The sequence below is a fragment of the Crotalus tigris genome, unplaced genomic scaffold (assembly GCF_016545835.1).
Source record: "Crotalus tigris isolate CLP2741 ecotype Arizona unplaced genomic scaffold, ASM1654583v1 scf7180000024419.1143555, whole genome shotgun sequence".
NCBI classification, from domain to species: Eukaryota; Metazoa; Chordata; class Lepidosauria; order Squamata; family Viperidae; genus Crotalus; species Crotalus tigris.
The window spans coordinates 819,263-1,026,433 of record NW_024100585.1 but is presented as its reverse complement, the minus strand read 5'-3'; the positions used below and the strand labels follow the sequence as shown (position 1 = coordinate 1,026,433).

At 35.9% G+C, this 207,171-nt stretch overlaps 3 protein-coding genes and 1 long non-coding RNA gene across 8 annotated transcripts; 2 read left to right on the top strand and 2 right to left on the bottom strand.

Annotated features, from left to right (window-relative positions):
* Positions 1-35,220: 35,220 nt before the first annotated feature.
* On the top strand, positions 35,221-44,822 carry PPIC (peptidylprolyl isomerase C). Of its 2 annotated transcripts, none has more exons than XM_039329846.1 (5): positions 35,221-35,424; positions 40,113-40,226; positions 40,667-40,760; positions 43,132-43,331; positions 44,062-44,822. In XM_039329846.1, the coding sequence occupies exons 1-5, from the start codon at positions 35,311-35,313 to the stop codon at positions 44,194-44,196; spliced, it is 657 nt and encodes a 218-aa protein (XP_039185780.1). In that variant the 5' UTR covers positions 35,221-35,310; the 3' UTR covers positions 44,197-44,822. The 2 variants fall into 2 exon arrangements, with proteins under 2 accessions (XP_039185780.1, XP_039185781.1); XM_039329847.1 differs by having other exon boundaries at positions 35,230-35,424; positions 43,147-43,331.
* Positions 44,823-44,952: 130 nt separating this feature from the next.
* SNX24 (sorting nexin 24) lies at positions 44,953-121,651 on the bottom strand. 3 transcript variants are annotated; one of them, XM_039329849.1, is made up of 8 exons: positions 121,454-121,578; positions 90,224-90,356; positions 83,762-83,845; positions 79,134-79,238; positions 50,744-50,838; positions 49,912-49,944; positions 48,761-48,825; positions 44,953-46,814 (listed from the first exon to the last, which is right to left on the bottom strand). In XM_039329849.1, exons 2-8 carry the CDS (start codon positions 90,245-90,247, stop codon positions 46,744-46,746), a joined length of 477 nt encoding a protein of 158 aa, XP_039185783.1. In that variant the 5' UTR covers positions 90,248-90,356; positions 121,454-121,578; the 3' UTR covers positions 44,953-46,743. The 3 variants fall into 3 exon arrangements, with proteins under 3 accessions (XP_039185783.1, XP_039185782.1, XP_039185785.1); XM_039329848.1 differs by lacking the exon at positions 90,224-90,356 and having other exon boundaries at positions 121,454-121,651; XM_039329851.1 differs by lacking the exons at positions 90,224-90,356; positions 121,454-121,578 and adding an exon at positions 84,422-84,615.
* A 174-nt stretch (positions 121,652-121,825) lies between these two features.
* LOC120301980 lies at positions 121,826-125,624 on the top strand. Its single transcript, XR_005555082.1, has 2 exons — positions 121,826-121,949; positions 124,861-125,624. It is a non-coding gene; the product is annotated as an uncharacterized LOC120301980 (long non-coding RNA).
* On the bottom strand, positions 125,491-150,355 carry SNX2 (sorting nexin 2). 2 transcript variants are annotated; one of them, XM_039329844.1, is made up of 16 exons: positions 150,173-150,355; positions 146,624-146,741; positions 143,145-143,308; positions 140,175-140,241; positions 139,966-140,009; positions 139,728-139,869; positions 135,457-135,535; positions 132,562-132,637; positions 131,250-131,363; positions 130,923-131,016; positions 129,586-129,791; positions 128,130-128,273; positions 127,722-127,733; positions 126,315-126,395; positions 126,134-126,205; positions 125,491-125,943 (listed from the first exon to the last, which is right to left on the bottom strand). In XM_039329844.1, exons 1-16 carry the CDS (start codon positions 150,278-150,280, stop codon positions 125,893-125,895), a joined length of 1,572 nt encoding a protein of 523 aa, XP_039185778.1. In that variant the 5' UTR covers positions 150,281-150,355; the 3' UTR covers positions 125,491-125,892. The 2 variants fall into 2 exon arrangements, with proteins under 2 accessions (XP_039185778.1, XP_039185779.1); XM_039329845.1 differs by lacking the exon at positions 127,722-127,733 and having other exon boundaries at positions 150,173-150,354.
* Positions 150,356-207,171: the final 56,816 nt, after the last annotated feature.

Sequence of the window (207,171 nt, the reverse complement as noted above, 5' to 3'; positions counted from 1 at the left end):
AGTGCCTCTGACAGGAGACCGATAAAGGCTTCAGCAGTTTCCTTTCCAGCCCTGGGCGCCTCTTCATCCTACTTTTAAGGTCAGGAGAGCGAACTTAATAATTCATTAATAGAGACATTTATCCGGAAGCCATTCCCGCCCCACCCCTGCAGAGCCTTTTGGAGATCGAGGGACAAAGAGGGCGCGAGGCACGAGAGGGAAAGAAGCGCCTGGTACTTGGTCTTTGTATGTGGTGGGGGAGGGGGCAGTTTTGAATGTTCAACCGTCAAGCAGGCGGCCCGCGGGCCGGATGCGTCACGCACAGGCCACGCCCACTCCGGCTCGGCAAAGGCAAAAACCTGTCGCGATGCGTCACGTGACGCGATCGAATTTGACACCCATGAGAAAATGAAAGCCCTGAAACAAAATAATCAGGGATGAAGTCGCTTCTTTCCCGGAGCTCTTAAGGTCTCATAAACGGGGGGAGGGGGAAGCTTCTCTAGGGCTCGTCTTTTTGTTGGAACCTCAGTATGATGGGTGGGGTGGGAGATCTGGTCATGCTTGAGGTTAGAAGGCGCAAGGGCGGTAGGTCTGGACAGAAAATGGCGGGTAACTTGGTTTCAGCATCCAACGACGGTAGGGAAAGAGCCTCAGCTAGAATCTCTCTAACCGGAAAAAAATTGGCTTATTGACCAAATTTTGAATCGGTTCACCAGGGATGTGTCACTGAAATCCACTCAAGGAGAGGGAATTCTCAAAGGGCCCAACCAAAGTCAAAAAGTAGGCATTGTTTTACTGTTCAGAGCTATGAAGAAGAGAGGAATTTTACTGGGGACTGGCTACTGTCTGACCACTGTCAACAGTTCTTTGTTTGCATCAACCCTTCCCTTCATCCCAAGCTAGCCTTTTTTTTTTAAAACACAAGAGCAGTATCTTCAGATGAGGTCTTTAGGGAGCCTACCCCTTGCCTCCTTTACAGGGCTTTTCCCCACCAATCCTTTTTCTTAAGACAGAGGCTGCTCAGGTACCCCTTTCAGTGCTGATTGGCCAATGTTTATTGCATGGAACTATCCAGAAAACAATCATTTAATCATCAGTGCATGGTTTCTCTCTCTCTCTCTCTCTCTCTCTCTCTCTCTCTCTCTCTCTCTCTGTGTGTGTGTGTGTGTGTATTTCCCACATTCTTGTTTATTTTTTGTGAGGGTAATCTGTTGCATGAGACTCATTACAGAAGTTCAGGTCTTGAAACAAAGGTCTGTTGTGCTTTAATCCTATGTGGTTGGGGTTACTTACACTGGTCTTTTCTTCCTCTCCCCCTTTCCCACAGCAAATGTATAGATTGTTGTAGCATTGTAGCTCTGTAGCATTTTGAATATGTGTGCAATAACATTTCCCTTCTCTTCACTTTTTAAGCTCACAGAATTTGAATTTGGATCTGACCTCTGCCTCTATCTTTTTCATTCTGAATGCCTGTACATAGAATAGGTAGCCCTCACATAGCTTGTCTTTTCGAAAAAAATAATTTTTCTAGGCTTGTGAACAACACGGTGCTGTTCAGTTGTTTTGCAAGGAAATTCCTGTATAACAAGAAAGCCGAGTTTGTGAGTATGATTCTGAGAACTGTGGCCCAGACATTTGGAAGGCAGGCAGTTGTCTAACTGTATGACAATTCAGATTTTGAAGAAGGGACAGATGGGCCTGAAACAACTGCCACCCCTCCAGCACATGGGTACACAATCTCCAAGAGCTCTCTCTGGTTTTGCGCATCTGGTTGAAGGCCAACTTTCCTTTTAGGTGAGCTAGGAAGTGTCAATGAGTACCTGAAGCCACCGATTTTGCTCTTTTAAACCCTAAATATTGCTGTCTACTCTAAGAAGCTGCAAAGGGGGTTTGAGTGGGCTTCATGGGGCCCTCCCCAGCCACACTTTTGCATCTCTGCTTTAATATTTATTGTCCAAAATATTTTTTCTAATATTAATTCTTTTCCAACAGTCTGGTTTTTTTTAACTTCCTGAATCCTGTTAAAAGATTAATTGCAATTAATGCAGCCCATTAACCTTAACAAGCACAGGAGTCTTGATAACATGCTAAGAATTAAGAAGAATTTACAGAAGAGAAGCACTATAATACCAAGGGGGTTATTAATTTGTGCAGGCAGTCCTTGACTTACAACAGTGAGTGATCATTCGAAGTTACAATAGCATTGAAAAATGTGACTTATGATCATTTTTCACAGTTACGATTGTTGCAGCATCCCCATGATCATGTGATCAAAATTCAGATGCTTGGCAACTGGTTCATATTTATTATGGTTGCAGTGTCCCAGGATCCTGTGATCAGCTTTTGCAACCTTCTGACAAGCAAAGTCAATGGGGAGGTCAGGTTCATTGAACAACCGTGCAACTAACTTAAAAACTGCAGTGATTCACTTAACAACTGTGGCAATAAAGGTTGTAAAATGGGGCAAATCTCACTTAACAAATATCTCACTTAACATAAATTTTTGGCTCAATTGTGCTCATAAGTCGAGGCCTACCTGTACTTTTGATGGCAGTGATAGAGACATACTTTGTCATTCTCTTCTTCCTAGGCAGGTTTGGGCTTTTTTAGATACAATCCTAGATAGGACTTTTTATTTTTATTTTATTTTACTTACCTTAATTTGTTGTGCAGACATATTTGCACTAAAATTTACAGCAATTGCTGTGTTTGAGGCAATGAAGAGGGAGAAACTGAAAAGGAAGAGATAAAACTGCCATGTATCTGAATACTATCCATCGTTTGTATGGATGGGACACCACAGGTTTTATAAACCCAGCATATGGCAGGAATTATCCATGTGGTAGGTGGTAATTCTGCTAGCAACGAAACAGAAAAATACTATAATGAAAAAGAAGGCTCTTGTCAGAAACACTAGAAAACCCATTCAGAAAAACAGGGTTAGCTGTGCAATGAAGCTTTTATACAAGAGTTTAATAGCAATAGCAATAGCACTTTGACTTATATACCACTTCACAGTGCTTTACAGCCCCCTCTAAGTGGTTTACAGGTTAGCATATTGCCCCCAACAATCTGGGCTCTTATTTTATCGACCTGGGAAGGATAGAAGACTGAGTCAACCTTGAGATGGTGAGAATTGAACTGCTGGCAGTCAGCAGAATTAGCCTGCAATATACTGCATTTTAACCACTACACCACCAAGGGTCTTAAGAGTGTTATTTAAGAGTGACTAGGTATGAACCCACATACATCAGAACTTGCACCATAAATTGGCTCAAGCAATGCATAAAGAATGCATTGTTATGCTAGAGTTACCAGATTACATGTGCAGAAATTCAAGGAATTATAAGCAATTGCTAGATAGTGTCAAAGTGATATTGCAAACTCTACTCTTTGCTTCCATCTATTGACCATGCAGAGGTTTGCAATCCAGAGCTGGCAACTCTGTTTTATGTCTACGGGTAATAGGCAGGCATGGATTCTGAAGAGGATTACATCTAAGCACTCATGTCTTCTCGGTCAGAGAAAAACTGAATTCCTTCATCCCCTCATACCTGGCTTTTAAAAAAGACTGTCAAGTTCAGTTCTTGGAAAAGGTCTCAGTCTTATTGGTTCCTTAATATCTTCCATGAGCACCTAGATTCAATGATTTGGTACACTGCATTTACGTATTTTTTGGCAAATATAGTCAGTTTCTGGTCCAGTTCTACCAGACAGACATCAGCATGTCTTCTGGCCAAACTGAACTACAATTGCCTTGGGAAATGTCTCCCTTTTCTTGGAAAACAAGTAGAAGCCACATAGGCAGAACATAGGGAACAATTCTTAAACTAAGTACTTACTTGAAATTAGCAGGTTTTACGTCTGAGTAGAAATAAGACTTTATTGTTATAGGAAAGGAGTTTCCTTTGAATTTCTTTAAGGTATGCTTCTAAACTTGCATACTTATGAAATACAACTTGGAAAACATCACTTGGTTTTTTTGGCTTGCTGCTTAGGGCACCCAATACAGATCAGAGTTATCGCTTTATATATATATTATGAACAAAGGGAGGCTTGCTTTTCTTTTTACAATTGCACTTTAATCATTCTGCTAATGAATACCTGGTTAGTTTGCTAGCTGAGAAGCGTGTTAAATGATCTGGAAAATGCATTTCCAGACACATGGATTTGATACTGTATTTCTAGGTCAGGTATATAGCAATATCTGACTTAAGAAGGGAAAATGTACTTGGAATAGATTATGTCTTACAACTTTAGATAGTAGAAAGAGCGGAGGTGCTAGAACAATGGGGATGGAATTAATCTTCTAGAATTCCTCTTCTGAATGGCTTCTGTTCTAGAAGAATGTTTCCATATTATTTGTCTGGTTTTGTTATTTGTGCATGACTTGAACATTGTACGTGACTTGTACTTAAGACGGACAGCTCCTTTAGGAATTACTACCTCAGCCTGAGCATTTTAGAATCTAATGTAGGTTTCTTTGCCTTTGAAATTAAGCATTTGAAATAATGCAGCTTTTCTTAAAATCCCCATTATCATTATATTTGTCAGAATTCAGGTTTGGATAAAAAATTAAGGTGAGAAGGTGACAGCAAAGGTGACAAACAAGGAAGTACTAAAAAATAAACCAGAGATATCTCTGGAAGGCAAAATCACAAAATTCTGCCTTACTTATTTCATCCATGTCATGTGATCAAATTCATTGGAAAAGGCAGTTATACTTGGAATGGTCAGCAGGACCATTCGAAATGAGGCAATCAAAAAACAAGATGGCAAGAGACCATCAAAGTATAAAACAACTGAAAGAAGCCATAGAAGATCAGAAAGTGTGGAGAGAGCTGGTCCATAGAATTTCTGAGGATTGGACAGGATTGAATGGAAAGTATCATTATCACCATCATGGTAAAAGAACATTTCTTCAGTGGGACAGAGAGCTGCTATCTCATGTTTGAGGCGAGCTGCCTCAAATAGCAGATTAAAAAGTATATTAATGTCTCTGCTGTATTACATTAAGATACCAGGAATGGATCTTACAAAGGAAGACTTATCAAAGTTATGCAAAGGAGGCCTTATGTTTAGCAAACTGGATTCCAGGAAGAAAAATGCGGTTGGACTCTTACTGCTGATGCAAATTTTTGTGTGCATTTTCATTCATTTTATTGTAATGGATGGAAGAATATTTGAGCATGTGAATCCATAATTGCAGTCTGAAGGAGATTAGAACATTAAATACCAATTGGCTATTTGTGAGAAATGAGCCATAGAGACTGAACAGGGAGAATATTTGGCCAGTTACTAAAAAAGAATAGCATCTTCTGCCTCTTTACAAAGGGGTAATCCTTTATTAACAAGAAATGTACCAGTCCATTCTTCTTAGCTTTCAGGGGGTTTCTAAAGCAAAAATGGAAATGTTATGTGAAGAGCCTTGGTGCCAGTCTGAATGTGTCAACTGATTCTACAAAGACAACCAAACAGATGCCAGACAAATAATGACTTTCTGCCACTATTGACCTAATACGGATGTGTTCCAGTGACCTTAGAGGTGAAAGGTCATGTATCTTATTACCAATTCCCTTGGCTATGCCTTATCAGATTCAGATATTGGTTTTTCTCATTACAATAAATTTAATAATATGACTCATGGATGCCGATAAGAAAAAAAACCTGGAAAATTAAGAGACAAAAACAATTCATGCATTACAAGAATTGAGACATCTAATCTGGTAGCTACAACAGGATTAACATAAGATGTTTACAATTGCTTTTTAAATTGCCTTACCGTCTATACATTGAAAGACTGCTCACTTAAAGTAATATTAATTTTCAAATTTTCAGTCCCACTTTCTACAATTAGCCCTTTCCCATCTTTTTAAATATGTTAATCAAATCAGTTCAACATAGTCTTCAGTGAAGAATCATTGTTATAACTGAAGATGCTATGATACCCATCTCTGAGTTGAGTAGCAAGCTTTAACATTTATATACATCAGACAGAACTGTTAAGATCTAATCTTCATAAACAATACAGTTCTATTCACTAATGCCCTAGCTTATACATTCATTATTGTCACCTGGCTATGACATATGTCATAATGTGGACTATGTTGGCACAGATATTATAATTTTTGTTGGCTAAGTTGCTTCAATATGGGTATCCTCATAGTATTGCCAAAAAATGAGGATGGCAGCCAGAAATGTATGACAGAAGTGCCACCTATTTTTAATTGCATTTGGCATTTAAAAAGTGGAGCTTCAGTTGCACCACTAATTTTTTTTCTTATCATATTTTGTGAACACTCTCCAGTGGCATAGCAAGGTCTCAGCAAGCTTTCTCTAAATTGGTTATTTTGCTACTTATGGTGTGGAATGTACAACAAATAAAAATGATGACAGTTTGCTAAACAACTGCATTTTTAAAGAAAATAATAGTTGAACATTAGGCAAAATTTTGTTGTTATTTAACTAAGTATCCACATTATAAAGAGGGCATGCCAAATGCTAAGATAGTTGGGAGGGGAGTGATATTAAGTATAAAATGGGTAGCATCCTGGAGAGGATCTGTGTCCAGTCTTAAATGAGAATCTAATTTCTAAGCTACCTCATAATGAAACTTCTGCCAATGTTGTTTTTAAATTCAAATGCTCCTATGTAGTCTAATTGCATCTACATTTAAATGAAGAAAATTGTCGCCTAGCTGTATATGCAAACATGCTGTAAATTAGAACCATAATAAAACATACTGAATGAAATTTCAGTTTTCAGAAAATGAGAACTAATAACAAATCAAAAGTGGCACTATTTCAAAACAAAATTCCCAAACAAGGTGCAAAGTGATTTGTTCTTGAAAAAAAAAAAGAACAATAGGGTCCTATTTTTACTCTCTTTTCAAATTCCATTTCCTTGAGAGTCATGGATCCCAGCATTCTGTAAGTTAGCCCATCTAAGGCACCTTTGTTGCCATACGATGCATTGTTTTGCCCAACTGAAGGTTACAAAGTATCAAAAAGATACAAGCATTTTTGTAGTATATAGATGTGTCTCCTTTCCCAGTCACAATTTGATGTGTGCATTTTTGAAATGTGCATAAAAATGTATATTATTAATATAAAATATAAGTGTGAAAATAAGGCTAGTTTCCAGGCCCTGATCTATTTTTTATTAAAAAGCTGACAAGTCTCATCCTTTCAGAAGGCTCTATTGTGTCTAGAATGTAATATAATTTTATCAACATGTAAAATGGTTAAATTGATGGGTTTCTCTTGATAGTTAATAGATGCATTAAGATTTGCGGTTTTGGTCTTTGGGCTCTGTGTAAAATGGGGCTGAACCACATCAGGATGTGGTTGATTCAAAGTCTATTGTTAACCTTTAAAATGGGGCATGACAGACAGTGGAGAACATATCTCTGAATGTTTTTTAAATGCTAATGTCGGTTTAAGAAGAAGACATATAGCATATCTTCACAAAAGAAGGCAGAGAATACACAGAAAACCACCATAAAATATTTGCTTAACAAGACATGGAAAGCTCTGTTAATCCTTTCTAATTAAGACCTGAATAATTGAAAACATTCTTTTTTTCTTAGTTTATCTTCCCCACAATGGGTAACTGTTCTATATGAACAAGAATAAAATATGGATACATAATGGACAATAAACCTTGGAAAACCATATATCAATTGCTAAGGGACAAAACAAGCAGTGTTACGCCAGGGAAAAACGCATTGAGAAATATATGTCTTGCTGCTGTTAAGCCAAAAAAATCTACAACTGACTGTCTATTCTATCATGTAGACCAGTGGTTCTCAACCTTTTTAATGCAGCGATCCCCAACTGGTCATAAGTCGAGGACTACCCAACCGGTCATAAGTCGAGGACTACCCAACCGGTCGTAAGTTGAGGACTTTCCCTACCTGGGAGTGCCGCACATGTGTGGTGCCCCCTGTGCCGGCCAAGGCGTAGCTGGCAAGCGGCAGAGACGGCGCAGGCCAACCACCGGCTGGGCCACCAGCTGGCCCAGCCCAAGGGAGGTAAGGCACCCACTGGGCCCCACACGCGCCAGCAACCCTCCCTGCGCCTGCCAGCCTCCCACCTCCCACCCCTGGCCCTCTTTTACTTACATTTTTAATAGTTGCTCAGCAGGGAGGGGTGGAAACTTCCAGACAGCTCGCCTTTGCTGCAGACAACTTGAAGCACCGTTTGCAGAATGGGAGTTTTGGCGGGCTCAGCAGGGCAGAGACAGCCTGGACAATTCCTATTGGCTTTTGAAAGCCAATAGAATTAGACTCTATTCAAGAGAGTCTATTTTATTGGCTTTCAAAAGCCAGTAGAATAAAAGAGAGTATCACAGCTAAGGAAAAGGGAAAAAAATGGCAGGCTGCGTTGTTTGGCGACCCCCGTGAAATGGTCGTTCAACCCCAAATGGGGTTCTGACCCACAGGTTGAGAACCACTGATGTAAACCTAAAGCAAGCATGAGAGATGGAGACAGGTCCATTAGGCCAACAGGTTGAACTCACACAAGTCAAACTCATAGTCACCAAAGAAAATCGACATCTAAACTAGTCTTAGCCAAGAACCAAGAGCCATTGCTGTACTCTAGTAACTCCTCGGCCTTTCATGCGGCTCTTTAAAGCTGCAAGCAGTCATAATTCTCAGACTAGCCAAAGCTTGTCACTTTTGTATAACTGACTGCTTTTCAGCTCTTTTTTTTCAACATGGACTTCAGGCCAGGAATCTATAGGCATGAAAGGGATTGGGTCTCTTCCTGTTTCCAGTTATGGACCTGGGCCTTCAGGCAAAGCAATATCCCTAAGTTCAATGAATCCTTTTACAAACCAAGCTCCAGAGCTGACCCATACAGTATCTGCAGTGGAAAGCAAAATCTCAAGATATAATTTTATTAAACAAAGCATGTGTAAATCAAATATTAATAGTTCCATTTTTAACAGGCTTAGCAAGGTAGGATGCAAATTATGAAGAGGGAAGGGCCTACTAGCATTTAATCCTAAATAAATTAACTGCTTCTGATTCTCAGCTGATTAAATATATTTTTCCATTTCAGTTTGATTCCATCCCACTACTGATTGCAAGTAATCAGAGAAAAAAGTTATTTAATAGGCTTATGAAATCTCTATCTCCCTCCCTCTCCCCCCCCTCCATATTTGTATCACAACAGGAGAACACAGGAGAATTGCAAAAACATAGTCTTTCAGACAGTTAAACACAAGTATTGTGAAATCATTTTAACAGAGGCTTAAGTCATGCCTAGGGACTACAGTAATTCCCTAAAATAGCTATTTAATAGAAGGAAAATGGTTCCTCAGCTCAAACAAAATGGCTCAAAGAAATGATTGAATCATTGTTACTTTTTATAGCTTTTCCCCATAGTATAATTGTCCATAAAAGAGGAATAATAACAACATTCTGATAAAGCATTTTATTTCTCAGGAAGGAAAACAATTCTTTCCATTCTACTGCTTGATACAAATGTGTTACGTTTGGTTGTTTGATACTTCCTTGCTGGAAAAAAAAAGAATTTAGAAATGATTATTAGCTTGTGTTTCTTAAAGAAGCAGAAGACCTCAGACACTTCAAAAGAAAGATTAATTAAATTGCTACTCACTACAGGTAGTCCTCGCCTTATGACTACAATGAGGCCCAACATTTCTGTTGTTAAGTGAAAGGTTTGTTTCACATGCCCTATTTAACAACCTTTCTTGGCACAGTTAAGTGACTCACTGTAGTTGTTAAATTAGTGGTACAGTTGTTAAGTGAATCTGGCATTGCCATTGATTTTGCTTGTCAAAAAGTCGCAAAAGGTGATCACATGACCCCCGGGGACACTGCAACCGTCATAAATATGAATCAGTTGCCAAGCGTCTGATTTTTGATCACATGATTATGGAGATGCTGCAACAGTTGTAAGTGTGAAAAACGGTCATAAGTTGCATTTTTCAGTGCCATTATAACTTTGAACGGTCACTAAATGAACTGTTGTAAGTCGAGGACTACCTGTACTCAGTTTCTGATGATTGCATGTGGGAAGAATTTTGTAATTGTAAAAATGTTTATCTGAAGTATAAGTGGGTAATATGGCAACTCTATTTCCTGTTCAACTTGTCTGTGATGGCTGTTTTGTATTTTTGAGGGATACTCAATGACAAAGATGCATGTCCTCAAAGTCATCAAACCTTTAACAGTTGTCAACTTACGACCACAACTGAGCCCTGACAGCTTCTTAAGGGAGCTTTGCCCCATTTTATGACCCTTCTTGTCACAATTGTTAAGTGAATCACTGCAGCTGTTAAGTGAGTAACACAGTTGTTAAATGAATCTGGCTTCCTCTTTGACTTTGCTTGCCTTGGAGGTGCAGAGGTGAGAATGTAGTATTGCAGGCTACTTCTGCTGACTGCCAGCTGCTGGCAGTTCGAGTCTTACTGGCTCAAGGTTGACTCTGCCTTCCATCCTTCCGAGGTAGGTAAAATGAGGACCCAGATTGATGGGGCAATAGGCTGATTCTGTAAACTGCTTATAGGGGGCTGTAAAGCACAGTGAAGCGGTGTATATGTCTAAGTGCTATTGCTATTGCCAGAAGGTCACAAAAGGTTATCACATGCAACCGTCATGAATACATGCCAATTACCAAATTTTGATCACATGACCACAGGGATGTTGCAACATTCATAATTGTGAAAATATATATTAGTGACCTTTTATACCTCTGAGATTTAACATCTCACCTACTAGAGTTCTGGAGAGAAGTTGCATTATTGGGCTTCTCTGACCCTCACTTTTAGATTGAAAGCATTTTCTTATCCCACTAGGTAACTTCATTAGCACACAAGTTCTCATTTTTTGAGTCCAGCATTACCTAATTATTATATCTGTGTTTGTTTCCTTGACTGATTACTACAAACAATAGCAACTTGGTTTGTTTAGATAAACATTTCACATAAAGTAACAAAAAAGAAAAGAAAGTTATGCACCTATTACTACTAACTTTGTGATACACATTGCAAGAAATAGGAGGAAGGAAAATTATATTGCAAATAAAACAAAACTACAGGAAGTTTGCCAAAATGGCTTAAAAGCCCTGTTATTTGTTCCTTTTTTCAAAAATCAAACAAAACAACTTCCTTCCCCCAAAACCCAATTCAAGTGAATGCAAACTGCATATCTATATGTTGCTAAAAATCAGGCATCAAATTTCCCTTTTGGTGTTGTGTAACAATTCTTTTGTTACAAGTGAAAGGTCCATAGTTCCTAATGTCATTATTATTAAGAGGAATATATACAATGAAATACATTGAGCAGTCTAAAGTTATGTTAATTTCAATCCAACAGCTTTCTAGACCAAACTCTTAATACCATGATTGCAACCAACTTTTAAAAAAATATCTGAGGTGCCCAATATATCCCCACATGTGTATGTATGTATGTATGTATACGTATATATGCTGTATATATTGCCATAGATCTTTTTTTGTAAATATGTTTTATTGATTTTTAATATAATTACCTTAATATTTGGTAAACAGTGTGTTGTCTGGGTTAGTATTTAAAAAACAATAACAATTAATTTCTATAATTCTATAGTACATATAATGGCTTTGCTTGATTTTCTCTTCTTCCAATAATATTCTCTTTTTCCAACCTTAAATTAATACAGTTCTTATTATTTGAGTAAATGACAATTAAATATAGACATTTTTCTCGTGTTTCTGAAAATAATAACCACATCAATATAAAACTTCTTTTCTAATTACCTCATCATAGATCCTGCTTACAGAATTCTTATTTAAATTTGTTTTTCCCACAATATTCAGAGCATTCTTACTGGTTAAGATTTTCTCGAAATTAGTTACACTTAAGTATTTTTTTCCTTTTTTTAAGATATGAGAAATGTAAAAGTGTTGGGATGGCTTGTATGAGAAAAAAGACTTAAATACTTAAGTGCCATAGATCTTTTTATTGCCTCTTTAGGCAAAGGGGAAGTCCTTCCAAAAGGCTGCACTGATCACCTCCTTTAATTATAGAGTCTGAATTCAGTAGGAGGGACAAGGATCAAGTTAACAGCTGTAGGGTCTCCTCTTAGTCTATGCCCTGTATATATCTTTCACATCTACAAATCTAAATTTAACTGCAATCATAATTTCTTAAAGAGAAAAATGTAAGTGAGGTTACAGCAATCAGTTGATTCAGTGAAAAATGTGAAAAAAGAGTTTAACTTAGCAATTTGGAATAAAATTTAATAAGCCATTGATTATTATACCTAAAATTCTTTCCCTAATTTTAACCCAAACCAGGACTTCAGTACAGTATTACATGGGTAATTTATTTAAATATAAAGATTTAAAGACAGGTTTACTAAACTTCTCTCTCTCTCTTTTCTGAGTATTTTATAATAAATTTTCTGTACAATTTAATTATAATTTAGTTTCAAAGCATGAAACCTGTTGTGAATCCAGAAATATATAACATTTTAGGAGACAACTGAGATCCTTTCACTTTCTCTTCTAAGGATTTCATTGTAATTGTTTATTCTTTTTATTCTTTTTTAATATGAAAAATTCTATCACATCTTATTCTACCTGCTTAATAAAATATTTTCACTTCAATAGTTATATTTGAAACATATCTTTGAAATGATTGTAAACCAGAGCAATGCGTTTCACAGGAGTGTGATCCAAAACATAGCACCTCTACTACAAGAAACATGAAAAAAATTGTCTAGAGGAAAATTGAAGAAAATGCTGTATTTCTATGCCAGAAAGTATTAATGAAACTAAATTATACTTCTTGCATAGCACCATCTGCAACATCTCGCCATTTTGTCAGAGTGGTGAAAGTGTTATGACACAAGCTCCACACCACTGGTGTACATCCTTGCCACTCTCTCATGTATCTCCTTCCTTCCCATGAATATCACTGATATACATATAACTTATAAAATATGACAAACACAATAGCACACAATAGCTTGTGCATGTGTGTTTGTGTATGTGTGTGAGAGAAAGAGAGAGAGAAGATTCAGCACCCATCCAGCCATTGACTTGGTTTTATAAACAATGAAAGGAATTATGTGTTTGCTCTATAAAGTCTGTAATTTAATCATATAAATTCAGTCATACTAAACATTGCTTCCCAATCTAAATAAAGACAGGTTCCTTCAACTGATATTTCTTCTACAATCATTGACTTTAAAAATAAAATCATAACATTGCTTATATGTGAAAAATTGCCACTTACACACCTCTTTTCCATCCAAGATTTTTATATTATGTTTTAGAAGAATATGACTTACCGTTAAAGCAACAATCTCTCAGTTCCCATTTTCTTAAATCTGAAAACACACTCCTGGGTTTAGAGTTTGATCTGAGGAAGTTTCACCTTTTTACTTTTCCTCTCTCTCTCTCAACAATGCTTGTTAGTTAACAAACCTAGACTTTGTTCACACTAAATTCTTAATCAAGTCTGCCATAGGCTCAGCTGATGATTACTGTCATTTCAGATTTATTTATTTAGCTTAGCATGTTTCATGAATTCAATCCATTTAGCTAATTTATGGTTCAGTGTACTATAAACCAGGGGTAGTTCAGTAGCTAGGTTGTACATGTGAATGTAGCTGAACAACAGAAAATGAAATACTTTTAAATGAAAATAAGCGTTTAAATAACTAGCTGGTATGGTATGAGAACTTGGCCATCGTGGTTTGATTATAACTAGCACAATACACTAACCCAATCAGTAACAAACCATAGTTATATAATTAGATTTTCTGCAAAAACAAGTCTCGGCAGAATTTGGAGCAATGATTATACTGATAGTACAAAATCGGAATATATTGCTGGTACTGTAAGACTGCTTCTCTGGTGAAAGCATAAATTGTGATTTAATGGCTATACAATTAGGAGGGGAAGTGAAGAAGCTTCCATTGGTACTTTATAAATTGTTGATGCAATTTGAGGAAGCAGCCATGGTGATAAAGTTTGCCAGTTTTTAAAAGAAGCCAATAAAAAGTTAAATGTTAGCATGAGGCAACATGGTAATACTGTATCAGTCTACAAAACATGTCTGCGGCCTTATTTGGAGCATCCTATCTAGATTTTTATGATTGCTTCTGCTAGTTTCAGCAAATGGAAAGGAACTTCTGGACTGGAATTCAGTTATGGTCTGTCTTTTGTAGGACAGAGCACTTTTATCTTACCAAGGCTCATATATTACTGATATTTATGAATCAGGTCCCTATGGCATTAAAAATGGATATGACATGACTGACAGTAAATCTAATCGAATTCCATAGGACTTAAAGGCATACATTGATATAGTACAGATAGATAGACTTTCTGGATATTACCTGCTTTGAAAAACACAACTAAATGTAACCATTCTAAAAACGATTTGGGCAGCGAGATTTTAAATTACCTCACCTATTTTCTTATAGAAAAAAGACTTACAATCTATTATTTGAAGCAGGGTTTTGTTTTGCACCATTGTGCCCATTGAATACTGTCTATTACTAAAATGTGGTTAATGTTTTTGAAAAATACTGTGTTAGGAGACCAGCTTGTAGCAATTTCATTTTCTGCATGATTCAGATTATAAAGCAAAAGCATATTTTAAAACAAATGTTTTAGATTAGGATTCATAATAGGCATTGTTTAGGTTTTGCTTTTAACTGCAGTTTCCTATCAATTAGCTTAATATCATTTTAAAGAGTAGTTAAATTGAACTTGTTCTGGAAAAAAGGCAGCTCAATTAAACATATTTGCTTTGATAAATCTGCCAGCAATGTCAGCATAATGCCACCTGTTAGGAAGTTGTGCAACTACGAAAGACCTCTTTATCCATAGTCTTATCTAAAATATTTTTGAACTGATGCAACAGATCCAACTATTCCCAGAGTGGTGCTCTAAATAGAATTGGAACTAGAGCTCCATCAGCTTTGGCCCGTTATCTGTTATGATGGAAGCCTTAATCCAAATATTTGGAGGGTGGCTGGATGGGAAAGGTTGATCCCTGGATTAAATAACAAAAGCCAGAAGAAAATGCTTGGAAAAGATGTCCTGATAAACAGGTACAACCTTGAGGGCTATATACAGCCTTGGATGTCTGAAATACCAACTCTTTCCCACTTAACAGCCTATGAACTGACAAACACCTATGGACCTGATTTATTCAGTTGTTGCCATGCTCTGAAATGAATGAAATTCTGAATTGAAAAGGTAATATAGATACAACAAATGGTATAATTAAAATCATATAATCCTTATTCTTGAAACAGTTGGCAGCTACACATATGCACATGTATGCATCCAGCACACACACACACAATATGTAGCAACAAATAAATATTGATACCTACAATTTATCTGGAATGCCTACAGTTCCAGAAAGGGGTTATGAATTGAACATGAACATGTTTTTAATTTAAACCAAAAGGCTGAAAATCATCTGATAACAATAAATAGTAAGTTTTCAAAGGCTTCTAAAAGCCTTTGGTATTGGGATTGTCAGTGCATGAATGGCATTGCAGACAACTCTTGGACATTTACAGCAGTGTGTGTGTATGTGTGAAACAACACATCAGTTTACAAAAAAACAAAACCACAAAAAATCTGAAGGTATACATTGGTATATTTAGACTTCTCTCCACGTGATGGTGCTTTTGGAGATATACAAATGAAACCTCAGTTGAAATGGATTAGTTCTCTTAAATTACACTTAATTCCTGGAGGAGTTGTAGCACAGATGGAGGACACCTGCACAAAATGGGGCATGTGAGCATCAAGCTGCCATCTCAAGACTGCAATTACAATTTATAAGTTTCTCCCAATAATGGGATTTGCATGGAATTCTTTTGAGATGTGGGATTATCAAGTAAGATTAAAAGCAAATATCCTAAGACCAAAGTAGTCTATTATAATAATAGGGGTCAGGAGGCAACCATTTTTCTGCTCAAAAGAGACTCATGAATTAAACTTTGATTTTACTGCTAATAGTGCTTGCACTTGTGTGTGGCAGAAACTAGAATTTTCTTAAGAAGAAACTAGACTTTCTGTTCGTGTATAATCACAATTATCAGTGTCCTTGAATCACTGGTGATTGCATGATGTCAAGTTCTGCTATCAAGCAAGAACATCTTGAGAAGACCCATTTAAAACTTGCACATGTTGCCCAATGCTATTTTCAACTGGACAGGCGATGCAATTATTCCTCCCACTTCTTGGCTGTCTTTTATGATTCAAAAAGAATTTTTTGATCAAAGAGGCTAAGTTTTCTGTAGAATAGTACCTTATATAGCTGAATCACCCATGCAGTAGCATCACAATTCAGTTGGATAGAAAGAACAAAGGAAGGAACAAGTCATATTTGTAAAACAAGCACTCAGTATTAGCAATTAGAAACATAGGATGGAGACTTTGAGAACCACTCTGCAAGTACCAGGAACCACATGGCATCTCAATGACAACTTAACACAAGTTTTCCCAAATGGCTACACTCAAATTTGAATGATTGGCCAAGAATCAAAATGCAACATAGTCCACCAGCCTATCTGCTTGGACTGGAAAATAGGAAAAAAGGAATTTATTTATTTCATTTCTACATTGCCCATCTTACTCAAGTAACTTTGGGTGATTTACAATAAAAACAAAAAGTGAAATAGAAAAACAAACTTAAAAGAGAGTTAAGACCAAAGTCAGAAATAAGACATTACAGATGTAACAAGGTGGAGGGAACCTTCACATCCCAGCCACCTGCCTGGTCACACAAACACTTTCAATTACTATACTTCTTTTGATCATAGAGTCGCTATATAAATTTGATAAATAAATAATTAGGCCTTTAGTCTTATTATCATACCATGCTCAAGGCCCAGTTTTAACTTAGTGTCTATATAGATTTTGCAGGCACTGAGTTAAAATTGGGCCAAAAAAAAATGTCCTTGACAATAAGTCCATTTAGGCTTTGAGTTTTATTATCTTTGACTATAGCTCATGTTTTGGTATTTCTACAACTAAGTTGCCAAAGAAGGTTTATGCACAAACCAAACTGATACTGGCTTAAATCATACTTTGGAAAGGGATAGAGAGCTTGAATAACTGTAGATGCTTTGGAATCTTCTTGTTTAGTTCCCCAAAATTTTCCTTTTTATGTTCTGTCATGGTTTACAATAGCAAGAAAACTAAAACCAGAATTCACTGATAAGAGCCAACAATGAAATTAAAGCCAGCAAAACAATAAAATTAATAACCAGATAAGTCTCTGGTTTGTGAGCCTGTGCACCTTGTGATGTCTGCACAGAAATGCCGGTTCAGCTTTCTTTCAGTTATACTTAATGACTACAGAAAGGTAGATGTTAGTTTTTAGATTCCAAGTTTGGGATTGGCTGCAATAATGATCTGGCAGATCTGATGTAGAAGCATCAACAAACAACCGAACAAGCTTCCCATTATGTTGTCATTTATTCTGAATAATTTAGAATTGCATTTTCACATTTAATTTCCAGTTTTTAAAAGGTTTCCCTTGATGTCCCAGAAATAATACCTGATGTCAATTGCTACATGCAACATAATCAGCTTTTCACTGAGTCACAGATTATTAACTTTGTGTATTCAGTCTAAATGCCTGGTATGCATGGAAAACAATGAAACAACCTGACTGGAACTGTGATTTGATTTTAAAAAAAAAGTACCACAAAGAACACTGAAATGGCTCTACTTTGGTGATTTCATTTTTAGCTTGATGAAACTCAGATCACTTATTGGAATGTCCCGGACAATTTCAAAATATTGTGGCAAATTGATGATGACATAAAGAGGGCTTGAATTTATAAGACATTTAAAATAATCTAATCTACAAAGTGGAATGAATCAACATTTTGGCAACCCTTTAAAACACACAAACAGTACAAACTAATTCCAAACGTTTAGTGTTGAACTTGCAGAAGAGGAAATTCAAATATTTTTCCTATTCTTTGACCATAACAATGAATTCTACAAACTTGCCCTTTCTTTGTAGGGTCATATTACTATCACTGGGTAAGAATGCAAATAAGGAAATTGGCTAAAATATATCTGGAATCAATGCTGATATTTTTGCTTTTGGAGGTGGCAATTCTCAGTATGTAGAACATCTATTGTTACAGAACAGATATTAAATACATTGTTGAGGAACTCCAAACTATTTTCTTAAAGTATCTGATACTTAAAATAGGGTCGCTATGTGAAAACATACTAAGACTGTGGTACAGTGGAATTAATCTATATAGATTACCCCACTCCCCCATAAATGTACTTTTTACAAATAGTTTGATCAGTTCATAGAAGTCATGGAGATCGGCCATTATAAGTGTTAATTGCAATGTAATTGCCTCTGAAAACCATTTTCTGGAAGATTACTGGGCTTCCTTCTGCAGTGGGTTGGTCACTGTTAGAACAAAGTGCCAGATTAGAAGGGCCAGAAGTCTCATTCAGCAGGACACTACTTAGTCCTTCTGTTTGGAAATAGGCATGGGAAGCAAGTCTTAAATGATTAATAAATTATTAGAAGCCTTCAAGTTCAGTTCAACTCTTCTTGACTGCATGGACAAATGTTCAGCATTCCAGTCTTCCTCCAGCAATTCCAGGTGCCTGTTTGTCCATTGCCATCCTCATCGATTTGCTTTATTTTGTCAACATCGTCATTTTTTTTCTAGTCAACCCCCCCCCCCACTATATGTCCAAAGTGAGTTTCCATTGTTTGATTTTTGTTCATTGCCCATCCGCTGTTTGTTGTTTTCTAGTGATTGGTTCCCAAATAGATATTTCTCCCTTAAAATGTTTCTAAACTTCTATAATCTCAATATAATCTTTTTGTCTTCATTTAATTGCGTTTGCCTCTACTGGATCTTTTCCATACTTCTACTCGTACTTTAGCAGGATTTGTGTGTGTGTGTGTGTGTGTGTGTGTGTTTATGTGAGTGAGTGTGTGAATGTGCATTCTCTGATCTTCTTGAGCATAACCTTTTTTTCTTCCATATATTTTATTGATTTTTTAAAACATAAATCACTTAATAGTTGGTAAACAGTGTGTTTGCTGGGTTTACATTTGTAAAGAAAAATAATTAACAATTGGCTTCTATAATCCATAATCCACATAGTACATTTAGTTGATTTTCCCTTTCCCCCAAAACGTCTTCCTTGCAAATCTTGAATTAATACAGTTCTTATTATTTTGATAAATAACAGTTACATATATGATTTTCCCAATATTCCTAGAAATAATGATCACATCAATATAATATTTCTTTTCTATTTAATCATTCTGGTTGCCTCATCTTATATTCTGTTACAGTCCTTATTTAGATTTGTTTCTCTCATAAAGTTCAAAGTATTCTTGCTGATTAAGATTTTCTCAACAGTTAATTACATTTAAAGATTTAAATCCATTTTTCCCATATAAACCATCTCACCACTTTTACATTTCTTAAAGAATAGGTAAAAACAATTAACAAAAGGAAAAGAGAGCAAGAGTAAAGAAACATAAAAAATAAAATACTACTTAAAATATATATTCTTCCTAAGCTAATATATATTCATTCCCAAAATTTCTTATTCTTTTAAACCATAATTAAAAATATATTTAATCTTTAAATATTCCATTTAATGTGTCTAATAATCTAATCCTTTAACTCTTATTCAAAACATTTTTATACATTATAATTTCCTTAAATTCAAACACATTTAATTATCTAAAACATTTCCTTCATCTAAGCCATTTCAACAGTATTATATTACTTATATCAAGAAATAAAATAAAAGGAGGGGGAGCATACAGTATTATTTAAGGAATTCATGCCTCTTGGAATGACATATGTATTCAGAATCTTTTCTATTTCTTTAACCATATTCAAACAAATGTTTCTTTTTTATATATTCTCTCTGGTAGATCCTATCATCTATTTTCTTAATTTTCACTTTAAACTTTTTCCTTTGACCAGTATCTTTCTTGATCAATATGTTTTGTTGAATCAAAAAGTTTTTCCATATATTCATGACTGTTGCTGCAGGTGTAAGAAGTAAATCAAATACAGTGTTTTTATATGAGGCTTTTGCCTTTCCATGTTTCTTGAAGATCTTTTTCTTTTTCTCCTTTGCTTTTCTTATCACTTCCTTTCTCTCTGATGTTTTCAACATCTCTACATTCCATTTTATCCAATCTGTTTTTTTTTTGTCCTAACATTTATTTTGTAGTCTTAAGGGATGAATTGTTTTTTCTATTTCTTGTAATTTTTCCCCCACTAGGATTAAATCATGTTTTCTTGCTTTGTTAAGTTCCGTCTCTGAGTCTCTATTTTCAATTTTATGTCCACTTATTTGTTTTGTCTGCTCCTTCTCTGTTGTTGTTTCCTGGAAGTTTTTTTGTTGTAGAGTTAACTTAGAAATAGATTGATTTATATTTTCAAATTTATTTTGGATTTCTTTGTGATTTGAACTCAGTGTTATTTGAATTTGTTGCAGTATACTATGTATCTCCTCCTTAGAGGTATTTATGTTTTCTTGGTGTGTTCTATCTACATGTCTCTGATACATGATGGCCAAAAGTTGAAGTTTTTCCTTCTTATTTGCAAGTAGCTTCAGAATCCCGGTTAAATAGATATTTGTGACCCAAAGAGTTCAAAAAATATTTTTTTCTAAAGTTTATAATTCTTTCTTTGTCTGCAGCCCAGATTGTTGTCTTTTTTTTGTCATAGCTGTTCTTTGTTATTAAAGCTTTGAAGGTCACAAACACAGATTAGCTTTTCCCAAGTTTTGGCAAGTTCTCTATGGAAATCATAATCTTCATCCATCACTAGGTGTCAGCATCTATTTAGTTTTCAGTATGAACAATGGCCTTTAAAATGTGAGTCTTAACCATTCAATAATTTTAAACTTGTCCAAAGTTAAATTTTAGCTTTCAAGTTTATAAATTTATTTCACTACCATATATTTTGATCCTCCATGGAAATTTTAATTTGCTGCTTCCGTTAGTATAAGGGTGGGGCAGAAGTCCCCTTCCTTCACTTTCAGAGGTATTTTGCTTCTTGGGGATCTTTTCCAGGAAATTTATAGAATAGAAAAGGGAAAATCAGATTCCTCACCCAGTTTCAGGCATGCTGTTTACTGTTGTGCTGGTTAGTTCTTTTGGACTTCAATTGCAAGTAGCTTGGGCTGATCAGTGAAATACAGCCTTTCCTGTCAGGTTAGAAGGCTTTCCCCAAGTCGAACGGAACGACTGCAATCATTCCAGAGTCACCAGGGGAGCCTTCTTTTTTTGCCGCCTCTCCGGGGTGGCTTGGACCCATTAGGGTCTCCAGACAGAACAAAAATTAGCCATGGGGGTGTGGTGGGCCTCAAGCCCACAACCAGTCGCTACCGCGCAAGACCGGAAGTCAAACATAACTTTTTTTTTTTTTTCTTGTTTAGGATTTCCTGGTAAGTCTTCAACTTACGATCACAATGGAGCCCCAAATTTCTGTTGTTAATTGAGATATTTGTTAATTGAGTTTTGCCCCATTTTACGACCTTTCTTGCCTCACTGCTGTTGATAAGTTAGTAATCTGGTTGTTAAATGAATCTGGTTTCTCCATTGACTTTGCTTGCCAGGTCACAAAAGGGGATCACATGAACAGATCATAAATATGAACCAGTTGCCAAGTATCTGAATTTTGATCACACGATTAAGGGGATGCTGCAAAGATCATAACTGAAAAACAGTCCTAAGTCACTTTTACGGTGCCATTGTAACTTTGAACGGTCACTAAATGAACTGTTGTAAGTTGAGGACTACCTGTACTTAATATATTTTCTTATTCTCTTTTTGCTTGATGTTGGAAGTACATATTCAATTATCCTATAACCTATTTCTTGACTGAGGCTTTCATCTACCACCTGCTATCATTTGATGACCATAGTATCCCAAAGGCCTTTCCTAAAAGTCATTTGCCTCTTTCATTTTTTGTTTTATAGTATTTCTTATCTCTTATTGCTAAGTATACAAATCTGAAATCTGTAAAATATGCCTGTAAAGCACTGTGCTGAAATATGTGAAATTTGTTTCTTACATTAATCTTATGTTGTGATTGCATGTTCATATCTTGCTGGTATACCTACTTTTAGTTTTAAATTTATTTTATTAGCAATCAGTTCTTTTCATAAAATGTTTTAGTTTATACTGCTTTTAATTTCTGCTTCTGTGGCTGTAAATTTCTTCTTTAAAAGTAACCAGATGTCATTGGATAAAAAATATTTAAGTGGAGATATTAATGATTTATTTTATTAATAGAATGTAAATGAACAAATAGGATTTGAAGAAGTAAGGAGTATTATTAATCTTCAGATATTTTGGTTCTAAAAGCAACTCCATAATATCTGATTTATTAAATCTTAACATTTTGTTCTATAAATAGTATATGGGTATGTTGATAAAAACACATATATCAAAAACTCCCTCTTTCTATCTCTCTTATATATACACATAGGCTTATATAGCATTAAGCCCTTGTGATTCATTTTAAAACTTTTTTTCATTTTTCAGCTGAAAATACATTTAAAGAGGCTACATATAATCAGAAGCAAAAAAAAAAACAAAAAAAAAAACAACCCACCAGACCTAGCCTTTAGGCTTAAAATCTATTGAACACAATGCAAATATAAAACATGAAATCAGCAATATATTCTTAAAATTATCCTATTTCTATATTGAAGAAAACATATTAAGTTGATTTGTCAACAACAGTCATAAAACTGTTTTTTATCTGCTCTTCTGGTGCAACTTAAATTTCAGTACAGTTGCTTTTAAACTAGTGTTGAAATACATTTTCTTACATTCTGTATTAGATATACAGTTAAAAATAGGTTGATAGAAATTCAGCAGTTTATTATTTATTGTAAATCATAATAATTTTTATTTTGTAAGCCATACAAACTTCTTAAAGGATACTTTTATTCCACACCACAACCATATTTCAGTTGGATCCCTTCAAAATGAAATACATTTGTTTAGAAATAGTTTTTTGTTTTGTAATTAAGGATATAATATGGCTCTCGCCCCCCTTCCTCCTTTTCTTTTCTTTTTTTCTTTTCTTTTTTCTTTTCTTTTCTCTTTCACTTTCTTTCCTTTCCTCCCTTCCTTCTATCTATCTATCTATCTATCTATCTGTCTGTCTGCCTGCCTGCCTGCCTGCCTGCCTGCCTGCCTGCCTGCCTGCCTGCCTGCCTATCTATCTATCTATCTATCTATCTATCTATCTATCTATCTATCTATCTATCTATCTATCTATCTATCTATCTATCATCTATTTATCTATCATCCAACTATCTTAATCTAAATTTCTTCTGCAACAATGAATTTTAAGCCACAGTTCTTCCTACTTCAGATTACAATTAGGTTGTAATCATTAAAATAACTTTATGACCTGAATGGAGGGGGCATATAATTCCACAAACATTTTTGATCTCAAAGTTAGGGCTACCTCAAAATAAACATCTTTTAATTTTTTAAAAAAGCATTTTTACACAATATTTATGCAATGTTCATGTAACATTAAGCTTTGCAACGTAAATATCCTGCAAATCCAAAATTAATATATCAAGAATGTAAACTATAGCTTTTAAGAAATCAGTTGAAAATATTGTTTGAGATTCTTCTTAGAATTCAAAAACATTCTGGTTAGGTCTTAAGAACTTCAACCAAACTGAAAAATCATTTCTTAATATATAATAATATGTTAGGAAATATACACAAGAAATAACATATTTCCCACTGCAATATGAGACATAGAATATAAGTAAAAAACCTGGCAGCAATATGAGCTTTAGCGAGCTCTAAATATCTGTGAACCATGTTGATCCAGAACTTGCACAAGTGAAAGAATTTGTGGTCATTTCTTTTGCTGGGGTGTTATTCACATAGCTATATGCAGCCTTTTCATAAGAAAGAATAGCTCTCAATTCAGGAAATGATGGTTTTCAAGAAATAATGGGAGTTTCATGTCCAGACCATATTAACTGCAAATTATTTTTAATATAAGCACTGCATATCTGAATTTTCTGCACCAATAATCTTGATTTTATACTAGCAGAGGGATATGAACAGTACATAAATCTCTGCTGAAAAAGGAAAAGCCAGATTAGACTGTTTCCCTACAGTGAACAGTTGCAAGAGAGCAGGGCAGTCTGCCCATTCGGCAATTAAGTTGGAAGAGTAAACGTCTCTGGCTTATTTCAAATATGCCTGTACACATTTATATGTCTCAAAACTCAAAAATGGCATTTAACTTATGGTACGTAAGCATAATCTTTAATGGGTTCCAATGCATCATGATGAGAACATTGAAGTCACTGCCAATAACTAGAATAATAGTGGATATTTGATTAGTTGCACTAAGTCCAAGCAATGATTGAAGGATTACTGTCCTCCTGAGTCCAACTATGTTTTAAGCTCTGCCTTCAGAAGAGAGAGTTACTTAATAACAGGCTCATTTTACAATCTGGTGTTCAAGCATATCCATAAGAGTTGCAAACTTGTCTTGCGAGTGAGTAAAAATAACTGTAGTTGCATTATTATTTGGAGATTTCAGATTATTTCTCAATTTTATTGTCAATGGAAGGATAATTTAGCATTAAATCTCTATAGCTGCTTAAACCAGATCAAATCTTAATTATATGAGGAAAGTACTATGAGTTGAAGAGAGAAAATTATTGTGATAAACTTTTTTAGTATATTATTTAAAATGGATGAAATAATATAGGTTAAAAAATGGATGGAATGAACAAAATAGAAACAGAAAACAGATATGGTACATTTTGATCCTTTATTCCTTAATAATTATCTTCACCACCTACCAAGCACCATTCGCTCAGTAAGTATATTCTATTATGTATTTATTTGTACTCTCCTTTATTATTTTTACAAATAACTCAAGGTGGCAAATATATCCAACACACCTTTCTCCTCATATTTTATCCACAACAGCAACTCTGTGTGATAAGTTGGGCTGACAGAGAGTGACTGGTTCAAAGTCACCTAGCCATCTTTCATGGCTAAGATGGGATTTCAACTCATGTTTTCTAGCCTGATGCTTTAACCATTATACTAAACGTTTATTAGTCAAATTCTGTCACAATCCTCTCTGTGCTGCTACTCAAAAAATAAGACCATCAGACATTTTAAAGGACAATAATTAAACTATTACAATGCTTTAAATTAATTTAAAAAAATATTTAATCTTGGTATAATTTGTTATATTTTTTAAAATCTCAGTATAATTTCTATAGTGACTTTTGTAGTGACTATTTAAGGATACTAGATTTCCCCCCCTTCTTAAAATACAATTAACACAATTGTTTTTTAAAAAATCAACAAATTATACTAGAGGAAATTAGATAACTTACCTGATTGCACATGGTTTTAGTGATCATTTAGAAACTTTTGTATGTCTTATAGCACTAATGGTTGAACATTTTTTCCGTGTATCTCTGTGTCCATTGTGAATAATATATAATAGAATAGTAGAATTATGATCTCAGAGGCTTCTATACGAACCCCCTATTCGTATACATGATAAAAGTCATAACATGATACAGTTCCTCTGTGTTCCAAATTCGACCTGCTTTTGTTCAGACTCTTTTTAGCATAGGCTAAATCCATTAGTTATCTACTGACCCAAATCTCAGATATTTCATAGACAAACATTTTTCTGCTTCTATCTGTGGCCTTTTGAAATAGAATGAGTGTTTAATTTGGGTTCAGATCTCAAAACAGCTTAGTATAAATGAAATGAAAAGTTCCCATATTAGTCCCATAATGTGGGAATAACATATGATCTCTCCATCTGATATGATTTTATTAGTTACATGTTATCAGAATAAAAACAAAATGTGAATGATTAAAAAAAGCGTTATGTGATTAGTATTTTTCCACCACTGCATATTTCTCAGTATCTTGCTTTAGAAGAACTTTATTACACAAAACTCAAATAAATACTTTTGGTTAATAACTATTTTGGTTGCGAATACTGGGAGATTTTTAACGCTAGCAGTTCTTCATATCAAATTCAAAATAAATAAAATGTAGTACGTTATCTGGCATAAAAATATTTCTGTAATATTCTTTATTTTTGTTTCTATTCAATTAATATGGCCCATTTGTAAAACAAACTTTACCTATTAAACATTGAAAAAAATCTACATTCCTTTGTTCCTTCCTGTTTCCAAGTTCAGGAATGTTAATGAGAAATGTTTCCTAGGTTTTGGTAGCCTTCAACTGATGGACTTTGGATCTTGGTGCACCTTAAGGCATTTGGTTGCCTTCATGTTTCTTTACTATCAGCAGATGCATTTACCATTTCAAACTCCCCTTTTTCTATTCTATTGCCAGAGGCAACCTCTACAACTCCTAAGATGTTGTTTTTTCTTCTTTGGAAATCAGAATCAATCAATCAGAAAACCAAAGACCAATTACTTAAAAAAAAAAATCTTTGCCATGAATCCAAACTATTCCTAGTTCTGAGAATTGAAAGTTCAAATTAATGATGAGAAAGAAAAGAAAATAGTACAGCTTCTGTTATTCAACTACCTATGTAATACTTCTTGCACATCATAATAAGCCACTGTTACGACAATGTATATTGAGATATAATAATTGGATGCTAGCAAGATAAAAATAATGCTTCGTCAATAAGCTGCCTAGCTAGAGTCATCTTTGGTGTGATGGTTGGCATACAAATTTAATAAATGAATGAATGAATTTGTATACTCAATTCTTATAAATTAAAATTATTGCTTAAAACTGTTATGTTCTGAGGAACAATTATAGCATAACAAAATATGTATGATCCTTATCCAAAGTATAATAAAGATTCTGAGAGAAGAATTCTAGGTCAAGGTCATGACAAATCTATCTAACATCGGATTTTTGCTCCGATTAATTAACATCATTTTTTATTAGAAACTATATCACTGCCTCATACAAAAATAAAATTCCAATTCCCAAGTTATAGATTAGATTGTATACAAATATTAAATAAATAAATAAATAATCACTTAACATTTCTGCCATTGCTATCAATGTTTCAAATAAGGGAACAGAACAAATCTGACCTAATTTGAGAATTATTATTCATACAGCTGAATTGGATTGCATTCAGTTCTACTTTGTTTTTCCATTCATTGCTTTTCAATAAACCTTTGATGACACACGCATATAATTCAAGTATACTATTTTCTAGTGACAGGTATTAAACAATGAGATAGAATAATGAGGTTGTATCTCATTGTTATTCTGGAAATGCTACTAGTGTTAGGATATCTTTAGGAACAGACTCTTATGAGGAATTATGTATGAAATATAGTATTGGCAAAGTCACTTTGTGTATAAAAATTACTACTATGAGATGGTTTTGCATTTTACATTTTTAAGAGAGGAACCACAGAGGTAAATTTTGGAGGTAGTCAAAAAAACTGCACAGATGAGGACAAGTAGAAAGGAGATGAAAGGGAATTCCTTAACTCTGGAGTCATCCCTGCAAACGATCAATTTCTTGAGCTCACCAATTTAACCCATTTTTCTAGCAAGTACCTAGTATGGATTTTAGCATATGTGTTTCAAATGGATGAAGATGGTCCATAAGGTAATCTGTCCCAAATCATTTACAGCAGTATAGACAGGCTTTTGATAATCAGAAGTATCAAGGGAATAATTACTTATTTGTGCTTTTTTTTTTTAAGAGGGAATGTCTCTCTCTCTCTCTGTTTGTGTGTATATATTTAAAATATGCAGAGCCATTTTATTTGTATACATGTTGATTTTATTTAGTTCTCTGCCAAAATTAATCATAAATCCTACTTTTATTTTTAAGCGGATGTTATGATAAAAAGAAATTTGGAGGTGCAGATTACTCGGCCCTATTTTAAAAGATATTACTGGCAACATCTGGCTTTCCAGAAGGGTTTTATAACCTGACTCTTCCACTTGGCTTGGGGCCCTGATGGAAGTGCTCCAGTCTGGAGGTGGTTGCTGCAGTGACAGAGAAGGCACCAACTCCATTCTTCTTGAACACTTGGTTTTTACCCCTCATTTAACTGTTGCAATTTTTAAATTGTTTTCATGTTTATAACTATTCTTATATTTATAATTTTATTGTCCCATAAGCCAGTAAGCTCTGGAGAATAAGATGGTGGCATATACAGTAAATTAAATAAACAATTAAATAAATAATAACATTGGCCCAAAAACACAACGGTAACCAATGTAACTAGCAAGGATAATACCTCCAATACCTTTTACTCCTTACAGATTCTTTGGAGTATGCTGTCCTGCCTTTTTGAGACAAAAACCCTAATACCTGTTTGTGTGTATGTGTGGTGGTGGTGGGGGGGTGATGGGGTCAGTGGGAGGAGGTGTGCCTTAAAATCATAAATCTATCCCAGGAAAAAAAGAAGGAATATCCAGGGGTTACTAACATTGATGATGCTCTTTCTTTTACATCAATTTTCTAAGATGGGATTATTGTATCACTTTTTGCATTCTGACAGAAAGCAGAATGCAAAAAGCAGAGACATCTTTCGCATTTCTACAAGGGAAAAAAAATAGTGCAGTGCCAATTTTTCTGCCCCCCTCTCCTGTCACTGGCATAGATTGCAGCAGTGGTTCTCAACCTGTGGGTCGGGACCCCATTTGGGGTCGAACGACCATTTCACGGGGGTCGCCAAACAACGCAGTCCGCCATTTTTTCCCCTTTTCCTTAGCTGTGCTACTCCCTTTTATTCTATTGGCTTTTGAAAGCCAATAGAATAGACTCTCTTGAATAGAGTCTAATTCTATTGGCTTTCAAAAGCCAATAGGAATTGTCCAGGCTGTCTCTTCCCTGCTGAGCCCGCCAAAAGTCCCATTCTGCAAATGGTGGTGCACCAGTTGAGTAGTCCTCGACTTACGACCGGTTGAGTAGTCCTTGACTTACGACCAGTTGGGGGTCGCGGCATTAAAAAGGTTGAGAACCACTGGATTACAGGAAGAAGAAAAAATATTTGCAAGATAAGTTATTTCTTCTGTACTTTTTCTTGTATAAGACATTGAATTAGAACAAATGTGTAAGTGACAGCTACATAATTCTTTTTTGGTAACCACATTTTAAATCGTCTTACAAGATACTGACAAAGATGAAGGAATCATTTTTTAAAAGAAGAAATTGAACTATTCATTTTTATCTCACCATTATTTAGATCTAATTTTCTAATTAATGACACTATAATATGTTCCTTATTTTGTTTTTTAAAAAAACAACAATTTTGATGGGGATGACAAATGTTTACCTTCTTTAAGGACACTGGTTGTTTAAGTCATAAACATATCACCAGGATGTTTATGAAGTGACTGGCAATTAGAACTCCAATTAAAAAAAATATTCTTTTTAAGTCTGGATTGGTACTGCAAACAATACTTGGCCCTTCATGTATTGCATCAGCTTGATTTTATGATTTTCCTTTCTCATAACAATCGTGAACCTAGACTGGTGTTTTGGTAGCCAAGCTTTCCTATCAAAAGACAGATATAAAGCTGTCATTTCGGCTGCTAATGTCCAACATTAGGGTAGATGTTGACAAAGAACATCACTTAGACTGAGAAAGCACTATATTGTCTTCCAAAGGACAGTGAATCAGAACCTAAAAGCCCAAGAGGGCATAGGAGAGTAATCGACAAGTTTACTTAACAGTTCATCATAACCTCCTTGTCTCAAGCACGCAGGACTGGCAATCTTAAGAATGACTTTTTTTTCTCACTTGTCAACTTGATGGAAGAAAAAATCCTAAAGGAAGAACTTGGTAAAAAGCTAATCTGCTAGAAGCCTGTGCATGTAATGGGTGCAGTATAAATGATTAGAATGTTAATGTTTAACAAAACTTGAATGGTTTGAAACACAGTGCAATATGGACTTTGTCAAACTGATGTTTTAATGAGAAGAAGAATGCCACCAGTTGTCTTGCCAAGCCAATTTTTCTGCTTCTAAGGATACCATTGACATCTCCCTAGATATAATCAAAGAAACATCTGCACGGCTTTCAGGCTGTGATTGCTGCTGCTAGAAACCAGGGACGTATTCAGACATATGCAGGAATGGATTTGAATAAATCATACACAGGTAGACATTTAAAACCTGTGTTTGAATACCCAAAGCTATATTTTGAAAGGGGAAAAAAGAATTCTATGACATCAGAGAACGATAGTTCTTCTAAGTAGATTTGATATGGCCATGATTCCTTAATGCTATAATAAATATTTCACAGTAAAATAAAATTCAGGTATTTTTTGCAAACCTCCAACCTGTTATAATTCATTAATTACTAAAGGAAAGAATGTTTGAATGTTGTTAGAACTTAGTAAAATTTATAGACTTAATTGCAAGGTTAGCCATTTGTGAACAGCAACTGGTATATACAGTTGTTCACTGTATATTAAATGTAGTGTTAGCCTGTTCAGAAAAAAATGGAATTGTATCAATCTCTCTAACTTTAAAGTTTTCATTTTAATGCATATGCTCTGAAAAGTTAATCTGGAAAAAATCTAATATTTCATTATGCCTCAGAAGAGCATTACAATATAATAAACAATTATTATTGGGGCTTAAAAACAAACATTTATATTGAGTTCCAAAACACATAGCTAATAACTTTTTTAGGATCACCAAATTTATTTAAAAGAACTAGTCCTAACAGAATTATCACATGGCTCTACTTGAATTTATTTATAATATTGCAGAAAATGTTATGCAATAAATAAAATTGGGATAGTAAGACAAATCTGAAAAACAGGTCAAACATATGTTTTTAAAGCAAAGAACCATCTTTCTAGCTGGTGTTGCTCAAAATAAAAAAAAATCCTATTGTGAAGGGGTTAAGTTTATTAACAGCTGTTTGATATTATAACTAATCTCCATGTTCAGAGGCATTTGAACCCAAGCTTGCCCTAAATTCCTCTGACACTGAGTAATTAGTGCAATTATTTATTTGTTGAATTTACATCCTAGCACGCAATGGAGCTAACAATCAAATTGTTAAAGCACAATTAAAACACAAATAAAAACATATTGAACTTTTAAAATACATCAATAAAAGTAGCAACAATCAAACAATTGCAATCAATTCCAGCACCCAGCCTTGTTTATATACTTAAAGTCTGTCTAGATCAGTATTTCTCAACCTTGGCAATTTTAAGATAGGTAGACTAATGCCCAGAATTTCACAGTCAGCATCGGAGCCATTCAGGGAGTTGAAGTCCAACTATCTTAAGGTTGAGAAATGCTGGTCTCCTGAAAATGCTTTGCTTGCTGATGGAGAGATGTAATAAGAGAAAGCTAAGCTGACCTCTCTTGGCAGAATCTTTTTTAAGAACCTGAGGACAGCATCCAAAAGAATTTATTTACTCTCATAACATTTTTTTTGTTGATAGTGGGATAGTGAAAGTCTGAGCATGTTCATAGAAGAGAATCACTCTCTTTCAAATACTAAAGGACTATGATTTCCAATTTCCATGCTTCAAGCTAATTGGGGAATGTGATTTATGACAGTTAATTGGAGGAGGGAATTGTGCTTTGATATTATGTGCTCAGGAGGGGAATTCAGTTTTTGGCTTCGATTATGAAGTGCCAATATTATGCTACTCAAACTAAAGATTTTTTAAGGTAAACAATGCTTCAAAGTTCTTTCGAAGAGTTTCATCTGTCAGAACCATGACAATAGGTTTATATAAGAACAAAAAAATGAAATGCGTTAAGTCTGCTTAAGAAAATTGACTGAACTAATCCATGGGGTCAGAAATTAACTTCAGAGTTTTTAAAACGGATAGCATATTATCTAGTTACTTGTCATTAAATATTTTGCTACTTTGCTACTATCTGTTCAGGGATCAATAAAGCTTCATAAATCATAACACTTTTTTTTCAATAGTGATGGTTTGTGAAGTCTGGTGTTTTTGAGGATTAGTGGCTATATCAGAACACAGAATGGCAAAATTATATCAATAAAAAGGTATTAGTGCCCCAAATATCCAAACAAATTGGATGAACAAAAATGTGTAATATATCTACTTTTTAAAAAAGGTTGCTTAAAATCAAATCAATCAAAATGTAATCTAAATTGCTAAAATTTAATTTAATCAAATATAACAGTGTTTCTGTTTGATATAGTTTTCATAGTATTTTACAAGAACAGTTTGAAATATTGTTATTGCATGATGAAGTGGACATGTAAGATATATATGTGATTAATATTAATTTAGTAAATTAATTGTTTGGATTTGTTTTTCAACTCATCTTTTTCATTTTTCATTTTCTTTATTTCTACAATTTCATAACTAATTTGTCAGGTATTACTCTTTGTTTTTTAATTTGGTATATTTTGTTTTTTCTACATTTCTCTTTATAAAAATTGCAAAAAATTAAAAGCAAAGAATGATTTTGAACATCAAAGACGTATCATTGTCATGCTGATGATTTTTAAGGCAGGCCTAGAAATTTACAGCGTCCTGGCTTCAAGGCCAATACTTTAACCACTGAATTATACATGCTTTCTTAAAAACTGTCTAAAATCCCTTGTTTCCACATCCCATCTCCAATTAGACAAGCCAGCATCCCAGAATGCTTTTGTTAATGGTCATCGCTTTAAGAAAAGAAAGTTACTAGGCATTATGCCAAGTTTATCAGCACATCCAAGGGATGGTTGAAGCCATTAACACTGATGGAAAACTGGCTTCCTCTCCAGTTCTCCAGCCTGCCAATACCTTATCTGCTCTGGTTACAATAACCTTGTTTCTCACCCTAGGTTTAGTGTTGTTATGTCTAGCTGACCTCTTGTTGACATCCCTTCTCCCAGCATTATGTAACTCTAAAAGCAAAAGGTTAAAAAAATGGCTACATTTCCATCTGTTGTCAATGCAAAAACATCCGATCTTAACAGTGTTGACACCTATCAGTTCATTGCATTATGAAAACCCAGATCATTCATTTAATAATTATTTAATAAACTAAATACATTGTGCAACCCATGCACTGGCCATATGATAGAATCAGAGGTGTTCATAGGAGCCAATGTTTTCATCAAGACGAAAGCAGCTCTCTTTTATTCATATGTCTCTGTGCAAAAAATCAAAATGCAGATACAAAAGGAGCTTCTTTCATTATTTGCCCCCACCCCACCCCATTTTAAACTCCTTTGGGCAGAAGGGCAATTATATACTATTGCATGCATGTAAGATAAACAGTAGTGAGACCCATTTGCCTTCCATGAAGGAATGTTGACTGACTCTGAAACTCCAATGTCCTTTACTTATACCACTATAGCTTTATGAATGCTTGCTGAATAAGGGCAAATAAAACTTTTTGCTAAGAAGATTTACAGCTTAACATTATGTTGGCAATAGTGGTGGCTGAAAAGAGCTAGAGAAGTTGAACAGAACTACTGTGTCACAGTCATGGTATTTTTATGGGAAAGATATATTACTACAGTTTGCCGTTGAAATATTTCTTTATCCGTAAGATAAATCGTAACACAGAGACATGTTTAAAGGGTTTAATGGAAATATTGTTTATTTCACACAAAGCAGAACATAGTATTATATGGTAAAACATACCTTTTCTTTGTACTTCATTCAATTTCAAAATGTTACAAAATCAGTCAGTGTCATCTGTTAAAATAGCAACTGTCAATAAACAACTATAATTTATTTGTATGTCAAACTGATAAAAAATTGCCACAAAAAAGAGAAAAAAGTTTAAGAAAAAGATGTCAGGAAAATATCTGCAAAGAATATTACAAGATGACCCAGTTTTGCAAAGGCTTTAACACCCAGTTCTTTTTGTCTATTATAAGTGTTGAATTGCTTCTAAACTGTGGCCCATGTTTACATTAAACTTTTCAGGGTTTATGTGCTGATATTATGTATCACAATCTTGAACAGCATCAACTGTGTAACTTGTAACTTTATTGTTTGCCTGTTCTGGCCTGTAAGCAAAGGGCCAACTCATGTAAGAGAATCTATGATAGTTAACAAAAACAAAATCTGGCTTAAAACCATGGCTGTCACTGATTTAGAAGGTACCATTTCCTTGACATTGATTTCTTTCAACATTTCCTGTTTCTAAAATGCTACTCCAATCATCTTGGTAATCATCCTTTTGATGGTTCAGATCTGACAATACCCTATAGCCTAATTTATATGATATAAATTGGGCAAAAATCCCAGTCGGGCTGAATTTTAATTATGACGCCAGAATCATATTATCAAGAACCATATTTTTTTTTTCAGTTTTATCTTGCCTTTAGGATTGGATTTAACAGCCTAACAATATAAAGAGAGACAGTTTGCCATAATGATGAAGGCATCAGGCTAGAAACCAGGAGAGCCTGCCTTGCTCAGAAAGACAGCTGGGTGATCTTGAGCCAGTCACTTTCTCTCAGCCCTAGGAAGGAGGGAATAACAAACCACTTCTACAAAATCATGCCAAGAAATAGATGTGATTGAATAGAAGAAATATACAAACACAGACACAGACACAAGTTTGTAGGAGAAAGCTGTGTGTTAAAAATAAAATGCCAGAATCAATTCCAGTGGTTTGGAATCTGTCCTTGGCTTGCTGAGGATCTTTTGTGATGAGCAGAGCAAATTAAAGGAATATTCTGAAATAAGATAGGATTGCCTCACTAGGCTGGATAGGAACAGTCCACACTATAACAAAAGCAGCAGCAGGTTTTACACAAACCTAAACACATTTTATGTTATATTAAAAACATTTTAAGTTATAGGAGAAATTCAGTGTATTTTGCTCTCACATCAGCTGCCAGCTGGATATCAACCTGTACTAATATTCAGGCTAATATACAAATAATTGCCTCCGATTAGCATCCAACTTGTTTCGGCCAAAAGAAAAAAAAAAGGAATAATAATGCCCGTTTATTTCATTTCAAAATCGGGAAGTTAAAACCGTCCTAGAAGTTCTCCATCTTCTCAAATCCGCAACATGGCATTTGAGTGACCCTCCACGCTGGGCGACTGGCCCTCAGCGCCGCGCTCTGGAGCACCGTATCCGCAACTCCCACCCCCAGCGGGAGCCACCGCTACTCTCCAGGCAAGCCAAAGAAGCCCACGTGCCGCAGCCGTTCGCGGAGCGAAACGCATCGGAAGCGCTCCCTTCGCGACTGCAGGCCCGGCCCCGCCTTTCCCTCCGCGCTGCTCCGCCCCTGCCACAGAGTCAGCCGCCAGGGAGAGCCGCGCAGGCGCTGGGACGTGGCGGAGGGGACGGCGAGGACCGGAGGATGGGCCGCTGCCTCGCGCCGGTCGTGCTGCTCCTGTGCCTTTTCTGGGGCGGCCAGGAGCGCCTGCCAGGGGCCGAGGCCGCCCGAAGGAGAGGACCCACCGTGACCGCGAAGGTGACTGTCGCCCTGAGGGGAGGAGCCAGAGTGCGGGAGGGATATAGGCCCCTCCCCTTCCCCACCTCCCCCCCCCGCTGCAGAGGCTGAAAAGTTAACTACGGGAGACAGGCGCTGCTTTGCCTCGACGGTTTCCAAGGCGTTTCTCCCCGCTTGGCTTGTTTCTTTGCCTTTCCTCATTTATGAGCTATGGGATTTTGTACAAAACCCCGCTTGAATTGCAGAAACCTGCACCCATCCCTCTTGTGACTTCGGTGACTTTGTCATTTGACCGCCCCCTTACCCCGGTAACGGGGGTAACGCCGTAAGGCTGTTTTTGGGGAGTGTCAGTAATGCTGTCCTTAAGATGGAGTGGCATGGGCTTGGATAAGTATGGGTGACCAGGATGGAGGCATTAGATCAGGGGTCCTCAAACTTGGCCACTTTAAGACTTGTGTACTTCAACTCCCAGAATTCCCCAGCCAGCCTTGCATTGGACTTTTTAAAGATTGGCTGACGGTATGGAGACAACCTGTCACTTGATGTCAGCCCTCGAGATAGCCAGCTCAAGAAACAGACATCACAAAGGATCACAGGAATAATACAGGTAGTCCTCAGCTTACAACCGTTCATTTAATGACCATTCAAAGTTACAACGGCACTGGAAAAGGTGACTTATGACCGTTTTTCACACTTAACAACTGTTGCAGCATTCCCCACGGCCACATGATCAAAATTCAGATGCTTGGCAAGTGGCTCATATTTATGACTGTTGCAGGGCCCTGGGGTCATGTGATCCCCTTTTGTGACCTTCTGACTAGCAAAGTCAATGGGCAATCCAAATCCACTTAACAACCTTGTTACTATCTTAACAAATGCAACGATTCACTTAACAACTGTGGCAAGAAAAGTCATAAAATGGGGCAAACTCACTTAACAAATGTTTCACTTAGCAACCTAAATTTTGGGCTCAATTGTGGTTGAAACTTTGAGAACTAGCTGCACTCTGTTGTTATAAGGTACAGTCACAGAATTTTGTAGTTTGCCAGAGTTTTTCTTTGTTCCCTCTTGTCAAACAAAACAAGGATTATTTTGAATTTCTTACGCTTTCTCCTCTCTCAGAACTGAGTTATCTTTTCTTCTTTCTTAACAGTTTCTGCATACCTTTGTCAATGTTATCTCTTCCTGGGCTATTTCTGTATACTGGAAGAACAGTATAGATGTGTCCAAAAATAATCTAGCTGGCTGGGCCAGTGAAGCAGAGGAGGTGTACAGAATAAGTTAGGAGATCTATGCTAAGATGACATCCTCCTGCTTCATTCCAGAATATGTCCTACATCCCACTGACCTATAGGATGGGCTGTTTTTGTACACAGGTCTACTGATCTTCCTTTTGCTGGGGTTAGAATGGGAAATTGGCAAACCTGTTGTCAATTTTACACATACTTCCAAATAATATCTATTGCAAGACAGTTGGCAAGAACAAGCCATGGCAATCAGTACCTGAAGTAGCCTATGGAGTACTCAAAATAACTTCATCAGAAAAGTAATAACTGGAGTTATCTGATGCTTGTTGTTAACAGGAACAGTAAAAAGAACTATAGCACACTGATTAGTGTCAGAACCACTAATAGACAGCTGGTACAACCTAGCTTTTTTCCCCAGTTTAATTCAATCTTCCATGCAGAAAGAGGTATTCTCATTTCCAAAACAGATCTACAACTTGACCAGTAGAGCTGAGAAAATTCCAGTCCACAATTTAGCCATCTGTTTTATCAATGATATGTTGTAGTATGTTCATATACCAAGACTTACATCCAGAGCAAACACACTTTAAACCCAAAATAGTTAAAGATAAATGTAGGCTGTGTCTGCAGAATTTTTTTTTGTGCTGCAATTAGTGGATCAACAGAATGAATTTTAGCACATTCTAGAGGCATTGAAGTATTGTTCTACTGAAATAACACTAATGAGGACAGGCTTTACATTGCTTCAGTAATGGCTGATATAAGACACTTGAAATCACTAGTGAGGATCCTGCTTGAATATGTTTGTGAATGAAGGAACTGGAATGAACTTGAGATAAAAACTTTCTAGAGGAAGAATCAGTTTCTATAGTTGGGAAGACCCCATCACTCTTGGATACATATCATTGATTTGTGTGAGAGCATCAATCTACTGGAGGCATGTAGCAGTTGGACTGTGACTTAACAGTTGAATTTGGGTTAAAGTATATAGACTTTCTTTAGGCCAGGGGTAAGCAACCTTGGCTCTTTTATGACTCAGGAATTCTGGGAGTTGAAGTCCACGACTCCTAAAAGAGCCAAGGTTGCCTACCCCTGCTATAGGCAATACAGCCTTGGAAGCTGTGACTGGAAGGTTTGTCCCTTAAATTAAACTAGTGGTTTTCTGAATTAAAAAGGAGATAACACAAATATAATATAAGCAGGCCAGAGTCACTTAGTTGAGTTGAGCTGCTATAGAAATTGAATAAATAAATAATTCTATTTTTCTTGTTATTAACAAATCTTGGTAAAGAGAACTGTAGTAGCGTTTGCTTTTTACCAATTGTCTAAATATTTATATTATTCTAAAATATTAGGGTATTTAATTAGATCATTGGAAAATGGTTTGATTTCATGTAGAAATATGGGATGTTGCTATGCCCTGGAACAAAAAAGAACAAAAGCCAGGTGGGTTCTAACATTTGACAATCTGCAAACCTTGGGGGGGGGGGGATTTGTAATTCCCTTACTGTATAGAGCTAGTCACTATAATAAATAGCAAATTTCAATAGATATCAGATCAAGACCAATTGATGAGGAATCCTGATTTTTCTTGAGATAGACACTTAAAAGCATAAAAGAATAATGGCCATTTTTATTTATCACTTAATTCTTATACCTGTTTTGCAGCATATGTAGTTCATATAATCATATAACCATCTGTGCTTCTAAACTCAAGAGCCCCTACCTTTAACCCCAATTTCTAATTTTGTGGGAGTTCTGAAACCTGGATCATATCACTGCTTTGCCACCCCTCCTTCCTGTTCTGCTTTCCTAACATATTTCTGAAAGGAAGCTTAGGACAGACATTATGAGATCATAGCCCAGTGGAAACTGTGATCTTAAAAAGTTTGACATTTTGGTATCAGTTAACAAAGCTCATCCATCATGGTTTAATATTCTTCTGTGTATTGCTTTCTAGCCAATGGACAGCTTCATTGAAGCTTGAATCTAAATATCTGTACCAGTTTATAAATACTTAAAAATACAGCCAATCTCACCATCCAAGTGACTCTGGGCACTTTAGAAATAGAATCCATAAAACCATATAAAAGCGATAATTAAAAGCTAAATTAAAACAGAATGAAGAACAGAATAAAAACAAATTAAAAGATGGCAGGAGTGCCTCCAGGCCATTAAGTACCCCAGGGGTGGGTTCCCTATCCCCCCGTTTTCAATCCCTATACCAATTGGCAGAGTCAAGTCTTCATGTTCTTCTAGAAGGTCAAAAGAATGGGGACCAATCTCACCTCTGGGGGCAAGAAATTCGGGGGGGGGGCAGTGACAGAAACCACATCAGTCAAAATTTATTTAACTGATGGGGTCCCTAAATACATCTCCTGCATGATGGGACAGACTGATGTAATTGGGACAAGTAGTTCTTCAGGTAATTTCTTAGCTTTTACCAGGACCATGGTGTGTGAGGAAAGCAGGCAGTTTTGAGAAATAAAACTATATGCAACATCCCATGTAGTTGGCAGGATATGTATTCACTGGGTAACAGTGTGTGTGTTTTTTAATTGCCATTTTAATTTTTTTAAAAAAGGAAAGCTCATAGTGTTTTCCTTTCCTAAGTCTTAGCATTTAAACTAAGTAGCTACTGTATTGTGTTAAGTGAAAAATCATGATTGCTTAATAAGATCTGAATATTGCTTTCTTTAATCGTGAACTTGGATAGCTTGACTATTGATGGGAGCCAAAATGGACTCACTGAGAAATACCGAGAAGTAACAACTTTTGATGCAGTGATGAAAAAGTTGAAAAAGTTTGTTCTTTAAAATTCTTAAATGGATAAACTCAATACCCCTTACTACCCAAAAGCAGTCCAATGACAACTGAAAATTTTGAATAGACATAGTTTTGAATCTTGGTTAGAAAATAAAAAAAAAACAATAAAGAAAAGTATTAAAGTGTTGTGAAGCATGGCTAGACAGTGAAGAATATTTCTGTTAGGAAGTCAGGAATTGTTATAACATTTGACTCTATGCCTGACTTACACAGCTGTATTTCTGAACTTGTAATCCATTTGATACAGATCCTTATAACCTTGAGATCATAATATAGGAAGGTTATAAAAGTATAAGCCTTAGTTTACATACATGCATAGTTAGTGGTAGAAAACAAGTGTAGCTAATATTTCTTTACATTCTGAAATGGGTAGCATGAAACTTATGAAGTGACTATTCCCATCTCCATGCTATAAATATAATCTAGAGAAGTGGAAGAAGACATTGAGAAATGATAAAACAAAGTGCTTTTTTCCTGCTTAAAGATCTTGTTAGAAAAGTTCCTTCTACAACCTGAAAAGCACATTATTTAGAATACAACTGTCTATCTTCTACTAAATAGCTAATAAATAGCCTAGTTTAATAATGATATATCATAATGACAGTGATTCCTTTTTCTATTTTTGAAAATTTCCAGGTTTTCTTTGATATACAGATTGGTGACAGAAATGCTGGCAGAATTGTAATTGGCTTGTTTGGAAAGGTGGTACCAAAGACAGTAGAAAACTTCATTAAACTTGCAACTGGAGAGGTAAGAGCTTTTTAAAGAGCTTTGTTTTCATATTTAATAGAAAAGAAATATATGAACTTAATAGTAGTAGTAATTTTGTCACATGTCCTTATTTATCTGATGTCAGTAGTGACTGATCCATTATTTTCCAGCAATAGGCAAGAGTTCAAGTTTTTCTTTTCAGTTCAGAGTTGATGTCTTGACGGTTCTCCTCCAGGCCTGGTTGGCTTGGTGCAGGGGGGAATAGAGTGAGCTGGTCTCTCCCCCTCATACAGAAAAGGTATAGAAATTAAGCCAGGAATGAGTGTAGATATGACTATTACTAACAGGATGTTCTGATTTTTTCCTCATTTAAATTAAATAACCACACACACAATAGTTGTTTTGTTAAACATTTAATTGCATCCATTGTTAATTGTAGCAACTTTACTGAACTGCAACTGTGTCATTTTAAATTTTAGAAAGGATTTGGTTATAAAGGAAGCAAATTTCATCGTGTAATCAAAGATTTTATGATTCAAGGAGGTGACTTTACAGCTGGAGATGGTACTGGAGGTAACACTGCTTTCTTTACAGAATATTCACGTTGCCAGGTCCAAATATCAGAAGAGTGCTGATAGCCTTGTCCTTTGGGCCATCTTTCAGAGATTCTGCGGGCTTTTCATGAGGCTTTAAAAACCTAGCTATGTGCTCCTGAATTTGGTCTCTCCCCGTCATAAAGAAAGTGTGGGTCAAAATTAAGTTGGGGTGGGTGTAGCTCTATTACTAACAGGCCTCATTTCTTGGCTTCACTGACAATTATTATAATTGTCTTGGCTACTGTATATATTTATTTGTTGGCAGTTTTTAATTGTTTTAGCATTGTTTGCTGACCAGAGTCACTTGGTTAAGATGGAAGACTATAGAAATTAAATATAAATAAATAAAGCAATTTAAAGCTGTGTAATGCAGTGCATTCAGAAAGTATTCAGAACCCCTTCACTTTTGTCGGTTTTGTTATGCTACAGCCTTACTCTATAGTGTTGTAATTCATTTTTTTTCTCATTAATCTACACTCCATAATTCTAATGAAAGAAGTTTGGCAGAACCAGGACTCTTCCAAGAACTGGTCACCCGGTCAAACCGAGCAATCGGGGAAGAAGGGCCTTAGTAAGAGAGTGACCAAGTACCCATGGTCACTCTCACAGAGCTCCAGAGTCCTGTGTGGAGATGGGATAGAATTTCAGAAGGACAACCATCATTGCAGCCTTTCACCGATCTGGGCTTTATGGCAGAGTGGCTAGATAGCAGCCTCTCCTCAGTGCAGAACACATGAAAGTCCCCTTGCAGTTTGCGAAGAAGCACCTGAAGGATTCCCAAACTGTGAGGAACAAGATTCTCTGTTCAATCTTGATGAAACCAAGATTAAACAGTTTGGCCTCAATTCTAAACGTTATATCTGGAGGAAACCAGGCACCGCTCATCACCAATATCATCCCAACAGTGAAGCATGGCGGTGGGAGCATCATGCTATGGGGATGATTTTCAGCAGCAGGGACTGGGAGACTGGTCAGGGTTGAGGAAAAGCTAAATGGAGCAAAGTACAGAGATATCCTCAATGAAAACATGTTCCACAGCACTCAGAACCTCAGACAGACAGGGCCGAAGATTTACTTTCCAACATGACAACGATACTAAGCACACAGCCAAGACAAAACAGGAGTGGCTTAGGGACAACTCTGTGAATGTCCTAGAGTGGCCAGAGCCCTGACTTGAACCCTATTGAACATCTCAGGAGGGACCTGAAAATGGCTGTCCACCAATGGTTGCCATCCAACCTGACTGAGCTTGAGAAGATTTGCAAGGAAGAATGGCACAAAATCCCCCAATCCAGATGTGCAAAGCTTGTCATGTCATACCTAAAAAGACTTGTGGCTTTAATTGCTGCTTCAACAAAGTACTGAGTGAAGGGTCTGAATACCAATGCCAATGTGATATTTCAGTTTTTTCTTTTTAATAAATGTACAGCCATTTCTAAAATTCTGCTTTTACTTTGTCATTATGGGGTACTGAGTGTAGATTAATGACAAAAAAAAATAATTTCAACAACCGTAGAATTAGGCTGTAGAATAACATAATTGACAAAAGTGAAGAGGGTCTGAATACTTTCTGAATGCACTGTATGTACCCTTTCTGATTGTTTTCTTCAACAAAATATATCTAAATACGGCATATCATAAAAATAAAGACATTTCTCTTTAAATATATCACACTATAATATAATATAACAATGCACCATCCGGCACATACATGATGTAATGTGTATTAAAACAGAGGACCCCAGCCTATGGGCAGCAGCCCACTACTGGCTACGTGAGTGGCTGGCTGGTGCATGTAGATCTGCATAAGCCACCGGGCTACGTGAGTGGCTGGCTGGTGCATGTAGATCTGCATAAGCAGCGCTGCGAGTGTTGGGTGCATTTGCGGCTCCACTCGCGTGACCCTCATTGCAGGCACTTGTGGCCCCACTTGCATGAGTATCAGCGTTTGTGGCCCCACTCGTGCAAGCCTCGTGGCACCTGCAGTCCGACTCATGCGAGCCTCATTGCGGGTGCTTGTGGCTCCACTTGCACGAGTATTGCCGCGAATGTCGTGGGTGCTCATGCATGTGCATGCATGTGCATATGTGCCTGCCCCGCCCACAAAATCATCCCCTCTCCCCCCCCCCGCTCTTGGCCGCCAACACAGAAAGGTTGGGGAACTCTGTATTAAAACACACATACACACACATCTACTCATACTCTTAAATTTTTGCGTGGCAACAACTTCCCTTAAACTAGTCTGACTCTAGTTGAAGACATTTTGCGTAGCTCTACTAGCAAGGGCCCTGTGTTGTAAAACTTTCTAACAATGATTTTAAAGTCTTGCTTCGTCTGATGAAAAACAGTATTTTGTTATCTAGGAAGAAGCATCTATGGAGATAGATTTCCTGATGAAAACTTCAAACTAAATCACTATGGCATTGGTTGGATCAGCATGGCTAATTCTGGCCCAAACACTAATGGCTCCCAGTTCTTCATTGCTGTAACAAAGCCTGGCTGGTTAGATGGGAAACATGTAGTATTTGGAAAAGTCATTGATGGAATGGTAAGTGAAATCTACAATGCTTTATTAGAAATAAAACACTGTTCTGAGTGTAAGTTTCTTTAGTTCAAAAGGTGTACTAGTTGCATACTTTCAGTGAAAAGTTAATGATGCATACAAAAAGCATCTTATTGATGGAGAAAGAGTTGTGTAATTCTCTAGCAGGTGAGAATTACCTTTTGTTTCATTTTCAGCATCAAGCAAGAATTTCTTACCCTTATTTCCTTTGTAAAATATAAGGGAAAGGTTTTAGGTTTTGTTAATTTGTCAGTAAGATTGCAGGTGGTACAGTGTTTATATTCTTTTGATGATTTAGCAGTTTTACAGAGAGCTACAGCAAAGGAGACAGCTTTCACTCAGATTTAATTTCTTCTAGAACGGGGGTCCCCAACCCCTGGTCCATGGACCAGTATCGGTCCGCAGCATGCCAGCAATTGGTCTGCACAAACAAGCAAAGCCCCATTCATGGGATGCAGGCAGCACACAAACTCACACATTCTCTGGTCCGTAGAAAAACATTTCTCCATGGAACTGGTCCCTGGTGCCCAAAAGGTTGGGGACCTCTGTTCTAGAAGGCAAGTCCTACCATTGCATCTGATCATAGCTGTGATGCAGAGTTGATTTTTTCGACTGAAAAGCCATTTATGTAAACAACTTTGAAATGAGGAATTTTTGTAAAGGATTTACGAAAAAAAAATGTAAATTTTTTCATCAAAAGCCTCTCTCTCTTTAGTCAGTAGTACATGATATTGAACTTCAGGCAACAGATGACCATGACCGGCCTCTTCAGGACTGTGTGATCATTAACAGTGGAAAAATAGATGTAAAAGAACCCTTTGTGATTGAAGTAGATGATTGGAGAAGTTGACAGAAATAGGAGCATCTGAGCTGCAGTAAAGTCTGGTTATCACTGTGTGAGGCTTCTATCAGAAAATACTTTGCAGAGACTATAAAAGGACACCTTGCAGGTAAAAGAAATACCTGAATATTAAATGAGGAAATGCTATGCTATTACTTTTCTAGGGTAAAACATTTCATAGGTGTTGATTTAAAGAGATTGACACTGAGATTATCTTTGCAGCATACAATACAAATGTTTATAGCCCCTTGTTTGTTTACTAGTATCCACCTTATGAATATTTTTAATCTCTTCGCGTAATAATTTTGAAACTTTGAACAAAGCCCCTCATTTTTCAACCAGCATTTCTACAGTATATATTGTGTGGATTTCCTAATTTATGAATTTGAAAATAGACATGTAAAAATTACTATGTAATTGAACAAAGTATGCTGACGTAACAAATACCTTGCATGATCCTTTTCAACAATACATAGATATCATTTATTAAAAGACCTCACTTTCAACTAGACTTTGGTTTGAATTTGTCAAAATGCAAAATATGTCATTATAGTTACATATTACTTTTATAATTTTATCGTTTAAATCTTGTTTACTTACCTTGTGTACAAATATTAAACTACTGGTGAAAGATATACTGTTTTAAAGCAATGCTCTATTTTTGTCATGCATAATTTATTATTAATCCAAATCAATTAGTTTTAAAAGATGTAAATATATTTTCATTTTCTATACCTAACACAATAGTAATAATATAAACCAAGACAAGAATATTATTTATTGTCATGAATTATTTTCCTTATTTCTGCCCATATTCATTACAGCTAACAATAAGGAGCAAAACATGAATACTTGAAATCATAAAAACTGTTAACATCACTGTTAAGCCAGTTCAGAGAGAAAAGGCTTGACCATAAAAGTCTAGACATATTTCAGAACAGTGGAAAAATGTTAGGGCTGAATGAAACGGGGAATTGAATTTTGTTCAGCACTGGAGAAAGTTTTCTCCTGGGTGACAGACAAATGGACTTCAGAAAATGAAGGTATTTTTAAGAAGTCTTTCCTTGACAGGTTCACAGTATTTGGATCCGAGGCAGGAAAGCTGCTTTGAAGAAGATGTGAATGTACTGTCTGCACCTGCTGCTGCCTGTTTGAGCAATAATATCTACTGCTTGATAAGGTTTGATGGTATCGCTGACCGAGGAGATGGAAAATCCCCAATGGCATTCAGGAAGTCATTTTAACATTGGCTAAAGTTCATATCAATCGCCAACCTAAAGCTGCCCAGAGAACGATCAGCCAGGACAACTGAAATACAGGAAAACACCTCTGACTGAACTGCCCTTGAAGGGGATAACTAGAATATATTCTGCTGTGCCAGGTACCCATCGGCACAGAGTCATAATTGTTATGGCAGACATGAGTCCCCCATGTTAAGAAGCACAGTATGTTACAACTCCATCTGCAATATGGCTATGGCACATGTACTCACAACTGACAAAGTGGTGGATGGACATGTGACCAACAAGTTGGTATTTTTACAGATGTTCATTATTTCACTGTTTTTGGGTTTTGGAATTCCACATGGTGATAAACAGAATGTTCATTTGCACAGTTGACAGGGTAGACAAGCCTTTGGGATGAGAGCAAAACTGGCAGGATTTTTACCATACATTTGCGTGGAAACAGTATTTTCATTTTTTCCCTGGGTCTGGTGATGATTTCTTATTTTTAAATTGTGTTAATGCATATTTGTATGATTTTGAGTACATTTTTATGTCCTTCCATCTCAAACCTTTGGGAAAGTGCTCAATTTTTAACAGATAAAATAAGGGGAAATTCCAGGCGCTGCGAAAAGGATAGTCAAGTTGAACTGCCTCTGGACTGGCTAATTATTTTTATTAATCATGTTCATTCTTATTTATATTACAAAAGGTTAAAAATTAATAAAATTTTGGAAAACGACATTAAGCTTAGGCTAATAAAAGCATTGCAGCCGAGTTTATGACATAAAATTAAGACTAAACCAAACTGCAAGCATATACACATTTCTGTCCCTAAAATAATACTTATATAGTATGACATCAGAAATACTGATACAGTGAGCTTATATTGCATTTCCAGTTTTAGCAATTATTTTTTAACATTTACATTTTTTAGTCATACATGCTATTATATTTTATGTATCCGCTGCCAGCAGTGGGTACAACACGGAGACAAAAGAATTAGAGTAATGATTTATCACAGACACACAAAAATTATAAATACATGATGAAACTTGCTAGTGTAATTTGGCATTTTGTCAGCTGTTTTAAAATTTAAATATTTAGAGTTTAGTATACAAGTTCAGCCGAGTAGCGTTTTTTCCCATTTGTAATCTTTAAAAGCAGCCATTTTTAGTGATACAATTAAAAAATCCCAAAAGTTCCAACTTCAAACATGAGTGTCTTGCTTCAGTATTTTGACTTTTACTTTTTAAAAAAAAGTCTTCAAAAGCTTGCATTGAGGAATATAACTTGAATTTACTCTTGATTATTTTCCATCCAAATTCATTTTCTACCTGGGTTGTAGGTGGGGATAAAACAATCCATGGAGAATGCCTTCAATAACTACATTTGGAAAGTCATCTGGGGAAAAAAGAGAGAAGAAAAACTGCTTCCTTACATATGTCAATACAATATAAATGTTTTTGTAGAACCTAACAAGGCGAAGCCTGGTATAATTTAGGATATTGCATCACCACTATATTTATCTGTGCTCCGAATTTGTTGTTAGTAATGCTGTTTCAGCAGGAACCCACTTTAGTGTAGCCCTGGGTATTGCTTGAATGCACCGCCAGATTTGTAGCTTATTGATTTAAAGGGATGTTCTAATACTTAATGCTGCTAGGCTCCAGCTCTTTATCTGAATCTTTTCTCACAAGGAAGATGGATTACACTGGCAATTCAATTTCTAACAAAATCTCAATACACTTGAAGGAATTCCAAGATTTCTACTGGGAATACTCCACAGCAGTTTTTCCACTCTAGTTTACAGCACAGTTTTGTCCAAGTTGACTGGAAGAGGCTTATGCTGTCGCACAAACAGTTCTAGAGCAGGAAAATGACAACGTTAAGAACATTTGGAAAAAGTCCTAGAGAGAAGTTAAGCAAAGTTAATCACTACAACAGATACAAGAATTAAATATAAATATTCACAAGAAGGAAAATTTCAGTAAAAAAAATGTAACTGAGGTTTATTTTATAAATTTTTAATTTTTATGGCTAGAATGAAAAAATAATCCTATATTTAATATTATTCCAATATTCAGTTGTTCATTGTCTTCTGCATTTTAAATTCAATGACATGAGTTGAATTTAATAAGGTCTTGCTTGAAATGGTAAAACACCACTATCATTCCATTCATAAATATTGTAAGTTGGAGAAGAGTAGGAAAATTCTTGATTTTTTTTTTTAGCTTTAATGAAATTGTTTAAATTTTAATCACTTCATGTCTCCTTTTCTGAGTCTGGCATCTCACAGTGCAATCCCATTCATTTTTTCTCCAAAATACCATTCAATTCAATACTTGCGGGCAAGTCCTGCTTCTATGAAAACATTTTCAAGGTAAAAATAATTACTAAAATGGTGGCATTCGAAGTAATTTTTGATTTCTTCACTTCTGGACTGGAAATTAAAAAATATAAGTATGGAAGTGAAGAAAGCAGTTGGTTTTATTGTACCTAAATTTTCATACTGTGCTAGTGCTTTATTTTCTGAGTGTAATCTTAACTTTACAAAAAGCATGACTCAATACAGTGTGATTTGGCAAGGGCAGTAACTTTATATGAGCCAGAGAACCAATTATTCCATGTTAATAAGCCTAATTCAAATTTCTATTTCTTTTCCAAAGAATGGGAAAGTGTAATAGGCTTTACTTTCCACAGTTAAGAGTGACTGGCAAGATTAATTTAACCAAAGAAATTTTTACAAGAGTTAATAATTAAATAGTCTTCCTTTTGCACTATATCCCAGCCCATATCAATCACAACAATAAGCACATTTTATACCTTAAAGAGAAAGGGAGTTTAAGACTTAGTTTGAACATTAACTGTATTGGAGACATCTAATTTTGCTCACTTCACAGTATAATTCATGATATTACTGGATATTGGGAATATTTGGGGGGGGGGGAATTAGCAAAGGTTATGTGAAATATTGTGAGCTACAATAAAAAGACAGCACATTTAAGAACACAAAAAGATCATTTTTCATTCACTATTTGTTTTTATAATTCTTATCAAAATATTAGCAGTGTTACAATATCCATTCCATTTGAAATTCACTTCCAAGAGCTTTGCTATTGATGTAGGAGAGCCAAGATAACAATATATTTTTAATTTTTATTTGTAGGAGGGCTGTCTGCAAAAAAGAAATGTTCATTTCTCAGCAATTACTTTAAACAGCATTAAAATAACTCCTGATGTATTTTGCCAAATTATTAGAATTTGAGCTCATCCATTTATAACAATGTGGTTTTTGTGGTATGGGGCAGATAAGTAAAGAACTGTTAATAGATGACAGGTCTGATTACCATTGGCTGTAGGCAAGACATATGGATCCCTTAGGAACAGCAACACGGGCTGGTGGGACAGTTTGCTGTAAAGGTCAAGAACAGGAATATCACCATCGAGGGACACTAAACCAAATACACTACAAACTAGCTTTGATAAAGTAAGGCAGTAGAACTGGTTAGGGATACTGCTTATATATATAAATCAGTTTTATGGGAAAGGAGAAAAAAATCCATCATCAAGGAATAATGCTTACATGCAGAAGATCACATATAATACGAGCAATAGGTATATTTACTCAGAACCTAATCCAGCTGAGTCCAGAGAGGTTTAATTTCTTACAAGAAGACCAATGATCATGGTACTAAAACTGGTTCAGTTGTTATGCTTGCCTGGAAATAATCTCAGGATAAAGTAAGTAGTTCAATATTGCACTTGTCGGCAACTTCAGTGACTTTTTTTCCTTAGAACTTCTACATTCATTTATTTCAGTTGCCGGACCTTGGGTGGATTTAGGACACTTAAAGAAAGTATCATAATTTTCTTCCCCAGCTGTTACACAAAATATGTAAATAAAGAAGGGATGCCCATATCATATTGATCTGTGGGCAGGAAAATGGTACCACAACCAGATTTAACTACAGTTAAATTTAATCACTAGGCATCAAAACCAGAATTGCTATAACAGTAGATAACATATAGGGAAGTTTTTCTGGTTCAGAAATGCATAAAGAGGAGATAAGGAAAAAGGAAATCTAAATGTAATGCAAAACTGTTAATTCACATAAGATAAAGAAGCTGACAGATAAGAGCCAATAACAGAATGAGGTTGTAACTTATAAATCTTCTTTAAAATATCTTGTTAGGCTCTCTCAAAAATTAACATTTAACCATGCAATATTAAATGCCTGATTAACTTCAATATAAGCAGTTTAAAATCCTTTTCTATTTAAAAGAAGAATACAAAATAGTGGTTCCTAAAATCTTTATTTTGCCCATTGCTTCCTATTAAAAATAATTTAAAAAATGGTATGCATTCATCATATCTGTTGCAATGATACCAAGACATTTACAATTTTGTTAGAATGCTAAGAATTTTTTTAAAATTATCTCGCATTAATTATATAATACATATAAAACATTTCTTAAGAATATATCATAATGAACTTACCTTGATTCTTCAGATTCTGTTTCTTCAAAAGAACTGGAATATAATTTGTTAAAAAATATTAGAATGTACAGATTTAAAATAGACACTCCACATCAGGAATAGCAAAACTTTCTTTAAAACGGATTTCAGCAGTCTTATGCCTTCCTGTAGCCAGCTGTCCAAGGGTGTCCACAATGCATATAAAAAAACATGCTCAATGGCGTGTTATAGCTGCCATCTGAACTTTTATGATCCTTTCCTCACAGCTAACCAAATTATTTTAAAATTATTCCAATGTAAATATTTTTAAATAACTTCAATTTTAATGCCAATTGTTTTTTTCCCCATTTTTTTATGGTAATGAATGTTTAACCCTCTGCACACCCAACTTCTTTAGTGTCTTTTCATTACTATTCCAGAGGTCATGCGTGTTCAAATGTCCCAAAGGATTTTTAGTATGTATAATTATATTTTTTCCAAAGAATATAGACATACATAAGTTCCTTCCACTGAAATAAATGAGTTTTCTAAAGAAGGGACCTGTGTTGTCAGCAAAGGTTCTAAACCTGGAGCAGCTATTGAATCAGACTAATGCAAAATTATACCAAATACTTAGATATGAAGTCAATCTCAGCATGGTAATGCCAAAACACATTCATTAAGAATTTCCTTGTTTTATATGCAAAATAGAATCACTGAAGATTTTCTTGAACATTTTTAAGTGCCCTGTTTAAGGAAATATTCTGATATTTTGAAACAAATTGTGAATAAAATTTTAATTAATAAAGGGAAATTGGAATTTTAAGTTTATTGTGTTTTGTTGTATTTTGAATTGTACGGATAAGAATCTTACCCACAACTTTCTGCTTTTGGGAGAGAAGGAAAGTGACGAACGTTGAGAAAATCAAGAAACATCTTGGGAAGTTCTTCATTTTCTAAAACAATACTCTGTAATAAAAATAATAATAAAAATAATGCACTTGATCTAACATGATCATATCCAGTAGTCATTTTGCTAGTGGAATCTGAAAGACATTCATCCATTACAGCAGCCAGGGAGAAGTCTTCTGATTATCTGGGAGTCTAGCTGGCTTTATTAATGATTTAGTGTGTCTTAATAAGGACAGGGAAGTGTTTGATTTGATAGATCACCACACAACACACAGATTCATCTCTAACATCCTACGTGCAAGATCACCGGTCCAAGTGACAATCAAAGCAAAGTTCAGTGGAGATTAAATCCATATATTTCATAAAAAATAATTGATGATGTAACCCATAATCATTTTATAAGGAAGCAATTAGCAATATATTTAAAGCTGTCTATAGTTGTTAAATACTCATTTATCAAACGTTTCCTAACAGATTTCTAATCTGGAAATGTGACAATCAAAAGTTATCCTTTCTTGTTACAATTAACAAGGACAGAATGAAAAGTATGTCACTCTAGAAAAAATACGTAATTTGATAGACAGGTTTGGGTTAAAGTCTGATAGACCAAGAGATCAGCTCAACTTAGCTCAAGGGCTGCAAATAGACAATAGAAAAAGGCCCTTGGCATAAAGAAGATATTGAAAAGAAAGAAAAAACAGCTTCTCATTAGGAGGATCAGATCAACTTTATATGGTTGACTGTTTCCACAACATGTATATACAGTATTTACGAGATTTATATCCTGCCTTCTCTTCAGAAGCTCAAAGTGGCAGTTAGAACACTCTCCCATTCCCCCCCCCCCACAGCAATCTTATAAGGTAGATTGCCATGTGAGAAAATAGCTGGCCCAAAGTCATTCAGTGACCCTCCATGGCTGAGGAGGAACTTCATACTGGACCTCTCTGCTTCTAGTCCAGCATTTTAATCACAACCTCAAGCTTATCTATAGTTGTTAAATACTCCTTTATCAAAAGTTTTCTGTTTTAAGATCAGTGCAAATCATTTCCCCCCTCTCCCCCAAAAATACAAACATGTTTTTATAAAACTGAAAAAAGTTTTTTTTTTATTTATTTACAAGTTCACAGAAAGGAAATAGTGTAATGAAAAATGTTTATCCTGAAGCATAGCATATTGATTTTGGATGAGAAAACAAAGTCAAGAGCAATAGTAGTGGAGTAGTAGAAGGCAGTCTTGATCAATGCAATCAAACTATACTGCCCCTTGTAGGATAAGAGCCTTGTAGGGCTGGTCGAAAAGTTCATTTGTTCACACTGCCTATAGTAAGTCAAACTCTATTATAACCATCCATAATGACAATATTTGGTTGGGTGCTACAACAAAGAAAAAGTGAAGAAAGTATGCTCAGAACAGAAAATACACTTCTATTTTTTTTTAAAAAAGGAAATAGAGATGAAATCAATATGTTTTGCTTTGTAATGTCTTAGCTCTTGTGTAGATCTAAACTCAAGCTCTATTTTTTTTTAAGGAAGATCAGGTAATTGTATCAAAATGATGAATTAGAAAGAAAAGTATATTATCCCCAACCTGAAACCCTCCAGATCTGTTGGATATATAGTTCCCTGCCAGTTGGCCAAACTGATGCTAATCTGGTAACTTTGCAAAAGACAAATAACATTTTAAAAAGCCAGCAAACAATTTTGGAATATATTTCCATGGTGATCACCCATTCCCAGTCCTGTTCTTAAAATACCCACCCAGCCCTCCAGATTGTTAGCTGTGCTTCATCTGGACATGTCAACAGTCACTGAATGGCTTCTTGCAGGTCAGCAGGTAATGGTAGGCTGAGTTGCATCTCATATTATATGCTGACCACCCTGGCCTAAACTCTTATTTTCTGGTATTTAGAAAGCCTTTCAGTTCACCTTTACATGAGAATTCTACATTAAATGTCTTTTTCATTTGCATTTTGTAAAATCAGCACTCTACTGCTACAAAATTCATCTTGCTTTGCATTTTAGTTATTCATAGAAGGAGGGGTGATGGGGGATGTAAGTTAAAGGATATGTGAACTGAATAACAATACAGGCTGTTAACCCAAGCAAAACAAAGTCCTAATAGTCACTAATCTAGGTATTGAGGGAAAATATTGAAAAAGCTCTGCAGGCAATTAAATATACTTTTAATATAGTGAGAGAAAAGCTTTTCACTATAGGTCATTTAGGTCTATTGGAGTGTATCTGGGCTACAGAGTCACTATTAATACCTTTTTATTGGTTGACTTCAGAGCTATTCCTAAATTGCACTTCAGCATTCCATGAATGGACCTCAAACTTTTGAACTTTCCTTTCTTGTCTTCCAGAGGTAGCTTAAAAGCATCAACTTCAGATTTTGTTTTTAAGCTTTGGGTAAGGGGAAGGGAATGGGGTTTCAGAAAAAGTCTGATTTTAGTAAGTCTAGATCTAACCAAACAGATACATGTAAAAATGAAGTGATTACATAAGCTTGAAGATAATACATAAACTACAAAGAAATCAAAATAGCATTGTTTGTGTGTTTTCATTGCTTTTATATTAATTATATTTAATTAACCTTTTTTTAAAAAAAACCCTAGGAATGTTTACTAGAAACAATACAGCCTTAAGATAGGATATTCTATAACAAACCCATAATATCTCAATTTTTCTATCTTCTTAGGTTCATAAAAAGCATCCTCCCGGAGGATTTGTTGGTCAGCTGAACATGTTTCCTAGTGACATTCTGAATTCTTAATTGTCAGTTATCCCTTCTCCTTCAGTAAGTGAAATACAGTCACAAAATTGCAAAGGGACTTGTTCTGCCTTAACCTTCGCTAGATACCATCATGCACTAGAAAACAGTGCTAAAATATCACAGGATAATGCTCTCCAGGATGGGAGACATATAAACAGCATAATGATTTCCCATGAGTTTCCTTTTTTTTTTTAAAAAAAAAAATGTCACTAAAGCTAGGATTAAATGGTGACACATCTTCACAGAGGACACCATGAAATCGAACTCTTGGCATTCTAGTTAGGTCCAAACCTACTCATCAGCCAATTATAACAGTAACTGAACAGCTTGCTGAGAACTTGGACGAGACCACTGTGCTAACCTTCTGAGAAACGCACCAGAGGACTGCATTGTTTTCATCAATTGATTTTCTTTTTAACACACAAAACAGCTCTAAAAATTCATGCTGCCCTCCCTCCCCCCATCTGCCATCCTATTTCCTCAAGATCTACAGCTATCTTTTGGGCAGAACAGTCAGTGTGGGATACATTAAGAAGCTTTGTTTTTGAAGGCTTCAATCGTTATTGCAATCTTTCAGACTGAAATGCCCTATTGTTAGGGTGAAAAAGTTCATGACAGTTTTTCCTGTCTTCACAAGGAAAGATGCTTCACAATATCTAATTCAGTGATGCAGCTAAAGTGGGGGAGAAAAAAAATCAATACATTCTAGCTACAGTAAGAAAGCAGGAGCATCAGTCTCCACTGGGACTTCAACCTGCAGTCTTTATAGAGCACTTTGTAGTATATATTTCTGTTTGTCTTGTCTATGGCAGTCGCTTAAAGAGCTCTAACAATGATAAAAGAAAAAGTTAGCAAAAGAATATCACCCATGGAAAATCAAGAAGCAGTCTGGAATGTTTTTCCCCTAACCCAAAAATGAACCTTCTGCTTTGTGTGGGTTTTTTTTTTTTCTTTTTTAAGAAAAAGGAAAAATAGATGTGCCTTCCTAATTCATACCAGTTTTGTTCTTTCTCAGAATAGTGTTATATTTTTAAAAAACTTTATTCTCATTTCTTCAACAGTGTTTTAAAATTCCGTTAATGGTCATCTGTATCCTTATTTTCTTCACAGTGTAAGAAGACAATCAAAATATCCATATAGGAAATATTATCATATGTTCCTGGCCATGTTTGTGCTGACAGAAGGGAGGGAGGGAAGGCTAAAAGGATACAAATATCCCTTTAAAATTGCTCATATTTCAATTTATATTTCTCCTCTCCTCTTCCCGAGTCAATTCTTTTAGACCACCTCCTGATAGAGTAGAAGGTGGAGACTTTGGAATTGCTTCTTTAAAGTGCTTTAAAGCAGAGGTCCTTTGGGCATCAGGGACCAGTTCCATGGAGAAAGGTTTTTCTGCGGACTGGAGGGGACATGGTTTTGTGGGCTGCCTTCATCTCGCGGATGGGGGCTTTGTTTGTTTGTGCGGCCTGGTTGCTGGCATGTCGCGGCCTTGCTTTAAATCCCTGAAAGACTAACTATGATGAAGCTTGTTCTGTTATGTTCTGGGTCTTGAAAGAGGACTTAAAGTGAAGACACGTTTCTCCACAAAGCAGACCAAATATGGCCTATGAACAGTTCCACTGGAGCTGGAAAAAAAGGCAACTGAGCTCCTTAAAGTAGTCCCATCTTTTTTTTCCCGGATACCCGTAGAAGCCTGGAAAAAGGAGTTGCTTTAAAGGGTAGCAAAAAGGTATCCTGCTTGTCCAAATTCAAAGCACTTTTGTTATCACTGCCAGGTATTCCAATACCACTAACCAAGTGGGCAGTGCCAGGCACTCCAATATCACTAATTGAAAAAAAATTGCTTAGAAAACCCGAAAACTCAATCTTCAATTTATTTTGATTGTGTTTTGATTCTTTAGTGATCAAATAATTCTTGGTATGCTAAACCACAGCATCCTCATGTGATCAAAATTCAGACACCTGGCAACTGCCTCGTATTTATGATTGTTGCAGTGAGTGTCCTGGGGTCATGAAAGCATCTTCTGAGACTTTCTGACAAGCCAAGTCAATGGGGAAGCACAATTCACTTAACAACTGTGTTACTAATTTAACAACTGCAGTGATTCACTTAACGAGTGTGACCAGAAAGGTTTTAAAATGGGGTAAAACTCACTTATGACTTACTTAGCATCAAAAATTTGGGGCTCAATTTTGGTCCTATGTCAAGGACTACCTGTATTTCAGCAGACGAACGGAGAAAAGATTTGCATTAAAATCAATAGTTACATTTAAGAATAAGTGGCAAAAGTATTAATTTTATATATCTCATAATAACCAGGCTATAGAAATATTTGGAGGAGGTTTGGTGAAGCTACATCTCTGAGCCCACCATACTGAGCAATGAAGCAGTTATATGTGTTGATGGCCTGGTGGTGATCTTTTAGGTCTGTTCTCAGTTTACTAAGCTCATCATGTCCATTTCCAGGGGACACTCATACTGGAAATCAGAAAGGGCATCAAACAGGTACACAGGTGAGACACAGGGCTGCCACAATGCTCTGAACCAAGATTTCAGAATGGCATTTGTGAGGCACTCCTCTAAATGATTTTGCCCTTTTTAATAGTTACACTAGTTTTATTAGCACTTATTGAACTATAGCATCTTTCTACAGTACATCAGTACATATATAAAATGGATTGATATCCACCATATAAAATCAGCATTTTTGATAGAATGAAAAAAGAGAAAGACGGTCTTGTGATCTATTTAATGAGAACTATGAGGCACCATATTGGATCAAACTGGATTTTTGGAGGAGAAATAAGTAAAGATAGATATATTAGAATATACTGTATACAACTCAAACAAAAACAAACAAATAAATGAAGTAGTAGTAGAATTGTTGGTGATGGTGGAAAAGAAGCAACAAGAGGAATAAGGCACATTGTTTTGTAATATACCTCCTTTTCAGTCAATGGTAATACAGAGTGAGAGGACCTGCCTCAGAATTGTGGGTGATACAAAACTCAAAAATCTTGCCTGCCCCTCCTATTTAGAGATGAAGCCACTGTCATGAATCATTGGTAAACAGTATTACTCAGTTACTTAGGGGGAACCTACTTATTGTAATCCATGCCATAGACGGGGCGTTGTCTTACCTGAACGCCTTTTCTCAGCAGGATGATGTAGAGTCCAATGGATGGGTTCTATGACAGCCTTCCTGCCCGGCAGACTGGGTAAAAAACTTTGGCCACACCCCTTCCTCTGGGCGTGACCCCAGTTTTGACTTAGGCGAGAAACTTTGTTGGAATCAATATTGCAGCTCTTTATTACCTACCTGCCTAGACCTAACCCCTGGGTGGGCTTGGACTCTACATCATCCTGCTGAGAAAAGGCGTTCAGGTAAGACAACGCCCCTTCTCCAGCAGGATGGCTGTAGAGTCCAATGGATGGGACATACCAAAGCCCTCATGTCCCCCTGGGAGGGAAGTCTAGGCTACCGAATTCTGAGCAGATACGACTTGCTGTAGCACTCTTCTACCAAAGGCAGCATCTGATGCGGCCAGGGAGTCTAAACGGTAATGCCGGATGAAGACAGACGGTGAAGACCACGTCGCTGCCTTACAAATTTCTTCTACCGGCGCTTGTGTTAGCCACGCCGCTGAAGTGGCTGCGCTCCGTGTTGAGTGGGCAGTCACATGTGCGGGTGCTGGTAGTTCCTGGGAGACGTAGGCCTGGACTATGCAGGCTCTGATCCACCTACCTATGGTGGAAGAAGACACCTTCTTTCCCATAGATGATGGTTGAAAGGAAACAAATAATGCTTCTGTCTTGCGGAATGTCAACGTGCGTTTCACGTAGAAACACAGCGCTCTACGCACGTCCAGCTTGTGCCATCTATGCTCTAGCCTGTGTTTGGGTTTTGGGCAGAAATCGGGAAGAATCAATTCCTGAGATCTGTGAAAGATGCTGTTTACCTTCGGAATGAAGGCCGGGTCTGGCCTAAGGACGACCCTGTCCTTGAAGAAGGTACACAGATCCTTCCTTACTGATAGTGCCGCTAGTTCTGAAATTCTTCTTGCTGAAGTGATTGCCACGAGGAAGGCCACCTTCAGCGATAGGTGGTGAAGAGAACATGAATCAAGGGGCTCAAATGGTGCTGATGTCAAGGCTAGAAGGACTTTAGGCAGGTTCCAAGACGGGTACCTGTGAATGACGGGGGGCTTTGTGTTGGACGCCCCCTTTAAAAAGGCGCTAATCGCTGGATGTTGCGCTAGGGATGTCAAGTTGTCGCAAGAGAGAACAGTTGAGAGGGCCGATATCTGTCTGCGAATAGTGTTGACTGACAGGCCCTTGTTAAGACCCTCCAGGAGGTAATCTAGAATATTGGGGATGGATACTGTAGTTGGATCTAGGCGCACAGAAGCGCACCACCTACAAAAGCCTTTCCATGTAGCATCGTAAATCCTGTTCGTGGACGCTCGTCGTGAAGCTTGTATGATCGATATCACCCCTGCCGAGTAAGCTTGCTTGGCTAAACTTTGCTGCTCAAATGCCAAGCGGCTAGTTGTAGCCACTGGGGGTCTGGGTGCACAAACTTGCCCTGGCTGAGAGTAACTCTGTCTGGGGGAATCCTCCATGGGGGTGATATCGAAAGGTCCACGAGGTCGGCAAACCACGGGTGCCGTGGCCAATGCGGGGCAATGCAGACTATCTCTGCGCTTTCCCGGATCAGCTTGCGTATGGTCGCCGGTATTAAGGGCAACGGTGGGAAGGCGTACAGGAGATGCGCCGGCCACCGACACCTGAGAGCATCCGTTCCCTCCGACCCCGGAGACGGGAATCTGGAGAAGAACCTGGGGAGTTGTGTGTTCTTGTGGTTGGCAAATAGGTCCAGGTGCGGTTGCCCGAATCTCCGGGAGATCTCCTCGAACAGAGCCAGATCCAGGCGCCATTCCGCCTGATCCACCTTGGCTCTGCTCAGGCAGTCTGCCTGGGTGTTTGCCTCCTCCGAGATGTGTTCTGCCTTGATAGAACTCACGTTGGTTTCTGCCCACCGAGCCAGAGCTAACGCCTCCTTCATTAGTTCCGCTGATCGCGTTCCCCCTTCCTTGTTTACATGGGCCTTGGCTGCTACATTGTCCGTTAACACGAGGACGTGCCTCCCTGTTACTAGATGTGAGAAATGGCGTAGGGCCAGGTGGATGGCCCGGAGCTCTAGCCAATTGATGCTGTGTGAGAGGTCCTTCTGGTCCCACTGGCCCTGTGCTATCTGGGTTCCCAAGTGGGCTCCCCATCCGAACAGGCTCGCATCTGTCGTGAGCGTGACCCTGTTCGGCTCTTTGAATATGCTCCCTTTGAGTATCTTGGGAGATATCCACCATTTCAGAGATCTCATCACCTGTGCTGGTACCAAGACCTTCCTGTTGGAGGTGCTGAGATTCCTCCTCTGGTAGGGTAGGAGGAACCACTGCAACTCCCTCGAGTGGAGTCTTGCCCATGGTATAATGCCCATGCAAGATATCATCTTTCCCAGGAGTTTCGAGAGCTGTATCAAGGGCACTCTCCTGATTCTCTGAATTTGTTGAATTAGCTTGGATATGCTGATTCGTCGATCCTGGGAAAGGTATACCCTGCACTGTGACGAGTCTATTACTGCACCTAGGTGTTGCAGTCTCCTTGAGGGAGTGAGATGACTTTTGGCCAAATTGACCGAGAATCCCTGCAGGGCTCGGATTGTGGTCTTGAGATCTACCCTTGCTTGTTCCTGAGATCTGGACTGGATCAAGATGTCGTCCAGATAGAACAGTCTGAGATGGGCCGCTATTACAGCTAGAATCTTGGTAAATACCCTTGGCGCTGAGGATAGTCCGAAGGGTAGGGCCCTGTATTGGTAATGTCGGCCCGCGTAGGTGAATCTGAGGAATTTCCGGTAGCTGGGATGAATGGGGATGTGTAGGTACGCCTCTGTTAGGTCTATTGAGGATAGTAGATCCTCTTCCCTGACGCTGGCTAGGATGGATTTCAAGGAGTGCATCTTGAACCTCCTGTATTTTATGTAATAATTCAGGCCCTTCAGGTCCAATATTGCTCTCCATCCTCCTGACGGCTTCGGGATAACGAAGAGGATGGAATAAAATCCTCTTCCTTCCTCTCCCCTTGGTACCCTCTCCATGGCTTGAATTGACAGGAGGTGAGCTATGGCCAAAGTTAGCAACCTTGCCTTGTGTACCTTTCTGGAGATGGGACATCTGATGAACCGGCTTGGTGGGGGAGAACAGAAGTCTAAGGTCAGGCCATGCCTGATCGTTTCCAAGACCCAGGAGTCGGTAGTGGTCTGCTCCCAGACCTCGATGAAATTTCCTAACCGACCCCCGATGGGAGTGTCCTGTTTGGCGTCACTTGGTGCGCTTAAAGGATCTGCCTCCCGATCCCCTATATGGGCGTCTGGACTGGAACTGGCCTCTGGCTCCTGTGTTTTGGCGATCCTGGGGTCGATCCTGTCTCGGATAGAAGGATCGCGAGCCTCTGGGCCAGTCCCAGGATTGCCCTGACCGAAAGGGCTGCCTCCATTCCCAGGGGCTTCCTGGGCGGGAGTCCTGTCTCCGGAAGTCTTGACTGCTTCTCCTATCAAACTTCTTTGATGGGTGTACTAATATTTTCTCTGCCTTCACTGACATGTGGGTCCAGTATGGACCCAAATAGGAATGCCCCGCTGTATTTGGACGTCGAGAGACGCCACTTGGACCTCAGGTCTGTCTTCCAATTTTTGAGCCACAGTAGCCTACGTGAGGGTACTGTGGCCGCAATGGATCTTGCCACGTACTTCGTTGCGTACAGCGAAGCGTCAGCCGTGAATTGAGAGGCCGCGAGGAGCTTGGCCAATGTCTGGTGTACTCTGACCTGATCTGGAGGCACCGTGCTTTGCAGCTCCCTCAGCCACATAATGCAGGCCCTCGCGAAGAATGATGATGAGGTGGCTGCTTTGGCCGCCCAGGCTGCAGCCATGTGGGAGCGACGGAGGGAGTGTTCAAATTTCTTTTCTTCCGGTTTCAAGGCTTCCGCCATGTCTCCTGGAATCGCGGAGGTAGAAAATAATGAGATCAAGGGGTTATCTACCATAGGAACCTCTAACATGTTCGAGAATGAGGGAGAAAGGTTGAACAGCTTTCTTTCCACGCTATTGGGCGCCGGTGGGCTTGCCAGTGAGGACCATTGTTCCTCTACCGTGGTCATGAAGACCTCCGGACATGGAATGTACTTATCCTGTGAGACCTTCTTGGCAAATAGAGGATTGGCCTCCTTCTTGTAGAGGGCATCTCCTCCTGTACTGAAGTTAGGCTGACTGTGGAGACTGCCTTTATCAGGAGTGATTTTAGGAGCGCAGGGTTAAAGAGGACAGAGCTCGTCGCCTGCTCAGGTGCGGTCTCCTCATCCTCCGAAAGGGGCATGTCTGACATATCAAGGTCTAATGAGTCACCCTCTCCTATTTGAGAGGAAGTCTCAGAAATGTTGGTAGGGGGCGGCCTGGGTCGTCCCTTATGGGGTGTGTGAAAGGCCACTTGTCCCTTAGAAGCCATGAACTGGGAAAAGGCATCCTGCATGAATGCCTGGAATCGTGCCGACCATATGTTCTCCTGCGCTTTGTCGCTGGAATGACACGCTGGAGTGTGGTCGGGTGAAGAAGTTGGTGAGGAGGGAGTGGAGGAATCTAACTGTTCAGTTTCCCCAGGAGGAGACCAAGTTTTGAGAACTTCCTGGGCAGTAGGTTCTGAGATGGGTGTCACCACTGGGACAGGGGAAACCATGCTTGTCCCAGTGGAATTGGTTCTCTGTGCCCTGCTAATTTGTCTTTCTAAAGCCAAATGTCTCCTCGAAGCCTCTCGCTCAGCCGTTTTAGATTGTCCCTTCTGAGTAAGATGCTTTGTTTTAGCCTTCTTCTTCCCCCCCACCTCTGGTTCAGAGGATCTGCGTTTTTGCTGCTGTTGTGGGGGGGACAATTGAGGGACCTGTGTGACTGAATACGAGACATTGTCTGCCATTGTGCCAGACACCCCGAGTAGGTAATGCCTGGAGTGGGGGAATAAGATACGCAGATCAGATGCAGATGCTCGGGGCTGGGCCCTCCTCTGCCTATACCAACAATGGCCGGACAGACAGGATTCTTTGGACAGGAGATCCTGCAAGGCAGTGACTAAAAGTCACTATATGAACAGTTAGAGAAAATTATTCCTCTTCACCTCCTCACCTAATCCCAGGACTCTTCAGCCCTGGTCCAACACAATGCAACTGGTGACTTTAACTCCCCCAATCTGTGACTGTAAAAACAGATCACGTTCGAATTGATTGCAGTTTGCCTATTTTCCCCCTCTTCCCTCTTTGTAATGCAAGTAGGCTCCTCCGGATGGCGAAAAGCCCCACCCACAATGGAACGGTGGGTTAATCCGCTCGTTCAAAATGGCGAATTGGAGGAGGCCACTCCCCCCAACCACAGCCTATGGAGACCACGAGGCTCACAATGGCGGTTCTAGCTGCCGGCTCTGAAATTTTCCTTGTCCTCCCTGCGCGCCGGCAAAGGAAAAGGGGGGGGGAGGGCAAGCCAGGAGGCGAACGCCGGCTAAAGCGGCCCTTTCGGGCTTTGAGTGCAAGGGGGGGAGGAGGGCCCCGCGCCGATCGGCTGATAAATGTGCTGGGGGTCGGTAAACGACCCGGTGAGCCCCCCGAACCCCTTGGCTGATCTCCCTAGCCCTTGGGGATACTCTCACCGCTCCGATGATCCTCCGTTGGATGGAGATCTGGTCTGAGCCAGCTGCTAAAGGTCTTGTTATTGCTAATTTCGTCTGGAAATTTAGTCTGGGAAGAGGGAGATTTTGTCTTAAGCTATGGATTTTTGAAGAGCTGAATCTCGCACTGCTATCGGGCTTCGAGACTGAGTCAAAACTGGGGTCACGCCCAGAGGAAGGGGTGTGGCCAAAGTTTTTTACCCAGTCTGCCGGGCAGGAAGGCTGTCATAGAACCCATCCATTGGACTCTACAGCCATCCTGCTGTTTCATTGGTAAACAGTATTACTCAGTTACTTAGGGGGAACCTACTTATTGTAATCCATGCCATAGACATTTCTTGTTTGAATCACTACAATGCACTCCACATGAGAATTCCCCTGAATACCTCTTGGAAACCTCAACTGGTCCACAGTGCTTTGATCCAAGTAGTGATGGAGTGACTAGGCATTCTTGTGTAACATCTCTGCTTCAGGCGCTGCACTGGTTACCAGTTGTTTTCCAGATAGAATTCAGGTTGCTGGTTGTCATCTAAAAAAGGTACATGGTTTGAAACATGAGGATTTTGAAACTACCATTTCTCATGTATTTTGCCCATCTAATAAGATCTGGAAGAAGGAGGTTCTTTTCAGATCCCTTCCTTAAGAGAACGCCAGTTGCAAGGATCCTGGTGATTAGTCTTTCAGTGATTGCTGCTTTTATTTGGACTAGCAACATACAGCAAATTAGATTAACTTCTTCTCTAATAACATTCTGCAAAGCCATTACAACCTAGCTATTGCAAAGAGCTGGGAATGGGAAAGTATAATTGACATTTTTTTGTTAACTTGATGTACCATGTTTAATCTTTATATTGAAAAGGGTTTTGTAAGCTACTCTAAACTCAATAGATTAGAAGAGCCAACAAATCTAAATAAACTGGAATTTATCTATAGCAAGAATAATAAAAAAGCCTTACAGAATTATTGAATGGGCATCACTTTCTGCCTGAAATCTGATCAGCACTTAGATTTCCTATTTTTTTTTTTTTTTTGGTTTTCATAGTGTGCTTCTTGCCTCTTTGTATACATCTCAGCCTATATTTTCTATGGTAAAAAAGCTTTATAGTCAGGATAATAATCATACAGGTGTCCAAAGATGTATGCAAGATTTAATACCATTGGATTTAAAATATACATGCAATTAAAATATAAATATATCACAGTGATATAGATAAAAAAATTAAAAGCTGACTTCAAGAAGATGATTCTACATCATCTTTCTAATTTTGTCTAAATTATAAGTTTGTTCTGCATGTAATCTAACTTAACGGTGTTTTGGAAAATCAGAACTAAACGCTAAGAATTAAAAGTCAGTTTGTAGTATTATCTTCATGTCAATGGACTCTAAGAACTGGAACTATTTTCTTCTGCAAGAAAGAAGCACAGAATATTAAATCTACAGATCTTCGTTAATGTAGCTCAAAAGCATCATGTCTTCAATTGTGGCTTTTCAGAAGAAGGATTCCAAATCCCATTGGCCCATCCAGTATGGTCAATGGTCATTGATAATAAGAACTGAAGTCAACTTCGGAGATCAACAATTTCATGATATCTGTTAGTTGGGGACAGAGAATCATTGTCAATTCTATTGCTTGCCATTCACAACTCTGGACAAATGAAGTTAGAAGAACCTAAGAAACAGACACAGATCCTAAACATTTATTAAGAATTTGATGGACTGAAATACATAGCTGGAAGCCATGTAAAGTTTGGCTGCTGCATGCCATATGGGAGTATCCTAATTGAGCAGATCTGTCAAATGACAGTCCAATAGAACAAAGGTGTATAGCAATCGCTGTCACATGCTCCCACCTGCATCAGCGCACATATCTTGAGAATTATAGAAAACTAGCAAACCTAGGATTGTAAAGAAATCCATTATATACACAAGACAGGAAGTATGTGTATGTGTGTGTATAATAAGTTGCAAAGGAGTATTTTGTTGTCCTTAAGGAACTTATTGTTAAATTTACAGATGTGACAATTACAGATGATTAATTAGCAATTAATGTTTGTATTCCTGGACCAAAATAACTGACACCTTCATCTGCTTTTTTTTTTTTTACATTTAAGCTAATATTCCTTGCACAGTTAATTTTCAAATTAAATTTGTCCCTTTTCTAAAACAAGGACACTGTCTGTATAAATGGAGAAAAAAGTGTGGTGGTAACAGTGCACAACAACACACCAAAACCCACCTGAAACAAGCATACTTAGTTACGTGCTGTTCTGTAACTATAGGAGCCAATCAATAGCAGCTGAATGCCATCTGCTTTGGGCAGCAGATCAGCACCAAAAGTGTGAGCAATGCATCTTCCCTTATTGAAAGGTTATTTTATGCAAGTAAACAATTCATCGTCTTCTTGCACGCTTGACGCTCATTTACCACTTTTGATCAATAAAATATGCAAAACAACAACAAAAAATTGAATCCTAAGAGTAGTTCTGATGCCAGTGTGATAGCTAATCAATATTCAGGTCTTCACACTTAAGAAGGCAAATGGTGGGAGGACTTCCTTTATACAAATCCATGAATTTAGTAGGTAACTACCACTGTTCGTAAAGCAAGATGGACCCCACCATTTACATTCAACAAAAGAAAAAGAATTAGGATCTACTATATTGTTTCCTGTTTTTTGAATGATCAAGCATGTCTTCTCAGTGTTGGCTTTCAGGTTCCTGCTAAAATCAATATCTGAGGGTATTTTCTTTACAGTGCTTTAAAAAAAACCCTACAAACTGCCTTATTATATTATAACACCTTTTTATATTTGATTCAGGTAAATTAACTCTTATCTAATAATGAAAAAGATATTATCTTATATACAGTATATTTTGGAAAAATATATTCCAAAAGTTAAAACTCTTTCCTGAAATAAAGTTAAACATATAAAAATTGTTTTCAAAAATAGCATTTTCCAACATAACAAGTTAAGAATGAGTCTCAATTTATTAATTGCTTAAAGAATATATGAATTCAACTACTGTGGAAACCATGCTTAATGGCCTAATATGAAATGTAATCAGTCAATATGTTTTTATGCTAAACTGAACTTACTTATGTAAGTTTGGTTGCTTGGAATTCACACTTATTCAGTTTCAACATCCTTGAATGACACAGATGTTTAAAAGTAGAGTCAGAAACTGGAAATATTTGAAAGAAAGATCCACAGTGATTAGAAGATAAATATTAAATGTTAAATATTAGGCATCCTAGATTTCAAATAGTTTGGAGTTTATAACAAATATTTTAGTATTTAAAAATGAATATAGGGCATTGTTATTCAGTTAGCCATGATGGGTAATAAAATAAAAAAAATCTACATATAGGAAGGGGATAAGAACATTTAGCATCAACCTCGAATGTGTCCAAGACTATATTCAAATGAACCTGGAGAATATTCAGATGAATAAAAAAATGATGTCCCTATCTGGAACCTGATGAAATTACACATCCTCTGATTTTTTACATGAATAACATACTAAAAAGTGTGAAGTAATTTGTTCTAGACAGTATACAGAGTCAGTTTGCTTTTTAACTCAGTAAACATTCTTTGTTATTCTCTTTCTAAAATTTCAGTAATGCTTCCACACACTTGCAAATTCCAATGTTATAATAGTATAGTATAATATAGTATAACATAGTAGAATATAATAGAATAGAATAAATATAATACAATATCACACATTCCAATATGCATGTATTTGACACATCACTGCTGATCAAATATATGAAAATACTTTCTTTTTAAAATGTGTGTTATATCTACTGCACATGCTGATTTACATCATTCTCTCTTAATGCTGCTTGTGATTATTTGGAAATGATTCAAGCTTCACAAAGGTAGGTAGCCAGCTTTTCTATAACAAGGCACAACTTTCAATTATTACTTAAACTCCAGAGCCAACATCAATGTAACCATAGCTCTATAAACCACATGATTTTGATCAAATAAATAGTACAGAACATGGTCATGGGAAATGCAGTAGTTTCAAGTCAATGACCCAACTCGCAGGAAGAGTATAATTTAAAGGCAGAAATTTCCAGTGCATGCACCGTTAGACACAGTGAACCTGTTACTACTCTAAGGGGAATTGTTTGCCTCTTATTAGATTTTCTACAGCACAGCCATAAGTGATAAATGTACTGCTGTACTCACTGTCAAGTTAATCAATGCTGCCAAAGTTTTGTTGATCTAACAGTAATCCATAAAGTGAGCAGCATTTTCTCTATCTATATGACATCTCAGTCCACAGTGGGATAGGAATCTTCCAGTAGCTATGTAAAAAGAAAGACTGAAATAAGAGGTGGAAAAAAATAAAATAAAATAAAATAAAAAGGACACTTTCAAAATCTTGCTTTTGCTTTTAGAGAAGCTTTGTTGCCTACTTGATGAAAAAGGAACACCTAAAAAGAGCCCCTCTTTCAACTTCTACCAAACTGATAACTTCACAGAAGAGGAACTACAAAAGTCTTTCTTGCTTTGCCAAAAGTGCAGAAATCTCAGGCATTAAAGGTGAATATGAAATATTTTTTACTAAGCTCAAATACAGAATGATGAACAGCATAAGAAAATCTGATTTTGTTGTTTATAGAATAAGGCAGCCAATAACAATCCTCAACCCTCTCACTACTGTAAATAGGAATGATCTACGTATAATAATGAAGTATTTTTATTAAAAAATGTGATCTGTTCCACCAACAATTATAGACCTATGAAATATGAACTTCAATTGATTTTCTTCTAGGGGTCACCTGGCTCCATGTTTTATGTGCTCTAGTCATTTATTTGGGTGACAAATGATTAATTTTTACAGAATGAATTGAGCAGTGTAATTCTTGCTCAGTCAAAAGTATTTCATTGTTAACGTTTGTTCTCTAGAACTTGCGCCTCCCAATTTTACTGTATATATGAGTTATTTCATGTTAAATACAAGAAAATGAAAGTATCAATGTAAGAGATCCATACAAGAGTGTCTGCAGGGTATGGTTAAAAAAAAAGGCAAGATGACAGCCATGATGGTGTGATGGAAGCCATTTGACTCTGTAGACTGACAAACCAGAGATTACACAGACAAGCAACATTTTCTCCTGATACTATCTAAATTCTTTTCTTTTTCCCTTCCTTAGAATACGACTAGTGATCTTACTCCCTAAAACTGGCTGAATAACTGCCTACTCTCCCCAACATTGTATGGAGGAAGAACGGAGTTGGGGTGGGGGTAGGGGATGAGGGAAATGAGAACTTAGTTGAAACATCTCCCAATTTTATATAATCTTTTCCTTTTTGCTATTGGATACCCTGTTATTTAGTAGTAGTAATAATAGTAGTAGTAGTAGTAGTAGTAGTAGTAGTAGTAAAGCTGGAAGGGACCTTGGAGGTCATCTAATTCAACCCCCAGGTAGGAAACCGTATACCATTTCAGACAAATGGCTGTCCAGTCTTTTCTTAAAAAACTTCCACTGTTGGAGCATTCACAGCTTCTGGAGGCAGATTGTTTCCTTACAATTTTCCTTACAATTAAGTCTTGGGAATGATTTAATTGTGAAATCAGTAATCTTACAGAATTATTACCTTTAATAATATTTCTAGAAATATCTCAGAAATGTCCATACACCATGTTCCTAATTATGAAAAAAAAGCCACCAAAGAGAATGTATAGCATTTCATATGTTCTATTACCAAGGCCTTCTATAGCTTTTCCCAACCAGATCTAAATAGCCAGGAATTGATCAATTTGGATTAAAATTTTGCCATTTCAAGTAGGCCAAGATTTGAATGACCCTAATGCCTTTACAGACGCTGAATAGAAATCTTGAGACAATCAACCTAAAAAAATTTTTTCCCTAGGAAACTACCTTGCTTTGAAATATTTATATTAGATTCCATGCTAGGAATCACTAGGAAAGTAATCGAAAATAAAACTGTCAATATTATAATGCTTTTATAAAAATATATTGGACCTCTGCATCTGCAATATTATGTATGGTTCTGATTGGCATATCTGTAAAATCATGTAATAGGACACATAATAGGGAAAAGCAGAAGATGGCAATCAAAATTAATTTGTATGTGTGTGTGTCTGTGATGTCAAACGGCTCCCAACGAGAAGAATGGTCAATACATGTAGTCCCTACTTTTGGGACTGGGAATTTTGTCACTAAGCAATGCAGTTGCAAAGTGCAACATTTGGGATCTCCTACCAGCTTCCCATTGTTTTTGCTTATCGGAAGCTGGCAGGAAAGGTCGCAAGTTGTAATTATGTGACCATAAACTGCAACTGTTGTAATTGCGGGCCAATTGCAAGTTACCCAAATCACAGTCACATCACTACAAGGATGCTGTGATGATGGCATTTACAAGGACCAGTCATAATTGTCCTAATTCAGCACTATCATAAATTTGAACAGTTGGTGTTCAAGTGGTCCTTAAACAAGGAGTACCTGTACATTCTGGGATTATTCAATTCAGTTCAAAGCATCTGAGGACAGAAAAGACTAGAATACATCAAATTGTGTGTGGAGAAAATGAGCACCAAGAAATTTATCTTTCTTTCAGAAATTCAGCACCAATAATACATTAAAACATATTATCTTACAGAAATCAAATGAATTTATTTTGTGGTAACTTGGTTTTATCTTTGTGTAAAGCAGCCATATTTTACCTCTCTATATATACTGCTCTGTCCTGAAGCCCTCCCTGTTCTATTTATAAAAGTTAGAGTCCTTGAAATTAGTTATAATAAAATACAGAAAGGTACAGAAGGGGGGGTGGATTGGTGAAAATAGCGAGTATTAATTTAAAGTTGAATTATGTGTAGGAAAGCACTTCCATATGTGCTGAACTGTATCTTTTAGAATTACTAACTGACACAGAAATCTGAGAATTCTGGAGACTACTGTAATCCCAACATATCTAGCAGCAACCGGTTAGGAAACTCACTACTGGATTACAACAAACAACATTCATGAAATATTCAAAGCAATGTTTCTCTCAAAAGTATCTAGCTGCCTATCCCTCTGTCTATGGAATATGTGTATGCATTTATTTATAGGTATAGGCAATACATGCCTTCGCATGTACTATTTACTATCAAAGAAAGCAGATAAGTCCTCAGCTTACAACAATTTGTTTAGTGACAGTTCAAAGTTACAATGGTATTAAAAATGTGACTTATGATTGTTGTATATTATATCCCCATGCTCACATGATCAAAATTTGGATGCTTAGCAACCGGTTCATATTTATGAGTTTGCAATGTCCTGGGGTCATGTGATTAGTTTTTGCAACCTTCTGACAAGCAAAGTCAGTAGGGAAGCCAGATTCACTTAACAACTGTGGCAAGAAAGGTTGCAAATGGGGCAAAACTCACTTAACAAATGTTTCACTTAGCAAGATAAATTTTGGGTTCAGTTGTGGTTGTAAGTTAAGGACTAGCTGTAAAGTTCTCAAACTACTCCTGTTGCACCATTGTCAAGGAAAGCAGCTATAAAAAGTTTGGTCAAAATCAAATGTACAGAACCTACACTGGAAGTGCAGAAAATTGACCTGTGTTCTCTTGTGTGTTTTGCTGACTAGGGTAATGAGATGGTAAGGGCTAAAATGTTTCTAATCCAAGAAATAATTTATTTTATGTCACATTTGTAGTCATTGACAGCATTGGTTTTGTCTGACTTTTATACTAAGCCTTGAATTAATTGCTCTCAATTAATCTGTTCCAGTCTTTGATAGCTTATTTATCAGACAGGGAAAGATAGATTTAATGGTGCTTGCTTGAAACAGATTCTTTAATTGGAAACACCAGAGTGTTTAGCTCACTTTGTGTTCTAGCAATTAAGGACAATTTGGAGAAGGGGTTCTCCCCCCACTTGCACTATTGTCTCCTTGATTAGATTTCCAAAGAAGTAGACAAAACAAATGACAATACTACCTGGCAATATTGGTTCGAATAAAAGCCCAACAGTCGAATTACTTACTATGAGAAATGTGAGCCATCCCCATACATTTCAGCATTGTCTTATATTTATTTCATTTTATCTTTGTCTCCTGAGCAAAGCACATGGCTACATTTCTTGCAAAATGCATGTCTACCACATTCTTTTCCACAATTATGCATTGCTCCAAATAAGCCAAATCAACAGGAGAAATTATTTTTCTTGATTAAGGGCCCACATTTCTCTTGGGATAAAATGAAACAAACAATTAATCTTTCCTTATTTGTTCTCAGAAAGAGCAACATTCTTTATGTGTACAATAGCCAGGTACCTGTGGCAGCCAGTCGGCAGCAATTAGGCTTGAGCTGAAAAAGAATGGACTTAAGTCAGAGAGCCTAATCTGCTGAGAGTTTCTACCAGAGGGCAAGGTTACGCTGGGAAAATTCCCCTGTTGTGGAAATACTGTTAAAAAATTACCTCTTGACTTCGGCATAATTAACCAGGCTAGGGAATTTATATGAACTAGGTAATTGGAAAGAATTAGCAAGAAATATATACATTAATCTTCACCAGTTACAAGGTGTTTAATGAAATTAAAGTGCCAGATCTACTTCATGCTTGTTTTAGTTTATGCAAACTTTAGGAATTTCACCTGTAGATTAAGAATATGCAAAATGAGAATGGAGCATGTGCAAGAGAATAAAATAAAAGCATCTTTCTTACTGGCATTCATTCTCACTAGTTTGTCTTTCCACGTCAACAATAGAATCAAAATACTTTCTGTGAGCTGCAATGAAATGCCAATATGCCTTCAGCAAAACATACTAAATCCAAGTTAGTAAAATATGAAAATGTTGAAGACGTTTGTATAATTTATCATTGATAACATAGATGACATTTAAGAAAGATAAACTGGATGACTGATTTTTCTCAACACATGCAGATTTTATCCACCTTTTAAAATAATTTTTCTATATTTCTTGGCTAAAGTAGTGTGAAGTCTAACAATTGAAATTTGCTCGTGCTTATCTAATTCTTATAACAGGAAGACGGCTTTGTAAGTTGACTAAACTCTGAGCATTCAATAGTTACCACAGATAATTCTTGGACTGCAAACAGAATTAGAAAACTTCATGTGCTGACCACACAACAAAGAGAACAACAAAACAAGGATTTCATTTCTCATCAATACAATATTCTTTTGAAATATAAGTATCATCCATTATTATAAATATGTACCTGATCATTTTCTAACTCAAAATACAACAATGACATCAATCATCTCAATAAAGTACAATCTAGTTTTCAATTTAGCTTTGGAACTGAAACTACTTCAGTACAACCTCTTCTGAATGAGATACACAGAAAATATAACTTTATTTCTATTTTGGAGACTTCAGATCTTTTGCTTTCACTGACAATATCTTAGCCAGGATCTATGAAGTCAAAATTATTTGCGAAATAGCAATACCACTTAGGCTCATATATCACTTCATAGTGCTTTACAGCACTCTCTAAGCGGTTTACAGAACCAGCATATTGCCCCACTGTCATTTCTCCTATGGTGTTCTAGAGGGTACATTTGTTTTCTTCCATATGTTATTACCTTCATAGGAAATTGCTGACAGTCAACAAATTTGAAATATTGTCATCTTTATGTACAATAGATGGTACTACTGTGTTTCCCCGAAATTAAGACCCAGCTGGAAAAATAAACTCTAGCATGATTTTTCAGGACACTCGTAATATAAGCCCCACCCCAAAAATAAGCCCCAGTTAAGATCATCAGCTAGATGGATGCATATAGTACGGTATTTCCCTGAAAATAAGACCTAACTGAAAAATAAGCCCTAATGCGTCTTTTGGAGCAAAAATTAATATAAGACCCCAGTCTTACTGTTGGAGAAACTCAGTCTAGGTAAAACAGTAGTATCATAAATAAAGATATTTTTTTTAACAAAGTGGGTTATATTTCTAGCACAATATGTCTGTCACCACTTTCAGTTGGCATTACTGCTACAAGCTTTCCCAGTCATATTTAATGACTTGAAATAATGATCCATAATCTGATAAGACATTACTCTGCAGATTGAAAAATCCGTAGCCAAGTAGTGGGATAAGGTGAGATAGGAGCTCACAGAGAGACATTATTGGATGTACTGGGGAATGTTGGTTAAGGTGCTTAGTTTTGGTTTTATTTTATTTTTTATTGTTGTTGTGAGCTACCCAAAGTTGTATTATAGAAGATGGGCAAATATATAAGCATTTTAAGTAAGTAAAATAATAAATATGATTTCAGTGATATATGAGATAGAAGTCAATATGTTTGGATGAACGTTAAGAGTCACATAAAAGTAAAATACAATGGTAACTCAGACAATTAAGAAGTGGGAAACATATTCCCACTGCTGGTCTCATATATTGTTGAACTTCATTCTCTTGAACTGGTGGGAAGAAAAAAGAAAAATCACTTTTTCTTTCCCATTTGTCTCTTTCTTGTTCCATCCAGTAATGCATGAATAAGATTCATAAGAGAATAAGAGAAAACAATAAACTCTCTCTGATTGAAGATACTTTCTTTAAATGATACAAAAGACTAAAGGTGAGTTGCTTGTACATGGCAGCAAAGAAAGTGAAAATATCTGAGGTATCTGTGACAAGGAGAGATTTCAACAAAACGACAATGAAGTTTGCATGCCCAACACATTGCAATATTTCCCCTAACTGACTACATCATCTAGCCATCCCCAAAGCCTAGACTGTTGGCAAAGAACTTATTGGCTTCCAACATAGGCCCTATTTATTCCCAAACATTAAAAAAAAAAAATCTCCAACCATACTAATTTTAAAGCAAAAGTAGTTCGTCTCTCATTTTAAGTATCCTTCATTTTGCAGTCTTTAGTACTCCATATTTGCTACATAGACAGCATGTGATCTATACATTGTTTTTAAAAGCTATTTTAAAAAGATAAAACAAAGAAAGATTTGAGCTTGCTTCTGCAAAAATCCTGCTCAGAGTTAAGTGAACATTATTGATATTTTTATTATTAGCAGAATGTACTGTTTCTCTTGTTGAAAAAATATTATTATATGTTATCTGATGGTTAAAATAAATACTTAATAAAACTTTGTTGGTGTGTTACATTTCCTTCGTGAGACACACACACACACACACACACACACACAGGGACTCCATAGAATCTGAAAACAGCTCTTACCAACAATGATGGATTTAAGTTATTAACAGATCAAAAAAGATGGATGGTCTTCTGCTTTTCTTAATCTTCATCATCATCTAGATCCATTTAAAGATATGTGGTGCACTAACAAAGTTAGTTAAGGTTTCAATAAAATCAGTAAAATAATCTACCCTGTTACCCTGAGTCTGCATTGATCAATAAAATCACTTGTACTAGGAAAGTACTGTTAACCACTGACAATCCTAGCCATTAATATTATTTAACACACCCCTCACAAACTTTAATGAGGATAAAGAACATTTTTGCTCTTCACACTTATAAGATAAGATAACCTTTATTGTCATTTTTATACTCTGGGCACAATGGCACACATCAAAAATGAAATTTAGTTGCCTGCTTTCCAGAGATCTGTATAAACACAACACAAAAGTGATCATTTAAAACTAATCAGGATTTCCCGGGAAGAAGGACACTGAATAATTTCTGCTAAGTTTTCTGTGTGGTTAATAGACGTATTCAGTGACTTTCTTAAAAAAAAAGATAAAACTGAGGTGAAATATATTTGCATATATTCTGGGTGAATTTCTATAGTTTACACCATCAGTAAGAGAAAAAGGAAAGGAAAATAAAAGCTTTCTTCAGATCCTTGAAGCACTGACCATGACTGATAGGATTATTATTTTTTCCTCCAGGTTCAGCATTTATCTTGAATAAATGCTGAACACAAGTGAAAAGATGGGGAAGTGTGAATTTTCATATTTATCCAAAACAGTGCCAAGCTAGTATCTTTCTAGATTTGAATCTGCGACTTGTAGCCAATATGCACCACTCTGATCCCAATAGACTGCTTTTCATTGTATTTTAAGTTTTGCTTTACCTACAGTGTTGGTACAGGCAGGATTTTGAAGAGGCAGAGGAACTAGAGATCAAATTGCCAACATACGCTGGATCATGGAGAAAGCTAGGGAGTTCCAGAAAAACATCTACTTCTGCTTCATTGACTATGCTAAAGCCTTTGATTGTGTGGATCACAACAAATCGTGGCAAGTTCTTAAATGGGAGTACCAGACCATCTTATTTGTCTCTTGAGAAACCTATATGCGGATCAAGAAGCAACAGTGAGAACCGGACACGGAACCACTGATTGGTTCAAAATTGGGAAAGGAATCCAGCAAGGCTGTATTCTGTCGCCCTGCCTATTTAACTTATATGCAGAGCACATCATGAGAAAGGCAGGGCTAGATGAATCAAAAGTTGGAATTAAGATTGCCGGGAGAAATACCAACAATCTAGGATACGCAGATGATACCACTCTAATGGCAGAAAGTGAAGAGGAACTAAAGAGCCTCTTGATGCGGGTGAAGAAGGAGAGTGCAAAAGTTGGCTTGAAACTCAACATTAAGAAAACCAAAATCATGGCATCTGGCCCTCTCAATTCCTGGCAAATAGATGGCGAAAAAATGGAGGTAGTGATAGATTTTATTTTTCTGGGCTCCAAGATCACCACAGATGGGGGCTGCAGCCAAGAAATTAAATACGCTTGCTCCTGGGGAGGAAAGCTATGGCAAATCTGAACAGCATACTAAAAAGCAGAGACATCACCCAGCCAACAAAAGTACATATAGTCAAGGCCATGGTTTTCCCAGTTGCAATGTATGGCTGTGAAAGTTGGACCATAAGAAAGGCTGAGCGCAAAAGAATTGAAGTCTTTGAACTATGGTGCTGGAGAAGACTCCTGCAAGTCTCCTGGACTGCAAGGTGATCAAAACGGTCAGTCCTAGAGGAGATCATCCTGACTGCTCTTTAGAAGGCCAGATCCTAAAGTTGAAATTCAAGTACTTTGTCCACCTAATGAGATGGAAGGACTCACTGGAGAAGAGCCTGATGCTGGGAAAGATTGACAGCAATAGAAGAAGGGGACGACAGAGAATGAGGTGGCTGGATGGAGTCACTGAAGCAGTAATTGGGGATAAGAATGAATTTGTCTTTAATTTATTTCCCTGTCCATCCACTATAGTTCTATTGTTCCTATTAGAAAAATAATGAAATTGAATTTCCCAAATATATGATGGATTTAAACCTCAATATTCTGGTATCCATATCTTCTTCATGCATTTGAAAATCAAATTCTTTCAGTAAGAAACAGAATTTCAAAAAGATGTTCAATCTAGCCAGTAGAGAATTAATATTTGTCACCATCTCAATTAAATCTAGTATGCTTCTTTTTATATTGCTGACCTGAAACACAGGATGGTCAATTGCTCTTGGTAAGCCATTTTCTAAAAGCTAATCAAAAGCAAATTTCTTATTCAAGCAAAGAACTTTTATAACATATCTTTTGCTAACTGCCCATTATTTTGCTAAGAGCAGAAAATAATAATTGTGAGATGAATTTGGTTAGTACCTGTTAGGGTGAGAGAATCTAAACATAATTTAAAAACACAAAACTACAGCTATTGATAATAATATATTACTTTATTAGATGAACATTATCTCTCCTACCATCCAAATTCTTGTATGATGTAATAAAAGAAATCCGTACAGTTTAAACATCCCATTCCTTTTTTACATTTTCAGTTGTATGATTTCTTTATAACTCGGTTGCAGCCAAAATGTTTTTTTAAAAAACTTTGAAAAGAATTCTTTGAAAGAATTGTACTGTACCATGACTAAAATGGTTAGCTTTTTCCTACTCAAAAATACCTTTCAATAATGATTTCAAAGCATTAGGAGAGGAAAATCAGATTTGTATTTTAAAATTATTATATGTATTCACTATCAGAAAAAAAATCTGACATTATATTATTAAATTTTCTTCCTGGGCTGCATCAAGTATTTCCTTTTATTTGTAGTACTATCACTTGAACAGATTTTGGGTCATATCTATATCTATATCTATATCTTATAAAATTTGGATTACTAACAAAGAATTAAGGGAGAATGGGATAGCTATTTCGAGTTTCTTAACTCTCTTCAGCCAAACTTACCCTTCTGAGATTCCAGCTGCATGCTAGGCAGCTGTATTAACCTCTAGACCACAGGCTCTTTCTCACTTTGTCAGCTGTATCAGGGAGGGAAGAGACAGGGGAAGGAGATTTACCTTGAGTGTTTCTTGATGCACCCTGTCGGCCCAAATATGTAAAAAGAAAAAAGAAAAAGAAAGAAGATTTCTTTCTCCCATATTTGGGCCGACAGGGTGCATCAAGAAACACTCAAGGTAAATATCTATATCTATATCTATATCTATATCTATATCTATATCTAATCTATCTATCTATCTATCTATCTATCTATCTATCTAGATAGATAGATAGATAGATAGATAGATAGATAGATAGATAGATAAACAGACAGACAGACAGTCATTTTTTAAACTATGGGCACAATGGCACACATTAAAAATGAAATTTAGTGGCCTGCTCTCAAAAGTGTACACATACATAACACACATTTAAACATACTATATACAACATATGTATAGACCTACACCCTTACATATATGCACATATAAATATTAATCACTATCCATCTTGAATACATAACGGAAGGAGGAAGCTTTAGAGTTCACAAGGTTAATACTATATGGAACAAAACTGTGACTGAATCTGGATGTTCTGCTTCGGATACCACGGAGCCTCCTTTCAGAAGGTTAACAAAGAAAACAGGTCATGAGGAGGATGATTTTGCAGACCCTGCTCAAGCAAGGCTTATGTGCTATGTCCTGGATGGAAGGGAGGGAACTGCCAATAATCTTTTCAGCCATCCTCACCACTCTCTGTACCACTTTCCTATCTGAAATAGTGATGCTTTCAAACCAGACTGTGATGCTGTATGACAGGATGCTTTCGATCGTTCCTCTGTAGAAAGTGGTAAGGATAGGGAAAGGAAGATGTGTTTTTCTCATGTGACACAGAAAATGCAGGCGCTGCTGTGCCCGCTTCACCAGTATCTCACTGCTGAGTGACCAAGCCAGCCTATTTGTTAACTACACATCCAGAAATTTGATGCTGGTAACCATCTCCACAGATGAATTATTAATGCACAGAGAAGTGTGGCTGTGCCTGCCTTTTCTGAAATTGACAATCGAAAAAGACTTTCACTGACAGAAATGGGAAGGGGTCATTTTCACAAATTTGTTTTTCAGCTTGCAAGATCCACCACTATTTCTTCCACTGTCCCACTAGGTTCCCCAGAGCACCAAAGAAGAGTTTTGGAGATAAAAGAAGTAGTAGGGAGAAGGATGAAATTAAGGAACCTGCTTCTTTCTTCTTTCAGCCCTGGAAATATTCAACTCTGGTAAAGTTTTTCCAAGAAGAAAATCATGGTTCTTACTCAATGAAAACAAAGCTCTGAAAATCAATAAAATTAAAAAAAAGAAACCAGATATCCTAATTAAATAAATTAAATATGAGTGCAACACTCATTTTTAGATGTTATTCAGAATATTCAACAGATGTTACAGTACATTGTCTCATATGACAGGCTAAAAGTAAAGGTTAATATAAGGTTGCAGATTCAAACAGTTTATATCAAAGCACCATCCACAGAAAAGGTTTGAGTGAAGAATGTTAAGACCATGGCAAGTATATAAGAGATTATTTTTTTTCAAAACAAGCACCTTCACAGAAAGTACAAAAACAAACAAAGAAAGTGGTAGACCTCAAGGACTCTTAAAAGAATTATTTAAAATATTGTGTTGTTGAAACATTTACTTTGGGACCTGATGAATAAAAATAACATGTCAGAAATGGACTAGCTGATTCTTTCTTCCATTCCACATACCTGGAGCAGACTACAATGGTATCAGTTTGACAATTTACAGATCTTAATATCCCTACATAAATGACATTCAACACAAGATCATTAGACACATGCACATGGCATGATATACATATTGTCGTTTGCTTCCCTACAGATACCATACCCTAACGACTTTTCATTGCTCACTACATGACTGCAAAGAAGTACTTCTGTCCTTTAGATGCTCTGTCCAAGTTTTTAGAATACAAGCAAACTAAGATTGTAAAATCACAAAAACTGAGATAACTACTATCCAGGAATAGAAGGCAACAAGAAAGATGAACTAGAAGAATGCTTTCCTTCTATACTATTTCCCCAAGCACCTCCAGTTTGTGTACATGTTAAACAGATCATTTTAATTTTAATGTTACAGTGGATAAAGAGTATTAAATACATGTAGACAGTGGAGTGATTCAAATATATGAACAACCGGTTCTCTCTGTGGATGCTGCTTCTGGAAGTCTATTCTGGGCCTGGGCAATAAAAAATTAGCTACTGGTTCTGCCAAAGTGGTGCAAACCAGCTGAATCCCACCATTGCATGTAGAACAATGATATTAACCTGTCCTGAATCAATGCTATTTCTTTAAATCAAGTTTAAATTTTCTCTTTGCCATAACCATGTCTTTGTCCTTTGCAAATGCCAATTGGAACTGCCTTTAAAACAATATATTTATACAAAGATCACATATAAATACTTTAGATACACATAAAGCAAATAATATATTGCTAGAGTGGTTATATGTAAAGTAAGAGCAGACTTCAATGATCACTTTTAGATACAGCTTAAAGCAGCTGGCATTCAAACTCCTAATATAACTTGTGAGAAAAGATTCTTACCTGTAAATAAGATTCTAATCCCTGCCGACGCTGTTCCAAAACTTTGGGTACCCAGTTCCTCACATGCTTTGAAGGGATTTCTGGAGTTCTTATGAATTTTTTAAGCTAAAAAATATGAGCAAATAAATAAACTCTCCGATCAATATAACAGATTCTTTAAAAATAAAAACTTACAAAAAGAGAAATAAACAAATTGGGAAAGAAGACAAAAAATCAATAAACTAAGCGTTGTTATGAAAAACCTCTATGACTGTAAGTGGGTTTATTCAATTACAAAAGGTATTGGTACTGCAAATTTGAAATAAACACTTGTAACAGTTAACAGATTGGGCAATTTCTTAAGTTGGGACTAAATATTTTGTCAGCTAAATAATAACTAACCAATGTACAACTCTAATACAACTCTAAAGAATGGACTTTAACTCCTATTTTAGCATGCACTCTTGAGCATTTTTAAAAACAAACCTTGAAACTATTATATGGTCAAAATGAAATTTGTTTTTTTTTCTCTCTTGCAGGATGGGTGGTTTAGAAAATAGCAAATACAGACAAAAGGTTTGGTTTTGAGAGAATAGCTTAGGGCAATAAATTCATAAACTGAAAAATAAGGAGCAGAACAAAAAAATTGAATGAATTAAGTCTCAGAGATTATAGGACAGGGCAGACTGATTGGCATCAATATGAATAAGTATATATATTATTGTTCTTCTCCTTTTTTGGGTAGTGGAAATTATCTCAATGAACAATTGTGACTTTCCATTCAGACTTCTTAATTTGACAGAATTCAAAGTAGCTGACAAGAATATAAAACTAAAAAACCTATGAATTCATTTATTGCATAAATTATGTGCACAGATTTCAAGTTCAAATGATAATCAAAATCATTAACCAATACTCAAAGTGTGCATTTCCAAAATTTGCCAAGGTTGACACATATAGATTAGAGACAAATTATATTAATTTCAAAACAAAAGAAAATCACTTTTAACCAACATGCGATATAGTCTTACTTTCCAATGTTCTGAGTAGTATTTAAATTTATTTTTGTAATGAAGCAACAAGGAATCTGCTTATTGTCTGAGATCTTCTAATGGCACAAGTGTTGCTCAACAATACCCAACAATTACTCAAAAGCACATCCCATTCTTATATGATTTTTCAGAGGCTGTGGATGGGTATGCTCTTGTACAACTTCTGGATGTCGTGCAAGAGGGCTGTGCTGTTGCATGACTCTGGAGCTTGTGTAAATCCTGAAAGAATGGGATGTGCTTTCGTTTGGTTTTGGAGGCTACAGAGGCTGTGAAAGGGCGTTCTCTAAAGACACTTCAAAAACAAAAGCTTTGTGTGACCTGAAACTGCCTTAGGTAAGCTGCAGGGGCCTATCAACGGAAAGAGAACGTAAGTGGCAAGCAGCAGATCCTGGGGAGCATTGTGCTGTGGGGCAATCACACAGGTGCAAGGTGGCCTGTTTGAGTAGCATCAGTGTGGTAGGGCTGAAGTTGAGGCCTGGCATGCTAAAGACCTAGAACAGAGGTCTCCAACCTTTTGGGCACCAAGGACCGGTTACATGGAGAGAGGCTTGTTTGTGCGGCCCGGTTGCTGGCATGCCACGGACCAATCCCAGCCCCCCGACCAGGGGTTGGGGACCCCTGCCCTAGAAGGCTGAAGTTGAGGCCTCCTCTACTTTAGGCCCAGCCTCAGTGCTACCACAGACTGACACTGTTCAGTGAGATCTAGATGAGGGGAAGATAATTATTTTTCCTCTGTGTGTGTGTATGTGTGTGCGACACACCAGCAGAGTAGTTAGGTATTTTCTGAATTTTTGACATGTCAAACCCAAAAGGTTTGCCGTCACTGTGCTAGGGCCATAAGATCTGGCCTGCAAAATTGTGGACAACTGCTAAACAGCAGCAAAGAATAATAGAAAACTTCAATGCTTGCCATCTAGTGGTTGTCCACATTTCTACAGCTTTTATATAGCAGTTCTACTGTGCATCTCAAAGTGAAAAAATTATGATTGGCTGAAGTATGAAAGAATCTTCTACAATTACTAAATTATGGCTTTCTGTTGACTGATTTATAGCCAAATAGGTAAGTCAATATGAATCAATTCCTGTCCACAGTTTATTTATGTTTTTAAAATGGAAAAGCAGGATATAAATATTAGCAAAATCGATTTCTCTCCAAAAAAACTATAAGGGATCTGGTGATTGTGGCATATCTGGACAGTTTTGGCTATTAAGTGCCCTTGGATAAGCTACTATTTTACTGTAGATGAGAGACCTATACTTCCTTGTCTCATTAGCAAGAATAATACCTATATATCAGAATTCCAATAAAGGGTAGCATATAAAGTAACATTAAATCATTTTATATACAAAACAGGTTGCATTAGAAATAAAAATTAAAGTAAAAAGAAAGATAACAAATATAGTTATAGTTAAAATGAGAAGTACTCTCCAGGTATTTTATCAATTCAAAAATTGTGTGAAGGAGTGGAGATCAAAAGTCAAAAGGACATTCAAACTCCAATTTGACTTTGACATGTAATGCCCACGGGGCTAGAGTAATTTACATTTCATCTTTCATCTTGAGGAGATGTCATCTGACTAAAAGCTGTGTCAACAAATGTTTCAAGGCAGATTTGAATATCAGAGAGAGAGAGAGAGAGAGAGAGAGAGAGAGAGAGAGAGAGAGAGAGAGAGAGAGAGAGAGAGAGAGAGAGAGCGCGCGCTACTGTTCAGGAAGGAGTTCACAATTTATAGTTGCTCATTTAAACCAGATTTCCATAATCTGGTGGTGTTTCTACAACTACTATTTCTGATAGGCATGTGAAAAGCTCCAATATGATAATGTTCTGATAAACTTAAGCAGATCTGAATTTGTTAAAGATCATGACTGAGTCACAATGATAGCACAGCCAACCTATGTCTCTCTTTAAATATGGAAACTGGTGATTCATATAGGATTGGGAAAGCCCACAATTTCCTGGCATGGATTTTAGTTCTTCTGGATTTCAGCTTTAAATGGGATAGTAAGTCAGCAATGTATTTCTGAAACCACAATGCTACAAATGGTGAACAAATCAATCATAATACATGACAGTAACCAAAATTTAAGTTTAAATAATTAAATATATTTTAATCTCACAATTTAGGCCACATAGACCCAACAGCTTTACTATGCTTCCCTGCGATACTGGAGCTGGTAAGAAATCAGATGAATTTAAATCTTGCTGCCATCATGTGCATCTTTGCTGAGTTTCCAAATTGCGTCTGTGATTGCTGTTACCCATACTGTTTTAATGTGCAACTTTCTAAAGGACATGATTTAAGGACTTCCACGTTTCGATGGTCAATCAGTTGACCAACTCACATAAAAAAGAAAAAAATCTGCAGAAATGATAGTTCCATTCTTCCTGGCAACCAAGAGAAAAATGAGGAGTGGATAAAAGTAAGATCAAAGGGGATAATTCCAGAGGAAACCTGCAGGAACAACCGGAGCCAAGAGATTGCTGGCATGGAACACCTAATTCAGACACATCAGCATGCCCTGCATTTGTTGGAGACATCATCTTGTCATGAGATATTAAGGAAAACACCTCTTCTGATATGCATTTTAAGTTACCTCAGCTGCGAGAGAACATTGTAACGTAAGCAAACACATGTAGGCATGTCCGCAGAAAGCAGATAGTGAGCCATCATTGCATCAGAGCAAGCAGGCAGTGTGGACTTGTCTTCAAGTTAGGATAAAACACTGTTCAAAATTAGTAGCAAACCAAAGTTGATAAGCAGAAAGAAAACCTGACGTGAAAACTCCCATTCTGCCTAGAAGAACTGGATATGATCAGTGAGCATAAAATAGTGGCTGCTGAAGAAGAAAGAAGGAGATTAAAATGCTATTTCTATAAACTACATGCAGGGTTTTGCTGCACATCCCACTTTGTAAAGCAATGCTTGGAAAATAATGAGGTTGTCACATTGGCTGCAGGAGGGAACCTCAAATGGCTGGCTCAAGATCAATGCTTCTACCCAGTACAGTTTGAAAAAGTGGCATGGCATTGAGAGCAGCTCCTACTCCTACTTAGCCTTTCCCTCTGAAAAAAGAGGTAGATAGAGTTGGATTTTCTCTCAAAAAGACTGGATAGAGGGGAGCACCAGCTCCGAATTACTGAAATTTAATTTTTTTTCTTTTCTATTTGTTTGCCCTTTGCTTGATCATCTAGTAGTAATGAATGCAGAGAGAACTAACACCCCCCCCCAAAAAAAAGATGGCAAAAAAGACAAAAAAAAAAAAATAGTCCAACTACCACCTAGCTTTGGCTGAGGGCCTGGACTGAATTTTATCTGGGTCGGTGGGCCTCTATATAAAAAAAGTAGTACCCCATGCTTGATCTGAAGAGAATGGAAAACCTTACTTTCTCTGTGCAGACAAGATATTTGTTTTTTAATCCAACCTACTTACTTACCTACCTATCTACCTATCTTTAATTGTTCAACAGTGGACAGTATTGCAAGTAAAATAAAACTTCCTTATCATATTCAGAAATAAAATGAAGTTATTACTTGGGAATGAATGGAAATAGGCTACAGATAGTATTACCTGAACAATTTGTACACTATACTTACTTTTTTATGGAGAGCATGAAATTCACTATATCTTTTTTCAACAAAATGCTTTCTTCCATTCATTAGTACCTCTATCTTAAAGACCTGTGAAAATAAAAGATTACTTTAATATATTTCCTGATATGTTTGCTTTGTGATCGATTTCTTTGCTTTAATTATTGTAGCCAATCTTTTCTACCTCTCAAAACCCCACCACACTCAGGAGATACCAGGATGCAACATTGATTAACGAGCACTCTGATGCCTTTAACCAAGTGTTTCTTTAAATCCATCTAAGGATTAAAATGTTTAATGCCTAAAAAAACTATTTTATTACACCACTCTTATTCCTAGACATTACCTTATCTGCATTTTGCAACTGAATATCCATGAATATATTTTATCCCACAGGCAATGTGGTGATGGAATTTTATTTTAAAAATGCAAAATAACTGAGAAACAATTGTGCTTTTTCTGATCACATATTACATACAGTACATTCACAACATACAGTGATAGGTATCCCATAGGCTACTCTACTTTTTTGTATCTTTACTGCATGAGATATAAATACAAAGACTACATTATAGGTTAATTTCTGCCCTAACCTATATACTCATGTTTAGTCTCAGCTGGACTTTTTTTAAGTGTTTAAACTACTTTAAAAAATGTGGTGCTGACTTGTTTTCTTAGCATGATGAGTATGACAGCTTTGGATGCTGTCTGTACAAGGTTGAAAGGCCAGATGAAGCAGCTCTGTAGATCCACTAATTAGTAGCCACTAACATGACATTTTCTTGATTTTCAGGTCACTGGGTCAAATCTTTAGGGCAGGTGACAAAAAATATCTCACAATGCTTATGAAAACACAACCTAGTGAAACCAAGATCAGAAAATTGCATAAGACAATCTATTTACAATGAGTAAATATTCTTATCTTCAGAAAAAAAAAGAAAAATAGATTGAGAGAGTGGATAATATATACAGGAGATTTCTAAGTCTAAAACTGTGTTAAGCAAACCTTCTTTTTGTGACATGATTTTGTGGAATAATGTTAGTTATTTTACAAAAAAGAGAACTATGTAACTTTGTCTGTTACAGTTATCTAAGCTTTTTGTGGATAAAACCACATTTACTTAGAAATGGAAGCCAGCTGAGAGATTGACAAGTTACTCGGAATGTATTCAAGCTTGTTGTCTCAAGGAAGTGGACAAGACTTCCCCCAAGATTGCCTCCATCATTTGGGGATGTGATCGTTGTTCTGCATGACTAATATTTCTAACACAATTTCAGTAATAAGATAGGGAACAATTGTAAAAGAGTATCTATATTTCAAGAACTTTCAAAAGAATGAATTTTGGTGAAATGTATTTATGTGAAAATTTGCAACTTTATTTTGTTTGTAAATCATTTAATATCTATACCAAATTAGGTTTACACAATGCACTAAGCTGTAATATGGTTTCATTTTAGCTTGGTGTATTCTATGAACCCAGCCCAATTTGTAAGTCATGGTTTATGATTTAACACTATTGATGAACCCAGACAGAAAACACATTAAACAAATACAACATATCAATTATGGGTGAACTGGAACAACAAACTTATCTAGGTAGTACAGTGGTAACTAGGTGGCATCAATTGATCATCTAGTAAATGAAAGTTTAGAGCAGGCTGGTTTTCTTTATATAGTATGGCTTTTGAATCAAGGAAGTAAGCTATAGTAAATCTTTTGGGGGGCAATGCGGATGCCTCAGCAAAAAACTCTTATCAAAGTTCAGGATCAATGGTCAAAATTCATAAACATTTTTTAAGTTGGAAAATAATTTGGGATTTCCATATTGTATGTATGGTCTGAAACTTCTGTATGTCGGGGATTGTTTTCTTGAATAGATATGGCTTAATACTATTACCCATATGTTACTAAATTCTATATCTCGGGTATTTTACTTTTCAAAATCCCCTTTCATAACTGTAAACTAATTGCATTCAGATTGTAGAGTTCATATGCTGTACAGTACAGAGACATAATGCAGTTTATTTGGCTTTAGTTTAATATGTTATGTGAATCTAATAATCATAATTAGTTAACTATAAATTATAATTTAGTATGTTTTATAAACCTAGTCAATTGTGGTTTCTTTAAAAACCCAGGAGTAAAACAAACCATGGCTTACTGTGATATATGAACATTGTTTCTCTTCTTAGCAGATTAGCTACCAGCAACAATACAATTTGTTTTTCAACAGACATTACATCTTTATTGTAATTTTATTATTCTAATTCTTCAAATTTGAGGTATGTTGCTAAGAACAGTTAAAATTAGCTTTAGGATATTCAAAATTCTTAAAATACTGGTCATACTGAAAACGTCTTACTTCAAGAGTCTTAAGAATTTGCCACATGACAAATGCATACATCAAATCATAGCATGTTCAATTACCTGGACCTTGAAAAAATAAGATCCAGCAGTTGTAATAAAATCACATTGTGTTGAGCTTTTTGCAAAGGAAATTTTATATTTGGAAGATCTGTACCAAAAAGGAAATGTTTCTATTCTTGAACAAGCATACACAATTTTATAAATACAACATATGGATCGCTGTTAAAATACAGGTTGCAGCAGCTATTTGCCCAAATGAAAAAATAGTTTGCAAATTTCAGTAAATTATAAAATACTATTTAGTTCTTTAAGAATGATACGAGAGGTAGAAGGAAATCCCACACGAAGAAATATCAGACATGATTATTTTTGTATTTATGATATTTCTCTATTCCAAAGCAATTGAAATTAATGTTACAAATTGATGCCATGGATCTAAGTCTGTAATGTTCACATAATCATTAATTGTTTAATAGAAATAATTTGTTTTAACTAAAACTGCAGGTTGCTTTTATCTTATGAGGCATACAAATTATTTCTCTCCCATATATTATCATATGAATGCACAATAGAATTAAATTCTATTAGAACATTCATATATTTTCTGATCTATAATGAGAGTTGGGTTTGCTCCTTACACGTTCACGATCATCTCTGAACAAAAAAGAGTGTCCATATAGCGCTGCATAAAGACTAAGAATAATCCATAATCACTTCCATTTTACAATTTTTGAACAAAAAAAGCTAATGTATAGATTTAATATGCACATCCTTATTAAAGTAATAACTTGAGAACTGGGACTATGGAGATTTGGTTCACACAATGCACCAAGTTCTTACAGAATAATCTACATTTGTTTAAGTTCTCAGGACACACTAAGCCAACATTTTATGATTCATATGTTTCTTGTGTTATTTTCAATCTAAGCAGTCTGTTAGATTGAAATATTTTCCCACTGTACTAAAGCTATTTTTTTCCTCCTTAAATCTGTTTTTTATAACTTTTCTTCCCAAGAAAAATCACAGCTTGTGGCAGAACTTTTCATACAGATCATGGCAAAGAATATCTATTAACAACAAACACATATAAATGTATCTTTCAAACCATATTTCCCTCTCCATCAATGTGTGTAACTTTAAAGTTGGGGGTGGAATTCATCATGGGTATTTAACCTATTATATAATTTGGCTCTTTTAGCAAGCAATAAAGAACTTCAATGACTATATTCTGCCTTTTAAAGGTATAATTCGTAAATGCAGCAGATAGAACAGATTATATTTATAACTCTTTGACAGTCAAATGAACGTTCTTTCTCTTTCCCACAATAAAAGTGCATTCAGTTCTCAAAACTTTCTTTCTACATGGAACCAATAGTTGATAGGGGAAATAATTAGCCATTTAACTTATATAAATGAAGAACAGTGTGTGAAGACTTACACTTTTCTTAGATTAACATGCCTAAAATAGGCATTTTATCTCATAACTTTCAAAAGATGGAGAAGACATGCTGAGACCTATTAAAGTCCTATTTGAAAAATTCTTTGTGACAAATCATAGCAGAGTTCTTTATAGGTTTTGATAAATATATTTAACTTGTCTTCATTTAAAGAGAAAATTTAACACAGAATAGTAAATCATTGTCTGATTACCCATGGTAATAAATATATTATAAACCATTATAATAAATACATTATAAACAATAGCAAGTTTGGAAAGCAATCTATTTCCCAACACTTTAGTACAAAACAACATTCCCAATTTTTAAAGGTCCTGTTTGGAGTTAACGCCAAAGAAAGAAGAATATTACCTTAAACTAGAATTTAGTGGTAAATGGATAAGCTTCTATAATCTGAGAAAAATCATAGGCTTTTATAATTCAACTTTCTTTTGCTCTCTCTACATATCTTGGAGCAGTAGTTAACAGGATTCAGTTTTTATTTTTACAGTTCCTAGCTTGTTATTGAACCAAAAAATCATCATTTAAAACTTGCCAACAATTTAAATGTATCCAGCCAAATGATGCAAATATTGAAAGTTATTTGAAGCAAAACCTTCAGTACAGGGGAGCAACTCTGAGCTTCCATTTATATACTGTATGTAGCTTAAAATACCTTCAAGCTGAACACCTGTAACTTGGATCTGTGCAATCTTCTGGTAGAGCTACAGAAATTATTTATCCCTGCTGTTTTCTGGATTTTCCTCTCTAATTCCTATTCTAAAAATCAATTCTGCATATAATATTGACCAGTAAATCAGACTTGATCTTACTCATGTCTGACACTGGCCAAATGGAGGAGTGCTATTTTTTGGAATCATAATTTTATTTTAAAAAGATGTCTGTGTATGGGGATTTTAGAGTGTCAAAATAATGAAGGAAATACTAGGTGTACAGTTATGGAAATAGGCTGGAATTCTTCAATATATATTTGTGTTCTATATATAGTACAAACATATTGAAATTTTTAAAAAAACAAAAACAAATTTGAATTTCAAACTTAAATAAAAAGAACAACAAAAAAGTATCAGTAGAGATGTACCCAGTGTATCAAGCAATTAGATATTTGCAAATGAACTTTACTCAACATTACTACATCTTGGCTGAATACTAATGAAGTTAATCTGCATTTTTATTGGCTACCTGTATCCATTGCCTATCACCACAACTAATTCCCTTTAGACCAAAATTTCTCATAGACACTTAGTGCTCCAGCTCAACACATTTTATACAATAAAAACTGAAGAAACATAGCAGAATGTAGCTGATTGATGGAAGCAAGCAAGTCTTTTTAATTAAGCTGAACTTAATTAAGGTACAACAAAAAAGAATACCACTATTTTATATTATAAACAAATACATACTGTCAAATATAACAGAAAGATACTTTGTTTTTTTAAGTTAGTGAATACTGAAATATCTTGGCATAGAAGTATTCAGCATTAGACAAGGATGCATCCAGTAAATAAAATTGTATTTTTATCAAATCCAGTACTACTGGATCCATTTCAGTAGAAAACAATAGTAGAATTTGAACATCTGCACAAGCTAAATTCACATTGGCTACATTTTAGTGACCAAATTAACCACTATATGGATTTAACCATATTGACCAAATGCCCTGATCACACAATACTTAAGACTACTAAAACCCTAACTAGAATTAAATTTAATCAAGTTTGATATATTATGTGAAAAGAATCCCAAGCCCTTATCTGACCTAATTTCTACAAGTTGTATACACCCAGCCACACTTTTCACATGGCTTGTTCATACCCAATAGGTGGGTTTATATAATGAGCCATAATAACTCTATTATTCTGTTATTTCAAAGTTCTAGTTTATATGCATTGCTGCATATAAAATCATTTATATTTAACAAGTACAATGTGAGAAACTGTCTGAATAACAGTACCGTAGCAACGTAATTCTAACTTGAATTCAGCATTAAATACAAAACCACTGGCACTGCATTTAAAACAGGAGAAAACCAGCTTGTGTGATGGTATCTTTAATGTTTATATATCATCCAGAATCACTGTTGTAAAATGGAAAAGAAAGGAAAGGAGTCCCTGTGAATTTTATTCTGCTAGTCGTAACAGTAGGGGTGGCCCCCATCTCCAGCATTGTCTGGGGATGTTTCCATGGTCATGTGGATGTCACGGAGCACTGTTACCTTTCCATCAAGGTGGTACGTATTTATCTACTGGTATTTGCATGCTGTCGAATTGCTATATTGGCAGAAACTATATGAAGATTGGAATTCACTTCATCACACAATGCTCGAGTCTCAAATCTGAGCAATGGGTTTTCCAGCAGACAAGTCCAGTCTCTTAACTGCTGAGTCTTTGCACCCACTCTTGTGAGATGGGTGGCTGTATAAATTATTTGAAATAATGTTTTTAAAAAAACCTTTTATTTACAATTTTCCTATTCTTTAACACTCTGGATCATACCAGAATTAGACATCCTATGCTCAAGAAGACAAATTCATTTATTTATATGAGGTAGCCATACTACCCAAATTCATAAAATGGAAAATACTGTTGGATACAACAAAATAGACACGTAGGAAACATGACAATATTAATACATTTTGCCCACTTGCCCAGCTATTCTAATTGTCATTCAAGCAGCTAGGTATTCATTCTCTGCTGTTTCTGATTCCCACAGATTTAGTCAGCTCACGACAAGATGTTCTAAAATGTCCTCCCATTGCAGGTCTCCAATTCAGCTACTATTTTGGAAGAGAAAAAAAAGAGAAATGATACATATTGAGGAATTTGCCCTGCTGAAACTAAAGGCATATATTTGTCCTCATCTCATTCTAATTCAACCCAAGGGGTTTTTTTGGGGGTGGGGGAGAGAATAACTACTTGTTTATTTGAAGAACAATATTACCACTCTATTGAATATCATACATACTACATAATACTAAGTACAGATTATTTAATGTGATAAGCTACATAGACAAATATTATTGTCTATGTAGCTTGTCTATTGTCTATATATGCTACTCTATTTACACAATAGTAATTAATTTATATTACTTCTTTTTTTTCTGCGCAAGTTTTTTTCTGAAACATCAATAAGAGGAAAAGGGAAAAACAAATTAAAGATTTAAACATTTAACCTTAATTTCTAAAAGTGTCTTCCAAACAGTAAGCAAAATGCTTATTCAAATATACAAAGAGATGTGTATTTTTCAGACCACCATACAACTGATGGAGAGTATGTCTATCTAACTATATAGTATTATTTTTGTAGCTATAAATGCATGCAATATCCATTTCTATTGTCCTCATAATAGTTTCCAAACTGTTGGCATATCATGGAAAACAACACAAATATCAATGAAAGTTCAAGAACAAAATTAATATGTGAAACAACTTTTATCCAGTAAGGGAATTATTATAGCACAAAATAAATCTGCATTTTGAGGACTACCTCTCTAACTCTTAGGTGGACTCATCAATCAATTTAAAAGACCATGTAAGGTCCAATGTGTACAAAATAATATTTTTTGAATTAATCAGCAAAATGACATAGATGCCCAAATTCCAATTCTTTATCCCATGCCTCCCTTTACTTTTGAATATCTAATTTTTCATTTCTAATTTAAAGACATAGTCACTTCATTAACACAATTTCTTGTTTTGTGACATGTCAAACAGAAAATCCTGCAATAATTCCCACCTCACAAAGATTTAAATGACTTCATTCAAAATGGAATTGTATTAGCCTTTCAAGACAGCGATTTACATGAAATCTTGTATAGTTTCTCTGTTGGTATAAAATGTAGATGCCACTGCACATCAGGCCTGTATTTGACTCTTTGCGTGGACAGTCCAAAACAGTTTTCCTGATCTGTTTCAACTTGAAATGTTGTCAATATATGGATTGTCTTGCTTTCTAATTCAGTGAAAAATCTAGTTTTCCATTAGTCTCTGCCTTTCTAATTTTCAATACAGCTTTACTAAATGTAATTATTAAAGGCAGATTCAAGAAAGCAATTACTGAGCTACTGGTTTGTATCTCTGAAGTCTTAATAAGAAGTAAACCACCAAAGTGGCAGGAATACTTAAAATCAAATTCTCCATCATCATCATCATCATCATCCTCATAATCAGACATTTTACAAAATAGTTCTAAGTTCAGAGCTGCTTCTGAAACTTCTATTTTTCTTTGTCTGAGCTATTTTATGGGGTAGAGTGCTTGCTGTTAGTGAAAAAGAAAGTCATGAATAGGCACTACTACGCAGTGCTCTGAATGAGGCCTTTAATTTTTAATAATAATAATAATAATAATAACAACAACAACAACAACAACAACAACAATAATAATAATAATAATAATAATAATAAAGTTGGAAGATACCTTGGAGGTCATCTAGACCAACCCCCTGCTCAGGCAGGAAACCCTATACCATTTCAGACAAATGGCTGTCCAGTCTCTTCTTAACTTCCAGTGTTGAAACATTCACAGCTTCTTTAGGCAGATAGTTCCACAGCTTCTGGAGGCAGGTAGTTCCACTGATTAATTGTTCTAACTGTCTGAAAATTTCTATTGAGTTCTAAGTTGCTTCTCTCCTTGGTTAGTTTCCATCTGTTGCTTCTTATCCTGCCTTCAGGTGCTTTGGAGAATAGCTTTTGTGTATCTTCAAGTAAACAGTTGGGTTATTAGTGGGATTACATGGGATTCAAAAAACTAGGCAGTTAATTTATGTATCTGTGTTAATGTAAAGCATCTATTTACACCCACATGGTAATCTATCTTTGAGATTAATTGCTTTTGAAACTGGTAGATCTTTGAAAAGTAATGATTTCATGATTTAACATTTGGTTCTAAAATTTGGTTCTAAAGGAGAAGGAAGAGGAAGGCTGCTAATTACATAATCTACAATACCATAACCTTAACACAATTCTTGAAAAAGCTTTCTTCAAGACAGACCATACTAGAGAAATCAGAAACCAATGGACTAAGATGAGACAATAGTGTATGTTTTCACTGTTTTAAAGTTTTCCCCTTTAGGTAGATTTTGAAGTTACTTAAAAGGTTTGCAACATGTCCCATCAATAGTTACCTTGTTCCAGATACAGTGTTGGAAAAAATAGCTGTCAAATATATTTAAAACACACAAAACAGATTGGAGAACTTTAAGAAGATACTGCCTTCTATATTTCTACTTTAAAATGCATGTTCCTTGCCATAAAGTTAACAAATATTTTCTCTCCCAGCCTGACTTTTCTATAGATACATTGAATATGTACTCCTGAGAATATTTGACATTTTTTTGGGCAGATCTAAAGTAATTCTCTAGACCAGTGATTCTTAACCTGGGCGATATTGCCCCCCAGGGGGTGATTTCATTTTTCAGGGGGGCGATGGAACGAAAAGGGGGCGATGGAGCGAGATGTTGGTGGCGCAGCAGTTAGAGTGCAGTACTGCAGGCCACTTTAGATGACTGTGTTCAGCAGGTCAGTGGTTCAAATCTCACCGGCTCAAGGTTGACTCAGCCTTCCATCCTTCCGGGGTAGGTAAAATGAGGACCCAGATTGTTGGGGGCAATGTAAATATATATATACATTGCTTACTGGTGTACACTGCTTAGAGAGTGCTTGCATGTAAAGCGGTATATAAGTCTCATAAATAAATAAATAAATAAACAAATGTTTTGGGGACACTTTTGAGACTTTTTCGTACAGTGAATCGCTGTATATCTGTCGTAGAAAAACATCAGATCGCTTGCTCTTAGTGGATTGAATTGTGTTTTCAAATGTTCCTCCAGCTAGCTTCAGTACAGAACGCCATACGTATGTGAATATGCATCGCTTATCTTCATGTGCGTTGCGCAGCAGCCTCTACCCATACAGTGGCGTGCCATTGGCCAGAATACGGGAGATATGGGAAAAAGACTGGAAATAAATTATGTGCATCGATATGTCCTGATGACAAGAACAAAAAAAGTGCTTGCATAAATCGAAGAATTATTTCCTATGTTGTGATTGAGAGGTTATGTTGGGGGAGGGGGGCGATGACAACTTCCTCATTGGCTCAAGGGGGCGATTCGTTCAAAAAGGTGAAGAACCACTGCTCTAGACCACAAAGTCCTTTTTCTATAAAGTTCTGCAAATGTTTCTGATCTCAATATATACAGGTAAAACACTTGTTTTTATGCCACACTATTTTCCCTCACTGCAATCTCTGCATACTTTAAGATGCTCTTTAAGAGCCACAATAATCTTTAAATTGTATGAGATGGGATGCAAATATGGCAGCAGAGTGTGAAAATTAGTTAAATTAGTACCTACCATGTGCAAAATATTGAAAATAATTCAGTATAGTTAAGTGAGAATAACAATTATGTCCAATTAATGGTAATTAATGATACTGTTACCCTTATTTCCCAAGAAATTTTGTCACCTTTGTTCACTATATAAATATTAAAAATTGATAAGCAATACAAATGTGTCAAGGTATCTGGATGACTATAAAACAGATACTCTGAGCTATTTTCTACAGGCTGGTAGATTTAGTTTTCTGGCCCCTTCTTTTTTTAGCTAAGCAAGAAATCTGTAAATAAGAAACATTATTCTCATATTACTCCCATTAAATTACTCAGTTCCCTCAGTTTATTAAAATGGAATATTTGTGGGAAAATGTTCTACAAATATGTAGCCTCTGTATTCATCCATCTTTCCATGTTAGTTTCAGATAGAATTCTGATTTTTAAAATTACCATTGGTCTATAATTCCAGAGAATAATAAAACTAAGAGAAATAAAAGGCAACATGGAACAAGGTTTAATAAAACTTCTCTCCATGTTCATCTCAAACTGATTCTGCATGCTTTTTCTCTAAGAAATTCTCTATTTGTCTTAGAGACTGAAGTCTGAATCTGTCTTTTACCTGAAGATATTCCACTTGTGACTTCAACAAAATAAAAGATCTACAGTTATTTTTTTGACATGGAACAGATTCTGACAAAATCCCTTAAAGCCTTTTCCACTTCTTTTTAAAATCAGAATAACCAGCAATTTAGAAAAGCCTCCTCGACAATAACTTTTAGAAAAATTTGCATTCTTGAAAAGTTCTTACATGCTTGTAATTCATTAATAAGAGTTTAAGGTACACAGATCTAACAAACAAGTAGTATTTCACAAACATTCAGCACAAAGACTGGATAGTAGCAATGAAACTGATCCTTAGATCTGTTCTAATCTAGGAATGAACCTATTCTGGCCAATGCAGGAAATAGATCAAAAAAACTGTGGACTTCTACAATGGTTTTTGATATCTTGGGCAAGTAGACAGATCATAGAATGTAATAAGGAGACAAAAGTACTTTGTCCTGTGGCATTTCACTAAAGGATATCATAAATTTGAAATTTACAATGAAACCACTGCAAGAAAGTCAGCTGCAGAACTGGGAAAAGGCATGGTTCCTCAATGGTTTATGTGCTGTCAAAATCTGTCCCTGGAAAATTGAATAATTCTCCAAAGTAGATTTTAAATGTACACAGGGAGAAAGCAAAAAGAAAAGAAAAAGAAAAGAGAAAAGAAAAAGAAAACAAGAATCTAGTTCTCCCAGAAGTTTTGCACTTGTAACATAGTGGATGGTATCCAACTGCTGGATTGGAGAGGATGTACGAATTTTGAACCAATTGGAACTACGTCTATAGATTGGGGCTACAATGAATTAGAAAAGTAGATATGGATTATAATCCATTTGAAAAGGTAAGATTATCCTTCTTTCAGTCCTGGCTATGATGCCCAGAATGATTTCTACAGACTTGTATTATACACAACTTTCTGGCCTTGGTTTCCTCTAGTTTACTCCACTCAAGTCATCTTTGAAGATTAATTAGAAATCATCCTTTTTGATTCACAGTGCAGACACCAGAATTCTGACCTATTCATAAATCAGACCAAATCTCTTCAGCTGCCAAGTTGTTTCCAAATTCAATTCACTTTTTAAAGTCCTGAACAGCTTTGCAAAAAATAAAAATAAAAATCACACTGATTCATGTAAGTCTGCTTGACAGTTTTTCTCCTCTTTAGACTATCTACTTTGGTGCTGTTGTCTTCAGAAAAATGATCAGTGAGAAGCAAATAATACAATTTGTTCTTATAGGGAGGAGGAATTCCAGTATTTCATAGTTTCTATTGCTATGTATGCCACCTTAACTAAAAAAAAAAAAAGGATGGGGGAGGAAAAGAAAATCACAGTGCATATCCCATTGCAGTGTCCTATTTTTCCAAGGATGCAGGACGATCATTTTAAAGAAAGTAAATATGGTCAGAACTTTTTGCATTGCTATAAAAGACCTAGAACAATCTTTCAAGTGAAAGTCTGCCTGGTAAATCCACTACTAATTTTGGATGAGAAATAACATTATAATTCTTTGTTATTATATAAGTGGGATATAAGCACTGACAATAATAAGGAAGCAGGAAAAATGAACTACTTCATTCAGCTGTTACCTTAATGAAAATGTAGGCAAATATAATAGTTACATTTGTAACACCAATTGAACTCAAGAGAATTATTGATACTTCATTCAATTGTGGGGGGAGTGGGAGGGACAGGATAGATAGATAGCTTTCCTAACATGGTTCTTCTCAGGAGACTGATGACAAACTGGTTATAACATTTTATTTAATATTTTTTAAATTCCACTCTTTTGTTTTATAACAAATTAATCATTTAATAAAAGAATCTGCTAGTATTTTTAAGCTACTGGTCCAATTTCTAATTCCTATGATTGATTATTTTTAAAAAATTAAATAGTCATCATACTTTTGAAAGGATTCTAGTTCACCACCTAAGAAGTTGTAATTTAGTATCATTTAGCCACAATTCACTGAATTTATACAATAGGCCAGTGGTGGCAAACCTATGGCACGCGTGCCAGAGGTAAGTGGCCCTGTGGACAGGCAGGGCAGGGGGCAGAGTGGAGGACAGAGCGCAGGCAGGGTGGGCCGGGGTGGCGCAGGGGCAGGTGGAGGGTGGTGTGGTTTTTGGGCACTTGGCGTCTAAAAGGTTCACCATCACTGCAATAGGCTAAGTAAAATGGTTTACAAATTACTATAAAATGCTGCAGGGTATATAAAACATGCTAAGCCAAATGAACCCTGTTCAGGTAGTGTGTTGTTTAAACCTGTCTCAATCTTCATATTAAAAATTAAAATAAATATGACAAAAATATTTTTTTTAAAGTGTCAGAAAACAAAGGGAGAATATTATGGTTAAATGAGAATAAAACATATCTCTAGCAAGCCAGATTACCAATTACTGTATGACAGACTTACATTATATTGATTTTTTTTTAAAAAAAATATAACTATACTATTTATAGAGCTCTGCACTCTGTACAAATACCACAGCTTTTGCTGTGGGGATTTTCACAATATAACCACAAATCAGGCAATACACTTTTTGAAATAAATATTGCACAACTTTTTTGAAGAATGTGATTCATGCATTTGAAGAACTTAAGTGCTAACATCTTGAATCAAGTCAATTTAAAACTGAAGTATGTCTAAAAAGAATCTCAGTTTTTTTTGTTTCCTAACAGTTACTAGAATCCGCTGAATATCATATTTCCAAATATTCTTTTTTAAAATGAAACTAGTTATGAATTTTGCAGTACAATTATCACTTGCTTAGGCTTTTCTCATGTAATAACAATTTAATGGGATGTTCACAGACTATAGGGCTCTTCTGTGTGGCAACAACAAATAATTTATACACAGCAGATGTCAATTGTCATCTCTGTCAATTGCACTGGTCTTCCTCTCCCTCCTTAGCCTGGGTGAGCTGTCAAGTTTCTAGTTTCTGATGTGTATTTACATCATTCAATGATACTTGACAGTAGTGAAAGGCCACAGAAAACTGCTTATTGATCAGAGCAAAACTAGTTGATAGAACAGATGATGTTGTATTACTGAATGCAGCTACACTCAGGTGATGACATTTGGTTCCCCATATACAAGTGTTTAATAGCATACAACTTCATTATATAATGCCACAAGTGCTTAAAACATTGCCTAGATTTCCTGATTGCTTTGTCTATGTAGGATTGAGGACAATCTCTTTGTGCTGGTATCAATGTGTTACTAGCTACATTTGCTCATAAACCCTTGCAAATGACTGGCTAACTTACCGAATATATCAGACAGGTACTGACACTGCAATCGTGCCAAAGGCTTATTGAGCTGACCTCCCCCCCATTTAAAAAAATGCTGGTATCTTACAATTTAGAGAAGCACAACCTCTCAGGAAGTTACTTTTAAAAAACTTTTCTACTGCAAGTAAATACGTTGGTCTGCCGTTATTGCTAAGCAATAGTATCACTTGGCATCTCTTAGCAACTCTTTCTTTCCCATCTCCATTTTTCCAGTCCTATATATTTCTGAATTTTGAAGGCTCTTCAGGCTGTGGAATCTTGGGGCTGAGTCTTTGCCCAGTTTTAGCAGGAAAAAACATGGTATAATATGCTTACAATGCTCAGACAAGCATCTACGTAAGAGAGAAAGCAAGATGGAAGGGACCTCATTCCAAGAAATGATGGTGATTATAGCAAAATTAGGGTTGAGATTACAAAACTAATTTTCTGATTTCCCAATATAAAAGTCTCCTGTTATCCCAGCCTTCTCCATAGTCTGTGTCTATTTAGAAAAATTGGGATTATATCTCGCACAATCTCCAAAGACATGATAAGTAACCTGGAAATTATAGGATCTGTATCTCAAAAAGTCTAGGGGCACGCTATGATTATCATGACCATGAGATGCACCACTGCTGAATTTTGTTTAAAATGTGAAAGGTGTTTGGTGAACCTCTAAAAGAAGAAGACATAATTAATACAAACACCTTTTTTTGTTTTTTCCTCTCACTGTTATTTACTAGCAAGGTTTTCAACAGCATGAAAGGCAACAAACTTATATATTGCATGTTAATTAGTGAAGATAACATATATTGCAGGTGTATATACAAGTAGGCAAACATGCAAAATAAAATCAGCCACTGAATCAGCATAATAGAAGTTGGATCTGTGTTCTAGTCAGCTCTAAAAAACTGAAGGCATGTAATGAGATGGATCTAACGACATTATTTATAGCAATAGGACTTAGACTTACATACCACTTCATAATGCTTTATAGCACTGTCTAAGCAGTTTACAGAGTCAGCATATTGCTCCCAACAATCTGGATCCTCAGAAGGTTGGGACTTCCGGTTTGCCATTGCAGGTGCCGTGGACGCTGGAAGTCGATTTCGCAATGCTGGAGGACCCTGTAGGGGCGACTAGCAAGGAGGGGATCCCCGTTTGATCGTGGGAGGGTGGTAGACTTTCAGCTCAATCCAGGGCAGCCCTCCAAACTGGCGGACGAAAGACTGGCCATAGAAACATGGCTCGTCACTAGGCTGCAGACAGTCGAAGTCAAACTTACCACCAGGCACTCCAAAGCAGCGCAGATGAGACTGGGTGAGATCTGAACCTCTCTTTAATCCCAAGTATTTTTGTTCTTCCTATAAAAGCTGCCCAAAGTATCTTCCCCCCTGTGAGGAGTGAGGGAAGGGAACTTTTATCCCACCCTCTAAAAATAGCAGTGACTGATTCTCCAGGGGAGTTAAAACACTGAAAGAATAACCGTAATTTAACTGGATTTATATGCTTCTAGAATTTGGAGACCAAAAGATTTTGAAGACCTTGGTTTTTATTTACAAAAAAAGAAATAAAATTGGAAAAAGGACTAAAAATTTTGGACTTAAAAAACCTTAAATGGCATTGGTGACATCTTGTGGCTAAGTTTGATATTACAACTTGTTATTGTCTAAAGAAGACTTGGCTGAAAGCCTAGATTACAGATAAGACTTTTTTAACTTGGACAATTATCAGCTGAGTTCTATACTCAGTTATAAAATTATTTTCATTCTCTGATTTTAAAACTCTTAATTTAACACACTACTAAGAGAATATGGATGAAGACCAGGAACAGATTCTCCTTATGTTAAAAGCAATACATGAAACCATTCTTCAGCTTGTGATGAAATAAGATGCTACAGAAAAGAACAAGATATCAGCCTAGATATACGAACTCAAATTTTGACTACGACTAAAGAAGCAACTACACAAAATACAACAGAAGAAGTGGAACAATTAAATACTATGACAGAGGATTCAACTGACCAAAAAATACAGTCAATGGAAAATCCAGAAAAGGGACTGACAACATTGAAAATGGAAAAGACTTTCTATATAAACCAGAAGAAACTTGAGGAGCAAGAAGAAGAACAGATCGAAGGGAAGACAAATATACCAGGACAATTATGGAGATCTGGAATAATAGAGAGACGATTTGTTAGCCCTCCCAAAAAAATGGCAACTGGTCTTTTTTATTTCAAATAATATATATAATAACAGAGGAAGATCTATTTGATGACCTAAAAGCACTGACATAGAGGGTGAGAGGGCAAAGGAAGAAAGCTAGAATAAGGCTGAAGAAAATTGGGGTTTTGATTTATCAGGGAGGATTTTATATTACTAATTAAAATAGAATATACTTAAATAGACCAAACGTGTACTTTGAATACCAAATTTTGTTATGAACTGAGATAAAGAAAACTTTGGTCATTTAAAACTTAGAAGTATAAATACTAAAAGTTGAATTTGAATATTGATGGGAAATTAAAAATTTGGAAAAACAAATAAATAGGATATTGATTGTTTATAAATATAGAATGTAAAAGTTATTAAGATACGTAATAAGCTAAAATTTATTGATAAATTAACAAATATGTTTTTATTTAATTGAAATAATAAGAACTGTATTAGCTTAAATATGAGATAGTAAATATCAAGAGAAAAAGAGAGGAAATATCTGATGTTGAAATAGGGAAAATTTTGGTCATTAAATTTAAGACATTTGGAAACTAGTTGAAAATAAGAAATGTTATATTGCAGTGGTGGCGAACCTATGGCACGGGTGGGCATGCGCGCTGTTGCCCCAGTCCTAGGCCTTCAGCTGGGTTTTATAAAACTTTTTCGCTTTAGGCCTCCACTGCCGTGTGCAAAAAAAAAAAAAGGTTCAATCAGTCAATTTCAACTTCTCACGGAAAAAAAAAGGTCTTGCAAAGTTGGAATTGATTGATTGAACTTTTTAGTCCCACCCAGTTTGCCATTACCACCGCAGCCACGCCCAACCAATGGGCCATACCCAGCCAATGGGCCACACCCACCCGGCACTCGACAATGCATAAATGGGTTTTGGGTTGCAGTTTGGGCACTCAGTCTCTAAAAGGTTTGCCATCACTGTTATATTGTATTATTAATTAGTTGATGTAAGATGGTGGGAAATAGAATATACTCAAGTAGATAAGATATGTATTTTGAATATTAGATTTTGTTAAGAATTGTGATAAAGGAAACTTTGGTTACCAAAAAATTGGAAATTATAAATATCAAATGTTAAATTTAAATATTGACAGGAAACTAAAAATTGGGAAAAACTAACTACAGGACATTGATCGTTTATAAAGATTGAATGTTAAAGTAACTAGGTTATATATAAAATAAAAATTTATTGATAAATGTAACAATGCTATCTTTACTTAATGGATACAATAAGAATTGTATTAGTTTAAATATGAGACAGTAGATATTAAGGGAAAAGGAGTTTGAGATTTGTACTAAAGATTTTTGTATGTTATTGAATTATTGATTAACCCAACTGTCACATTGCTTTTTAAATACTTAAATGTAAAATTAGAAAATCAATAAAATACTACAAAAACAAAAAGTTGGAAGGTTGAGTCAACCTTGAGCCGGTCAGGATCGAACTCCTGGCAGCGAGCAGAGTCAGCCTGCAATACTAAATTCTAACCACTGTTAGAATTTAAATAATTCCAATTAAGAAAGATTTTTTTCACCCAGAACTAAAAGCTGTTTCTGTTTATGGAATCAACATTTTAATACAACACATATAAATTCCTTAATTTTTTAATATTCATAGACAATTTTCCTTATTTACCTGTTGAGATGATAGTATTTGCTTGAATATGAAATGAAAATATCTGACCCAGAAATCAGCTTTGCTCCCTAGTTTAAAAACCAGCTCAGGTTTCAAACTTCTGAACAGATGGCCAAAATAATAAGGTCTAGGTTGTCATACTTTAGGCTACTCCAATTGAAAAAATTACAGAATTACCTGCAACATTTATTCAATTACACCATGTAACATATAACGTTACCAAAATTTGCTTCTCATTCCCCTAATTGTCTTTTATTACCTTTTGTGGTATTATTTTAAATTTTAAATAATTTTGAGCTTTCATTTTTGTTTATTTTTTTCAAAATGACAAAATGTAAAGAAAATAAGTACTGTTATCACCCAAGAAATTTCCACTTTCAGAACTGCCCTGTGAAGAGATTGTAACTGCCGATACTAGTCATATTTACAACAAAAAAGACATGACCAAATATGTAGATTACATTAAAATTAATAACCTAATGCAGTGGTGGTGAACCTATGGCACGGGTGCCAGAGGTGGCACTTAGAGCCCTCTCTGTTGGCATGCGCACCACCGCCACCAGCAGCAGGTCCATCAGGACGCCACCACCGCCTGGAGCAGGAGCCCTGCCCAACACAAAGGAGATGAAGTGATTGGCAAGCTCGAATAGAGGTGGTAGAGCAGAGGTCACTAACCATTGTCGATTGGTGGACTGGAAGAAAAGGGAGGGGGAAGTATTTTATATGTGCGCATGTGCACCCGGGGCCGTGAGCACGCACATGTTGCAAATGGGCCGGGGCTAGTGCCTGTGTGATACTCACTAGCCTTGCCCTGTTCTTGTGTGGTGCAGCGCCTTGTATCTGTACCCTGCGGTGCGGCAGCAGCCATTTTTGCACCTTGCAGCATGGTGGCCCATTTTTGCACCCCCAGTTTTTGCATGCCAGAGGCAGAGGCACCTCCCTGCCCCTCCCCCAGAGGACACCACAATGCTGATGTAGCTCTGGCACTTTGTGATAAATAAGTGGGTTTTAGGTTGCAGTTTGGGTAATCGGTATCTAAAAGGTTCACCATCACTGACCTAACGAGACAAAGATATATTCAACACAACTGTATCTTGCCTCCCTATATTATTAATTGAATAGTAGTTCCAAGACTTTCGAAGAATTTACAACACAGAAATGCTTATTACCTGCATCCCTTAAAATGCCTTTCTACAGATGGAAAGCAGCTTTGTGTATTTTATTTTTTTTAAAAAAAAAAGTTTACATACATGGAGTACAGTTTTTGTATAAAAAGGTTTTAATTTGCAGTGGTTAGTACTCAAGTTTAGTCAATTCTTTATGAGCAGAAAGCAAAATTTTTGTATTGGATCAAGTCTTAGCAATAATTTCTATTGCACAAATTTTAGGGTTCGAACAGGTAAGCAATTTTTCCTTTTGTAGGGATTCCACAGGTATATAAGTGGAATGGACTAATGAAATGGATGCTGCAGATGTAAAGTGGGCATTTCCTCTTCCAGTCCCATGTGTCTCTTCATATTTTGTCATTTTCAAATTGCAAAAGAAATCTCTTATTGCAGTTTCTGGGATCCAACTAATTTTTAATCCGTTTTCCCCCAAATAAACATCAATGAAAGATGATACAACTGGCCATCTTGTATTTAAGACTATTCATGATTAATTATTAATAAACAATAAATGATATAAATATTTATTGCTTTGGCTGGGGAAAAATACCATACACTTCAAGATTTACAAGGTAGTATCTCCAGTTTCAGAAGAGCAGAAACTGACTCTTTTTGACAGGAATATGTGAAGTAGGCAAATAACTGAGACACTGCTCTAAGCATGCCTGTAGCACTACGATTACTTCTTGGAGAAAAAAAAACCAGTAACTGGAGTAACTGAGTTTTTCTAAGATCCAAATGAGTGAAAATAATAGTATCATATTTACTATTATACACACCAACAAAAAAGTCCTATTATTAGTTACTTAATAGAAAAGTTAGTTTTATGGAGTTTCTGATTTAGAAGAGGCCAGTAGATCTCCACACCTATATTTGGGAGAAAAATGCCTTCCCAAGCTGGCATGGTACAACACCCCTATCTCTTGCTACTATTAGCAAAAAGCTAACAGGGCAGGATATAGAGTTTTGGGGAACTATGGCACAAATATATTTTGGAAATATTTTTTCCTTTGTTACTATACATGGTATTCATCTCATCCCCAATCAATCAACAGCTCACAGCAGCATTAAAGTATTCTTATCCAGTGTAGGTGCCCACACAAAAGTTTCTTGGCCTCAGTCAATCAATCAGAATAGGGCTGGAAGGGACCTTCTGCTCAAGCATGAGACCCTATACCATTTCAGGTAGGTGGTTGTCCAGTCTTTTCTTAAAATCCTCCAGTGATGAAGCACCTATACCTTCTGAAGGCAAGCTGTTCCACTGGTCAATTGTCCTTACTGTTAGGAAGTTTCTCCTTAATTCCAAGTTGCTGCTCTCCTTGATTAGTCTCCATTCATTGTTTCTTGTTTTGCCTTCTGGTGCTTTGGAAAATAAGTATTTGTGGCAGCCTCTCAAATACTGGAATACTCCAGTGCTATCATGTCACCCCTAGCCCTTCTTTTCTCTAGACTGGCCATACCCAATTCCTCTAACCGTTCTTCATATGTTTTTGTCTCCAGGCCCTTAATCATCTTAGTCACTCTTCCTTACGCTTTTTCCAAAGTCTCAACATCTTTTTTGTAATGTGGTGACCAAAACTGGATGCAGTACTGTATTCCAGGTTTGGTCTTACTAAGGATTTATAAAGAGGCACTAATACTTCATGTGATTTTGATTGTATGTCTCTGTTTATACTTAGTCTATACTGAGAACCCAGGAAAGGATGAAAAATGGAGAATACTTTCCTTGAGATTCCTTTTCTGCCCCCAATCCAGCTTTTCTTGTCATCAGAGGAAGGTGAAGCAGGAAAGGAATCAGGGAAGATGGGTCTTTTCATCCATACTTTTCTGCTGTAGAGCTACTTCACCTAGCTCCCCTTTCCATTGCAAAGTGGCTTTGCAGGCTGTACATTGCTCTCATGATTACCCAAGGAGGGTAAATTGTTAACTGCAGCAGAAGACTAGGTTCTATATCCTTCAGTCCCACAACAGAAGAGCAGTTAACTTCGCTTCTCCAAGGTTTGGCATTACAGTTAGGTGGGATATTTTAAACAAATGCCAAGCGCCTCCCATGTTATCAAGATGACCCGTGTCCAGCAGACTTTTGAAAGACTTTGGGATGCATATTTAAATTTAAGGTAGTGAACACCTAAGATGTGAGGCAGTGGGGGAGCAATGATGCTGTGAGGGAAAATATACTGCAGTAGCACCACTGCAACAAAACTGGGTGAAGCAGCACCAAAAAGGACATGTTTTTCTTCTTCCTCTTTTGTCACAAAGGAAAAACAAAACAAAACCCGTCTCTCATCTAGAATTGCTGTGAGCATGGGTTAGAATCTATTTTGTCATATCTCAGAACAAAATGAGTTTACAAATACTAAGATAAAGGGAAAAATTGCCGAGAATTATTTTGGTGTAGGTTGTAAAGTTTTCTCCAATACACTAATTGATGGAAAAGAAGGTGAGCACCTAATGCTTGAAAACTAGTTTTAGAACAAATAACATTGTGGTTTTTTTAAAAAAAAAATCTGCACATCTATATTTCAAAGGCCATTGCCTAAATAAAAATAAAATCACCATTCTAACTACGCTGTAATGAAAAAAAATCACTCACAGTCAGTTATTAAAGTAGAATTGAAGTCTGCTTCCATCTGCTATACTCAGTAATTAATTCATTAATTAAATGATAGGTGTATCAACTACAGTTTTTTGATTTTGCCCTCCTACCACATTTCAGACTGGTCCTTAATTTTCTCTTTATTAATTTTTCAAAAATATTGCCTCCAGGTTTGTGCATTTACCCATTCAATAAACATTCAAATTTTAACTCTTCTAAAAATGCAGAACTGCTTCAGAGATCAATCCTGTTTTTGATAGTATGGTTGGGTTGATTTATCAATCACTACTGTGAACTGGAATTGATCTTTAGAAGTTACATGTTTATTTATTTTTAAAGAATTCCAGGAAGGAAAGAACATATTTGAACTCAACAGATAGGAAGCATAGAAGGTAATGTGAACTCAACATTGCAATGTTCATCTTTCCCCTGAAATAAAACAATTTTGCACTCTTGTTTAATTATATTTATCTGCATAACAACTTTAGTCAAAGAAATATTTTATAAACATTGCAGAGAAATTCATTGTTGGATTCAGAATACATCTGCAATCACATTCAGAAATTGTTTCTATCAGTACAGTGCACTCTGTGCCTGTATTAAGAAAAGAGATTTCATGCTTCTATATCTTCTCCAGCATCCTTAAAGTATTTTAAATTGATGCTTGAAATAAGCTCATCAGTAAAGCGTAATCAGTAAAGCTTAATCATATAGATCAGGGAGAATGAGTATTTATTTGAACATAAATGTCTTCAAGTGTGGGTTTCACCAAAGTGAGAAAAGATTTACCTCCAATTTCACTATAGTTTAATTTTAGCAAAAGGGTGGGGCCAAACTGCAGTTGCCATTATTTAAATGAGAAGCCACTTTTTGAATGAGAATGTAATAAGTCCCACAACGAACAAAATCCAAAAAAATATTAATAGATCATTTTCCATCCTTGCTGCCATGAGATGTAGTGAAATCTACTAAACCTGGTTGACTTTGAAAAGAGACTAAATCGATGAAAAGAAGGAAAAGCTATCAGGACTGCTTCTGTCCTTTGAACAGGAAGATAGATGCTTTTGACTCAAGCTCGACTTCCAATGTTCCTCAGATTTCATGGCAGTGTTTCAAAGTAACTTCCTTTTTCCCAATAATGTTTGTAATTCCCCAGTTCAGTCAAGAACCTTGGCATTTCCAGTTGGCCTCCCACCTAAGAGCTAATCACAATTGATCTGTTTAAATATTAAGATTGGCCAAGATCAGCTAGGTGCTGCCCTCTGCTGAGGAATTATTGTTTCCCAGCTCTTTGAAAAACTCAGTGTGGAGACAGAGGACAATTAGAAAAACTAGTTTGGCCTGAGAGAATGATTAGGCCTAATGATTTCAGTGGTTAAGAAAGTCTTGAATCTGGTCCTCTGCTGATTTAATAATTGGCTTTTATAAGGAGCAGAGCAGCAGACTATAGAGCGCTAATCTGATTAGCATGCCCTTTTTTGGTTCTGATATTTCATGATAAAATTTTATCACATAGATCAATAAGAAGAGACCTATAAATGAATCCATTTTATGCACTATTTGCTTCAATATTACTGCATGTAATTCAGCAAGAATCATGAAGATTTTGGACCTGTTTTCATTCTGTAGCAAGCTGTCAGGGAGATTAATGCAATCATGTCAAGAAAAGGGAAGATTTAAATTTTTCAACAGACTATAACAAAAGAAACTGGAAAGCCCTGAGGGAAAAGGAAAAAAACCAAAACCCTGTGATTCAGCTAAAGTACTGAATATCTAGAATAAATGCAGATACCAAGCACAGTGTTATGAACAAATATAAGATATTTGTTAACTAGTGTCAAAAGATACTTTTTAACTAATGTCTAACCCTTTTGCAAAATGAGAATATTTTGTTGGACATATAACAGTTACAATTATGATCCTGGCAACAATCTACCACTTACCATTTGAAGAGTATTAGGAAGCTGAGAATGGCAGAAAACAACTATCCTTTCAAAGTGAGAATTACTAACACCAAAACAAACATACCCACAGCTAAAATTACCTTCAATAGTTCCAAACCTTTGGCCTTTGATTAAGCCATAGTTTATACTTTTATCTGTTGTACAATTTTCTTATCTTTCCATCATATGCGAATGCTGCATCCTCATGCTAATATCTTTGCATATCCTTCATAGCTAAAATTATCAGTATTAACCTATATTTTATTAAACATTCCCTTTTTCATAAGAAAGTTACTGTGGATGAGTCAGATGGTTGCATCGGATGTCAACGGGGTCATATGGAAAAATCTTAAAATACATTAACTATATTTTTATTCCATTCATTTTGAAACAGTGTGGGCATCTTTATGTCATTTATTAAAAATAATTTGGGACAATAAGTCGTCAGTAGTTTTTCTTTTTAAAAAAAGTCTTTCCTGGACATGCAAGTCTTTAAAATTAATTTTAAAATGACATCTCATATTAAATGCATACAGTGACACCTACTGTTATACACATTGGATATACAAGTAAAAGCAATGACAACCCAAACTGGTAATTGATTCACTGTAGTGTAAAACTAATTAACCAGGTCAGTCTTGAAGTACACTTATTAAGCTTTTGGGAGGAAGGGGAGAAAGGAATTGATAAGTAGAAATGTGAGCATTTGCAGTTCTAATGAAGTTGACAGTAATTACCCAGGTCTTTCACTCTAAATTGCATAACTTTGAATTAGGATTCAAAATAACTGTTAGAGCATAAATTATACAAAATTGTAGAATTAATTTTTCAATGCATTACAGGATCATCAGTCAAATAACTGTAATAAAATATGAAATGGCTAATAAATCATCCTTTAAAAATAATATTCCCCAGGAAATTAACATGTAAAAAAGACATAGGTTCTTGGGGAATTTCAAACAAACACATTACATTTAGATGAAATGTTTTTCTTAAATATATTTGTATATTTATTAGTGTTTTTGTTGGCACTGATTTTTATCATGATTCAGTCTTGATTAACATTCAGTAAGAAATTATATATTAAGATAAAAACAGCTTTCCCCCGAAACACATGTAGTTAGGAATATTTTGTCTACCTAATACCAATTAGGATATATTACAACATGGATATGTAGTTAATCTACTCCTGAAAGCACAGATTCTACAACAGTTTCCAGGGAATTCATCTTGCTAATTACTTTCAAAAGAGCAGAGACTTAGGGGACCATACAGAGGGAGAGAGACTTACATATTTATAATAGGAGTAAACTTTCTAGGTAAGTCTTTACCAAATACATGAAGTGCTGTTCCATATTGGCACACATGGCTATTTTGGGGGTGAGAGAGGGAAGAATTTTAAACAATAAATCTGCTAGAAATTTAGGAGGACAGTGATACTGACCATAAGGGAGCAAAATATGACTTTTTAAATAGACATACACTGTATGACATAGGGCAGGGGTCCCCAACCCCCGGTCCATGGCATGCCAGCAATTGGTCTGCACAAACAAGCAAAACCCTATCTATGGAATGCAGGCAGCACACAAAACTACACCACCTCAGGTCCACGGAAAAAGCTCTCTCCATGAAACTGGTCCCTGGTGTCCAAAAGGTTGGGGACCTCTGATATAGGGTACTAGCATCATTAAAATTTCAGTATTTTGCATGATGTTTCTAATATTTTTGGAGATATACTACATTTCTACTGGAATGTAGTAAACAAGTTATGTTTATACTGATTATATTGATTATATCATATACATATATATCATATACACACATATATGTATATGTGTATACATATATATAAACAATATAAACACAATTTAAGCTTACTTATTCATTCTAGTACAAATGTAGTTGTAGTTGATAATTATACTAATAAATGATTTTTAAGAAAAACCAACAACCATGAGTTTTACATGGAGCTGCCCATGAAGATCTAATTAAAGTGCAATTAGCTGAGAATATAATGGCATGGTACTTAGGGGCAGATCACAATACACTCACTTAATTACTTTATGAGCAGCACTGTCACCCTGTAGAGTTCTGGATACAATTCAGAATTCTTATTGCCCATAAAACCCTTTATCGCACAGGAATGAGTAATCTTTTGGACCATTTGTCTCCAGTTGTATCAGTTTGTCCCACAGAAGAATTAGCATTACTAGTTGGCCTCCACATGAATATATAAATGGAATAAGAAATAATAGGTCATGTAAATTAATGAAACAAAAAGGAAATAGGAAAGAAACAAAAGGAAACAAAGCAATATTTGCCTTATATCAATACTATATTTTACTCAGTTATTTTTACTGATTTATCCAATTTCATATTCAATTTATTTTTTATATTTCTCATCATATAAAAAACATGTAACGAAATGGGCAGAAGTATGCCTAAGTATACATAGCCATTGTTTGCTACTGTTATTTCTCACAACAGACTGTATACCACACCAGTATTTGCAATCTTAAAATTTCTTTGTTTTTGAAGTTTATTAATTGTTCTATCAAGGTATGTAAATTCTGCTACTTGCTCAATTTTTTTAAATCTTTTACACATAATATTCATTCAATTTTCTCTACTAAATACTTCTTGCTTTGTATCTGATATACTGATGTTCAGTTTCATACTCATTAATGCATATGATCTATATAATATTTATTGTCAAATTTTGGATTCTTAGTCTATAACACAGCATTGTACTCTTAACACCACTGAACATGATTAACACATTCAGAACTTTTTATAACCCTTTTATTCCTCATCAATTCTCTCATTTCTTCACTATAAACAAATCAATAATAATAATAAATCTATTTTGCCATGCATGGGTATTACATGCTAAACCCATTTATTCAAAAACAAACATCTCTTTGGTGTGATTGGTGACTTCACCTTATAGTATCATTCTTATTCATTTTTCAGTCTCTGAATAGCCCCAAACATTTTGTTGTACACTATCATATTGTTCCTATTGATACATATTTGTCAAGAGCAGAATAGTTTTATTTATTTATATCATTTATATGGCCATTCATCTTACAGAAAGCAATTCTGAGTGATATAACACAATTAATAAAAAAGCAAATATATAAAAGCAACAAAATATTGAAACAAAATATTTGAAACAAAATACTATAAAAATTTAAAATATACAAACCACACAAAAGGAGTAAAAAGAAAAAACACATTGCAGTGTCTAAGAACATTTTTCCAGTTCCCTGATATCCCCCAGGTGATCTTAAGGAATGATATATATTTTTCCTGACATGCATTTTGACTGTCTGATAAACAATTAACCTACATCTTCACTTCCCAACATGCATTTATCAACTTCATTTTACAAGATCAGACAACTTTCATTCAGGATCTATTACCAATTTTCCCTTTTGTTTTAGCTTCACAAACATTTAACAAATCTATCCCACTTCATTTAATTTATTTCATATTCTTTACCATTTATTCTCTTGCACGACAAGTCACAAGCTTCAATATGCTGTAGTCATCACCAGATGACTGATCTCTGTTGCCCATTAAGATTTTGATCAATCAAGACTTTCACATAAGCTTCTTTAACAAGACAAAACTGTAGACTAGCTTACAGCTTCAGTCATAACCATGCAATGTTCAGCATTCTGCTAAGGGTAAAAAAAGGTCTTATCAGTCTTGGGATATTTTGGTAAGTAGGCCACAAATGCAATCAAAACCCAGTGTTAAAATATCTAAGCTAGAGATTACCTTGCAAGCTCTACTATCATCAGCATCCCACTGACTTTGACACAGATCTTCTGTACTGACATCACTTGGGATGCAATTATTTCAATTATCCCGTAAGGATGGTTTAGGGAATATCTTTCAGGTTTGCAACATATTGGAGCCCTTGGCATCCCAGTCTTAGAGGACTCTAAACTTGCACAGTTTCAGCAATTTTTAAATTTGGAGCACAGGTTAGATGTCTTGGAATCTGCCAGCATTGTGTTCATATATATTGTCTTCTCAACTCTTGGCTGAGCTATTAACAGTGTATGGGTTTGAATTTCTATGCAGCAAATCACATATGTGATACTGCAGGCAGATACAACATGGAGAATTGTCCAATCCCAAGAGTCATGTATATACAGCAATATGTTCAGGAATAATGGGGCAAGTTTATTTTAGAAGCTAAATTATCCCTTTAATTCTTAAAAGTTCAGTGTATTTCTTGCAGTTCCAATGCAAAATCTTAAAAATTAAAAAATTCCTAAATTATGCCTGAATACAACATATTTTCTCACATAAAGAAAATGTAACTACTTTGAATTTGCCTGTGTGCATGTGTGAATAGGAAAAATGCTTCAAAGAAAAGATACTCCAAAGCAAATAGTTCTAAAGTCCAGTAAAAAGAAATTCAGTAGTTTTTTTGTGCAAACTCAATGGAGATTAAATATTAAAAGAAAGTTTTTTTAAAAAAAGAAAACTACAATTAAAATATTAAAATCCACACCAATTCAATATTCAGTGATTAGTTGCTTCCCCAAAAACTCATTAACACGTCCCTAAAACACTTCTTGATAAATCAACAGTAAGTCAAAATATGATGAGTTTTATGCTCTGACAGCTTTTATCTATAATTTTGAATGTTTCTTAGATGAAATAGCAAACATTAACACCTTTATGGTAATCGATTAATGTCAGCAGAATTTTAGAGAGCTACGCTGCAGGCTCTAATATCACAGAAGTAATCAATTAAGGGAGTCAGTTAAAAATGATGCAAAGATCAGAGATGTCAACAGTAAAACAATCTCATTTTATGATGTCAAATGCAGAGTAAAATATGGCATTTATTTCATAACATACAGCTGAATTATTTTGCTAAGGTAGCCACACACCCATTTTTCTAGACTGTAACATCTATTTACCAACTATTAAATTGCTGATTATATCAGAATAATACGTTTTGAATGATGTTTAAATGACTGTGGGATATCATCTGGAATAAGATATTAAATATGTATTTTGGTCAAAATGTATGAAAAACTTTTGATCTAATCATTTAATATTAGTAGTAGAATTCTATACATTTCAAGAAAAAATGCACATTGAGGTTTATGGAACTTCCTTTATACAGGAAAACAAGCAAACTCTTCAAGATCACAACATAGACAGTTTATCAGAAAAAACTGAAACATAACTAAACTCATGTGACTTTAACAAGCATTTCCCTTTTTAATAAGTAAAAACTATGTCATATTCATTACTACATTACAGCAGAAAATGACAAAACTATTTATAAGAAATGCCAAATTTCAGAAATGGGAATAATGAAGTCTTGAAATTTCTCAACAAGATTTGTCACAGCTGACATTGCATTTATCAATACAAGCTTTTAGCAAAAGTACACACACACAATAGTTTCATTTCCTCTGCAATTTTTTTTTAATAATTACCACCATCATGAGGCCTCTGTTATCCAACACAGTAAGAGGCACAAAGTAAAGCAAGCTCTATGCATTCTTTACTCCTAGAAGCAAACCATCAGAATCTATTAAAATTACCTCAAACTGATAGTACTAGAGACATGACAAATCACAGGCCAAGAGTCAGATACCAAAGAATGTGTATCAGAGCTTTGGGGTCAGGCCGATTTGCAAGCAAATGATATTGTATAGAGTTGGCATGCTCAGTGCATGACAAACTGATGCAATTTCAGCACTGTCGAAGAAATAGGGTGAGATTTCTGAGATGCTGGCCAGGCTAAGCTTAGAGAATTGTGCAGAGTTCCCAGATTTGAATCACTTGGGGCCTGAAAGGGCGTCCCTTGACAAGCCACAAATAATTACACTGCACTCTTTCCATTGTACCCTATTATTTTGTCTTTCTTATCTCTAGACTTTGAACACTTGTGAACAAGCAAGGTCGCCTCTTATTTTGACCACAGGATAGCAAAACATTGTTCTTTTCTGATATGATAAATAAAACGAAGGCCAAGAGACTAGCCATTTTTATCGAATCTATTTTCTCCTTCTACAAGCAAAAGTAACTGGTGACCTAGGAAGAAGAGCTGAGACGAGAAATATTCATGGAAGTGGGTTCATGAGCTCTTCATTTAAGAGGGCTATGTAGCGATCTAGTAAACTGGGGGGAAAAGTGAGATTTTAGAAACAGGGCATTGAGTTCACAGCCCCCAACAGATAAAGCTATCTGGAGATTATTTTAGTAGAGTTCCCTTTTTAAACCAACCAGTTTTGACAATTCAGACTACAAGTAATTCAAATAGGTTGAGAATCTTCTCCTTGCTGTTATTTTTCCTTAGGAAACCAGTAATCGGTCTACTGAACACATTTCTAGTAATTATCAGTGATGTCCAAAGGCAAGCTGTGCCATACTGAAATTAATAACACAGAATTTAAAATAATATTCTGCTAATTCCTGCAGTTCAGAGTTAATAATCAAAGCAAATTCAATAACCTTATTTTTCCTGTTTTCAAACAGAAACTCTTTTTTTTTTTCCTGTTCGCTTTATAATGTATTTCTGATTTACCCCGGGTACTTTACAGGTATGTTAAGATTACAACTCTCAGAATTATGGGAACTGTAATCCCAATGCAGCCAGAAGATAATGAAAGGTTGATTTGTTTTATTGCCTACAACCAACTGGTAAGCAAGTTAACTGCTCCAATCAACTCTTAAGATTCCATGACAAATTTTATGTAAACTATTTCTCATTCTGTTTTACATCTGCTGGTAATTATTTATTGTTTTGTTCCACTAAATAGGCCAACTTTACTTAAAATGTATTCAGTCTATATAAAGAAGATTATTCTTTTAATATTTTAAACCTAAACCAATATTTTGAAAGATTCAGTATACTATAAAACACGTCTCTATTCAAATCAAGGGAAATGTATGTACTGATATGCAAAGGTACACAACTGTGAAGTCTAACACTATTTAATTCTAGCTGACATATCATAACTGGATTCTTTTCCCACTTCTGTAAATGGAACTGTTTCACTATTAGTTTATGAGCAACTAGCTGAATGGATGTAGAAGTAACAAAGATGAGTTTATTTTGCTTGTATGCCCCCTCACCCAATTCCTGAGTCTTATCTCTGTTGGTCAGTTTAAAAGATAAGTGTGGTATTTAGATTGCATGATTAATCACACCTTAGTTTTGAGGCCAAATTCCAAAGAACTAAAGATGCAGTGTACTCTAAAATATATTTTATGCTTTGCAAATAGTTTTGAAAGCATCTGTATGTTGCTTGATCACGGAAAATTAAGCTGTATAAATTATTTATAATTTGTCATTATCTGTCTTCAGGATTCAAGTTTCAGTTTCCACTGAGGTTCATTTATACACAGAAGCACTATTTTACATCTAAGGTTTGGAATTATTCTGTTTTACAAAATTGTTGTTCCTTAAAGTCAGTAGGAAAATGCTGTATAAAAAGAATAATTATAATAAAGAAATAATAATGCAAAAAGAAATAATAATCTGAAAAAGTGGATCTACTGCATTTGTTACAGAGACTAGATATTATAAACCAATATACTATTAACAGAATTAGCATCCTGGATCAAAAGCTTATGAAAAACAAATGTTTTTATGTAGCACTACAATTGCCAGTGTAACAATGTGATCTTATATAAGTTAACTCATATATAGTTTCTAAGACCTGCTGGCTCAGGAATTCTGGGAGTTGAAGTCCACAAGTCATAAAAGAGCCAAGATTGCCTACCCCTGACCTAAGTGATGCTAACTGAATCAACTAAGACAGGCAGGTTTTTAGAACTGTGACAAAAGCAACAAACTTATTATTCCTTACTATCTTGTACTATCTCAATGGCACCAAGAGGGATTTTGTAGGTAGTAATTATTGGCCCAAATGAAACCTACCAAATAAATATTCTCTGACCCATGATAAAGGTTTCTAGATCGGAATTGGACAAAACTTTCCTTTCATATAAAAAGAATATACGGTAATATAAATGGAGGGCATGTTCTTATGTAGAAACTGATTGACCCGACTGGTCCACCGATTCCTTTCAATATTGTGCTGTAATCCATACAATTTCTCCACTGTATTGAACATATGACTGAATCATCACTAATTCTGTCAGCTTCATTTGTTAGCAATAGTCCACAGTTTTGCTAACTCTGTTCATGTATGGTACTTATTCTGACAATTCCCAGAATAAAAAGCAACAACAGTTTATTCAGAAATAAGTGGTAAAAACAGGAAGTTTACAGAACTATGAGTAATATGAGAAGCATTAATGCCATTGCTAACATTTGTTGCCTTGCTATGCATTTTTACAAGAAGGGTTGGCCCTTGGGCTATCTGATCCCTTTCCTGCCCTGTACTTTACTGACTCTGCTTTTGTCTGGTCTGTAAGTATTATTTCGATGATAAACGCTTGTTCCTCTCTACAGGATAGAGAGATTTTGGAAAGAGTTCATATAAGATCAACAAAAATGGCCCATCCATTGGAAGGGTTTAAGAAGAAATTGAACAGCCGTTTATCAGAAATAGTATAGGTGTCCTGCGAGAGAAGGGGTTAGACTAGATGACCGCCAAGATCCCTTACAACTCTGTTACTGTTACTGTTAAGAAGCTTCTAAGTATTTCAATCTAAAAACTGAAACATAACTGTTACTATTTGGAAAAACTGCTATAAACCTATTGTGAAACTAAGTGCTGGAAAAGAAAAATCAATCAATCAATCAATCATTGTTTGAAATGTTCATGAATATATTATGAAACAAATAGATAACATAAATATATTATAATGCAAATAGTAACACTGCCGGATATATTCATGAATATGAATATATTATGTGAATAGGTAATATAACATGTAAATAGATTCCATGGGTTACAAGTAAGACATAATAGCATCTAAACAATATTAGAAGATACTTGGATACTATGTAAAGCAGCATGTAGGTTACATAACTAAAGTAATAACATTAAAATCTATATATTGTGATCCTAAACACCATTAAAAGCAGATTCTACTCATCTTAATGTATTTCTCAATCACAGTACCTAAGAAAACTTATTTGAATGCAGATAGAAAGAAGAAAGCAAGTCAGCTAGAGTGAAATTTGTTTACATTTTATAAAACCAATTTTCCTAATCAATACATACTTACAGCTATCTTATTGATTATTTCATCACATAATCAAACTCCTTACTTTGAGATTATGAATGGAATGATGAGGAGACATTGGATTTCATTTTTCTCCAGTCTGAAGCCCTATTACAGCATATAAATATTTGTCTGTGTTTTTAAATAATAATTTTATTACCAAAAATAGACAAACAGGAATAATTAATGTTTTATACTAGAAATTTTATTGAAAGAAAGCTACCATACATATTTTCAAGAAATTATATATATCAACTATATGAGAAGGCCTGACATTTAAAGCAGTAAGCTGTATCTATGCAGTGTGAATATCTACTGCAGAATTTAAAGCACATATTGGATTATTTCAGATCCCAAAATAGACCTTCACTTAGGAACAGGGAAACCTGTCAATTTTTTTTTGTGTGTGTGTATGTGCATTTATATATGTATGTTCATACACATTCACTCAATACATCTATTTTTTATGCATTTTTCTAAGTGGATATGTTTTCTGCAAGTAATTTTCCTTAGTATAGGCTAAAAAACCTGCAAATAAGCACTAAGGATTATTGTGCATTTGAAACAAACATTTATTCTTTTAAAGAACAACAGATAGTCGGTTATATTTAGACCAGGTTTTTGACCTAAATGGCTATATTCTTAAAATATTTGTAAAATAATTGGCATTAACAATTTTAGTCTTCAAGGGATAAAATTTAAGTGCAGTTTTGCTAACTAAAAAAAATTAAAATTAAGCCAAATACATAGTAATGTGTCTTTCTCTACCAACATTAAGCCTGTATTTTATATTCTGTTCTATGTATTGCTTTATTCACAGAAGACCTTAATGAACTAGAGTCTAGACCAAACAGTTCAAAATTAAAAGAGAAAAATAATAATATATACTATTGTACTACTTCTATATTGATAATGCAGAAGAGTGCTACAAAAGAGAAAAAGCACATTTCAAATACTTTTAAAAATATTAATATGTACATGATATTCCACTAGACTGTGAAGAGTTACACTTACTTAATATTTAAGTATAATTAACTTACTTTTATAAGACAAGGCAAGTGGCAAGAGTAGGCCTAAGGATTGGTAAACTTATTCATCTTTCTAAAAAGTGGTTTAAGAAAGCATTACATGAAGGCAATTAAAAGGTAGCAGAACAGAGGGGAAAACTTAATTAAGAACACTCTAAGCCTGTCAGTCAAATATGCACTTTGCACTTTGATCTATTAAACACATGTCACCTTGACCTATAACATACCAATAAATGTTTCTGATCAATATGAATCAAGCACAAATTAATTTATTCAGGTGGTTTCCTCGTACTGGAATCAACATTCAAAATCTAACTAGTATTTGCTCTTCCGTCATTGGCAAAAGAATCATACTTAAATGATAATAAGTGCTCATGGGTGTCATTTTAAAGTTAAATTACTCCCCAAGGGTATGTTCACAAAATGTCTACATTTAAAGGTTATTCAGTACCAAATTATGAACAATTGTTGCATTTTTAAGCAGAGAAATCAATAGTTTGGAGATCCACTCATCAATTTAAAGTGTTAGTTTAAATGTTGACTGGTATGATTTGAAGAAAACATATCACTAAGCAATCTTTCCACATACAACAGATACTCAATTTCCTTAGAAAGTTTGCATAGAATCCCACTGTCAAATGAAAAGGCACCGAAATAACTTCTCTAAAAAGTTATATTGCTGTAATGATACTAAAAATGCTAAGAATTAGTGCTTTTTTCGGTTCAATAAAAATGGTAGAAAGTAGTGCACTCAAATCTTACACATATACTGCATATTATTTTGTTTTTAAACTTTGGTTTAAATCTCATTATCAAACAATGATAGAGTGATAAATAAAGAATAGCGTGAATTGGATGAAGACTTAAAAAGGCACTAGGTTAGCAACCAGGAGTCGGTAAGTTCTAGTTCTGCCTTAGACATGCAAGACAGTTGGGTGACTTTGGGCCAGTCACTCTCTGTCAGCCCAACTCATCTCACAGGATTGTTGTGGGGAAATTAGAGGAATACTAGAACTACTAGGTATGTTTTCCACCTTGAGTTATTTATAAAAACAAAGGTGGCATAAAAATAACTCCACTAAACAAAAATAGTAAGATGAGAGAGTTGAACGCATGTTACTAAATTTGGAAAATATTTAACTGATTCTCCTGTAAAGTTAGTGTCTACTCAAGAAAATTGGCCAATAGTTCTGACAAGTCCTGTATATGAGAACTCAAATCTACCAGTCCCAGAAATGTTAATGTCATGTAGTAAGGAAAAGGCCAGTTAATGTTATTTTATTTTAATGAAAATGAATATTATCCTTCTGTCACAAAGTCTAACAACAACTGAAACCAGTACAAAATTTAAAAAAATGTGTAGTAAGATTTTCCTACAAAGCAGCAGACAAATACCACAGAAAATAATCAAATGAAATGTACACTTAACTGAGAAACAAATGTTTTCCTAATAGGGCTACCAAGTCTGAGATGGCAGCCAAAAGGTAGAAAAAAATCGGGCTTTTTCATGCCACTTGTGGTTTTAGTAGCCCAGAACTGGTAGTCTTATAAATAGGAAGTTCTTAACCAGCTGATGAAAGACCATTGGAGAAAGTGCTGGCTTGCCTTCCTGAGGCACAGAGTTTAAATGTAGCCACTCAGTTTAAATGTAGCCACTGAGTAACTCTTTTTATTGTCTTCATCCATCATGCCTCTGCCAAGAGAACAGACTTTCATCAGATTTTAGGGTAGAGAATACTGTAGTAAATAAATGTTAGGGAATATTATATGAAAAGATCTCAAGCTTATTAGAACTAAAGCATTAAAGGTAACTAGAAGAGTCCTCAACTTATGACTATAATTGAGCCCAACATTTCCGTAGCTAAGTGAAACATTTATTAAGTGAATTTTGTCCCATTTTATGATCTTTCTCACCACATTTGTTAAGTGAATCAATGTAGTTGTTAAGTTAGTAACACAGTTGTTAAGTGAATCTGGCTTCCCCATTGGCTTTGCTTCTTGGAAGGTTGCAAAAGCTGATCACATGACTCTGGGACACTGCAACCATCAGAAATGTGAGTCAGTTACCAAGTGTTTGAATTTGATCACATAACCATGGGGATGTTGCAACGGTTGTAAGTGTGAAAAACGGTGATAAATCAAGTTTCAGTGCCATTGTAACTTTGAACGGTCACTAAATGAACTGTTGTAAGTCAAGGACTACCTGTATTGTAACTTTGAACTGTCTCCTAAGTCAAGCAAAGAAATCTGGAGCAGGAGGCACAGTAATCAGTGGAGTTGTTTATTTTGGTTCCATCTCAAATATTTGCCTATCAGCATTCTTCCAGACCAATAATATTTTCCAAATAGAAACCCCAAATAAAGTGTGTTGCACCAATCCAGTTTAATTTAACTAAGGCAGAGGGAGGCCTAATTCATTAGGAATGGCTGCATACTGTGCATCATTGCCTTAAATCAGGTAAAGGCACTTCTACTTTCAGACAAGCCCCCAAATGCAAAGCGGAAGCCAGAAGTATCCAAAATTTGATTTTTCAGATTAACTACCTCATCCATACTGACTCAATTCCTACTGCAGGCTCCTCATAAGTGACATCTCTATCGTGTTTGAATTATATATCAGATTTAATTATGAATGAATGAGATTTCCCCCCTCCCATTTAAAGTCAGATTCAACATCTTGTCTCTAGCATCAGCTCACTTATCGCAGAGAGAAGTGAAGGATGGAAGTTAATTTTAGTTTTGGTCAACTAGGGATAGTAAAACAGTTTCTGTCTACGTTTAACTCATGATTTGTGAGGAACCATCTAGCAGAATTTGTATTTGTAAGTTGGACATTTGGCAGGAACTGATGTTGGGACATTTAATAATTAGGCTACAAGTTAAGTAACCCTAAATGTTTCACTCTGACAGAATCACTGCTGCTTCAGTTAAGAGAAAGAGCTACAACTTTAAAACAGACACATGCACTCCACTGTGTAGAGCAAGGGGCAAAAATATCAAGCCACGTCAGAGGACTCCAGACAAGAGGAAAAAAGCATTTTTTCATAAATGCAGTTTGTATCTGCTTTGGTACCCGCTGTTTTTTATGTGTATGGGTTGCCTTATGTATCTCTAAGGAACATTTCACACATGATCAAGGATAAATTGTCCCTAAGACCCAGAATTTTTTTATTAAAAATCTGATCCAAATCTTCCATCATAGTCCGCTTAGAATGCCCTCAGGTCTTTGGGTCACTAGGTAGCAATGATATAGAATGAGGAGTTCAAATGGCAACCCAACCATTCACTAGTTTTACAGTAAAATCAAAATAAGTTTATGAATGAAGGTGAATATAGGTGTCTCAGGATAATGTTGCAGGATCCAATCTGAGTCGGTCACCGAGACCAGAGGTTTAGTCTTCTGAGCTTTGGGACTCATGCTGAAGCCCATCCTCAGGTAACCTCTCTTTAGCAGAGTGTGCACTTTGGGCTATTTTGTGTATGGTCTTTAAATGGTGCCTGGTTGTGCGTGGCTTTTTTAGTTGTTGACACATAACCAGGCACCCTATGAATACCACACCAAAATAGCCCGAAGCGCACAAATTCCCTGAGGATGGGCTCCAGGGCGAGTCCCAAAACATAGCAGACTAAATCTCTGGTCCCGTTGCCCGACCCAGGTTGGATCCTGCAAAATCAATTTAGTACTAAAATCTTCCGCTTTCTTGTCGGCGACCTGGTTGGTATCCCAAACGCATCACTCCTGCAAATCCCTTCTATTTAGGATCACTGCCTGCGCGCGCTTCTTCAGCAGAAGGCAAGCAACGCCCGGCCCGGAGCAGTACCATCCCCTCCTTTGCCAGGGGGAGGGGGGGAAGTCATTAGCTCCTTCGCTCGCCCACCACTCACCGTGTAGCCCCTTTCCAATTCGCTCTCCTCATAGCGGAACGAAGGAATAAAAACCTCCATGGTACGGTCGGTGCGCGAGCGCAGCTCCTGGACGGATTCGCCACGGTGGTGGGGGGAGGGACGTTCGTGGAAGGGTAGGCAAGGGGGGATTTACGTCCCCCGGGCAGCGCAAAGCCTGGCGGAAGGAGCCGTGGGCCAGTGAAAATCACGTGACTAGCAAGGGCAACCTTTTCTCTATCTCTATGGGAACAGCAGTCTCCTTTCTTGCCCCACGTGATTCCTGGTGCAAGATGGACTGGGAAAGGGAAACGGAGGGGGAGGTGGGGGAGAGGCTGCTTTCGCTGGTCCCACCTCTCTTGGTCTCGGGCGATAGGGAGGGCGTCCTGGGCGCCGGAGGGAAGGTTATCTTTGCCCCTGCTGGAAGCTGCGATAGTTTTAGCAACAGTTGCTACAGGCGTTATTCATACTTTTATTAAAGCGGTTGCAGCAATTTTGGGTAAGGACAGCCCTAGGTTCCTCCGCCCCTGCTTAATTGTAGGTTGACGCATTAGGCAGCACTGACTAAGGGGAACGCCTTTTTTGGAATGCGCAATCTGAAATGTCATCCATTAGTAATGTTAATATATAGGCTATACCGCAAACAGAAAGAAGAAAAATACTGTGGCTTGCAAGTTGCAAAATAAAATGCACATTTTCTTACGTAGAGGACGGCTGTTAGGTTGCAAAAGATGCGCTCTTGACATGCTTAAAAATTGCAGACTCCTCGATTCTTTGGGCTTGGGTTCTTTGCTGCCTTGTCATTACTTGAACTCAAATATTGCTCTCTGTTTAAGGAGATGCAAGCCTTTTTTCTCCAGTATAAATGGTTAATTCTGTGTTCTGATATGAAGCTAAATGCATGTGAAATAGGATTATTGTATACAATCTGAAATTCTGTTTTTGCTGCTACAGACAATACTGCTGTGGGAGAAAACATAACTGTCAAGATTTTAAATTTCATAGCATTAAAAGCAGGTCTTTACAGATTAATATCCATAGATATACCTACCATCTTAATGTAATACTGCCAATTCAAAAATGTATTTTAGAAGCTGCATTTGTAACGTACACTATAGTTCAAGGAAATTGAGATGGCACTTAAATACCTTGACTGGAATCAGCCTTAGTGCTGATCATATCGTAAACAGAGACAGACACCTGGACAAACTTGCCTGGTTAAGCAAAATAGAACGGACCACTACCAAAAACTACCATTGTGTAGGCTAGACTGAGAAGTAGAAAAAATATTTGAAAAAAGAATGACAAACCATTCCAATATTGATGCCGGGAAAACTTCATGATTTGAACTCAGTTCAGACACTTTTCTCCCTCTTTGGTGTTGATCATGTTAGCATAAAAAAAAACAAAAACCCAGAATTTTCAGATAAGATGTTAATGATTAACTTTCAGTGACCAAATGTATCCATTTAAATCTTCTTGCCAAATATGTACTTTATGCAAAATGGATCAATCTTCCTAGGCTATCCTATTAAAATAAAGGCTGCTAAATACAGCTCTATGAAAGTATGTTCCCTTTTAAATTTTCTGAATGTGGCATTATCTTCACTACAGAATATTGTCAGAGCTATTAGTTTTATTGATACAAGAATATCAGGGAATAAATAATCCCATAGTGTTTATAAAGGCTCAAACATGGATCTGGCATGCATTACTGAGACCTGGCTGAATCCAGAAGTGAGGGGTGGCCCTTTTGGATATGTGCCTGCTGGGTTTCAGGTATGGCATTAGCAGAGATACCAAGGCAGGAGAAGAGGTGTGTTTATTGTCATTCGAAAGTCTCTTAAGCCTTTCAGGCGAGCCGCTCCTTAGGCTGATGGATATGAGACTCTGTTTACTAAGCTGGGCTTTAGGGATCATTTGGGACTGCTGCTATGTACCAATTTTCCTCTTGCATAACAATCTCTGCCGAGTTTCTGGTCTCCATTTCTCAGTTGGTAGTGGAGATTCCCAGATTTATGATCTTGGGGAAATTCAGTATGTCTTCCTTAGACGTGGATCTGAGTTGATTCAGGACTTCATGGCTAAAATGACAGCCATGAGTCTATCCCAGATCATCCAGGGCCCAACATGGGACAGTGGTTAAACACCTGATAGTTTTCCTATCGGATCAATGGCAGTGTGATCTGGAATTAGGGGATGTTGGTGTCTTCCTTGTCATGGTCAGTTCAAGTCTTGATTACCATGAGATTCTCCCATACAACTATCCACTGCAGGTAGGTAAGATATATTTGACTGGTTCTCCTTCAGTGACTGATGGAACCAGATGGTTTCAGAGGAAACTGGCAGTTGTGTCTGCTGGTCTTCTGCACACTCCATCTGGGGCCTTAATTGCTACCTGGACAGAACTATGAGGCCTTGGATTGGATTGTGCCTGTGTCATACTCCTCTCTCATGGATCCCATTGTTCTCTGTAATTTATGGAGGAACTGAAGGAGATGAAACAAAAGACCAGCGCATCAGGGCCTGAGGGACTTCTTCCATATCTAAACTTTAAACTGTCTTTGGCCAAAAATAAGTCATTATTGGTACATTGGTACAATATACCAGCAGATGGGCCAGGCTTTGTACTCTCTACTTTCCTAAAGCATGTTGCTATCCACTTGAGCATATTGATTTACATTTAGGTACTCCCAACTCTCAACCTATTCAGGATTCTCCAAGTAGTATAAGTAGGGAAGTCAGATTCTGCAGCCATATTCTCCTATAGCGTTACTCCTTGATAGTCTCCTTCCTCCATCTTTTAACTTGATTTTGTTCTTGACATCTGCTATTTTGATACCCAGTTGTTGATTTTCCTAATGTTTGGAAATCCCATTGGAGTTCTTTACAGTGCCTTATTTTTTTACCATTTCAAACAGTGTAATGCCATCAACAACCTTAGCTATTCCACTAGTTAATTAAAAAAAGGCAAAATATTTTGCTGCAGTATTGTAGTAGTAAATAATGAAGGTAATTACTGCCATTGAAAGATAACATTAGGGGAAAAAAGCTGTCATGTAGCAACACAATCATTATTTTAATACTTTTTCATAGAAAAAGCATGTAAATCCTCCACCCATTAATAGGAAAAATGCATTCAAATTATAGAGCTTACTGGGATGTCTATGTGGGATTTCCACTTTGGGACCAATTCAAACAATTGTTACATGCATGTGTAAATTTATCTCATGATAAGGAGCTACAACACTGCAACCCTGGAAATAACATAACTAAAGTTGCCAAAATACCTGCCAGCTACACACAGCTAGAACCAAAACCATATTTTTGTGAATAACTATAGCATTGTACTTCTGTAGCATTATAGAGGGTACATTCCAGTGAATCCTTTTTGCTTTTTTTTTTTTTAGTTATGTTCTCCTGCACTTCTGAAAGATCATATCCTGAAGTTTTCAGAGGGAGTGGAGATGGAAAATTCATGTTTCCACTGAGACAAGTATTTCAACCATAGAATTTAAACTTCTTTCAGGAACATAAAAACTACACAGAATTTTTCTTTAAAAAAATGATATGCCATTTTCCAAATTGTATAGTGATTTAAAAACCCAAAATAGATATCTGGATGTTATCTGATTGAATAATTGGCTCTATAGAATTTTAGCACTGCCTTTTTTTCACCGTAAATGTGCTTTTAAAAACAGGAAAGTCCTTAAGAGTGTCGTAAGAATTTAAGTAGAAGAATGTTGAGCCTTCAGCTTCATTCCTAACAGAAGTCTTCATTGGATAAAGGACCCTTGTTACTAGAATGATACCAATTTGAAACAATCCAAACAAATTGATTTGTAAATTGTAACAGTTTCATGGTTTAGCATCCAAGATTCTTGTTAAGGCCAAATAAAGGGCATTTAAGTGCAATTGTTTAATTTTGAAAGTACTTTTCACATGCATAAAACTGATAGAATTACTAAATACCAATTATTTCACCAGGGTTTATAGTTTATAACCAATAAGAACAAAATTAACACACGTAATGATTAATGTTGCACAAGATACATCCCTTTATTACTGTAATCACAAAATCTTGATTATTTACAGGAATGTGTATGTGAACATTAATAAATGCATTCTGTTTCATAAAGATCAAGTAGACAGAACTTATAGTAAAGAACAAAAATAACGTTCTGGCCTTGCATTGCACATCTTAGTGCAAGTATTAAGACACAATAGTGTTCAATTCGCAAGTATTGCAGAATGTCATGCCACAGTCCAAAGAGGGTCAGGACATGCAGCTGTTAATAAGATGCTATAGTATATAAAAAGCCACATGTTAAATTCATAAAATATATAGTGGTTTATTTGGATGATTTTAAAGTGATTTCATTATGGAATTTAATTCAACTGGGACAACATCCAAAGAATCTTCATATTGGAAAGTCTTCTTTCTAGGCAATGGCTTTGGCTTCAGGTAGGAATGCTTCCCAGTATTTTATCAGCTGGGGGAGGGGGAGAAAAGAAAAGAGAAAGTAATAAACAGCATTTCATGTATATACACACACATATATATATATATGTATATACACACGTGCACATCTATCCAAAATTCTCTTAATGTAAATGTCTAATACATTTGTTTCACTGATTAAAACTCTAAAATGTGTTATGATTATTTGGAAATAATCTTACCTGCTGTTGTGTTTGCACTAATGATTCCAAGTATTTGATTATAATGGTTTTGAAGTCTCTCACACGTTCTTTCTGACAGTAAAAGAGAATTAAGGTATTTACTCACTGAACAACCTTGCCAAAGTTTATTTCATTACGATCCGTTTAATAAATATATTTTCACAATAGCCTATATACATGCCTCGAATCTTCCTACTTCTTTGCGTATTGTTTTGGAGATTTGCTCAAAATCCCTCTCTCCTTGTTGAACTTTTGTTTCCCACTAAAAGTTAAAAAAAAAACGCGTATAATTTAAACACATATAATTAAGCATATTATGACTATAACATAATGAATAGCAATACAAACTAAAAGGTTTCTTATGGAAATGAAAATGATAGCATATATACCTTCCAACTATATAACATGAAGACTTTCCAGGCAAAACTATTCAAAACACATTTTCCCTTTCAAAATTAACAGTTCTTTTGGTTTTAATTTTTAAGTTCTAATTATAGTTACAGAATATGTTGTTCAATTTCCTATAAAGTACCAACTAATAATGATAGACCTATAGCATGGATCCTAACCCCCCACTCAGTAGCCCAGTGCAGGGCGTGGCCTGTTGGGAACCAGTTGTGCAAATGGCGGGTGACCACATGAGGGTGCATTTGTGCAAGTGGTGCATGCGCGCAACCATGCCCTCTTCTCCCCTGCTCCCACAAAGCCAGAAATGTTGGGAACCACTGATCTATAGCATAAATTTCTATGTCCAGACATGCTTAAAAGGATTAATTATTCTTAGATTTAGAAACGCTTAATATTTAAGTTAGCCATTCATATCATGTTACACATGACACATAGTATGAAATACTCTACAGAAACTAAAAGAGTCTTATAGTTAGATACCATAAACCTGTCAAATTGGCTATTAAAAGTTTCCAACTCAAATGTCATTATGGAAGAGTTTTCAAAGGAAACCGTGACAATGTATAGAAGAAAGTTGCTACATAGAAAACCTGACAAAAGCAGTTTAAATCCAAATTAGTTTTTAAAAAGAAGTCACTCTCTTAAAGTTTCAATATCAGACTTTTATAAATAACCTGCAGTTATTTATTTATTAAATTTATGACTGTGTTAAGTGACTCTGAAGAATTAAAATTTTAGGCACCAGAGATACTTAATTCTACAAAAATATTTGTTGTTTTTCTTAAGTGACAGTAGCTAAGTCACTTAAGAAAAGCAACAACATTTTTACAGAACATTGATTTTCTGTGCCACACAATAATCAGATAATACAAACAGCAGCCAATTATATGAAACTACATGTAAAATGTTCTCAGTAAACTGTTCCCTCCTTATACACGTTTTAACTACAAGTTTATGCTACTCTAAACAGCTGTTACTATCCATTCTCAGTGATTTAATTCTTGTCATACTATCCTGATCATTAAGCACTTTTGTAAAAGTATAAAATCTTCACAGAAGACAATGTGCTACTTTGTTTAAAAAAATATGTTTTTAATAGCCTTTTAATTTGCTTGTTAATGAACATTAACAATTTTTATTCAATGCAAGAAATAAGAACAGGAAGCACATGTTCTCCTACCTCTTCAATTTCCTTCATGAAGCATGACAGAAAAAAGTGCAGAGGTTATGATTAGGATACCCTCTAGTTCTTTTAACATTATACTGAAGATAGATTATGTTATACAAGTGAAAAATATGTATATGCAATTGTAAATCTGACATTCACAAATTTATGTTTTGGAAATGTTTCATATGGGAGAATATAAATTGCCTAAGTCTGATTTTTTTTTATTTTAAAAAAGTGGCATTCAGTTTGTAAAACACAAATATGAATATATATTTAAGAAAATATATGAAATTACTGTTATTCTAATAATACTGGAACTAATGATGGTTAAAACCATATTTGAAATGCACTAAAGGCAAAGAATATGAAGAACAAAACAGGTTTTTTTTAATTAAAAAGGCACTGCATTATAAAATTTACCTCTCTGATTTCATCTTTAGCTTGCTGTAATTTGTCAGGTTTGTTGGCAAGCTGAAGTTTAGCTTCAGCCTCTCGTTTTTTCTGTAACATGACCTGAGCATCTTGCCATTTCTGCCAACATTTCATTCGATGATCAAATACACCCTATAAACAATGTGGTTTAAAAAAAAAAGATGACAGTAAGCTTATTCAAAATCTGACATTTCAAGAAAAAAGTTTTGCATCTTAATTAAAAATAACTGATTATTATTAAATGCTTAGCTTAAATGCCTATAGTTATTTATCTACAAAATAACTTGAATCTAAAGAGGTATCTAACCTGGCCAGCTGCTGCTTGTAATATACAAGACCTGTGCTTGGCGCTGGGAGCCCAGAATGATCCAGGAAAAAAAAGGAGCGAGCAGGGAAAAAATAAAAAATAAAACTAATCTCTAATGTCTCCTGTGCCTGACTTTTTTTAAAAATGTATATTACCTACTGTATGCTTGCTTACTTTCCTGCAATTACTTCTTCATTGATCTTTCTGTTTTACAAGGGCTGGGTAGGGATGGGAAAAAAGGAAAACAAGACAGGCACAGGACAACATGTACTGACTATAATGGCAATCATGTGACTGAATGATACTGCGAAGATCATAGATGTAGTCATTGCTCATGAAGTTATTTTTCTTCAGCATCCTTGTAATTTGAATAATCACTAAACGAAGCAGTTGGCAAGAAAGGTTTACCTGTATCCTTGACTTCATGTAAACTTTCATTTATGCAATTTTCTTGGCAACAACAAATTTTGTTTGACGTTGTTTTTCCTGGATTTTTTTTTTCAGCTCAATTTAGTTTGCAGTAAAATTATCTAAGTATCTTATCAAAATACTAACCAGACCTCATCCTGATTAATTTTCAAAGCCCAAATTCAGAAAGGTTCCAAGAGCTTGCATGAGAGCCCACTTGGTGTAATGATTAAGAAACAGGGAAATTTTGAGTTCTAGTCCTCCCTTTTGTATGAGATCCACTTTTGGGTTCACGAAATACGTGGTATATAAATCAAATAAATATATTATATCCTGAAAATGTCATAGCATTGAATATAAATTCAGCATCACAGGTAGTCCTCATTTTATGACCCTAAATGAGACAGCAATTCCAACAATAAGTGAAGCAGTGATTAATACATCACGTAACAACACCCTGCTTAGTGATGGCAGTTCTAGCTGTCCCTATGGCAGTTGTTAAGAGAGACATTACATGACTGCAGTTTGTGACTGCCTGCCAGATTGCTCAATAACCTTGCTTGTTGGAAACTGCCTGCAAAGTTTGCAAGTGGTGATAACATGCTTGTGGGGATAGTCAGAAGTCACTTTTTTCAGCAACGTAATAATTTCAAACAGTCACTAAAGAAAGGTCATTCAGCAAGGAGTACCTATATATTAATATTTGTATAGATTTAAATGTGGGCTTACTTTTACACCACCAATAAGACGAATATAATCACTGAGTAGCTCAGAGAATACATAGAAATCAGCAAAAGCTTGTTCTTGATGCAACTGGTCTATTTTTTCTTCAACTTCAGCAAGCTGAGACAAAGCTCTTGATAAAGCAGTATGGTCTTCTGAGTTACCTAACATGGCAGCACTTTTAGCAAAGGCAGCTGTATTGATTGACAGTTCTGAAACAAACAAAACAAACTCATATGAATCTTTTATATCAATACTCAATTCTATTTTATCTATTATTTCAACCATTTTTAAGAGATTACAAATTCTGCCACTAAGCACATGCTAAAATCACAGGTTGTATGTTACTACTAAAATGATAGTGTGCTTGATATGAAATAAACTTGTGTATCAGTAGAGCCATTTCAGAGTAAAAATCTGTTAAAGTTTATATAGCAAAGTGTTGGGAAATTGCTGCCAATGAAACAAATGTCAGTAAAATAAATTATTGTAATGCAAAACATGTAAGGGTTTGGATGCTTGTGTAATTTACTAACTCCTCGTAAAAAGATTGTATCCTGCACTGTAGATTAGATGAGGATCTTCAATATCCAGTTTAGGGCATAAAAAAAACACCTGAACATCTTATTGATCTAATACAAAAAGAGGACAAATGTCAGGAAGAACTCCATTCTCCATCTTACACATATCCCATTGATTGCACTGGAAGATTTATGAACCTGATTTAAGCACCTGATTAGTTCCAACCTTGATTCACCCCTTTCTATCCATTTCTATGAAATTAGGAAAGATTCCTGCAACTGACGAATTTCCAATTAACTATGTTAGTTTTTTTCTTAAATCTCCCATTTTAATGGTGCTGTACATTGAGATTTATATAATAGGTCTTGGGAAAGGATACTAAACCATATTTCAATCACAGATATTAAGATTTTGATAGCTAACTTGATACACAGATTTCATGTTTTACTCTCTAGCATTGTTCATCCAGTTCCACTTATTTTTTAAAAAATCACTTTCCTTATAAGTAGGCTGCAAAAGGAGATATGCAATTAATCTGCTTAATTCAGGATTAATGTTTTTATAAGCAGAACGCTGTCTAAGAATCCCAAGCGTTCAGTTACATTACAAACAGAATTATTTGGTAAGAAATATCCACTGAAAAAATGATTTCTCAGTTTCTAAAAATCATTTTTGTATGAGATGTATTGTACACTGTACAGTTCAACTTTTAGCTAGTTTCTTGCCCTGAAATTATTTAAGGTTTCTGATCATAAGAGTTTTTAGAAACATTAATTCATATTTAACATTTAAAATAGTAAAAATCTGATTAACATATCTACCTTTTCTGTGACAGACCAAGGCTTCTACACTACCATGAAGTTTCCGAAGTTGCTGATCGAGATTCTCAAATTGTTGTTGCTTTTCCTCAAACCACTGGCAAAATGAAAAAAAAAACAAACCTTTACAATATATACTATACTGCGAACTACAATTGCCTTCCTAAGGCAAGAAATTAACTCAGTATAAACAGGTGGTCAACTGATACAATTGAGAATCCAAGCCAATAAGTAAATTAATATCCCATTTTCTACTCCTATGGTTTTAAAATGCAACTGTTGAACCTCATTAATTCATCTCATTATTCAAGTCGAAAAATCAGCTCTTACTGCATCCGATTCATTCATCTTGATCGTCATTTTGTTGACAGCGTCGGCAGCCTTGTTTACCATCCTCAATATTCCTGCTCCACTCAGAGCTTGGGTGTTAACTGCTCTCGGCAGCTGGAATTGAATGACAAATAAGGGCAAACAAACTGGTTAAAAGGCTGGAGGTTTAACTGGGCACCAAAGGGACTGAAAAGGATGTAGTGTTTTCTTCCCCCTCATACATTTCAATATAGTGGAACCTAATTTCTTAAATTTACTACTTTTACATCCTCAGAGGAAAACTTAAAAAAATAGACTTTCAATTTGCTTTTCTTCTGCACCTTTACATTTAGATGGAACACAGAGACCATTTGTCAAAACTTGTTACACTGCCGCCAAATGCTTTAACTGGCTACCAAGAGCAGTACAGCTTTTAAGGGCAATACTAGGCTACTGCTTCCACATAACAAATGCACTGACAACTTTTTTTTGTCAATCAAGGTATTTCAAGCATATAACTAGGATATAATGTATTTTATGTTAAAACACACATACACAAATCTTATGAGCTACTGTGTTTAATTATGTTTGGGAACACTAACTTCAAACCTGATTATGCACATGCACCTTTCCATAGAAGATTTGTTTTTGCCTGCACCCGCATAGACACAGAAAAAGAGAGCGAGAGAATAGAGACAGTTGGCTGCAGAACTATTAAAACCTCTCTAGGTATATTATTAAAAGAGTTTAGTTATACATTTATACATAGAAGTCACCATAGACAATTTCTCTGAACAGCAAGAAAAAGGGTCAGGGATTCTGTAACATGATATGTTAATAACCAGCAAAAGCTCCGGCATTGTCTTTCGTCAAACAGCAGCTTGTTAGGCCTTAGAGTACCATCTTAGGACACACTGAATTATTTGGAAATCTGTAACATTTATCAGCAGGAAAGTTACACCAGCTGTATATTAATCTAGCAAGAAAATTTTCTGAAGATAATTTTCTACTTTTAAATGAAAAGTGCCAAATTGACAGCACTGGTGACTGAATCCTCTACCAGGGAATTAAATGATAGCAAGCTTTTTTTGTTCTTGTAATATAAAGATGTAATCTTGTATCAACATTTTGAAACAGAGACACAATCGTGTTTGTAGAGTTAATCAGATTATTTATCAAATGACAGTAAGAAAAGAGGATTTCACTTGCCCTAGCTTTAAATAATGGAAGTTTGTTAACAGCATTGCAGTAACGCACAAAACCAGATGTCCACATATAATTGTTTGGTACTTAATATGTAAAACTAAATAAATGAGAAAATAGAATTAAATACCTCAGAACATTCCAAGAACTGTCTTAAATCAGGATCTTGTAATAAGGTTGGATGTTTTACTGTTCGCTGTAGGTACCTACAATTTTAAAAGTTAGAAAACATTTAGTATTCTTGATAGTATTAAAAAAAATGGCCATACATAGAATGAATATATGCTAAAACAGTCAGGGAAGACAGTGTATTTTAAAATTTGCATTAAAATACATAATTCCAAGATATATAGAACAATTCAGTTTCAATAAAAGCTTTCAATCTTTGTCTTTTTATTAAAACAACCAATTAAAGATCAATATTTATGGAATATAGAACTAGAATGGAGGCAAAACTGAATAAACTACCGGTTGATTTGACAAAAGCTACAGTTTCCAGTTTACACGAAAAAATAACCAAAGAGCAGAACTATCCCAGTGAAGCTGTTCCTCCTGGAAGGAGCTTAATAATTCTAATTTTTGTTAGAAATGGAAAATTAATGGATATAATATGATCAATAATATGTCATAACATTTTATGATAGGAGCAACTATATAATATTTACTATTTACTATGATTTTAACACATTATTTAAACAATAATAATATATTCCATCTTTATCATCCTGTGGTAAAAAAAGAATGTTTGTGCTGACTATACCATTCAGTCTCCCTTATTCTCCCTTTCTGCTAAAAATTAGTTAGGACATTAGCTCCCATTAACAAGAATATGTGTGATCCAGGACTTTAGTGAGAACCACAGATAAGAAAATACAACTAAAGCAAATTACTACATACTTTAGAAAACAAGCTCTACCATACCAGCTGTTCTAGATTTCCTAGTAGAATGCATGTTATTGCCAACATTTATTTATTTAAAAGATTTACATGGCCACCCATCTTAGGAGACACAACTCTGACTGGCAAATAGCAATAATACAGAATTAAATCCCAAAGATTCTCCACCATCCAGTCAGAGCCGAAGAAGTTTCTTGGATGAGAAACAAAACATCTTTGAAGAAAAAACAAGAAAGTCCAGTTGCCTTGTGAAAAAAAGCATCTTTGGGATAACTATGACCTGGGTAACTGACAATCTCTGTAGACATAAAGAATTAAATATCACAGAAACACGAAACAAAACAAAACCCCACAGGCATCACAACCAATCTCCAACATGCCATCTTCAGACTCCAAGCTCACTCTACACCTACACTTGGGAGAAGAGCCAGGTCTTTATGGCTTTCTGGAAGGTTAGGATAAGGAATGCCTGGCAAATCTCTAGGGAAAAGCACATTCCACAGGGGCTGCTACGGAAAAGGCACACTTCCTAGGTCCCACTAAAAGGTAACACAGAAGGGTGGGGGACCTGGGGCTTACCTACTCTATCCGATATGGTAGATTAGGCAAATATCCTTTTCATGTTCTGTTCCGAAGACATCTGGATACCATCAAGTTTTATATTTTATTATAGCTTTATTACTTAACTAAAATAATGGCTTCCATTATAGAGCAATCCAATAATCAATAAAATGTATATAATCAGACCCACCCATCCAGTAAAGCTGGCCCAGCAAATATAGAAAATAGAATCCATCTCTGAATAACAGTTCCTAGGTTACTAAAGAATATTTTCATGAAGATATTAATAATCCATTTATTGTGCAAAAATCAGTCTTAATCTCACCCCTACACCAAAAAAATCCCTGTAATGTAATTTCAAGAAGAAGAAAAACCTCCTGTTTATTTTTTTAGCTTTTATTATTCTTAGGATCACAGTCATGGAGAGCCTCCATCCTCTTGCCCTAAATATGGAATGTCAACACCATCATCATCATCTACAAGACTAAGTTGTTGGAAAGTTGCTCCATGTCAAACGAGAAATGGCCAGGAGTATAGCTATGTCAATTTTGAACAGCTTTATTGTACAAGATCAGGGCATATAAAAGTCTTTTTCCAATACAGGAAAAAAATCATTCATGCATCAGATGGGCACGACAAAGTCGGTTATTCTAGTAATATCCCCAAAACATTTAACAGTATTACTGCGAAGTACTTGATGCTATCTGAGCTTGGTTGTCTGCCTGCAGACATTTTGTTACCCGATTAGGTAACCTCTTTAGATCCTAGTTTGGTAACTACCTTAGGAAGGTAACAAAGCATCTGCAAGCAAACAACCAAGCTCAGAGAGCAACAAGGCTACATATATTCATTCTATTCTATTGGTGGGAAAAGATTTTTAAAATGATTAAGTCTGGAATATGATATCCAGAGGAAGCCAAATATTACTAGATAATTTCTCAAACAAAAGATCAGTCCTACAATACTGATATGCTGGTAACACGTCTTGGAAACAAGAAAGCTTCCCTTAAGTAACTGCGACATAGAAACATTTTGACATATTATGATTTTTTCATACATAGCAGTAAAGATAACACAGAAAGATGGCATTCAAAGGCCTGTCTTTCTTGAATAAATCACAAATACTTTCACTTACAGAAGCACCCAAGAATGAAACCTAGAAATTGAAATCTAGATCAATATAAACTAACTTTTGAAGTTTTTTCCAGGTGGCACATTAAAATCTAAGCAATATTTAAAATAGACTGAATGTTTAAATGCTGGATTTTGAATTATATTTGATTCTCAGCAGCCACAGCTACAGTATGTTCAGCATGCCAAACAACCTTTCTGAGAGAAAAGATTCTGTCTTACATATCTGTATACAGATATACACATATACACTTTTATTTGATATTCATACTGAAATATGTCATCATTATATAAACAATTTAATATCAACTTCAGATTTTATTCTGAACGGTTTCTTTTACACAGGTTAGCATGTAAAATTAAATAGTCTGAGAAGCAAATAAAATTGTATACTTCATTGCACATTCATTCAATACTACTACAGATAATCAATTACCTTTCTAATGCTGCTCTTCTTTTTTCTACAAATTCTGTAGAGGAGGAATCTTCTTTGCCTACTTTTACCTTCGTCATGCCTTTGAAAAAAGTGACATAAATTCATTTTTTAACCTGATGCGATTCTGAACTTTGCCAAGTTCATATCTAAATGTACAGTATATTAATCTAATAAGGGCACATATATAGTAACTACCACAAAGTTATTATGTGTACAAAGATGAAAAACTGTGGAAACATCAATAATAAAATACCTTGTGAAGATGATAGACTTTGTAGAAATAGCTAAACTGACTTGTTGATTATGGAGAGAACTCAGCTACCTTTTATAGGTCTTTGCTGAAAATGGATAAAAATTGCTGTATTTGTGACTATTTCAAAGAAGATCTGAAGCTGTTTTTTAATCTGTTTCTTTCTTTTTTGTTATTCTTCATTTTTTCTTTTAATCTTTTATAAACTTTTTATTTCTGCATTTTTTCTAAGTTTCTGTAATTTTTAAAACCTTTGCAAAATCTTATTTTAATCAAAATTATTCATAAAATACCTTAAGGTCACAAAATATATTTTAATATTGTATTTGACCATCATGCTTTTCTCATATAAATATGAACTTACTTACATGAACTGTACTATGGTAATGTGAAGAGATCTGGTCTGGTCAGTTTTAGATAATTATTTTCCTTCATCTAAACATTGTTATGTTTAGGTGAAGGAAAATAATAATCTAAACTGACCAGCCCAGATCTCTTCACATTACCAGATGAACAATGTGAGACAAATGTTTTCACTTTACTTTTTGAGACTTACTGTCCCGTGCAGAAATTAATATACTCAACAATTATTTTCCTTGAGATCTACCAGGTTCCATTCTTCACCTGATTTTATTCTTTTAATAAAAAAAAGTTAAAAGCCAACACACTGCAAAGCAAAACAGCAGCCTCAATAATTTTATTTTCCTCAAAAATATAAATGGTACTAGCTGCACTCTTAGGCTTTATTTAGAAATTATTTCATTTGTCCTCCAAAAAACAAAAGATAAGGTGAGGTGGGACGAGCATACAGGGAGATTAAAAGGATAACTGACAATTCTATTCAAATACTAGACTTCTGGAAAATGGGTGTTATTTCATTGTTGATTTATACATTGCAGACATTTGGGGAGGATATATAAAGTTCCAAATGGGCTCACTAATTTAAAAGGACAGGCTTTTGGCTATTCTTTTAGAGAAGGGACGAGGGACTATAGTGAAACAAAAAGAACTTATTTCTGTCCTCTTCCATTCACACACAGAACCTGAGGAAAATCATTTCAGAGGCATAAAACACTAGGATAAATAGACTGTGTAAACTAAGTCAACCATCATATTTGCCATCAGCTGAATAAGAAGTTACAATGAGTTGCTCTCTAGCCAAGAGACTCCGCATAGTCCTACCAGTCTTAGTCTAGGTTAATTTCTGCTTATCTGGAATAAACTGCAATTATAAAGTCAGATAAACTTTAAAAATGAATAGGATTTTTCAGATGAAAGCTTCATTCAGCTATCACTGATTTAGCACAAACATTTAGATTTAAATGTATGTTCATCTTTTGAATATGCAATGAAAAATAAGAGTATTTCAAAGAACATTCCTCAAATCCAAAAAAAGAAAAACAGCCAGCCACAGTCTAGGGCTGTGCAAACTGCAAAAACAAATTGGAAAGTGTGCTTTTGACCCTGGTAGGAGTATAGCACTTCTCAAAAATCAATGTGACTCTTAAAATAGCAGCAGCTCTTTTTTCAGACTCAACTTATATTGAAGCTTGAAAAAAAATAGGCAGCTTAGTGGATAATAGAAAACGCTGTACTTTTGCAATGTCCAAAACACTTCTTCAAAATTATTTTTGAAATATGCATCAATCAGCCTGAAATAGTCAAATAACCAAACAATAAAACTCTTCAGTCAGAATTCTGCTCAAGTTTTCTCAAACCAAGTATTAGTATTCTCAAGAATATCAATGCACAGTATTTTGTTCTCATTAGTCTATTCCATTTCTCTTGGGAAAGAATTCATTTTCATTTGTAGAGATACTAACTCCCTTGATTAATTTGAACACCTCACCAAAGGGTTGAAAGTATTGTTTCTACAACTTTACACTTATTATTATCCTGTATAAAAATGAGTAAGCTTTCTTCAGTTAAGAACTATTGAACATCAAAGTTTAACAATGCTGTGAATATACAAGTCAAAAAATAACGTGCACCCACTTTCCCTCTAAATATATAGAGAGCCAGTTTGGTCAAGTGGTTAAGGCACTAGGCTAGAAAGTGGGAATCTGTGCGGTCTAGTCCCACCTTAGCTATGAACACAGCTGGGTGACCGGGGGCCAATCACTTTCTTTCACACCAACCCCCGTCACAGGGTTGGTATGTGGAGAAATTAGAAAGAGGAAGTTATTTTGAATATATTCACTGCCTTCAGTTACTTGTAAAAATAATAAAGGTGGGATACAAATAAGTAAATAAATAAATAATTTCAGTTGATAGTCTGCCCAAGTCCACAGCAACTCTGAAGTGCTTATAAGTAAAACATTAGCATAAAATATATCAAGCAAAAAATAACTGAATGGAAGACAATACCCAAAGACTAAACAACAACAACAAACCATATGGGCTCAACCATCATTCTAATCCAAGGCCTGGGAGAATAACCAGGGTTTTTACCACATAACCTTAATTTACAGAAATACAAACAGTATGATCCAATAAGATATAAAAGACATAAAACATGCAAATGAGTCTCAAATACCCTCTGGAAGAGCTCCAACTGCTTGCAGATGGTGGCTAATCTAACTTCCAACCAAGTTGGTTATGGTTTCTAACTTTTAATCAAGCAGGAACTGTGAATCTAGGATGACATTCAAATCACAGACCTACTTCTTCAGGGTTATTGGTCCCCCCATTGACACATACCACTGGAACATCTGAATACCCTGATGACGAATAGTAATTGTATCCCGCTAGGATTCAATCTGGATCTCCACAACCTCTGGACCCTAAGACAAGACTTTAACAGTCTCACCACTATGGCCCAGGGTAGAGATGTAAAGCTGAGTATCATCAAAGTACTGATTATCAGTATGTGATTAACAGAGAGATTAACCTAAATATTTTAATTGTCAATTTACTATAAAATTGAAAAAGTAACTAAATGCTCCAAGACCAAAGGACAACTAAATAGAACATGGAAAGTACATTTTATCATTCAAATAAAGTGTACTTTTCTTTCAAAAATACGTTAATTTACTTCTTACATATTTCCTTTATTTATTTATTAAGTTTAGAAACTACCCATCTCTGGGTGGTATAGAAATAAAATATTAAAAATAAAAAAATGAAGATAAAAATTTAAATAAGAGACAAGGATGCTTAAAACCTAATATTAAAAATTAAAAGGCAGGGGAGGGGCCTTTAAGGTTGCATGCTCTTCTGTAAGGTCAAAATGAGGTAACAGACCCAGATCTTTAGACATTTCTGAAAGGCTATGAGACTGGGCGCCCGCTTCACCTCTAGGGACAGAATGTTTCAAAGCCAGCAATGGCAGAAAGGACTCTTTTCCTAGAGCCTGCCAGTCAAAATTCTTTAACTGTCAGGCCCGCTATATATCTCTTTTGCCTAATCAGGTGGGAGGTACTAGCGTAATAGGGCAAAGATGGTTCTGTAGGTAACCAGGCGCTATACCAGCTTCATTTCCTTCTTGTGCAATGGAGCCCTTTGGAAATACAGTGACACCTATTGGCCCCTTCTCAGAAAATTGTGTTTAAACACATCAAATATATATTGACTATAATGCAAAGGAAACCTATTAAGTTTAAATTTAGTTATCAAAATGTTACAAATAACAAATATGTAACATAGTAATATATGTACTTCGTTATTCCATTAATCAATAAGACAGACTTAGTTTCAGTTAGAAGTCAGTGAAAATTAAGTTCACTAATAAAGTAACTATTTTCTTTATCTTCTCTAACCTCTAAATAAGCAATTTAGTCATGGTTAGAGATTAGTGAAAATAAAGAATATTTACATATTTCCCATTCAAATGCATAGACCCCTGGACATCTAAATACAACCCCTTGTGGTCTGTGGATCCAAGGTTAATAACCCATACTCTAAAAGTAAAATGTGTCAAATAGATGTAAAAATAGATTTATGTGATGCAACACAATTTTTATTGTCAGAATAACAGTTTCATAATGGAAGATGAATACCATTATTCATTAGTCACACTTACCTACAATACTCTTTTCTGGAGCTGGTGGTACAATGTAACCAACATGAAGATATTTTGATGCTAACTTGCCATACAAACCAAGAAAATCACTGAATCTTCTTTTAACAGAGAATTCATTTTTGTGAAACATAGTTAGGGAAGTCTAAAAAAAACAACCAAAAAACGCCATTTGTAAAATATATCACATTTATATAGTGCTGAACACTAAATATTTGCTTAGTTATCATGTAACAGGTACCTTTGTAGTGACTCTGTATGCCATGTAAGCATTCATGCCATCCCCTGTATGGTACATAAATAAAGGTATATATTTATTAAAAAAATAGTTATCCATTTATATAATCTATTAACATTAGAGTTTTTATACATGTGACTTAAATAGTTATATATCAAAATTTAGCTATAAAATAAATTTTCTTTAATTAATACAACAATTTTCAGACTCACCAACTTTTTCTGGATCTGATACATTAATTTCAATATCAAATGCATCCCCGTTTGTTTCTTCTTCAATCTAAAAAACACATGTAATATTAAACAGTAAGTAATCTTTCCAATAATCTAAATTTAATGTCTAGTCACAAATTCTTAAAGATTAAACATCACACTTGCATCTCTATAGTTTGAGAAATATCAAAAGCCCAAACATAGCTCACTAGATTTTCAATAAGGCAGTCATTTGAATAATTAAAATTAGAAAAAGATAAAGCACCTTCCTAATTCTGAAGAACATTGTGAATATGATTAATGTTGTGTAACTATGTCTGAAAAGTTGTCATACAAAAAAGATTATGATTTCTCAGCATTAAAACAATTTTTAGAGAATAAAGGCTACTTGTATTTTGATAAAAAACATTCCATCAAATTATCCTAATATAATACAACTATTTATAACAAGAAATGCAAAAACTATTGGCATTCCTAGAAATATTTTTTCTGATCATTACTAAAGATTAGAAATAATTCCACCAGCCAATCTGATAAAGCAGATTTAGGAATACTATAGCAGATACATGGTAGATCCGTAGTGGAACAAACGCAAATCAGAATGAAATCAAATTGATCTGGCTTCTTTCCCTACAAAGCTCTGTGGTCATGGATAGACAAGGTTCATCCCATTTTTTTTAAAAAATAGGTGAATTAATTAAAACAGAGTAAATTTGTAGTTTAACTCTCAAAAAGGTTGAGAGACAGAATTGCAGAGCTTTTTGATAAAATGAAGGCTCTTATGGTGTAGGGAATAAACATTAAATTTTTAAAAACAACCAGGCCACTAACGGTATACTTTTTTCCCTTTAGATCAGTGGTTCTCAACCTTTTTATACCGGCGACCCCGGTCATAAGGACGCGCCGCGCATGTGCGGCGCGCATGTGCGGCGGCGCCCCCATGCGCTGCCCAATGCGCAGTGCGGTGCACATGCGCGGTGCCGCCAGCTGAGGAAATAAATGGCGGATTGCGTTGTTTGGCGACTCCCGTGAAATGGTCGTTCGACCCCAAATGGGGTCACGACCCACAGGTTGAGAACCGCTGCTTTAGATCTATAACTCACTTTAGAGCTTTCATTTTCAAACAATGCTTCTTATTAGGACCATTACTTTTCACATTTATATTTTCTACTTTATATAAAAGAAATGAGAAAGCATTTTTTCATCTTGTGGTATACACATCCATATGAGAGACAAATACCATTTCCCCATTTTTGTTAAGACTTTTCCTTTTCCTCATCAACTGCCATTTACCCTAAACTTTAGCTAGATTAATGCTATTTATTGCCTTGCTCATATTTTAATGGATTATTAAAATTCTACTCTACTGGTAGAAATCAAGTTCCCTCTGAATGAAAATCAGTTTTCAAGATACATCATTCTAAAACACCTGTACCAGTTTAAAGAGAACTGGAGATTCATAATACCATGTTTGCAAAAGTCAAGCCACTGAGTTGAATAAAACTATGTATATGTTTACCATATTAATCAACTCAGACAAACAAACAATAAATCGTATCTAATCAAGAATATTCCAGCAACACTGATAGGGCAAGCCATTTCTATAAAAAGAGAGAGCAAACCCCACCCCCTTGTAACACTGATGAAGTCATCTAGTTGGATAATAAAACAGCTATAATAAAACAAACAAACTCAGAGAACACTAAGGACCTCATGGAATTTTTACTGAAATAATCTCTTGATATAAACCAAGATGGATAAGATATGGACCAGCCAAAGACCTTGCCATATTTTTCTGTTCTTAGCATGCTGCAAAGAACCCAAAATCCTGATTGTGTCTGAACTAGGAAATTATGTTCAGAATAAAGTAGCTATCTAATCTAGTGAGTTAATAGAAAATTTAACTTGTATATTCAGAGTTGGGCATGCTTACTGGAGAATAAATATAAGGATGGGGAGAATAGATACAATGCTGGCATGGATCCAGGCTATTTGAGAATCATCTCACCTGAATGGGACTGGTCTTCCCCACTTGTGCCAACAGAGGGAGCATACTACAGATCCCACCAGCCAAGGAATTTTGGCTGGCGGGATTCAGGAGAACCTTCTCTGCCATGGCACCTGCCATCTCGAACATCTTACCCCTCAAGGTGAGATTGGCTCCCACCCTCCTGATGTTTCAAAAGAGTCTCAAGACCTGGCTCTGCCAGATAGTTTGGGGACCCAATGAGAGAACTTCATACTGGAGGTGGTGGCCTAGTTAAAACTCAGTGCTATCTCCCCACCCCCATGTGTCTGGCTCCCTTTTTTGCCATCTTGTCTCCTTCGTTTTATCTGTTAATGTTTTTACTTGCTGATATTTTAGTCAGGATGATTTTAATGTTTTCCTATTTTTTATGTTGTAAGCTACTCAGAGGCTTTGGATACAAGATGGGCAGCAAATAAATTTCATAAATAAATACTATGTCTCTGCCAACTTAGAAATATCTCTTAATAAGGTCAGGATATAGAATAGAAATAGAATTAAGAATAAGAATAGGAATAGACTAGACTAGAACAGAATAGAATCTGGAAGGGACCTTGGAGGTCTTCTAGTCCAGCTCCTTGCTCGAGCAGGAGAACCTATAGTAAATAATTTCAAAATCATTTAAAGCTTTTCAAGATTTCTTAATTGGCAATAGCCATTGTGCTAAATATTTATCCCAATATTCATTCAAAAAGGCTCCAACTACTTATATATAATTAATATAAAACAAGACAGCATTCTCTGTAGAAGTGACAATTGTAGGAATTGTAAAACCAGTCCCATCCATACATTTATCATAAGAATAAATATCAATTTCTAAAGCAAGTTAACTATTTCTTTATTGCTAGAGGATTTTATCGTGGACACTGCCAATATATTCACATTTACTTTGACTATAAATTGTGTACCCAGTTTGATAATAGCCTTATTAACTACATTAATACCTCTTCTCTGCATCTGTCAAAATCCACAGGGGCCACTACTGTTTTTGTTTCCATTCTTGGTGCTATTAGTGTTGTTGGGGTAACAGGGGTTATAGCTGGAGTAGATTCTGAAGAAAGTATTGGTTCCCTTTCTGGACTATCCAAAGAAACTTCTTCTGTTGCTTCTAGACAAAAAAGAGAACCATTCACCCATTATCCTGAATATTTTTATACATGTGTATACCATGAGAAAGATTTGTCTTCTGAAAGTATCTTTCATTTACTCCTGTACAGGTCACTGATACTCAGTATTATTGTGAAAAGTCTGAAATTCAGAGGAAGCTTAATTTAAATTATGTATTGCATGATTAATATTTGTAACATATTCTGTAGTCTGTAGTTACAAGTAACAGAAACATATCTGTTAATGCAAGTTATGATCAATTGCAAAAATAATCAACATATTATTAAAAGGAATGGAAGCCATGCTGAATACACTTTTTACTATCATCCATCATTTAAATACAAATTTGGGGGGGGGAGACAAAGTTAGACAATGAAACTTGTATTTAGCCCAAGTACTGCCTGTAAGCCTGGTGGGCTTCTAGGGGCAAGCAGATGACATAGAGACAGTTTAATCACTTATTTTTTCTACATGCTGCTCTTAGCAAAGGTTAAGCCATAATTTCAGCCATTATTAATATAAATTATAATATTCATCTGTTTTTAATAGATACATCTACATCAGGGCTTTTCAACCTTTTCACCCATTGTATCACTTTTAGGATATGGCAATATCCGAGTACCACCAGCCTAGCAAGATGTCAAAAACTTGATGACACCCCCTCCAAAAAAGGAAAAAAGTGATGAAGTACAAGTAGTCCTCGACCTACAACAGTTTGCTTAGTGACTGTTCGAAGTTACAATGGCACTGAAAAAAGTGCCCCCCAAGCCACAGCCGAGCAAGACACCTGCCTGCCCGCCCAGCAGTGCTCTTCCTCCTGTCCGAGATTTTCATTGTTGTGAACATTTCTGTTGAGGATTGGCAGAGAGGGTGGGGTGGGGGGGTTTATTCCCCCCGTCTGCTGGGTGGTTGCAGCAGGTTTTGGTCACTTCACATGAACCTGGGACACTGTGACCATCATAAATATGAATCCGTTGCCAAGCATCTGAATGTAAATCACAAGACCCTGGAGATTCTGCAACATTCCAGCTGATCAGCGCTTCTTCTGGGCTCAGCAGAAGCACCAGGATCAGCGCCGAACTCCAGCTGGAGCCTGGCGCTGATCCTGGCGCTTCCGCTGAGCCCTGACAGCACTGCAACTCCAGCCATCTCTCACTCAGGCTTGTGTGGTGCTGCCACCGGTTCAGCTCATTCCCCCCCCCACTACTTTTCTAGGATGGTCGTGTACCACCTGCCAGATGCCAATGTATCACAAGTGATACCCATACCACTGGTTGAAAAGCCCTGATCTACATCATAAAGAGATCAGATAAGAGAAATGAAATAAAATAATATATATATCAAATAAATTTAGTTCATTTAAAATGTATATAATCAAATAGTTATAGTTGTCAAATTGGTAAATATTTTAACTAACAATTGAGCATAACATACTACTTTAATGATAAAATCTTAAAGCATCTTAGAGTGGATATATTCTACAGGTCCTTGGATTTAGGACATTCCAAGTATTTTATGAACAGAGAGCTGCTTGGATGGTGTGCAAGAAAAAAAGCTGCTGATCCAATATATTTTAATATTATAATTAATCATAAAGCTGTTTTAAATAAAGTAATAAATTAAGCTACTGATACAGGAATATAACATAATAAAAATACATGTAGTCCTTGTTTAATGACTGCCTTATTTAGTAAATGTTCACAGTTGTAACGATGATGAAAAAGTAACTTTATGACCAATGCTTGCATTTACAACTTTCACAGGTCCAACAAAGGAAAGGCTGAAGTAACATTATAAGCACAGCGAGAGTTTCCCTTAGCAAACCACTTCACTTAACAACTGAGATGTGGGTCCCCATTAGGATTGCTAAATAAGAACTACCTATAAAGGATGAAGCAACCTTAGATTCTAATAATTAATTACTCTCTCTTAAAGACTTGTTTTAATTATTTAGAATTCAGGAAATATAACATTCTTTTGGCTTGCAATAGTAATCTCTGTCAAAATTTCTCTAAATTAGCTTCTGGTAACTTCATTAGTCATTGCTAGATCATAATACAGAAATGGTTTGTCACTGCCTTATCATTGTTTTTTTTTTTATTTACCAATCTAGTCCATAGTCCTGGCATTTCCTGTCCATCCTACAAACACAAACAACATTAGCTTTTCAAGATCAATCAAGACTATACAGAATTTGATTTTTACTTAGTCATAGATTATTCTGCACTGTTTTTCAATGAAAAATTGATACCTTATGAAAAAGCACTAATAAGGTGTCGCTACAGCAAGCATTTTTAAATAAGCACTGTTTATATTTTTAAGTAGCTGTTCCCAACTCTCAAGAAATTCTATATTGGTTCTTGAAATACTTGCAGTTATTTAGTCTGCTAGAGGTCACAATCCAAGTTAAATAATCAATGTAACTTATTTAGAAATTAACATCAAACATCCCCTAAAAACAACTGAATAGAAATAGCAACTTAATAAAAACGCTAAAAGCAACTGAATAGAAATACTCAATTGTATAAGTAGCCACGTGAACAAGCTTCTCATATATGTGTAACCTTGATTATATTCTACCTTAAAGAACAAAATACCATAAAGATGAAATACATAAATTGCTTGATCTTGAAGAGCAATTGCTACATAATTTATACTATGGGGTTCTCAGAAATGTGCTCTCATTGGTTGCATTTTCTTCCATAGTAATACAGGATATAAAGAAAAAAGGGAAGTCCACAAGTTGTAACTTCTGCTCTAAGGAGAACTGAAGTAAGAGAAGTAAAGTAGTAAAGTCATGCAACTGATCATTTCTTGAACGTCATTTGCAAAACCATGCCTGTCAGTACATATGCACAAATAAAGCTAATTTAATTCAACTGTGTCCATGCTTCAGTTACTAAACACTTTCAATAAAACATGTTCTGTGTTATAGTTTAAACCAAGAGAGGTCAAAGCATGATTTCCCAAGTTGAAACATAATAGGAAGCTGTTAATATGCAAAATAATAATAATAATATTTAATCTTTCAATCTCTATTCTGTATATACAAAGAAAACAGTATGTATTATGGCTAACAAAGGCCTGACCTTTTAATAAGTCATAATTTTACACAGGAGACATTTTATTTTTACCCACTACAATGTTATAGTTATTCAGACCAATTTTATTTAAATGTTAAAAACTGTTCTGATGTATTTAATAGTAACTAAATGTTGATAAAGGATGCAAAACAGATCGCCAAAATTATACACTGAAAAAGCATGCATGAAGTTTTTCTAGTAAATAACTGGCTTAAAAATGGGAAAGAAATTACCAGCAAAAAGATCTTCCCTGTCATCATCTAATAAGATTTCTGTAGTCTTAGGACCATTTGCATTTGTACTGATGTCTTCTGCTGGAAGACTGGCTGGTTCTGGAGATGAAGGGCTTGACTAGAGAAAGGAAGAAATAGTTGAGAAACAGTCAGTATTTACACTATGATTTTTTTTGTTAATGTTTACAAGCAGAGAACATATTTACTCATGTCAACACTTTCCATTTCCTCAAAGCTGTAGAATAAAACACTAAGAAACCTTTAATTATTGTTTAGCAGGATACTTTAGCTAATGTTTTTACTTTGTGTTATTCACTATATTGTTTATTCGTATGGACTCAAATGCCAGTCTAAAAAATTTAATTCATATTTGTTAATCCAATTTAAATGTGACAACGTTGTTGACCTCTAAAGCTCCTACAATAGGAAATAAGTATTGTCAAGTAATTAAAAAGAGGTTGATACAGGTGTATCCAAACTTAAAAAGCTTTAAAAACTATAACCATATGAAAGCTTAATTATATTAAACATCACTTAATACAGTTGAACTTCTGAATTCATTTATATAATTTTTTAAAATATTTGTAAGCTGTAGTAGCTTAAAGTCTCAAAACTTAAAAAAAGACAATGATTTCTAAGTGACTGTGCAATCAGGGCTAACACTGATTATCATTCACAAAATTTAAAAACATCAAAATACAAGTTTTACACACTGCTAAAGGAAGCAAAATAAGTTAAGGAATGGGTTGCCGATAAATGAAAAATAAAAGGCTAGTAATGTAATTTTCTAAAAAGTCAGCCTAGGATAGTCTAGCTATTTTAAATGTCAATTGGACATTAGATTAAAACTTTTCATGGATATAAAATAAGCCTAATAGATCAGGCTTGTCTGTTCAACAAGTTTCTAGCAGGATAAGTGATTAAAACATAAGCACCATAGAGCCATAGCAATACTTCTGAACAAAGAGGTTCCGTTTAGTTATTAAATATACATTACAAAAGGATTTTAAAAAACCCAGAATCTGGAAGAGCCATTCTTTTATCTGTCAGTCCAATTATGAGGGCTGATTGGAAATCAGATGGGCAGGACAGTTAAAAACTGATCTCCAGTTTGTTTGTTAGCAAGTCACCCTTATTTACTTGTTTAAGATTAAAAACTATTTCAACTGCAAACTAAAGCTACCAAACTATAAGTAATGAACATTCTGTGGTTGGGGATACCATTACTGCCCATTCATTTTAGTATGTGAAGCCATAATCTACCAGTAGAGCAGGCATGTCAAACTTGCAACGTCATGTGACGTCGCACAACATATTGCAATTTTTTCCCCTTTGCTGGCAATGGGGTGGGCGCAGTTTCAGCGTGACACATCTGGCCTGTGGGCCAGCAGTTTGACATGCCTGCAGTAGAGTATTCAGCACTCAGTTTTTGAATATACGATGGCACATATAATCAAAAAAAGAAATATAAATCAAATTTTGGGTGCCAAATATAAGCTGTTCAGATAAAAGACATGCCAAAGCTATGCAAGATGTATTGATCACCTATAAGATTATAGCAGCTCAAAACAAGGAATTCTGAAGTCAAAATATTTTCCACACCTATACTAATTTCCCTGGGGTGATTATATATAATAGGGAGCTTTCCTAGAGAGATTAGTGTTGATTTAAATTACATGCAAGGCTTTGTGTTTAGGTTGCAGATAATTCATCTGAGCGTTTATGTATTATCTGACAGAGGAAACACTGTTGAGAAAGGAGAAACTAATAAGATACTTTCAGTGCAACTCTAGTGTAGCTCTTTTAAATATTAATACTTTCATATCCTCTTTGATGTCACCAACCCATGCTTGTTAATCCTGCAGGATACAGATATGCTGCCTTAACAAATGGAACCAAATTCAGGGGAAATGGTTTATTAAAAAAATAACTAAAGCTACTATAATTCTGTAGTTATTTGAACATTGAACTTTCAATTACTCAGTGAAACAAAATAGGGCTCTTAGATTTATAAGAATATTGTACAACATACTCTGATAAACAGCAGTGTTCCATAGTTGTAGAGATAAAACTTGTGATAATAACATATTAACAAAGGTTTTAACCAAAGATTCAAATTCATCTCTCATGCATTGAGTTGTTGGGCTCAAAAATTAGTGACTTCTTACCTAGAAAATTAAGCCTACAATTTAGTTATAAAATCAAATTCTGCAAATATCAAATCCCTCATTTATCAACTATTTCTTTCACATTAATAGTCAACTCAACACACATTGATTTTATATACACACACCCACACAATTTCTGCTGTTTGAGTCTTTGTTCTAATAAAAGCTACTTCAGCTGCTAGTTTCATCCACAAAGTTTTAAGGATCAAACTGCAATGTATGAGAAATATAAATATCTGTATAATTAAATCTAATACCAGCAAATTATTTCTAGTTGTCTTGTTTATAGTGTTATATTTTTAAACTGAGCAGTTTAGAAATGCTCAATTTTCAATTTTCTAAAAGCATATTTTCTTCATTACGTATTTTGCCTATTTTTTTTCACAAGGGAAAAAATACTGACTCAGCATAAAAAGGTGGAAGTAAGTTTAGGAAACAACAGCCAGCAAGAGAAGGCTCTCTATACAATGCTTTTATCTATCATATACGGCAAACAGATACTAAATGTAGTTGTTTACAAATTAGAGCATTTTGATTTACAAATATTTTGTGTTATACCTATAAAGATTAACATGAGACAAGCCACAATCAAGCTTCCTTTACTAAATAAATTTAAACACTTGCATTCAAGATACACAAATTGGTGCAGGAGCTAATTAAATTTTCACCAGCTGTGCAGGACATTAGTTATTTAATAAACAAAATCCTATATTGAAAAATACACACTTTATACTATTCCCCTTCAATTTCTTATCAGATTTATAGCATCTACAGGCCACCTGAAGAGTTAACCCATTGATTTCACTGGATGAAACTCCAAACAAAACTTCAGAAGTATTTGAACATCTTCCAGTAACACTTTATTCCCCAATTAGCAACTCCCCTCCCCCTTAATAGTTATGACACTAACAGCTGAGGAATATTTGAAACAGCAAAAATAGCTCAGGAATACTAGCATATACACTTCATCCACAGAAAGCCATTTTTACAGACAATTTCTCTATGAGACACTGCAAGGAGGTCTCCAACAGCTGGCAGTTGGAGACCTCATTTTCCAGGCGAAGCAGCCACTACTACAGAAACCTACTTGAGGAAATCACTCAGTCCTTGCCCAAAGAGGGGAAAATTAAATTAAAAATTTAGTGCTTTAGAAAGTGTTCACAGCTGGGAATAACCCAGGGTTGGCGAGCCTCAGCCCAGGGAATGGCAGCGAAAGAGGAGGTAGGAGCGAGCCAGGTTTGAGGAAGGGAGAAATTAAGTCAAAACATCTTGGACGGAGGAGGTACAGCCATGACAAACCCACCAGCCGCTGCTCTGGGAGAAGAATAAGGAGTTCCAAGAAGAGAGAAAAGTGGAGAAACCACGACTACTTCCTCCTTACCTCGAGGGTAGACACGGTGCTGATAAAAAGGTCCTCCCCGTCCTCCAGCTCCTCGAACTCCGTCGCCTTGCCGTCTCCAAAAGGAGGGGGCTCCCTTTCTGTCGCCATCTTTCCCCCCCTCCCCACAGACACTCTTCTTAGAGGCGCGAGATTTCCGGCAGCTGCAGCCAGTCAGATGACGAATATAAACCACACCCCCTTTCCCCCCTCACGTGACGGCCGCTGTGACCTTATGCGCGAGCTCCACCTTTCCTACACGAGGCTGGGGAGGGGCGGAGCTATAGGGGATGGTGAGGGTGGAGCCGGAGGGAGGGGCGTGGACCGGTGGGCGGAGGAAGGAACGACGGCCTGTTAGCAAGGCAGAGAGGAAAAAGGCGTTGTTGCTGTTCTTGTGGGTGCGGGGAGTGAATCTGTTCTGTCCCATGGATATAGCCGCTTTCTCTTGCACCTTTTATTCTTTCTATTCCTTTTTACGAATTTAGTTTGTATTCGCTTTTGCTGTTTTAATGAAAATCTTAAAAAAAAGAGAGGTAGTTTTAGTGGTAGGGAAACTTACCGCTGTTGCTGGTAAACAGATGCAGCCAAGCCTCTGACTTGGCTTGGGGTAAAGAGGGGGATAAAGCAGGAAGGAGTTTTTTCCCTGAAAAACCAGGACGCTGAATTCTAGTGCCTTAAACACAAAAGCATCTTGGTGTCCTTGGGCCAGGCACTCTCAGAGCTAGGAACTAGGCACTTGGGAAACCCCTATGAAATCTTGCCAAGAAAATTGCTGGGACTCATGCAAGCAGTTGCCAGAAGGCATTCGAACCCAGAAGGGAATTCTGATAGGCTTTCAAGATTTTGTTTCTTGTCACTGTATCTTATAAACAAGTTCCAGAGGCCTCAGTTTCCTTGACTTGGCCTATTTCAAAGGGGTGGAAGTTTCTCCATTTATCTCTAACACATTGTGCAGCAGCCTAAATCACAAATGATGATGGATTTCCTGCTGGCAGAAGATTTTTGCAAGCTAAGGAATGTCTTTCAACTAGGGCACGTATCATTTCTGCTGAATCACATTTTTCCTTGCCTAGGAGGATCCATTCCTCAAAGTTTGCACAGCACCTGTGTTGTTACTTAGCAATAGTTGCCTATATGGATGATAGCCCTTCTCTAAAGAGCATTTATTTATTTGTTTGTTTATGAGAGTTATATAGCTATCCATTTTATGTGCCATAACTGTTACTAGCTCACAGAGAGCATTAAAAAAAAAAAACCAGAGAGCTCTGAAATAACACTCCCAGATACATAAAAACCTCACAATCACAGGCTCCAGCATCACTCAGTCCTAATACTTCATGCCCACCCCTTCCAAGGGACAAATGCAGAAATGACTGGCAAAGAATTTGCCTAGCCAGATAGACCTATCAAAATAATAATAATAAAGTGCTGTTCCCTGGCATTAGGGCACTCAAGAATTTTTGCCTATTCACTCCATGGCAATCTAGTGTGAGATTTTACTTATGGGTGATTACAGATGGAGATGTGCAGACGAGAAGGCCACAACGCTCTTCCTTGTAGTAGTACTTCCTGTAGTACTACTCAGTGAAATAAACATGACACTGACAGGCACTACCCTAATACCAGTATAGGCACCCTAATGGTTTCCTTTGGATTCAATAGCACATGACATTATAAAAGTTGATAGCAGGATACTGTCCAGCAAATTATTCTATGTATGGATAGAGCAGGCATGTCAAACACAAGGATCTGGCCCGTGATGGGTCCAGATTTGCCCCATTGGGTTGCCCCAGCGACAGCAAGGGACCGGTCCCTGCCACCCTGGCCCCGCCCAGCTGGATGCCCCCCTGGCACATGCACAGGAGGCGAGTGCATGGGGGCCAACAGTATCTGGCAGCAACTGCAGCCCGCCAGCTCCTCAGCTGGTACACACTGGAGCTCTGCAGCCCTCTGCAACCACTGAGCTGGCTCTCCAAGCAGCAGGCGCATTGATGGCTCCGGGGGAGGGGGAGGGCGAGGCACATGATCCAGCCCACCAGATGTGCCTGCTCTGTCCCACCTTATGTCTGCATGGCCACTGTGGCTGCGATGGGGCAGGCTACCCCCAGTACTGTAAAGCAGACATGTCAAACACAAGGCCCGGGGGCCGGATGCGGCCCGCAAAATGGTTTCATGTGGCCCACGAAGCCATCCTGGAGCCGGGAGCCAATGTACAATTTTGTGGTGGCCATCTTGGCACTTGTCCGGTGGACCATGCCTTGGCACTTGCCCTGGTCCCACCTCCTTCTGCCAGAGACCCTCAGATCTGTCCCACTCCTACCCAGGCCCCCACAGGCATCCTTGACGTGAATGATGTAAGCCGGCTATGCCCACCCAATAGGCCACACCCATTCCATCCACGGCCACCCAGTAGACTGCACCCACTCTGGCCACCCCCCCAGGGCAACCACAGTGTTGATGCGGCCCTCAGTGAAATTGAGTTTGACACCTCTGCTGTAAAGCTACTATGAAAGTTGAGCAAATAGGGGTTGTTTATGCAGGCTATAATGCCCTGGCTCAAGAGTATCTCTTCTACCATAATCTCCAGATGCTCTTGGGAATCATCTTGGGAGGAGATAACACACTATTAAACCTTGAGTACTGGTACATAGATCATGTGGTGGAATGCAGTCTAGATTCCCAGAAAGGAGGGACTGCTTTCCAGGGGGCAAAGAAGAAGCAGAGTTTGGAAAGTTTGGTTGGCAGAAAGAGAGCTAATATGGCTACTCCCTTGCTTTTCCCAGAAAATATTTGTAGTTATGCAAATAGTTGCTTTAGTTGCTTTTGCAACGTTCTGTGTATACATGAAGGAAACTACTCTTAAGTAATTCCACTGTTCGGTTCGTAGGGCCTGACACATAGGGCCATATCTTCATGCTGCCATAAGTCCCCAGCATAGATGAATCAGGAATCTAACTTTGATCTGTGAGATACGTCAAGCCTTTTCAGCAGTTTTGCTCCAGTGCAGATATTTAATGGTGGAAGAGTCAAAATGGAATCTGCTGGCTCCATGGCAGAAATGCCATGCAAACTGTTTTCATATGTGTGGCTTGCTGATTGGAAGGAAATACAACATGCCAGCAACTGATTGCACAGAAGAGATGGAAGGCAGCATGCTTTGGCTAATTATCCATCCATGCTGTAGTCCGCATTGTTATATTGGTTATGGGCACAGGTCCTATACCTGCTACCATGTGGAAACCCAACAGTTGGTCTCCTTTCTCAGCTGCTGCACAAAGTGGGCATTACTTGACATTTGGGAGAAATCTCCCTCAGTAGCTGTGTTTGCCTCTCCTCTGAGCAGTGAATAAGGGATTCTGTGATTCTGCCCAGTGTTGCTACCTTCTTCTGAATCACAATGCAGCCAAGCTAGATGTAGTGGACCTTGTTGCAAGGCCCCAAGATGATTCTGTGAGGAAAGAAAGAAAGGCCAAAATTGCAGGAGAAACAGAAGCAGTGTCACTCAAGGGGAGCTTGCATTAAATGGTGCAGTGAGAGAAGACAGAGTCAGCAACTCAAGCACAGTTGTGCAAACCCCAAGAGAGAAGTGGAATGTGTCATTGTGCAGATTGCAGACCTACCTCTTAGTGACTTGTGTCTGGCAAAGATTCCTCAGTGTCCTGCAGCTGAGACTGATCTCATGAAGGCAATGGCAACATTAGTAGCAGAAAGTAGCATTGCAATCAGCCTTGTTCTGGTCCTTATCATCAATCTATATCCTATTCTATGATATTTGTATTTTGACTTCCTTCCATGATAATATATGATACAATCTGAATTGATTTTAGATACTTTGAGGTTGGATGATATTGGAATAAGCAAAAACTATAATACAGATACAGCTTAGGGCAGGTTGAGCCTGTCTCAGTTATGGGCTGGAGGTGATATGGACGCAACATCATGAGGACTCACTGAAAAACATTGTTACCAGGGCTTGTTTTTGGCTTGGTGAGGTGCAAATGCGGATACGTCTTAAGAAATGGATGCTAGAAGAGTATTCAGGTAACTCTTCTCACAGGTTTGAGAAATGTGACTATAGTTTCAGAGCACATAGAATTATTCAAGTTTCTGAGTTTATGTAACACAAACCTAAACTAATTGTATGATCTATATTTACATAACCCAGCCATTTTCTAAACATATGATTGATTAGATTATGTGGTTCATTGGTTTATGTGAAGAAGCCATACTATGTCTATTATTTGTTCTCTGAATCTAGCTCATACATCATGCTAAGTGATAGTTCAGCTTGAGTTCGAATGAATTTATTGTACAAAATCTCTCCAGATTTTTTTCTATTACAGGTGTCATGGACCACAATCTGGACACTTCATATTAATTCTATGATATCTTTATTTTCCTTTCAAGATTTCCCTCAATCTTAAACTGATTTGCACATGAAAAATCTATCTCCCATACCATTGTATCTCATGGGTATCTGTTCCTATGACTGCATGGTAAAATGTCTGCAAAATTTCTTGCATATGTAGACAGTAATCCTAGCTAGGCACATAGAAACTAAATGGAGTCATTGTTATTCATTTAGACCATAATTTATATGCAATTGTTTTCTGCTGAGCCTCAAGACTTCAGTTTATTAAGTCTGCATCTGAATCATTAGAAATCGTTGCTATGAATTTGGTTGGGCTTCTTGTGTGGCTTGTCAGAGGCTTTTCTTTTTCTTGCTTGGCAAAATGTCAAGAGATATAGACTCTCCAAAGAGAAGCTTCAGGTCATCTTGCCTGCCTGCCTTTCTTCCTTCCTGTGCAAAACTGAGCATGAGTTCATGCTAATAGAAACAGGATAGGGGTTCACTGCAAAGGACATCAAGTAGAAACATGTACCAAGGATCCACTTTTCACACTAACACAAAATATGGAACATAAAAAAGTTACTGTTATATAAAATTATTGCCAGTTTTGAAGAATTTTTCTTAAACATTCTTTAATTTGACTGCCAGAAGGTAGATAATTAGCAGAGATTAGTGCAATATCATTAGAGACCTTTTAGAGAATGGATTCAGTTTATTTCTTATAACACACATTTCATAAACTGATCAAAGTTGACTGATTGCAATGCCATAGAAGCTTGAGAAAGAAAGAAGCAAATACATTATCAACTTTCTAAAAACTTGCTAATGCTAGAGAAAGCATACCAGGCTGCAAATTAGTCCCAGTGGAAGATGTAAAAGGCTATAGTAATTTCTTAATCATTTGTAGCACATACATTAGATGAAAGAGAGAGGTGAAATCACTGACTGTACATCAGTGAATCACACATTTGTTTTTAGTACTCTCTTGTTAAAATGTTGAATGACTGAACATAGTAAAATCAATCCATGCAAAGAGAGAGTTGCAGCTTCTGTGATGAACTCCCTGCTTAATAAAAAGTATATATTCCCAGGGTTGTTTGTTTGCTTAATGCTTTGTTTTATCAACATGCTACTGAGGAGGAACTGAGGATCTTTTGAAGTATAAATGGTGGTTACATTAAAAACGTCAAGACTTGTAATTGATGGGGTTGCCTCAAAGGAAAAGAAAATCCAAAGCTGGAAAGATAGAATTACAATGGGAATATGGACTGTAAGAAGCATGAACATGGAAAATCTTAATATAGTGAAAAATGGAATGAAACCACTACAAATTGACATCTTAGACATCAGTGAATTGAGATGGATGAGATGAGACACTTTCAGTCAGAAGATTGCACTTTTTATTATTCAGGACATGAAAAACAGACAAGGAGTGATATTGTTTTTATAGTCAGGAAGGATATAGCAAGAACAGAACTTGGCTACAATGCAACCAATAAATACATGATATTAATTAGATTATAGTTCTTTAATATGACAATATCCAAGTTTATATTCCAGCTACTAATACAGTGCAGAAAAGTGATTAATTTTATGATTAGATCAAATCTGAAATTCAACTGAACATGCAAGCAAGATGTGCTGCTTGTAACTGGACACTTGAATGCCAATGTTTGAAAGCATTAAATAGGAAAATGTAATTGGATTGTATGGTTTAGGAAACCATAATGAAGCAGGAGAACCATTATCAATTCACACTACTCCAATGATTTCTTCATATAGAGTATGGGCAACTTTATTGCTAAAAGGATGTAGATGAGCTCAGTTATAGCATCAAAAACATGGCCAGGTGCTTACTACAGATTACAAACTGTTCATGTGCAAGCTCCAAATTAAGCTAAGGTAGAAGAAGAAAGCCAATCAGTTTCCACAGTATGATCTGGCAATATGTCAGAACAAACAATGAACTTTCTTTATCTATTTAGTTTCAATAGCCACCCATCTCAATACAAATGGTTCTTTGAAATTGTCAAGAAGAAAAAAGTAGCCAAAATCAAAAATCTCAGGAAGGAACTTAAAAAAGAGTTTCAGAGAGCTGTGAGAAAAGACAAACAGCATTGCAGTGACGTCTGTAAAAATATGAAGTTGTAAACAGACAGAAAAAAATAAGGAAAGTTTTCCAAAAGATCTCTGAAGTCGGACTGAGGTTCCAACTATGAATTAATATGCTAAGGGATAACAATGGACAAGTAACTGATTCAGAGAAAATCAAAGAAAGATTGAAGGAATATATTGAAATATTGTATGGTAGAGCTGTGAAAAGTTGGACCATAAGAAAGGCTGAGCGCAAAAGAATTGAAGCCTTTGAGAAGACTCCTGCGAGTCCCTTGGACTGCAAGGCGTTCAAACCGGTCAGTCCTAGAAGAGATCAACCCCGACTGCTCTTTAGAAGGCCAGATCCTGAAGTTGAAACTCAAATACTTTGGCCACCTAATGAGAAGGAAGGACTCACTGGAGAAGGGCCTAATGCTGGGAAAGATTGAGGGCAATAGAAGAAGGGGACGACAGAGAATGAGATGGCTGGATGGAGTCACTGAAGCAGTAGGTGTGAACTTAAATGGACTCCAGAAGATGGTAGAGGACAGGAAGACCTGGAGGAACGTTGTCCATGGGGTCGCGATGGGTCGGACACGACTTCGCAATTAACAACAAAGAGATATCAACATTCAAGGTGCCTTAGAAGATATTCCATATTTACAAGAACCTCTAGAAACCAGAAGATACCATTATAATAGCAATCCAATCTTTACCAAGTTCAAATGCTACAGGAACTGATGGAATATCCAGAGAAATATGGTAATCCACAGAAGAAGAATCAGCAAAGGTTCTAATCAATCTACATTAGCAAATCTGAAGAATGACACAGCGATCAATAGATTAAAAGAGGTCAATCTACATCCTCCCCCCCCAAAAAAAGAGAAAGAAAGAGATGTAACACAGTGTGCAAATTATTGTACAATATCCTTAGTTTCATGTGCTAACAAAATAGTGCTTAGGATCATCCGATGAAACTTAAAATGCTGCAGGGAAAAAGAGATGCCAGATAGTCAATCTGGCTTTAGAAAAAGGCAAAAACGTAAAGACATTATTCCTAATTCACAAAAAGCCAAAAAGCAATCAGTATGTGATTTATTGATTATAGAAAGGCCTTTGATTGTGTCAATGATGTCAACCTGTAGAATGTGCTTTAAAAATGGGAATCCCAGAACATCTCATTGTTCTCATTCAAAGCTATATTTTACTTATTTATTAACCAAATTGATACACCACCCATCTCACTGAATAAGTTGCTCTGGGTAGTTTACAAGTCAGGAAGCCTCAATAAGGACAGAAATAGTGAAATGGTATGGTTCTAGGTTGGAAAAGACATGAGACAAAGTTCTATACTCTCCCCTTACTTATTCAAACTATAAATGAAAGCATAAATATATTTTGAGGGAATCTGAATTACAAGAAGATTCAGGTGTTTTAAAATTGGAGGAGAAATCATTAGTGACCTATACTATGCAGATGACACTACTCTGATTGCAGAAAATGCAAAGAATCTGCAAACCCTAGTAATAAAAGTCAGAAAGCACAGTGAAAAAAATGAGTTTATCCTTAAATGTAAAGTAGACCAAACTAATAATTAACAAGCACAATAAACAGCCTAAGAACTGATACAAAGATATTGAAGTGTTAGACAGCATCTGCTTTTAGGATCAACTATCAACAGTAAAAAAAAAAAAAAAAAAAAAGCAGATGCCACAAAGTAGCATTTAGTAAAGTAATCATAAATGCCTTGAAAAAGGGAATCAGATACCTTGGTGTCTTATATGTACAGAAATGAAAATGGTGCAGTGGGTTTCCCTGTCACATTCTAAGAAAGCAAAAGTTGGTCTGTGAAGAAATGGAATAGAAAGAGAATTGATAATTTTCATGTTTGATGTTAGAAAAAACTCCCAGGAATACCACAGATAGCCAAGAATTCACAAATGGATCATTGAACAAATTAACCCAGAGTTCTCACTCAAGGCATAAATTACCAGGTTCAAATTATCTTACTTTGGAAACATTGGGCAAAGACAAGTCCTAGCTCTCTGGACAAGTCTCTAATATTGGGAAAGATGGAAGAAAAGAAGAAGAAAAGGATAAGTAGTAGCAAGATCGATGGGCCAGATGAGGGACAGTTGGACCTGGAGAAAGTATATTGATGTGGATGCTAAGAACCAACACCAGCTTGATGGCATGTGATCAAGACTGTTCTTTGGTTGATCTAAGGAAGGGTTGATCACGCAGATTTATAGTTTAAATTTTATCATTGGCTTTCTTGATGATTGTATTTTCTTTTTGTTGGTAATTTTTGTTGTTCTTGTTGTTTCTTATTATCCTTTTCAGTAACTATTTCTCTCTTGTTACGTTATTGTTTGATATTATATGTCATCCAATGTCCTTTGGAATTAGGGTGGGAAGTACTGTAAAATACTGTATATAGTTTGCTTAAGGAAATTCAAAATAAGTAGGTACCGGCTAATACTTAGCTACTACTGCTATCAGGATAACAATCAGAGAGTAACAACCTGATAAGAAGAATCTGATATTAGTAGTTCCACAGATAAAGAATAGAAAGAATAAATATAAATATGGAACACAAAGCAAATCCCCAATTATCTGCCCCACACAAGCACACACAGTTCATGTGGTCTGTAGTTGAAAAGTCAGTGCTGCTAGTATCACACTCCCAACATTTAGGCAGCTATTCATATATACATCATTTGATTGTATTTTAGTGAATCAATGGCAACCATTATTGTGAACAGATTGCATTCAAATGCATAGCATTGCCATGATATGAAATGTGAGAGACCTAGTTCTGATATTATTTATTCTCTTACATTTTTTACTTTTATACTTCTACTTTAATATAATTTCCAGGAAGGTTTTTTAAAAAGCTAAGAATATATTCCATCTTAAAAATTCAGAAAATTCAGCTCATGAAAGGGCTTCTGCTAACTGTAAAGTTATTCTCTCAACTGAAGTTCAATTTCATCTAGCACATAATGAATATCACCCCCTGAAGGAGATAAACCATTTCTCTATGGTATCTTCATCTTGTCTGGATTAATTAACTTTTTGTTAATGGTGCTCGTTATTGTGGCCAGGCCCAGATTGAGCACTGCAACCTTTTTAAATAAATACTTATGAAGTGGAAAAATAGATCTGAGCATAACGCCTGTATATATGACACTTCATCCCAGTATTCTAAAAATATATTAAATAACATGGGGACAAAATGCGCAAGAGAACATTAATAACCCAGAACTATATTTCAGAATTAGCTAGAATACTAGGATAATTAGTCCATAAATATATAATACTCATTAGTACTGGTTCACAGAGAAGTTTAAAAAAATCAATATTCATTTTAATCTTTCTTTGGGCATAAATGATCAACCAGAGAGACTAAAATGATGTTTGTTGATTAAGCCTGTTGAAATTGAATTAGACAATAAACATGCTACCTGGTAGACAAGTACAGGGGCTACCAATGAAAGGGAATTAATTTATTCTTTCATTTCTAATTGATTATTTTCTAATAAGATATGGAAGAAATTATAAATGGAATACAATATCACCTGGATCCTCTCATTACCTGGAAACACACAAAAGTCTGGTTATTCTAGCAACTTCCCACTTAAAAAGTGCATGGTTGAAGTAATAAAAACCAGCCAATGATTTATGGTATTTGAAGTTTTTTTAAAAAGATTTTGTTTCCTTAGCTTCTCTTTTTCTGCCTTATTCTTGGGAACTTTCTAGATATCAGGCAAATATTTTTTACCAGCATGATATAGTCACCTGTTATTTGTTTAATTATAGATTTGGAGGCTGGCTGGGCTATGTTGCTACAGAGTCTGTGGCCTTCCACTAAGACACTAAACATAGCTCTAAGCAAGACTGGAGCAAAATATGCAAAAGCAGGAAAACAGAACTAAAAAGGAAACAGATTTCAGACCTAGGTTTCCTGCTAGGAATAAAAACAGATAAGACATATACTTTAGGAACAAAAGGTCATGATAAACAGGACATGTGTGAAGCAATATATTTTAAAAACAACAACAGAAGAGTTCATACAGTGTAAGATTATGGGTCTCCAAATTTAAGGATGAAAAAATTTAAACTTTCAACATTATACAGTGGTACCTCAAAACTTGTTGAATTTGGTACTGGACACATTTTGACATGAAAATATCCTGGCATTCATTGTTTGTTTGGTACTCAATGTGCTGCGATAGGAAAAGGGGGATGGCCATGGAGAACAGAAAGGAAGTTGACCGGGAAGGTTGCTGCAAAAGGAAAAGGGGGACAGCCACAGAAGGCGGACAGGAGATTGGCCATGCTGGAAAGGATGCTAACATAGGAAAAGGGACAGACAGGAGGTCCTTCCCAACCAAAACAAATGGTCACTTGGTAAGTCACCTGGTTTGTTTGGCAGTTGTCATTTTTAGTACTCATTGAGCCTCCCGGAACCAATTAATGACAAATATGAGATACCACTGTATGTGTATGAAATAACCTGTGCTAAATTGGTATCTTCCAGAGTTACGGACCAATACTCCTATAAGTCTCTACTAACATGGCTAAGCCCTGTGACCTTGTTGATCTTTAGGAAAGGAATGAAGACCTGGCACCGAGACCAGGATGTTGATGAAGGTGGCATGGGGTGGTTGCTTGATGGATGGATGTGAAAATATCAGGGCCAGTTCTGTTATTTGCCATCCAGAGTTCCTTCTAGTAAATGGGACACTTTATAAAATTGTTAAATATATAAATAAGTCTAGTGAACACCAGCAAAGTTGAGGGAGGTTGGCATGAAGTGACACATTAAAGAAAATAGGAAAGGCAAAGAAAACAAAGGGGAAAAAAGCCAAGTAAAAAGAAAGAAATAGGAAAAAACAACCCAACATTAAGGAAGGTATATACATAATGATTAATTAATTAATTAACTACAATACAAAAACCCTCAACTTACCACCAATCATGACCGAAGTTACAACAGCCATAAAATGTCCCCCCCCAGGGTCAAATGACCACACTTTTATGGGTGACTAGCTTGCATTTACAACTGGTTGCAGCATCCCATGGTCATGTGACTGCAATTTACTATCTGTGAAGCTTAGGAATTTGGTAAAATTATAGCCATGAGGAATCCTTGGTGCTCTCTGAGCTTGGTTGTTTTCCTGCAAACATTTCATTATCCAAACTAGTTTAATGTCATTTTATATTGAAAGGGCAAGTCACAAGAATATAAATTGAGAGCAAACCGATCCTTACTAGCACTGATGATGTTACCGAGTTTGGATAATGAAACGTTTGCAAGAAAACCGCCAAGCTCAAAGAGCACGAAAGACTCATTTCACCCCTGAGCTGCAAGTATTCTCCTTTAAATTATAGCCACTTTGCCACTGTATTAGCTCAAGTACTCCAATGTTTATATAATGGTTGGAACGCCCCTCATCTTAATGCTTCTGCTTTCTTTAATATGTTACTGTCAGCAGGCTACGCAGTGGCATCTAGTGGCTTCAATGGTCACTGTAACTGGTTGATTGAAATGTTTCAAAAATGTTTGAGAACAAAAAAGCAGCAAATAATGTGATTTTGTATGGAAAACATAGATTTTATATCACTGTTCCTTTTGAACAAAAAATAAGAAATAAAAAGAATGTTGAAATAAAATATACTTTAATATGCTCTTTATTTTCTTTTGTATTTAATAAATAGATTATAAATCTTAGTGTATGCTTGCATACAGTGATGTATTTTCCGTGATTAGAGTAGACTTTTTAAAGGAAACCTTTAAACATCCAGGCTATTTTAACATATGGCCTTGGTTGCTGAGGTGTTGGAAATCCAGTCAGAAAGTTATGTTGGGGAAGAGAAAAGGAACAAGGACCTTCAGTGCCTTCTCATTTTAAAGTTCCTATTCTTTTAGTGTATTTGATTTGTTTATTAAATATATATGCCACCCCTGACACTGATAAGTGAGAATTCTTCCAATGAGCCCCCTTTTTTCTCAAAGCCCAACGATGCCTGTCTTCTTGCTCTACTTTGAAAGCACTCTATTTACCTTTTTTTTTCCAAGAGCAAGTTCTTACAATGGAATCTCTATTTAAACTCATTCTTTAAATAGGTTGAAACTGATCCAAAGTTTTCCAATTTAAAAGTAGTATTTTCTATGGGAAAATAAAAGATAGCCTTCCATGTGATAATTCTAAGAGGGAAGGAAAGGATTTTGATAATCAGCAACTTGCTGGACTCCATTTGGCCCACTGTAGGACTTCTCCTTCCCATCCAATGCTAAGCTCAATGCTTTTGTGGCTATTTGTACTCTTGCTGTCAGAGCCAGAAGGACCTTACTCAGCAGTTATCCCTTCCCTTCCCCCTTCCCCCTTTCCCCTGCCCCCTTACTCTTCCCCAATGAAATATTAGTTTCATTGATGAGGCCTGGTAAGGCTGGGTAGCGGGCAACACTTTTTGTATGATATACTGTTCACAATAATGTTGCTGCATGGATGTGACCCAACTTGCTTTAATTTGAGGTTTAAGAAGAGATCTATTGACATTTCTTCATTTAAGGAGAAGGTTCTTTCGGGGGAAGTGGAATGGTTGGGCTTTTAAATCTTCTCCTAGGGCTTGGGACCAGCTAATAAAACGCTTGTTCAGGGACAGGTGTGTTTCCACAGAATCTACTTTAAGAAACACTGATATGGTGGTGTTCTGTGAATACAGTGCTAGGGCAATGGATATGTGCGAAAGGATTAACTAGTATGGAAAATCAAAGAGTATTATTGAACTTATTTACGCTGACTAAAAAATCATATGTGTATATATATTTTGGTGGAAGTATAGAGAAATAGTCTTGAATAATCAGAAGTAGCAATCCTATGAAGGAACAATTGCCACTACATTATTTCAAGAAGCTTTGGAGTTTGGTGCCTGCAGCCCTCAGGTTTCATTTCAATGCTATGCACAGACATTCAGCTAAAAGATAACAATAAGTAAGTAAATAATGACTGGTAATGAATTATTAACTTTTTTGAGTGCAAAAAAGCCCAAACTTGTGGAATTAATATATCTTTGTAGATTGGGAATTTCTTTGAGTTTCAATTTGTATTGAAAGAAAATAGCCTAGGAAATACATCTTGAAAACAAAGAGATGGGACCATTTTATCTAGCAACTGAAACCTCTTTAACAGCAGACAGAAATGGTCACCGCTTTTCACACTATGCAAAGTACAGTAATGTGAACTTCATTTCTTTTTTTAAAAATCCCTATTATGTAACCATTAAAGCCACAAGCCTAATCTTTAAAAATGAAAAAAAAAAGTGGTGGCCATCACTTTTGTCTTTCTGCGAGATGAATTAGAGAATAGAAATGCAGAACTGGAAAAGCTCTGCCTTCCAAACTTGTATCTTTCCTTCTGTTGATGCTTTTGTGAACAGCTTATGATAGCCCTGCTTTAGCAAGGATAAGCAGAAGTGCAGAGGAGAGAGAAATTCCTTACATCAACTCTCAGCAAGCCATATCATGTAGTGGGTTTAAATGACCTGCTATCTTGGGGAGAGGAAATAGATGAAAGCCAGAATTGCTGTTTGAATGGTGCAGCAAATTCTTTCGGAATGTTGAATTAAAGTCTGTATATATGTGTGGATAATCCATTTGGATTTTGTCTTGCTTCAGGCAGCTATAAGACTTACACTAATCAAACCAGAACTGCAGAATAATCTGAGTATACTGCAGACTATTTTACTTTAGGATTTATATTAGATTGGCAGGTCATAGCAGGTTCTGGAAAGAAAAATAATAATCAGCTTGTGCTTTCATGTCACCAAGAAACAGTAGAATCAAAAAATTTTCTCTCCAAGCTTTGATAACTTCCTTCCAAGGATCCTAATTTTTTTTCCCAGAAGTTCTAGGAATATAATTTTTACACTAGTATTAACAGATTCTGTTTCTCAATGTATGTTTTCAGACAATTAACAGGGACTGTGTTTGTTTTTTATGGCATTTTCCTTGGAAATGGAAAATGTCGTAAAGGCAACATTCATCTACTTTCACAATTGTTGTAAAGAACTCCAATGTACATTTGAATAATAAAGAAATAATAAAAGATTTTTCGGAAAGGGAAAACATTTAACATTAGCAACCTTGTGCCTTCCCAAGGACTTGAATTCCAACCCCAGAGTTTCTAGCCAGTATTCCCAGTATTCTTTAGAAATCAGTGAACTAAACTCCAATCCATCTGGAGGATATCAGCCTGAGAATGCTATTCTCAGGACATTCATATCTGAAGGCCTTCACATCAAGCTCTTGTATTAGAAGCTGTTAATTTGGATAATTTTTTATTAGTGTTAAATGGTCCCTGATAATCCTGTTTTTCAGATGTTGCAGATAGAAGAGGATAATTTCTTACACTAGAATGTGATCAGAAGGGAAAATTAAATAGCGAGCCATTTCATGAATCTCATTCCACAGACTTAGGTGACATGCTTATCAGGAAGCCTGTTTGTGGTAAGCTTTTCTCACTTCATATTTTTGTGAAAGTTTAGTTTTAGAAATGTAGCATGAGGGGTATTTGTTGAATTTGATATGCACCATAGTTGAATGATGCAAATAAAGCTGATCTGTTTTTTTTTCTTTATCCACACTTCATGAATTTAATGTTAGGCATATCTGAAGAAAACAGACTTAATGAAAACATGTCAGTTGTTTTTATTTGAACAGTTACATCAGCCTATAAACTAAAAATAAAATGTATGATTTATATATCTAACTTATTCTTCAGTTTTATTAATATAAATAGCAAGAAATCTAGCCTCTTTAGCAAAACATCACTAGTCGTGCCAGTTGAGAATTCTGGAGCCGTTGTTCAATACATCTGGATCACATTAGAGATATTAAATACTGATACTGTTGACATCTTAAGAGACATAGAATTATACTATCAGATCCCCTTGTTCAATCTCATTTGAGGTCATCTCTATTTTCTTCATTTCTGCAGTGTCACACATATAACCTCTTGATCCAATATTATATACCATGGCTGGCTCAGGAATTCTGGGAGTTGAAGTCCACGAGTCATAAAAGAGCCAAGGTTGTCTTCCGGTGGATTTTGCGCGCGCGATGGCGGCTACTTTGTAGCCGTCTCTCCTGGGTAAGTGTAAGAACCGCTATGAACAGCAGACATCAGCTGTTCAGCGGTTCAAAATCCCCCTCCCGGGCAAAGGGGGGGGTAGAGAGTGTCTGAATAGTGGTAGAGCCTCTTTTGCACCCCCCAAATTTTTTTGGGGGGGGTGAAAGGAGTGCTCCCACGGAGTTCAGACTTGTCTCCGCTTCCCAGCTGTTTTTGTCCTCAGGGACAAAACGAGCCGCTGCAACACCTCCGTGCTTAAAGAGAACTGGTGAGTTTTTTTTTATAAACGGACAGAGCTGAGTAGAGGATTTAGTTTTTCCTTTCTTTGATTTATTTGGATTTTAAGTTTTAAGACTTGCTTCTATTTTTATTCTCTCTTTTTATTTTTTTTTCTTTGTTGAAAGGGAAAGTAAAATGGCGATCGGCAAATCTCTCGGTGTTTTTTTTTCTGAAGTTAGAATGCTGACCGGCAGGCTTTTTGGTGTTTCTCTTTCTTTCCTTTCTCTTTCCCTTTTTATTTTCTTATGATTGGAATGGTTGTTTTTGGTATCTCTAAGTATTTTTTTTGGAACGGACTTTTTCTATTTAATTATTATTTTTTTTTCTCCCTTCTTTTTATTGTAATGACCCTTTTTTGAAGGACTTTTTTCTGTTTAATTTTTTGCAATTTTTAAGAAGGAGTAAAGCTTTTTTTTAATTCTTTTTCTCTTCCTTTTTTTTTCTTTTTCCCTTTTTTCTTTTTATTATAATGACCTTCTTTGGAGGGAGTTATGATTTTTGAAGGACTTTTTATAATTTTTTAAGAAGGGCTAAAGGTTTTTCTTTAAGATGGCTCCAAAGCGTCCAGGGATTTCTACAGCTTCTAAATCAACAGTTTCACCCTCTTCTGGGGGTCAGCTAATAACTATGAAGGATTTGCAAAACATGATGGGAGATGTTATAATTCAAATTAGGGCAGAAATGAAAAAGATTTTAGAGGAAAATAATAAGATCTTGAGACAAGATTTTGTTTTGGCTTTAGAAGGAGTTGCTTCTGTTCTTGAAAAGGTGAACTCCCATGTGGAAGAGGTAGCTGAAAAAGTGGACATAATGGAGGGGAAAATTGAAAGTATGGAAAAAGAAATGGAAAATGAGATTCTTATGCTTCAATATGGACAAATGGAATATGCCTTAAGAATCAGAGGCCTGGAAGAGTCTTTGCAAGGAGATTTGAAAGAGATGGTTGCAAAGGACTTTGCATTGATTTTGAATAAAGAAAAAGAGGGAATACTTAGTGAAATTGAAAAATTATTTAGGGTTAACTCTGTGGTGGCAGCACAGAAGAATCTGCCAAGAGATGTGGTAATTTACTTTGGTAAAAGATCTTTACGCAATGAAATTGTGCAAGCCTATTATAAGAAGAGATTTCAAATTGCTTCACAAGATGTTATAATTTTTAAGGAGATCCCATCTAAAATTTTAAGAAGAAGAAAGGAGTTTGCTTTTCTAGCAAATGAACTTAAAAAGAGAAAAATTCTATTTAGATGGGATGTTCCGACTGGAATGGTGGTGAACTACCTGGGGACATGTCATAGACTTAATACTGTTTCTCAAGCAAAAGATTTTTATACTTCGGTCCTGGGGGTATGTGCATCGCCATCTATTAGGTCTCAACAAGTCCAGATCGAGGAGCAGAAGACAACTTGTGTAGCACATAATTCCAAAGAAAAGCAGCAACAGAAGAAGGTTAAGGAAGTTTCATATTCAGTGGTCTCTGAATCTCTGAGAGATGTTGGACCTACAAAGTCTTTGGAGCAAACTTCAAGGGTGGAATTGCTGCCTGAAATGGAAATTGGGAAATCTCAGTTTGAGGGGCATCAACAAGAGAGGAACGGGCAGAGGATAACTTGTATAACTTACAATTGTAAAGATCAACACAAGGAGGAATTTAAGGAATCCTTACCTGTATTGGCTTCGGAAGTTAGACCTACAAAGTCTTTGGAGCAATCTTCAGAAATGGAAATTGGGAAAACATATAAATGTAAAGAGAAAGACCAACAGAAGAAGGAGGTTGAGGAAGTTTCACAGGTACTGATTCCTGAGCTTGGGGGTCAACCAGGACTTACAAACTCTTTGGAGCGATCTTCAAGGGCAGAATTCCACGCATTCTTTTCGATGCTTGCGGGCAAGAGAGACTGATATGGATTGTGCTTATAGTAGATGCAACTGGCTATTAGACAGAAGATTATGGATATTGAATGAAAATTTTAGATAAGAAGTTTGTGTTTATAGTGGATGTAACTGGTTATTGGACAGAAAATTATGGACATTGAATGAGAACTTTAGACAAGAAGTTTACTATTGAGATTGTGGGAGAAGTAAAACTTATATCGTTTTTGGAAAATGTCTTATGTAATGTCTAAACATGTGTTTTGGGATAATAATATATTTCAGCTTTAAGTTTTAAACCTTTAATGATAATATTGTTTAAACTTGTGTTTTGAAGGGATTACAATTTGTTTATTTCAGTGAGGGGATTCTAATAAATTTGTGTTTCGAAGGGAGTATAACTTGTTTAAGTTTCAAGTAATGCTTAAATTTGGTTTTTAAATATTATTATTAATATTTCTAAGAGAAAATAATTTGTTTAATTAAATGTTTAGATTTGTTTAGGAAAGAAAGTAATGTTTAAATCTGTGTTTTTGGAGGAAGTCTATATAGAATGATGATTGTATTTAGACTTGTTTAGGATTTAAAAGTGTTTCAAGTTTTTAAATATTATTATTAATATTTTTAAGAGAAAATAATTTGTTTAGATTTGTTTAGGATTTTTAAGTTTTTTTTTTTTGGATAGGTGAGAAGATTATGAAGATTGAAGGAAATATGTATTTATTTTAAGTTTTCTAAGAGTATTTAGTTTTAATGGTATAACAAAGGTTTATATGTTTATTTTTTTGTATTAGGATAAAGAAAGAGGGAGAAATTAGATTTTATATTATAGGCATAGATATTCAAAGAAAGTAATGTTTAAATTTGCGTTTTTGGAGGGAGTTTATATAGAATGATGATTGTATTTAAATTTGTTTAGGTTTTAAAAGTGTTTTAAGTTTTTTTCTTAATTAAGCCTGTACTTAGCTCTGGGAAGTTCAGGGGAGGGTTTGGGAGGTTGGGGAGGAGGGGGGTGAGGTAGGGTTGGGGGGGGGTATGGGAAGGGGATTTGTTTTTGTAAAAATTTAAAAATTTTCAATAAAAAAAAAAAAGAGCCAAGGTTGCCTACCCCTGTTATATACGATGCAATCTTTCAATAATATGTTCTCTTTATTTTACTGTTCCTTCTACCAGAGTCTTGCATAACTTTCTTCCTGGATTTTGCACTATATTTTGTTTTCTTTAAAGCTTTGAAACTTCCTTTCTCCAAGAATAAAAGAGATAGTGTTATGATTGACACAGATGCCATTCAATTAGTGCTCTTCATAGCCAGACTTTGAAAAAAGTGAAGATGGGAGTAGATTTATTATTGACAAGAATCAGTGAAGCAGTATACTCGGTGAAGTTGTTTCCTCTTGAGCACCGAACAGGTTTTCCCTAAGTTAGTCTATTGAAAGTGCTATAAATTGTGTTTTCTAGATGAATCAGAGTTGACCAAACATACTTGTCAAAGTCTACCCACCCAACTCAAGAATGTGGTATTTAAAAAAAAAGCCAATTTATTTTTATTTATTTGAAAAGTCTATGCATCCTGTCACTTCATCTTCTCACAGTAAGAATAAGAAAGAAGATGGATAACAAATCATTTTCTTGAGGTGTAGTGCTAGTTTCACTCTCTCAGATATTCATAGGAATTTGTATTACAGATTTTGCTGAACGACATCCAATCAAAAATTAAGAACTTGCCCAAAAGCTCTTTAAAAGCACATCAAAGAACAGCAACCTTTAGTAATCCTTAAAAAGCCAATGTTGAAATCTAAAAATAAATCAAAGTAAGAAAGTTCTTGCCTTCCAGTGGAAAAATAATACAGAGGAAACTACTTAGTTCTTCCATATTAGGAAATCCTGCATGATCATCCAGACGTACTTCTGATGATGGCAGGAGAGAAAGCAGATTTTTTTTTTTCCTGAGGATGCTCATATTGTAAATTTTATCAAGGAAGTTTGGATGCCACTATATTATTGATGATTTCTGGCCACAGTTCTGAACACATCCTCATATTGCAAGCATTATAGCATTTATAGATGTCTCTAATATAAACCCATTGCTGAGCCATCTTATAATTAGGATCTATAAAGCCATATATAAAACTTGGTTTCAGGTTATTTGAAAGGTAATGCCCCCTCTTATTAAGATATGAGGAAGATGATAATGATAATATTTATGATATAAGCTTCCTTGGGAAAATGGAATAGAATACAGTGTATTATTGCTTTACAACTTTTATGGCAAAATATGCATCAGTTTTGTAGGACAATGTTGAACCTCATAGATGTTTGCATATCTATATGATGTTGTGATAACATTTCCTATCTGGTTATCTTTTAAGGAGGCTAGATATTATTCCTAATCAACAAGAGTCCTTGCAAACATTTCTCTACATTATACAGAAGAAGTCAGTAAGGGTTATTTAAAAGAAATGGCACTGCTTTACTCCTCTTGTTGCTTTCAATAATAATCTTCCAGTGTTTGATTAGCTGTTCACAAATAAATGGTGAAAGAATCATTTTCTTAATGGTTGGAAAGAAAGGATGGTATGTATTCTGGGATAACTTTTTAAAACCATAGAATATCTCTTTGCAAAGTTTCACATGTAATATGTGTATTTGACTTTTTTTGATGCAATTTTTTTAAAAATACTGCAGTTCTGTAGCAGTTCTGTAACGGAGATGACTGCACCTCTCAATAGATTATAAGAATAAGCAATAAGACAATATTCCATTTATATTAGCAGCATCACAATATAGCTTAGTAGGCCCCTCGATAAGCATGTTGTATTAACTGGTAGATTTTTGCTTTTGCTTTTTACTTTTGCTCATTCAGTAGACTTTGAGCAATTTTGTTTTCTGAAGAAAAAAAAAAGCTCATAAAACTGCAGAGTTCTGAGTGCAGCCCTTGAGCAATGAAACATTGGCTTGATCAGCAGATAAGGTTAATAAAGCTTTTTTGGTATAGTCCAATTTGAAGTAATGACATCTACAGTCTGGTGTGCAGTATATAGATCTCTCTTCAATAAATGATTTTCTCCTAATTACTCTTTCTAAAAACCTTAGGGCAAGAAGAGAAATAATGTTATGCTACCTGAAATCAGATAAAGACTTGAGTTTACTGACAGAGCAGCTTGAAGAAGTCATAGCAAAGTGTAATGAATTGCCAGGTCATTGCACTTTGCTCTATTATATGATCTACATATGCAATAAATGATGTGTGATTTTAGAAAGCAGTTAACATTTGGGGAGTGCAATTTGGTAAGCACATACCCTTTCTGAGCCATTGTCAAAAACCTTATTTTAGATCTGCAGCTGCTACCAAGATCAAACCAGGTTGAAAATATTTGTGTCTGGAAAGTATCTTTGTGCCTTTGTGTTGAAAATATTTGTGTCTGGAAAGGAATTAAGGAACTAACAAGTAGGAGCAGCTTTTTCACTCCTGAATTTGCCTGGAGAATGTGCGTTCCCATCTTCTTGGATGAAAAATCAGTTCTGAGAATTGAGTATCATACTGAACTCACAAGCACTACTAGCCACCATTCATTTGCAACAGACCTGCATGGAATCTCTATCCAAGGTGCTGTAGAAAAAGATGGAGGTGATGCAACTACACTCTCCAGGCAATCACTTCTTTTGCATGATTCTAATTTTACCAGGATAATAACCATGCAATGAAATGTAGACTTTTCTTTCATGAACAAGTGTCAAGAATTTTCTTGTTATTATCTCAAAACTTATTCTTTTTAATTTACTCAGTCCCCATGGAAACTCTGTTGACTTTTAAAAAAATGTTTGTGGATGGCATAAATGGAAGACAGATTTTATATTTGCTTTCTTGTTACCGAGTTTCTCTCATTAAAAATGACTGATGCTAGCTTACAGCCTACTTTGTATGCCATAAACATATATCAGTTCCCAAAATTTGTAACAACACAACAAAAAAGAAATAAGTGATACTCACACTGATGGCAGATAGAGCTCATGCTCACATTTGTTTTTATTTCAGATGCATGTTAGCATCCACATAGCATAGCTGTACAGGTTTAGCAAGATAATATCTCATTTTAATTTTGATTTTTAAGTACATAATATGCATTAGAAAATAATTAGTGTGGCTTTGGTGTCAACTGAAAATAAATTACTTGAGCCACTATGAATTCTTTAATTCATTACTAGAGATGTTACTAAATTGTTTTGAAATGGAAACTGCAAGCAGATTTGTAAATCACAGTAAATAATGCACATTTGAAATGTTCTGAAATGAATTAGTAATACTTTTCTCTAGTTTCTTGAAATCCTCTCTGAAATGCAGGAAGGAGATCCTAGTTCCACCTCATAAGAAAACCAACTGGCAATATGGTACAGAAATTAAAAATTAAGGATATACACTCATTTATAGAAAGTCACTGAATAACTTTTATTATTTTTCTTGTAGCTCAACCTATATAATAGGATTGTTGTGGGAATAAAATGAAAGGAGACACCCATGTATGATATCTTGAGATCCTGGAGAGAAAACCTATACATCTACCCACTAACCACTTTCTCCTCTGCTTCTGCCAAATAAGCATTGATTGGATTTTCCCAGTGAAAATATAAAAACCACAATATTTTTAAATAGACTTCACAAATATAAAAACCAAATCCCTCAATGGATCATTCAGAATGTGAATGTTTTATTAGTTTTAATGATAACCAAGAATGAATAGGATAGAACAATCAGGGCTTTTTTTTTTCTCATAGAACGCCCAGAATGGAGTTCCGGCATCTTTTTTGGAATGAACCTTGTAGGGTAGGCAAGGCAGGTTGTATGACGTGTGTGAGGTTTTTTTTTTTTTAGAAAAAAAGCACTGAGAACAATTAAAGATCATTCTTAACTAATACCATTTTTTTCTGTAGATGGCTTCATGCAACCTTTGGTTAACTTAAACAGGGTTTATGCCATTATCTCAGTCTTCTGGGTTCACATGGCATTATGAAATATAAATTAATCGCGTGGGCTAGACTTACAGAACAAACCAGGCCAAAATATAAATGGCCTTTGATTTTGTATTCTAATACTATACCAAAACATAAAATCAAGAGTCTAATTCTTAAAAGCCAAAGCCAAAACACAGGTGATAAAGGAAATTAAAAAGAAAATAGCATTACAAAACTAGAAATAGTGCAGAATATGTCTCCATTTTATTTCTTTTCCTTTTTCTTCACAGGGTCAGTAGCCCATCATTTTGTGGAACCTACTAGATACCAATTAATCCATTTTTTTTAAAAAAAACCTAACTTCTATCCAAGAGATATTTAAAAAAGGCACTCAGGCTAAGGGCTTTTTTTCACTTGTACTTAACCGTGGTACAAATAGGCATGACAACTTTTTCTGCTGTGTCCCCTCTGACATTTATTTTGTTTATCAAATTTATATGGCCACCCATCTCTCAGATGACTCTGGGTACATACAATAAAACCAACCCATAAAATAGAGTATACAACCAGTTTAAATGGTTAAAATCATATAACATAAAGAAATAATATGAGTAAAAACAAGCTTGGAATGAAGTTAAATTAATACATTTTACTGGGCTTCTCATACGTGGGCTCTCTGTTGTCAGGGGATCTGTAGGCCTGACAGGAAAATATATTTTAAACTATAAGAGTTGGGGCCAACCTCACTTCAGGGGGGGAAGATGTTCCAGAAGACAGGTGCCACAGCAGAAAAGGCTCATCTCCTGGATTCCAGCGGAAAAAAGTCCTTAACATGTCTCTCTTGCTGGAACTGTTTTATGGATAAAGGTAATGAGGAGAGGAGGTCCCTCAGATAATCTGGGCTCTTGCCATGAAGTGCTTGAAAGGTAAAAACCAAGAGCTCTGAAGTGTCCTCAAATAATTCAGCAGAAAGTAATGCTCCAAAAAACACAAAGGACAATAGAGCAGTTGGGAAGCAGCCCCCCCCCCCGAAGAGTCAGTAATCACTATTCAGCAGTCTTTCACCTGCCTTAGCTGAGTTATAGATATATAATTTACTGAAAAAATTAAGAAAGATAAAAACTAACAGAAACTAATATAAAATAAAAAAAACCAAAAACCAAAAAAGAAGTCAAAGAAAGAGATAAAAGTTCAAAAGCAAAGAAAAGGAAGAAAAAAGATACAAAAAAGATGCTTCCAATCTTTTTACAGCAGATACAAGGACAATGATAAATTTATCTCAACTTGTTTCCTTTGGTCTATTCTTTCTAATCAAAACCATAAATCATAAGTTCATTTTTTTTGTTTCACGCAATACAGGGTTTTAAAAGCATTTCCAATCAAAAATAAATAAAGATATTGTTTTTTTTTCTTTGATCAAAAAAATCGATTTGGCAAGTTTCATCATTTTCACCACCCATTCCTTCATTGTGGGAAGAACCAAATCTTTCCATCTTTGTTCATACAATAATCTCTTTGAAGTTTTCATGTATAAAAATAAAGTTTTATGATTTTTTCCAGCTGTTTGTCTATTAGCCCCCAAAGAAAAGACTCTGGTTTAAATTGTATATTAAACTTTAAAATTATTGGGATCAGTGTATGTATTTTGAATCCAACACTTTCTGGCCCTTTTACACACCTACTAGACATGAAAAAAAAATGTCCCTTCTTGTTTATGCTTCCAACATAACTTTGAAATATTTTTAAACAATCTAGACAGTTTCTCTCATGACAAATATCAATGATACATCATTTTATAAAAAAAAACTTTTTAGGATTATAACAGTATAAATTTCAATCCTTTCAGACATATTTTCCCATTGTTCCATTTGAATATTAAAATCAAAATTTAGACCACTTTATCATACATTCTTTCACTTGTTCTTCAGTTTTTAATTTTAGTAAGAGTTTATACATTCTAGCAATTACATGTTCATTTGTACACAGTTTTATTTCAAACTCAGTCTTACAATCTTCAAAATCATAAATGCCTCTGTCCACTTTAAATCTTTCTAAAAATTGTAAATAAGAAAACTAATGTCTATGCAACGGTGGGATTCAAATAATTTAACAACTGGTTCTCTGTCCTAATGACCATTTTAAATATACAGAAAGATAGTTTATTATTTCATGCATTTAATACTTAAATAAGAATAATAAAAGAGGTACACAAAACTAAATTACGTTATAAGAAAGAATTTTTAAATATTAATGAAAAAAATATTAAATAATTAATAATTAATATTAAATAATTAATCAAGCTAGGGTGGGGGTAGAGAAGTGGAGCTGCCCAGGCGCTCTGCACCCACTTACCTTAGGGCCGCTGCAGCCAGACCTCCCATGCCCCGACACCTGTCGTTCTGGTTCTCTGTGTGGATGCTGCTTCTGGAAGTCCATTCTGGGCCTGGGCAACAAAAAATTAGCTACCAGTTCTACTGAACTGGTGCGAACCTGTGAATCCCACCACTGTGTCTATGGAGATTCACAGTCTTGCCTCTTGAAAAAGCACTTTTGGGACAAGAAAACTAATGTCAAGTATGTCCTTCTGCCACCAGATTTTCTATTGTTTTTATTTTACATTTCCCTTGATAAAATTATACTATCTCACGAGAAATTGTTTCTCTTGTCTTTTTATTTCTTATCCAATGCATCAAATGCACACAGTGCTAAGAGCCACAAAGGTATTTTCAAGCACAACCTGAATTTGTATCTATCTGATACAGCATATCTAACATAATGATTTTAAAAATCTACAATAGCTTTAATTTTATCATACAAACATTCATACCACCCAAATCTCAGGCTGTGTCCTTCTAGTTCCAGAAGCTTTCTGTTTCTCAGAACACTCACCATTTCATCCAAACAAGCAGAAACACAGTCTTAAATCAGGTAAATCCCCTTATTTCAATGGTGGGATTCAGCCGGTTCTCATCACTTTGGCAGAACTATTAGCTAATCTTTTGTTGCTTAGGCCCAGAAAGGACTTCCGGAAGTGGCATCCGCACAGAGAACAGATTGTTCACATATTTGAATCCCACCACTGCCCTGTTTGCATCTGGTAACCCCTTATATTTAATTCCTGTCACACGAATTTAGTTACAGCATATTCTTCTGCCATTATTTAGATGGTACATCAGTTGTGTCTGAAACAAAAATAACACTCTAGATGAAACATTCATTTTTGGCACAGAAATTCTCCCCAGCAATGACAATTGTATTTTCTCCTATCTTATCTTTTTAAACTCCATTTCATATCTCCACATAGTTAATTTGAAATAGTATATAGTTCATATTTGTCAAAGTGATATCCAAATATTTTATCTTCTTCTCAAACTTGAAACCCATTTTATTTATTAATTCTGTTTGATCTTGTATCTTTATATGTTTAGTTAACATCTTTGTCATCTGTTTGATCATCTTTAAGCCTGCTAATGCACCAAATTCTTTTAATTTGCTGATTAATGTTTCAATTCTCTTTAAAGGATGTTCCAAAACTAATATCAAGTCATGTGTTTTGCCTTTTCTCACTTCAGTCTCTTTCCTTTCCATGGTTGAACACTGCCCAAATACCTGTCCCTATGACTTCATGGACTCATTCATGCAATTATCTTGGGAACAATATGACAGTAGTTTGTCATTGCCATTTCAAGATGTTTGTTGATTTTGGCAGAGCTAAAAAATGCTAACTATGATCATATGGCAAATATTTAGCAGGGAAATCAGGAAACGTCAGCACTATAGACTACAATGGAAGTTAAAAAAAGCTAGAGAACTGGCAAAGGCAAAACATTTTTAAAGAGTGGTGCTTTAAATTCTACTATAGTGAAAATCTTTACACACATATATTAACTTATTCTTCTGAATCTGTTCAACATTTCTTCATGATAAACCCTGGTTTGACTTTTGGAATGAATCTTTCAAATGTTTGAGTATCAGAAAGAATAAATGGAATAAGTGCATTTTGTATAGATATATTTAAAACTTTTTTCTTTTTAAATGCTAAAGAAAAAAAATATTTGGGACATTTCAATTCTGAACTTGTGTCATACCAAGAATTTTTCACAGACTCCAACCCAACCAAGATGAAATTTCTAGCATAGTAGAATACAGGGCTGTGTGTGCTTCAAATGGTTTTAAAAGACCCTCTCTGCTATTCATTAAAGCTGCTGCCACTTTTTTTTCCCTGTGGACCTGAAGAAAAGATCCTGCTCAAGAGCCACTTTAATAAGCTGAAACGAGAGTCATAGAAGTCTGAAAAAGGAAATGCTATCTTAATTAGTAGCAGATAAGCCCAAAAGAATTATTCTGAATCTGGTAGAAAATGGTTTCACGTGTGTGTGTTTATAATAATAACAATGCATGATACCTTTCTGTTATTTTTCTACAGTTGATTTGCTTGCTTGATTATTTATAGATATCATTTTTACTGTTATATGAGCCACATTGACTTGAAATACTTGCCTTCTCTTGGGATGAAAAATGACATTTGAAAGAATGCTCATTATTTCCATGGTATCTGTTGACTCCATAGATTCTTCATCTGCCAAAGTACGAACTCTGGATTGTGTTCATCCAGAGACTTCTGGTAAGAAAAGTAATTGATCAAATCAACTCACTCTAATCCCACACAGACTGCTTGCCACCACAGCTTGTTAACCTTCTACACAAACAGTTTATTTAGCTTTCAGAATGACATCATGGAAATCACTTCTAATACATCAAATGGATATGAGAAGAAACTCAAATGCAATCTGTCTCAAAGCTCTGTTATTTTAATGATTAAAACTTGGGGCTTTTAGTGCATAGTGACTTTAATTTATACGAAGTAGGTTCTTACAATTAAAAAAAGTTGCATTTTCTATAGGATGGATTTGACATTATGAATCTTTTGAATAAATACAAATTCTGAAAAAATATTCAGGTACAAAAGCTAAAGAATGTGTTTATTTTAAGCAAATATATTACTATTTAATAGGAATAAATTTAATTCCTATATTTATCCTTCACTGCTTATTTGGAAGTGTTTGGAATGGCAGAATAGGTCTGAATGTCATAAGGCCTCTTTTGGCTTTATTAAAACTAGAAATACCATGATACTTAGCCAGAAGTCCTGCCTCATCATCTGATATTAATTAAGGTCAGTTCATATTGAAGCTAAAGTAAATACATTTGTACACATGAAAGACTCTGTTGTTTAAACATCTGCGTGATATCCAATGGGGCTTTCTTTCAGTAACATCACAGCTCTGATTTGTAAGGAGTCAGACATGTTCAGAAGTTTTGCATTTTCATTGTGCCTCAATAGTGTTTATTTTAATAATTTAATTCATGATTATCAGAATCAAAATTTAAATCTTTTATATAGTTAGACTTGGCAGTGGTCAGCCATGCCTTGATGATATCACAATTAGATTAATACTTTATTCCACCATATGCATGATCATTTTCAATTGTGCAAAATGTGGTATTACATCATATAGGTATATACTTCTTTAACTGCACAGAGGAAATATTCAGGAAGTTGGAAAGATTTTCAAGAAGAATATCTCTGCAGACTTAGGGTGAAAGGACATAAGCAAAATGCATAATGACATATAAATGAAATTGGTAAATACAATCAAATAGCTTGTTTGGTTTAAACTGACTTGTTTTGAATTGAAAGACCGACAATGCTTGCATTGGGTGCTGATTGTTTATGGACCCAAGTTATTATTAAAAGGTTGAAGACATGACAGTTTAAGGGCTGGCTATCTGAGAAATTATATCTGTCCTGATGAACCTGTAAGAAAACTGAGATTTGAAGAAGAAGGTTTTTGGAAAATGTTCTCATAAAGGCCTGTTTAGGTATATAAGACACAATGACAAGAAATAAGATATAAATGTAAGAGGATAAATAAATTCATATGCCCTAGTTAAAAGTTTAATAATAGGTGAAGTCTAGAGATCTGAAAGCATAGGAATTCTTATTGCAAGGTTACTGCAACGAACGTTGAGGGTTGAGGGTTTGGTGAACTGGTGTAAGGAAAACAGCCTAGTTTTAACTACTGGAAAAACCAAAGAGATCATTGTCAATTTTAGAAAAGGCAGGCACAGTCACACTTCTCTGTGTATCAATGATTCACCTGTGGAGATGGTTACCAGCATCAAATTCCTGGGTGTGCAGTTAACAAGTAGGCTAGCTTGGTCACTCAACAGCAAGACACTGGTGAAGTGGGCACAGCAGCGCCTGCATTTTCTGCATCGCATGAGAAAAGCACATCTTCCTTTCCCTATCCTTCCCACTTTCTACAGAGGGACGATCGAGAGCATCCTGTCAAACAGCATCACTGCTTCAGATAGGAAAGCGGTGCAGAGAGTGGTGAGGATTGCTGAAAAGATTATTGGCAGTTCCCTTCCTTTCATCCAGGACATAGCACATAAGTGTTGCTTGAGCAGGGCCCTAATAATTAATTAGAAATTCAGCTACTTTAATTCTTTTGAATTAAGCTCAGAGGTGAACATGTGAACTTCAAATATTTCTCTCATTTAACAAATTACGATATTTGTAGCATAAATGCATACTAATATTTTTACTCTTTTTGATGTAGGTCTCCCATTAGTTTCACTTCCAAAAAGTATAATAACAGCCTATTTTGTCTGTATATTATTAATTTATTTTAATTATAATAAAGCAATAACTAATATGCCCTAGTTCTTAAATTTCTTAAAATTACAAAGAGGAATTACAGACTATTTAGCTTTCACAGTATGCTGTTTTAAATATCCCTTCAGTTAATAATTTATTCTAGGTAGTAAATCTGTCACATTCCTTTTACTTGGTGCACTGCTGAAGAATTTATTGGAAAAGACTTAGATATGACCTAGCAATTTGAAAACTTGTCAAAGATGAATCCAATTAGTTTCTGTACAGTGTTGACAGGTATCCTCTGTGTCAAAGTATGACATCTGAACAAGTCATATTTAATAATAAACTCAAAATGATGGCAGAAATTACAAAACACTCACTCTGATCACAATTCATTTTTGAAAGAGTTTCACCTTGTTTTATTTGATTGAGATTGGATAAAATATTTCCTAAAATGTCTAAACAAAGAACAGAAATTTGGGTCTTAATGTTTTGCTCTGATTTCCAACCCCCCCCCCCAAAAAGACTTAGGAACTGAATTGCACGTTAAAACATAAAACACATTAAAACATAAACCTTATTTTTGCAATAGAAAATGAATTATTATTTCAAAATTTCAGATAAATGCTACACTTTAGTGGAATATATTTATGTCAGAAATGGTCTTTCTGTGGCTTTAGAAACATTTTTTATGTTTTTTAAGTTTAAAAAACAAATTTAAATAAACAAAAACTAAACACATCATGATTGTTGATATATATAAAAGTGTGCTGCAGCATCTTAAAGGAGATTGCTTAGTGCTGGCCATTTTTTTGAAAGCAGAATGAAAAGTGATATAATGGCACCTAAAATCAAATAATAATAGTATAAGTTTTTCAGATCAGAGATCAAAAGTAAGAATTATCAAAATCCCTTCAGCCAGCAAACCAACTTGCTGATAGTTTGACTTCCATCTCCCTTGTGCCTCCAGATTTTTTTGTGCTCCCTGAATCTGTTCCAGAAAGTTGTAGCCTAGACTTCACCTCCAGAATTAAAAGACAAGGAGTAGAAAGCTTCCTTTTAGGGAAGTGATTCTACTCCAGAGGCTTCCAAAGAGATAATATGGTAATTTTCTCAATTATAAGGAGAGTCTAACTCCTTGCTCTGAAGGGTCCTCAGTGAGACATCACTGAAGCAGGGGTCCCCAACTCCCAGTACACGGCCCAATGCTGGTTGCAGCCCATTCAGAACTAGGCTGTGGAAGTGGTAGGCAAGCCTAATGTGCGAAGCTGCATTTGTGAAACTGGCATGTGTGCACATGCGAAATCATCCCCTCCTCCCATACATGTGCATGACAATTTGGATGAATTATGGATGTGCACAGTGATGTGCTTCAAATATGTGAACAACCGGTTCTCTGTGTGGATGCCACTTCCAGAAGTCCATTCTGGGCCTGGGCAACAAAAAATTAGCTAGCAGTTCTGCCGAAGTGGTACGAACTGGGTGAATCCCACCACTGGATGTGCATCCAAAATATACTGAGATCATACATGCAGATGATGTCCCTGCTTCCCCATGCCCACCTCACCTATCCTTATTGCATGTACCAACCAGGCATGCAATTGTAGAGAAGTATTTTGAATGAACAATGCATATACATATCTTCCCTTAATATTTTGGCATCAGGTCTTCATTGGTTTCTTTTTCCCAAAGGTAGCATGTGTGCCAAATTTTAAACACTTTCAGATGCTTGTGAGAAATGTTTTGTGGTCAATCCAAGATTGAATCAAGGGAACAAAGTTCTCATATAAGCAATGGTCAACATTCATTGCAAAAATCATAACAGTGAAGTTCCTGGGACAGATTCTTAAGAAATGTTTTGATCATTTATGAAATGCTAGTTATATCTTAGCAAAGGCCTCTAATGGTATAAAAATGTTTTATATATATATATATATATATATATATATATATATATATATATATATATTAAAATTGACTTGATATACCTTATGCTCTATACTATTAAGCCAACTTGGAATAGTGGTTGAAGACATCACACAAAAAGTGAGGTGACTGTGAATCCTGGTCCTGTGTTGGGTATGAAGACAAGTGGGTACCTTTGGGCAAGTCATTTTGTCTCAGTCATAGAAAGAAGGCAGTGGTGGACCACTTTCAAAAATACTGCCAAGAAAATTGGATTTGTCTATATAGTTACTAGGAGTCAAAACTAGCTGAAAGGTACAAAACCAAACCAAACCAAACCCTAACCCTATCCACGTTTATGAATTCGTATTCTTAATGTAGGGTTATTTATATACTCACTGAGTATCAACTGTTACAAAATACTCATCTTTAACTTATAGCCCATCAAGAAATTGGGATTGCTTTCTACCTGAATAGACCAGATAGGTGCCTCTAAACTAGAGCATATGGAACACCCCCCCAATAAACAACAGGAGAATTGAAAACACTCACAAATCACTTTCAATCAAATGCTGAGGCACTCAAGGTTCCAAAAGAATAATACATGGCAATCCACTAAATTTAAAGAAAGGGTTACTGATTTTAAGTAAGTGGTTGTTCTCATGCTTACTCATTTTCTCTCCCACACCATTTACTTAAATCTTACTCAACTAGATTGGCCAAACAGTAACAAGACAAATTATGAGATTTGAAGTCCAACATATCTGGAAGTATAAGATTAAGGAAAACTGCACTGTCAGACAAAAATTCAGAGATTCTGCTTATTCTATAAATGTTCTAAAGCAGAGAGAGAGAGATACACAATGGCCCTACTTCCTGCTCTGCTCAGCTATGTTCCATCGTCCACTCCTTCTTCTTTATTTCAAAATGCAAGAAGAGCCACACTTTTTCTCTACATCAAGTATAAACCAAACCAACCAGTGAGAGATGATATGGAAAGAAGAGAGATCAGAGATTGCATTTTCTTATCGAAGGGAATTGGGAAGCTTCCAGATTGTGACCCTAATTTTACAAGCTGGTAAATGTTTTGTTAGCATACCATGTTAAGACAGTGAAGTAGAACTTCATGTCCCCGTTCCCATTCATGCTAAATGATGCCAGTCCCACATTTGTTGAAGGAAATTGCCTATTAGGTTAGTAACAGCTCAACAACAAATGTGCATGTTGGACAACAGTATTCAGAAATAACACTCCCATCTTAAGTGTTTGGCTTGCTGAATTCTTGCATCTGTTTCATCTCTATAAAACCCAAGTATATAAATATGATGCTCCTTATGAGCTATAAACAGTTAAACATTTTCCTCTTCTAATCTAGTCTATGAGTTACATTTCTCTGTATTTAGGAGAGTAAAATATGCAATTGTGCCCTGATATGCCCTATTGGCTCTGCTGCTGAGAATTCTTATATTTGACTTGATTTTTCTGAGAGCAGTATACATTCACAACAATGTAAACTGTGAGATTATCCTCACAGTCACAGGAAAACAACATTTACACACTTCTGAAAAGGGAGGAAAGGCTGTAACAGTGTATTAATGGAGTAACCCTGGCAGGCAGCAATAGAGGAAAAACCCGCTGTGAAGTATTTCATTTTGGTGAGACTTTTAACAATTTAAAGAAGAAATAGTACATAATGGAAGTTTGGCTTTCTTAAGGGAGTCATAAATAAAATAGTGATATAATCAAAAGGACAGAAGAAGAAAGACGTGTCTGAAATTTAATTCTTATTTATGTTCCCTTTCATAATTTATGACTTGCAGGCAAACATGAATGGTTACAAAATACAATAACTCAACCTTCTGTGTGTTTTCCTGCTGCACCCTGCCTGTTAGAGCCTTCCAGAGCTTGAACCTGCTGCTTTAATTTACTGCTTTCTCTTCAGTGATTAAAGTGGGGTTTAAAAAGGTCTTCAGAAAAAGTGGTGAGCTCTTGATAGGATTTGTTACCAGAGCGTGGATCAATAGTGTGCTGCAGTTTAGGTCTCAAAAGAGAGTGGTCTCCTGAGGTGGCAGGCTTGAAATTTCAGAGAAATTTCCAATGATATCATCTCAGAAGCAGAGGGAGAAATGGAACAGTGTGCATCTGGTATGTATGTGGATATGTGCATGATTGCCAAATATATTGCACTGAAGCACAATAATCTTGCTAGCTATGGATTTTGTACAGTGGCTTACCTTAATAATCCAAATACAAAAGATAATCGCTTTATGTCAATTCAAAGCCTTAATTCACTTAGCTAAGTAAAGCTACAATTCAGTGATGGCAGGGAGGGATTGATGGCAAGGGAAGGATCAAAAAAGCCAAGGCGGTGACCAACACCACACTATAAAGCCCCTTTTAACATATTATACATATGTAACAAATGGGGTGGAGCTTCAGTTGTGCAGTTACCTTATCCTTATTTTTTGAAGCCATCCCTGAGTATACCTCAAGCGGCTGGGAACTTTTCTTTCCTGATGACTCTTTCTCTTTTTTCATCATTAGTTTTAGTTTTTCTAAGCTTTGAAGGATATTGTGGGAGATGTGGTAATGTCATTGTGATGTGAAATCCAGATTATCGGCTTGTTAGGTTTTTTTTACTTCACTTTTGGGAACAGAAAGAGAAGACATCTATTAAAAGTTGTAAAACACAACAGAATACGTATCATAAAAATGTGGCCCAGAAAATGGCTATGTATCATTTTTTTGAAAGTCTCTACGGACATAAAAGGAGGCAAAAGAGGCTGATTGAACTATCTGGAGAAGAAAATTGTATTAAAATTAAAGGGTATAATCTTTTTCTACCTTTAATAGCATTTTTTTTTGTCCAGATAATTCTTTTCTGGGGCTTGAAATGAAGATACTACAAAATCATTGTAAAGTAAGAGTATCTCCTAAATTTATTTAAAAAATGTTTGAACATATCACCAGCTTTCACAACTAGAAAAACAAATTTTCAAAACATTTTTTTCCTTGTAGTTGTTAGTTGTAAAGTCGTGTCTGACCCATCGCGACCCCATGGACAATGTTCATCCAGGTCTTCCTGTCCTCTACCATCTTTGGGAGTCCATTTAAGCTCACTCTTACTGCTTCAGTGACTCCATCCAGCCACCTCAGTCTCTGTTGTCCCGTTCTTCTATTGCCGTCAATCTTTCCCAGCATTAGGCTCTTCTTCACTAAGTCCTTCCTTCTCATTAGGTGTCCAAAATATTTGAGTTTCAACTTCAGGATCTGGCCTTCTAAAGAGCAGTCAGGGTTGATCTCTTCTAGGACTGACCAGTTTGAATGCCTTGTAGTCCAAGGGACTCACAGGAGTCTTCTCCAGCACCATAGTTCAAAGGCCTCAATTCTTTGGCACTCAGCCTTTCTTATGGTCCAACTTTCACAGCCTTCACACTTTCACAGCCATACATTGCAATTTTTTTCCTAGAAGGCAGTAAAAGATATTATTTTGACTTGCTGATATGGCTTTGGTCCAATCTATCTTTCTATTCTGCCCTTCCCCCTCCCTACAGAAATATTTGTGCCAACTTTCATTTTGTAGTTCATTCACCCAATAGATCACCCCCTAGCCAGAGAAATATTATAAAATGCCCCTTTTTGCTAACAGTTGGCTCTCACTATTATAAATTATTGAGAAAATAATAAATAAAGCATTCATACCTACAATCCTAACACCTAATTTTTCTTCAAAGTTTCCAGGGAAATTATCTTAGAAAGGTTAGACTAATTTCAGATAGAAAACAAAAGAGCTAATGGTAAATAACTGCTGCCATTCACATGAAAAGCCCTGGAATGTAAAGTTGTCAATAGAAAACACATCTATGAATATTTTTCAATGTTCCTAATGTACATTTTGGGAATACTAATACAGGAATATATATTGTTTGGGGAACTATATGTTCAAGTTTTGTTATATTATGTACAAAAATGAATTTTGGATTTCATTGTCCACAAAATACAATTTATAGCATAATAGTTGATTATAGAACCAGTTTGGTATAGTGTTGAAGAGATCAGGTTAGAAATTGTGATTTGTAGTCCTGCCTTAAATGTGAAGCCAACTGAGACCACTCACTCTCCTTCTTCTTCTTCTTCTTCTTCTTCTTCTTCTTCTTCTTCTTCTTCTTCTTCTTCTTCTTCTTCTTCTTCTTCTTCTTCTTCTTCTTCTTATCTCTTCTTCTTCTTCTTCTTCTTCTCTTCTTCTGTCTCCTTCTCCTTCTCCTTCTCCTTCTCCTTCTCCTTCTCCTTCTCCTTCTTCTTCTTCTTCTTCTTCTTCTTCTTCTTCTTCTTCTTCTTCTTCTTCTTCTTCTATATTGATATTAATTATTACAGAATGTGCTCCTTTTTCTCAGTAGTCATGCAACATTTCTCTAGCAGTTATTGATGTGGAAAATATTATCTGGAAACTAGAAATTAAAAAGCCAACAAACTGTTATATTTCAGTTTTGGGAGATGACAACTCCTATAATTCATAGTCTCCTGACCATTAATTACTGGATCTGTAAACAAACATATCTTGAAGGAACCAGTTGGAGAAGCTGGGATAGTCTGTTTAATAGGTGCATTTATGCGTGAAATAATGCTCTAAAATGAATATACGTTAACCAGAACATTTTGGTGGATCACTTTAGTGGTACTTTATTTAACAAATAAATAGATCATTTTAGCAAATAGGAACATCTTTTTAATCTTTTCTTTGGGACAATTTGATCAGCAATAAACACAAATGACATAGAGAAAGGCACGATGTGCCAGAAAAGGAATTATCCCTTAATAACAGCTCTGCTTGCTTTGATCTTCAAGGCTAGGTATGAAAGACACCATAGTTTTATTTATTTACATTTATTTTCTCTTTTGAAAGACAGGTCTGGAAACAAAATAATATAAGAGTCTACTCAAATGCCTGCTAAATTTCCCTTTAAACTGAATTTCTCATTTTATCACAGAGCAATACTTGCACTGATGTTAGACAAGCAGCTAAAAGGTCAACAAGTTCCCTTGGTTTCCTTTTGTCAAGGGTTTTTGACTTGTCTGTGAATAAAGATCTCCCAAAGGGAGGCAGACCTGAATTTCCTGTCATCCTGAAGACAGCAATGAATTTGAAAATGTTACAAAAAGCATAAGGGACTTCCAACCCACCTTCAAATGCTCTGTTGATGCCAATAGCTTCTCATGTAAACATGCATACTGAGTTGTTTTGGATTTGTTCTGTCAACTTTTGGTTGTGAAACAAATTGTACAACTGACCAACATGAATGCAGAATGAACCCTGAATGTTTTTCATTACTGTGCAGAGATGGATAAGAACATGGGGCACAGCTGTAAAGGGCCAGAGGTAATGGTATTGTACTTGTAGTGCAATGCCTTTTCTGCCTCCTAAGGCAAGCTAAGTCACTGATAGAGAATGCTTGATTTATTTTCACCTGGCAGGTATCTATGGTTAAAATGTTTCAGAAGACAATATTACAACCATTTGTTGTTGTTTTCTTTAATTTCCTGGGTCTGCAGGAGAAGAAGAGGCAGAACCACAAAAAAGAGAAGAGCAACAAAGATGGTTAGGGAACTGGAGGCTAAAACATATAAGGAACAGTTGCTGGAATTGGATATACCTGTATCTAGTCTAATGAAGAGAAGGATAAGTGGTGACATGATAGCAGTGTTCCAATATCTCAGGTTGCCACAAAGAAGAGGGAGTTAAGCTATTCTCCAAAGCACCAGAAGGCAGGAGAAGAAGCAACGGATGGAAACTAATCAAGGAGAGAAGCAACTGAGAACTAAGGAGAAACTTCCTGACAGTTAGAACAATTAATCAGTGGAACAACCTGGCTCCAGAAGCTGTGAATGCTCCAACACTGGAAGTTTTTCAGAAGAGACTCGACAGCCATTTATCTGAATGGTATAGGATTTCCTGCCTGAGCAGGTGGTTGATCTAGATGACCTCCAAGGTCCCTTCCAACTTTATTGTTATTATTAGCCTAGGGGTAGATTCAAGAGAGGAATCAGCCTGGAGTTGTTACATGGCCACAAGTGATACAAGTCCATCTCCCCTTGAATTCCATTGATTCTTATCTAGCACCAGTTTAGTGCTGACCATTGGTTACATTCTTGCATATAGGCATAACATGAACAATAAATCTTCTGGAACTTAATGTGTGGTCCTAATTCTTCAGGCCTAGACAGGATCTTTATGATAACAACTCCTAAGACTCAAATTATGCATCATCACATCTCAGCATTTTCTTGCTAATGTGTTATATTCTCCAGTAAAAACCTTGTTTTGAACATAGGTACATTTCACTGACATGGATTCCCGAGAAGCCATGTATTCCATCTACATTTTAAAATAATATATATTATGTAACTCAATAACTTGCAAATTGGAAGGAGTCTTCTTCATCAACATTGTCTCTTCCAGGTGTCATTCCCAGCTCCTTGCAACTGCCAGAAGGGGCTTCAGGCTGCTGGAGATAGCAGTAGAGATAGCAGAGCGCTGTGGCCCTTTCTCTGCTCTTAGAAGTGAAAGAGTGTCATTGATTCATAAAACATATTTTTAAAGGTTGCTTTGCTTGTACCTTTGAAGATTTGCACAGCCATACTAAGTAGTAACGTGATTTATATTCCAGCATGTTAACTTCACTAATGTAAATCAGAGTCTGATATCCTGTACTTGCAATGCCTATGTAGCTATTATGGAAATGTAGGAGGCAGGAATGCTCTATAGGATATTTTTCCAATGCCTGATCAATAAATGTCAATTTTTATGGTCAAACTATCCTTCTTAGATTGCCTGCATTTTCTGCTCAAAACTGCCTCTGCCCACATTAACTGTTTTCACAGTTAAACGGATCTTACAGCAGGAATGAAGACCAAGAAGAAAAAGCTGTTTCATCCATTCAGTGTGTTAATCTTCCCAAGCAGCTCATGAATTACATTCACCCAAAAAGAGACAGGACAAGATTTATTGGTTTCCTTAATGCTTGGGGGGGAAGTTATATCTTTCTGAGAGAAAATTAGGGATGATTTTCTAATAATTCATTTTCATTTCAAAATGTATAGTGGTCAGTTTTGTTAATTAAATGAATTATACAGAGGCGAACTACATAACATGATATAGTGTTCATCTGAAGTAAAAAAATAAAGAATGTAGATAAAAAGAAGGAGTGGGGGATGGAAGAATCTAAGAGCAACATGCAGCTTTGTTCCAAAACAGAAATCCAACCTTATATCTGACTAACATTTGTCTATTTTAAATGGAGATGGGGGAGAGCGAGACACAATGGTTTGTTTTCCCCATGTAGGCATAGAACATTTTGAAATTAGTGACACGTATCCTGATCAGCATTTACATAGAAACAAGCCTTACTGTTTTCTTCCAAGTGAAGGAGTGGTACTTGCAGCCGTAGAGGAATGACATAATTGCTAAAATTAATGTTAAAAAAGCAGTATGTTCCAAAACAACTGTTCTCATTCTTTCTTGGCTCTCATAGTAGAGGAATCTCTCAGTTCCCTCTATGTGAGCCTGTATCATGAGATGAGGCCTTTATATAGATATGTAATTCAAAACAGCCTTGGCTATGTAGCTGAGAGTTCTGGGATGTGTAGGCTAACACATGTCAAGGATCTTAGGTTCAGGGAATGTGGTATAAAGGATGCACATAGAGTTTCTAGTGAGCACATAGAACAATTCACATAACTATACAAGGGTTTCTAAAGGCCTTGTCTCTTAGTCCTAAAAATGGAGGGGGTACTTGCAATCATTTTTGCTCACCTGCATTGTAAAATGTTGAGATTGATTGTTTTCATAAGAAAGAAATACCTTACTATGTTATCTGAAGCTTTTATTTGACAGAAAGTTAACAATACATTCATATTATATTTTTATTGCTTTTATAGTCAAGAGTTAAAACCAGAAGATAATTTGGGAAATCAGTTGTGAAAGATTTTACATTCAAAATTGAAACAGAGAGACATGGATATTCCCCCCCCCCAACATTCTACAACTTTTTGTGGATTAATATAGTCTTTAATTCATCCAAACAATGAGAAAGTAGGAACTGGGATGTCCTATTTTGAAACTCCATGTTTCAGGATAACCTGAAATAACCAACCATGCAAAACTATGTAATTACTTGTGGCTTTAATACTCTTATTTCTCTAAGGAGCCTTTTAACTGAATCAATACTCAGTATAGGCAGGCCCTGGGGTTGGATCAGGAGAATGAAAGTGCAGGTTTCACTTAACATTTAGCTTATAAAAGCAGAATGTTGATTCTTTCGGGGATCATTTTATGTTGAAATATGCAGAATTATTTTTTAGGCATGAAATTCAAGGAAATTTAATTGCTGTGCCTTGAATGCACACTGACACCAATCACATAGCACAACTTGGTACACATTCTATGGTATATTTGAGTTTATGAAGGAAATTGAGTAGATAAAATGACAATTTCCCAGTCAGGCTTTCCACTAAATCCTCATAATCATAACTGAGACCAGAATTAAGGTTGGAAGTTGTGCTGGATATAAGTGGGTCATCATATGACTGACCCAATTCTGCGATATTTTTCTGTGGTGGTTGGTAAGCAAACTCAGCCATTGTAAAGATAACACCATAGGAAAAAAATGGTCTCATTATTTGTGGTTTTGGTGGTTAGAAAAGATTGTAATTCTATTTGCTGCAGAAAAAAACAGGAGCTTCTTTCTATTTCTTTTAGTTGTCTTTTTCTGAATCTTTTTTTCCTTTCTTGTTTGCTTTTTTAAAAATCTTTTATGTGTTTTTCCTATTTTTTTTATATTTTTATGTATATATATGCATGTGTATGTGTGTAGACTATGACATGGTATAACTACCTTGTGTTCCAGGAGATAGATAGATAGATAGATAGATAGATAGATAGATAGATAGATAGATAGATAGATAGATAGAGAAAGAAAAAAAGAAAGAAAGAAAGAAAGAAAGAAAGAAAGAAAGAAAGAAAGAAAGAAAATTGGAAGGCAAGGTAGTTATAGCCCCATGTCATATTCTATGAATACAACCTTCATCTGATCAGGTAACTGATCCAGGATAAATGAGAGGATATCAAAAAGAAACCCTCTTGATTGCAATCCCTCAGGGTTTGTTTTCAGGGGAATAGGTACTCATTGTTGAATTTATTTATTTATTACTTTTTTCGTTGCAATTATGCTGTGCCTTTTTAAAGGCCAATCCCTTCTAAATAAATAAATACATACATACATACATACATACATACATACACACACACACACACACACACGCTATTGAAAACTATAAATTGCAGAGAGTCATTCAAGCAATGTGAAATTTTATATTAATGATGAACTATTTTTGCATATGTATGAAAACAAGGCTTTAATTTTAATCTAAAGTATGTTGTTTCAATGCAATGTCAAATAAAAAGGCATCTCTACTATTGAAAATACGTAAATTTCATTGACTTTACTGCAAATGTAAAGTCATAAACCAAAATTATCCACATGGCATTTGAGATATTCTATCATGATAAAAAGTGTTCTAGGAAAGAACATTTCTAGTCCTTTAGTTTTATTCATTATAGTAACTGTGTCTACAACTATACAGTAGAAGAAACTTCTAAAAATTATCCTGCAATTTTTGCAAAAAAAAAAAAAGATTTTTATCTGGTGTATAATTTGATTCTGGAGTGCTAGATTTATTGTATTAATATGTACCCTGACTTTTAAAAATTGTGATCTCCTGTAAGCTAACCAAACCAAATCTGATTTTATCAACAATTTGCTGTAAAGCTAAGTAAAAAGTGACTCTGAAAAATGCCCTGATCCTGTTCAGTCAGGAACCTACACAGCAGAGATGCTATCGGGCAGGAGATTGATAGAAACATTAGTTAAACTTTTTTTTAAAGCAAACTCTATAAGGCAAAACAAATCTGATATTATCTTTAAAGACCCAGTCTTTTCCTGTCTTTCTGCTTTGTTTTGTTTTAGAGGCAAGCTCTTGGATCATTACAGAAGGGTGATTTGATAGGCTAGATCAGAAGAACATGCTCTGTGATTTAGAGGAAGGGTTTTTTTTAAATATATTTTAAAAGGTAATCCACAGAAATTCCTGCAATCAATGGAGTGGGAGTGGTATCAAGGACCTTGGAGACCTAGTGGGCGATCATCCTAGTAGACAATCAGTTAAACATGAGTCAGCAGTATGCAGCAGCAGTCAAAAAAGCTAATGCAATCCTTTATAAATCCTTAGTAAGAGTATACCTGCATCCAGTTTTGGTCACCCCATTCCAAAAAAGATGTTGAGATTTTGGAAAAAGTGCAACGAAGAGCAACTAAGATCATTAAGGGCCTCGAGACAAAAACATATGAAGAACGGTTGCAGGAATTGGGTATGACCAGTTTAGAGAAAAGAAAGACTAGGACTGACATGATAGCAGTATTCCAGTATTTGAGGGGCTGCCACAAAGCAGAGGGGAGTCAACTTATTTTCCAAAGTACCAGAAGGCAAGACAAGAAACAATGGATGGAAACTAATCAAGGAGAGAAGCAACCCAGAATTAAGCAGAAACTTCCTAACAGTAGAACAATTAACCAGTAGAACAGCTTGCCATCAGAAGTTGTTGGTGCTTCATCACTGGAGGTTTTTTTTTAAGAAAAGACTGGACAACCACCTATCTGAGATGGTACAGGGTTGGACTAAAAGATCTCCAAGGTCCCTTCCAGATCTATTCTGACTGACAAAGTGGCACAGCAGTATAATCAAAGCTATGTCATTTTGTATCTCTGGGTTACATCAATGTATCCATTAAAAGGGCAGATTGTGTATATAATCTGATACTGTATTTTCAGTGAGTTAATGAACTGTTCATTTCCAACTCTTGTGTGGCTGTTAAGAACTTAAAAATATATTTTATACCTTAGCAACAGACATGAAAAGCTCCATCAAGATAGTGCCTTGAAGGGCCTTTTACTTTTTCCTTTCAGTATATTTGCAGAAAGATAAATTTTCAGATTTACAATAATTATCATAAAATGTTATGCTGATTCTTTTTAAGGACTACCACTACACATATTGATGAGATATGCCATCAAAATACATGCTTATATACAGTATCAGATTATATATATAAATATATATTTATATATTATATAAACTTAAATCAGGTGGTTCCAGATAATGTGGAATTTGAAAGAGAGAGTGAGAAGAAATAGAAAAATAAAATCAGCACTATATATTTCACCCCCCCCTCAGATTATCCCACATACCTGTTTATCTATGGTCATTAAAGGGTGAATGCCTGTCAGTCCTTAACAGAATAGAACAGAGCTGGAAGGGACCTTGGAGGTTTTCTAGTCCAGCCCCCTGCTCAAACAGGAGAACCTACCATCTCAGACAAGAGGCTGTCCAGTCTCTTCTTAAAAGCCTCCAGTGAAGGAGCACCCATGATTTCTTAAGGCAAGTTGTTCCACTAGTTAATTGTATCCACTGTTAGGAAGCTTCTTCTTAATTCCAGGTTGCTTCTCTCTTTGGTCAGTTTCCAACCTTTGTTTCTTGTCCTGCCTTCTGATGCTTTGAAGAATAGTTTGATCCCCCTCTTCTTTGTGGCAGCCCCTCAAATACTGGAATACTGCTATCATATTACCCCTATTTCTTCTTTTCTTTAGACTAGCCAAACCCAAGTCCTGCAGTCGTTCTTCATATATTTTAGTCTCCAAGTCTCAGATCATAGTTGCTCGAGGTAGAACATACTTGGAAACCATAATTACAAATACTAAAATTACTTTTATTATAGTGCTACAGTAACTTGCAAGTGTGAAAGCACCTCCCCTCTCCCTGCCTTTATCTGCAAGAGAACTAGAGAGCATCGTGTCTGAGGTGTTTTCTGAAATTACATTTCTGCTTTGGATTTAGATATTTTTTTATTTGACCATTTTCATGGTTGTGATTCTTATGTTCCTCAAGGTTATTTTAACATCCAGTTACAATGCCATAGCAAGGGTGTTTCCAAACCCAGAATTTTTTTTTTTTTTTTTGCATTGGCTACCAATTAGTCAGCATGAACTTTTCAAGGTATTACCATTAGTTTATAAGGCTCTTAACAGCTCAGAACTGGGAAAATGCCTACTTTGAAGCTTTGATGATATTCTTTTAGCTATGGTGTGGACATAGACATTCTGGTTTGTGATATCTGTCCCTAAACAGAGGATAAGTGGGCATTTATTATTAAGATTGCTGTTAATAGAGGACTCAAACAAAGCTTTGTTTTTGTGCCTTTATTGTTGAACTGCCATCTTAATGCACTACAGGTACTTGCTACAATGAATGACCTTTTTGATCACCAAACAAAACTAGCAGACAAACATATCTCAATCCTATTTTATGTAGCGATGCAGGTGTTATTTTTCCAGACTTTGGTTGAAGAGAATGTTGGCCAATATTGTATTTCTGAAGCTCTAGAAATAAATTATAAGAAGATCTGAGTGATGGTCTTTGTGAAATGCAGTAAGAGTCATGTATGGACCTATTAAGCCTGTTCAATCATTTAAATACTGAGGCATATTTTTTTATGCCACAACCTCACATAAAATACACATAAAATACCATATATAGTACAAAATACTCAAGAGAACTGCGGCAACATTATTTTCTTTTTTTCAACAGTAAAGAGGCTTTATTTATCTCAACTGCACTTCAGGTATACTCAGCTAAAATTAGAACACATTTGTTATTTGGTGCCCAATTAGGTCAGTATTACTCTTTTGATATCCTAGAAAAAATAAGACCAAATTTCTCAGGAATGTATTTTAAGTTCCCTGCTGTATCTCAAATGCAGTTCCCTGTGAAGGCAGCATTGGTAGGACTGAGATCAATACCTTAATACTCTTCACATATTGGCCTCAAATATATATATTCTTTTCCTGTAGAGCTGACATCTTGGATTCCCACTAACAATTTGGTGTTGTCCTGACACAAAGCAATAAGAAAATAATTGGAGCTCCTTGGATTTTCATTAACCTAATTCCACACATTTGGGTATGAATGTGCAGCAGGATTTAAAATAGACAGTGGATTAAAGATGATAGCTAATTAGATCTGGCATCTAGATCTTCTCAAGAATATACTCTTGACCAGTTCATTCACCTGCCTTAGACCTGTTACATACTCAAGTCAAATTATAATCCCTAAATATAGGAAAGCATGTCCACTGCCTGGAGTTGATCCCCTTCCCACTGCATACTTAGAAGGGAGATACAAAGATATCCCATTTGGGCTAAGATTTTGTCCATGCAGCAAAGGGACTACCAAAACTATTAAACACATTTTATTTATATTGCCCATTTTATGCTAACATAAGGTCGGAGTTGATAACTGCCCATTTATTTCTGTCCTCTACATAACTATGCAGATACATAACAAGTGTATTTCATAACACAGTTGCGGGTGGGAGTAATCAGCCTTTATGACTGAAGAGTTAGAAAGCCATTTCTTTTTTACAATCTCTACCATGACACTGAGTTGAAAATGAAACTACAGCTTTTTGGGGAAAAAAACCACCTTCTATTCCTGTTTGATTCTCTGTGTTATCACCTACATTTCATTGTTAGATCAATGAAGATCTTTTGGAAAACTCAAAAACTTGCACATTCTTTTGTGGCTGAAGTTAGCCCAAATAAGGGCATTGCTGAAGTAAGGAATGGTAAGAAAATCATTACATACAAGAACAGAGTTCTCTTATCTTCATATTTGTTTCATTCTCATTTAGCCTAATTTATGCATATTCTGTATAAATTTCATTTGTACATAAAGATGGCCAGAAGACATAACCAGATCTGGGATGTAAACAGGATATGGCCAAGAGTGCAAGCCTAGCACTAAGAATGAAGGAGATTTCTTTAGGCTTGATTTCAGCCTTTAAGAATAGGAAGAACTGTATTTCATTTTATTGCACCATGTGGAATTACTGCAAACATAAAAAAACTTACCCAGTATCTGTCTTCTTTCAAGTAAATTGTCAACAAAGAGAAAGGAGAGAGGCAACTTTGAGAGGAAGAGAGGTATGTGTTAAAATCGCAAGACAAACTGTTGCTTAGAATCTTGACAGTCGAGAATTGGACACACTTCTGTGCTTGGCAAGCTGATCACGGCTACACAGCTGTGATGCCACAGCTGCCTGCCTGACCTGACATAATGGGCAGCTATTTACTGCAAACAAGGTAGATGGGAAAATGTAGACATAAAGGATGTTCTAGTGCAAGAAGGAACACTTCCAGACAGTGATTTCTCCCTGCCTTTGGGGTTGCATGTAATGCCATCCATCAACAATGTTGTCTACAAACCAGCTCTGCAAATTTCCCAAACTTGTGATTTCTCACCCTCTTGGAAAAGCTGATTAAATTATTTTTCTTCTTCACTTCAGTGGCAGAGGAAACTGGGATTCCAACAACTTCATCCTTATTTTCCTTTTAGAGCAATTGCCTATGGAAAGAAGGGGGAGAAAACACTTCCAGAAGGTCAGATACAAAAGTGTTAATCAATCAATTTAGCTAGTGGGCAGAAGAAACTCAAACTCTGCAATGCATCAGGATCAAAAAGGTGTTCCCTTTAACAGATGACCTTGTACAAGAGAAGGAGGGCAGCTCTATTGTGCCTTTCTTCTTTATCTTTTATCAGGGCAGGAGCCAATCTTTCTGGGTTGGTGTCTACCTGGGAAGGATCAACCACCCCAATTCTGGAAAGAGGCTTGATGAATCAGAAAAAAGACCTCCAAAGTCCCTTCTATTCTATTCTGTTCTGTTCTGTTCTGTTCTCTTCTGTTCTGTTGTTCTGTCCTGTCCTGTCCTGTCCTGTCCTATCCTATCCTATCCTATCCTATCCTATCCTATCCTATCCTATCCTATCCAGAAAACATGGGGCTAGTTGCCATTAGGATTCTTTTCTTTGTTTATATTGTGGACTGATCTGAATTGTCTTTTGTGTGACCTTGCTATAATTTTATTCTCTCTGTGTGTACATGAGTGAGCAAGTAGGCATGAGTGGATAGGTCCTTGCTTCAGGCAGGAATTCCAATTTCCTTTTCCCATTCCCCATTGTCATGCTAACATAGTCTCCCAACTGTTCATATACATTAATAAATGATTATATATTCCTTTAATACTGGTACAGTCCACCGTACACAGTAATGCATTCTGTCTGAAATCATCTGCTACCTACACTTATCCATCAACCCATTTGCAACACAGGCATGCACACATGCACTTGCAAGCAATTCTAAATAAAACTTAACTCTTAGGAGACATTTGTTTAATCCAGCTAAATAAAGCAGCTCAGAATATTGTTTTATTGCTGTGCTATTTCCACATTGCCCTACAATACATTCAGGATTTGCTAAGATAACATATTTTAGAGAGCTTGCTAGAATACAGCCTGTAAGATTGATCTAATGCCAAGTAAACTGAAGGCCTTTGAGGCTTCTCAATGAATTTGTTAATAGTTTCAAAAATTATTCTTCCCTGGCAAATTCATTAACTATACGTTGTGTGTAAGTAGGAATGCTGGAAACATATTTACTGTTCTTTCTGTGGAGAGAGAACAGCTGTTCATTAATTCACAAAACACCATAAAATTTTTTGATAGTAAAGAAAGCAATTGGCTAAAGTAAGCAATTTGGCTATTTGGCTATTGCATAATGTACTATAATAGCTTCAGATTTTTTTGAGGTTCATGCAAGAGCCTGGGGTAAGGGGTGAAAAATCAGCAACATGGCTTTTAATGAGCAGCAGAGAAGTGCTTTGTTCATGGAAGATCTGAAGCATATCCTTCCAATCATTTTCAACATAAATACATACTCATGTGCCTAAAAAAAGAAAACATTTGGGTATATAGGCAGAATTGCATGCCATCATTTAACTAATTTATAAATTATTTAACTAATTTATAGTGAGAGATTACAGATAACTAGGCAATAAAGTTAAGAAGCTAGGAGCACAAGTAATGTTCTCATCAATACTCCCAACGAAAGGCCATCATCCATTGAGGGAAAAAAGAATTTTAGAAATAAACCATTGGCTAATGGGTTGGTGTTGCCAAGAAAACTTTGGTTTCCTGGATTATGGACTGCATTTCCTACACAAAGGACTCTTGGCAAGGGATGGGCTGCACCCCATGAAAACAAGGTAAAATGTACTCGGAAAAAGACTGGACCAACTCATCAGAAGGGCTTTAAACTAAAATTGAGGGGGAAGGGTGACCAATCTTTAGAATCTCTAGAACCCAAAACCAATCATAAATCCCAAGAAAACAAATCAAACAATGAGGTAGGCAGTGATGAGAAAAAAGAAAAATGCAAACAACAATCAGGGGATGCAGGAAACATACCCATGAACAAGCATAAAAGTATTAAATGCTTATATACAAATCTCTCCAGAATGTATATGGGTCAATATAAAAGAGAAAAAAAGTGACATTGCCATATGTGTATATTACAGGCCAACCAAAAAATCAGAAGAAATAGACGAACTCTTTGCCAACCAGTTAACAAATGTATGTAGGAAGCATACCACAGTAGTAATGGGAGACTTCAACTACCCAGATATCAACTGGGAGACAAACTCTGCAGCAAGCGGGAGATCAAACAGATTCCTAACCAACCTAGCCGACAACTTTGTTATCCAAAACGTGGAGCAGGGAACCAGACGTAAAGCTATACTGGACTTAATTCTTACTAATAGAGAAGAAGTGATACAGGCAGTTGAAATTGCCGGAACCTTGGACGAAAGTGATCATGTCACACTGGAGTTTAATATAATGCAAATACTAGCAATAGAAAACAATTCAACCAGTGTCTTAAACTTCAAAATAGCTGACTTTAACAAACTCAGAGAGTACTTAGGAAAGATCCCATGGATGAAAATCCTAAAGGGGAAAATAACCCAAGAAGTGTAGGAAACTCTGAAAAATGCGATCATAAAAGCCCATACCAGCACAATACCACCGAAAAAGAAAAACAAGAAATTCAAGAAGAAACCAACATGGCTGCACAAAGATCTCTCTGACAAACTGAAAGACAAAAAATGGAAAGAGGGGCACATAACTAAGGCCGATTGTCAGCAGACAGCCAGAACATGCAAAGATGAAGTCAGGAAAGCAAAGGCTCAGAACAAAGACTTGCAATAGAAATCAAGGATAATTTAAAAAGTTTCTTCCAACACATTAACAACAAGAAAAAAGTCAAGGAAACTATAGGTCCACTAAAGAGAAAAGATGGCAAGGAAATAATAGGCAACAGAGAGAAAGCAGAGCTGCTTATCTCATACTTTGCATCAGTCTTCACACAGAAACTATAGCCCAACATATCAAAAAAACCACTGCAAAAGACAAACTAGAAACAAAAATTAAAATAAGCAAGAAAATGGTAAGAGAACACCTATCCGACTGTGATGAATATAAATCACCAGGACCCAACAGATTATATCCCAGAGTTCTGAAGTAGCTGGCAGATGTTATCTCAGAACCACTGTACCACATCTTTCATAAATCCTGGAGCACCGGGAAAATACCTGTGGATTGGAAAAGAGCTGACGTGATTCCAATCTTCAAGAAAGGGAAAAAAGGAACCCAGGAAACTACAGACCAATCAGTTTAACATCAATACCTCGGAAGATCCTAGAAAAGATAATCAAAAAACAGATCTGTGAACAACTAGAAGCAAACAAAGTTATAACTAGCAGCCAGCATGGGTTTGTTAAAAACAGATCATGCCAAACTAGTAAGCCAGAAAAATGCTGTGGATGTAGTATACTTAGATTTCAGTAAGACATTTGATAAAGTAGACCACAACCTACTCCTTGGTAAGCTAGAAAAAGGTGGAATAGACAACATCACCACCAGATGGATCTGTAACTGGATGGCAAACTGTACTCAATAAAAAAAAAATCTAAAAATAATTTAACTCTATGAATATGTTGAACCATCTCTGGGAGTAGAGATCTAATGTGATGGCAAAATAATGAGATTCAGCAGGATATAAATTTTTAAAGAAATAAAACAGCTAAATTTTGAAACAATTTAAAAAGCACCTCACATACCAAAAAGGGGCCAGGATTTCACTCTGCCTGTATCCCTGAACCCTAATCCACAAAGCTAATTAAAAACAAAAAGTACAATTCTTGGCTGCCAAAAATTTTCCTCCTCTACAGTAATGCCAGAGGATAGGCTACAAATGTATACTTGAGATCACTATCTCATTTGTCTATCTGCAGGGAGATAGAAATCTTTTAGTTCTGCATTTCAGTGCAGCAAATGTTCCAAAACTGGAGGTATTTGCAGTTAGATGGATTGCATTTTGCTTAAAATCTATGTCATTCCATGGCTTCAGTTCCTAGTTTGCTGTGCATTTTGATATAGTGAGGAACTTTGCTTTATTTAAAAGCAATGTAAACATAAAGTAAAGCAGCATATGAACCAATAACGTTGCTGACACAGGATTGATTCATGATACACTAAGCTATTTTTGGTTAGGTATTGCATGTCCACAGAAAAAGGTAGAAAAATCTGAAAAAAAAAAGAATGTTGAATTACAATAATATAATTTTTAATACAATTACTATTAAAATAGCAAGATAGACTGGGGAGTACATCTTGTGTCATGTAAATGTTTTAATATCAAAAACAAACCAAAATCACAATGGACACTGGGTTGGCTAAGTTGCAATGTTTGGCTGGAGATTCTGGGAATTGAAGTCCAGAAGTCTTAAAGTTGCCAAAGTTGAGAAACACTGGTGTAGATGTTATAAACAACGCTTGACTATTTATATTAAAGTACTGAGTGAAGTATTTTTAAGATGAATTTGCTTCAATACAAACTCAAGGAAAACTGTCTAATCTAATACTTGTCCCATGACATATATTTTAAAAATACTGAATAAAAACCTAATTAAATATTAAAACATGCTTTAACACATTACACTCTTCATTATCCATATATAAGAAATAATAAACCATATAAAAGAAATAATATATGTTCAGTCAAACAGAAATTGCCATATTAATAGAAATGATATCCTTGGCTAGTTTGCCTTATTCCTGAAATTTGGATTTTAGTTTTGGAACAACTACTGTCATTTTTTGTTTCATATTTATTTTGGATCAATATTTGCTCTTTATAGAAGTAACTATTAAAAAAAACCCCAAACTGGCTTCTGGATTGTCCAGACATATTGGAAGTGATTTTAACAGTGACCCAACCTCAGACTGTTGTCAGAGTTTGCTCTGGGTTTTCTTCTGGCCAGGTACTCTCCTGGTTTGAAATTTAAGGGGAATTGCAAATTTTGTTGGGATTGCATATATAGAGTTCTCTGGGTGAGAACTTAGCAAATTGAGCTGCTGACATGTCTGGGCAGAGCAGGGACAAGTTCTGATAGTGATCCAGCTTTCCATTTGCAAACCCCTTGCCAAATTATGATTTCCCCCCTCCCCAGTTGCTCACAATCCTCTAAGGGCAGATAACTCAAAATCTGAGAAATTCTGGAACATGTGAGTTACTTCTATGTATATAAGTCTAGTGAATTGCTGAATCGTTGTGAATATATGAAAAAAAAACACCATTAATGTAATCACTAGTATATTTCAAAGGCTTTCAGAAATGAAATTAATGTAATGGAAGCAAACATCTTTACATTTAAGTTTGATGCCTAATGATTTTATGAACATATCCATATAGCTTTCCCGGCAGCAATGCAAAAGGCTATGCCTTCTAATTTTTAGGAAACCCAACCATTATCTAAAGCCCTGGTAATCTCTTCTCCAAACACTAATGATGCCTGATGCTGCTTAACTTTACAAGATCAGCCAGCCCTAGGCTAGGTTCTGCCACTTAGCTAGCGATTCAGTTGAAAGGCAAATTTTACCTGGTTTCATATATATTTTTAAATGTTCATAGAAAAGTGGTCAGGTTCTTTAAAAAAAACTTTTCTAGCAATGAATTTAATAGGATTTATTTCTGAATAAAAATACTGGTGGCTGCTGCGTTAATTTTGCTTTTGCATTTCTGTTACATTCCAATCCTTAACAAAAATAGAGATTGTGTTAATACCGAGCTATAATTTGCTAGACTTAATTTAAAAAAAAGAGTGTCTGTATCCTTGGTGGGTGGGGTGAGGTCCAGCAATCAGTATCCATCATCTTTCCAACTGCCTTGTCACAACTTCAATTAATAAAATTGAGTAAAAAATGTCACAGGCCTGGTGGAAAAAACCTTTTCACAGCCTTTCAAGAGGAAGTTTAGTTCCCGCTTTTTCTCCTTGCATTAGCTCCTGTCATCCACAAAACAACAGAACCCAGTGGTGTCAATTATATTTGATTGACTGAGTAAAGCACACACACAAATAAGCGAAAACAATGGACACAAAAATCTATACATGACTCCCCTTGTCAGGGAGAACGCTCGCCTGCTCCATTTTCATGCTGCATGGTGTCCTGCTGCTACGGGCTTAAATGTTTCTTTCAGCCCCCAAACTATCACCAATTAAGTTAGCAGGGTCTTCAACGGTGTCAAACGACTCCCTGGGCAATTGGCTGTAACTGCTGTTCAATAAATGAGGTCTAATTTATCAGTTTAACTTCAGTTTTAAAAACCTAATGTCTCAAGGTTCCATGTGCCATTTGCCAAGAAGGTGAAGAGAGGCCTGCCAGCGTGTGCTTTGAAAGTTGGAGGAGGCTCTTGTTAGCAGCCCTAGCTTTCCCTCCCCCCTTCCTGTCATGCCTTTTTGCCTCTTGCTGAAAGATGTATCTGAATAAAATATACTCATGCAGCTCATAGTTATACATCATTGGATCTTACTGAAGCCTTCAGGTAGAAAGTGGACAAATAAAAAACAAATGTGAATTGCTGCAGACTTGGGCTGTCTTTGGAACAGATTATTCTAAAGGCAAGAGGGTGGCATACAAAGGGGTGAAAGGAAGGGAGTTTAGCCTCCCAATTCCAAGTAGAAGTGTCTTGTATTTAAATATTTAAATTTTGTGAAATGTTTTGTTAAATATAAACCATTGCGTGGTGGTGGCACAGTGGTTAGAATGCCATATTGTAGGCTAATTCTGCCGACTGCCAGCAGTTTGATTTTCATTGTTCAAGGTGGACTTAGCCTTCATCCTTCCGAGGTCAGTAAAATGAGGACCCAGATTGTTGGAAGCAATATGCTGACTCTGTAAACCTTTTAGAGATGTTTGTAAAGCACTGTGAAGCGGGTATATAAGTCTAGAGCAGGGGTGTCAAACTGCTGGCCTATGGGCCAGTTGCATAATGTGGAGGCTGTGCCCATCCCAGCTCCGGCAATGAGGAAAAAAGTTCCGATAATTTGCAACACGTCATATGACAAGGCTAGTTTGACGCCTGTGGTCTAGAGCTATCTATCTTGGGGTATAATGGCACAAGATAATGGTTGGGTTTCATAAAGAACAAATCTAGGTGAATATGTCAAAGAACCTAATAACAGCTTCCATCCTAGCAATGGTGACCTCTACCTGAGACAAAAGTCCTGCTTTCCATTATAGCACAGTTGGTTATAGAAGCTGGGCCATTGAAGAATATTAGCCTTCTCTAGAGTAGTCCGTTATCTCTTCAGAGATTTCTTTAATATTCTGGCTTTTGGCTTTCAGATACAATGGGATAGAATTATTCCAGACTTAAAGGCCATGCTGGGATCAGGATTCAGTTTGGCATAATTTTGCAGAATCTGCTGAAGGCTTAGCGTTAAGGTCCTGTTTTCTTAGGAACAGGTTTGAAAGACACTTTCTCCAGATCTTGCTTCTTCAGATGAAGAAATGTCTGAAGTGAGTGGGGCATAAATCTCAGGATGAACAATGTGTATAGGACAATGGCTTCGGTCAAGATTTTCAAGCTTTGTAGCACAAATAAATTCCTTATCTGTTCAGGTGACTAAGGTTGCAGGAGAATTCAAAGACAATATAACAAACCCACTTTCAGGACGTCTTATCTATAAACTTCTGCTCTTTAGAAGGCCAGATCCTGAAGTTGAAACTCAAGTACTTTGGCCACCTAATGAGAAGGAAGGATTCACTGGAGAAGAGCCTAATGCTGGGAAAGATTGAGGGCAATAGAAGAAGGGGACGACAGAGAATGAGATGGCTGGATGGAGTCACTGAAGCAGTAGGTGTGAATTTAAATGGACTCCAGAAGATGGTAGAGGACAGGAAGACCTGGAGGAACGTTGTCCATGGGGTCGCGATGGGTCGGACACGACTTCGCAATTAACAACAACATCTATAAACTTGTCAAGACCCACAGAATGAATGTAAATTTGAGTGTATGGTAGAAAGCGTTCCCAAAGTTTTATTCTTCTTGCTGCCTTATCTATTGTTTGCTATATTTTAACAAATTTCTATTTGCTATAGAAAGATATAAAAACAGTCCTGCAGAATCTCTGGAGTTCATTAACAACAATCTGGAATCTATTTCCTGTAGCAAAGATGGGTCCTGGCATAAGACAGAAAAATATTTCTGAGCCTCTGTATAGCAGAGGTTTCTTAGCAGGACTGAAAACTGATTGCCATTATAATAATAATAATAGTAAAGTTGGAAGGGACCTTGGAGGTCATCTAGTCCAACCCCCTGCTCGGGCAGGAAACCCTACACCATTTTGGACAAATGGCTGTCCAGTTTCTTCTTAAAAACTTCCAGTGTTGGAGCATTTACTGCTTCTGGAGGCAAGCTGTTCCACTTATTAATTGTTCTCACTGTCAGGAAGTTTCTCCTTAGTTCTAGGTTGCTTCTCTCCTTGATTAGTTTCCACCCGTTGCTTCTTGTCCTGGCTTCAGGTGCTTTGGAAAATAGCTTAATTCCCTCTTCTTTATGGCAGCCCCTGAGATATTGGAATACTGCTATCATGTCCCCCCTTGTCCTTCTCTTCGTTAAACTAGACATACCCAATTCTAGCAACCGTTCCTTATATGTTTTAGCCTCCAGTCCCCTAATCATCTTTGTTGCTCTTCTCTGTACTCTTTCTAGAGTCTCAACATCTTTTTTACATCGTGGTGACCAAAACTGGATGCAGTATTCCAAGTGTGGCCTTACCAAGGCATTGAAGAGTGGTATTAATACTTCACGTGATCTTGATTCTATCCCTCTGTTAATGCAGCCTAGCACTGTGTTGGCCTTTTGGGCAGCTGCAGCACACTGCTGGCTCATATTTAGGTGATTGTCTACTAGGACTCCGAGGTCCCTCTCACAGTTACTACTATTGAGCATGGTGCCACCTATGCTGTACTTGTGCATTTGGTTTTTCTTGCCTAAATGTAGAACCTTGTTTTTTTCACCATTGAATTTCATTTTGTTAGATAGTGCCCAGTGTTCAAGTCTGTCCAGATCCTTCTGTATCTTAAGCCTGTCTTCTGGAGTGTTGGCTATTCCTGCCAGCTTGGTGTCGTCTGCAAATTTGATGAGTTCCCCATCGATCCCATTGTAGAATAATCTCACATTTTTGATGTTGCCATTTCCCCCTTCTAATAATAATAATAATAATAATAATAATAATAATAATAAAAAGTTGGAAGGGACCTTGGAGGTCATCTAGTCCAACCCCCTGCTCAGGCAGGAAACCCTATACCATTTCTGACAAATGGCTGTCCAGTTTCTTCTTAAAAACTTCCAATGTTGGCACATTCACCACTTCTGGAGGCAGGTTGTTCCACTGGTTAATTATTCTAACTGTCAGGAAATTTCTCCTTAGTTCTAGGTTGCTTCTCTCTTTGGTTAGTTTCTGTCCGTTGCTTCTTGTCCTGCCTTCAGATGTTTTGGAAAATAGCTTGACTCCCTCTTCTTTGTGGCAATATTGGAACACAGCTATCATATACCCCCTCGTCCTTCTCTTCGTTAAACTAGGCATACCCAATTCCAGCAACCGTTCCTCATATGTTTTAGCCTCCAGTCCCCTAATGCAACCTGAATTATCAGTTTTCCTGACTACAGGATGTGAAGGGGCTACAAGGATCTCCTTTCCTCTGTTCCAGGGATGTCCAACCCTGACAACTTTAAGACTGGTAGACTTAAAGTCTCAGAAGGTTCCGTCCAGGCTGAGGAAATCTGGGAATTGAAGTCCACAGGTCTTAAAGTTCCCAAGGTTGGACACTCCTGCTCTATTCCAAAACCTTAATTAAGAGGGAATCTGTTCTCAAAGAAATTCCACTCTACAAAAATTGACATCCTGAGAGTGGCCTAATTTGGATATATTAACCAAATCAATCTAACATCTCTCTCATTATAATCAATAAGAGGTGAAATATTTCCAAAATCTTTTGACAGGAAAATATTTTCCCTATACTGATCCCATCTAATTGTATTTAGCTGGGATTCAGAATGGAGCTGAGACTCTGGCAAATCTCACCTCTGGTCAACTTTCTGAATTGTTCTCCTGGTTTCATTTCTGTTCTCTAATTTATTAATACATCTTCCTTGTCCTTCAAACCGCTACTTGGCCTTTTCTATTTTTTTCCCCACCTTCTCTTTCTTGAGGAAGGCTGAAGAAGCTTCTGTTAAAATTTGCCTTTCCTAACTTTCAGGGTTTAAATTCTTGACCAGGTGCCCTCTTCCTTTATTTATGTTCCTTCTTGTTAAGCAATGACCCTGAGAGTTAACAATTCCTTTTAATAGCTAAACTGATTCACCTGATGCAGGAGAGGTTTCATGTGGATGTAGTTCTGAAACTGTTATTCTTATTTTAGATATCTGCAGAAAACCTTTCCTAATCCAAATAGATCTCAGAGGAACTCTCAGTAGGATTCCTAAATCTCCATTTAATGTCCATGCCTGAGTTAAACATTTAACTTTATCAATTATGGTTGAGTGTACCTTTGCAAATATCAGCCCACACTTTTTCATCATCTTGTCCTTGGCCTCTTGTCCTTTGGGGGCTACTGCCCTCTAGAGCCTTGAGGCATGCTTGCGAGTTCAAAAGAATCTCCCTTTTTTTTTCACCAGTTTATATTTTGGGTGTGCTGGGGGAAGGAAAGAGATAAATGTTTTGCTTAAGGAAAGCACCAGAAAACTTGGCTACCTTCCAACCCTTTCTCCACCTGCTTTTATCCCGTACAAGAGCAGTTCTGTGCTTTTTGTTTTGGTCTTCCATATAGATTGCCCTTCTCCAGTCCTTTATATATAAGAAACACTGGAGTACTTTAAATCTCAAGCACTAATTTCTGCTTTGGTATTGAGCCAGAAACCAAGCTAATCTCAGTCCATTAAACTGCTAATGCTTATCTTGACCTTAGGACTGTTTCAAATACTCTAAGAAGTCATTAGCACTTATGGATACCAGTGACTTCTCATTCTCACATTCTTCTAGTAATTGTTTTTGCAATTCAAGTGAGGAATTGCAGGTACAAGATATTTCTGCCTCATTTTTTTTAATAAGGGAGGAGGAATAGATTACTAAATCTATTAAATGTTTTAGCATAAAATTAAACATTACAACAGACCAAGATGAAATAAAAATATAAAGGGAAAACTAGCAAGTAAACATGCAACAAAAAACATAATTCAAAACAGACTGCCAGTATTTAATTTGACTAAGGATAATATAACTGCCCTATATTACATAAGAATACATTATACATTACATAAGAAACTACATAACCCATTCATCAAAATACCTGCCTTTTATTACTTAGGAATGCCACAGGTAACCATAATTTTTGTGACAAAATATTT

Excerpts from the sequence above, each read along its gene's own strand:
- PPIC (XM_039329846.1), top strand. The coding sequence starts at position 35,311 with ATGGGCCGCTGCCTCGCGCCGGTCGTGCTGCTCCTGTGCCTTTTCTGG. Across the intron at positions 35,425-40,112 it reads GACCCACCGTGACCGCGAAG|GTTTTCTTTGATATACAGAT; the intron begins GTGACTGTCGCC and ends GAAAATTTCCAG. Across the intron at positions 43,332-44,061 it reads GAAAAGTCATTGATGGAATG|TCAGTAGTACATGATATTGA; the intron begins GTAAGTGAAATC and ends CTCTCTCTTTAG.
- SNX24 (XM_039329848.1), bottom strand. The coding sequence starts at position 121,513 with ATGGAGGTTTTTATTCCTTCGTTCCGCTATGAGGAGAGCGAATTGGAA. Across the intron at positions 79,239-83,761 it reads TTCATGCTCTCCATAAAAAA|CTTAAAAAATTCATAAGAAC; the intron begins GTAAGTATAGTG and ends CATATTTTTTAG. Across the intron at positions 50,839-79,133 it reads GATTAGAATCTTATTTACAG|AGTATTGTTTTAGAAAATGA; the intron begins GTAAGAATCTTT and ends TTTTTATTACAG.
- SNX2 (XM_039329844.1), bottom strand. The coding sequence starts at position 150,280 with ATGGCGACAGAAAGGGAGCCCCCTCCTTTTGGAGACGGCAAGGCGACG. Across the intron at positions 131,364-132,561 it reads AGTTCTTGGAATGTTCTGAG|CTGCCGAGAGCAGTTAACAC; the intron begins GTATTTAATTCT and ends ATTCAATTCCAG. Across the intron at positions 129,792-130,922 it reads CTTGGTCTGTCACAGAAAAG|AACTGTCAATCAATACAGCT; the intron begins GTAGATATGTTA and ends TGTTTGTTTCAG.